Raw genomic sequence first — 288358 nt, forward strand, 5'->3', positions numbered from 1 at the left:
TACTCTCCCACTGTTTTTTTTTTTTTTTTTTTTTCAGGGAGACTTTAGAAACCAAATAATAAGAAAAAAAATAAATAAATAAATAGGCTTTCTATAGCCCACTGAATGAGAGATGGCACACACAGCAGTGGCACACAAGCCCTGACTGAGGCCAATATTTTTCTACCACTGATTGATGTAGTGTTTTTGTGTTGAGGTAGAATTTAGAACACAAATCACGGAAAAAATAAATAGGCTTTCTATGGCCCACTCAGTGAGAGATGGCACACACAGGGATGGCACTGTAGCAGAAATGCCAATCTTAATCTCCCACAAAAAAAAAAAAAAACAGGGACTGTCCTACAATTACTATCTCCCTGCAGTAATCTAAGCCAGGTATGGCAGGCAGCAATAGGAGTGGACTGATGCACAAATTAAATAAAAAGTGTGGACAAACAAAAAAGATAGCTGTGCAGAAAGGAACAAGAGGATATGTGCTTTGAAAAAAGCAGTTGGTTTGCACAGTGGCGTACACACAGCAATACAGCTATCACGGAGCCTTCTAGGGCAGCCCAATGAGCTACAACGCTGAGGAAAAAAAAAAAAAAAAATAGCTTCCACTGTTCCTGCACACCGAAGGTGGTGTTGGACAGTGGAAATCGCTACAGCACAAGCGGTTTGGTGGTTAGTGGACCCTGCCTAACGCTCTCCCTGCTTCTGACAAAGCGGCAGCAACCTCTCCCTAAGCTCAGATCAGCAGCAGTAAGATGGCGGTTGGCGGGAACGCCCCTTTATAGCCCCTGTGACGCCGCAGACAGCAAGCCAATCACTGCAATGCCCTTCTCTAAGATGGTGGGGACCAGGATCTATGTCATCACGCTGCCCACACTCTGCGTTCACCTTCATTGGCTGAGAAATGGCGCTTTTCGCGTCATTGAAACGCGACTTTGGCGCGAAAGTCGCGTACCGCATGGCCGACAAGCACAGGGGTCGGATCGGGTTTCATGAGACGCCGACTTAGCCAAAAGTCGGCGACTTTTGAAAATGATCGACCCGTTTCACTCAACCCTAGTGAATGTATACAGGTATATCCACAAATGGTGAATTTATACAGGTATGTCCACAAATGATGAATTTATACAGGTATGTCCACAATTGGTGAATGTATACAGGTATGTCCACAAATGGTGAATTTATACAGGTATATCCACAAATGGTGAATTTATACAGGTATGTCCACAAATGGTGAATTTATACAGGAATATCCACAAATGGTGAATTTATACAGGTATATCCACAAATGGTGAATTTATACAGGTAAGTCCACAAATGATGAATTTACACAGGTATATCCACAAACGGTGAATTTATACAGGTATATCCACAAATGGTGAATTTATACAGGTATGTCCACAAATGGTGAATTTATACAGGTAAGTCCACAAATTGTGAATTTATACAGGTATATCCACAAATGGTGAATGTATACAGGTATGTTCACAAATGGTGAATTTATACAGGTATGTCCACAATTGGTGAATGTATACAGGTATGTCCACAAATGGTGAATTTATACAGGTAAGTCCACAAATGGTGAATGTGTACAGGTATATACACAAATGGTGAATTTATACAGGTATATCCACAAATGGTGAATGCGTACAGGTATATCCACAAATGGTGAATTTATACAGGTAAGTCCACAAATGGTGAATTTATACAGGTATGTCCACAAATGGTGAATTTATACAGGTATATCCACAAATGGTGAATGCCTACAGGTATATCCACAAATGGTGAATTTACACAGGTATATCCACAAATGGTGAATTTATACAGGTATATTCACAAATGGTGAATTTATACAGGTATGTCCACAAATGGTGAATTTATACAGGTAAGTCCATAAATGGTGAATTTATACAGGTATGTCCACAAATGGTGAATGTGTACAGGTATATCCACAAATGGTGAATTTATACAGGTATGTCCAAAATGGTGAATTTATACAGGTATGTCCACAAATGGTGAATTTATACAGGTATGTCCACAAATGGTGAATGTATACAGGTATATCCACAAATGGTGAATTTATACAGGTATATCCACAAATGGTGAATTTATACAGGTATATCCACAAATGGTGAATTTATACAGGTATATCCACAAATGGTGAATTTATACAGGTAAGTCCACAAATGATGAATTTACACAGGTATATCCACAAACGGTGAATTTATACAGGTATATCCACAAATGGTGAATTTATACAGGTATGTCCACAAATGGTGAATTTATACAGGTAAGTCCACAAATGGTGAATTTATACAGGTATGTCCACAAATGGTGAATTTATACAGGTATGTCCACAAATGGTGAATGTGTACAGGTATATCCACAAATAGTGAATTTATACAGGTACATCCACAAATGGTGAATTTATACAGGTATGTCCACAAATGATGAATTTATACAGGTATGTCCACAATTGGTGAATGTATACAGGTATGTCCACAAATGGTGAATTTATACAGGTATATCCACAAATGGTGAATTTATACAGGTATGTCCACAAATGGTGAATTTATACAGGAATATCCACAAATGGTGAATTTATACAGGAATATCCACAAATGGTGAATTTATACAGGTATATCCACAAATGGTGAATGTGTACAGGTATATCCACAAATGGTGAATGTATACAGGTAAGTCCACAAATGGTGAATTTATACAGGTATATCCACAAATGATGAATTTATACAGGTATATCCACAAATGATGAATTTATACAGGTATATCCACAAATTGTGAATTTATACAGGTATATCCACAAATGGTGAATGTATATACAGTAGGTATGTCCACAAATGGTGAATTTATACAGGTATGTCCACAAATTGTGAATTTATACAGGTATATCCACAAATGGTGAATGTATACAGGTATGTTCACAAATGGTGAATTTATACAGGTATGTCCACAATTGGTGAATGTATACAGGTATGTCCACAAATGGTGAATTTATACAGGTAAGTCCACAAATGGTGAATGTGTACAGGTATATACACAAACGGTGAATTTATACAGGTATATCCACAAATGGTGAATGCGTACAGGTATATCCACAAATGGTGAATTTATACAGGTAAGTCCACAAATGGTGAATTTATACAGGTATGTCCACAAATGGTGAATTTATACAGGTATATCCACAAATGGTGAATGCCTACAGGTATATCCACAAATGGTGAATTTATACAGGTATATTCACAAATGGTGAATTTATACAGGTATGTCCACAAATGGTGAATTTATACAGGTAAGTCCATAAATGGTGAATTTATACAGGTATGTCCACAAATGGTGAATGTGTACAGGTATATCCACAAATGGTGAATTTATACAGGTATGTCCAAAATGGTGAATTTATACAGGTATGTCCACAAATGGTGAATTTATACAGGTATGTCCACAAATGGTGAATGTATACAGGTATATCCACAAATGGTGAATTTATACAGGTATATCCACAAATGGTGAATTTATACAGGTATATCCACAAATGGTGAATTTATACAGGTATATCCACAAATGGTGAATTTATACAGGTAAGTCCACAAATGATGAATTTACACAGGTATATCCACAAACGGTGAATTTATACAGGTATATCCACAAATGGTGAATTTATACAGGTATGTCCACAAATGGTGAATTTATACAGGTAAGTCCACAAATGGTGAATTTATACAGGTATGTCCACAAATGGTGAATTTATACAGGTATGTCCACAAATGGTGAATTTATACAGGAATATCCACAAATGGTGAATTTATACAGGTATATCCACAAATGGTGAATGTGTACAGGTATATCCACAAATGGTGAATGTATACAGGTAAGTCCACAAATGGTGAATTTATACAGGTATATCCACAAATGATGAATTTATACAGGTATATCCACAAATGATGAATTTATACAGGTATATCCACAAATTGTGAATTTATACAGGTATATCCACAAATGGTGAATGTATATACAGTAGGTATGTCCACAAATGGTGAATTTATACAGGTATGTCCACAAATGGTGAATGTGTACAGGTATATCCACAAATGGTGAATTTATACAGGTATGTCCACAAATGGTGAATTTATACAGGTATGTCCACAAATGGTGAATGTATACAGGTATATCCACAAATGGTGAATGTGTACAGGTATATCCACAAATGGTGAATTTATACAGGTATATCCACAAATGGTGAATTTATACAGGTATATCCACAAATGGTGAAATTATACAGGTATATCCACAAATGGTGGATTTATACAGGTATATCCACAAATGGTGAATTTATACAGGTATGTCCACAAATGGTGAATTTATACAGGTAAGTCCACAAATGGTGAATTTATACAGGTATGTCCACAAATGGTGAATTTATACAGGTATGTCCACAAATGGTGAATGTGTACAGGTATATCCACAAATAGTGAATTTATACAGGTACATCCACAAATGGTGAATTTATACAGGTATGTCCACAAATGGTGAATTTATACAGGTATGTGCACAAATGGTGAATGTATACAGGTATATCCACAAATGGTGAATTTATACAGGTATGTCCACAAATGATGAATTTATACAGGTATGTCCACAATTGGTGAATGTATACAGGTATGTCCACAAATGGTGAATTTATACAGGTATATCCACAAATGGTGAATTTATACAGGTATGTCCACAAATGGTGAATTTATACAGGAATATCCACAAATGGTGAATTTATACAGGAATATCCACAAATGGTGAATTTATACAGGTATATCCACAAATGGTGAATGTGTACAGGTATATCCACAAATGGTGAATGTATACAGGTAAGTCCACAAATGGTGAATTTATACAGGTATATCCACAAATGATGAATTTATACAGGTATATCCACAAATGATGAATTTATACAGGTATATCCACAAATGGTGGATTTATACAGGTATATCCACAAATGGTGAATTTATACAGGTATGTCCACAAATGGTGAATTTATACAGGTAAGTCCACAAATGGTGAATTTATACAGGTATGTCCACAAATGGTGAATTTATACAGGTATGTCCACAAATGGTGAATGTGTACAGGTATATCCACAAATAGTGAATTTATACAGGTACATCCACAAATGGTGAATTTATACAGGTATGTCCACAAATGGTGAATTTATACAGGTATGTGCACAAATGGTGAATGTATACAGGTATATCCACAAATGGTGAATTTATACAGGTATGTCCACAAATGATGAATTTATACAGGTATGTCCACAATTGGTGAATGTATACAGGTATGTCCACAAATGGTGAATTTATACAGGTATATCCACAAATGGTGAATTTATACAGGTATGTCCACAAATGGTGAATTTATACAGGAATATCCACAAATGGTGAATTTATACAGGAATATCCACAAATGGTGAATTTATACAGGTATATCCACAAATGGTGAATGTGTACAGGTATATCCACAAATGGTGAATGTATACAGGTAAGTCCACAAATGGTGAATTTATACAGGTATATCCACAAATGATGAATTTATACAGGTATATCCACAAATGATGAATTTATACAGGTATATCCACAAATTGTGAATTTATACAGGTATATCCACAAATGGTGAATGTATACAGGTATGTCCACAATTGGTGAATGTATACAGGTATGTCCACAAATGGTGAATTTATACAGGTATATCCACAAATGGTGAATTTATACAGGTATATCCACAAATGGTGAATGTGTACAGGTATATCCACAAATGGTGAATTTATACAGGTATGTCCACAAATGGTGAATTTATACAGGTAAGTCCACAAATGGTGAATGTGTACAGGTATATCCACAAATGGTGAATTTATACAGGTATATCCACAAATGGTGAATGCGTACAGGTATATCCACAAATGGTGAATTTATACAGGTAAGTCCACAAATGGTGAATTTATACAGGTATTTCCACAAATGATGAATTTATACAGGTATATCCACAAATGGTGAATGCGTACAGGTATATCCACAAATGGTGAATTTACACAGGTACATCCACAAATGGTGAATTTATACAGGTATATCCACAAATGGTGAATTTATACAGGTATGTCCACAAATGGTGAATTTATACAGTTAAGTCCACAAATGGTGAATTTATACAGGTATGTCCACAAATGGTGAATTTATACAGGTATATCCACAAATGGTGAATGTGTACAGGTATATCCACAAATGGTGAATTTATACAGGTATATCCACAAATGGTGGATTTATACAGGTATGTCCACAAATGGTGAATTTATACAGGTATATCCACAAATGGTGAATTTATACAGGTAAGTCCACAAATGATGAATTTACACAGGTATATCCACAAACGGTGAATTTATACAGGTATATCCACAAATGGTGAACTTATACAGGTAAGTCCACAAATGGTGAATGCGTACAGGTATATCCACAAATGGTGAATTTATACAGGTATATCCACAAATGGTGAATTTATACAGGTATGTCCACAAATGGTGAATTTATACAGGTAAGTCCACAAATGGTGAATTTATACAGGTATGTCCACAAATGGTGAATTTATACAGGTATGTCCACAAATGGTGAATGTGTACAGGTATATCCACAAATGGTGAATTTATACAGGTACATCCACAAATGGTGAATTTATACAGGTATGTCCACAAATGGTGAATTTATACAGGTATATCCACAAATGGTGAATGTGTACAGGTATATCCACAAATGGTGAATTTATACAGGTATGTCCACAAATGGTGAATTTATACAGGTATTTCCACAAATGATGAATTTATACAGGTATATCCACAAATGGTGAATGCGTACAGGTATATCCACAAATGGTGAATTTACACAGGTACATCCACAAATGGTGAATTTATACAGGTATATCCACAAATTGTGAATTTATACAGGTATGTCCACAAATGGTGAATTTATACAGTTAAGTCCACAAATGGTGAATTTATACAGGTATGTCCACAAATGGTGAATTTATACAGGTATATCCACAAATGGTGAATGTGTACAGGTATATCCACAAATGGTGAATTTATACAGGTATATCCACAAATGGTGGATTTATACAGGTATGTCCACAAATGGTGAACTTATACAGGTATATCCACAAATGGTGAATTTATACAGGTAAGTCGACAAATGATGAATTTACACAGGTATATCCACAAACGGTGAATTTATACAGGTATATCCACAAATGGTGAACTTATACAGGTAAGTCCACAAATGGTGAATGCGTACAGGTATATCCACAAATGGTGAATTTATACAGGTATATCCACAAATGGTGAATTTATACAGGTATGTCCACAAATGGTGAATTTATACAGGTAAGTCCACAAATGGTGAATTTATACAGGTATGTCCACAAATGGTGAATTTATACAGGTATGTCCACAAATGGTGAATTTATACAGGTATGTCCACAAATGGTGAATTTATACAGGTATGTCCACAAATGGTGAATGTGTACAGGTATATCCACAAATGGTGAATTTATACAGGTACATCCACAAATGGTGAATTTATACAGGTATGTCCACAAATGGTGAATTTATACAGGTATATCCACAAATGGTTAATTTATACAGGTATATCCACAAATGGTGAATTTATACAGGTACATCCACAAATGGTGAATTTATACAGGTATGTCCACAAATGGTGAATTTATACAGGTATATCCACAAATGGTGAATGTGTACAGGTATATCCACAAATGGTGAATTTATACAGGTATGTCCACAAATGGTGAATTTATACAGGTATTTCCACAAATGATGAATTTATACAGGTATATCCACAAATGGTGAATGCGTACAGGTATATCCACAAATGGTGAATTTACACAGGTACATCCACAAATGGTGAATTTATACAGGTATATCCACAAATGGTGAATTTATACAGGTATGTCCACAAATGGTGAATTTATACAGTTAAGTCCACAAATGGTGAATTTATACAGGTATGTCCACAAATGGTGAATTTATACAGGTATATCCACAAATGGTGAATGTGTACAGGTATATCCACAAATGGTGAATTTATACAGGTATATCCACAAATGGTGGATTTATACAGGTATGTCCACAAATGGTGAATTTATACAGGTATATCCACAAATGGTGAATTTATACAGGTAAGTCCACAAATGATGAATTTACACAGGTATATCCACAAACGGTGAATTTATACAGGTATATCCACAAATGGTGAACTTATACAGGTAAGTCCACAAATGTTGAATGCGTACAGGTATATCCACAAATGGTGAATTTATACAGGTATATCCACAAATGGTGAATTTATACAGGTATGTCCACAAATGGTGAATTTATACAGGTAAGTCCACAAATGGTGAATTTATACAGGTATGTCCACAAATGGTGAATTTATACAGGTATGTCCACAAATGGTGAATTTATACAGGTATGTCCACAAATGGTGAATTTATACAGGTATGTCCACAAATGGTGAATGTGTACAGGTATATCCACAAATGGTGAATTTATACAGGTACATCCACAAATGGTGGATTTATACAGGTATGTCCACAAATGGTGAATTTATACAGGTATATCCACAAATGGTGAATTTATACAGGTAAGTCCACAAATGATGAATTTACACAGGTATATCCACAAACGGTGAATTTATACAGGTATATCCACAAATGGTGAACTTATACAGGTAAGTCCACAAATGGTGAATGCGTACAGGTATATCCACAAATGGTGAATTTATACAGGTATATCCACAAATGGTGAATTTATACAGGTATGTCCACAAATGGTGAATTTATACAGGTAAGTCCACAAATGGTGAATTTATACAGGTATGTCCACAAATGGTGAATTTATACAGGTATGTCCACAAATGGTGAATGTGTACAGGTATATCCACAAATAGTGAATTTATACAGGTACATCCACAAATGGTGAATTTATACAGGTATGTCCACAAATGGTGAATTTATACAGGTATGTGCACAAATGGTGAATGTATACAGGTATATCCACAAATGGTGAATTTATACAGGTATGTCCACAAATGATGAATTTATACAGGTATGTCCACAATTGGTGAATGTATACAGGTATGTCCACAAATGGTGAATTTATACAGGTATATCCACAAATGGTGAATTTATACAGGTATGTCCACAAATGGTGAATTTATACAGGAATATCCACAAATGGTGAATTTATACAGGTATATCCACAAATGGTGAATGTGTACAGGTATATCCACAAATGGTGAATGTATACAGGTAAGTCCACAAATGGTGAATTTATACAGGTATATCCACAAATGATGAATTTATACAGGTATATCCACAAATGATGAATTTATACAGGTATATCCACAAATTGTGAATTTATACAGGTATATCCACAAATGGTGAATGTATATACAGTAGGTATGTCCAAAAATGGTGAATTTATACAGGTATGTCCACAAATGGTGAATGTGTACAGGTATATCCACAAATGGTGAATTTATACAGGTATGTCCAAAATGGTGAATTTATACAGGTATGTCCACAAATGGTGAATTTATACAGGTATGTCCACAAATGGTGAATGTATACAGGTATATCCACAAATGGTGAATTTATACAGGTATATCCACAAATGGTGAATTTATACAGGTATATCCACAAATGGTGAATTTATACAGGTATATCCACAAATGGTGGATTTATACAGGTAAGTCCACAAATGATGAATTTACACAGGTATATCCACAAACGGTGAATTTATACAGGTATATCCACAAATGGTGAATTTATACAGGTATGTCCACAAATGGTGAATTTATACAGGTAAGTCCACAAATGGTGAATTTATACAGGTATGTCTACAAATGGTGAATTTATACAGGTATGTCCACAAATGGTGAATGTGTACAGGTATATCCACAAATAGTGAATTTATACAGGTACATCCACAAATGGTGAATTTATACAGGTATGTCCACAAATGGTGAATTTATACAGGTATGTGCACAAATGGTGAATGTATACAGGTATATCCACAAATGGTGAATTTATACAGGTATGTCCACAAATGATGAATTTATACAGGTATGTCCACAATTGGTGAATGTATACAGGTATGTCCACAAATGGTGAATTTATACAGGTATATCCACAAATGGTGAATTTATACAGGTATGTCCACAAATGGTGAATTTATACAGGAATATCCACAAATGGTGAATTTATACAGGAATATCCACAAATGGTGAATTTATACAGGTATATCCACAAATGGTGAATGTGTACAGGTATATCCAAAATTGGTGAATGTATACAGGTAAGTCCACAAATGGTGAATTTATACAGGTATATCCACAAATGATGAATTTATACAGGTATATCCACAAATGATGAATTTATACAGGTATATCCACAAATTGTGAATTTATACAGGTATATCCACAAATGGTGAATGTATATACAGTAGGTATGTCCACAAATGGTGAATTTATACAGGTATATCCACAAATGGTGAATGTATATACAGTAGGTATGTCCACAAATGGTGAATTTATACAGGTATATCCACAAATGGTGAATGTATACAGGTATGTTCACAAATGGTGAATTTATACAGGTAAGTCCACAAATGGTGAATTTATACAGGTATGTCCACAAATGGTGAATTTATACAGATATGTCCACAAATGGTGAATGTGTACAGGTATATCCACAAATAGTGAATTTATACAGGTACATCCACAAATGGTGAATTTATACAGGTATGTCCACAAATGGTGAATTTATACAGGTATGTGCACAAATGGTGAATGTATACAGGTATATCCACAAATGGTGAATTTATACAGGTATGTCCACAAATGATGAATTTATACAGGTATGTCCACAATTGGTGAATGTATACAGGTATGTCCACAAATGGTGAATTTATACAGGTATATCCACAAATGGTGAATTTATACAGGTATGTCCACAAATGGTGAATTTATACAGGAATATCCACAAATGGTGAATTTATACAGGTATATCCACAAATGGTGAATGTGTACAGGTATATCCACAAATGGTGAATTTATACAGGTATATCCACAAATGGTGAATGTATATACAGTAGGTATGTCCACAAATGGTGAATTTATACAGGTATGTCCACAAATGGTGAATGTGTACAGGTATATCCACAAATGGTGAATTTATACAGGTATGTCCAAAATGGTGAATTTATACAGGTATGTCCACAAATGGTGAATTTATACAGGTATGTCCACAAATGGTGAATGTATACAGGTATATCCACAAATGGTGAATTTATACAGGTATATCCACAAATGGTGAATTTATACAGGTATATCCACAAATGGTGAATTTATACAGGTATATCCACAAATGGTGGATTTATACAGGTAAGTCCACAAATGATGAATTTACACAGGTATATCCACAAACGGTGAATTTATACAGGTATATCCACAAATGGTGAATTTATACAGGTATGTCCACAAATGGTGAATTTATACAGGTAAGTCCACAAATGGTGAATTTATACAGGTATGTCCACAAATGGTGAATTTATACAGGTATGTCCACAAATGGTGAATGTGTACAGGTATATCCACAAATAGTGAATTTATACAGGTACATCCACAAATGGTGAATTTATACAGGTATGTCCACAAATGGTGAATTTATACAGGTATGTGCACAAATGGTGAATGTATACAGGTATATCCACAAATGGTGAATTTATACAGGTATGTCCACAAATGATGAATTTATACAGGTATGTCCACAATTGGTGAATGTATACAGGTATGTCCACAAATGGTGAATTTATACAGGTATATCCACAAATGGTGAATTTATACAGGTATGTCCACAAATGGTGAATTTATACAGGAATATCCACAAATGGTGAATTTATACAGGAATATCCACAAATGGTGAATTTATACAGGTATATCCACAAATGGTGAATGTGTACAGGTATATCCACAAATGGTGAATGTATACAGGTAAGTCCACAAATGGTGAATTTATACAGGTATATCCACAAATGATGAATTTATACAGGTATATCCACAAATGATGAATTTATACAGGTATATCCACAAATTGTGAATTTATACAGGTATATCCACAAATGGTGAATGTATATACAGTAGGTATGTCCACAAATGGTGAATTTATACAGGTATGTCCACAAATTGTGAATTTATACAGGTATATCCACAAATGGTGAATGTATACAGGTATGTTCACAAATGGTGAATTTATACAGGTATGTCCACAATTGGTGAATGTATACAGGTATGTCCACAAATGGTGAATTTATACAGGTATATCCACAAATGGTGAATTTATACAGGTATATCCACAAATGGTGAATGTGTACAGGTATATCCACAAATGGTGAATTTATACAGGTATGTCCACAAATGGTGAATTTATACAGGTAAGTCCACAAATGGTGAATGTGTACAGGTATATCCACAAATGGTGAATTTATACAGGTATATCCACAAATGGTGAATGCGTACAGGTATATCCACAAATGGTGAATTTATACAGTTAAGTCCACAAATGGTGAATTTATACAGGTATATCCACAAATGGTGAATGTGTACAGGTATATCCACAAATGGTGAATTTATACAGGTATATCCACAAATGGTGGATTTATACAGGTATGTCCACAAATGGTGAATTTATACAGGTATATCCACAAATGGTGAATTTATACAGGTAAGTCCACAAATGATGAATTTACACAGGTATATCCACAAACGGTGAATTTATACAGGTATATCCACAAATGGTGAACTTATACAGGTAAGTCCACAAATGGTGAATGCGTACAGGTATATCCACAAATGGTGAATTTATACAGGTATATCCACAAATGGTGAATTTATACAGGTATGTCCACAAATGGTGAATTTATACAGGTAAGTCCACAAATGGTGAATTTATACAGGTATGTCCACAAATGGTGAATTTATACAGGTATGTCCACAAATGGTGAATGTGTACAGGTATATCCACAAATGGTGAATTTATACAGGTACATCCACAAATGGTGAATTTATACAGGTATGTCCACAAATGGTGAATTTATACAGGTATATCCACAAATGGTGAATGTGTACAGGTATATCCACAAATGGTGAATTTATACAGGTATGTCCACAAATGGTGAATTTATACAGGTATTTCCACAAATGATGAATTTATACAGGTATATCCACAAATGGTGAATGCGTACAGGTATATCCACAAATGGTGAATTTACACAGGTACATCCACAAATGGTGAATTTATACAGGTATATCCACAAATTGTGAATTTATACAGGTATGTCCACAATTGGTGAATTTATACAGTTAAGTCCACAAATGGTGAATTTATACAGGTATGTCCACAAATGGTGAATTTATACAGGTATATCCACAAATGGTGAATGTGTACAGGTATATCCACAAATGGTGAATTTATACAGGTATATCCACAAATGGTGGATTTATACAGGTATGTCCACAAATGGTGAATTTATACAGGTATATCCACAAATGGTGAATTTATACAGGTAAGTCGACAAATGATGAATTTACACAGGTATATCCACAAACGGTGAATTTATACAGGTATATCCACAAATGGTGAACTTATACAGGTAAGTCCACAAATGGTGAATGCGTACAGGTATATCCACAAATGGTGAATTTATACAGGTATATCCACAAATGGTGAATTTATACAGGTATGTCCACAAATGGTGAATTTATACAGGTAAGTCCACAAATGGTAAATTTATACAGGTATGTCCACAAATGGTGAATTTATACAGGTATGTCCACAAATGGTGAATTTATACAGGTATGTCCACAAATGGTGAATTTATACAGGTATGTCCACAAATGGTGAATGTGTACAGGTATATCCACAAATGGTGAATTTATACAGGTACATCCACAAATGGTGAATTTATACAGGTATGTCCACAAATGGTGAATTTATACAGGTATATCCACAAATGGTTAATTTATACAGGTATATCCACAAATGGTGAATTTATACAGGTAAGTCCACAAATGATGAATTTACACAGGTATATCCACAAACGGTGAATTTATACAGGTATATCCACAAATGGTGAACTTATACAGGTAAGTCCACAAATGTTGAATGCGTACAGGTATATCCACAAATGGTGAATTTATACAGGTATATCCACAAATGGTGAATTTATACAGGTATGTCCACAAATGGTGAATTTATACAGGTAAGTCCACAAATGGTGAATTTATAGAGGTATGTCCACAAATGGTGAATTTATACAGGTATGTCCACAAATGGTGAATTTATACAGGTATGTCCACAAATGGTGAATTTATACAGGTATGTCCACAAATGGTGAATGTGTACAGGTATATCCACAAATGGTGAATTTATACAGGTACATCCACAAATGGTGGATTTATACAGGTATGTCCACAAATGGTGAATTTATACAGGTATATCCACAAATGGTGAATTTATACAGGTAAGTCCACAAATGATGAATTTACACAGGTATATCCACAAACGGTGAATTTATACAGGTATATCCACAAATGGTGAACTTATACAGGTAAGTCCACAAATGGTGAATGCGTACAGGTATATCCACAAATGGTGAATTTATACAGGTATATCCACAAATGGTGAATTTATACAGGTATGTCCACAAATGGTGAATTTATACAGGTAAGTCCACAAATGGTGAATTTATACAGGTATGTCCACAAATGGTGAATTTATACAGGTATGTCCACAAATGGTGAATGTGTACAGGTATATCCACAAATGGTGAATTTATACAGGTAAGTCCACAAATGGTGAATTCATACAGGTATTTCCACAAATGATGAATTTACACAGGTATATCCACAAATGGTGAATGCGTACAGGTATATCCACAAATGGTGAATTTACACAGGTACATCCACAAATGGTGAATTTATACAGGTATATCCACAAATGTTGAATTTATACAGGTATGTCCACAAATGGTGAATTTATACAGTTAAGTCCACAAATGGTGAATTTATACAGGTATGTCCACAAATGGTGAATTTATACAGGTATATCCACAAATGGTGAATGTGTACAGGTATATCCACAAATGGTGAATTTATACAGGTATATCCACAAATGGTGGATTTATACAGGTATGTCCACAAATGGTGAATTTATACAGGTATATCCACAAATGGTGAATTTATACAGGTAAGTCCACAAATGATGAATTTACACAGGTATATCCACAAACGGTGAATTTATACAGGTATATCCACAAATGGTGAACTTATACAGGTAAGTCCACAAATGGTGAATGCGTACAGGTATATCCACAAATGGTGAATTTATACAGGTATATCCACAAATGGTGAATTTATACAGGTATGTCCACAAATGGTGAATTTATACAGGTAAGTCCACAAATGGTGAATTTATACAGGTATGTCCACAAATGGTGAATTTATACAGGTATGTCCACAAATGGTGAATGTGTACAGGTATATCCACAAATGGTGAATTTATACAGGTACATCCACAAATGGTGAATTTATACAGGTATGTCCACAAATGGTGAATTTATACAGGTATATCCACAAATGGTGAATGTGTACAGGTATATCCACAAATGGTGAATGCGTACAGGTATATCCACAAATGGTGAATTTACACAGGTACATCCACAAATGGTGAATTTATACAGGTATATCCACAAATGGTGAGTTTATACAGGTATGTCCACAAATGGTGAATTTATACAGTTAAGTCCACAAATGGTGAATTTATACAGGTATGTCCACAAATGGTGAATTTATACAGGTATATCCACAAATGGTGAATGCGTACAGGTATATCCACAAATGGTGAATTTACACAGGTACATCCACAAATGGTGAATTTACACAGGTACATCCACAAATGGTGAATTTATACAGGTATATCCACAAATGGTGAATTTATACAGGTATGTCCACAAATGGTGAATTTATACAGTTAAGTCCACAAATGGTGAATTTATACAGGTATGTCCACAAATGGTGAATTTATACAGGTATATCCACAAATGGTGAATGTGTACAGGTATATCCACAAATGGTGAATTTATACAGGTATATCCACAAATGGTGGATTTATACAGGTAAGTCCACAAATGATGAATTTACACAGGTATATCCACAAACGGTGAATTTATACAGGTATATCCACAAATGGTGAACTTATACAGGTAAGTCCACAAATGGTGAATGCGTACAGGTATATCCACAAATGGTGAATTTATACAGGTATATCCACAAATGGTGAATTTATACAGGTATGTCCACAAATGGTGAATTTATACAGGTAAGTCCACAAATGGTGAATTTATACAGGTATGTCCACAAATGGTGAATTTATACAGGTATGTCCACAAATGGTGAATTTATACAGGTATGTCCACAAATGGTGAATTTATACAGGTATGTCCACAAATGGTGAATGTGTACAGGTATATCCACAAATGGTGAATTTATACAGGTACATCCACAAATGGTGGATTTATACAGGTATGTCCACAAATGGTGAATTTATACAGGTATATCCACAAATGGTGAATTTATACAGGTAAGTCCACAAATGATGAATTTACACAGGTATATCCACAAACGGTGAATTTATACAGGTATATCCACAAATGGTGAACTTATACAGGTAAGTCCACAAATGGTGAATGCGTACAGGTATATCCACAAATGGTGAATTTATACAGGTATATCCACAAATGGTGAATTTATACAGGTATGTCCACAAATGGTGAATTTATACAGGTAAGTCCACAAATGGTGAATTTATACAGGTATGTCCACAAATGGTGAATTTATACAGGTATGTCCACAAATGGTGAATGTGTACAGGTATATCCACAAATGGTGAATTTATACAGGTACATCCACAAATGGTGAATTTATACAGGTATGTCCACAAATGGTGAATTTATACAGGTATATCCACAAATGGTTAATTTATACAGGTATATCCACAAATGGTGAATTTATACAGGTACATCCACAAATGGTGAATTTATACAGGTATGTCCACAAATGGTGAATTTATACAGGTATATCCACAAATGGTGAATGTGTACAGGTATATCCACAAATGGTGAATTTATACAGGTATGTCCACAAATGGTGAATTTATACAGGTATTTCCACAAATGATGAATTTATACAGGTATATCCACAAATGGTGAATGCGTACAGGTATATCCACAAATGGTGAATTTACACAGGTACATCCACAAATGGTGAATTTATACAGGTATATCCACAAATGGTGAATTTATACAGGTATGTCCACAAATGGTGAATTTATACAGTTAAGTCCACAAATGGTGAATTTATACAGGTATGTCCACAAATGGTGAATGTGTACAGGTATATCCACAAATGGTGAATTTATACAGGTACATCCACAAATGGTGGATTTATACAGGTATGTCCACAAATGGTGAATTTATACAGGTATATCCACAAATGGTGAATTTATACAGGTAAGTCCACAAATGATGAATTTACACAGGTATATCCACAAACGGTGAATTTATACAGGTATATCCACAAATGGTGAACTTATACAGGTAAGTCCACAAATGGTGAATGCGTACAGGTATATCCACAAATGGTGAATTTATACAGGTATATCCACAAATGGTGAATTTATACAGGTATGTCCACAAATGGTGAATTTATACAGGTAAGTCCACAAATGGTGAATTTATACAGGTATGTCCACAAATGGTGAATTTATACAGGTATGTCCACAAATGGTGAATGTGTACAGGTATATCCACAAATGGTGAATTTATACAGGTACATCCACAAATGGTGAATTTATACAGGTATGTCCACAAATGGTGAATTTATACAGGTATATCCACAAATGGTGAATGTGTACAGGTATATCCACAAATGGTGAATTTATACAGGTATGTCCACAAATGGTGAATTTATACAGGTATATCCACAAATGGTTAATTTATACAGGTATGTCCACAAATGGTGAATTTATACAGGTATGTCCACAAATGGTGAATTTATACAGGTATGTCCACAAATGGTGAATTTATACAGGTATATCCACAAATGGTGAATTTATACAGGTATGTCCACAAATGGTGAATTTATACAGGTATATCCACAAATGGTGAATTTATACAGGTATGTCCACAAATGGTGAATTTATACAGGTATGTCCACAAATGGTGAATTTATACAGGTATGTCCACAAATGGTGAATTTATACAGGAATATCCACAAATGGTGAATTTATACAGGTATATCCACAAATGGTGAATTTATACAGGTATATCCACAAATGGTGAATTTATACAGGTATGTCCACAAATGGTGAATTTATACAGGTAAGTCCACAAATGGTGAATTTATACAGGTATGTCCACAAATGGTGAATTTATACAGGTATGTCCACAAATGGTGAATGTGTACAGGTATATCCACAAATGGTGAATTTATACAGGTACATCCACAAATGGTGAATTTATACAGGTATGTCCACAAATGGTGAATTTATACAGGTATATCCACAAATGGTGAATGTGTACAGGTATATCCACAAATGGTGAATTTATACAGGTATGTCCACAAATGGTGAATTTATACAGGTATATCCACAAATGGTTAATTTATACAGGTATGTCCACAAATGGTGAATTTATACAGGTATGTCCACAAATGGTGAATTTATACAGGTATATCCACAAATGGTGAATTTATACAGGTATGTCCACAAATGGTGAATTTATACAGGTATATCCACAAATGGTGAATTTATACAGGTATGTCCACAAATGGTGAATTTATACAGGTATATCCACAAATGGTGAATGTGTACAGGTATATCCACAAATGGTGAATTTATACAGGTATGTCCACAAATGGTGAATTTATACAGGAATATCCACAAATGGTGAATTTATACAGGTATGTCCACAAATGGTGAATTTATACAGGTATATCCACAAATGGTGAATGTGTAGAGGTATATGCACAAATGGTGAATTTATACAGGTATATCCACAAATGGTGAATTTATACAGGTATGTCCACAAATGGTGAATTTATACAGGAATATCCACAAATGGTGAATTTATACAGGTATATCCACAAATGGTGAATGTGTACAGGTATATCCACAAATGGTTAATTTATACAGGTATGTCCACAAATGGTGAATTTATACAGGTATGTCCACAAATGGTGAAATTATACAGGTATATCCACAAATGGTGAATTTATACAGGTATGTCCACAAATGGTGAGTTTATACAGGTATATCCACAAATGGTGAATTTATACAGGTATGTCCACAAATGGTGAATTTATACATTTATGTCCACAAATGGTGAATTTATACAGGAATATCCACAAATGGTGAATTTATACAGGTATATCCACAAATAGTGAATGTGTACAGGTATATCCACAAATGGTGAATGTGTACAGGTATATCCACAAATGATGAATTTACACAGGTATATCCACAAATGGTGAATTTATACAGGTAAGTCCACAAATGGTGAATTTATACAGGTATATCCACAAATGATGAATTTATACAGGTATATCCACAAATGGTGAATTTATACAGGTAAGTCCACAAATGGTGAATTTATACAGGTATATCCACAAATGATGAATTTATACAGGTATATCCACAAATGGTGAATTTATGCAGCTATATCCACAAATGGTGAATTTATGCAGCTATATCCACAAATGGTGAATTTATACAGGAATATCCACAAATGGTGAATGTATACAGGTATGTCCAAAAATGGTGAATTTATACAGGTATATCCACAAATGGTGAATGTATACAGGTATGTCCACAAATTGTGAATGTATACAAGTATATCCACAAATGGTAAATGTATACAGGTATGTCCACAAATGGTGAATGTATACAGGTATGTCCACAAATGGTGAATGTATACAGGTATGTCCACAAATGGTGAATGTATACAGGTATGTCCACAAATGGTGAATGTATACAGGTATGTCCACAAATGGTGAATTTATACAGGTATATCCACAAATGGTGAATTTATACAGGCATATCCACAAATGGTGAATGTATACAGGTATGTCCACAAATTGTGAATTTATACAGGTATATCCACAAATGGTGAATTTATACAGGTATATCCACAAATGGTGAATGTGTACAGGTATATCCACAAATGATGAATTTTTACAGGTATATCCACAAATGATGAATTTATACAGGTATATCCACAAATGATGAATTTATACAGGTATATCCACAAATGGTGAATTTATACAGGTATATCCACAAATGGTGAATTTATACAGGTATATCTACGAATGATGAATTTATACAGGTATATCCACAAATGATGAAGTTATACAGGTATATGGGTACTCTGCACCAGGCTGTATTTGGTCACTGTTTACCAGGCTGTATTAGGTCACTGTGGACCAATCTATATTACGGGTACTCTGCACCAGGCTGTATTACGGGTACTCTCCACCAGGCTGTTAGGGCACTGTACACTGGGCTGTTAGGGCACTGTGCACCAGGCTGTTAGGGCACTCTGCACTGGGCTGTTAGGGCACATTGCACTAGGCTATTAATGCATGCTGTGCGAGGCTGTATTAAGTCACTGTGCACCAGACTGTATTATGGGTACTCGGCACCAGGTTGTATTAGGTCACTATGCACTGTGAGCTGCAGCCTTTCAACAAACTTTATTTGGCATCGAAGTAGAAAAAAGTCGGTGTTCGGCGTTTGGAATCGGACACTAGGTGCGCAATATGAACCCCGAACTTTACAGTTCGGGTTTGCTCATCCCTACTAGAGGTATGAAATAAAATCAAACATGGCAGTTAGGTTTCATAGGAGAGATTTGCTAAAATAAGATAATGTTGACTATTGTACATCCCTCACAGTTCTTGTTTTCTTAATAAAAATTGTTTGTTTCTAACGCTACGGGAAGGGGATGTTGTTTATTGGAAAAGGAGATTAACCTTGTGCGATGGGGTGTACATAAAATGACGTGTGCCAAAATTTTATGCAAAATATTGCTGAAAATATTGCCTTGAACTATACCAACCAATAACTGGTATATAATTAGACAAAGGTAACTAAAGATTAACTAAATTTATCAACCTGCATTAGTTACTGTTATAAATTTGGCACATTTTAAATCTGTCTTGTCTAAATTTGAGCTGTCTATATGGATCGTTAAAAACAATTAAGGGAACGTTAAATCATATATTGGATTTCAATGAAACAAAGATTCAAGTTGAAAATCGTAATATAAATTGTGCAATTTATTGAGGACAAAATGACGTATTAGCGGTTAATGGAAGTCGGCAACCAATTGACACCTGGATTCCAAATCACTCGAAAATGTAAGTAAAAAATGTAAATCACAGGCAGATCCAATTCCATCATAGCAGCTCATAATGTGACTCAGTATTATGTAAACAGAGTCAGAATAGGCAGCTTCACAGGAACGCCAAGCTGGTGATGGGAGTTTTTTTTTACTGCAGATAGTACGCTGCAGCTCCGGCTGGATGCCTCAGAAGAGGATAAGACTGGATGAAGTAGAAATGGATCGGTCATATGGAGCGCAAGCGACACAGTTCAGCTGGTATTAAAAAGTCTTCATTTAATATTTCCACAACGCGTTTCAACGGAATAGTTCCATCTTCTTCAGGTGGCAACTCTGGGCATCAGTGAGCTCTTGGAGAGTCAGTGGTGTCTCTTGGCAGAAATAGATGCATTGATATATAATGTCCCACAAGTTCTCAATTGATTTCAGGTCTGAGAATATTTAGAACCAGTCAGTGACATCAATTCATTATCAATTAAGTACTCGCACACTCTGGCCACATGGTGTCAGGCATTGTCAGGAAACCAGGGACCAGTGGACCAAGAGAAGGTCTGACAATGGCTCTGAGAATTTAATCCTGGTGCCTTAGCTGTCAGAGAGCCTTTGGCTATCACGCGGAGGTTTGTGCAACACTCCAAGGATATGCCTCCCCAGGCCATCACTGACCAGCCACCAAACCGATCATGCTGGACAATGTCGTAGACATCATAACATTCTCTAGTGCCAGACCTGCCGTATCTGGTGTTCTCTGCTGAATATTGATGAGCTGTTACCAAAGGTTCCACTACAGGAGGTCATCTTTAATAGAGTGTTTCTAACAATTTGATGAAAAACATCCATACCACTGCCACTGAAGGTCATTTTGTAGGGCTCAGCCAGTGTTCCTCCCCTCTCAAAGAAGCAGATAGCGGTTCTGCTGCTGGGTTTTTGCTCTACTACTGCCTGGCTCGAATCATGTAACTGCCAGTGTCCTGGTATCTGCTTCATGCTCTTAAGATTGGGAGACACAGCAAACCTTCTTGTGATGGCACATATGCATCCTAGAGGAGCTAGACTACCTGTGCAACCTAAGTGGGCTCCAGGTACCTCCTGATGCTGTGAGCAGGTTGCGGGATGCAGTGACGGACAGGACGCAGGGTAAGGGTTAACAAGTATAACAGTTTTAATGTAACGGGGTTAACTCCTCACAGGGAGGTGCAGGGTTAAACAGGGGATTAAACAGTTCAAATGGCAAAGGATATTGTGAGTTGAAGAACAACGGTTCAGATAACGGCAGTTCTGATGAAAGTCAGTGGTTCCTAGGTCCATGAAGTGAATAGCGCCGACAACAGCTGGCGCGGTGTCTTTTCCAATGTGGTCCTGTGTGCAACAATGTCCCATCTTCTGGTGGCAGTGGTTTATCTCCGGTACCTTCTGCTACCCCTAGTCCATATGCTGTAGTGGCTGGCAAGGGTGTGGGCCACCGTACTGTACGAGCCCAACGTGGCTATGCAAATATACACTGGCAAAGTCATGGCCTCTCCCGTGAGTGGGAAAGTAACATAGTAACATAGTTTTTAAGGTTGAGGGAAGACTTTAAGTCCATCTAGTTCAACCCATAGCCTAACCTAACATGCCCTAACATGTTGATCCAGAGGAAGGCAAAAAAAACCCATGTGGCAAAGAGTAAGCTCCACATTGGGGAAAAAAATTCCTTCCCGACTCCACATACGGCAATCAGACTAGTTCCCTGGATCAACACCCTTTCAAGGAATCTAGTATATATAACCTGTAACATACTTTTCAAGAAACGCATCCAGTCCCTTCTTAAATGTTAGTAATGAATCACTCATTACAACATCATACGGCAGAGAGTTCCATAGTCTCACTGTTCTTACAGTAAAGAATCCGCGTCTGTTATTATGCTTAAACCTTCTTTCCTCCAGACGTAGAGGATGCCCCCTTGTCCCTGTCTCAGGTCTATGATTAAAAAGATCATCAGAAAGGTCTTTGTACTGTCCCCTCATATATTTATACATTAAAATAAGATCACCCCTTAGCCTTCGTTTTTTCCAAACTAAATAGCCCCAAGTGTAATAACCTATCTTGGTATTGCAGACCCCCCAGTCCTCTAATAACCATGGTCGCTCTTCTCTGCACCCGCTCTAGTTCAGCTATGTCTTTCTGATACACCGGAGACCAGAACTGTACACAGTATTCTAAGTGTGGTTGAACTAGTGACTTGTAGGGCATGGCTTGCTGGGGATCAGGAGTAGACCTGGGATACAGGAGCTCCTAAAGAATCCCTCATTATTAGCTGCATATTGCATACTTTTTGGGAAGAAATACCTCTAAGCCTTGTTTAAAGCGATTGAGAACGACGCAAGATGAAAAAAACAGCTTTAAAGACAACAAAAACAGCACCAAGACATGTAAGCTCTAGCTGCGGCCTTATTACAGGCCTGCACACACAAGAGGACAAAGGATTACACTCAACAAAATTCTCAGGCTCCAGCCCAGATCCGGCTACAAGAAGGCCCCCGGACAAGCTCTCATCCACAGCGGCTCCCGCACTAAAATCCATGAGACCCTCCATTACTTTCACACAAACCGGAGCTACTTCCGTAAGTAGGCCCAAAGCCGCGGCCTCGCCTGAGCCGGCGAAACAGGGAAGCAGGAGAAAAGCTGAAATCCCGCCCACAACTCCGCCCACAGCGTGCGATGTCCCCGCTCCCAAAGAAATGAACCCCGACCCGGCTGCGAGAAGGGCCCCGGGTAAGTTCTTACCACAAGCGGCTTCCGCTCTGAAATCCCTGAGACCCTCTGCTCATCCTCTCAAGCCAGCGCAACCTCCGGGATTAGACTCAAAGCCGCGGCCCTGCATATGCTGACGTGGCCGGGGTGCAGGAGAAAGGATGAAACCCCGCCCACAACTCCACCCGCAACCCGCGGCGGCACGGCTGCTAAAGATGTGAGGAGACAGATTGCCAGTCGTGCCTTAAGGTATGAAGCCCCTGCGTTCATACCTCAACTCAGACCTCAGGTGAGGGAGAAGCATCGGGTCACAGGTCCTGGAGCAACGCCGGCCAAACCGGATGGCGCGTCACAGAAAAGTCGCTGCTTACAAGTTGCACCGCTACAGAGACCTAGCAGCTGTATCAGTCAGGGGGAGGAGAACTCCACCACAGAAGTAACATGCCTCTTCCCCAGTGCTGAAGGGGTGATGGCTGCTGATGGACCCCCCACTGAGTTATCTTTAGACAATATGCTGAAGGCCTTTTGCGACATTATAAATAGGAAACTGGATGTCTGCTTTCTAATACCAGATAAATACTCGTTCCTCTCTTTCAATCCACCAAACACTGGACCATCTTGTACGGATACAGCATCTGAGTCTTATATAAAGGACGCACTGACATCCATTGTGGAAAACCTCGATTCCTCCTCCTCCTCCTCGTCCTTATCTTCTGCAAAGATACATAGATTCACTTAGGTGTTACTTGGCAAGTCTTGAAGACTATAGGCGAAGAAGCAACGTGAAAATCAGGGGAGTCTCAGAGTCTGTTAAACCCCCCCCACTTGAAAAGCTATTCATGGTCTCCTTCCTCTACTCTTTTGGTAAAATTCATGTCCGGGATCGTACATATTGCAACCCCTCAGGAAGGTTTGTCCTTCCTGCAGCAACATGGACTGGAACCTTCTAGAGCCTCCAATGGTCCTACTTGACTTGTAGTTCTGCCCTACATATATTAGCGTCTGTCTTTATTACGCCTCTTACAAGTTACAAATGTATTTCTTCCTAATAATTAGCTTTGATAATGAGCCAGATATTTTCACCCACATGCCCTTGTCACACTTAGGGTGTCCCAAAGGGACGGGCTAGCACTTAATTATAGTTACTTAATGTTATTGCCGCTGTTCTGCGTATACTTTCTCTTGCAGATTAAGCAACCTAACCCATCATTCTCTTCCCCAAGAGGGGATGCTCTTACCACTGTACTAAGCTACTGACCAGCAAGTTCAATTTGTCTAAAACTTACTAAGATACTCATAGCCATCAGCATATGTTATGTTTTACTTGTTTCTGTGTGCACTGTATCGTATGTTACTATCCTACACTCCCCCCCTTTCCCCCCCATCATATCCCTTCCCTCCCCACCCTTTAACTATCCTGTTTATTGAAAAACTTAATAAATCTTTGAAAAAGAACTAGTGACTTGTATAGAGGTAAAATTATGTTCTCCTCATGAGCATCTATGCCTCTTTTAATGCATCCCATTATTTTATTTGCCTTTGCAGCAGCTGCCTGACACTGGCCACTAAATGTGAGTTTGTCATCCACCCATACACCCAGGTCTTTTTCATTGATGGTTTTACCCAGAGTTTTAGAATTAAGCACATAGTTATACATCTTATTACTTCTACCCAAGTGCTTGACCTTACATTTATCCCCATTAAAGCTCATTTGCCATTTATCAGCCCAAGCTTCTAGTTTACATAAATCATCCTGTAATATAAAATTGTCCTCCTCTGTATTGATTTCCCTGCAGAGTTTAGTGTCATCTATTATTATCTGCAAATATTGAAATTCTGCTCTGTATGCCCCCTACAAGAACATTAATAAATGTTAAAAAGAAGAGGGCCCAATACTGACCCCTGTGGTACCCCACTGCTAACCACGACCCAGTCCGAGTGTGCTCCATTAATAACCACCCTTTGTTTCCTATCCCTGAGCCAGCTCTTAACCCACTTACACATATTTTCCCCTATCCCCATTATTCTCATTTTATGTATCAACCTAATGTGTGGCACCGTATCAAAAGCTTTTGAAAAGTCCATATACACTACGTCCACTGGGTTCCCTTGGTCCAGTCCGGAACCTACCTCTTCATAGAAATTGATCAGATTAGTCTGACAGTAACGGTCCCTAGTAAGCCCATGTTGGTATTGGGTCATGAGGTTATTCCTCTTCAGATACTCCAGCATAACATCCCTTAGAATGCCCTCCAGGATTTTACCCACAGTAGAGGTTAAGCTTACTGGCCTATAATTTCCGAGTTCAGTTTTTGTCCCCTTTTTGAATATTGGCACCACATTTGCTATACGCCAGTCCTGAGGTACAGACCTTGTTATTATGGAGTCTTTAAAGATTAAAAATATTGGTCTATCAATGACTGTACTTAATTCCTGCAGTACTCAGGGGTGTATCCCATCCGGGCCCGGAGATTTGTCAATTTTAGTGATTTTTAGATGCCACTGTACTTCCTGCTGGGTTAAGCAGGTGACATTTAATAATAAGTATGAGCTGGTAAGGTGGGTTGCAAAAGTCTGTCCAGTACTCGGTTCTCTCTTTGTGGCACGTGCGCTGTACTCACGGTCATGAAGCACATGGCACCTCAATCTCTGTCAGCTACTGGGCGCGCTGCACTCTTCTCTCCATGCTGCGCGCTGCCTGCTCCTGCCAAGACTGAAGCGCCGACAACCACTGGCGTGCTGCTTCTCCGGCAGGGTGCTGCATCCGATCTCTCTCTGGCAGCATGCACACAGTACTCACTAGCCCGGAATGTTCCACACCTCACTCCGTGGTGACCAATGGGCACCCTGCACGTCTCTCCTTACAGTCTCTGTCAGCGGTGGTGGTGCTTGAGCGTTGGCTGCGCTGTACGGATGCTCTGGGACCACAGCACTCACTGGTCCCTGCTGCACACTGTCTGTTCCCACCAAGTCTCTCTCTGAGCTGCTGCTGAGCACATGGCTCCCCTCAGCGGAGCGGTCCTCCTGCATACAGCGGGGGATCCTCTCAATGCTGCCGTTTGCGGTGCCGGTACTCTGTGTGAGGGATGGGGCGCACCGCTCGCCTGACTGCGCTCTGTCTGTTCCCGCCAAGTCTCTCTCTAAGCCACCGGGTCTGTCTGCTGCAGTCCGTCGCAGTGTTGGTGGGTCAGGTGCGGAGCGCACTGCCTCGGGTTGGCTCTAAACTGCCCTGCTGTGCGCGTGTTCTCCTTTATATCTCCGCACCCCTTGGTCAGGAGGAAGGTCTGCCTCACTCAAGCTTCCTCCAGGCAACAGAGGAAGGTCCACCTCGCTAAAACTTCCTCCAGGGAACAGGGGATGCAGCCTTTTCAGTTCCGGACCCGGCACGCAGGTACCCGCGGTGCTGTCATCCCCCTTACAATGCTACCAGTAGTGACCAGGACACTAGCAAAACTAGAGAATAATCAGGAAGAGTAATTCTCTATGGCCACCACCTGCCAAATCATTCCGTTTTTGGGGTCTGTCTTGCTGTTGCATCTCCCGTGCAATTGTTGTTACTTTTTCTTTTATTTGCACCAAAATGGATGACATTGATTCACAATCAATTATATATTAGCTAAACAAATGGACACTTTGCATTAGACCTCATTCGGACGTCCAATTTTCTCGTACAAATGCTATCCGTGGTTTTCAGAGATATCACTCATACCTGTGATAGTCTATGGAGCAATTCACATTTCCGTGATTGTTCACGTAAAATTGTGGAGACATGTACGATTTTGATCCGAGGTCAGGTCAAAATCAGCAATACAAGTCTATTGGTCAGTGACAAGATCGATTCGCACTCAGATGATATCCAAGTGCAGTCCGATTTACAGAAAGTGTCACATAGGAGAATGTGGAGAAACCTTTTTTTTCCCCATGTACGAGAAAATCTGATGACACTCGGACCACACTCTGATCAGAATAATCGTTCCTTTTTCTTGTATGTGGAAAAATCGGAAGTGTGAATGAGCCCTTATACTGCGACACGTAAGTCTTCTATTAAGTTGTTTGAGCTGTGTTTTAGACAGGCTTAGTAAATCCACCTCAATGTCTCTGCGAGATTCTAACGATGAATCTGCAATTGTCAAAACTGTTCTCATTCTTCAGAATGACTGTAAATAACATGGGACTTGTCAGTCTAGACTCTGCTTGCTGCAGAATGTAGAAAGCTGAACAGGACAGATTTAGTTAAGTATAATCTCTTCAGTTATTTCAGATATTTTATTGAGATCAGAAATACAAAGGCTTATATATACTAATGTATTGTATTGCACTTTTCTACTGATTTAACCACGAACAAGTGGAAATTCACAGTAAGGTGGGACATCACCTTTCACCAATATCCTAAGACTTTTTGATTTATGGGTTCATTCGTTAGGAATAGATTTGTGGATTAAGGCTAGGGCTACATGGAGACTTGTGCTCCGCAACAGCATTTCTCTGAATAGAGAATTGTAAAGCTGGGATTTTGCCGTAAAATAAATAGCCAACTTGCAAGCAAGTCACATGTCATAGGCAACTTGCATTGAAGTCTAATGACGAGTGTCCACCTACAGAAAGTCCAACACATTGGGAGTCATTTCCTACCCTGTATCGCAGTATATTGCAGAAATAGAAAATCATTCCATCCATTGTTGCAATGTGTCACTGTGATACCTGCATTTTCCCATTTTTATACTGTAAATGGGTGATGCAGGAAGACAAGTAAATATATTCTGCCTGTAAGTGACATTATTATTAATGACCAGTAGGTGGCGCAAACACATTACTTAGGAATATGATGCCTACATTAGCACACAAGTCCACTTAATAATGGGGCATTTATTGAAGAAAAAAAAAAAAAGTACTCACCAATAGTTTATAAGGAACAGTGTTGCTAAAATATTCTTCGTGGGGCACATTTACCCCAGGATGTAACTGGCAGAGTCACATAGTTCTCAATCACTTTTCTGAATACAACAGTAGCAGAGAGGTTTTATAAAATATTTGCACAGTGTAACATAAAAGAGCTGTCCACTACTTGGACAACCCCTCTCTTAAATACGGTAGTCCACGAATAAAGGGCTGCCACGTTAACACTTCCTCAGAGGCGAGTGAAGCAGCTGCTGATTGGCTGCAGTGGTCACGGTGGAAATAATTTCAAGCATGTCCTGGGTTGGGAGACCGGAGCTGACATTGACGGCACTGGTTTGGGAGGTATGCTATTTTTTATTTTACTCAGGGGTCTACAACATCAAACTGCCATACTTAATTTATTTTGCATTAGTTAACATGAGTCCGGGTCCGGTTCACAATTTACCTATTGGAGATGCAGACACACTAGGGCCACTTTATTTTTTAGGAAGCATGGTGATCGTTTATCTTATATTTTTGGAAAGTGGGAGAAAACTTAAGAGCCTGATGGAAAACCACACAAATACGGGGAGGACCTATAGACTTTATGTAGATTTTGTCATGGTTTTCAGATTGAAACCAATCCAGTCTCTATTCTGGTTCAATGGTTATTCACCAAAGGGGCCAAGTAGGTAAAGGGGCACATTGCTACCTTGAGAACAGCCTGGCATCATCTATAAAAGGGTTGCTCACTACTCAGACAACCCCTTCTCAATCTCTATGTTCTATCCAGTAAAATAATAAAACCTATGCTCACCTCCAGTGCCGCCACGGTTCCAGTCGTGTTGACACTGGCTCTCATGGGGGCTTGCGTGAAATTGTTATGTCACAAGATCCCTGCTGTCAATTAGTGACCACTGCACTTTCCCTGCCTTTAGGCAAATCGCATACATAGAGAGGAAGTAAAAGACTGCCTCCGGATATATGTAGTTTGTCTTCCGGATATATGCAATTTGTCTGAAGGCTGGGAGAGTGAAGGAGCCACTGATTGGCCACAGGGATTGCGTGACATTATGTCATGCGTTTCCCAGGGGAGATACTGCCGTCACTGCTGGAATAGTGCTGGCACCAGAGGTGAGGGTGTTATTATTTTACTGAGGGAAAACCTATTCATTCAAAAGTGGTTGACTGAGCTGTGGACAAACCCTTTAAACTACACATAAGGACCTGAGCTAATGAATTTCACAGCTCACAGTTATTGGTGGCTATGTAACAAGTGGATAGATTTTACATTGTTGATTTAGAATCATCCAGTGACTATAGGGGTTAAAATGGTTATTCAGACAGAGAATGGTTAGCTCAGCCCCAGTGGATACTGGGAAAGTTATGATTGTGTCCTGGACATCCAAGAGTAAGGTATGTGTTAGAGAGTCTCCTGTCAGACTGAACTCAGACAAGCTGTATAGACCAGCACCAAAAGAGAACAACTGAAGGATTAGTCAATAGAAACAATCTAAAAAATGTCAAATTTTATTGAACAATTATTCCACAAGGTTAACACCAGAGTAACATAAACTAAGACTAAAAATGTAGGGACAGCAAACATGAGACCAAAAACAGCAGAAACCACCACAGTACATATCAATCAGATAACAATATTATATATGTAAAGTAACACTAGACATGTCTCTTGAGTCACCCTTTATAATGAACAATATCACAGAGTAATATAAAGTGGATATAGTGCATAAAAGGGCTAGATGTATGGCAAACTAGGATCAATAAATATATGATGAAAAGCTATTAATTATAAGATGCCATACTGTCCAGCCAAAAAATGCCCCAGGAAAAAGTAATGTATATTAATAAAAAAAAGATATATAGGGGATCAATCCTGAATACATATAGGGCAGGCACCAATGTCAAAACAGCCACAGCATAACATCAATATTCATTTCCTGTGTCCATAATATAGGGGTGTTATTACTGCTGAGACACACTTCAAGCTGTATAGACCAGTTCTTCCTGGGAAGCAATTGCTGTAATCATATAAGCAGTCAGGACAGCCAAGAGTATCTTTATTACCTCAAGATAGGGTGAGAGAGCTACAGCACTGGACTCATTCCCCTCCCCTACCTCACTGCATGAGGAAGCTACAGTTCTGCTTAGGTGAAGACACTGTGTGAAGAGAAGTTATCTGTGAAGAGACTTTCATATATGTTGATGAAGTATTGCATGAAGAGACGTGATTCTGTATGATGAAAAGAAGCTTGAATAAAACCTGTTATGGACCTGGTGGTTAGGAGCACCCGAAGTGACCTGATGGTTAAAACAGAAAACCTGGGACAAGCTCTGAGGAGGTGGTAACTCTACTGACCGCAATCCCTAATCCTATCACACACACTAGAAATAGCCGTGGAGCGTACCTAACTCTCCCTAGACGCCTCTTCACAGCCTAAGAGCTAACTACCCCTAAAGATAGAAATAGCAGCCTACCTTGCCTCAGAGAAATTCCCCAAAGTAAAGGTAGCCCCCCACAAATATTAATTGTGAGTTAAGAGGGAAGTGACAAACACAGGAATGAAACAGATTTTAGCAAAGGAGGCCGAATCTTCTCTAGATAGACAGAGGATAGGAAAGGGAACTATGCGGTCAGTATAAAAAACTACAAAAACCACGCAGAGTGTGCAAAAAGACCTCCACACCGACTCACGGTGTGGAGGTGCAGCTCTGCACCCCCAGAGCTTCCAGCTAGCAAGGAAATATCATAATAGCAGGCTGGACTGAAACATAGCATGTACTGAAAAATATATTCAAAAACTGACGAACAGCAAATGACTAGCAAGGACTTAGTTTCTGCTGGAGTAGACAGGTCATCTGAGAAATCCAAGAGAGATCTGAACCAGTACTGAGACATTGACAGCTGGCATGAACTAATGACCTGGGCAGAGTTAAATAGGGAAGCCAGTAGCAGCAATAAACGAGGGCAGCTGAGAAAGCCAACCTCAAAGATCAGCAGTTCCACTCAAAGCCACCAGAGGGTGCCCAAGGACAGAACTCACCAAAGTACCATTCACGACCACAGGAGGGAGCGCCGAGAACGGAATTCACAACAGTACCCCCCCCTTGAGGAGGGGTCACCGAACCCTCACCAGAGCCCCCAGGCCAATCAGGATGAGCCAAATGAAAGGCACGAACCAAATCGGCAGCATGGACATCGGAGGCAACAACCCAGGAATTATCCTCCTGACCATAGCCCTTCCACTTAACCAGGTATTGAAGCTTCCGTCTCGAAATACGAGAATCTAAAATCTTCTCCACCACATACTCCAACTCCCCCTCAACCAACATCGGAGCAGGAGGATCAACGGAAGGAACCATAGGCGCCACATATCTCTGCAACAATGACCTATGGAACACATTATGGATGGCAAAAGAAGCTGGAAGGGCCAAACGAAACGACACAGGATTGATAATTTCAGAAATCTTATAAGGACCAATGAAACGAGGCTTGAACTTAGGAGAAGAAACCTTCATAGGAACATAACGAGAAGACAACCAAACCAAATCCCCAACACGAAGTCGGGGACCAACACAGCGACGGCGGTTAGCAAAACGTTGCGCTTTCTCCTGAGACAACGTCAAATTGTCCACCACGTGAGTCCAAATTTGTTGCAACCTGTCCACCACAGAATCCACACCAGGACAGTCAGAAGGCTCAACCTGCCCTGAAGAAAAAAGAGGATGAAAACCAGAATTACAAAAAAAAGGCGAAACCAAAGTAGCAGAACTAGCCCGATTATTAAGGGCGAACTCGGCCAATGGCAAAAAGGTCACCCAATCATCCTGATCAGCAGAAACAAAGCATCTCAGATAGGTTTCCAAGGTCTGATTGGTTCGTTCGGTTTGGCCATTTGTCTGAGGATGGAACGCTGAAGAAAAAGACAAATCAATGCCCATCTTAGCACAAAAGGACCGCCAAAACCTAGAAACAAACTGGGAACCTCTGTCCGACACAATGTTCTCCGGAATGCCATGCAAACGAACCACATGCTGAAAAAATAATGGAACCAAATCAGAGGAGGAAGGCAATTTAGGCAAGGGTACCAAATGGACCATCTTAGAAAACCGATCACAAACCACCCAGATAACAGACATCCTTTGAGAGACAGGAAGATCAGAAATAAAATCCATGGAAATATGTGTCCAGGGCCTCTTTGGGACAGGCAAAGGCAGAAGCAACCCACTGGCACGAGAACAGCAAGGTTTGGCCCGAGCACAAGTCCCACAGGACTGCACAAAAGAACGCACATCCTGTGACAAGGAAGGTCACCAAAAGGGCCTGGCAACCAAATCTCTGGTACCAAAAATCCCAGGATGACCAGCCAACACCGAACAATGAACCTCAGAAATAACCCTACCAGTCCATCTATCAGGGACAAACAGTTTCTCCACTGGGCAGCGGTCAGGTCTATCAGCCTGAAACTCCTGCAGCACCCGCCGCAAATCAGGGGAGATGGCAGACAGAATCACCCCCTCTTTAAGAATACCAGCCGGCTCAGGGACTCCCGGAGAATCAGGCAAAAAACTCCTAGAAAGGGCATCAGCCTTCACATTCTTAGATCCCGGAAGGTATGAGACCACAAAATCGAAACGGGAGAAAAACAGTGACCATCGAGCCTGTCTAGGGTTCAACCGCTTGGCGGACTCGAGGTAAGTCAGATTCTTGTGATCAGTCAGGACCACCACGTGATGTTTGGCTCCCTCAAGCCAATGTCGCCACTCCTCAAATGCCCACTTCATAGCCAACAACTCCCGATTGCCGACATCATAATTACGCTCGGCAGGCGAAAACTTTCTAGAAAAGAAAGCACACGGCTTCATCAAGGAGCCATCAGAACTTCTCTGAGACAAAACAGCCCCTGCCCCAATCTCAGAAGCATCAACCTCGACCTGAAAAGGGAGCAAAACATCTGGCTGACGCAACACAGGGGCCGAAGTAAAACGACGTTTAAGCTCCTGAAAGGCCCCAACGGCCGCAGGGGACCAATTCACCACATCAGCGCCTTTCTTTGTCAAATCAGTCAAAGGCTTAACCACACTAGAAAAATTAGCGATGAAGCGACGGTAAAAATTAGCAAAGCCCAAGAACTTCTGAAGACTCTTCACAGATGTAGGTTGAGTCCAATCATAAATGGCCTGAACTTTAACAGGATCCATCTCGATAGTAGAAGGGGAAAAAATGAAGCCCAAAAAGGAAACCTTCTGAACTCCAAAGAGGCATTTAGAGCCCTTCACAAACAATGCATTAGCACGAAGGACCTGGAACACCATCCTGACCTGCCTTACATGAGACTCCCAATCATCCGAAAAGACCAAAATATCATCCAAATATACGATCATGAACCTATCCAGATACTTCCGGAAGATGTCGTGCATAAAGGACTGAAACACAGATGGAGCATTAGAAAGCCCGAATGGCATCACCAGGTACTCAAAATGGCCCTCGGGCGTATTAAATGCTGTTTTCCATTCATCGCCCTGTTTAATACGCACAAGATTATACGCCCCTCGAAGGTCAATCTTGGTAAACCAACTAGCCCCCTTAATCCGAGCAAACAAATCAGACAACAGAGGCAAAGGGTACTGAAATTTGACCGTGATTTTATTGAGAAGGCGATAATCTATACAGGGTCTCAGTGAGCCATCCTTCTTGGCCACAAAAAAGAACCCTGCTCCCAATAGCGACAAAGACGGGCGAATATGCCCTTTCTCCAAGGACTCCTTTACATAACTCCGCATAGCGGCATGTTCTGGCACAGATACATTGAACAGTCGGCCCTTAGGGAACTTACTACCAGGAATCAAATTAATAGCGCAATCACAGTCCCTATGAGGAGGTAGGGCACTGGACTTGGGCTCATCAAATACATCCTTGTAATCCGACAAAAACTCAGGGACTTCAGAAGGAGTGGAGGAAGAAATTGACATCAAAGGAACATCACCATGTATCCCTTGACAACCCCAACTAGACACAGACATTGATTTCCAATCCAGTACTGGATTATGAACCTGTAACCATGGCAAACCCAACACGACAACATCATGCAAATTATGCAACACCAAAAAGCGAATATTTTCCTGATGTGCGGGAGCCATGTACATGGTCAGCTGAGTCCAGTACTGAGGTTTATTCTTGGCCAATGGCGTAGCATCAATTCCCCTTAAGGGAATAGGACTCTGCAAAGGCTCCAAGGAAAAACCACAGCACCTGGCAAACTCCAAGTCCATCAAGTTCAGGGCAGCGCCCGAATCCACAAATGCCATAACAGAGTAGGACGACAGTGAGCAAATCAGAGTAACAGATAAGAGAAATTTAGGCTGCAAAGTACTAATGGTGACAGACCTAGCGAACCTCTTAGTGCGCTTAGGACAATCAGAGATAGCATGAGAGGAGTCACCACAGTAAAAACACAGCCCATTCTGACGTCTGTGTTCTTGCCGTTCAGCTCTGGTCAAAGTCCTATCACATTGCATAGGCTCCCAATAGCGACAAAGACGGGCGAATATGCCCTTTCTCCAAGGACTCCTTTACATAACTCCGCATAGCGGCATGTTCTGGCACAGATACATTGAACAGTCGGCCCTTAGGGAACTTACTACCAGGAATCAAATTAATAGCGCAATCACAGTCCCTATGAGGAGGTAGGGCACTGGACTTGGGCTCATCAAATACATCCTTGTAATCCGACAAAAACTCAGGGACTTCAGAAGGAGTGGAGGAAGAAATTGACATCAAAGGAACATCACCATGTATCCCTTGACAACCCCAACTAGACACAGACATTGATTTCCAATCCAGTACTGGATTATGAACCTGTAACCATGGCAAACCCAACACGACAACATCATGCAAATTATGCAACACCAAAAAGCGAATATTTTCCTGATGTGCGGGAGCCATGTACATGGTCAGCTGAGTCCAGTACTGAGGTTTATTCTTGGCCAATGGCGTAGCATCAATTCCCCTTAAGGGAATAGGACTCTGCAAAGGCTCCAAGGAAAAACCACAGCACCTGGCAAACTCCAAGTCCATCAAGTTCAGGGCAGCGCCCGAATCCACAAATGCCATAACAGAGTAGGACGACAGTGAGCAAATCAGAGTAACAGATAAGAGAAATTTAGGCTGCAAAGTACTAATGGTGACAGACCTAGCGAACCTCTTAGTGCGCTTAGGACAATCAGAGATAGCATGAGAGGAGTCACCACAGTAAAAACACAGCCCATTCTGACGTCTGTGTTCTTGCCGTTCAGCTCTGGTCAAAGTCCTATCACATTGCATAGGCTCAGGCCTCCGCTCAGAGGACACCGCCAAATGGTGCACAACTTTGCGCTCACGCAAACGCCGATCAATCTGAATGGCCAAAGACATTGACTCATTCAGACCAGCAGGCGTGGGGAACCCCACCATAACATCCTTAAGTTCTTCAGAAAGACCCTTTCTGAAAATTGCTGCCAGGGCACACTCATTCCATTGAGTAAGCACAGACCACTTTCTAAACTTCTGGCAATATACTTCTGCCTCATCCTGACCCTGACATAGAGTCAGCAAGATCTTTTCTGCCTGATCTGTAATAGAGTGCAGGGTTGCGTATGTCACCACGGAACAGACAGACCAACTGTTGAAGGGGATTTATTAACAGGGGTAAAATTCTCCTCGCAGGGAGTAAACAGGGGGTTAATGGAGTCAAACAGTAAACGGTAAACAATTAAGCGGAATCAAAAGGGTTAACGAGTGTTCTGGTAACTTATCAGCCCAGGGAGGTCCTGACTGGAGGGTCCTTATTTCCCAATATGGATACAGTCACCAGCAGGGCTTGAGATCCTGAAGTCTCTTCTGTGTCTCCTGGAAAGTCCGGGGTTAAGCCTCTGCAGCCTGTTCTTCTCAAAGTGAAACTGGAACCAGGAAATAGCACAGCCTCCGTCGCTGCTGCAGGAGCCTCTGTGTACCAGGCTGACAGTCTCTCTGTAATAACGCTGTCACACACACACTGGGCAGTTACTTATCACACTCAGGGATCTTTGCTTGTCACTGCGGTCATCAGGGCAGCACGGTCACAGTCTCTGATTCAGGAGGCTTCCAAATCTACACCCCCACATCCAGCCTTCACTCTGGTGGGTACCTCAGCCTCAGTGCCCTCACGGGGAGCACTACTTTTACGGGAGCACGGCGCTGCAGCCTGCCCTCTCTTTGGCGCGCTGCCTTCTCTCTCCTCTCCTGCTCTTTTCTGACCACTCCCCTCTCTTTTCCCAGCAGTCACCATGTCCCCCCTGTCCAGGGCAGAAAGTCTTCCCCCCAGCAACCCAGCTGTCTGGCTAAGTGGTTCCAGGCAAGGAGCAGGGAAAGCAACCTCCTTACATTCCCCCTCTCTTAAAGCTCGCCATTCCACGGGCGAGGACTCTTCGTGCTTCTCTTTGTTCTTTGGAGGGGAGTCAGATACCTGCGATTCTCGCATCTCCTTCTGCCTTTCTTCTTGTACATACTCCCAGACTAAATGGTTTAGGAGCTGCTCATCAGTCAGGTTGAGATATGCTTTCTCTGCTTCATCAACAACTGCTGTCCTCTCCTTCTTTTTCTTCTTCTTCTTAGCCTTGCCGGTAGCAGGTGTTTGCGTAGGGGCTTCTTGCTCGGGTTCCTCAGTCTGGGGGCTTAGTACAAGCAATTCTTCTCCATAGCTCCCCCTCTCTTTGACAGGAGCATTCTCGTCGAAGCTTGAGTCAGATGAATTAAGACCATGCAGGCCGGACTCTTTGTCATCTGCGCCGGGCTCTGCGGACATCACTACCCAGGGCTTCTCAACCACACGCCCTGTCTCACACAGCTGTTCCATTTCCCCTGTCCGATCAGGAACTGGTGAGCTGACAGCCAGCACATTCTTCACCTCAGGAGATGACATCAGTGGTTTCTCCTTCTCATTGGCTCGGACCTTGAAAATGAGTGTCGCAGGAACACTTGGCACTTTCTCTCCTTCTTCGGGAACTTGTGCTGGGCAAGGTAGTAAAGCACTTCGGTGGTCTTCTTGAGTGAACGTCACTTTGTTTCCTCCGGACTGAGTCTCACCAACAAAACCTTCAGACCCAGGCTGTAGATCCACCAGGTTCGCCTTTACGCGTTGGGACAGCGCAGTCATTTCACCAGAGATGCTTGACACCTTCTCCACCTCTCCTTGGTGCCCGACATTGTGATACTGTCTTGTCCTAGGTGGAACTCTTCTCTTCCTGCCGTACCATTCCCTCCAGGGGCGACGTTCCCTCCAGTTAGCAGGACCCTCAGAGGGGTGAGCGGATCTCTGCCACCGCTCTTCTCGGGTAGGGCAATTTCTGGACATGTGTCCCACCTTTCTGCACGACCAGCACTCACGTCTGCGTCGGTCTGGAGGGCGCTTCAGTCTGGATCGTCGACCTCGGCGGGGGACATCTCTCATCTGCGGTTGCTCTTCACCCCAGGATCTGGAGTTACACTCTGGGGCCACCACTGAAGCCATCTTCATGCTGCGCACCTCTCCTCTATCTCTTTCTGGCGGCTTCCGCACGTTACCTCGGGGGTATGCCGCTGGTCCCCAAAACGGCAGTAAGGGCTTTCCCCAGACTCTCAATCTCCTCCCAGATTCTTCTTATCTTCAGCTGGGAATCTCGGGTCCACATCGCCTCCTCTTCATTGTGACTGGGTGCTCCGCAGTTGTAGCATCTAGGCAGTCGTCTTCGCCGAGCGGCACCAGTCTCACTTTGGGGGGCGGTCTCTCTTTCTCGCACTAGAGGGCTGTACTCTGCAGCAGGGATCTTCTTATATTCAGCCACCTCCTCACGGACTCGCTTAACCTCCGTCTTCAAGTCTTCTACCCATTGAGGAGCTGTTACCTCCCTGCTCCATACCTTTCTCACTGGCCCTACCACCCCTTGCTCTTGCTCGCGTGTGCGTGCCTCACTCCCGACCTCAGAGAAAGTCATATCTAGCTTTACGCGCATGCGCTCTCGCAGGGCCTGTTTCACTAACACATCTCGCAAGCCTGTCACCAGTTGGTCTCGCAGTACAACGTCAATTGACCCCACACCTATGCCGTCCTTCCGTATAATGGCAGTATGAAGCTCCTGCAGTGCGTTCATATATTGCGTCATGGTCTCCCCCTCTCTTTGTACCCGGCGGAACAGTCGCATGCGCAGCTCCCCTACGTTAGTGGGGTCCCCATTCGTCTCCTCAAGTATACATAATACTTTGTCCAGGGTATCTCTCGCCTGGGGGGGGTCTGAGCATAACAGAGTCCTGTGCATCCCCCTCTAGGGCCATCACAGCTATTTCCGCCTGCAGAGCCGGTGTCATAGGATGCATCCGCATCATCCCTCGGATGCGCTCCGTCCAACCCCACAACATGACATTACTCCCTGAAAATCTTGGCAGGTTAGCTAACATGGCTCCCAGGGAGATGCTAGACCTGGGACCTCCATCAACTGCTTGGTCTGCCCCTTCTGCGCTACCGTGTGACATCCTGCCGACTACGCCAAGTGTTATAGAGTGCAGGGTTGCGTATGTCACCACGGAACAGACAGACCAACTGTTGAAGGGGATTTATTAACAGGGGTAAAATTCTCCTCGCAGGGAGTAAACAGGGGTTAATGGAGTCAAACAGTAAACGGTAAACAATTAAGCGGAATCAAAAGGGTTAACGAGTGTTCTGGTAACTTATCAGCCCAGGGAGGTCCTGACTGGAGGGTCCTTATTTCCCAATATGGATACAGTCACCAGCAGGGCTTGAGATCCTGAAGTCTCTTCTGTGTCTCCTGGAAAGTCCGGGGTTAAGCCTCTGCAGCCTGTTCTTCTCAAAGTGAAACTGGAACCAGGAAATAGCACAGCCTCCGTCGCTGCTGCAGGAGCCTCTGTGTACCAGGCTGACAGTCTCTCTGTAATAACGCTGTCACACACACACACTGGGCAGTTACTTATCACACTCAGGGATCTTTGCTTGTCACTGCGGTCATCAGGGCAGCACGGTCACAGTCTCTGATTCAGGAGGCTTCCAAATCTACACCCCCACATCCAGCCTTCACTCTGGTGGGTACCTCAGCCTCAGTGCCCTCACGGGGAGCACTACTTTTAGGGGAGCACGGCGCTGCAGCCTGCCCTCTTTTTGGCGCGCTGCCTTCTCTCTCCTCTCCCGCTCTTTTCTGACCACTCCCCTCTCTTTTCCCAGCAGTCACCACGTCCCCCCTGTCCAGGGCAGAAAGTCTTCCCCCCAGCAACCCAGCTGTCTGGCTAAGTGGTTCCAGGCAAGGAGCAGGGAAAGCAACCTCCTTACAGAGCCACAGAATTAGGTTCGTCATAAAGCAATCCAAGCGCTAGAAAAAATGCATCCACATTAAGCAATGCAGGATTTCCTGGCTCAAGGGAGAATGCCCAGTCTTGCGGGTCACCACGCAACAAAGAAATAATAATCTTTACTTGCTGAATGGAATCACCAGAGGAGCGGGGTTTCAGAGCAAGAAACAGTCTGCAATTATTTTTGAAATTCAAAAATTTAGATCTATCCCCAGAAAACAAATCAGGAATTGGAATTCTAGGCTCTAACATCGGATTCTGAACTACATAATCTTGAATACTCTGTACCCTAGCAGTGAGTTGATCCACACAAGAGGACAAACCTTGAATATCCATATCTACACCTGAGTCCTGAACCACCCAGAGGTTAAGGGGAAAAGAAAGACAAAACAAGCTGCAAAGAAAAAAAAATTGACTCAGAACTTCTCTTATCCCTCTTTTGAGATGCATTAACACTTTGCTGGCCAGCTGTACTGTTATGGACCTGGTGGTTAGGAGCACCCGAAGTGTCCTGATGGTTAAAACAGAAAACCTGGGACAAGCTCTGAGGAGGTGGTAACTCTACTGACCGCAATCCCTAATCCTATCACACACAAGAGAAATAGCCGTGGAGCGTACCTAACTCTCCCTAGACGCCTCTTCACAGCCTAAGAGCTAACTACCCCTAAAGATAGAAATAGCAGCCTACCTTGCCTCAGAGAAATTCCCCAAAGTAAAGGTAGCCCCCCACAAATATTAACTGTGAGTTAAGAGGGAAGTGACAAACACAGGAATGAAACAGATTTTAGCAAAGGAGGCTGAATCTTCTCTAGATAGACAGAGGATAGGAAAGGGAACTATGCGGTCAGTATAAAAAACTACAAAAACCACACAGAGTGTGCAAAAAGACCTCCACACCGACTCACGGTGTGGAGGTGCAGCTCTTCACCCCCAGAGCTTCCAGCTAGCAAGGAAATATCATAATAGCAGGCTGGACTGAAACATAGCATGTACTGAAAAATATATTCAAAAACCAATGAACAGCAAATGACTAGCAAGGACTTAGCTTCTGCTGGAGTAGACAGGTCATCTGAGAAATCCAAGAGAGATCTGAAGCAGTACTGAGACATTGACAGCTGGCATGAACTAACGACCTGGGCAGAGTTAAATAGGGAAGCCAGTAGCAGCAATAAACGAGGGCAGCTGAGAAAGCCAACCTCAAAGATCAGCAGTTCCACTCAAAGCCACCAGAGGGTGCCCAAGGACAGAACTCACCAAAGTACCATTCACGACCACAGGAGGGAGCCCGAGAACGGAATTCACAACAAAAACCCCTGTGATCACCTTAGGCTCAGAACCGTGTCATAGCTGTGTGCCTGTAAATCGTTACCTCCTCTCTACTGTGAAAAATTATAATTAATGATTGCACTGAGTGCTATTTCCTCAGGATTCCAAAAAGAACTCATGCAACAGATACTTAGAGCAATAAAAGAGTTTATTAGCTAGGGGTGATATATGGTGCTTACAAAGGGGCCCCCTTCTCTTTGTGTCTGTCTCTAGTCTTTGCATTGATTTATTAAGGGCAACCCAGCTGCACTCATCCATATATCTGCTATGAGAAATGCCTTTTTCACCTATAAAACCAACAGAAGAATGACAGTTTTCTATTAACCATTAACTAGGGCAGGGTTGTTTTATGTATCATAACAATGACAAAGTAACTATTTGTATGCTGTATGTTCAGCAAGAACCATGACCTGTTTGTCAAGAGGTCCCAGCTCCAATACAAAAAAACTAACTGTATTACACCAAGTATTCATGATGTTATACTTCTATAGTAGTATCCAGTCCTGAGGACCCTGGAATGAAACATAAAGGTAGGGAATGTAAAATTGGGGCACGCTATAGCCTATCAAGGTTGATCACTGGTTAACTCCAAGCCAGGAACCCCATAGTTTATCAAAATATTTACTTCTATCCCTTTGGAGGTATACCCCTTTTTATAATGACATGAGGGACTCAACTTGATTAATAAACTCTCAGACTGTTGGGGAAGTTGCAGAAATCCAGTTTTTAGCAATCAGTTTTCTAGCCATGTATAGTAATCAAGCTATGGCAAGTTTCCTGCTCTCAACAGTACACAGTTCATCTACATATCCCCGTATGCAGGTGAGAAGATTACTAGTCACTGCACACCCATAGGCTAATTCTATAGAGGTTAAATCAGGTGATTGGCTTAGCCATTATAACAGGCGAACATATTTCTTTGTTAACCAAACTTTGACTAAGGGTACTGTCACACAGTGGCACTTTTGTCGCTACGACGGTACGATCCGTGACGTTCCAGCGATATCTTTATGATATCGCTGTGTCTGACACGCAGCAGCGATCAGGGACCCTGCTGAGAATCGTACGTCGTAGCAGATCGTTTGGAACTTTCTTTCGTCGCTGGATCTCCCGCTGTCATCGTTGGATCGGTGTGTGTGACACCGATCCAACGATGCGTTCGCTTGTAACCAGGGTAAACATCGGGTTACTAAGCGCAGGGCTGCGCTTAGTAACCCGATGTTTACCCTGGTTACCATCGTAAAAGTTAAAAAAAAAAAACCGTACATACTCACATTCCGGTGTCCGTCAGGTCCCTTGCAGTCTGCTTCCCGCTCTGACTGACTGCCGGATGGAATGTAAGAGCAGAGCACAGCGGTGACGTCACCGCTGTTATCTGCTTTCACTTTACGGCGGCACTCAGTCAGAGCGGGAAGCAGACTGCAAGGGACCTGACGGACACCGGAATGTGAGTATGTACTGTTTGGTTTTTTTTACTTTTACGATGGTAACCAGGGTAAACATCGGGTTACTAAGCGCGGCCCTGCGCTTAGTAACCCGATGTTTACCCTGGTTACCCGGGGCCTTCGGCATCGTTGGTCGCTGGAGAGCGGTCTGTGTGACAGCTCCCCAGCGACCACACAACGACTTACCAACGATCACGGCCAGGTCGTATCGCTGGTCGTGATCGTTGGAAAGTTGCAGAGTGTGACAGTACCCTAAATTGGATGTGTGCTTATGATCATTGTCTTGCTGAAATTTCAAGCTACTGCCTACTTTGGTTTTACCATGTGGCAGCATTACATTGTCCAGTATATCCTTTTACATGGTAGCATTTCTATTTCCATCAATTCTATGCAGAGGGCCAATGGCAGAGGCAGAAAAGCAGCCCCAAACCATTACATTGCCACCACCATGTTTTACTGTAGGTATTTGGTACCTTACATCATTGCGTTTTCCAATTGGGCAGTATATATAGTGCTTACCTTCACTACCAGATTGAACATGGATTCAACCGACCACAACACCTTAGACCAATCTGTATCTTTCCATTGGCTGTGTTTTTTGGCAAACTGTCAGACCTTCCGGTTCTTGGCAGAGATGAAAGGCTTCTTGACTGGAACTCGTGCCTTCAACCCTTTTGCTCTTAGCCGTCGTACCACAGTTTGGCAACTCACTTTGACCACATATTCTTTGATCATTTCGTGCAAAATCTGTACAGCACTTTTATGGACATCAGATACGGACTTTTTCATAATAATGTGATAAACTTTGGAGGAAGTTTTCCATTGCTGTCACGTATCATACCTGACACGACTCTGAAAACAGTTGAATTCCATAGCTCATCTTTTTGGCTTTTGCCTGACATCACTCTCAGAATAATAAGCTTCCTGACATCTGGTGATAATTTTGTCTTTGTCTTTGCTTAGTTTTAAGTGAAAAACACCAACACCAAAAAAAAACTTAGGCAAAATTCGACTACCCATAACAAAATATGCAAAACATTTGGTCCAGCAAATGTTGAAAATTAACACATAAAGGGATAAAACAATGTCAACCACAATTTTCTTCCTTATAGCTGACAACCATTTGCTTCCGGTTTACTAAAATCACCAGGAAAATGGCATCACAAAACCAGACGGAAGCAAAGTAAAAAATGCAAAACTTTTGGTTGCCACTGTACATCAGGCTTACCTCCACTGGATTAATTCCTATGGGAGGGCTAAAGACCAGCCAAGCACAGCATGCGGCTATCTCCAGAGGTTCCATTAAAAATGAATAACGTGGCAGTGCACATGATCGACCACTGCTCCATTCAAACGGTGCTCGGGTCTCAGGATTGGTATGGGTCCCAGAGGGAAAATTCCCAGTGATCAAGAAATTGGGATAGGGATAACTTTCAAATTTGAAGCAACCCCTTTAACACTGGCAGTATCGAGATGTGTGCACCTTAACAATCTATGTCATGGTGCTGGGCAGTGGCAGGACCCAGTGCAGAGGTTGACAATGCTGAAGAGGACCCTAGATTCAAAGAAAATAATTATTGTAGGCCACCTTCAATTGGATAAATGCAATAGATAAAGGTTAATTAAAAAGAAAGTTCACATCAGCGTTATGAAATCTGTTATTCTGCTTTGTTAGGACTCAAAATTTGTGTCGAGGACAGATCAGTTTGCTCACTTATAATGGGGCCTGTCAGGTTTCTTTAATAGTGTTGAAAAAAAAATAAAACATTTGATGGAGCCTCCTAACAGAGAATTTAATGCAGATGTGAACCAAGCCTGTTCTGACAATGCATGTGCAGCACCCCAGGTAACCGGTTGCTGCAGTGATGTTGCTTTTCCTTTGGGGAAGGTAATGTCATGCTCAGAGGCAATGGGGTTCTCTTCACCAGGTAAGGCACACACATGCAACACATTCTGAATCCAGGCCAGGAGGGGGAGTTCAGGACCCGGATTCAGGGAAGCTTCACTCAAATATGGATATATGTCCTGGTCTGGAGGAGGAGTTAGAGGAGTTGGTAAGAGACTCTGAAATGGAAGGACGTCTGGAGCAGACGTGAGAGGCCTGGCAGCCACGAGGGAGCTGCAGCCTCTGGGAAAGGAGAAACAACCTGGAGGGTTGAATGTGGAGGAGCCAAAAGGGAAGAAGCAAAGGAGCGGAACAGGGCTCAGAGGGGAACTGTGACCGGGCACCCTCAGAGCCATAGCGCAGAAGCTGGGTACCGGGAGCCCGAGGCCTTAGTGGAACTGTAAGACACTTGGCAGAACCGGAGGGCATAAGATCATACAGACATTGCCCACACCACACCTGAGATGCAGCAGCACCTCAAGAGCCCGGGCATGATAGAGTGTCTGTAAAAAGGCTCAAGCTGCCCGTCAGGCAGGTACCTACAGGGGGAATAGAGGACTCTGCAGGAAGCTTTACGCAGCAGGGACCTCATATACAGCAAGCACTAGTTGGAAAGGCTCACGGACCTCTACTGGAACAAGGGAACCCTCCATTGCCTCTGGGCCGGCCAGGCCATACATCATCTGTGCCTGTTACCCTGGACTGTGGCCTGCTAACTACAGTAAACCAGGTAAAGACTTACAACCTGTGTCCTTTACTCATTTACCGGCAACCGTCATCACCACCTTACACCTTAGGACCCCTGGGGACCTTGCTTCACCTGTGGGAAGCGTAACACCCATGCTGCCTCAAAATCCCCCAGGGGGACCCCTTCAATGCAGCGTCGGTCCCACTACTGACCGAAAACCACAGGTGGCGTCATGAATAGACTACATCATACCAAATCCCTTTGAGTCCCAGGGCCACAGACTGGGTCACAGCCACCGTGACATCCCCTTTAATAGCCGACCGGACTCGGTGCTGAGTACCCCAGGCCCTGGTAGAGGCGACTCACATGTTTTGGGATTAAAGCGCCAGAAATAAATTCATTCAGCACAATAAATGGAATATATTCTTTTTGTCATTGATCCATAGGTAGCTAACATAATTCATTCACACATATATTTTCCACATACATTTTCTTTTTTCCCTGATGTTGTGATAGCAGTGTTTATCACTGGACGTAGATCTGGGGATTTATTCTGATGAAATATAGGCTGAACTGGATGGACAAATGTCTTTTTCCGGCCTTGCTAACTATGTAACGATGTTACTATGTTACTAGTGACTGAGAAATACATTAATTATTGTTATTTGTTTAATCGTTGTTTAAGGTTGGATAGTCTCTTAGGCCAGCGTCACACTAGAGAGTTTTACGGACGTATGAGAGGCACAAAAACTACGCATTACACACGGACCAATGATTTTCTATGGGGCAGCTCCTATCTGCCATATATTTCTCAGCTGTATTTTACGGGCGTAGAAAATCGCAGCATGCTGCGTTTGTCAGCGTATTACAGTCATGTCCCACGATGTAAATCCATCTGAAGGGGTTAAATAATTTTACAAGCTGGAGCTCTGCTAATGCAGCTGTGCTCCTGACTGTAAAATCTTGGGAATGAATTGAAAGCAGGGGAACGTAGCTACCTAGACTTGCGGTGCTGCGCCCCCTGCTGGTATAAACTCATATGAACTCGAGCGTGAGAAAATATTCAGAAATATTCCCACGCTCGAGTTCATATGAGGTTATGCCAGCAGGGGGCGCATATTTTACAGTCAGGAGCACAGCTGCATTAGCAGGCTCCTGCTTGTAAAATTATTTAACCCCATCAGATGGATTTACATCGTGGGACATGACTGTAACGGCGGAAAGGTATGGGATATTGTTTTTTTCTTTTTTTTCTTTTGCAGAAGGAGGGTCGTCATTTGGATTAAGAGTATAATAAACTATTACAACACCCTGTGTCTTTATTTCATTAAAATACTTTATTCCTAATGTGTGTGTTTTATTAACCATTTACTACTATTGGATTAATAATGGATAGATGTCTTATTGACATCTCTCCATTATTAACCAGGCTTAATGTCACCTTACAATAGCAAGGTTGCATTAACCCTTTATTACCCCATATCCCACCACTACAGGGGAGTGGGAAGAGAGAGGCTAAGTGCCAGAATAGGAACATCTTAGGCCGCCGTCACACATGCGAGTTTTACGGACGTAAGAGCGCAGAAACTACGTGCGTAAAACTCGCATAACATACGGCACAATGCTTCTCAATGGGTCTCGTCCTATCAGCCGTATATTACGGATCCGTAACATACGGCTTTCTACGGCCGTACAAAATCGTAGCATGCTGCGTTTGTCAGCGTATTGCGCAAAAAAATCGCCAATGAAAGTCTATGGGGGCGAGAAAAATACGGATTCCACACGGACCAGCAGTGTGACTTGCGAGAAATACGCAGCGGTGTTAGTGAAAAGTCGGTAATTCAATTGCCGGCTTTTCATTTCTCCTGCCTAAACCCGACAGGATATGAGACATGGTTTACATACAGTAAACCATCTCATATCCCCTTTTTTTTTGCATATTCCACACTACTAATGTTAGTAGTGTGTATGTGCAAAATTTCAGCGCTGTAGCTGCTAAAATAAAGGGTTAAATGGCGGAAAAAATTGGCGTGGGCTCCCGCGCAATTTTCTCCGCCAGAGTGGTAAAGCCAGTGACTGACGGCAGATATTAATAGCCAGGAGAGGGTCCATGGTTATTGGCCCCCCCGTGGCTAAAAACATTTGCCCCCAGCCACCCCAGAAAAGGCACATCTGGAAGATGCGCCTGTTCTGGCACTTGGCCACTCTCTTCCCATTCCCGTGTAGCGGTGGGATATGGGGTAATGAAGGGTTAATGCCACCTTGCTATTGTAAGGTGACATTAAGCCAGATTAATAATGGAGAGGCGTCAATTATGACACCTATCCATTATTAATCCGAACAAATGAAGAAAACAGAAGTGGCACTCACCCTGATGCTGCTGTGCAATGATGTCCTTTATTCAAGGTACAAAGGCATAAACATAATATGGAGAGGCGGCTGGTGAAGGAGAGGGTGCGAGAGGAGGCAAGAGGACCCTCTCCTTCACCAGCCGCCTCTCCATATTATGTTTATGCCTTTGTACCTTGAATAAAGGACATCATTGCACCTACATTTCCTTCAGTCGCGGTGATGCGCCCCCTGGTGGATGTCCTCATATGACCTGGAGCGTGGGATAAAGTTCCCAGGCTGCAGTTCATGAGGACATCCACCAGGGGGCGCATCACCGCGACTGAAGGAAATGTAGGTCAATGACCTACATTTCCTTCATTCGCCGGGGAATTACAAGCACGAGCACAGCTGCATTTGCAGGGCTCCTGCTTGTAAATTATTTTAACCCCTTCAGATGGATTACTTCGTGGGACGTGACGGGTCAGCAGAAGGTATGTATATTGTGGGTTTATTGTTTTGCCAAGCGAGGGTCTGCAAATGGATTGAGAGAGCAATAAAATATTAAAACAACCGCTGTGTTTATTTCATTAAAATACTTTTAAATCATGTGTGTGTGTGTTTTTTAACCCTTTCAAACAATTGGATTAATAATGGATAGGTGTCATAATTGACGCCTCTCCATTATTAATCTGGCTTAATGTCACCTTACAATAGCAAGGTGGCATTAACCCTTCATTACCCCATATCCCACCGCTACACGGGAATGGGAAGAGAGTGGCCAAGTGCCAGAACAGGCGCATCTTCCAGATGTGCCTTTTCTGGGGTGGCTGGGGGCAGATGTTTTTAGCCACGGGGGGGCCAATAACCATGGACCCTCTCCTGGCTATTAATATCTGCCGTCAGTCACTGGCTTTACCACTCTGGCGGATAAAATTGCGCGGGAGCACACGCCAATTTTTCCCGCCATTTAACCCTTTATTTTAGCAGCTACAGCGCCCAAATTTTGCATACACACACTACTAACATTAGTAGTGTGGAATATGCAAAAAAAATGGGGATATGAGATGGTTTACTGTATGTAAACCATGTCTCATATCCTGTCGGGTTTGGGAAGGAGAAATGAAAAGCCGGCAATTGAATTACCGGCTTTTCACAGATATCGCGCTGTAGTAAATATAAATACAGACTATATATATATATATATATGAGTCTCAATGACATATATATATATATATATATACTGTATATATGTTTTCCCGAACATTTGAGCACATAAATCCATTAGATGTCGGTTTTGCAAGCCTGCGAGAAAATATCGCAGTACGGATGACATGCGGATTACATACGGAGGATGCCATGCGCAAAATACGCTGACACACCCTGCCTACGGATCACTATTTTGGGAACATTTCTCCGTATTACGGCCGTATTACGGGTGTCTTACGCTGAGTGTGACGCCGGCCTTACAGATGTGCCTTTTCTGGGTGGGCTGAGAGCAGATGTTATTAGCCGGGGGGGGGCAATAACCATGGTCCCTCTCTAGACTATTAATATCTGCCCTCAGTCACTGGCTTTACCACTCTGGTGGAGAAAATTGCGCGGGAGCCCACGCCAGTTTTTTCCACGATTTAACCCTTTATTTTAACAGCTAGAGCCCCCAAATTTTGCACACACACTCTACTAACATTAGTAGTGAGGAATATGCAAAAAAAAAGGTATGTGAAATGGTTTACTGTATGTAAACCATGTCTCATATCATGTCGGGTTTGGGAAGGAGATAGCAAAAGCCGGCAATTGAATTACCGGCTTTTCTGCTATCTAGCGCTGTATGAAATATAAATATATGTATATATATATATGTGTCTCGCTGACATATATATATATATATATATATATAGACTGTATATATGTTTTCACGAATATTTGAGCCCATGGATCCATTCTATGTCCATTTTGCAAGCCGGCGAGAAACTCTCGCTGTACGGATTACATACGGAGGTTTACATGCGTAAAATACGCTGCCACACCCTGCCTACGGATGACATACGGATCACTGTTTTGGGATAAATTCTGCGTATTACACATGTAAAATATGGACCGTATTTCCCTACGCTGAGTGTGACGCCGGCCTTACACACATCTCCGTATAGGCACTCATACACATTATTATTATTATTATTTATTATAGTGCTATTTATTCCATGCCATGTGAGGAGGGGTATACATAATAAAAAACAGAACCCAAAATACCATCATTTTAAGGAAAAGAGGGTCCATTCAGAAAAAGTTTTTTTTGAAAAAATAACAAATATTTTATTTTCAATAGTTTATAAACATAGAAACCTTTAAAAATTCAAGCAGATATTCACCAGTGACAAGTTCAAGCAAACATTGTATACATATATATACTGGCTTCATTTTTTAGTCTCAAAAGAATGGACAAGAAAAAAGGGGTATCCTCAAATAGGCATACTATTGCAATGTATGTGGGTATCCAAATTAGCCCCTATATACTACAGGTACTAAGCAATAGAAACAATTTTTTTGTGCCGAGTAAACCCAATTGGAACAAAACCGAACATTGCCGCTATAAGCTAAAACAGGCTGGAATGTGTTTGAAATCTACTTACATGGATTGCCTTTAAGCCTACAAAAGCCAGAGAAGCTTGATTAAGTGCCACCACCCCGACGATGCCGTTTTGCCAGATGCTTCTTCAAAAAGGGGCGATACTAGTGATAGGGCTGCCTTCATTTTGTATACCAGCAATAGCGCTCATTGGTGCTCAGTGTTTATTCGGTGCATGTCCGCTTTTGTCTGCATCTGCTTGTAATAAGGACTTCCGAGTCAAACTGCGCTGGACCTGGGCTTAAGTCCTAGGAAATGTGTACTATAGTTTGTGGTATTTTGGAAGTTTCCGGTTTCACGCACTGTAATCACGCCCCTTTTGCACATCTCTACGGTGTAAGTATGCATTGTGGCTTTAGGAGGTGCGCATGTCTGTTTTACTGCACCGGTGACTTCCGGTCCTGCGCACTCTGGTCTCCGCTTGCGTTTCACGCTGCGGTCCAGCGCAGTTTGACTCGGAAGTCCTTATTACAAGCGGACGCAGACAAAAGCGGACATGCGCCGAATAAACACTGAGCACCAATGAGCGCTATTGCTGGTATATAAAATGAAGGCAGCCCTATCACTAGTATCGCCCCTTTTTGAAGAAGCATCTGGCGAAACGGGATCGTCGGGGTGGTGGCACTTAATCAAGCTTCTCTGGCTTTTTTAGGCTTAAAGGCAATCCATGTAAGTAGATTTCAAACACATTCCAGCCTGTTTTAGCTTATAGCGGCAATGTTCGGTTTTGTTCCAATTGGGTTTACTCGGCACTAAAAAATTGTTTCTATTGCTTAGTACATGTAGTATATAGGGGCTAATTTGGATACCCATATACATTGCAATAGTATGCCTATTTGAGGATACCCCTTTTTTCTTGTCCTTTCTTTTGGGACTAAAAAATGAAGCCAGTATATATATGTATACAATGTTTGCTTGAACTTTTCACTGTTTGGTGAATACCTGCTTGAATTTTTAAAGGTTTCTATGTTTACAAACTATTGAAAATAAAATATTTGTTATTTTTTCAAAAAAAAACTTTTTCTGAATGGACCCTCTTTTCCTTAAAATTATGGTATTTTGAGTTGTGTATTTATCTTAATGTTTTTTGAGGCTATATTCTTTAAGAATTTATATTGGACTTTCTAGTTTAACAAATAATAAAAAACAGGTACAATAATCTTAAACAATACAAGTCACGACTGGTACAGGAGAAGAGAGACCCTGCCCGCGAAGTCGTCCAAAGCCAGTTGTCTTATATGTATAGAGGCAGGGGTGGACTGGGCCGGGTGGCAGGAATGCATCTGCCCCCCCGGGCCGGTGCCTGAGCAGGTGCACAGGGTCGCTGGAGGAGCGGCAGCGATTTTAATACATAGCGCGCCGCATCCCTCCAGCCGGCCCTTTAAAACTTAGCCAGGTCCTGTGTGCGCGCGTTGCCTGCTCTGACAAGTGCTGCGGCTGCCTGCGCTAGTGTGCGAGCACGGCCGCGGTCCTAGTTCCTGCGCGTGCTCGTCTGCTGCCCATGTCAGCGCGGGCAAGCAGGAGACCACGCGCACACATGGTGATATTTGAAAAGGCCGGCGCGCATAGGGCGCCTCCTGTCATGATCTCCATGGCCAGAGAACTAGCATAAGCCTATATAGGAACAAGCTCTTGGAAGATGGTAACTGTACTGACCATGAACTAAACCTACCGCACAACTAGAAGTAGCCAGGTAGCATGTCCTACTTTTTATCCCTATATGCCCAGCGCCGGCCGGAGAACTAAATAATGCTAGCAGAGGGAAATATAAGACCTGACTCACCTCTAGAGAAATGCCCAAAAAGGAGACAGAGGCCCCCCACATATATTGGCGGTGATTTTAGATGAAATAACAAACGCAGCAGGAAAATAGTTTTAGCAAATTTGAGGTCCGCTTTCTAGATAGCAGAAGACAGAAAGCACACTTTCATGGTCAGTAGAAAACCCTAACAAAACACCATCCAGAAATTACTTTAGGACTCTGGCATTAACTCATAATACCAGAGTGGCAATTCCTGATCAACAAGAGCTTTCCAGACACAGTAACGAAACTGCAGCTGTGAACTGGAACCAAAAAACAAAAACAAACAAGGACGAAAGTCCAACTTATCTAGTAGATGTCTGGGAGCAGGAACAAGCACAGAGAGGCTTCTGATAACATTGTTGACCGGCAAGCAACTAACAGAGAAGCCAGGTTATATAGCGACACCCAGATCTGATGAGAACAGGTGAACAGGGAAGATGATGACACAAGTTCAATTCCACCAGTAGCCACCGGGGGAGCCCAGAATCCAAATTCACAACAGTACCCCCCCCTCAAGGAGGGGGCACCGAACCCTCACCAGAACCACCAGGGCGATCAGGATGGGCCCTATGAAAGGCACGAACCAGATCGGAGGCATGAACATCAGATGCAGTGACCCAAGAATTATCCTCCTGGCCGTATCCCTTCCACTTGACCAGATACTGGAGTCTCCGTCTGGAAACACGGGAGTCTAGGATTTTCTCCACAACGTACTCCAACTCACCCTCAACCAACACCGGAGCAGGAGGCTCAACGGAAGGCACAACCGGTGCCTCATACCTGCGCAATAACGACCGATGAAAAACGTTATGAATAGAAAAGGATGCAAGGAGGTCTAAACGGAAGGAAACAGGGTTAAGAATCTCCAATATTTTATACGGACCGATGAACCGAGGCTTAAACTTAGGAGATGAGACCCTCATAGGGACAAAACGAGAAGACAACCACACCAAATCTCCAACACAAAGCCGAGGACCAACACGACGGTGACGGTTGGCAAAAAGCTGAGTCTTCTCCTGGGACAACTTCAAATTGTCCATCACCTGCCCCCAGATATGATGCAATCTCTCCACCACCGCATCCACTCCAGGACAATCCGAGGATTCCACCTGACCGGAGGAAAATCGAGGATGGAACCCCGAATTACAGAAAAACGGGGACACCAAGGTGGCAGAGCTGGCCCGATTATTGAGGGCGAACTCCGCCAATGGCAAAAAAGCAACCCAATCATCCTGGTCAGCAGACACAAAACACCTCAGATATGTCTCCAGGGTCTGATTAGTCCGCTCGGTCTGGCCATTAGTCTGAGGGTGAAAAGCAGACGAAAAAGACAAATCTATGCCCATCCTAGCACAGAATGCCCGCCAAAATCTAGACACAAATTGGGTTCCTCTGTCAGAAACGATATTCTCAGGAATACCATGCAAACGAACAACATTTTGAAAAAACAGGGGAACCAACTCGGAAGAAGAAGGCAATTTGGGCAGGGGAACCAAATGGACCATCTTAGAAAAACGGTCACACACCACCCAGATGACAGACATCTTCTGGGAAACAGGCAGATCTGAAATAAAATCCATCGAGATGTGCGTCCAAGGCCTCTTAGGAATAGGCAAGGGCAACAATAATCCACTAGCCCGAGAACAACAAGGCTTGGCCCGAGCACAAACGTCACAAGACTGCACAAAGCCTCGCACATCTCGTGACAGGGAAGGCCACCAGAAGGATCTTGCCACCAAATCCCTGGTACCAAAAATTCCAGGATGACCTGCCAATGCAGAAGAATGCACCTCAGAGATGACTCTACTGGTCCAATCATCAGGAACAAACAGCCTATCAGGCGGACAACGATCCGGTCTATCCGCCTGAAACTCCTGCAAGGCCCGCCGCAGGTCTGGAGAAACGGCTGACAAAATAACTCCATCCTTAAGGATACCTGTGGGCTCAGAGTTGCCGGGTGAATCAGGCTCAAAACTCCTAGAAAGGGCATCCGCCTTAACATTCTTAGAACCCGGTAGGTATGACACCACAAAATTAAACCGAGAAAAAAATAATGACCAGCGCGCCTGTCTAGGATTCAGGCGCCTGGCGGTCTCAAGATAAATCAAATTTTTGTGGTCAGTCAATACCACCACCTGATGTCTGGCCCCCTCAAGCCAATGGCGCCACTCCTCAAACGCCCACTTCATGGCCAAAAGCTCCCGATTCCCAACATCATAATTCCGCTCAGCGGGCGAAAATTTACGGGAAAAGAAGGCACAAGGCCTCATCACGGAGCAGTCAGAACTTTTCTGCGACAACACTGCCCCAGCTCCGATCTCAGAAGCGTCGACCTCAACCTGAAAAGGAAGAGCCACATCAGGCTGACGCAACACAGGGGCAGAAGAAAAACGGCGCTTAAGCTCCTGAAAGGCCTCCACAGCATCAGGGGACCAATTAGCAACATCAGCACCCTGTCTAGTCAAATCGGTCAATGGCTTAACGACATCCGAAAAACCAGAAATAAATCGACGATAAAAGTTGGCAAAGCCCAAAAATGTCTGAAGACTTTTAAGAGAAGAGGGCTGCGTCCAATCACAAATAGCTTGAACCTTGACAGGATCCATCTCAATGGAAGAGGGAGAAAAAATATATCCCAAAAAGGAAATTCTCTGAACCCCAAATACACACTTAGAACCCTTGACACACAGAGAATTAGACCGCAAAACCTGAAAAACCCTCTTAACTTGCTGGACATGAGAGTCCCAGTCATCCGAAAAAATCAGAATATCATCCAGATACACTATCATAAATTTATCCAAAAAATCGCGGAAAATATCATGCATAAAGGACTGGAAGACTGAAGGGGCATTAGAAAGACCAAAAGGCATCACCAAATACTCAAAGTGGCCCTCGGGCGTATTAAATGCGGTTTTCCACTCATCCCCCTGCCTGATCCGCACCAAATTATACGCCCCACGGAGATCAATCTTAGAGAACCACTTGGCCCCCTTTATGCGAGCAAACAAATCAGTCAGCAACGGCAATGGGTATTGATATTTAACCGTGATTTTATTCAAAAGCCGATAATCAATACATGGTCTCAAAGAGCCGTCTTTTTTTGACACAAAGAAAAAACCGGCTCCTAAGGGAGATGACGATGGACGAATATGTCCCTTTTCCAAGGACTCCTTTATATATTCTCGCATAGCAGCATGTTCAGGCACAGACAGATTAAATAAACGACCCTTTGGGTATTTACTACCCGGAATTAAATCTATAGCACAATCGCACTCACGGTGCGGAGGTAGTGAACCCAGCTTGGGTTCTTCAAAGACGTCACGATAATCAGACAGGAACTCAGGGATTTCAGAGGGAATAGATGATGAAATGGAAACCAAAGGTACGTCCCCATGAGTCCCCCTACATCCCCAGCTCAACACAGACATAGCTCTCCAGTCAAGGACTGGGTTGTGAGACTGCAGCCATGGCAATCCTAGCACCAAATCATCATGTAGATTATACAGCACCAGAAAACGAATAGTCTCCTGGTGATCCGGATTAATACGCATAGTTACTTGTGTCCAGTATTGTGGTTTATTATTAGCCAATGGGGTGGAGTCAATCCCCTTCAGAGGAATAAGAGTCTCCAAAGGCTCTAAATCATACCCACAACGATTGGCAAAGGACCAATCCATAAGACTCAAAGCGGCGCCAGAGTCGATATAGGCGTCCGTGGTAATAGATGACAAAGAGCAAATCAGGGTCACAGACAAAATAAATTTAGACTGTAAAGTGCCAATGGAAACGGATTTATCAAGCTTTTTAGTACGCTTAGAGCATGCTGATATAACATGAGTAGAATCCCCACAATAGAAACACAACCCATTTTTCCGTCTAAAATTCTGCCGCTCGCTTCTGGACAGAATTCTATCACACTGCATGCTTTCTGGCGTCTTCTCAGTGGACACCGCCAGATGGTGCACTGGTTTGCGCTCCCGCAGACGCCTATCGATCTGAATGGCCATTGTCATGGACTCATTCAGACCCGCAGGCACAGGGAACCCCACCATAACATCCTTAATGGCATCAGAGAGACCCTCTCTGAAAGTAGCCGCCAAGGCACACTCATTCCACTGAGTAAGCACAGACCATTTACGGAATCTTTGGCAGTAAATTTCAGCTTCATCTTGCCCCTGCGATAGGGACATCAAAGTTTTTTCTGCCTGAAGTTCCAAATGAGGTTCCTCATAGAGCAACCCCAAGGCCAGAAAAAACGCATCCACATTACGCAACGCAGGATCCCCTGGTGCCAATGAAAAAGCCCAGTCTTGAGGGTCGCCGCGGAGCAAGGAAATCACAATCCCAACCTGCTGTGCAGGGTCTCCAGCAGAACGAGATTTCAGGGACAAAAATAACTTGCAATTATTTCTAAAATTCTGAAAGCCAGATCTATTCCCTGAGAAGAATTCCGGCAAAGGAATTCTCGGCTCTGATACCGGAGCATGAACAACAAAATCTTGCAAACTTTGTACTTTCGTGGCGAGACTATTCAAACCTGCAGTTACACTCTGAAGATCCATTATAGACAGGTGCACACAGAGCCATTCAAAGATTAGAAGGAGAGAGAAAAAAAAGAAAGACTGCAGCATAGACAGACTGGCAAGTGATCCAATTAAGAGCACAAAAAAAAAAAAAACTCTCAGCAGACTTCTTATTTCTCTCCTTTCTCAGCCAAGGATTTTAACCCTTAAGTGGGCCGGTCAAACTGTCATGATCTCCATGGCCAGAGAACTAGCATAAGCCTATATAGGAACAAGCTCTTGGAAGATGGTAACTGTACTGACCATGAACTAAACCTACCGCACAACTAGAAGTAGCCAGGTAGCATGTCCTACTTTTTATCCCTATATGCCCAGCGCCGGCCGGAGAACTAAATAATGCTAGCAGAGGGAAATATAAGACCTGACTCACCTCTAGAGAAATGCCCAAAAAGGAGACAGAGGCCCCCCACATATATTGGCGGTGATTTTAGATGAAATAACAAACGCAGCAGGAAAATAGTTTTAGCAAATTTGAGGTCCGCTTTCTAGATAGCAGAAGACAGAAAGCACACTTTCATGGTCAGTAGAAAACCCTAACAAAACACCATCCAGAAATTACTTTAGGACTCTGGCATTAACTCATAATACCAGAGTGGCAATTCCTGATCAACAAGAGCTTTCCAGACACAGTAACGAAACTGCAGCTGTGAACTGGAACCAAAAAACAAAAACAAACAAGGACGAAAGTCCAACTTATCTAGTAGATGTCTGGGAGCAGGAACAAGCACAGAGAGGCTTCTGATAACATTGTTGACCGGCAAGCAACTAACAGAGAAGCCAGGTTATATAGCGACACCCAGATCTGATGAGAACAGGTGAACAGGGAAGATGATGACACAAGTTCAATTCCACCAGTAGCCACCGGGGGAGCCCAGAATCCAAATTCACAACAGCCTCCACCTGACTGTGTCTGACGCTGGCCGGCCTGCACCAGCGTCAGAGAAGACTGCTCTCCTCACCAATGCCTGGGATGATCCTCTCCTCTTCACCGCCTATGCTGGCCAGGACCCGACCCACCTCAGCTCTTCATCCTCCCGACCTCCCCCCATCTCAGGGACCTGGGTGAGTCCCAAGATGAATATTTTTTTTATGTATATACAGCAGTTGCACCTATATAATGTGTATAGACTGCTATATATACATTATATAGGTGATACTGCTGTATATAATCACTATACCACCTATATAATGTATGTATAGCAATCTATATGTTATATAGGTGACACTGCTACTGATGCATATATACCTTATATAGGTGACACTGCAGTGTGTGTATGTATATGTGTGTGTGTGTGTATATATATATATATATATATACATACACACACACACACATATATGTACATGTATACACAGCAGTATCACCTATATAACATATATACACATCAGTAGCAGTGTCACCTATATAAGATATAGACTGCTATACATACAATATATAAGTGGTATAGTGATTATATACAGCAGTATCACCTATATAATGTACCGTATATATAGCAGTCTATACACATTATAAAGGCAATGCTGCTACTGATGTGTATATAGGTGATGCTTCTGTGTATATATGTGGTTATATAGGTGATACTGGTGTGTGTGTGTGTATACACACACACACGTACATATATACACAGCAGTAACACCTATATATAACGTATATACACATCAGTAGCAGTATTGCCTATATAATGAATATAGACTGCTGTATATATGATATATAGGTGATACTATCATTATATACAGCAGTAGCAGTATCGCCTATGTAACGTGTATCCAACATTTGCAGTATCACCTGTATAATGTACAGACTAATATATATACATTATATAGGTGACACTGCTGTCTATAGTTGCACTATCTATCTGGGTCAAATATATATATATATATACTGTATATATATATATATATATATATATCAGTTTCATCTATATAATGTGTGTACAGCAGTCACAGTATCACATACAATATATAGGTAATACTACAACTATACACATCAGTTGCAGTATCGGCTATGTATTGTATTTACAGTAGTTTCAATGTGATATATATTCAGCAGTTGCAGTGTCTCCTATGTGATGTATGCAACATAATATAGTATAATGCTGTCTTAATTACCGTATATTGTAGAGATGTTTATATAGTGTAGAGATGTTTATATAGTGTAGAGATGTTCATATAGTATGGCGCTATGCATATAGTGTGGAATTCACACTATATATACACTGCTGCCACATCTCTACACTATATAATATATACACCGCTCTATATTCCTTAACACGGTATATAATATGCCACTGTGTGTATAATTGATTGTAGTATACCATATATACTCGTGTATAAGCCGAGTTTTTCAGCATATTTTTTTTGTGCGGAAAACACCCCCTCGGCTTATACACAAATCATTGTCCCAGAAAGACGGAGAAGGAGCAGTGGGTGACAGAGGCAGGAGCCGGCGGCTGTGGCTAAAGCCTGTGCCGCTGCTAAAGAGAAATGAATATTCACTGCACTGGCAGTGAATATTCATTTCTCTTATAACGTTCACAGCCATAGCCGCCGGCTTCCAGCACACATCCTACTTACCTTCCCTGCGCACCCTCGCTGCATCTCGTTCCGGCGCCAGCAGCTCTTCAGGATGACCGATCACGTGTCACCACTCATTAAGGTAATGAGTATTCACCCCTCTCCACTCCCATTGGTGTGGGTAAATATTCACTACCTTAATGAGCGGGGGACACGTGATTGCCCTGCCACAGGAGCTGCTGGCACCAGAACAAGATGCTGCGAGGGCATGCAGGGAAGGTAAGTAGGATGTGTTTTTTAATTTTTTTAGGAACCATGCATACATGAACAGGGATAAGGAGCCATGCATACAAAGACGGGGATAAGGAGCCATGCAAACAAGGACGGGGATAAGGAGCCATGCACACAAAGACGGGGATAAGGAGCCATGCAGACAAGGATGGGGATGAGGAGCCATGCATACAGGGACAGGGGAGCTATGCATACAAGGACGGGGATGTGGGGACAATGCATACCTGGCATATACTCGACTCAATACGTTTTCCCAGTTTTTTGTGGCAAAATTAGGTGCCTCTGCTTATACTCGAGTCGACTTATACTCAAGTATATACGGTATATTGTGGAGCTGTGTATACTTCTACTGTCCTGCATAAATGGTGTAATTCTCAGTATCTATTCTTATGTATGTGTGTGAATCTGTCTATCTATCACTCCGATTAATTGTGAGAAAAGTAGCGTACTCTTTATTGGCCCATGTGGCAACGTTTCGGATCCATAACTGAACATTTCTCTGATATGGAAGTGAAATGTTGCCACATTGACTAATAAAGAGTATAAAAAAAAATCGGTTCCATTTTCTTCCATAAAAGTGGTACGATCTTCTTCTCACTCGCGGTCCGTGTGCAGTCTTTTTTTTTTTTTTCCTCAGCAGATGTTGCAGTCTGATACACAGCGAGTCAGACCATTGAGGAGATAGAGAAATTAATTTATCTGTCTCCTCCACACCTGTGCTGCGAGAGCATTGGAGCACGGACACTTGGCTCACACTCACAGGAGAGCAAGAGCCGAGTATCATTGGCATATCACATCCGATGCCATATGCTAGTGTTATTCCACCCTAATGAGTACCTGTATTAAGCCCACGTTCACACGGTCAGTATTTGTTCAGTATTTTCATCAGTATTTGTAAGCCAAAACCAGGAGTGGGACAATCCCGAGGAAATGTACAGTAGAAACACGTCACCACTTCTGTATTTATCACCCACTCCTGGTTTTGGCTACAAATACTGAGGTGAAATACTGACCAAATACTGCTAGTGTGAATGTGGCCTTATTCTGTATCTATACACTGCACAGTACCACTCCTCATTATAGAGTGGGGCTGTGTGTGTGTCATTACAGAGTGGGGCTGTGTGTGTGTGTCACTATACAGCAGCGTCGTAAGACTGCATCCGCTGCCCACGTTGTGATTAATTAGCACACTGTCCGTCGGGCCGACGGTTTGCGACGTCTCGTACCGATGGACTAGTGTGAAAGTAGCCTAAGATCTGACAACCCCTTTAAGGATGGGCCGCTACTCATGGGCCACTGCTTGTGCTTGCCCCCCCAGGCTAAAATTTGCCAGCCAGCCCCTGTATAGCGGCTTCCTGACCCTTACCTGAAAAAAGATGTCGGAGAAGAGGATTCATCCTGGAACCGGTTTTCTCATAGAGAACCCATGAGTGCTCCACTGAGCCAAATGGTCCTGTGTATGCGGGAGTCAGTAGGGATAGTTGTCGGGCGAACGATAGTTTGACCGACAACTATATAATGTGTATGAGGGGTGCATCATGAAAACACTCTGCTCACCATATGGTTCTCTGTATGGAACCATATTCTTCCCTAGCAATATTCCTTTCAGTGAAGAATACCTCCATAATGCTACATGCAGTGGAACATCAATTTAAAAACATCACTGTTGCATAGATTTTTATGGATGTCATATTACGGATCTGTTGGAGACACATCATATAGTTCTGAACATGAACATTAACACTCAGACTTATTAGATCAGACAATTTTTGTCAGGATTAAAAAGTACTAGATTTAATCAGTGATGACAACATTTCAGTGAAATTATGAAATTAAACATGTCTCTCCCCTACGCCTTCCCCATTGAGTCAATGTCAGGCAGATTGTTGTTCCCACTGGCACCTTCTGTTCCCCCTTTTACAACGCCCTACACCCTTGTGTCTTCCTTCGCCTCCTCTTCCATAGAGGCCTTTTAAACTTGTATCTCTCCACTGTTAGGCTGTGTGCCCATGTTACATTTTTTATGCTTTTCTGCTGTGTTTTTGCTGCAGCGAAAACGCTTAAAAACGCTTAAAAAACGCATTCCCATGCAATCCTATGGAATTCTGCAGTTGCTGTGCCCATGCTGGGGATTTTCCCGCTGCGGAATCGCATAGCGGTAAAATCTGCATCATGTTCATTATTTCTGCGGAATCGCGGTGATTCTGACGCCATAGGATTGCATTGAAACGCTCACTTCACGCATGTGGCTACGCCCACCAATGCATAAAGTGAGCGCTTCATGTGCGGATTTTACCCAGGTTCTGGAGGAGAGGAGACTCTCCTCCAGGCCCTGGGTACAATATTCCTGTAAAAAAAAGAAGTAAATAAAAAATAGGGATATACTTACCTTCTGGTGGCCCCCGGAGTCCTCCCGCCTCTCAGCAGTGCACGCGGCGGCTTCCGTTCCCAGGGATGCATTGTGCGAATCACCTGAGATGACGTCGCGGTCACGCGACCGTAACGTCACAAAGGTCCTTCGCGCAAAGCATCCCTGGGAATGGAACATACCGGGAGCGCCGCTGAGGAGATCAGGGGCCGTCTGAAGGTGAGAATAACCATATTTTTTATTTTTTTAATTATTTTTAACATGGCCTCATAGAACCCATTCATACAATAAAAACACAAAACGCTTTAATTGTGGATAAAAATGGCCGTGTAGTTTATTTAGGGTTACATAAATTAATTAATCACCAATAAATAAACTCCATAAATTATAAAACCAAAGTACCAAACTTTTCCAATAAACCAATCCACCCAGACATGGGTGATTTTCCCACAATTAAACTACACGACAGTAAATTTACAAGAATTCAGGGGAGGGAGGGTGGGGTCTTCTTTATCTTCTTCCGCTGACAGAATGACCAGATACCACAAAACAGGTGTGTATATATTCAAAAAAAGAGCGGCAAAGCTGCTTACAGCCAATAGAAAACCATTTCAATAGCTGCCAAACATACCAGAAAAAACTGGATAAAACCAGTTTCACACTTTCAGAGATGACTGACCTGACCTTTACTTGACCTTTCTTCTGACAGAAAGCCATATTAAATGACAGGGTCCATGAGGCCATGAGACCCCCACTATATTTCTTTCAGGTTTACGCGGGGGGGCTAACATGGCCTCATAGAACCCATTCATACAATAAAAACACAAAACGCTTTAATTGTGGATAAAAATGGCCGTGTAGTTTATTTAGGGTTACATAAATTAATTAATCACCAATAAATAAACTCCATAAATTATAAAACCAAAGTACCAAACTTTTCCAATAAACCAATCCACCCAGACATGGGTGATTTTCCCACAAGGCCATGACTCAGCGAGACATGGCCCCCCCCAAACCACACAGCCATTTTTCAATGATAGTTTGTAAGTCCAAATTAAAAATATCAAGGCCAATATCAGATAAATGAACCAAATCAGGCCTATAAAGGCCCAGTAAAAAACCCTCCAAATCCAAATGCCGGAATGAAAACCCTGAAATTAAAAGAAAAATTTTTTCCATGGATTTATTGACCCTTCTCCGGATTTTATCTAAAAAAGAAAATTAATTGTTGTGCCACAAAATTCTGGGAATAATCTTGAAAAAACAAAGTTTGAATCAGGCAGAATTTGTTTAAGATAAATAAAATCGGATCGCATGGCCGATAATAAGTCAAGAGTCCTGATTTTTCAAAGATCATTCCCAGCTACATGAAATATAATTAAATCAGGGGAAGGAAATTTAATTAGCCATTTCTTCACTTCAGCAACCAGGCAATGCCATTTCAAGCCGCGAACTCCATGCCACCAGACCTGAATATCAGAAGGATTAAAGGATAAATATTTAGTATAAGATCGTTGGCTGGCCCTCTTCCTGGCCCAGAAGATAAAAGAATGTCCGACTATCCAAATGACTAGCGGACCTGAAAGAAAAACAATAATTAATAGTCATAAAGATCATGTCGTACATATAATTTGAACCTTTTGGAGTTCCATCTTCCCAATTCCTTTATCCCTGAATCAGAAAGCCCGGCCCTAGAGGCCTCCGTAGCTGCTCCGATTCTAAACGAATGAGATGTGATTTTAAGGTGTTTTTTACCCAAAAAGCTTAAACATTTCTTTAGGACAAAATTAAATTGAAAGACCGTAACCGGAGAAAAATCACTATGAATGAATAATGGGCCCTGTCCCATAGGTCTGACCTTAATCCAATTTGCCATGTTATCAACAGGGCAAATGATTGAGACATGGATTGCTTTAATGTTCAACCTAGATCCCCTGCCTAATTGATCTGTCTTTAATTTTATTATAAATAAAATTAAAAAACGACTCATGAATCTGGACATCCAAAATCATGAGTCCCGAAGGCTACGATTTCTTAACAGAAACCACCTCACCAACGCGAAGTGCTCCAAAAAAGGACAGAGAAAAAATAGAGCTAAATAATAAGGCTTCCTCAAAACTTACATAAACGTGGATGAGACAGGAGCACAATTCTTTCAATAAAGACAGGGAAATAGGTGGTCTCGAGTCAGGTATAAAATTGGTTTTCCTAAAGCCTTTTAAAAACTGCTTACTGGGAAAAGATTAGTTAAAGCAATACTGCCAGAAAGTTTAAAGGAAAAATGAAACTCCTGCTAGGCATTTCGCTATTGCCGAGTAAGACAAACCGTTTTCTACTATCGATTCAGCAAACTTTAGTGCTGCTACCGGATTAGAAACTGTTGGGTCAAAATAATGTAGGTTGCAAAAATTGTTCCATTTCAGCCATGCAGCCGAATAGTCAGCCCATGATCTATTAGATAACGATTTTTTGATAAAATACTGTATCAGAGTGCAACCATGTCCCAAATTGAAAGGGGTAAGAGGGTCCTTCCGAATCCACGTTGGGAACCTGCAGGAAAAAATTCGACCACTGACGATTTTGTAAAGAGTCAGTTATGAAAAGAAATTTGCTCTTTCCCAACTTTGCTTTCAGGCATTGTAAGACCAATTGTCTCAAAATTCTGTCAGCAAAAGTATTTTTAGAAGATAACGTGTTGATAGAAAAAAAAAATTAAAAAAAAAAAAAAAAAAAAAAACTACTGCCTGGTTAGTGGAAAGGAGTAAAATCGTGGAATTCTGCATTAGTGATCCCCAAATAAATATTCCTGCAAAAATAGAAAATAAAAGTTCCAACACATTACGTTTGAAGATAGTTTCTTAGACACCCAACTTATTGGCCACTGGATGGACATCCAATGGGAGTCAAATAAAATACTGAAGCCACACTGGCTATCCGCTGTGAAAAGAAAGGGAAAAGAATCGCCAGAGACAAAAGATCTGCCATTATGCTCTGACAAAAAGGAGAGCCAAATTCTAGCATCTTCCTTTAGGTCAGAATGGATACTAACATGCGAATGAGGTGAAGATACACCTTTAGTGGCATCCTATAAACTTCTGCAAAAAGCCCGACCTATAGGAATGACGCAAACCGCAAAATTCAATAGACCTAACAATGATTGAATTTCCTTAAGAGTGACCTTGCTCTTGGCTAAAAAATTTGATAACGCAATGCGCAGTTTAAAAATTTTCTCATCAGGAAGTCAGATTCCATTTTTTGATAATCAAGAGTGATTCCCAGAAACTCGAGGGATCTAGGCAGACTAACTGTTTTTTTTTTTTTTTTTTTTTGAGCAATAGGAACACCAAAGTGCTCACACATTTGGATAAATTTATTGAGGGTATCTTCGCATATTGAGGAACCATAAGGACCGATAAACAAAAAATCATCTAAATAATGGAGGATACCTGCATCCTTACAATTAGTTTGTAAAACCCAATGAAGAAATTAAGAAAAACTTTCAAAATACGAACATGACAAAGAAAAGCCCATTGGCAGGCACTTATCAAAAAAAAAAAAAAAAAAAAAAAAGCAGTCATCAAAATAAAAATCTAAAGAATTAAATCCACACGGGTGAACAGGAAGGAGTCTAAAAGCAGACTTAATATCTGACTTGGACATTAAAGCATTAAAACCAAATTTCTTGAGGATAAGTGGTGAATTAGCCGGAAAGAGCCCTCATCTATTTTTTTTTTTTTGGCATAATACCCAATGGTGATATATGGAAATTAACAAACAGCGGGGTTAAAAAAGGGCCTGAAACTCTGCTTAATTGAATTTCATTAATAATTTTATCCCTAGCTACCTCAGGGTGAGCCTTTAAAGAGGGTAAATTAGGAACAACAAAACAACCCGCCCCTTTAAATTGTGGGATAAATAATCATTCAGAAAAACCATTAAAAAGCAGCTCACTGGTCTCCTGGTTGGGATATTTGCTTAGCCATACTGACATGTTTGCCAGAATCACTGGCATCTGTGCTTTTTGAATTAGGCTCCTTACGTGAGGACTGTTGAGCTGCTTGTTACTTAAAACATTTAGACATAGGGTGTGAGTTACCACAGAACGAGCACTCATGGCGGAATCTACAGTTGTTCCACTTACAAAAGGAATCGTTGAAAGCGAAACAAACACCGCATTTACTTGAACTAGAAGGGGTGAACGGATAATTTGTGCCTGAAAGCTTCATCATAATTCCAGCTTCCAGGATTATGTCCAAGTGCTGAAATATCTTGCTGCAGAAATGGGGAGATTTTTCACCCAAAACTGCAGCAAAAACAGAAAAAGCTTGCACCCAGTTATTGAAAGATTTAAAGATGGATAAAATGATTATTCCAAATAAGCTCTTTAACAGAAGGGCTTAAATGGAATCCTAAGGGAGACAGCTCACATGTCAGAGCTTCTTTAAAAGAGTTAACAGGGGCGGTGTTAGCTGATGAAATGTCAGAGATTGCAGCACTGTGTACAGCTGATGTGACAGCAAGGGGGGGGGGAATAGCTTCTTTTAAAGTTTCAGCTAACACTTTCTTTATGATGTCTTTTTAATGTGAGTGTGGGACAGACAAAGAAACATTGAAAGTCTCACCCCTTGATGAATGCTGGTCGTTTCTCTGCTCCATACAGCAGCTGGAGCTCGAGCCCTCCATGTTGGGCAAGCTCATATGGGAAGCTGCTGTAAGCGGCGTTTCTTCATCCTCTTCTGAGTGTGATGACAGGGGATCCTCCCGAACCGGTGGTCTGGACCGCAGCAGCAGAAGCCACCGCTGTTGTAGAATCCAATGACACCGCAGCGCTTTTACGGCTGCTGTGTGTTGAAGACATCCCGGCCGCTTCAGATGAGGCGGTCGGCGCTCTGTCATGACGCTCGTGGTGGAAGTCTCGCGCTGGGCTGCGAGAATTCTGAGGAGGGCAGCGCCGCAACTTCCTTCTTCCTTCTTGGACACTGCGGCTGGAAGCAGGCGGCGACGCCGAAGGAGAGTATGGGGTCCTTTGCCTCCTGCGCCTCCCTGAAGCGGTGGGTGTCGGCAGGACCAGAGAGGCTTGACACGGCGACCGAAGGGTATCTTCTGGAGGATGAGGGACAGCATCGGCAGGCGCTAAGATAGGTTTCATAGCCAGGCACTGCCTCAGCCAGTCCGCTCCATCCTCGCCGTCGGCTCTAGTCAGGAGCTGTTGCAGGAGATTCTCCATCCTGGGGTATGTGTCTTCTTTATCTTCTTCCGCTGACAGAATGACCAGATACCACAAAACAGGTGTGTATATATTCAAAAAAAGAGCGGCAAAGCTGCTTACAGCCAATAGAAAACCATTTCAATAGCTGCCAAACATACCAGAAAAAACTGGATAAAACCAGTTTCACACTTTCAGAGATGACTGACCTGACCTTTACTTGACCTTTCTTCTGACAGAAAGCCATATTAAATGACAGGGTCCATGAGGCCATGAGACCCCCGCTATATTTCTTTCAGGTTTACGCGGGGGGGCTAACATTCTATCTTTTACTATTGATGCTGCATAGGCAGCATCAATAGTAAAAAGTTGGTCACACTTGTCAAGCACTATGCTGGACAAGTGTGACTAACCTGTCAATCACTTTTCCAAGCGACGCTTCAAATCGCTTGTAAAAGCGCAAGCATTCTGCAAGCTAAAAACACTTGGAAAACACTTGTGTTTTGTGGGAAAACACATGCGACTTCCACATGCATTTTACCCGCGGCAGGGAGTTGCGGAAATGCTGCGGACATTTCCGCAGCATTTCTGCAACGTGGGCACATAGCCTTAATCTTATCTTGCCCAGGCCCTTTTGCACAAGCTGCAAAACCAGTGTTCCTAGAAATGGGCATTCCCGGTGTCTTTTGAAACCTGAACTTTCATTATTTTTTGACATGTGAAAAAAAAATTGAAGGATGATTTCTGCAGCTTCTCCAATCACACGGTCCATGAAAAACGGACAGCACATGAATGGTATGCGAGTGCTGTCCAGTTTTTTTTACTGGCACATAGACTTGTATTGGCGAATTTGATCTGACACTGCAATCAATATCAGGCAAGTCTTCATGCTTTTTTGCGGACCACTCAATCCGAGGATAAAATTTAACATGTGAACCCACTAATAGACGATAGGTAAAAGTGTGATATGTGAAGAACACAGATAGCACTTGTACAAGAAAAACTGACATGTGAATGAGCCCTTAGACTGATAGCCCTGGTTCTTTTATGGTCAGCATAGTTTGGGAATTATTTCAAACTGCCATAAAACAGTCATGAAAAAGAAATGTAGTGCAAGGGAAATCGACGGTGGGGGTGTTGAAATTTTTTTCAGAAGCCCATGGAATATAAAAGCAGCGTCCTCCTGGGTGTTTGCTTTGCTCTATATCTCATTGGTACTAGTTTTGATAAATCTGTCTTATTGTTTCCACTTGTGATCAGATTATCTCTGATGAATTTGTGATCATTGATCCACAAACAAATAAAACTGATGCATATATAAGCGGCTGTCAGATGTCCCTATGGCTCTTTCATTTCAGTCTCTGCTAGGAGAGACCAGGAACTGAGATAATAAAACTATTTTGAATACAATGACTTCTTGGATTCAATGGTTAATAAAGACGGCAAACAAAGGCCAGGTATCAGCAGAGGAAGAAGATCATTAACTGGTTAACAATCATGAACTATTCACTCTTGACAAATACTTCACAAGGAGTAAACCCCTTTGCCCTCAATATGCACACAATCCCAAATACAACCACACACACACACTGTGACACACATACAGTTATCTAGACAAACAGAAATCCTACAATTGTATCTGTGCAAACAACCTCCAAGGCAAATACCCACCCAGCGGTGAGTATGTGCTTCCAGGCACAGACCATGAATATGTGCGCACCATGTCTGTCCACAGCTCTCCGGCAAATCATTTTTTGATGTGCTAACATCTGTTTAGTATTGTAGATCAGTATGAGGTCGGGGTCACACAAGCGATGATTCTCTCATGTGAGAGAATCGGGCCGATTATGCTAAAGACGCTCGACTCTATCTCTCATCCAAGTTGGATCCAAGTGTCAGTTTACTGCTATGCGATCCTCTCACATGAGAGAATCATGTCACAGGTGCAGAAAGGGCAGAACTAAATTTCCTAATTTCTCCTTTGTCTCTGTCTGCAGAAATTGGACTGCGCTCAGGTGTCATCCGAGTGCAGTCTGATGTTTTACATGCATCCATAGACTTGAATGCTTGCATGTGGTCCGATCTGCAGAGCCACTGGCAATGAATACGGATGAGTACTATGTGATAAAACATTGCGTAGCTCTCGGACCAGTATTCATCTATGGGGCAGGTGACTTCAATGTTTTCTTTTTGCTCGGCCGAGTCTCGGCTTACTTGCACCCATATGAGCCTATGGGTGTGAGTGAGACAACACATATCACTCGGATATCATCTGATGTGCGATATACTCTGACCCTGGCAATGGAGAAGATGGAGATGCAGATGCATGTCACTCGGCTCCCACTCGCAGCAGAACAGGAGCCGAGGGTCATTAGCATATCGCATCCGATGCTCTCACATCGGATGCCATACGTTAGTCTGACCCGGTCTTATGCCAATCGTCATGAGAAAAAAAAAATTGCAGATCTGCACCACCCCATAGTATAACATTGGCCCAAGTGCTATCCGATGTTTTATCTGATACCGCTTTGTCCCAGTTATATGATTGTGTGATCGAGCTCTGAATCTAAGTAGTAAGAACCCCCACCGATTTCTCAAGGGGCAGAAGCCCTTACTTTTTCCCAAAACATGAGCAGAGTGATGTACATGTGATGAAAGAAAAGAAAAAAGCACGGAATGCACTCACCAATCTTCTATAAATAGCAGCTTTATTTAAATCTTCATGAGTAAAACTTCATGACCGGGGGAAGAGGAATGGGGCTCGAGTGAGCAGGAGGAGTTACAAACTTTTGGACAGTGCCGTTCATTATTCTTCTTTTTTCTTTTTTTGTAATAAAGAGTGATGTACAGACCCATCGACTTCCAACTACTGATAGGTTTTAGTGATACATCCTCCACCGATCAACATATCAAAAATTGTTTATAGGTTTAGGTAACATTTATAAACAATGGGTGCACAACATGTAGTCCAAGGGCCACATGTGGCCACAGTGTTGTTTTCTATAGCCCTGAGAAATTTCTGCAACCCTCATATTTGGAAATCCTTTCTGTTCACTCCAGTAGACAGGAAGACATGTCCATTGTAGTATATGCGGAATATGCAGTACTTGACTGTAGGATTGCGGTTTTACTGATAGTACTAGGCAGCAACCATTAAGCCGGGATCACACATGCGAGAAGTACGGCTGAGTCTCGCATGGTAATACCCGGCATTGCCGCCGTCACTCAGGAGCGGAGCGTGCGGCTCCATGTATTGCTATGCAGCCGCACGCTCCGCTCCTGAGTGACGTCCGCAATGCCGGCTATTAACATGCGAGACTCGGCCGTATTTCTCGCATGTGTGATCCCGACCATAGGCTATATTTCACACGTTGCGTGTTTGCTGTGTTTTTTTATGCAAATTAAAAGCTGCTTTTTACAGTACCAGCAAAAGTTATGAGATTTTGACTGAATTGGAAAACTGCTTTTTTTAAACAGCAGCATGTCACTTCTTTCAGCGTTTTTGCTGAATTTTTTCACCCATAGGAAGCAATGAGTAAGTTCAAAAAAGCAGTAAAAACACAGCAAAAAACATTGCAAAAAACGTAAAAAAAGGTACAGCAGAACGTGAAACTCATTTATTTTTGTGATTTTTCTCAAGTTTAAACCAAAATGTCTTGGTCTCCTGACCTGAGAATGGCAGTTTAGATTAGTATAATTTAATTAAATTAATGATATGTGTAAAACTAAACATTGCCTGAGCAATTCAATGGCTGACCAGTGTGTAAAACTAAACATTACCTGGCCAATGTGTCAAATACAACAATACCTGACCAACTCAAGGGCAAACCAATATGTGTAAGGGCTGTCCCACACGTCCAGATAATTCCGGTACCGGAATAAATCGGTACCGGAGTTATCCGTGTCCGTGTGCCTGGGAACTCACGGAGGCCATACGAGCGGGACACGTGTGCCGCCCGTATGGCGAGTGGGTACCACACGGAGCGTGTGGTACCCACTCTGCATGGTGCTGAAGCTGCGATTCATATCCTCTCTGCAGTAACGTTTGCTGCAGAGAAAATATGAAGAATAGTGTTAAAAATAAAGATTTAGGTGTCCGCCGCCCCCCCACCCCCTGTGCGCCCCCCCGCTGGTCAGAAAATACTCACCCGGATCCCCCGTCGGCAGTCGCTCCTTCCTGGTCTGGCCGCGGCTTACTGTATGCGGTCACGTGGGGCCGCTCATTTACACTCATGAATAGGCGGCTCCGCCCCTATTGGAGGTGGAGCCACATATTCATGAGTGTAATCGGCCGCATACAGTAGAGAAGCCGCGGCCAGACCAGGAAGGAGCGACTGCCGACGGGGGATCCGGGTGAGTATTTTCCGACCAGCGGGGGGGCGCACAGGGGGTGGGGGGGCGGCGGACACATGGATCTTTATTTTAAACACTATCATTCATATTTTCTCTGTAGCAAACGGTGCTACAGGGAAGATATGAATGGCGGCTTCAGCACCATGTGGGGGGGACAGCGCTTACTGTAGCGCTGTCTCCGGCACGCCACACGGACCCCAGACGGAGAATGTCCGTGTGAGGTGCGTGTTTTACACGGACCCATTGACTCTATTGGGTCCGTGTAATCCGTGCGCTCCCACGAACACTGACATGTCTCCGTGTTTGGCACACGGAGACACGGTCCGCACACGGTCCGCACAAAATCAATGACATCTGAACAGATGCATTGATTTTTATGGGTCTACGTGTGTCAGTGTCTCCGGTACGGGAGGAAACTGTCACCTCACGTACCGGAGCCACTGACGTGTGAAACCGGCCTTAGGGCTGACCCACACGTCCAGATAATTCCGGTACCGGAATAAATCGGTACCGGAGTTATCCGTGTCCGTGTGCCTGGGAACTCACGGAGGCCATACCTGCGGCACACGTGTGCCGCCCGTATGGCGAGTGGGTACCACACGGAGCGTGTGGTACCCACTCTGCATGGTGCTGAAGCTGCGATTCATATCATCCCTGCAGCAACGTTTGCTGCAGGGAAAATATGAAGAATAGTGTTTAAAATAAAGATCCATGTGTCCGCCGCCCCCCCACCCCCTGTGCGCCCCCCCCCGCTGGTCAGAAAATACTCACCCGGATCCCCCGTCGGCAGTCGCTCCTTCCTGGTCTGGCCGCGGCTTACTGTATGCGGTCACGTGGGGCCGCTCATTTACACTCATGAATAGGCGGCTCCGCCCCTATTGGAGGTGGAGCCACATATTCATGAGTGTAATCGGCCGCATACAGTAGGAGGCGCGGCCAGACCAGGAAGGAGCGACAGCCGACGGGGGACCCGGATAAGTATTTTCTGACCAGCGGGGGGGGCGCACAGGGGGTGGGGGGGCGGCGGACACATGGATCTTTATTTTAAACACTATCATTCATATTTTCTCTGTAGCAAACGCTGCTACAGGGAACATATGAATGGCGGCTTCAGCACCATGTGGGGGGGGACAGCGCTTACTGTAGCGCTGTCTCCGGCACGCCACACGGACCCCAGACGGAGAATGTCCGTGTGAGGTGCGTGTTTTACACGGACCCATTGACTCTATTGGGTCCGTGTAATCCGTGCGCTCCCACGAACACTGACATGTCTCCGTGTTTGGCACACGGAGACACGGTCCGCACACGGTCCGCACAAAATCAATGACATCTGAACAGATGCATTGATTTTTATGGGTCTACGTGTGTCAGTGTCTCCGGTACGTGAGGAAACTGTCACCTCACGTACCGGAGCCACTGACGTGTGAAACCGGCCTTAGGTAACCTATTCCAGACCAATTCAACTCCTTCGCTGTTTTTACATGTGCAGTTCTGTATTTTTTTCATGAAGTCATGAACTTTTTTGTTCAGAAAAGTCACTATTTTTTGAGGCATAAAAATCTTTTTCAATAAATAATTTGATCAACTTGTCCTTTTTCCAAAAATGTGTTATGGTTTCACATGTCTTGCATTGATGGCCTAACACCTTGCATTGTTCATGTTTGTATGGTGGAAGCAAAGGTGAAGTTTGTGACCCTGAAAAAGGCAGCAAAAAACAACACAGCAAGAAAAGCAGTAAAAAAAGACAGCAAAACCTGCTTTTGTCTGCAGTTTTTTTTATTGCCAAGAGATCAGTTTTTGGCTGCAGAAAAAAGCAGCAACAAAGCAACGTGTGAACATAGCCTTAAACAGTTGTCAGAGCTGTGTTGTTTACATCCGGCCACTGCCAGAAGTTAGAACATCTGATTGGAGTGATTTATAATTCTACAGCTTGTTGTCTAGGTTACCAGCCACTTCTGCAGTGTATCAGAGGTGGCTGATTTTCTAGTTTGCTATACAGTTTGTAAACGCTGCTCTGAAGCTGGCCGGATCACTGGATCTGGAGAGCTTAAGTACCTCTGCAGTCCTCCGATGTTGCAGAGGCAAAGATGCCTCATATAGCAGCATGTGAGAGAGCACTGTTCGGGCCAGTGGTGCAGCAATGCCTCTGCTCCGAACTGTCAATCTTCAAGAGTATGCCGCCCTCATGAAGCCGGGAGGCAGAGAGCGGTGTGCTAATGAAAATTGAGGAAGAGAATAGGCCTTTAACCCCTTCCCGACCTTTGACGCATACGCTGCGTCATGAAAGTCTGTGCCTTCCCGACCTATGACGCAGCGTATGCGTCATGGAATGATCGCGTCCCTGCAGATCGGGTGAAGGGGTTAACTCCGATTTTACCCGATCTGCAGAGACAGGGGGAGTGGTGCTTCAGCCCAGGGGGGGTGGCTTCACCCCCCCGTGGCTACGATCGCTCTGATTGGCTGTTGAAAGTGAAACTGCCAATCAGAGCGATTTGTAATATTTCACCTAAAAAACTGGTGAAATATTACAATCCAGCCATGGCCGATGCTGCAATATCATCGGCCATGGCTGGAAATACTTAAGTGGACCCCCCCCACCCCACCGATCGCCCCCCCAGTCCTCCGTTAGTCCTCCGGTCCCCTCCGTCCGCCTGCCGGCTCCCCCGTCCTCCTGTCCGCTCCCTCCTTGTGTGAATAAAGCCCCCCTGTGGTCCGATCACCCCCCCTGTGCTCCGACACCCCCCCCACCACCCCTTCATACTTACCGATCCTCCCGGTGTCCGGCCGTCTCCTCGCTGGGCGCCGCCATCTTGGAAAATGGCCGGCGCATGCTCAGTGCGCCCGCCGAATCTGCCAGTCGGCAGATTCCTTACAGGTACATTTTGATCGCTGTGGTAGGTTCTATCACAGCGATCAAAATAAAAAAAATAATAAATAACCCCCCCCTTTATCACCCCCATAGGGACAATAATAAAATAAAGAATTTTTTTTTTTTCTTTTTCCACTGGGGTTAGGGTTAGAACTAGGGTTAGAACTAGGGGTAGGGTTAGGGGTAGGGTTAGGGTTACGGGTAGGGTTAGGGGTAGGGTTATGGCATGTGCACACAGAGCGGATCGGCCGCGGATCCGCAGCGGATCGGCAGCGGATCCGCAGCGGATACGCAGCGGATCCGCAGCGGATCGGCCGCGGATCCGCAGCGGATCGGCAGCGGATACGCAGCGGATCGGCCGCGGATACGCAGCGGATCGGCCGCAGATCCGCAGCGGATCGGCAGCGGATACGCAGCGGATCGGCCGCGGATCGGCAGCGGATCCGCAGCGGATCGGCAGCGGATCCGCAGCGGATCGGCCGCGGATACGCAGCGGATCGGCCGCGGATCGGCAGCGGATCGGCAGCGGATACGCAGCGGATCGGCCGCGGATCGGCAGCGGATCCGCAGCGGATCGGCAGCGGATCCGCAGCGGATCCGCAGCGGATACGCAGCGGATACGCAGCGGATCGGCCGCGGATACGCAGCGGATACGCAGCGGATTGGCCGCGGATTCGCAGCGGATTGGCCGCGGATCCGCAGCGGATTGGCCGCTGCGAATTCGAAGCAGTTTTCCATCAGGTTTACAGTACCATGTACACCTAAGGAAAACCAAATCCGCTGTGCCCATGGTGCGGAAAATTCCATGCAGAAACGCTGCGTTGTATTTTCCGCAGCATGTCAATTCTTTGTGCGGATTCCGCAGCGTTTTACACCTGTTCCTCAATAGGAATCCGCAGGTGAAATCCGCACAAAAAAACACTGGAAATCCGCTGTAAATCCGTAGGTAAAACGCAGTGCCTTTTACCTGCGGATTTTTCAAAAATGGTGCGGAAAAATCTCACACGAATCCGCAAAGTGGGCACATAGCCTTAGGGTTAGGGTTGGAATTAGAGTTAGGGTACCGTCTCACAGTGGCACTTTGGTCGCTACGACGGTACGATCCATGACGTTGTGTCTGACACGCAGCAGTGATCAGGGACCCTGCTGAGAATCGTACGTCGTAGCAGATCGTTTGGAACTTTCTTTCGTCGCTGGATCTCCCGCTGTCATCGCTGGATCGGTGTGTGTGACAGCGATCCAGCGATGCGTTCACTTGTAACCAGGGTAAACATCGGGTTACTAAGCGCAGGGCCGCGCTTAGTAACCTGATGTTTACCGTGGTTACCAGCGTAAAAGTAAAAAAAAAAAAAAAAACGTACATACTCACATTTCGGTGTCCTTCAGGTCCCTTGCCGTCTGCTTCCCGCTCTGACTGTCTGCCGGCCGGAAAGTGAGAGCACAGCACAGCAGTGACGTCACCGCTGCGCTCTGCTCTCACTGTATGGCGGCACTCAGTCAGAGCGGGAAGCAGACGGCAAGGGACCTGAAGGACACCGAAATGTGAGTATGTACGTTTTTTTTTTTTTACTTTTACGCTGGTAACCACGGTAAACATCGGGTTACTAAGCACGGCCCTGTGCTTAGTAACCCGATGTTTACCCTGGTTACCTGGGACCTTGGCATCGTTGGTCGCTGGAGAGCGGTCTGTGTGACAGCTCCCCAGCGACCACACAATGACTTTCCAACGATCACGGCCAGGTCGTATCGCTGGTCGTGATCTTTGGTAAATCGTTATGTGAGACGGTACCCTTAGGGTTGGAATTAGGGCTAGGGTTGGAAATAGGGTTAAGATTAGGCTTGTGGTTAGGGTTAAGGATAGGGTTAGGGTTGTGTTGGGGTTACAGTTGTGGGTAGGGTTGGGATTAGGGTTAGGATTAGGGTTGGATTTAGGGTTACGGGTGTGTTGGGGTTAGGGTTGTGGTTAGGGGTGTGTTGGGGTTAGGGTTGTGATTATGGTTATGGCTACAGTTGGGATTAGGGTTAGGGGTGTGTTGGGGTTAGTGTTGAAGTTAGAATTGAGGGGTTTCCACTGTTTAGGCACATCAGGGGTCTCCAAATGCAACATGGCGCCACCATTGATTCCAGCCAATCTTGCGTTCAAAAAGTCAAATGGTGCGCCCTCCCTTCCAAGCCCCGACGTGCGCCCAAACAGTGGTTTACCCCCACATATGGGATACCAGCGTACTCAGGACAAACTGGGCAACAACTATTGGGGTCCAATTTCTCCTGTTACCCTTGCAAAAAAAAAAAATTACTTGCTAAAACATAATTTTGAGGAAAGAACAATTATTTTTTATTTTCACGGCTCTACGTTATAAACTTATGTGAAACACTTGGGGGTTGAAAGTGCTCACCACACATCTAGATAAGATCCTTTTGGGGTCTAGTTTCCAAAATGGGGTCACTTGTGGGGGGGTTTCTACTGTTTAGGCACATCAGGGGCTCTGCAAATGCAACGTGACGCCCGCAGACCATTCCATCAAAGTCTGCATTTCAAATGTCACTACTTCCCTTCCGATCCCTGACGTGCGCCCAAACAGTGGTTTACCCCCACATATGAGGTATCAGCGTACTCACAACAAACTGAGCAACAAATATTGGGGTCCAATTTCTCCTGTTACCCTTGTGAAAATAAATAATTGCTTGCTAAAACATCTTTTTTGAGGAAAGAAAAATTATTTTTTATTTTCACGGCTCTGCGTTGTAAACTTCTGTGAAGCACTTGGGGGTTGAACGTGCTCACCACACATCTAGATAAGTTCCTTGGGGGGTCTAGTTTCCAAAATGGGGTCACTTGTGGGGGGTTTCTACTGTTTAGGCACATCAGGGGCTCTGCAAACATAACATGATTCCCGCAGACCATTCCATCAAAGTCTGCATTCCAAATCGTCACTACTTCCATTCCGAGCCCCGCCATGTGCCCAAACAGTGGTTTACCCCCACATATGGGGTATCAGCGTACTCAGGAGAAACTGGACAACAACTTTTGGGATCAAATTTTTCCTGTTACCCTTGGGAAAATTAAAAAATTCTGGGCTAAAACAATATTTTTGAGGAAAGAAAACACATTTTTTATTTTCACGGCTCTGCGTTATAAACTTCTGTGAAGCACTTGAGGGATCAAAGTGCTCACCACACATCTAGATTAGTTCCCTTGTGGGTCTAGTTTCCAAAGTGGGGTCAATTGTGGGGAGTTCCTACTGTTTAGGCACATCAGGGGCTCTGCAAATGCAACGTGACACCCGCAGAGCATTCCATTAAAGTCTGCATTTCAAAACGTCACTACTTCCCTTCCGCTCCCCGACGTGTGCCAAAACAGTGGTTTACCCCCACATATGGGGTATCAGCGTACTCAGGAGAAACTGCACAACAACTTTTGGGGTCCAATTTCTCCTGTTACCCTTGGGAAAATAAAAAATTGTGGGTTAAAAAATCATTTTTGAGGAAAGAAAAATAATTTTTTATTTTCATGGCTCTGCGTTATAAACTTCTGTGAAGCACTTGAGGGATCAAAGTGCTCACCACACATCTAGATTAGTTTCTTGGGAGGTCTAGTTTCCAATATGGGGTCACTTGTGCGGGAGCTCCAATGTTTAGGCACACAGGGGCTCTCCAAACGCGACATGGTGTCCGCTAATGATTGAAGCTAATTTTCCATTCAAAAAGCCAAATGGCGTGCCTTCCCTTCCGAGCCCTGCCGTGCGCCCAAACAGTGGTTTACCCCCACATATGGGGTATCATCGTACTCAGGACAAACTGGACAACAACATTTGGGGTCCAATTTCTCCTATTATCCTTGGGAAAATAAAAAACTCCGGGCTAAAAATCATTTTTGAGGAAAGAAAAATATTTTTTTATTTTCATGGCTCTGCGTTATAAACTTCTGTGAAGCACCTGGGGGTTTTAAGTGCTCACTATACATCTAGATTAGTTCCTTGGGGGGTCTAGTTTCCAAAATGGGGTCACTTGTAGGGGAGCTCCAATGTTTAGGCACACAGGGGCTCTCCAAACGCGACATGGTGTCCGCTAATGATTGAAGCTAATTTTCCATTCAAAAAGCCAAATGGCGTGCCTTCCCTTCCGAGCCCTGCCGTGCGCCCAAACAGTGGTTTACCCCCACATATGGGGTATCATCGTAGTCAGGACAAACTGGACAACAACATTTGGGGTCCAATTTCTCCTATTATCCTTGGGAAAATAAAAAACTCCGGGCTAAAAATCATTTTTGAGGAAAGAAAAATATTTTTTTATTTTCATGGCTCTGCGTTATAAACTTCTGTGAAGCACCTGGGGGTTTTAAGTGCTCACTATACATCTAGATTAGTTCCTTGGGGGGTCTAGTTTCCAAAATGGGGTCATTTGTAGGGGAGCTCCAATGTTTAGGCACACAGGGGCTCTCCAAACGCAACATGGTGTCCACTAACGATTGGAGCTAATTTTCCATTGAAAAAGTCAAATGGCGCGCCTTCCCTTCCAAGCCTTGCCGTGCACCCAAACAGTGGTTTACCCCCACATATGAGGTATCGGCGTACTCAGGAGAAATTGCCCAACAAATTTTAGGATCCATTTTATCCTGTTGCCCATGTGAAAATGAAAAAAATGAGGCTAAAAAAAATTTTGTGTGAAAAAAAAGTACTTTTTCATTTTTACGGATCAATTTGTGAAGCACCTGAGGGTTTAAAGTGCTCACTATGCATCTAGATAAGTTCCTTGGGGGGTCTAGTTTCCAAAATGGGGTCACTTGTGGGGGAGCTCCAATGTTTAGGCACACAGGGGCTCTCCAAACCTGACATGGTGTCCGCTAACGATGGAGATAATTTTTCATTCAAAAAGTCAAATGGCGCTCCTTCCCTTCCGAGCCTTACCATGTGCCCAAACAGTAGTTTACCCCCACATATGAGGTATTGGCGTACTCAGGAGAAATTGCCCAACAAATTTTAGGATCCATTTTATTTTGTTGCCCATGTGAAAATGAAAAAATTGAGGCTAAAAGAAAATTTGTGTGAAAAAAAAAGTACTTTTTCATTTTTACGGATTAATTTGTGAAGCACCTGGGGGTTTAAAGTGCTCACTATGCTTCTAGATACGTTCCTTGGGGGGTCTAGTTTCCAAAATGGGGTCACTTGTGGGGGAGCTCCAATGTTTAGGCACACGGGGGCTCTCCAAACGCGACATGGTGTCCGCTAAAGATTGGAGCCAATTTTTAATTCAAAAAGTCAAATGGCGCTCCTTCCCTTCCGAGCCCTGCCGTGCGCCCAAACAGTGGTTTACCCCCACATATGAGGCATCAGCGTACTCAGGACAAATTGGACAACAACATCCGTGGTCCAGTTTCTCCTTTTACCCTTGGGAAAATAAAAAAATTGTTGCGAAAAGATCATTTTTGTGACTAAAAAGTTAAATGTTAATTTTTCCCCTATTTGTTGCTTCTGCTGCTCTGAAACACCTGAAGGGTTAATAAACTTCTTGAATGTGGTTTTGAGCACCTTGCGGGGTGCAGTTTTTAGAATGGTGTCACTTTTGGGTATTTTCAGCCATATAGACCCCTCAAACTGACTTCAAATGTGAGGTGGTCCCTAAAAAAAATGGTTTTGTAAATTTTGTTGTAAAAATGAGAAATCACTGGTCAAATTTTAACCCTTATAACTTCCTAGCAAAAAAAAAATTTGTTTCCAAAATTGTGCTGATGTAAAGTAGACATGTGGGAAATGTTATTTATTAACTATTTTGTGTCACATAACTCTCTGGTTTAACAGAATAAAAATTCAAAATGTGAAAATTGCAAAATTTTCAAAATTTTCACCAAATTTCCGTTTTTTTCACAAATAAACTCAGAAATTATCGACCTAAATTTACCACTAACACGAAGCCCAATATGTCACGAAAAAACAATCTCAGAACCGCAAGGATCCGTTGAAGCGTTCCTGAGTTATTACCTCATAAAGGGACACTGGTCAGAATTGCAAAAAATGGCAAGGTCATTAAGGCCAAAATAGGCTGGGTCATGAAGGGGTTAAGGCCGGGATCACACACAGCGAGATACGGCTGAGTCTCGCAGGTTAAAACCAAGCTCTGGTGCCGTCACTCCAGAGCGGAGCATGCGGCCGCATAGCAATACATGGAGCTGCACGCTCCGCTCCAGAGTGCCAGTGCCAGAGCTTGTTTTTAACTTGCGAGACTCGGCCGTATCTCACTGTAGTGTGACTCCGGCCTTATAGTTACTGTATGGAACTGTCAGACCATTATTTGCCATACGATCAGAAAAAGATAGTTTTCCACAAAAAGTGTTGCTCTCTATGTAACTAAATATAAGGCCTCATTCACATGTTCACTATTTTTTTTAGTTTTTACCTCAATATTTGGCCAGTTTTTTACCTCAGTATTTCTAAACCAAAATCAGGAGTGAAACAATCAGAGGAAAAGTATAATAGAAACACGTCACCACTTCTGTATTTATCACCCACTCCTGGTTTTGGCTTACAAATACTGAGGTAAATTACTGACCAAATACTGAATGTGTGAATGTGGCCTAATTCATGATTCCTGACAAAGGGTTTAACACCCATAATGTTAAGGTACCATTACACTAAACGACTTACCAACGATCACGACCAGTGATACGACCTGACCGTGATCGTTGGTAAGTCGTTGTGTGGTCGCTGGGGAGCTGTCACACAGACAGCTCTCTCCAGCGACCAACGATCAGGGGAACGACTTCGGCATCGTTGAAACTGTCTTCAACGATGCCGAAGTCCCCGGGTAACCAGGGTAAACATCGGGTTACTAAGTGCAGGGCCGCGCTTAGTAACCCGATATTTACCCTGGTTACCATTGTAAAAGTAAAAAAAAAAAACAGTACATACTCACATTCTGATGTCTGTCACGTCCCCCGGCGTCCACAGGGTTACGCGCTGCTGCTCAGAGCTTCCTGCACTGAATGTGTCAGCGCCGGCAGTAAAGCAGAGCACAGCGGTAACGTCACCGCTGTGCTCTGCTTTACGGCCGGCGCTGACACAGTCAACCCTGTGGACGCCGGGGGACGTGACAGACATCAGAATGTGAGTATGTACTGTTTTTTTTTTTTACTTTTACAATGGTAACCAGGGTAAATATCGGGTTACTAAGCGCGGCCCTGCGCTTAGTAACCCGATATTTACCCTGGTTACAAGTGAACACATCGCTGGATCGGCGTCACACACGCCGATCCAGCGATGACAGCGGGTGATCAGCGACGAAATAAAGTTCTGGACTTCTAGCTCCGACCAGCGATATCACAGCAGGATCCAGATCGCTGCTGCGTGTCAAACACAACGAGATCGCTATCCAGGACGCTGCAACGTCACGGATCGTCGTCGTTCTCGCTGCAAAGTCGCTTATTGTGAAGGTACCTTTACTGTTTTAGGCCTCATTCACACATCAGTATTTTTCATCAGTGTTTGTGTGCCAAAGCCAGGAATAGCGCTAAGGGTATGTGCACACGTCAGGATTTCTTGCAGAAATTTCCTGAAGAAAACCGGAAATTTTCTGCAAGAAATCCACTTTTTTTTTTTTTGCGTTTTTTTCCCGTTTTTTTCGTGGTTTTTTTAGCATTTTGCAAGCGAAATTAGCTAATGCTAAACTGACTGACAGGTTGGTCACACTTGTCAAACATACTGTTTGACAAGTGTGACTAACTTTTTACTAGAGATGCTGCTTATGCAGCATCAATAGTAAAAAGATATCATGTTAAAAATAATAAAAAAATAAAAAAATGGTTATACTCACCCTCTGCAGACAGCCGATCTCCTCAGCGGCGTCCGTTCCAATAGATGGTGTGGTGCAGGACCTTCGATGACGTCGCGGTCACGTGACCGCAACGTCATCACGGTCATGTGACCGCAACGTCATCGCAGGTCCTTCACCACACCATCTATAGGAACGGAAGCGGCAGCATGCACCGCTGAGAGGGGGGAAGACTCCGGGGGCCATCGAAGGTGAGTATATGACTATTTTTTATTTTAATTCTTTTTTTTTTACCAATTATACGGTGCCCAGTCCGTGGAGGAGAGTCTCCTCTCCTCCACCCTGGGTACCAACCGCACATGATCTGCTTACTTCCCGCATGGTGGGCACAGCCACATGCGGAAAGTAAGCAGATCAATGCATTCCTAGGTGTGCGGAATCCCCGCAATTCCGCAAATTTAATGAACATGTTGCTTTTTTTTCCGCGATGCGATTTTTTCGTGGAAAAAAATGCAACATTTGCACAAGAAATGAGGAATACACTTAAAATAACGGGAGGCATATGTAAGCATTTTTTTTGCGTTTTTATTGCGAAAAAACGCGAAAAAAACGCGAAAAATACTGAACGTGTGCACATGGCCTAACAGAGAAAAACTATAATTGACAGATTGCCGCTAGTGTTGAGCATTCCGATACCGCAAGTATCGGGTATCGGCCGATACTTGCGGGTATCGGAATTCCGATACCGAGATCCGATACTTTTGTGGTATCGGGTATCGGTATCGAAACAACATTAATGTGTAAAATAAAGAATTAAAATAAAAAATATTGCTATACTCACCTCTCCGACGCAGCCTGGACCTCACCGAGGGAACCGGCAGCGTTCTTTGCTTAAAATGCGCGCTTTTCCTTCCTTCCGTGACGTCACGGCTTCTGATTGGTCGCGTGCCGCCCATGTGGCCGCGACGCAACCAATCACAGCAAGCCGTGACGTAATTTTCAGGTCCTTCTAGGCATTCAGTATTTTGAAATTACGTTCCGGCTTTGTGATTGGTCGCATCGCGGTCACATGGGCGACGCGATCAATCACAAGCCGTGACGTCACAGGAGGCAGGAAACGCGCGCATTTTTAAAATTACGTCACGGCTTGTGATTGGTTGCGTGCCGCCCATGTGACCGCGACGCGACCAATCACAGCAAGCCGTGACGTAATTTCAGGTCCTGAATGCAGAAATAGGCGTTCAGGACCTGAAATTACGTCACGGCTTGCTGTGATTGGTCGCGTCGCGGTCACATGGGCGGCACGCAACCAATCACAAGCCGTGACGTAATTTAAAAAATGCGCGCGTCTCCTGCCTCCCGTGACGTCACGGCTTGTGATTGGTCGCGTCGCCCATGTGACCGCGACGCGACCAATCACAAAGCCGGAACGTAATTTTAAAATACTGAATGCCTAGAAGGACCTGAAAATTACGTCACGGCTTGCTGTGATTGGTCGCGTCGCGGCCACATGGGCGGCACGCGACCAATCAGAAGCCGTGACGTCACGGAAGGAAGGAAAAGCGCGCATTTTAAGCAAAGAACGCTGCCGGTTCCCTCGGTGAGGTCCAGGCTGCGTCGGAGAGGTGAGTATAGCAATATTTTTTATTTTAACTCTTTATTTTACACATTAATATGGTTCCCAGGGCCTGAAGGAGAGTTTCCTCTCCTTCAGACCCTGGGAACCATCAGGGATACCGTCCAATACTTGAGTCCCATTGACTTGTATTGGTATCGGGTATCGGTATCGGATTAGATCCGATACTTTGCCGGTATCGGCCGATACTTTCCGATACCGATACTTTCAAGTATCGGACGGTATCGCTCAACACTAATTGCCGCCTGTTCTGTATTTTGGGGACACTCCTGGTTTTGGCATACAAATACTGATCAAAAATACTGATCAGGCGGTTGAAATGAAATCACTGTACAGATTTGTTCACATAGAACACAGGAATTTACGGCCAAACCAAGCCTTTCTGTATATAGTGGAGTCTGAAGAAATATTTGTCAGTTCGATTGACCGCTATTCAATTTACACGGCCATCCTTAGTTATAGAAAAATGTATATTTACATGCCCTGACTGTCAAATTGTAACTGTGATCCAGGACAATATCAGATGGGTTGGGGTCCGACACCTGCCATCAATATCAACTTGGTAGGGGTCCAACACCCAGAACTCCCACCAATCAGTTTTAAGCTGCTCCTGATGTAATCAATGGACAAAGCCAAAACAGCAGAGCTTCGTACATTGTTTAATGGCCTCTCCCTGGTCCTGCATTTTATCTCCTATTCGCAGTACTGAGACAAGCCACTAAACAATGTATGGCGCAGCTAGCTCCCGATTAGCCGGTGTGCCGAATGTCAAACCTCAACCAATCTGTTATTTAAGTCTATCCAAAGGATAGTGACAAAATTATTGGCAATATATTAGTGACATTATGATACTGTGGTATCACAGTGCCAAATCACAAACGATTCTCTACTTTAGTGTAATAGACCATATAATGGACAATGGGAAGAGTTTTCTCCTCACTAAACTTCATTAAATTATAGTATAATTTGCAAAATAAGCATTGCCATCTAAATAAAGCCAAATTAATTCACTGAAATATTCATCCAGTAACAAATGCCATTTATGTGTGTTTATAGGTGGCTTCATGGACTTACTAGACCTCATCTTACTGCCCGTGCATGGATTGCCTCCTCTAATCATGCCATACTAGCTGCAAGACCAGCTTTTCTAATATTTGTACAGAATTTGGGTAGCTTGAAATTATAAATGGGGGGGGGGGGGTGCGGCTGTAGGGGTTCCGCAGAGGAAAGCCCCTCCCGGCACCCAGTGCTGCTGCCCTTGAATTGAGCCTGCTAATCACGCTGAGATTAGACTCATTAGACCCACCGTCAGCTTCCCTGCTTACCATGGTAATCCCCTCCGCTCCCCCAGATAAACACATTCTTTCAGGGCTTACACAATATTTACTGGGGGTGACCGCAGAGTCCTCAATGCAAGTCTTGTTTTACATGTTCTTTTCCATTTGCATCTGAGTGCTCAGTGAGGAGGTAGGAAGTGCATTGAGAGATGCGGAGTCAGCTCACGTAATGTTGGTTTAACTTTGTCACAAGGTATAATGTATCATGATCTTGTTCTGGGTCTCAATGATTGTTGATTTATCAGTTTCATTGTTACTTTTCTGCCTGCTTCATTTCCTATCCATGGTACCAATTTCCCATGGTATCTTAATGTCTTCTATACAAGAATTGTAACATATTGTCATTATTTGAAATGTAACTATAAGTATTGCTATTTCCATCACTTATCTACAGACAGAACAAACCCCCAAAATCCAATCCATGTACTCTTCTGGTGTAGGTTCCTATACTGTGTATATCAGCCGCACTACTATATCTGATTTATGACTACCTAGTTTTTTTGTAAAGTGTCTATGGCCTTGAAGCCTTAGAGCAGACAGCAAGATGTGATGGCTCCAAAATTTGCTAAAAGGCCCATAAAACTCTCATTATTCCCATGCGTCCATATTTTACCATTTATAAAAAGTATCAACATAAGGGCAAATAAAGAGCTTAAAAGGGTTGTCTGGGATAAACTTTTAGTTAACCAAAGGCTTGTAGATGTATAAAATAATAAACAGAATGGTTTCTCATTCTCACCAGCATTGCCTCTCTGATGGTCTTCAGGTGACTGTTGATAGTCTGCAGCGGTAACATCACATCAACACCGCATGTGATCGCTGCAGCCAAGCCCTGGGCTCAACAGCTCTGCCCATGTAGATGGTATGAGCTGCTGAGCACAGATGACATGACGGCACCACTGCAGCTTATCAACAATGACAGGAGCAATGGCTGAGAGACAACACTGGACCCGGGGAGGGTGTGTAACAGCTCAGTTTATTATTTGATTTGTCTACAAGTCTTTGGTAACTTTAACTAAAGTTATTCTGGTCTTCCCTTTTTAATAAGAAATCATTCAGGAAGTTTACTTATGCCACATATTGCCCAGATGTCCAAGGATATAGTGAGCCATCTTTCATCAATATTGAACTTATTGGTGATGAACATTGAGTCCACATTAGGGACAGAATGATTAGCTTGTAATATGAACACTTTGAAGCAGATCTTTAATCAAATTTCATGATGCAAACTCTATGTATTAAATGATTTACTTAAAGGGGTTGACAGGCCTTGTGAGTACAAATCTGGAGTCACTCCATGAGACTGTAGTCTTGTGAATCCTCACTGTGTTCTGTGAGGATTCTCCGGAGCCAGGGCTGGTCGATTTGCATACTTCCAGTCACATTCAGACTAGACGTGTTCAGCGTCGCTCAATACACTTGCATTGAGTGAGGCCGCGCACGTCTAGTTATCACGTGACCGCATGTATGCAAATTGCATACTTGTGGTCACGTGACCTCCACTACTGGCACCAGCAACGGAGAATCTTCTATCCTGCACATAGAGTGACTGCAAACTTGTACCCCAAAGCCAGAAAACTCCTTAAAATTTAATATATCTTAGATCTGATGAGTCTTGTGTGCTTCATTTTAAAATCTTTTCCAGAATGACTATATTATCCAGTGTGAAAGTGTTCCTCATCTAATATAACACTGAGCATTTTATGAGTGTAACTATTTTAAAATTGTATTAAAATATATAATTACATTAATATTTTAATTTAAGGACAAATACAGTTATTCTAACATGGATTTTCAAAGTAAATACCCCAGTCTCCTCGGGCCCAATAGATCTTGTGAATACTGACACAATACACCTATTTGTAAAAGCTCTTCACAAACATTTGTGAGAAAGTCTAGGAATGTGTATTATGCATGGTATCCAGCCATTTTTAAAAATACTTTTATGTATTTCTCTCTGATATGACATGCCCATTATACAGGATTCATCTATACGAATAAATTGCACACATTTGATGAACCATTTTCATAAATCTTTTAGCATTTTTTAAACATCTACATTCAATATTTTATTGTGAGTTTTGTTGCACTGAGAATGGATTGAACAGACACAAAAATGTATGGAAGCAGAAGAAGTTCATGAGCTAACACTATAAGGCTGGGGTCACACTATCAGTATTTGGTCAGTATTTTACATCAGTATTTGTAGCTAGAACCAGGAGTGGGTAATAAATCAAGAAGTGGTGACGTGTTTCTATTATACTTTTCCTCTGATTGTTCTACTCCTGGTTTTGGCTACAAATACTGATGTAAAATACTGACCAAATACTGACCAAATACTGATAGTGTGACCCCGACCTAATGATTACTACAGTTCCACCATAGCACTTGCCAGATAATCTTCTTTCCTTTTTCTTGGTGGCTTAGCAGTCTGTACTTTCTGATAATAAATCCTTGTTGTACATTTAAAAAAAACATATTTGACTTAGTTACATATCAAAGTTTCTATCAGTGGGGCCCAGGGAGTAGAGACCCTCACTGATTGCTGGAATGAAGGGTCAGAAGCTCTAAGTCGAGTTAGCTGAGGACAGGTTCAGTTATTTTTGTCAGCCAAGCACTGCTCTCCGTTGATACTGAGCACTTTGGCCCCTTCATTTCAGTAATCAATTGGGGTCTTACCACCTAGAACCCTGCTGATAAAAACTTTTGACATATTACAAGTTTTTTGAAGTGACAGCTATTCTCTAAAATCAGCTCTCCATGAACTGACTTATGTGTTATTCTACGTTGATGCCCAGCAGCTAATCTGCGGAGGAAGGACTGCAGTGGGGAGAAGAGAGGAGCCGTCTGAACCAATGATAAGACAGGGGGTGTGTCTCAGACTACCACAGAGTCCCTGTAGGCAATGTAGCTAAACTGTAGTCACAGATATCCACCAATGGAGCTAAACTAAAAAGCAGGGAAGCAGCAAGGTCTGTGGAAAATAAGACTAATCTTACAAGTGCACAATGAATAGAACATGGACTCCCCAAGACAATGAACCATACTTTTTGGGCTGCCAATTTTATAGTTCATGCTTTCGATGGATATTTTTTATGTAGACGTTTATACAGAATCTATACATTTACTGAGTGAAAATGACCAGTACTGATAAATTATAACTTGGTTTATTAACAGTAGTAAACACATTAAATAAGATTGTTAAAAAGATATTACATTCTGTTTGAACATTCAACGTCTCACATCTACAGGAAGCTGGAGCTTTACAATGACCAAATTAAATTACAATTTATAAGTAGAAAAATATACTCTAAGAATGATTGTGCAGCAGCCGTGTTAAAGCAGATTTCCTTTGGAATGTTACAATAAGACATGATCTAAAAAAATATACTTTTATTCAGGGAATTGACAACTCCCTGGAAAACTACACCTCCCACCTTATGTATTTTTAGTAATAGCGCGTTGCTTGAGTGAGATCTGCGGTATTTTCTAAATTCAACTCTCAACCAAGGGGAATATTAACTAAAAATATGTTATAAGGGAACTCCACCCATATATGTAAAAACAGATTGTGTATATTGTCAGCAGGAAAAAAGTCAGAGAAGGAGCGGACACCAACAGAAGAAACCCATGTGCAAGAACAACATATGGACCTTTCCCATAGCTCATCATAATGCACAATTCCAATTCTGGGCAAAGGTTTTTTTAATCCTAAAATAGTAAAACAATAGTTTTTCCAATATATTTTTCTTTACTGTTTTAGCACTAGTAATCTGTCTCTATCCATGTCACTGTATGTGTGCATGCTAATATGATGGCATGGATGATACCGAGCATAGTGCAGAGTCACGACTGCTGATGCCTGAATGGCATAAAAAGAGTAAGTGGTCATGAATATTTAACTATTTAAGGCCATAAGGTAGCCATACACATTTGACAGAATCAGGTTGATAGATGACTAAATGTTGACGAAACAATCATCTGGTACATTATCATTACACAGACCCAGCCATACACATTTTAGTCTATATTGGCTTTTACTGTCGTTCAGACTAGCCATTCAGATTCAATGACACTGGGCAAAGGATGATTGTTCATTCTTGAAACATTTAGAAGGAATTTTGAGAATATTTTTTTTAATCTTTCATTGATTAGCTACAACCGAATGAAAAATTGTTAAAACAGACTACTTTATTTCCAGATGATGACAGTCTGACATTGGTTGATACTTTCACTTGTAACTTTTTCCTGATGAAAATTTTGATCAACTTTACACTAATTTCGATCTGCTGGCGTCAACAACCAGTGAGCGTGGAGCAGTGGCTCTGGTCTGAGATGTAAATATAGCATTTTCTTACTACCCCACCCTGTGCCCATTCAGATATTCTAAAAGCCCTTTAATACAGAATGTATTTTGGAAAATTGTATAACTTTTTATTAAACACAGAATAAGCTCCATTTGCTGAAACGGTAATACACTTTTAAATTCAATGTGTGATTGTCAGCACCCCTAAGCCACTGAAAGACATTGCCAGCTGGACAAAAAATGTTCATATCCAACTTAGGATGTATATTTGTATGGGCATAGACTATCATGTGTCAAACATATATGATACGTCAGCTACCTTTCTTTTTTTAATTTCAACTACCCTTTTCAATACAAACAGATTCTGCAAAAAACATGATCCTGGACATGTAGGGTGGTGCTACTCAACATGTATGCCAAAAGTAGTGCCCAAACGTGGCCATTGTCTATTTAATCAGTCAATCACTTTAATGAGTAAGAAATGTGCTCAACACAGTTGTGATTTCCCTTATGCCACTCCTATTGGCAATATACAGAAAAAGCCCACCAGAATTAGCCACTTGGGGTAGAAGGATTTTTAAATCTGCTCTTTACCGTGGTATGATTGAAGCAAAAATCAATTTTTTTCTTTCACCAAATTTTTCATGATGAACTGGACACACAATATAATAGTGGCTGGGAAATGAAATAAAATGTTTCTGTTTTATTTTTTTTTTCATTTTGCCTCTACTTTGTGGAGATATGAGCAATCAAAATATTTGGCACCTGATGAGTTAACTTTAGTTAAAGGGAACCTGTCACCAGGTTTGACTGATTTGAGATAAGACCACCACCTTTCAGGCCTGATACACAGCATTCTAAAATGCTGTATTTAAGAGCCCAACCCGACCTGCAAGACAAGAAAAAGACTTTTGAGGGTTGTCGCTGGTCTTGGTCCGGCGCCTGCGTTCTTCTTGTGATGCTGTCCGCCTTGTTGCTTCACGTGGATAACGCATCCCTACATCATCCACAGTATCCCAGCATCACACTTCTGCGCATGCGTACTTCTCTGCAGTGCGCAGGCGCCAGAAAAGGTCAAAGAGCCCCGGCGCATGCTCACTACAGTACTTTACGCCTGCACAGGAGCATGATACCAGGGAAACTGTGAATGACATAGGTACACGTCATTCACATAAAAGCAAGAAGAAGGACGGCATTGCAAGAAGAAGGGGGCTGCTAAACCAAGACCTGCGACACCCCACAGTAACCACCCCGCAGGAAAGTATAATAAAAGGTCTTTTTCGTGTCTTACAGGTCTGGTTGGAGGCTTATATGTAGCATATTATAATGCTGTATATCAGGGCTGAAAGTTGGTGGTCTTATATCATATCGGCCAAACCTGGTGACAGGTCCCTTAAAGTCAACTAGGTGTTATTAGACCCTTTTCACTATGGGTGTGTATTTCTTTACTTCTCCTGGTATGAGTTGCTATCTCATAACACCCACTTAGACTTAACAAATGTTAAATTATTAGGTGCCAAATATTTTGATTTAATTCTAATATATGCGCAATGGAGAGGCGAAGTTAAAAACAAAACAAAAAAACTTTATTCCCCTCTACAGTTACTATTACATTGTGTGTCCAGTTCAACATGAAATTTTTTTTGAATGATCTTATTTAAATGGGTTGTCCCAATATGACAAGTTATCATCTATCCACAGAATAGGACACTACTTGTTATCACTGCTGGTCTGATTACTGGGACTGCTACTGCTCCCAAAAATGGGGCATTGATGCACACCACCACTCCATTCATTATTTATGGGATTGCCAAAGACAGCTGAACCCAACCTTCAAATTGATGCAACCCCTTTAGGTTAGGAATATTAATTGAAACCATTAGTGATGAGCGAATATACTCGGTACTCAAGATTTCCCGAGCACGCTCGGGTGTCCTCCGAGTATTTGTAAGTACTCGGAGATTTAGTTTTCATCGCCGCAGCTGAATGATTTACATCTGTTATCCATCATAAGTACATGTTGGGGTTGCCTAGTTGCTAGGGAATCCCCACATGAAATCAAGCTGGCTAACCGATGTAAATCATTCAGCTGCCACGCTGAAAACTAAATCTCCGAGTACTTACAAATACTCGGAGGACACCCGAGCGTGTTCGGGAAATCTCGAGGACAGAGTATATTCACTCATCACTAGAAACCATGAAAATGTATGGGTGTTGTTCCCTTATAACAATTTTGATTGAATCACAATAACTATATATACAACCGGTCTGTAGACAGCGTTTAAGTAAAGGCATTGAGTTTTATTGCCCTATAGCACCCCTTAGAATCCTGCATTACACAAGTTCTATGAAAATCTTCAATTGATTAGTAAATGTACAAGAAGATCATAGCAGTTACTGAAATCAAAGTAATAAATAATCAGTGCACAATGACCTTTGCTAAGGTGTTCATTCACCTTGTCTGGCCAACAGCTATATATCCTGACTTCTCCAACTATATGAATGCTCAGCTCGGTTGAGCATTCATGTGTTCTCTATGAGTAGAGCGAAGTAAGTCACTGCCAGACTCACATGGCAGTAGCTTATCTGCGTGCAAAGCAAAAGGATAAGGTGAATAAATTCAAAAGCACCCAATCCTTCAAACTCAAGGGCTTCCATTCACATTAGATGGCAGATTCGACTGACTTGTCTAATGTGTATGGGGGACTATTATGCTTCTAGCTTCATAGATTTAGGCTTGTGGTTGAACACATTTTGCATCTCTGGTGAAATAAAAAGCTAAATGCATGAAGTTATGCCAAGCCAGTCAAAGAGGGAAGACATACATATAAATAGACGATCATCTCCTTAGTAGTGCAGTCTACAGCCAGTGAAATTATATAAAGTCAAGTTTTTAGACCTAATTTCAAATCAGTGCTAGTTGCATATTCCATACTTTGAAATATTAATGTGATCTGCAGCAAATTGTATAGCAATACATTTGACTGTAATAGCAAAATAAGACACATTCTCCTCTATTACTGATCAAACTTCGACTTTTTGACATCCTCAGAGAGCTCCTTTTTTGCATGACCATTATACGGTATCCATAAAGGTAATGTGGCAGGCTTGATAAGCAATTTTCATAAAGTCTTTGAGATGCTGCTTGTCTGTCTGAACAAGGTGGTCATTATTTAGCAGTTTTATGACATAGAAACTTCTGAAACTGAAGTCCTTCAAGCCATGGAGCATGTGTTGAATTTTATGCTTCGGCAGCATACAGAAGGCATGGGAAAAAGAGTCCCTGTAGGTCTATGAGACCCCTCTGAAGCAGCATTTCTAAATTAACCAACCTAATATATGCCACTTCATGGCATCTCCCACCAAAGAATTTTCTTGGCCAGGACATAGAGAAAGTAACAGTACCAATGAATTCCATCATTGTCTACAAATTCGGGAAATATTGAGAACATGTTGTGTAGGAATCTCAAAGGAGCGAATGAGCTATGTGCTAATTCATGCCACTCAATAATTGCATAGCAGGATGTTAGAATGCCATCTACCAGTAATGTACCATGGGTAGTCAGTGGAGCAAAAACTCCAATTTCTTCTTGTACAGACACATTCACCACTTTAGATGGTACAAGCTGAGTGCCATTGACATAAATTTGAACATATTCTCCCACCTGAACACGATGGGCATAAACAGGCATAAAATCTGCAGGTGGGTTTTTGCTCACAAAAAGTAGATGGTGTGGTGTTAACCGTAGCCTATAGGGATGTCCTTCAGCTTCTATAACAACAAAGGTAGCCAGTTTTTCTTGGTCTTTGTGCAAATATAACAAGACTTCTGTTGTTGTCACTTGTCCTGTCTCATCTGTAGTAAGGATTTTATCACCAAGCTGAATCTCCGAAAGAGATTTTCTTTGACCGCCAGCTAGGGTAACCATGGCAGTGCCAGGAAAACAGCCACCAGAACGGACTGCTAAGGAATTGTCTGTAAGAGAACATAGAGTAGATATCAGAACATATTTGGAAGGTACAACTTATAAAAAAAATATATGAAAATGATGAGAAAAGCAGAAACCTGACACAAATATTGCGATCAAATGCTAAAACAGAACAGTCATGTCATCTATTACAGTATAGAGACTCCGCTTTACATCCTGTGTAGTTACACCCCAGATGTCCTCTCAGCACATTTGTATTCTCATTTATTTTACTGTTTGCAACATAAAGTATTATTTGTGTAAGAATGTGTCAGTACTAGAGATGAGCAAATCGATTCGATGTGAATTGACTTTGTGTTGAATTTCATTAAATTGACTACTGCAACATCCTTTTCTGTGGCCTCCCTGCTAACACCCTTGCGCCTCTCCAGTCTATCCTTAACTCTGCTGCCTGACTAATTCATCTCTCTCCTCGCTACTCCTCCGCTTCCCCCTCTGCAAATCTATTCACTGGCTTCCATTCCCTCAGCGTATCCAGTTCAAATTACTAATACTGACCTACAAAGCCATCCATAACCTGTCTCCTCCATATATCTCTGAACTAATCTCCCGATATCTTCCCTCACGCAATCTCTGGTCCTCCCAAGACCTCCCTCTCTCCTCCACACTTATTCGCTCCTTACCCAACCGCCTTTAAGATTTCTCTCGAATATTCCCCATCCTCTGGAATTCTTTGCCCCAACACGTTCGACTATCAACCACATTTGGATCCTTCAGACGGAACCTGAAAACCCACCTCTTCAGGAAAGCCTACAGCCTGCACTGACCCCGCTGCCTCCTCACCACCACTACCGGAGCTCCCGCCTCACCAACACCAGAGCTCCTGCAACCCCCCAACCTATTGTCTACTTCCCCACCATCCTGTAGAATGTAAGTGTGGCACCCCAGGAGTTTGGGTACCACAGTAGTGCTGCCTTCCTCTCGGGGAGGGTAGTGCTATGCCTGGAGACAAGTGAGATTCCCTTTGGCAGGTTATCACACACACACAACACCTTCCAAATCCAGGCCAGGAGGGGAGCTCAAAACCCTGTTTTAGGGCAGCTTCCCTAGATAAAGATCCTGGTTTGGAGGCGGAGTCAGGTGAGTCTGTACAGAGAGTTTGTGAGAGAGGACAGACAGGAAGGGAGCAGAGAGGAGATACAGGACTCCAGGAGGCTACGAGAAGGCCTCCACGGAGTCAGTGCGCAGTAGTCAGGTACCGGGAACCCGAGGCTTTTGTGGACTATAAAACACAGAGCAGAACCGGAGGGCATTGAATTACATGGACTTTGCACATATCTACCTGTGGCACAGCAGCACCTTGGAGCCTGGAGTCACTGTGAAAGGACCCCAGTAGGCACGGCTCAAGCTGCCTGCCATACAGGTACCTGTCCCTGGTCAGGAGAACGAATAAGGAATTGCTTAGGATACTTAGTGGCAGCAGGGACCTCAGAGACAGTAAGCGCATAGTGGAAGGCTCCTACCTAACCTGCCAAGGGGATTCCACTTGTCTCTGGACTACCCGGACTTCTAATTCACCTGTTGCTGGTGCCCTGGACTGTGGCCTGTCACCCACAAGTAAACCAGGTAAAGACTTACAACCTGTCTCCTCCATTTATTAACCGGCCTTACCATCTATGCCACACACCATAGGACCCCTGGGGACCCCGCTTCACCTGTGGGAAGTGTAACATCTGGGCTGCTGCAACATCCCCCAGGGGACCCCTCTAATGCAGCGTCTGTCCCCCTATTGACCGAACTCCACAGGTGGCGTCACAACAAACTTTGAACATTTAACCCCTTTAACGTTGATGCCCAGGGCCACAGACCGGGTCGCAGCCACCGTGACATCCCCCTTTGCGACCGGACCTGGTACCGAGTATCCCACTGCCCTGTGGGCGTGTCATAAGCCCACAAGGGCAGGGTCCTCGCCCATCTTTATCAGTCTGTAATTGTTAGTTTGCTTACTGTAAGTGATATCTGTAATTTGTATGTAACCCCTTCTCATGTACAGCACCATGGAATCGATGGTGCTATATAAATAAATAATAATAATTTCACAGTTACTGTTGAACTTGAATAATTTGCAATTCGATTTACGAGAATCGCCCCCAAAAATGCTCAGCACCTTTTTACACAATTCCAAAGAGTGCATCAGTCAGAGAGAGCTCACATGATCTTAGGTACAGTAGCATGGGTTTTCTTTACAACAATCGCATCACATAGCGCAGTCAATAAGGGGGGACTATCAGAGCCACTATAAAAGCTGAGGCGGAGTATGCAACAACTATTTTAGACAGTTAAAGGCTATAGAGTGGACCTTACAGTGCATTAGAAATAGGAATACAAATTTGTTTAAACATTGGACAACTCCTTCAGAGTGTAGTCTGTGAATAATATATAGATTTAATTGATAGGGGGAAAGAGAGTTAAGAGAAAAGCCAACAGCAGAAAACTTAGAGTGATTAATTAGTGATATACTAAAGGAGGACTGGCACATTGCCCTGCTGCCTGTGATTTACATATTTTTGTTTCAAGTGTGTATTACAAATTTTAATGTTCTTATTTTTGCACACTTGTTTTACTGGTCAAAGTGTACAGCAGTACACTCTACACCAATACAGTGACCAGTTGCAGGTGCTGGCTTTTGGGATGTTGTGCGTTCCTTTTTGAGAAAAGGAATTGAATTGTTAAAAAAGTAGGAAAGAAAAATGTAAAAATCAATACGTTTAACTTTTTGCATACTTCTTTCATCAGTCCAATTAGCCAACTGTACACCCCACAACAATAGCGTGGATTGTTGGCGCATTTTGTTTTCTGGGCATGTACTGATGAAGGTAGCATTTTTTATTATATCCTTATTGTCAAGGAGGGGTGTAGTATTTCAAAAATAGAAATATTTTAAAAAATCTGTACACTTTTTGCATACCTGTTTGGATAGTCCCGCTTGAGAATTGTACACATCACAACAATACTGTGACTTTTTGCTGCATTTTGCTTTCTGGACATGGGCTGTATCTATTAGACATTTTTTATTAAATTATTTTTTTGGAATGGGGATATATTTTTCTTAACTGACAAAAAATTTATCAAAATAAAATTATACATATTTAAATGTGGAGGTCTATTTTTGAACACCTTTTTACCTGTTCAAATTTTGTGACCCATACATACCACACAACACAGGGCTGTTGTTCCATTAGGCTTTTGGACCATCACATGTACCTACCTAGCATTATTTATACAGTCATTTTTGTCAAGGCTTGAATGACTGTGTTTGAAAAATTTTGGAGATGTTATTTAGACTTATGTACAAAACCTATGAAAAAAATAAGAGGAAATGGCAATGAACGGGGTAGTGTGAAAAAAACATATCACAGCTAATAATGTGGAAGCCACTAAAAGCAGCACCACCAGTGGCACCAGTCCCACGGGCAAGTGCACTATGAAACGCAGCTCACACTTGGTTTTCTTTGCTTCTGGCAAGTGTATTAGTGGGAAAGAAGTGGAAGACTTAATGGAATATATGTCCCATCAGTTATCAAAGTCACAGCAGGATGATATTACCTCTGACAGTGACACCATCAGTTTGAGATGATGATGCTGTTTGTGGAGGAGGCTCAACAGTACCTGAAAGCACCTGCTACATGCAGGTATCTCGGATGAGAGAATTCTTTTCCACATTGCTGACAGATTAATCTTTGTTAGTCTGCAGGCTTTGCAGGAGGAAATAAGTTGTCGACGTCTAGGTTCAAATAGACGAAGAGTTATGTGTCTCCATCATTACATGAAGTGATACTACCTGATATTATCTGACAAAGGCTCAAGTTTTACCCCTACTCACACTCATCTTTCTGGTACCTAAAATAGTACCTGGACAATGTCATGATCACCAACATCGTCAGCCATAGCTACTGCTTTTCATACTGCCACTACTCCGTCTCTATCACACTGCAAGATATCTATTCCCGATTATGTGTCGAGAAAACAGACATACACTTTCAGTCATCCATTTGTGTGCCAACTCAATGCCTATCTGTTCAAGTTTCTGTTGTTGCAATCACTGAAATACCACTTAGTGAAGTCCACTGTCTTTTGAGAAATAATGATGTGCTGTCAGCCTCACTGAAAGATGCTCACTTGCCATTATTTCATGTAGAAAGGGGTGGATGCGTTGTGCTTTCACATGCAGGATAATTTTGGAAGTTCACTCTCTTGATTTATCTTTGAGCTAGAAAGTGCACTGCACCAAAAACATGTGGTGCAGCAACTATGGACAGAGTCAATACATGTCTTTCACAATCCACTGGGTGAATATTTTGAGCAGCAGCAAAGCACCACCACAACCAGGACACATAGTAAAACCTTCACTGTTGGACGCTCCATCTATTCCAACCTCCAGGTGGCAATTGTATATCTCCCTCTACACCTCTTCCTCATTGTTGGGGTCATAGATATGACGCCAACACAGTCCTCAGTATTTTCATTTGTGTAAAGGTAAGCCCAAGCAGACCAAATTGTCTCCAGAAGCGTGGAAAACCTCACATTTGTTAAAATGAATCAAGCATAAATCAGTTCCAATTTTCTTTTAACTACGGCAGATAATAATGATTAGATCAGCCATAGCATATACCTGCCTGTCCATTTTCTTTTACACTGTTTTGTTAGTGTTAAGGTTGATGGTCCCGGTGGCCCCGCCCATTCAGAAATCTCCTGCCTGTTCTGATATATACTGTACTTCTGCTGCCAATGTTGGCCAAACACCTGGACATTTCCTTGCCTGCCTCATCCAATTCTATACTGTGAGGCTTCTGAAGCTGCCACTGCCACTATACAGTTATGACAGCGACAGCCACACATCCTTTCTATTGTGTTTTATAGCTGTACTGTACTGCTACCGCTAGGGTTGCCAGTGCCGTACATTCAGTGCCAAACATCACCTTGCCTGGCCCATCCTATTCTATACTGTCCTATTATGCAGTTAGACAGCCACAACAACCCCACATCTCCTGGCTGCCCACTGTGTTCTATAACTATATTGTACATCTGGTGACGGGGCTGCAAGTGCTCGCCCTACACTGCCAGACATCTCCTTCCCTCCCCCATCATATTCTATACTATATGCTTGCTGTCACTGCCATATCCATTGCCACAGTTGACAGGCACACCCCCTGCTTGCCCATCGTATTCTATAGCTATATTGTACTGCTACTGGGAACTCTTCAGGGTAAATAAACATGAACCTGCTACCACAAAGGGGTTAATTTTCGCATGTTCGGTTGAGAAGCCATTGTTTCTTCTCTTTCCAAACAGTGAACTTGTGCCTGCTCCCAAAACAGAAATAATTTACAGAGATAATTTATGCATAGCTTTGTTGAGAAACCATAGATTCTTTACTTTCAAAACACCAAACCTGTTCTTTATCCATTAATAACTGAATCATTTTTGCACATCTTAATTTAAAACACATTGTTTTGTTAATTTTGCATACAGGAAAACTGTTTCTAATCTCAAAATAGGGATAATTTTTGCTCAGCTTATGAAAAAGGCATTGCTTTTTTTTCTCTTTGTTGACACCAAAAACAATAATTTTGGGAATTCTTGTAAAAAAAAAGCTACAGCTTCTTCATTTAACAAACAGCAAATCTCTTGCTACTACCCAAACAGGGATAATTTTTGGACACACATTTTTGTGTCAAAAAGCCATAGCTTCTTCTGTGTACAACGCCTGTGTATAATTAGTACATATCTTCCCCCCAAAATGGATTATTTTGTTAACAGTTTTCTAACCAAAAAAGCTTGAAACGTTTTTTAGTGTAGTCGGCTATTAAACAGGCTGTTGGTTATCAACAGTTATTATCATTTTATCCATCTCTAAGGCTGTGTTTATGTTAAAGGAGTCAATAGGGGTTTAATGTAGTTCTAGGACTTTTATACAGCTTAAAGGCCTTACATTACTTGCGATTTGTGGCCAATTAAATAGCTAGAAATTTAATTGTTTTGAAAATTTATATGAAGCTGGTAAATTTAAATTTCAAAAGATTTGATCATCTCTACTCAGTACCTGTTATCTGTACTTACATGTAATGTCATTGCATTGTATACCAATATTCTATCACAAAATCAATGGAAAGTGATGTGCAAAGTTATCATTCACTTTCATGAGGAATTAACCTATATGTTAATCACTGGCCTCATAGATCCGGTGCCATACTTGCCAGTATCACCACTGAAGCCAGTTATAAGTGGCAGTGGTGATGTGAATGATGTATGGCAGGAAATAAGTGACAAAGGTTTTTTTTACATTTGTATCTACTGTCCTTCACCTGCTACTATGAATTTTAACAACACTGACATTACAATAAAATTAACTTCTAAGTAAATGACTCGCCATTGTCTTTGCTTTTTATGTCTTAATTTCAACAGGTGAGCGTAAAAAGAGAATCTGAGAGGTAATTAGGTGAACACAATTGTGAGAAATAAGAAGACACAATGTAACATGTGGGATTAAGAAGAAAAGAGAAGAAGTAGGGTGACAAAATGGCGGTAACGTGTGAAGATGTGTCTACACAGAATAAAGCCAAATAGTCTCATTACACTCAGTACACACAATGTAGTATTAATAAGGTTTCATTGTTGTATAATGAAGAGATACAACCTCGTGAAGGTAAATCCTCCCTTTATCCACTGGACTGGAACAAGTAATAAATACAACTACATCCACCTACTGCTACATTTTATTTCTAGGAATCCATCAGTGTAAATTCGAGTGTTTTACTGTTATACTTGGCAAGTACTTTTGTTATTTATTTTTATTTTTCCAATACGAGTCCCTGTTCTTCCACATGTTTCTAAAGACCTCAGCTGACCATTTCCTTTAGAAAATACTGTAACAATAATTACATGTTATCAAGAACCTGAAATTATATTCATGCTATCCAAACCATGTGCAACATGAATCAAAAGATATCTGGGATACTGCAGTCGTGTATGTTTAGGCTGTAGGTTGAACTCGATGCAGCTGAGTCTACTTTCAGCTTTGAAAAGCTATGCATCTCTGAGACAATGCAGTGTTTCAGTGAAATCATACTTTGAAAAGCGGGCCAGTGTCTACGCCTCTTGGATGACTAATCTAAGACAGGTCCTTGTCAACTTCTCCTCTCCACCATGCTCCTCTACACTGACAGGTCTCTCAATATGTGTGTGTGTATAGGGAGAGACCTGTCACTCAAAGATATGGGGAGAAGCCACGACACATAGTTCTCGGCCGTATTGTCAAACTATGCTTTCTTTAATGTTGCAGAATTCCAGAGTAAAACATACATGGCTACAATAATGCAGCTAGCATCTGATTCATACTGCCCTTGGTTTAGGCAACATAAATCAAATGACAGATTACTTTTAAAGATCAACCCACCAAACTGCACATGTAGGCTTGAAGGTCTTTGAAAGATAAATCAAACAATATCTTTATATCATCTATTTGTTACAGAATTCCCAATAAATCATTATTTTAATCTATATGCAAATGAGACATTAAGTGCACTGGGGGTGTGACAGAGCGCTTCCCAAGCCTCTCTGATTTCCTTGCTTGGTACAAGGTGGTTTGTCATGCCCAGAGCACTAAGGCTGGTTTCACATTTGCAGTTGTGTCCGCAGCGTTTCAGCCACAAACATCAGCTTCTGCATGCGGTCAAAAAAACACAACTTTTGCATACATTATCATGCGTTTTGCATGCATTTGCGCTTTTTATGCGCATGAGTTGTTATGGAGAAAAATGTAGATAAACACACCACCAATGGGACATCAATGGGCGTGTCTGATGGGATTTCTTTATATAGACACTTTGTGTTAGAATCTGTTTTGTTTTGACCATCCGCCATCTTGTTGTAGTTTTCTGGCTGCTGGTCTTTTCCCCTGGTGCTGGGTTGCCTTGGTCAGGTGATTGTATCACCCTTTATTACCCAGCACCTGCCTCCCATTCCTTGCTGGACAACAGTGTTAATCCACTAGAGTTCTGGCTAGGTGCTTAGACAGCCTTCTGTGTTTGATATTTTGCAGGTCTGGGATCTCTGGTTCTGCTACCTTTTGTTTCTGTTTTCAGTTTGTTTCTGCAGCCTTCTCTGTGTTTCCTATTAGGAGGTGACCTTTTTTTGTACCCAGTCCTTAGGTCTTTTAGGGACCTCCTTCTCCTTATCTACAGGCCTTCGCTGAGTTTAGACTAGGATCATTGGTGGGTCTATTCGCAAGGAATGGGTCGCCCACTCCATTGTAGGGTTTCAGCCAAGTCTTAGTGCAGGGTCAGCTCTGCATCTCTCCTAGTTCTCCGCTGCAATTTTGTAACACTTTGTACAGCTGAAATATTCAGATTTTGCTCCTGTATCCTGCTTCACGATGTATCTTCACATGGAGAGCTTTTATTTCAACCTGGATTTGGATCTAAAGCTGTTTCTTGCCTTTGCGTTTGCTTGTGAGCAACAAAGAAACAGAGAAAGACAGAAAAGAACACGGCATCTGAGTTTTCGGAGACACCCCATTATCGAAGTCCGGGAGAGCCATGGAGCCTACCACACCCTATACAGCAAGCTCCATGTCAACCCGGAGAAATTTGAGGAATATACAATGATGCCTCAAGAGACCTTCCGGGATTTGTTTGGTCGTGTCCAAGGATCTATCAGGAGACAGGACACCCAGCTCCGTAGAGCGATTCCTGCTTTTGGAACGTCTCCTAGTCACATTAAGATACGTAATATTTCTAAACAAACGCCTGTCATAATTATTATTGTTCTGCCATGTATTATTTGTTTTTTCCTTTATGTGTATTGCAAAACCCCATCATAAATATTATTGTTCATAATTTTTTAATTTCTTTTGTTGGCAGATTCCTGGCTACCGGAGAGAGCTTATCATCGCTCCATTTTCAGTACCGGCTAGGAATTTCCACCTTGTCTGGAATAGTTGCGGACAAATGTCAAAGCCTGTGTGGTTCTGCATAACTACATAATGGCTAAAGAGCGACCCAACATTAAACTTGATTAACCAGTTTCAAACCCCTTGCCAGATTAACAGCATCACCCTCTGCGGTCAAAAGTAGAAGTTGCCCAAATGAGGGACCAATTTGCTGACTACTTGGTTTCTGATATCGGATGTGTGGCATGGCAAGATGGAATGGTTTTAATAAAATGTTCTGTTGTGTTTGTGTATGTACCTGTAATGTTAACATTTTCTGGTAATGTTTTGTGTAACAAAAAAACCTGTTTTGAAACCTGTACCGAGTGCCCTCTGTCTTTAATCAACTCAAATCCACTTATGTCAGTGCTATTGCAGCGCCCCAGAGTCCTGGTCATTGCAGTACTGTGGCTCCGCCACTATGGGGAGCCATGGTGCGTCCGATGGCACTGAAGGAGTTCATCTGATCAGGTATCACAGACACCAATACATTTCACAGCCGGGCCTCCGGGGGGAGCTAAGGGTTCTATTCATTAGGCCACTCCCCACCATAGTGGGTAAACTGGGGGTCAGGCAGGAAGTTAGATCAGAAAGCTGACTGGATTGGACGAAGCAACACCTAGTGGCAGAGGGTGTTGTGGAGGAAGAGACAGTAGGGTCTCTGTCAGGGGTGGGATCCTGACAGAGGCTTGGCATTGAAAAGAACGTAACGGGTCCGCGCCAGCTCCGGGAAGCGGCGGGACCCAAGAAAGGACTAGAAGCGAGATAGATTGTGCTGAGTGAGAAACGAGATCAAGCAATAGGAGAATTCCAGTAGGGGTCGTGCTGTAAGACCGGAGCAACACCCTACTGAGGCGCACTACCGGTGGCCGGAACGCCGAGGGAGTATTATAACATTCAGCTTCAAGCAATACTCTAAACAGCGGCAGGACAGTCAGTTTAAGGCGGGCTGTCTAACACATATCACCTATGAAGTCTTGGGAGGCAATTGCGGGAGAGGGGCGTCTCTAGGGTCCCGGAAGAACTCCAGGCCTATCCGACAAACGGGTGCCGTTCTAACTGTAACATCAGGAAGGGACGGAAGATTAGAAGAACATCATTTAATCGAGTTGTGAGGGAACTTAAGAAACAGACACAACGGTTGTGGGGTACTTTCCGTAAGCACAGCAGGGAAGGACTACAACACATAGCGCTAAGAAGGAAGGCACCGATTTCCACCTGTGAAGTGAACTCTGGAGGTGCCATTGGACCGGCCGGACTTGCGCAGCCTGGTGAACCGTATTCTGGACTGAGGACTCAGAGATCTCCAGTAAAGAGGTAAAGAGACTGCAACCTGGTGTCCTCGTTATTTACCGCGACCTGCACCCCACAACTGCACCGTTACAACACCACTTATTGCACCGGACGTCCCCCACTGACAGACAGGGCCACGGACCGGGTCTAGCCACCGTGACAACCCCAGAGCAGAGACCCAGAGGCCCGGCTCCGGGTACCCCTCGGCCCTGCGGCGGTGTGGGGGCGCTCCACTATGATAGGTGACTTTTGATTCGATCCAGCGTCTCTTAAGTCTACAGTATCTATTGGACGCAGAATGAAGAGTCGATGGAGGTAATACAAGGCATACTGTATCTATACTCACCAGGCCAGGTGTCAGAAATAGTTAAGTCAGGATGCTGGGTTTTGTGCATCCTGAAATCATGTCATGATTAAGGGAGCTTATTCTGCAGAAACGCATTGAGATTCACACCCATATGGTTTGTGCTGAAGTTTGTATCCTCTATGTTACAAGTTTGTGAAGAAACCTTTTTTTCACAGATTCGGTGAAGCTGGACATTTTCTTCTTCTGCTTTTACTTACATAGGGAATCCAAATCTGACATGTTCCCTTTAAAGAAGTTTCCAGCACTATAACTTGGTTTGATCATAGAGGTCTAACTCCTGGGTCCTCAAATACTTATATATATTACATTTTACAATGAACTTTCAAAAATATAATTTTAGATACACAGAATTCATAGTTTCCAGGTTTTATATCTTATGAAAGGATACCTGCTTTCACAGAGACATGAATGTGTGCTTTTGACTCGTAGTACACCCAGTCAAAGCCAGCTTCAACTGCAAGGCGGGCCAACATGCCGTATTTGCTTTTATCTCGGTCTGAGGTTGTAATGTCAAGTGCACGTCCTTCATAGTGAAGAGAATCGTGGGAATGGTGGCCATCCTCATCCCATCCTTCGGTAACCCGCAACCTCACGCCTGGCCACATGTTCATCACAGAGATAGCCAATGCATTCACTCTGTCCTTGCAGCGCTGAAAGTAAAGAACAAACATAACAGGTCAACAAATGCTTATTAATTCTTTATGCAACTTACATTTTCTAATTTTTAGTTTAAACATATCATATGTCATCCATATGAAATATAGTGTAAGGTTGTTTTTAATTAGAGCTGGAATCTACAGGGCTTGACCCTGGAAAGGCAAGTCTAGTAGAGCAGGTTCACCTAAAAATGATACGCCTTGTAGTTGGTTGGTACATATTAATAGGCCAATTTGTGTACTCAATTTCATAAGTATAGTCCATATGGTAGTAATATCTCGTATATTCTATGTTGGTATCTATCCTGGCACACACAGAGCATTGCTGTATGCTTTGGTTTGTGTATATTGCAGTGAATGCAGCTTGCATCCTGCACATTTGCTTAATCTCTCAGGAGGTGCTGGTTAGTGATGAGCGAGTATACTCGTTGCTCGGGTTTTCCCGAGCACGCTCGGGTGGTCTCTGAGTATTTATGACTGCTCGGAGATTTAGTTTTCATCACCTCAGCTGAATGATTTATGGCTACTTGCCAGTTTGAATACATGTAGGGATTCCTTAGCAACCAGGCAACCCCCACATGTACTCAGCCTGGCTAGTAGCCATAAATCATTCAGCTTAGGGGATGAAAACTAAATCTCCGAACACTAACAAATACTCGGAGATCACCCGAGCGTGCTCAGGAAAACCCAAGCAACGAGTATACTCGCTCATCACTAGTGCTGGTCAGATTTTTTTTTTTACATATAACTAAACCAGAATACAAATAGTGAGTTATGGATACAGTGAAATACTCATAGTAATTTGTCAACTGCACTTTTTAATACAGTTTCATTCCTCTGAAAGGAAACTCTAAATCCATTCATCAGTCATTTTTTTGCCTAGTAATCCTGCTTTCGCTTTATTTTTTACTTCATTATTTTCCAGTTGTCATCCATGAAAAATATGTACATTTTTAACTACAGATTAATAAATGGTTTCATTTATGAACTCTGTAGCAAAATGTTGTGCCCAAGCAATTGCCCATCCTCCACGAGTCACCCACGGGCACAGCCAGTTATCTCTGGTATGCTTGCTCTGCAGCCAGTACCCAGGGACAATCTTGTGTTTTGAGACGATAACTGGCACATAAAATTTGTCATGTCAGCTCTACTAGATCTGTACACACATGAAATGTATTCAATGTACTAATGGTGAGTGTATTACATTTTGTTCTTTACTATTTTCTCCATGTATTTCATTATTGTATCTAGTTAGGGTTACAAATAGCAAGACTGGATGTCAGGAAGCTGAAACAACCCATCAACAGCCATGAGAAGAACATGAATGAACTGAAAGCACTTTGAATCTTTAAGATGATGATAACCTATGGCAGAGTTGTCCAATTAGCTTCCTAGCAGAGGGCATCTGTATTGTGATACCAAGGGGTATTAGCATAATTCAAGAATCTTTCAATCTCTGGCACTAAACTTTTAGACCTGGATAATATAGTAGACATTTTTGCATTTGGCATTATGGCCTGCTTTGTAGAGCTGGGCTCTTCACGGGTTGTTAATTTCAATGCCACTCTACATTGTAAATGAACTTTGGCAATTTTTTTTTTCTTGTTATGAAATTGCTGTTTTATTCTTAGTTTTCACTTTAAGAAATTACATGGGTCAACACAACCTCTTATAGCCTAATGAAATTCACAAGCTAAAAATGAGCTATCAAAACTGTGGAAAATTGGCTAAAGTTTGCCTGATGCGATAAATCTCAGTTTAACATGGATTATGCAGATGGTATGATCAAGATATGGTGTAAACCATATGACTATATTTATTCATAAATCTAGCATTGTTCAATGTCAGATGTGGAGCTATAAAGCCACGTGCACACGTTGCGGAAAGTGGTGCGGACTTTTCCGGACTGATTTTGGTAAATCCGCACTGCGGATTTCCTGCGGATTTACAGCGATTTTTGTGCGGATTCCACATGCGGCTTTACACCTGTGGATTCCTATTATCGAGCAGGTGTAAACCGCTGCGGAATCCGCACAAAGAATTGACAGGCTGCGGAAAAAAGACGGCTGCGCTTCCACGCATTTATTTCCGTGGCATGTGCACTGCGGATTTTGTTTTCCATATGTTTACATGGTACTGTAAACTCAGGGAAAACTGCTGTGAATCCGCAGTGGCCAATCCGTTGCGGATCCGCAGCAAAATCCGCAACGTGTGCACATAACCTAAGAAGTACAAAGGTAGCAGCTGAACCCAGGACAGGACCTGATGGAATAGGTGTACCTTATCACATAACAAGACACTATAATTACAATTACTGATGGTAGGTGGGGTCCTTTTATAGATGAAAAAAATGGATTGGGGTCCAGGACCTTTGATTATGCTTTTCAATAGTTCAGGCTGATTTTGGTGGAGATGCACAGAGTATTTTCTACCCTGTGTGGCTTCTAAGTAGCCTTCTAAGGGATTTCAGGAGAAAAACATGCCATAGCACAATGAATTGAGTGCACTCTGATAACTTGAGGTGCCATACACCTATGATAGATCTCTCTCCCAGCCATTCCATACACATGAATTCTCAACACAATGAGTTTAGAACACTCTAATGACTTGAGGTACCCATACACCTTAGCACCTTAGATAGCTCTCTTCCGGCCATCACATACATGTGCACGCTCATTTTGACATGTCTTTTCAATGGGAACAGAGATCCAAGCTGATGCCAGGTTTCTCTAGTAGCAACTAATCTCCTGTGGGAACCAAAGGATCAGGCACCGAAATTCAACATACCCATCCTTCTTTCCACTGACATCTGTCTGGGAGCCTTGGAAGACCCTGAGGAACACATTAGATGATCGGCCAGTCCAAGCATGAATAACTTAATCTGTATGGAGCTCTAACCACAGTCCCCAAATCTGATCAAAATACAACACTTCTGGAACATTTAGCTGAAAATGAGATTCACAACTTGAAAGTGAAGTGCATGAATGTGCAGCAACATGAATTATGTGAACATGGATCAGAACCTCTCAGGAATGTTTCCAAGACCTTGCTGAATCCGTGCCATAAATAATTCAGGGCAAAAACCATTCAACCCACTGCTAGAAAGTTGTACCTCATATATAATATCTTTGGACTATATTAGTGTGTACATGCCCTCATTAGGTAAAGCTGTTTATTTGACTTTTGATCACTTTGTATAACAAAGAGGGGCCCTCATTTTATGAGCCGCTGAAGCCTTTAGTTCATAAAATAATGTGGCCATGATAGCCTGAATGGAGCCAAGCTCCCTCTCCCATCACTCCCAGTGCTCACACACTATGGCTCAATGACTCCACATTAATAGCTGGTCATTAATTAACTTGTTTCCATGCAAATTTCTGATTTGGAATGTTGAAAATCTAAAAACTTTGAAATTGTGCTTCTTGCAACACTCCCACTAATGACATTCTTCATGAGACACCCTACACGAAACATACAATGTTTATGCTCCACAGAAAATTTACCGCAAAACCAGGTCATAGTTGTGGTGAGGTGCTTCATTTGCCATTGGAATAAAACTCTCTTTTGCAGATTTTGGTGAAGAGAAGCCATATATAAATTTGTCATATAAGCGTGATGTACATCGAGGAGTGCAGGCTCCATGGTGAGTTCAACAATCCCAAACTGTTATTCTTCTTCCTTTTGGCCAAAGGTGGCCATACACATTAGATTAATGCTTCCTATACCTGTATTCTGAAAGAGGAAGAGTTGTGGTGATGGCCATTAGTGTTTCACGTCCTTCTCTCTATTCAGAATATTTTGGAGCAGTGTTTCGCTTTGTTGCTTACCCCATGTGCAGGGCATTGCAGTAACTTAGGTTTCCATGGTTATGACCACTAGCAAACAACTATCACTATATGAGTGGTCACAACCATGGATACCTAAGTTACTGCAATGCCCTGCACATGGGCTAAGCGACGTAACTAATCCGAAGAACTAAACTACATTACTAATTGGGAGGTATTTGCTAATATTATTATTAGTACACCTTCTACATATTGGGATAGGATCTTTGAGATGGGAATACCCCTTTAATTATAAAAGCTGTGTGTCAAACAAAGGCTATAGTAGTGATATGTCTAAATAAAAAAAACCTTTGTGGCCCATAGCAACCAATCACAGAGGAGCTTTCTTTTTTCAAGAGCAGAATACAAAATGTAAGCTGCTCTGTGATTGGTTGTTAGTGCAACAAAGACAGGTTTACGTTTAACAATTTAGAAAGTATTCGAGACTTTTGGAATTGTAGGTTTCTGGCACATACCAACTTTGTGAAGTGTATAAACATGATGCTTAATAGAAAACTAATATTAAAATTAAAATTATTTAAATGGATTTTCCAGGTTTATTTCTTAGGATAAGTCATCAATAACAGATCAGTGAAGGCCCAACGTCTGGCACTCACACTGATCAACTGTTTTTCACTCTGGTGCTGCCAAATTTAAACAGTGAACGGAGCAGGACAGCACAGCTCTACTCACTAACTGGTGGCTGTTCCCAGGTGCTGCTGTAGGTCAGCTCCTAGTCACTTCAATAGGAGATGAGTTGCAGTTTATGATAATGGACATATCAGTGTATAGAACTGTGCTATTCCGGCTCTTTTCACTGCTTTCACTTGGCCGCTATTGGAGTTGGTAACAGCTGATTGATGGGGATGTCAAGCCGCAGACCCCAACAGATGTGATATTGCTGAACATCTTATACAAGAAAAAACCTTCACTGAGAATTTTAAGGCTATGTGTTGTGGCTGTCGAACAGCCGTGAGACATGCAGCCGCGGGAACTATAACATATTTTTCAAGCACGCTGAAGTCACTTGGTTAGCACCCGAGCATGGTCGGATGAGACCTTATCTGAGCACGTTCACTCATCACTAATCATTATCTTTACAATTTAGATGTGTATGTTCATAAATACCTCTAAGTACCGGTATATAGAAAAATGGTTAAAAAGCATTTACATAACAGATTCTGCTTCTAAGCAGAAGACAACAGGCTGATGTCGTCCATGCTGCGGGTGGTGATTAACTGTGCATTAGAGGACGAGCCTCCTATTAATCTGTAGCCAGCATGGGACCCAGCGACTTATATTCACCGCACATTCTACAGCACTAGCTTCTATACAATATGACAAGAGCCTAGGTGGCACAACTAGAGTCATTTTTTCATATAAAGGAGATACACTTAAAGGGGACCTATCACCAGGTCACAAGTGGACAGTTGTTGCTCTTATTTGATTTCTGTAGCTCCTGAGTGTTTTTTTCCCTCTTAAAATCCGGCATAGTTTCAGAGATTTTGGCTTTATTATGTAGCTAGACCAGTACGCTAACATTTATTATCTTTACCAAAGAGGTGTTGCTCACAGGATCCTCTGGGGGCGTATTCGTAGGTTGTTCTGCATAATTACCCTATGAACAACCCTACCTTGGTTCTGACCATGAAATTTTGCATATTGCGTGACATAAATAAAAAGGCCAATCTCTAGAACTGTAAAATTTATTTGAAAATGTGAAAGAAAAAAAAAGCATACTCAGGCAGGCAATGAGGGCTGAAATAAGAGCAAAAACTGCCCACGCTTGTCCTCATAATGGGTTCTCTTTAAATTTAATTTCAACAAACTTTACATAAAACAATTTTAAATAAAATATATTAAACTTTGTAATATATCTTATCAGAGAAATATGCTTCTTTCTTCACTTATGAGCTGTTTTCTTCCATCCCCTGCTTCCTAAGATCACCAGCTACTCCAAATAACAGCTCAAATTAATCTTGTTTTAGACAATAAAGACTTCCAACTCACTGTCGGATCATATTAAAACAGCCTTTTGAAATTTATGGATAAGGTTGGGGGTTGGGGGGAGGGAGGAATGGGTAAAGATGAGACGTACTGTGATGCTTCTTTAAAGTAAATGTTTATCTCGCTCCAAAGCTGGATTCACAGCTAAACTGCTCACTACTGCCATATAATGTCCCCATAATGCTGCTGCTTCTGAATGTGTGCTACATAGAGACAGTAGACGAAGAATCCAGAATCCCTGTGTGTGCAATGTATGGAAGATATCATAGCTGCTAACCTCAACATAATAGCTTAGAGTCATCTGAAAAATGGTTAAAAATACCAGGTAAAAGTCATATAATGGCCAAAAATAGTGCTTTACTCCTAAAGGACAAACATATGACAACTTATGCCTTTAATATGCTATGAGATTCAAGAGAACACAACCGCTTAATAAATATCCAATGTACAACCAAATTAAAAATACCTTAAAATAAGTTAAATAAACCTTGAAGCTGATATTATATGTTTGGTCTCTGGCTATGAAATAATTGTTAGCAGACACAGCACTGATAACTGTAACCATGCATCTCTGCGCCATGACTGTACAGATATTTACACACAGAAAGTACAGATCTGTCCACACTTTACGCAAAGTTTGCTAGGATGCCATTAAGTCACAATACAAATTTGATAATTCTCACAGAGACGCATTTAGCATAAATAAAGCTCAGAGTAATACAATGTATTTTATTTACTTTATTTTTAAAAGCTAGTCCTTTTGTGCCACTTATCTCAGAATATCTAGAGCCAAGACGAGAGGAGCCAACAATGAAGGTCCCTATTGAAGGACTGCAAGCCAAGATCTTGAAAACCACTATACAGAACAATTTTACAACTTTTCACTATACTTTTTTGCTGAAACTTCAGCATCCTTTCACTGGAAAAACAAAGGTGGTTTGGCTTTGGAAGACTGGAAATTCTTGGCCAACAGGGGAAGCAGATGACTGGCTCAGAGTACTATTAATACTAGTAATCTAATATTATGGAAATAAGTCTACAATTAGCCAAAGAACTTGTGTTCCCCATTTTCAGAGGGGCACTAAGAAATTCCAGAGCAGTCATGTAATGCTTCTTTAGATGCCTAGATTTCTAAACTTAAAGGGGCCAAAATACCATGATTACCCATGGCTGGGCTCGTACTCTTTCAGGTATTTTGGGCTTCCTCTGGAACTTTAGTCTTTTACCTCAAAACAGCTGGCACCAATACTTTATAGTATTCGCAAGACAGCCAAAAGAAACATTCAACCAAACCCATGATAAAGGTAATGACTAGACTGTACTGCTCACACAATTGTAATAAGGGCACACGTATGCTATTGGTTATTGGCTATGGTTAATATAAATGTACATATATTTGTACAGAGAAGAGTGCAAAGTGCCTTTAACTGCTGAAGCCCTAGAATACAGGGGCACCAAGAACAAAATTCTAGACCTGCACAAGACTGGAATGGGCTACAAGACATAGGCAAGAGGTTTGGTGAGAAGCAACAACTGTTGGCGCAATTATTAGAAGATGGAAGAAACACAAGATGACTGTCAATCTTCGTCGGTCTGGGGCTCCATGCAAAATCTCGCCTCAAGGTGTAAGGATGATTTTGAAAAAGATCAGGAATCAGCCCAGAACTATACAGGAGGACCTGGTCAATGACCTTAAGAGAGCTGGGGCCACAGGCTAAAAGATTACCGTTAGAAACACACTACGCCATCATGGATTAAAATCCTTCAGGGCATGCAAGGTCCCCCTGCTCATGCCAGCACATGTCCAGACTTGTTTGAAGTGCGCCAATGACCATCTGGATAATCTAGAGGAGGCATGGGAGAAGATCATGTGGTCAGATGACACCAATATAAAACTTTTTGGTACCAAATGCACTCGCCATGTTTGGAAGAAGATGAGTACATCCCCAAGAACACCGTCCCACCCTTGAAGCATGGAGGGGTAAGAATCATACTTTGGGGCTGCTTTTCTGCAAAGGGGACAAGATGACTGCACCATATTGAAGGGAGGGTGGATGAGGTCATGTATCGCAAGATTTTGGCCAACAACCGCCTACCCTCAGTAAGAGCATTTGAGATAGGTCGTAGCTGGGTCTTCCAGCATGACAATGACCCACAACACACAGCTAGGGCAACTAAGGAGTGACTCTGTAAGAAGCATTTCAAGGTTCTGAAGTGGCCTAGCCAATCTCCAGACCTGAACCAATAGAAAATCTTTGTAGAGATCTGAAACTCAATGTTGCGCAGCGAGAGCCCCGAAACCTGAAAAATCTGGAGAAGATCTGTATGGAGAATTAGGCCAAAATCCCTACTGCAGTGTGTGTGAAAACTTGGACAAGAACTATAGGAAACGTCTGACCTCTGTGATTGCTAGTTCTGTGCTTCTAGTGTATCAAATACTTATTTCATGCAATAAAATGCAATTTAATTATTTCAAAATCATACAATGTGATGTTCTGGTTTTTATGTTTAGATTCTGTTTCTTACACTTGAAGTGTACCTACGATAAAAATTACAGACCTCTCCATTCTTTGTAGGTGGGAAAACTTGCAAAATTGGCAGCGTATCAAATACTTATTTTCTCTAATGTACATACCTCAAGCTTATCAAGCTGAGACACACAAATTGATTTCTGTGGCTTGACTACCAAAAAACAATTTACATCCTCAAGTAATTAGCACAGCTCAAAGGTCGATGTTGAAAATGAGACATGCACTCCCTGCCATCAATAAATGTGTTTATAGATTTGATGAAAATCTTCAGAAGAGTAAGATACATGTAATAAAATACAAGGTGTAGTGGATATCACAGACTGGTATAAATAAGGATTGTGTTTTTCCTTTGTAATTGCCAATGTAAAATGTCAATGGTGTTCTATAATTTCAGGGATACTATATATACGCTTTCTATAATGCCAAAATTCACGATAAAATTTTAAATGTTCGTGAAATTGCTCAGTGGAGGTATTTACTACGAATCAATCATTTTCTTAAAATGTGAAAAATCTTACAAAGATGCATAATTTCTTTGCTTCATGAAGACAAACCATAGTTTCCCAGTATAGCATGTCTATTGGTCGCCCAACTATGCAGAAACTGCAGCATGGCCCAAATAACTGGGAAATAACAGCATATGAAACCAGAAGGGGATGCAGCAATATATGAGCATTAACTCCCCTTCATTCTCACAATGCCAATATTTTGTACAATGGGCATACCACTTTAAATAAATAGCCATATTTTCTATTATTTACAAAAATATCATTTTTTTTGTTGCTTTGCAGTAGTTGTCCTAATTAGATGTTTTGTAAATTATCACTGGTTATTGATAGGCTGATAAAATGGCAGTTGATCTTCGGTTTCTAAAAAGTTATATCAAAGTTGAGTTTACACTCCTTGTTATAAGTTTATAAACAAGGATCGATATATGGAAATATGTATATTTTGGTGTTGTAAGTAAAAGAAAGTAAAAAAAACACGATACAACACTGATAGCAACAAGTGAAGCTAGAATGGTAGATTTATTATGGCGTGTCAAGATGAAAACTTCGAACATGGGACTGCTACTCAACACAAAAAAAGCAAAGATATTGACTACTGTCAGGTACGACCGCTATACATTTGAGATGGACAGTGACGAACAGGAGGTTGCAAAAGACTTCAACCTGCTCTGATCAACTATCACTCAAGATACTGCGACAACATCAAAAGTCTATAGCAGAATAGCTGTGTGCAAATGAACAATGAAGTCACTGGACAAGGTCTTCAAATCAAGGAACATACTGAAGCTGGAGAACAAAGAGTCATACTAGGTACCTGGAACTCATATTCCCTTGATAAAGCGGTCGATTAGTGACGCGAAACGCGCGTCGGGGGGCTTCTTTTTCTATAACCATCCCAGGACCCTTCAACCTTTGTTAGTGGTAAGTGGCTGCCGACTTTGTACTTTGTGTCTATCTTCCCACTGCGGTATTAGATAGGTCCTTCCATTATGGCAGCACACTTATCCCCCTGTGCCTCAGTACCATGCACATGCACTTTATGTATTTATTGATGGGCGCTAAGGGACTAAGGCTGTGGGAGGTTCATGGTTACCCCAGTATGTTGTCTTTGCACAAGTACCACTTTTTATCTATTTACAATGTGTAGTTTATGATGTGTGAATCTTTAATAAATTTGAAATTTGCGCTACCTTATCTATACCTAGTATGACTCTTTGTTCTCCAGCTTCAGTATACTGTTCTGAGTAGGTATATCTTTTTCTTTTGTTGTATGGGCTAATTATAGCCTTTTGTTTCTGACTTAGATATGTCAGAGAGGTTTTTGTGGTTATAAATCAAGGAACATGTAGTTGGTGATGAAGACATGGCTCGTACATAGTCAGTTCTTTTCTGAAGTAACATATGGATGTGAAACCTGGACAATAAAGAAACAAGACAGAGGAAGAAGAATTGACATCTTCGAAATGTGGTGCTGGAGAAGAATATTATCAATACCATGGATGGCAAGAAGAACAAACAAATAAATCTTGGAACAAATCAAGCCAAACATGTCACTTGAAGTAAGGATTACCAAGCTACAACTTGCCTACTATGGACACATACGAAAAGAGAAATCGATAGAGAAGAACATCATGGTCAGAAGAATAGAAGGAACAAGACAAAGTAGACCAGAAACCCATTTGCTTGATACCATCAAAATAAGAGAAAAGAATGCCCAGGTGGATCCATCTAGACTTGCACAAGATCGATCTTCCGACAGATCGTTCATCTATCAAGTCGCCATGGCTCAAGATTGAGCCAAAGGCAGTTAAAATAATAATAAGTAATCAAAACATAGATATTAAACTTTGGCTGCTGCTTTAACTTCTGAGTTACTAATATATTGCCACCCTTACATGATGTGTGGAAACCCTCTTTACAAGACATTTAGACTTTGCCCCAGGGTGAGATATCAAACCAAGTACCTAAACAAACTGTAGCCGAAACCAAAATTTAATTCCACTTTTGATTGAAAATTTACTATAATACAATTGACTAATGCAATGAAAGATGTAAACTTGTAACGTACAGAAGGCCAGAAAAAAATGATTGCCTTTGGTTCACAGAGATCACAAAGCTGAGATAGATTTTCTCAGCGAATAAATATTATTCTGCTTTTTTAACCGCCAAAAATGTAACATATCAACACGTTAGCTTCCAGTTGAACATTAATTCTAAAAGCTATCTCTTCCCGCTTTCCCATACACAAGGTAAAGGTCTGGTAAGACTAGACAATTTTGTGATGTAAAATTGTTCATGATAATCTTGCAATGTAAATGGACCTTTAAATCAACTAAGTGTTAGTATGTTTTCAATAGTGAAAGAGAAATAACCAGCAGTTTATCACCTAAGAGAGCAAAATGATAAAATAATTTAATTTCAGTACACAACAGATGTTTGGCTGGCTGGTCTCTATCAAATCTGCATGGAGAATTTAGGGTACTTTTACGTGTATTGTTTTCATGAAGTTTTACAAATCAAACAAGTAGTAGAATTCAAAAAGTCCTCAAAAATATTCATCAAAATAACTTTTTGAAAAGCACCCATAGTGTCCTGGCACTGGGTGCTGATAACTGAATAATTTTGAGAGTTTATGGAAAAATAGAAAATGAATCATAAGTAACTTTTCTAAAGCATGCATAGTGTTAACAACAATGTGACTTTGTGAATGCAAACAATTCGGAACAATGGCATTACCTACCTTGGACAAATATTGCCGCACAATAACATGTCTCCCTTTATTTGAAAATTAACAATTTCTTATTTTCTGTAAGAGGCCTCTGAACAGGGCGGTAAAAAGGTGAGATGGGTGTTGGTTAACTGTTTGTTGACACCAGGTTTATCTAGCTTTGTAGAGGAACAAAGGGCAGTTCTAAGCCATTCCAGCCCAACAATATGTTAAAGTTCATAGTATAATGGGGGTGGAAGTGGGTGGGGGGTTGTTTTAACGCATGAATCTTATTTGCACCTTATAATGCAACTTATTTCATACATATTACTCTTTTCACAAATGGTGCATCAAGCTTAACTAATTTAGAAAATTGCTATTTTACTGGTATTACACGAAATGAATGCATGAGAACTTGTGAGCAGTAATGTAGCTACTAGTGAGGATTGGCAGGGGCCCACTTACATAGTGAGGCCCAAATGGAGAAACCTCCACTCTTAGGCTGCTTTCACACTAGCGTCGGCACGGGGCCATCGCTATGCGTCGGCCCGACGTGCCGACGCGCGTTGTGAAAATAATGCCCGATGTGGGCAGCGGAAGCAGTCTTACGACACTTCTGTTGCCTCATTGTAAGGTCCGGGGAGGAGGGGGCGAAGTTTCGCATGCGCGGTCGAAAATGGCGGACACGACGCGCAAAAAAACGTTACATGTAACTTTTTTGTGCCGACGGTCCGCCAAAACACGACGCAACCGTCGCACGATGGTTGCGACGTGTGGCCATACATCGCAATGCGTCGCTAATGTAAGTTTATGGGGAAAAAACGCATCCTGCAGACAACTTTGCAGGATGCGTTTTTTCTCCTAAACGACGCATTGCGACGTATTGCAAACGACGCTAGTGTGAAAGTAGGCTTAACTTTATCATTGTGCATAGAAAACGATACAATTAAACCTTGAAGTAGAGCAGGGAGCTATGTACTCCTTTGCTTTACCACTCTTAAAACAAGGAGTAATATTTTTTTTGTTGGGGTACTCAGGGAATTATTAATTGTAAAGGTGGATCACAAAGGCATTAGTACTTTGTGGGGGACTAATGGGGCATCACTACTCTTTCGAGAATTAACACTAACTTTGAGTGGACTCAGTGCCACATTACTTTTGGTTTAGCGTTTGGGGCATTATTGTAAAGTAAAGCTCAGGGAACTTTATTACTATTTGTGGGGCACTGAGGGTCCTTCTTATTCCTTATGGGCACTTGGGAAATTATTAATTGTTAAGGGGACACTTAAGGGCATTAATATTTTAGAGGCATTCAGGACAATTTACATTTTTATGTCGGCACTTAACCCCTTTCTGACATTAGACGCACTATCCCGTCGAGGTGTGGTGGGCCCGTATGACCACCGACGGGATAGTACGTCATATGCGATTGGCCATGCTCACGGGGGGAGCGCGGCCGATCGCGGCCGGGTGTCAGCTGATTATAGCAGCTGACATCCGACACTGTTTGCCAGGAGCACTCACGGACCGCCCCGGCACATTAAACCCCAGCCCACTGCGATCAAACATGAGCGCAGTGTTCCGGCGGTATCGGGAAGCATCGCGCAGGGAGGGGGCTCCCTGCGGGCTTCCCTGAGACCCCCGGAGAAACGCGATGTGATCGCATTGCTCCAAGGTCCCTTACCTCCTCCTCCCTGCAGCAGGCCCGGATCCAAAATGGCCGCGGGGCTGCATCCGGGTCCTGCAGGGAGGTGGCTTCACAGCGCCTGCTCAGAGCAGGCGACCGGGAAGCCTCCAGGAGTGCACGTCAGATCGCTGATCTGACACAGTGCACAGCAAAGTGTCAGATCAGTGATCTTACACTATAACATGATAGTCCTGCAAAAAACGAGCCACCATACAGCATTATCAGCGAAAAGATAAAAAAGTTATAGTCCTCAGAATAAAGCGATGCAAAAATAATTATTTTTTCTATAAAATAGTTTTTATCATATAAAAGCGCTAAAACATAAAAAAAATAAATGAGGTATCACTGTAATCGTACTGACCCGAAGAATAAAAGAAATTCATGAATAGCTGGTTTTTGGTAATTCTGCCTCACAAAAATCAGAATAAAAAGCGATCAAAAATGTCACTTGCCCAAAAATGGTACCAATAAAAATGTCATCTCGTCCTGCAAAAAACAAGACCTCACATGACTCTGTGGACCAAAATATGGAAAAATTATAGGTCTCAAAATGTGGTAATGCAAAAAATATTTTTTGCAATAAAAAGCGTCTTTCAGTTTGTGACGGCTGCCAATCATAAAAATCCGCTAAAAAACCCGCTATAAAAGTAAATCAAACCCCCCTTCATCACCCCCTTAGTTAGGGAAAGATTAAGAAATTAAAAAAACGTCTTTATTTCCATTTTCCCATTAGGGTTAGGGTTAGGGATAGGGTTAGGGCTAGGGTTAGGGCTAGGGTTAGGGTTGGAGCTAGGGTTAAGGCTACAGTTAGGGTTGGGGCTAAAGTTAGGGTTAGGGTTTGGATTACATTTACGATTGGGAATAGGGTTGGGGTTAGGGTTACCGTTGGGATTAGGGTTAGGGATGTGTTTAGATTAGGGTTTCAGTTATAATTGGGGGTTTCCACTGTTTAAGCACATCAGGGGCTATCCAAACGCGACATGGCGTCCGATCTCAATTCCAGCCAATTCTGCGTAGAAAAAGTAAAACAGTGCTCCTTCCCTTCCGAGCTCTTGCGTGCGCCCAAACAGCGGTTTACCCCCACATATGAGGTATCAGCATACTCAGGACAAATTGAACAACAACTTTTGGGGTCCAATTTCTTCTCTTACCCTTGGGAAAATAAAAAATTGGGGGCGAAAAGATCATTTTTGTGAAAAAATATGATATTATTTTTACGGCTCTGCATTATAAACTTCTGTGAATCACTTAATGGGTCAAAGTGCTCACCACACATCTAGATAAGTTCCTTAGGGGGTCTACTTTCCAAAATGGTGTCACTTGTGGGGGGTTTCCATGTTTAGGCACATCAGGGGCTCTCCAAACGCAACATGGCGTCCCATCTCAATTCCAGTCAATTTTGCATTGAAAAGTCAAATGGCGCTCCTTCGCTTCCGAGCTCTGCCATGCGCCCAAACAGTGGTTTACCCCCACATATGGGGTATCGGCATACTCAGGACAAATTGTACAACAATATTTGGGGTCCATTTTCTCCTGTTACCCTTGATAAAATAAAACAAATTGGAGCTGATGTAAATTTTTTGTGAAAAAAAGTTAAGTGTTCATTTTTATTTAAACATTCCAAAAATTCCTGTGAAACACCTGAAGGGTTAATAAACTTCTTTAATGTGGTTTTGAGCACCTTGAGGGGTGCAGTTTTTAGAATGGTGTCACACTTGGTTATTTTCTATCATACAGACCCCTCAAAATGACTTCAAATGAGATGTGGTCCCTAAAACAAAATGGTGTTGTAAAAATGAGAAATTGCTGGTCAAATTTTAACCCTTATAACTCCCTAACAAAAAAAAATTTTGGTTCCAAAATTGTGCTGATGTAAAGAAAACATGTGGGAAATGTTACTTATTAAGTATTTTGCGTGACGTATCTCTGTGATTTAATTGCATAAAAATTCAAACTGTGAAATTTTCAAAATTTTCACCAAATTTCCATTTTTTTCACAAATATAATATCAAAGAAATTTTACCACTATCATGAAGTACAATATGTCACGAGAAAACAATGTCAGAAGCACCGAGATCCGTTGAAGCGTTCCAGAGTTATAACCTCACAAAGGGACAGTGGTCAGAATTGTAAAAATTGGCCCGGTCATTAACGTGCAAACCACCCTTGGGGGTAAAGGGGTTAAGGGGCATTATTACTTTACATGGGGCACTCAAGGTACTATACCCATTAAAGAGCCCACAGGGTATCATTACTTTTAAGAGGGCAAAAGAGGATACTTTGTATGGTCCTCTCAGGGGGCATTAATATTTTTAAGAGGCAATTTTACTGTCTAAAGCATACTAGAGGGATATTATTAATATGTAAGGGGCATAGTTGTGGACATTATATGTGGGGTACTAAGAAGAGCACTGCTACTCACATCAGGAGCAGGGGTATCAGCATAATGGAGAGTTTGTGTATAGTAGGTTTTGAATACAGAGGAAAATGTACTGGAAATGTGAGAAGTGAATTGTGTCTTTTTTGTAAAGTCTGCAGACTAGTTGTAGCTAGAAGAAGTTGTCATGTCGGTCTGGGCCAGATGGAAAAAACAGGAAAAGTGAACGATTCCATGAGAAAGAATGTCAGTTGTATTTTACTATACCTATCTGTGCTGTAATCTCTTATATGTTCTGCAGAACTGGTATCTGCCACTATATAGTCACTGTATTGCAATAATATATGTCTTGTTCTTTGCACTGTGTTTTTTGAGCAACAGCTGCTGTCATCTGCTGAAGTGCCAACTAATGCCAACTAAAGTTATTGTGCATCTCTGTGGTTATAAACTCAGCTAAGTTACTAGTTTAGATGCCCACTTATATGCATTTACCCCACCCCCTGTCTTGTGATCCCCAAGCTGCACCTCCAGCCTATGGGTTAATATGTAGTACTACACAAATATATCATGCACTAATATTTAAACATATACATTAAATTATATGTCAGGGTAATAAAAACACCCGGGCACTGGTAATTACTGCCTCACAAAGCAGGCCATGTTTTGGCACAATATAATTAGCATTTTGATATTTTTACTAACAAAGTATTAGTTCATATAGTTTATTAAAAAAACAAGTCCATTAAAGAGGTTGTCCACTACTTTATCGTTGATGAGGACCTATCGTTAGGATAGGTCATCAATGTCTGGTCGTACACCAGGTATTGGAAACTTTGACGTGCACCCGGTCATAAGGCGAGGTGCTGGTGGAATGGGATGTGTGACCCCTAATACAAAGTAAGAGAATCCACCGCACACTCCTGGATTAGATGATGCAAAATGTGTGAATTATCCGTGAAAGCAGGCATTAACACAAAGGTGCTGGGAAATGTGCGACAAGATAACATAACGTTTCGACTCTATCAGGGTCTTTATCATCATGTCGCTGAAAAAGAAAGGACAATATATGAGAATCTTTCACTGAAAACAGATGATTACATTTGAACATGAAAAAAAATCTATAGATAGATACATAGATAGATATATCCCAGGTGTTATATACAGTAATGACATAGTGTAGTAACAGGAGAAAAAAAACAAAAAATATTTATAGATGATAATATTTACAAGTACTGGCATGGTCTAACCATGTATACAGCTCTGGCAAAAATTAAGAGACCACCACATCATAACCCTGTCATGGGCAGCCCAAACTCCAGATCTGAACCCCATTGATAACCTCTAGAATCTAATCAAGAAGAAGATGAATAGTCACAAGCCATCAAACAAGGAAGAACTGCTTACATTTTTGTGCCAGAAGCAATGTGAAAGACTGGTGGAAAGCATGCCAAGACGCATGAAAGCTGTGATTAAAAATCATGGTTATTCCACAAAACATTGATTTCTGAACTCTTCCTGAGTTAAAACATTAGTATTGTTGTTTCTAAAGGATTATGAACTTGTTTTCTTTGCATTATTTGAGGTCTGAAAGCACTGTTTGTTTGTTTTTTTATTTTGACCATTTTTATTTGTCAGAAAAAAAATAAAAAATGTATTGCTTGGAACTCCGGAAACATGTTGTCAGAAGTTTAAAGACTAAAAGAACAATTTACATTTTACTCAAAAATATACCTATAAAGAGAAAAATCAGACAAACTGAACATTTTGCAGTGGTCTCTTAATTTTTGCCAGAGCTGTACATTCCAGGACCTTTATACACTCTTTCTAACATTGCTCCTTTCTCACAGCACCTTCCATAAGTTACCGAGCCAGCGACAGCACAAGTATTCCACCCAAAATGGGTATCTCTAACCTTATGACCATTTTTACATGTGCCTGCTAAATACATGTCTTTCCTTTACAGTATCTTTTACACAAAAGATTCTTTTACACTTACCGTGTTTTTTGCGGCCCATTATTGCTCGCCTTTTTTGCAGGCCGTATCACACCAATTTTCAAGGTCTGCCGCAATATCGGACAGCAAAAACTTGCGGATCACCATTTTTCAGGTTCCCAATACTTAAGCAAAAGTTTTGGGGAAAAAACGGCTGGGGCTGTGTCCGTAAGCCCTGAAAAATATCGAGCAAGCTTGATTTTTTTTCACGGCCATAAATACAGCCCTCACGGCCGTACGGCATATGGTGCTCCTACGATTTTTCGCAGCCCATTTTTGCGGCCCCATAGAAATCTATTGGGCCGCAAAACCATGGCAAGTGTAAAAGAAGCCTTATTCTGAAAATCGGGACCTTTTTCCTATATTACATGTGTAATCCTATCCTGCAACTATCAAGTAAGTTATGAATGTTTGTTTTGTTCCATGAATAATGCAATACAAGCTATCCCCCGAGAGGGGCCCTCTAGCAGCCCTATGCCCCCTTATACACATACCCTTGGGGTTATAACTATCATAGGTCAACATGCTTACATTATGTGCCATCAGACACCATGACCCATAGATCTTCTTGCTTGATATATATTTGCACATACATTTATAAATATTATTTGTTCTGCTGCTACACTATGTTATTAATGTATGTACCGTAACACCTGGGATATATATTTATACAGTATATTTTATTTTTCATGTTCAAATCTAATCATCTGTAATTGTTTTCAATGAACGATTCTCATATATTGTCCTTTCTTTTTCAGCGACATTATGATACAGACCCTGGTGGGGTCGAAATGTTTATCTTGTCGTACATTTCCAATTGCCTGCTTTCACGGATAACTCATACATTTTGCATCACCTAAGCCAAGTGTGTGCGGTGAATTATCTTACTTTGATCGCACATCTGGATGAGCTAATCGGCAGTAATGCCCGATGTCGTACCCCGACCGCTCAGACATTGATGACCTACCCTAAGGATAGGTCATCGATGATAAAGTAGTGGACAACCTCTTTAAATTAATTCTGTTATCCCATTTTTGCCCTGGATATACAAACAATCAGGCAATCCCCACATGTGTTGTGGCTGTCTTCCACAGCCAAACATGCAGTCGCAGGATCTTGAATGTATTATCCGAGCACACCCAAGATACTTGGGCAACACCCGAGCATGTTCCAATAACACGTTAACCGAGCACATTCACTCATCATCACTAGTGAGTACTAGTCCCCACTGTAGGTCCACTATTACACGCGGTCAAAAAGAGATGTACATTTTCTGACCATTACAGCAGACAGCTCAAATGTCCCTGGGAAAATAGGGTGCTCCCTATGGACTGTGATAAAAGATAAAATCCACTACCTTGTGGTCTTGAACACTGACTATTTTGCAAATTAAAATACAGCGCTTTTCGGCTATGGCAGCCGTTCAGAATGTATACACAAGAATATCAAACTACATTGGCAAATATAGATATCCTAATCAAAGGGTCGATGTTACCACCAGAAGGAATGGTACACCTTTGTTATAAAAAATAACTGATAAAACATATAGAAATAGAAATAACAGACACTTCAGGGAGTGCCACATTTCCCCATTTGACTTTTCAGTTATCCACCATATTTCTATTCCTTGGATCTTGTCTGAAGAAGAAACTAGAAGCCAACTGGGTGGGATGGACATGATACTTTTGAATACTTACGGTTAGAGTTGAGCGACTTTTACTTTTTTGGGGATTGAGTCGGGTTTCGCGATTATTACGAAAAGTCGGGGGCCGACTGAAACACGAAACCCAATTCAAGTCAATGGGGAATCAAAGTCGACATTGAGTGGAGGACAGGAAAACACCTACAGTGCCCATTTTAATGCCAAAAACATCACTTCTTATTACTGAAGCTTGTCAATCTTTATTTACTTTATAATAATAGTTAGGCATTGAAAACTGGGGGTCATTTGGCCAAAGTTGTGGGGGGGTAGGGCTGGCTCAAGATTTTCGTGGGCTCAGGAAACGCGGACTACGTCACGGCGGTGGAGCAGGGAGAGGTAAGTATTTCAACTTTGGAAGTGCTGTGATCCTGAGCAAGCGGGGGGGCCCACTCGTTGGCACTGGCACAGGGCCCCTCATAGTACGGCGGTGTGTTTGATGGCGGGTGGCGCTTCCCACCGGCAGAGACACTTTTGCGTACTATGAGGGGCCATGTGCCAGTGCTAGTGACGTCGCCAATGAGTATGCCCCCCACCTGATGAAGGAACCTGCACTTTCATCTGTACCTTCCTCTTTGTCCCCATGTAAGGCGGTATAGTATGCGGGAAGGGGAACCTGACTTTCAGCAGGGTCAGATTCTGGCTGTGTAGAGTGCAAGGGGAATGTAGTGGTCTGGGTCAATGTACCAGCAGACTCATCTAGCAGTGGCTGGGCAATGGGCAGGATGAGGAGGAAACACAGATATAGGCCCAAATAATAAAGAGGGTTAAATGCAGTTCAAAATTGGTAACAGGATTAAACAGGCGGCATTGCTTTGTTCATTGGAGGACAACTGTATTGAGCGGCAGACACAGTTAGCAGGCCCAAACAATACAGTGGGCTAAATGCAGTTCAAAATTGGTAACAGGAATAACCAGGCGGCATTGCTTTGTTCAGCGGAGGACAATTGTAAGGAGTGGCTGACACAGTGAGTAGGCCCAAATAAGTAAGTGGGCTAAATGCAGTTCAAAATTGGTAACAGGAATAACCAGGTGGCATTGCTTGGTTCAGCGGAGGACAATTGTAAGGAGTGGCTGACACAGTGAGTAGGCCCAAATAAGTAAGTGGGCTAAATGCAGTTCAAAATTGGTAACAGGAATAACCAGGCGGCATTGCTTTGTTCAGCGGAGGACAATTGTAAGGAGTAGCTGACACAGTGAGTAGGCCCAAATAAGTAAGTGGGCTAAATGCAGTTCAAAATTGGTAACAGGAATAACCAGGCGGCATTGCTTGGTTCAGCGGAGGACAATTGTAAGGAGCGGCTGACACAGTGAGTAGGCCCAAATAAGTAAGTGGGCTAAATGCAGTTCAAAATTGGTAACAGGACTAAACAGGCAGCGTTGCTTTGTTCAGCGGAGGACAATTGTAAGGAGTGGCTGACACAGTGAGTAGGCCCTACTAATAAAGCAGGCTAAAGGTCTGCCAAAATTTTTTTCAGAAATAACCAGGTGGCATAGCTAGGTACAGGGGTGGGCTCCTCTGCTGAGTAGCAGACAGTGGTGTTAGGCGCAACGTATTAACTGGGAATTAAACAAAAATTAAGGGCGCTGCACAACCAATATACTGACTAGACCTGCTGCAGCAAATATTAGGACCCAACTACCAAATAGTCCAGTATTAGGCAAAAGAGCCAGAGTATATATTCTATATGTGGAGATATTTGCGCTGCGGGTACATTCAGAATTCCCCCTAGAGTTCCAAATAATAACAACAACAGTAATTCAGGATAGCACAAAGATTTGTACCAAGAGGTACCTCATACTAATCCTTACACACACTTTTACCTTTCTTTAGTGTGGTGATTGTAATTTTCATATAGCGTTGTCAAAGGTCCTTGTCGTCTTCAAGTGGCTATGTTAAAATGTCCAAACTTTGCCTAAATGGATCCGCAGACCTTCCAGAATATAGATAGTGAGGTGTGCACCTGTCCCGGCCGGTGACAGGCACCTCTGTTCTATTGTAAATAATTACCCGCTCACTAAACAGTGATGCGCGCTTCCAGTAGCAACTTGCCGGCGAGGTGCAGTGAAGCTGCAGGACCTCGCGTGACGTCACAAGCACGTGAGGCCTCACGTGATCGGCTGGAGGGTGAATACAGACCGCACCATAGACCAAAATTCATCCGACGCGTTTCGGAGTCAGCAGACTCCTTCCTCAGTCTGCTGACTCCGAAACGCGTCGGATGAATTTTGGTCTATGGTGCGGTCTGTATTCACCCTCCAGCCGATCACGTGAGGCCTCACGTGCTTGTGACGTCACGCGAGGTCCTGCAGCTTCACTGCACCTCACCGGCAAGTTGCTACTGGAAGCGCGCATCACTGTTTAGTGAGCGGGTAATTATTTACAATAGAACAGAGGTGCCTGTCACCGGCCGGGACAGGTGCACACCTCACTATCTACATTCTGGAAGGTCTGCGGATCCATTTAGGCAAAGTTTGGACATTTTAACATAGCCACTTGAAGACGACAAGGACCTTCGACAACGCTATATGAAAATTACAATCACCACACTAAAGAAAGGTAAAAGTGTGTGTAAGGATTAGTATGAGGTACCTCTTGGTACAAATCTTTGTGCTATCCTGAATTACTGTTGTTGTTATTATTTGGAACTCTAGGGGGAATTCTGAATGTACCCGCAGCGCAAATATCTCCACATATAGAATATATACTCTGGCTCTTTCGCAACGTATTAACTGGTCTAAATGGAGGCCAGGGCCCCTGTATATTTTAACTATCATCTATCATTTCAACAAATTTGTATTGGCAGTGCCATTGAAGGGGATTTAACAGCACAGACTACACAGTGGTGGAGCAGGGAGAGGTAAGTATTGCAAGTGGTAGAGCACTGTTCGAGCTTGGGGGAACACTCTCTCGTGGGCGGCGGTACTGGCACAGGGCCCCACATATTACGACGGTGTGTCGGACGTTGGTTGTGCACCACCACCGTCAGAGACAGTTCACTGTACTATGAGGGACCATGTGCCAGTGCCGTCGCCCAAGAGTGGGCACACCTACCTGTCCAGGCAAATGGCACTCACACGGGTGCTTGCGCCAGGTGGTGACAACGGCCCTGTGGGGGGAGTCAGCCCATTTAGGGAGGTATAAAAATGGCCTATGGTGGATATTCAGCAGCTGCAAATGGAGGAATTGGAGAAGTCAGTAAGAGGAGGCCAAAAGCAAGACATTTTTCAGGCAAGCTACGTGTCAGCAGGGGAAGGTGGGGCAAAATAATTTGAAATCCAATTTCACTTTCTAACCCAGGCACGGTATGTGTAAAGAGCTCCATGGAGTAACCTGTAGTGTCGCCTGACACATCCTTCACTTTTGGTTTGGGTGAAGGACACAAGGAAACGTCTTGTTCCTGACCAGGAGCATCCACTGACGACTCGCTGCTTTTATATTTGGAACTTTCTGAAGAGGAGGCGAAAGAGCTAGAGGCTGAGTCAGCAAGGAAAGCCAAAACTTTTTCCTGCTGCTCCGGCTTTAAAAGCTGTTTTCCTACTCCCAGATAAGGGAGCCTTCGAGGCCTTGTGTAGCCAGACGATGACGCTGGCTCAACACCTCCAGCCTTAGGTGCCATTTTGCTTTTCCCACTACCACCAGATGCTCCACCACCACCACCACCATCAGTACCAGCTGGCAACGACCGCCCATGGCCTCTTCCACCAGACTTCCTCATTTTTGGGAAAATGTAACCAAAATAACAACCGATATATGGTACAGTAAAACAAGGTAGAAGGTGTATATAAACTTGTTGAGAATTTAAATCTCCTTTTTTAGTTTGGGGAGACTGAACCACATCTCAGGCCCAGTGAATTTTACAACGCAATGTGAGTGGCAGCAAGTGGCTGGCTGATATACGACAAACTAAGAGGACTGAGGTATATCCACTTTGTAAGAATTTGAATCTCACTTTTTTGGGGGGGAGACTGAACCCAAACTCAGGCCCAGTGTATTTTACAACGCAATGTGAGTGGCAGCAAGTGGCTGGCTGATATACGACAAACTAAGAGGACTGAGGTATATCCACTTTGTGAGAATTTGAATCTCACTTTTTTTGGGGGGAGACTGAACCCAAACTCAGGCACAGTGTATAAAACAACGCAATGTGAGTGGCAGCAAGCGGCTGGAAGATATATGAAAAAATACAAGGACTGTAGTACAATTTCAATCTCCCTACAATGATCTCAGGACAAATATGGCAGCAATAAAAAGGACTGCTGCACACAAAAGTGTGGACAAATAAACAAGATAACTGTGCAGAAAGGAGCAACAGGATTTTTGCTTTTAAAAAAGCAGTTGGTTTGCACAGCAGCGGTGCAAACAGCAATGCAGCTATCAGGGAGCCTTATAAGGCAGCCTAATAAGCTACAGAGCTGATGCACAAAGATATAGCCTCCACTGTCCCTGCAAAACAAAGGTGGTGTTGGACAGTGGAAATCGCTACAGCACAAGCGGTTTGGGGGTTAATATTCCCTCCCTATGTCCCTTCTTCTGACGAAGCTGCAGCAACCTCTCCCTATGCTAAGATCGGCAGAAGTAAGATGGCGGTCGGCGTGCACGCCCCTTTATAGCCCCTGTGATGCCGCAGAAAGCAAGCCAATCACTGTCATGACCTTCTCTAAGATGGTGGGGACCGAGACCTATGTCATCACGCTGCCCACACTCTGCGTCCTCCTTCATTGGCTGAGAAATGGCGCTGAACACGTCATACGAAACACGACTTTGGCGCGATGATCGCCGACCTCATGGCCGATCCCACACTAGGATTGGGTCGGGTTTCATGAAACCCGACTTTGCCGAAAGTCGGCGATTTTTGAATTTGTCCGATCCGTTTCGCTCAACCCTACTTACGGTGCTTTTTTTTGCATGTATCAAGGAGTTGTGCCCTGTTGTTGCGCAGCCAAAATAGTTTCGGAGTTTAACACTCTATTCTTGAATGTTGGCTTCATATAGGTAATGCACTTAAATAGTGCTGTTTTTTTTTGCTGCTCTTTCTTTTTTTCTTTTCTTGAAGGACATTTCTCTAATAATATCACATTCTCTGACCATTGTCATGGTTTATGGACACAAAGTTTGTGAACCATGGAACACACCCTAGAAACCATGTTCTTTTAATAAGGGAAATGTAATGAACTCCACACTCCTTGCTGAACATTATGTGAGTCTATAAACAGCTCTGGCAAAAATTAAGAGACCACTTCAAAATTTTCAGTTTGTCTGAATTTTCTCTTTATAGGTATATTTTTGAGTAAAATGTACTGTAAATTGCTCTTTTATTCTATAGACTACTGACAACATGTCTCCGAAGTTCCCAGCACTAAATTTTGTATTTATTTTCAGAAAATGAGAAATGTTCAAAATAACAAAAAAAATGCAAGTGCTTGCAGGCCTCAAATAATGCTAAGAAAACAAGTTCATAATCATTTAGAAATACCAATACTAATGTTTTAACTCAGGAAGAGTTCCGAAATCAATATTTGTGGAATAACCATGATTTTTAATCACAGCTTTCATGCGTCTTGGCATGCTTTCCACCAGTCTTTCACACTGCTTTTGGGTGACCTTATGCCACTCCTGGTAAAAAATTTAAGCAGTTCTTTGTTTGATGGCTTGTAACTATCCATCTTCCTCTTGATTACATTCCAGAGGTTTTCAATGGGTTCAGGTCTGGAGATTGGGCTGGCCATGACAGGGATTTGATGTGGTGGTCCTTCATCCACACCTTGATTGACCTAGGTGTGTGGCATGGCGCATTGTCCTGCTGGAAAAAACAGTCCTCAGAGTTGGGGAATATTGCCTTAGCAGAAGGAATCAACTGTTTTTCCAGGATAACCTTGTATGCGGCTTCATTCATACATCCTTTACAAAGATTAACCTGCCCAAGTCCAGCCTTGTTGAAGCATCCCCAGGTCATCACCGATCCTTCATCAAATTTCGCAGTGGGTGCAAGACATTGTGGTTTGTATGCCTCTCAAGGTCTCCGTCTACTAACCATTAGATGACCAGGTGTTGGGCAAAGCTGAAAATTAGACTCATCAGAGAAGATTACCTTACTCCAGTCCTCTATTGTCCAATCCTTATGGTCTTGGGTAAACTTCAGCGTGGCTCTCCTGCTTCTCATTGATGAAAGGCTTTTTTCTAGCTTTACATGACATGAGCCCTACCTCTAGGAGCCTGTCACAAACTATTCTTGCCGTGCACTCCAGCCAAGCTGCCATTTGCCATTCCTTTTGTAGGTCACTTGATGTCATCCTGTAGTTGCCGAGTGACATTTGAATAAGATGACGGTCATCCTGGTCAGTGGAGAGTCGTTTTCGCTCTCTGCCGGTCTGTAGCTTTGTTGTCCCCAATGTCTGCTGCTTGACATTGTTGTAATGGACTGCCGTCTTAAAAATTTTATGGATGGAGGCAATATGATGCTCACTGTATCCCTCTGCTTGTAAAGCCAGAATTGAGCCCTTCTTTTTCTCACTCAAGACTTTTCTTTTCAACTCCTTTGGCATGGTTAAAAGTTATTTTTTCATTCCTATTACTTTTGGGATATTACTAGCACTTGTTTTGCCATCCAGCTTGTCCTATTGCAAGAGGATTGTGAACATCACAGCAGGGTTTTTTATACTTTCCTTCATTAAATAAGATTTGGTTCAGGTGATCACCTGATCAGAAGCACATTAAGTAGAATGAGGTGTCCTCTGGTTGGAATTCAACTGACCACTGGAATAGAATGGCTGTCAGACATGTAGAGAAGCTGATTTTTATAAAACTGCGCAGTGGTCTCTTAATTTTTGCCAGCGCTGTATATATATATATATATATATATATATATATATATATATAGTTGTATACACCTAGAATCGGATTACTAGTCCTATAAGTCTTATACTGTAAATCACCATCACCATCGTAAAAAATAAAACGTTTGGGAAAATCTTTGTTTTCTGTATCTTTTTGGCATGTGTAACTTTTTGTCATTTGATTCTGATAAAACTCGGATACCCAGGATCCTAAAAGTTTGGGTGGAACTGAACAAAACCATTGACCTAGCCTTTAGTGTATCTACTATGGCAAACCTTGAATTTTAAGTGATGGATATAATATGTCTGAGATCAGGCCTTTAGCCCCATGCACTGTCATTACTATATATAGTAGCTCGTTCTGTGATCTCATGCTACTGGAGAAGAAACTAATGTATAATCATGTAATCTTATTTTAGAATGGTTTTACAGAGGAGTATCCTGTGTGTAAGATCAACACTCCATTTCCTTCTCAATAAAACCTCTTTGTTGATATATTTCAAAGATCCATGTGCCTGTGTTTTTCACAGTGTGATTGGCTGTTGTGTCTTCTTGTTTGATACCCAATCTACAACAAAGGAAGCGGAGGCATTGGGTGCTCCTGCCATCCTGCCAAAAGAGTGCAGACTGAACTCAAGCAGTGGTGACTACAACTTTCTTCTTACTCTCTCCAAACTGCAACAGAAGAATGACAGAAGCTTCCTTTTACTTCTGTATATCTTCCTTCCTCCCATCATCATTAACAAACTTTGGCCTTCACAAAGTCATTGTGTATGGCATTCACAAAGGCAATATGTATATATGTCCAGGAAATGTAGGAATTAATTAACAGGATGTTACTAATTCGAGGTGTGTCCTGACATATTCTGATACTGACCTGACAGTACCAGACTGTATAAAAACACGCCCATTTGACAGGATAAATGGTAATTCCCATCAGAAGTAACAATCAAATGAGACATTAAACAAGAGAAAATTATATTAATGAAGGAAAACATTTAGAAGAGACCTGTTGGGGTTGGTTACAGGTTTTTACATTGTGGCTTTGGATTATGAGGGAAAACATTTAGAAGAGACCTGTCGGGGGTGGTTACAGGTCCTTACATTGTGGTTTTGGAGTATGTTCAACCACAAAAGATAATATACATATAGGGACTTATAAAACAAATTTATTTCAATGATATCTGTGGTTATGACCCTAAAAAATCTGACCCATCTGCTTCTCATCTTTAGATCCCATATTTTGGATAATTACTATCAATTTTATGGAAGTAACAGATGTTATCTATTGCAAGAGTCAAAATAAGATCTTTGCACTTGAATTCCTTTGGACGCCATAGCTCTAAACTAGCCATAAATACTGTATATTAATAGTTCACATTCATTACTGATCTGTGCCCATCTGTCTATAGACTCTCTCCCCTCCATTTCTCCCTATTTCCCTCAAAGTCAGTTGCACATTTCCTCACTTAGCTGTCCCTACGTGCCCTCTTGTTGAAAAGTTTGTATGAATGAAGTTCCTTTTGCCGTTTATTCTTGAATGTTTGCCAGTGACCAGATATATAAAGTGACTAAACAATATCAACTAATATTTTGGCCCATTCTAGCCATTTGTCTAAAAATTGGACCATGAATTGGAAGAAATGAGGGCATTTTTATCAATATTGTCAAATTCTTAGGCAGTGCAAACTTAATGCCCCCATATATAGATGGCTGTAGGCTGAACAATGCTTCAATTGATCGTTTGGCCGCAGCCTCCAATGCACAGGAGAGCTCATTCGGTCCAGCGCTCCTGTGTTCTCAATGAGAAAGATGTCAACATAAATCTCTGCGGCAGCTTATCTCTGGGAGAACAACGTGATTGCCAGTCCAAATTCTAACATGCCTGAGCAAGTTCTCCCCCAATAATCATTTGACCAGTGCCGCAATACACATTAAGAGTGTCTTCAGAACCTGATGATATCGGTGGGTGCGGCCGACATTGCTCTAATGTATATGGAAGGCTATAAACTAGACAATTTTAAATATGTCAGATTCGAAGAAACTTGTGGGCAGGTCTTTCCTTGGTATCTCTGGCTTAGAGCACGAAGATAAGACTCTGCCTACAGTCCTGCAGTGGAGCACAGGCACATCATTAACTGAAAACTTCTAACACTGATTACACAAGAACCACAAGACGGATTTCTTAATTCCAGGTATCGTTTTAATCAGTTTAACACTGCCAAACTGACAATGTATGTTGTTTACTTAGCAAAATGCTGCTGACAGTTTTGTTTTAAAGCCGGCATGTGAGCGCTGCCTAATTTCATTAGCATTGGTAAAACCAGGCTGGAGGAGTTATTGCTGATGGCACAGTGCAGTAGACACACAGTGAGTAGAGCTTATGCAGGTGGCAACATAATCCTTCTGAGTGCTGTGAGGATACCTGCTTTTCTTCCACTGCCAGAGTTTGCACTCCCAGTGCATAGTAACTGCGTACAGAAAAGCCAGACAAGTAGATTAAGGATTAAAGTGGACCTGACAGCTGATAATGCTGCACAAACCACGGGCATCATGTATCAGACACTGGTTGTATGATTTCAGCCAGGTATGTTTGAGTCTGGAACACTACGACTTTTCAGAGAAAAACATACTTTAAAAGTCGCTGTGGACTGAGCCGCGCTGAAGACCAGTTGGACAGGCAGGTTCCTGGCAGCTTCTCCGTGCTCACTGCTCTGGATTGACAGGTCTTCAAGACAGAGACCAGTGCAGTGCAGTGGCCGGGGAGAAGCTGCCGGAGGCCTGCCTATCTGACTAGTCCCAAGGGCGATTCAGTCCCCGGTGGCTTTTAAAGTATGTTTTTCTGTGAAAACACTGCAGCGTCTCAGAATCAAACATACCTGACTGGGATCATACAGCCAGTACCTGTCGAATTGGCCACATGTATCAGCTGCAAGGTTCATTCTCATTTATTTCGAGGTCACTTAGATGTATGTTTTCTACAGGACTTAAGCAAAATTGCTTATTAAAGTGATTTACAAAGTTAAATGACGCTCAATGCTAAAAAAAAAATTGGGAAAGTTCAGTTACTCTGCTAACTCTGGTTTTCTTGCAGAACTTTCCAAAAAAATCTACCACGTTGAAAGGCAATAAAAAGAGTTCTATATACCACCATGCATTGTAATAAATGTTTCTATTCTAGCAAACCCAGAGTATTTTGTTAATGTGGGAATACATGGTGTGGTGTAGAGTGGGTTACTGTACATGATGCAGCTGCAGTCCATTGAATAAGCCTTATGTTGTCTTGTTATCCTATTGTAAACTGGCATCACCTCCTCCTACAGTCAGCCCGTTCAGTGTCTGTCTGCCACATATCTTTCTGTGTAGTCCCTTCCAGTACATGCGGCCAGAACGGGCGGAATGTTGATGGATGTTGATTTTTTGATAGTTCAGAGTTATTCTGTGCCGGAACAATGGCGTTTGTTCTGTGTGACTTTCTGAGCAAGCCGCAGGTTTTGTCCTTCGGTTTCTGAACTGCATTTCACACATCCTCTTGTTATCCTCCCACAGACAGGAGATGCAGAGATGAGGACAGTGACCTTCTGCTTTCCATTGTACAGGCAGAAAAATATAACAGAATCTTAGACATGAAAAGTCCAATGTAGAGAACAAATTCTGATTTAAATTTCAAAATATAAGGAATGTGATCCAGAGTAGAATATTACAGCCAATGAAGAGTTAATTAAAGAATCCACACATTAGTTAGTGTGACTGCACCTTTAAGCACATTGACCTAGGAAGAAAGGTCTGCATGTGGAATGGTACTTGGACTCCTTGCCAAGCCCAAACAATAGCCATTTCCATTCTCCAAATGACTTAACAGGGTGAGAATTTGCCAGCACAGAGTTCAGAAGCAACATACCAGCTAGCTCCGCAGCCTGCCCACAAAAGAGCTTTTCAGAGACGTCACTGCTGTCAGGAAGCGGGGCAAACGGAGAAAAGGGCAACGTGGGACTAAAGAGAGATCACTGTGCCCTGTGTGCGTCCTTCCCCTCTAGCAGGCACAAATGAATCGTTGTAGACACCTCTCCCATGTCAACCTGAACTCCTTCACAATGTGAATTGCAGTATCATCATGTCTGCTGTATCGCCTGTGCCATATACTCATGAATGCGGCACATTATTAGGGATAGTGTGCTATTAGGGTGTTATTGACACTGCAGTATATATAATATATAGAGAAGTTTTCATAGTATTGATATCCACTCAATTCGCTTGGATGTAAAAGGACCGAAGGAAAAATTGCTGGCACTACCATCACACCCAGTTGCAAAGAAAAATAGGATCAAACTAAATATATCCACATAACAGTCATGTCTTGCGGTGCTCAGCTTGAAACTTGTAAATGATCATGAAAATTCAACGGAAAGCAAGCAGAGTGGCACTCACCACTGGCACTTTCTGTAAAATGTACTTTATTTCGGTCACAGGAATTTAAAAAAACAACAACACAGACATCCGTGAAATGAGCAACAGCTGTTTTGCGTAAATACACACTTCTTGAGAAGAAGCGTATACTCATGCGAAACAGCTGTTGCTCATTTCACTGATGTCTGTGTCTGCATCCCTATGACCGACATAGGTGAGTGCCGCTTCTCTTGTCTTCATGATTATTTGGATGTAAATTGTTTGATTTCTTAGTGTCTGAAAGAGTAACCATTTTAGTTATTTATTTTTTATAAATCAATAATATACATACAAATAAAAAAGTTTTTAATGTATCTTATCAAAGAAATCTGCTTCTTTCTCTTCCAGATTATTCATTCAAATTCTCAATTCACAGATAAAAGTTGTCTTCAGTGAATGCAGACTTTTCCATTACTGAGAAGATTGGATATGACAATTGGCGCTCAAAAAGGTCTATGGAGAACTTAAAGGTCTATGGAGAACTGTAACTATTATTTCAGGAGAATTTGCATCAAAATGTCTGTCCGGCTCCAGCCTGGCCTTAGATACTGTAGTCATGCCCACTTGGCATGATTGACCTCTTCGCTGTGCCCAGTCAGCGCAGGATGTTGTGCACCTACGGAAGAGCTCCTACACTAAAACTATGGCTGGGGTGAAGATATTATTGAAGCTTAGTGGGCATTATTACCTCACCAGTAGCTTGGACTGGTTTGGGGGAATAGACACCCCGCTGGAGCAGTTTTATATAATTAACATATCATGAGCGAAGAAACAAATATGTTTTTGCCGCTCATAGCTCCAGAGTTTTTTCACAACAGACACTTTAAATTAATATTTTTCTCACATGGTCCTTACCTGCTAGCAGCAGTGGCTCCTCTTCTCTGCCTGAAACTCCTACCATACCCAATACATTGCCGATGGCTCACAGCTATCACTCCTAAATTCCTCATACAGGGGAATGCTTAGCTCCTGTGTCCTGCTGCCAGACAGACTCCTCCATCAGTGGCTTATCTCACAGAGAACCCAAAAATCGGTTGTCGGAAATCCGATGTGCTTCTTCCCCAACATCACCTTCTGTTCATGGAGAGCTAGGAGCCCCTCATACACATAAGACTGTTAGAGAACTCAGCTCATATTTGTGGGTTCAGCAGATATTAGTCTAATGTATATGGGGCCTTAAATCTTCAGAAACCTCTTTTCTCACCATAAAAACTTCTTTGAGTAAAAGCAAATACTGGACCGGGATGGGGAGATGCTGCTTCAGTCCCTCTCCCTCATTGTGCATGTGAGACTGCATGCTGTGAGAGAGGAGAAGGAGCAGCTGATGGAGAAGTCTGAAAAGCCAGGGCACATGGCATGTCTCATATAACAGGCTGCTAACATGGCACAGAACACGCATGGATGGGCACGTTTCTTTTTGTTGGCAAACTTTCAATTAGGTCGATTAAATATCTGCATTATTATTATGGGTAATAATGAAGGCTGGGATTCAACCCGCGCCCAACCCCCTTTTGAATTTGTTGATAAAAATAATTTTCTTTAAGTTGTAGGTCACTAACCCTGGGTTCAAAAACACACAATGCATGTGATCTGTCATTGATTAATGGACAACGAGGTGACTGGATGGGCACTGACTACACCTGTTAGAAAACTTTTAGTCCACGTTCACATGTTCAGTATTTGGTCAGTATTTTTACATCAGAATTTGTAAGCCAAAACCAGGAGTGGGTGATAAATACAGAAGTGGTGCATATGTTTCTATTACACTTTTCCTCTGATTGTTGAACTCCTGGTTTTGGCTTACAAATACTGAGGTAAAATACTGACCAAATACTGAACGTGTGAACGTGGCCTTAGGATTTTTCCTTTCTACAGTATTTCTTGACATCTAGAACTGAGACCTGCTGCACATCACTGTCAGCCTTAATGATTTGTGTGTAACAAAAAAGAGCCAAGAAAAGAGAAAAAAACAAATTGAAATCCTGGTATTCACATGCCATATTATGAATTCCACTGGAGTTACACAAAGTGCTATAAAGTGGCACTCAACAGTTTCACAGTAATCTGAGTGGCACAAGACGTTCGGGCCTTCTTACTGTAACCTAACAGGATGGAAGAGAACTACATAACTTATATATATAACCTAATCCAGAAAAGTCTGGCTAGAGGTTTGGTTCCTGATAACATTTCAGCAGTAACTGCTCTGGATGACTTGTCAGGAAAAGTGTGGAAATATTTGACATGAAATCTATTATTAAAATGTACACTCATACTACTGTATTGTTCTGAACATTCCTATAAATTCTAATATTTTCTAATATTTATCCACATTTTGGACACAATTTGTTTTATTTTACGGTGACTATTTGCACTGTCACATGATCTCAAAATAATTTATTTCTAAAAAGATTAAGATTAGGCACACTGAAATCCAACATATCGAACACATCTGCCATTGGGATATAAACAGGACATCCCCATGCACATAAATGTTCAGCTGGTCCAGCCGAAATCAGTGTATGGGAATTTCTAACAATTCTACCCTTGTGGGTAAAACTCCTCAATTCTTAAGACTTCAATCATTAAAAAGGCACAAAAATTAGTCATTGGATTAAGAATATACAGTACATTCCTAAATTTTGAAGTTGCATCACCAAGGATGAAAAGTCCTGAAACTCTGGAAATCACAGTATCAATAGACATGTTAATCATATGCAAATGATGAAAAAATTAAACAAAATGTTAAAAACATCTCAATTTATTCAGTATTGAGTATCAATGCCACACACAGAAATGCATGCACTTATCCTCACTGACAGAATGCTAAGGTGTGCTTTAATGGCCGCTTGAGGAATGTTCTGGCAAGCTGAATGCACTTGGGGCAGCAAATCATCAAGATCAACTGCTGGCAGCTCTCTTTGCAGTTGACGATTAATGACGTTCCATATGTGCTCGATGGGAGAAAAGTCCAGAGATGCTGCATGCAATGGTAGCACATTTAAGTCTCATAGGCTCCTCACAGTAGCACATACAACTTGCGGCCTGGCATTGTCATGTTGAAAAACGGCTCTTGGGAGACTTTTGAAAAATGGCAGCACCACTGGTTCCACCACTAAATCAATGTAACTCTGAGCTGTTGGTATATCTCAAATGCAGACTAGAGGGGTCTGGCTACCATATGTTATGGCACCCTGTTATGATCCTTAGTGGCTGAGGATCACGAATAGACCAGCAAGTGAATAAACTAAGGACAAGCTCTAGGGAGATGGTAACTGGACTGATCGCAAATCTGAACCTATCCAACACAACTAGAGGTAGCCGGTGAACGTGCCAAAATAATTCCTAGACGTCTCGAGCCAGCCTGAGGAACTAGCTACCCCTAAAGAGAAAGAAAGACCTCGCTTGCCTCCAGAGAAATAATCCCCAAAGATATAGAAGCCCCCAACAAATATTAACGGTGAAGTAAGAAGAAGGCACATACGTAGGGATGAAATCAGATTCAGCAAAAGAGGCCCACTAGTACTAGAAAGCAGAAAATAGAGCAGGGGTCTATGCGATCAATAAAAAACCCTTACAAAATATCCATCCTGAGATTTCAAGAACCCACACACCAACTAACGGTGTGTGGGGAGAAACTCAGCCCACTAGAGCATCCAGCAAGCGAGGGAATCACATTTTAGCAAGCTGGAACAGAAAACATGATAAACACTGCTGATCAAAAAATGAGCAAACAAAACTTAGCTTATCCTGGATGGACTGGGAGCAAGGTAGTCAGAAGGAATCTGAGTAGCACTGATTACATCGACAGCCGGCAACAAGTGAAAGTAAAACAGAGCTATATAGGAACCTCCCAGAGGATAACGAACCAGCTGATAGCCAGAGACCAGCAGGATAACAAACAAAGCCACCAGGGGGAGCCCAAAGCAAAAGTCACACCATACCACCAGTGACCACAAGAGGGAGCCTGAAAACAGAGTTCACAACAGTACCCCCCCCTTAAGGAGGGGTCACCGAACCCTCATGAAAACCCCCAGGGCGATCAGGATGAGCCACATGGAAGGCACGAACCAAATCGGCCGCATGAACATCAGAGGCGACAACCCAAGAATTATCCTCCTGACCATAGCCCTTCCACTTGACCAAATACTGGAGCCTCCGTCTAGAAACACGAGAATCCAAGATCTTCTCCACCACGTATTCCAATTCTCCCTCAACCAGCACCGGGGCAGGAGGCTCAACCGGAGGAACCACAGGTACCACATACCTCCGCAACAACGAGCGATGGAACACATTATGAATAGCAAATGATGCCGGGAGGTCCAGACGGAATGACACAGGGCCAAATACTTCCAGAATCTTATAAGGACCGATAAACCGAGGCTTGAACTTAGGAGAGGAGACCTTCATAGGAACGAAGCGAGAAGACAACCACACCAAGTCCCCAACGCGAAGTCGGGGACCCACACAGCGACGGCGGTTGGCAAAGAGCTGAGCCTTCTCTTGTGACAACTTCAAATTGTCCACCACATGATTCCAAATCTGATGCAACCTATCCACCACAACATCCACTCCAGGACAGTCAGAAGGCTCCACTTGACCCGAGGAAAAACGAGGATGAAACCCCGAATTACAAAAAAAAGGAGAAACCAAAGTAGCAGAACTAGCCCGATTATTAAGGGCAAACTCGGCCAACGGCAAAAAAGTAACCCAGTCGTCCTGGTCAGCAGAAACAAAACATCTTAAATAAGTCTCCAAGGTCTGATTAGTTCGCTCGGTTTGGCCATTCGTCTGAGGATGGAAGGCCGACGAAAAAGACAATTCAATGCCCAACTTAGCACAAAAGGTCAGCCAAAATCTAGACACAAACTGGGATCCTCTGTCAGAAACAATGTTCTCAGGAATCCCGTGCAAACGAACCACATTTTGAAAAAACAGTGGAACCAACTCGGAGGAGGAAGGCAACTTAGGCAAGGGCACCAAATGGACCATCTTAGAAAAACGATCACACACTACCCAGATGACAGACATTCTCTGAGAGACAGGGAGATCTGAAATAAAATCCATGGAAATGTGCGTCCAAGGCCTCTTCGGGACAGGCAAAGGTAACAGCAAACCACTGGCACGAGAACAGCAAGGCTTCGCCCGAGCACAAATTCCACAAGACTGCACAAAGGAACGCACATCCCGCGACAAGGAAGGTCACCAAAAAGACCTGGCCACCAAGTCTCTGGTACCAAATATTCCAGGATGGCCCGCCAACACCGAAGAATTAACCTCGGAGATGACTCTGTTGGTCCATCTATCCGGGACAAACAGTCTCTCCGGTGGACAGCGGTCAGGTCTATCCGCCTGAAATTCTTGCAGCACACATCGCAAATCTGGGGAGATGGCAGACAAAATCACCCCTTCTCTAAGGATACCAGCTGGCTCTGAATCTCCAGGAGAGTCAGGCACAAAACTCCTAGAAAGAGCATCAGCCTTCACATTCTTCGAACCCGGCAGGTACGAGACCATGAAATCAAAACGAGAGAAAAACAACGACCAACGAGCCTGTCTGGGATTCAGCCGCTTGGCCGACTCGAGATAAATCAAATTCTTGTGATCAGTCAAGACCACCACACGATGTTTAGCTCCCTCGAGCCAATGTCGCCACTCCTCAAATGCCCACTTCATAGCCAACAGCTCCCGATTACCGACATCATAATTCCGCTCGGCAGGCGAAAACTTTCTTGAAAAGAAAGCACATGGCTTCATCACAGAGCCATCGGGGCTTCTCTGCGACAAAACAGCCCCCGCTCCAATCTCGGAAGCATCAACCTCCACCTGGAAGGGAAGTGAGACATCTGGCTGACATAAGACCGAAGCCGAAGAAAACCGACGCTTCAGCTCCCGAAAGGCCTCCACAGCCGCAGAAGACCAATTAGTCACATCAGAACCCTTCTTGGTCAAATCCGTCAAAGGCTTAACAACGCCAGAAAAATTAGCTATGAAGCGACGGTAGAAATTAGCAAAACCCAAGAACTTCTGAAGACTCTTAACAGACGTAGGCTGCGTCCAGTCATGAATAGCCTGAACCTTGACTGGGTCCATCTCAATAGTAGAAGGAGAAAAAATGAAACCCAAAAAAGAAATCTTCTGGACTCCAAAAAGACATTTTGAGCCCTTCACAAATAAAGCATTGTCACGCAGGACCTGAAAGACCATCCTGACCTGCTTAACATGAGACTCCCAATCATCCGAAAAAACCAGAATATCATCCAGATACACAATCATAAACGTATCCAGATATTCACGGAAGATGTCATGCATAAAGGACTGAAAGACTGAAGGAGCATTAGAAAGTCCAAAAGGCATCACCAAGTACTCAAAATGGCCTTCAGGCGTATTAAATGCAGTTTTCCATTCATCACCCTGTTTTATACGCACAAGGTTATACGAAGATCTATCTTGGTGAACCAACTAGACCCCCTAATGCGAGCAAACAAATCAGTTAACAATGGCAAAGGATACTGAAATTTGACCGTGATTTTATTCAAAAGGCGATAATCAATACAGGGTCTCAGGGAACCATCCTTTTTAGCCACAAAAAAGAATCCTGCACCAAGAGGGGATGAGACGGGCGAATATGTCCCTTCTCTAAAGACTCCTTTATATAACTCCGCATGGCAGCATGCTTCGGCACAGATAAATTGAAAAGTCGTCCCTTAGGAAACTTACTACCAGGAATCAAATTTATAGCACAATCACAGTCCCTATGAGGAGGTAGAGAATTGAGTTTGGGCTCCTCAAATACATCCTGGTAGTCTGACAAAAACGTAGGGACTTCAGAAGGAGTGGACGAAGCAATTGATACCACAGGAGCGTCACCATGAATTCCCTGACAACCCCAACTTGACACCGACATAGCTTTCCAATCCAGGACTGGATTATGAGTCTGCAACCATGGTAGACCCAACATGACGACATCATGCAAATTATGCAGTACAAGAAAGCGAATCACCTCCTGATGAACAGGAGTCATGCACATGGTCACTTGTGTCCAGTACTAAGGTCTATTCGTAGCCAATGGTGTAGAATCAATTCCCCTTAGTGGAATAGGGAATTTTAAAGGCTCCAAATCAAAACCACAGCGCCTGGCAAATGACCAATCCATCAGACTCAGGGCGGCACCTGAATCTACAAAAGCATTAACCGGGTAAGATGACAGGGAACAAATCAGGGTAACAGACAAAATGAACTTAGGCTGTAAAGTACCAATGGTGACAGATTTATCAACCTTTTTTTTGCGCTTAGAGCATGCTGAGATAACATGAGCTGAGTCACCACAGTAAAAGCACAACCCATTTTGCCGTCTATAATTTTGCCGTTCACTTCTGGTCAGAATTCTGTCACATTGCATAGATTCAGGTGTCTGTTCAGAAGACACCGCCAAATGGTGCACAGGTTTGCGCTCCCGCAAACGCCGATCAATCTGAATGGCCAGAGTCATTGACTCATTCAGACCTGCAGGCGTAGGGAACCCCACCATGACATTCTTAATGGCTTCAGAAAGGCCTTCTCTGAAATTTGCAGCCAGGGCACACTCATTCCACTGAGTAAGCACCGACCATTTCCGAAATTTCTGGCAGTACACCTCTGCTTCATGTTGCCCCTGCGAGAGGGCCAATAACATTTTTTCAGCCTGGTTCTCAAGATTAGGTTCCTCATAGAGCAATCCAAGGGCTAGAAAAAACGCATCTACACTAAGCAATGCAGGATCCCTGGCGCCAATGCGAAGGCCCAATCTTGGGGGTCACCACGCAAAAAGGAAATGATAATCTTAACTTGCTGAACGGCATCACCAGAGGAACGAGGTTTCAAAGAAAGAAACAACTTACAATTGTTCCTAAAATTCAGGAACCTAGATCTATCTCCAGAAAACAACTCCGGAATAGGTATTCTAGGCTCTGACATAGGACTGTGAACAACAAAATCCTGAATACTTTGAACCCTAGCAGCAAGATGATCCAGACTGGAAGCCAAGCTCTGGACATCCATGTCAGCAGCTGAACTCAGAGCCACACCAAGATTAAGAGGAGGAGAGAAGCTAGCCACAGCAGCTAGACACACGGCAAAAAAAAAAAAAAAAAAATTTCTCAAGGCTTCTTTTCTCCTGCTTCTGCCATGCAAGTAACCCTTTACTGGCCGGCTGTACTGTTATGATCCTTAGTGGCTGAGGATCACGAATAGACCAGCAAGTGAATAAACTAAGGACAAGCTCTAGGGAGATGGTAACTGGACTGATCGCAAATCTGAACCTATCCAACACAACTAGAGGTAGCCGGTGAACGTGCCTAAATAATTCCTAGACGTCTCGAGCCAGCCTGAGGAACTAGCTACCCCTAAAGAGAAAGAAAGACCTCGCTTGCCTCCAGAGAAATAATCCCCAAAGATATAGAAGCCCCCAACAAATATTAACGGTGAAGTAAGAAGAAGGCACATACGTAGGGATGAAATCAGATTCAGCAAAAGAGGCCCACTAGTACTAGAAAGCAGAAAATAGAGCAGGGGTCTATGCGATCAATAAAAAACCCTTACAAAATATCCATCCTGAGATTTCAAGAACCCACACACCAACTAACGGTGTGTGGGGAGAAACTCAGCCCACTAGAGCATCCAGCAAGCGAGGGAATCACATTTTAGCAAGCTGGAACAGAAAACATGATAAACACTGCTGATCAAAAAATGAGCAAACAAAACTTAGCTTATCCTGGATGGACTGGGAGCAAGGTAGTCAGAAGGAATCTGAGTAGCACTGATTACATCGACAGCCGGCAACAAGTGAAAGTAAAACAGAGCTATATAGGAACCTCCCAGAGGATAACGAACCAGCTGATAGCCAGAGACCAGCAGGATAACAAACAAAGCCACCAGGGGGAGCCCAAAGCAAAAGTCACACCATACCACCAGTGACCACAAGAGGGAGCCTGAAAACAGAGTTCACAACAGTACCCCCCCCTTAAGGAGGGGTCACCGAACCCTCATGAAAACCCCCAGGGTGATCAGGATGAGCCACATGGAAGGCACGAACCAAATCGGCCGCATGAACATCAGAGGCGACAACCCAAGAATTATCCTCCTGACCATAGCCCTTCCACTTGACCAAATACTGGAGCCTCCGTCTAGAAACACGAGAATCCAAGATCTTCTCCACCACGTATTCCAATTCTCCCTCAACCAGCACCGGGGCAGGAGGCTCAACCGGAGGAACCACAGGTACCACATACCTCCGCAACAACGAGCGATGGAACACATTATGAATAGCAAATGATGCCGGGAGGTCCAGACGGAATGACACAGGGCCAAATACTTCCAGAATCTTATAAGGACCGATAAACCGAGGCTTGAACTTAGGAGAGGAGACCTTCATAGGAACGAAGCGAGAAGACAACCACACCAAGTCCCCAACGCGAAGTCGGGGACCCACACAGCGACGGCGGTTGGCAAAGAGCTGAGCCTTCTCTTGTGACAACTTCAAATTGTCCACCACATGATTCCAAATCTGATGCAACCTATCCACCACAACATCCACTCCAGGACAGTCAGAAGGCTCCACTTGACCCGAGGAAAAACGAGGATGAAACCCCGAATTACAAAAACAAGGAGAAACCAAAGTAGCAGAACTAGCCCGATTATTAAGGGCAAACTCGGCCAACGGCAAAAAAGTAACCCAGTCGTCCTGGTCAGCAGAAACAAAACATCTTAAATAAGTCTCCAAGGTCTGATTAGTTCGCTCGGTTTGGCCATTCGTCTGAGGATGGAAGGCCAACGAAAAAGACAATTCAATGCCCAACTTAGCACAAAAGGTCCGCCAAAATCTAGACACAAACTGGGATCCTCTGTCAGAAACAATGTTCTCAGGAATCCCGTGCAAACGAACCACATTTTGAAAAAACAGTGGAACCAACTCGGAGGAGGAAGGCAACTTAGGCAAGGGCACCAAATGGACCATCTTAGAAAAACGATCACACACCACCCAGATGACAGACATTCTCTGAGAGACAGGGAGATCTGAAATAAAATCCATGGAAATGTGCGTCCAAGGCCTCTTCGGGACAGGCAAAGGTAACAGCAAACCACTGGCACGAGAACAGCAAGGCTTCGCCCGAGCACAAATTCCACAAGACTGCACAAAAGAACGCACATCCCGCGACAAGGAAGGCCACCAAAAAGACCTGGCCACCAAGTCTCTGGTACCAAATATTCCAGGATGGCCCGCCAACACCGAAGAATTAACCTCGGAGATGACTCTGTTGGTCCATCTATCCGGGACAAACAGTCTCTCCGGTGGACAGCGGTCAGGTCTATCCGCCTGAAATTCTTGCAGCACACATCGCAAATCTGGGGAGATGGCAGACAAAATCACCCCTTCTCTAAGGATACCAGCTGGCTCTGAATCTCCAGGAGAGTCAGGCACAAAACTCCTAGAAAGAGCATCAGCCTTCACATTCTTCGAACCCGGCAGGTACGAGACCATGAAATCAAAACGAGAGAAAAACAACGACCAACGAGCCTGTCTGGGATTCAGCCGCTTGGCCGACTCGAGATAAATCAAATTCTTGTGATCAGTCAAGACCACCACACGATGTTTAGCTCCCTCGAGCCAATGTCGCCACTCCTCAAATGCCCACTTCATAGCCAACAGCTCCCGATTACCGACATCATAATTCCGCTCGGCAGGCGAAAACTTTCTTGAAAAGAAAGCACATGGCTTCATCACAGAGCCATCGGGGCTTCTCTGTGACAAAACAGCCCCCGCTCCAATCTCGGAAGCATCAACCTCCACCTGGAAGGGAAGTGAGACATCTGGCTGACATAAGACCGAAGCCGAAGAAAACCGACGCTTCAGCTCCCGAAAGGCCTCCACAGCCGCAGAAGACCAATTAGTCACATCAGAACCCTTCTTGGTCAAATCCGTCAAAGGCTTAACAACGCCAGAAAAATTAGCTATGAAGCGACGGTAGAAATTAGCAAAACCCAAGAACTTCTGAAGACTCTTAACAGACGTAGGCTGCGTCCAGTCATGAATAGCCTGAACCTTGACTGGGTCCATCTCAATAGTAGAAGGAGAAAAAATGAAACCCAAAAAAGAAATCTTCTGGACTCCAAAAAGACATTTTGAGCCCTTCACAAATAAAGCATTGTCACGCAGGACCTGAAAGACCATCCTGACCTGCTTAACATGAGACTCCCAATCATCCGAAAAAAACAGAATATCATCCAGATACACAATCATAAACGTATCCAGATATTCACGGAAGATGTCATGCATAAAGGACTGAAAGACTGAAGGAGCATTAGAAAGTCCAAAAGGCATCACCAAGTACTCAAAATGGCCTTCAGGCGTATTAAATGCAGTTTTCCATTCATCACCCTGTTTTATACGCACAAGGTTATACGAAGATCTATCTTGGTGAACCAACTAGACCCCCTAATGCGAGCAAACAAATCAGTTAACAATGGCAAAGGATACTGAAATTTGACCGTGATTTTATTCAAAAGGCGATAATCAATACAGGGTCTCAGGGAACCATCCTTTTTAGCCACAAAAAAGAATCCTGCACCAAGAGGGGATGAGGACGGGCGAATATGTCCCTTCTCTAAAGACTCCTTTATATAACTCCGCATGGCAGCATGCTTCGGCACAGATAAATTGAAAAGTCGTCCCTTAGGAAACTTACTACCAGGAATCAAATTTATAGCACAATCACAGTCCCTATGAGGAGGTAGAGAATTGAGTTTGGGCTCCTCAAATACATCCTGGTAGTCTGACAAAAACGTAGGGACTTCAGAAGGAGTGGACGAAGCAATTGATACCACAGGAGCGTCACCATGAATTCCCTGACAACCCCAACTTGACACCGACATAGCTTTCCAATCCAGGACTGGATTATGAGTCTGCAACCATGGTAGACCCAACACGACGACATCATGCAAATTATGCAGTACAAGAAAGCGAATCACCTCCTGATGAACAGGAGTCATGCACATGGTCACTTGTGTCCAGTACTGAGGTCTATTCGTAGCCAATGGTGTAGAATCAATTCCCCTTAGTGGAATAGGGAATTTTAAAGGCTCCAAATCAAAACCACAGCGCCTGGCAAATGACCAATCCATCAGACTCAGGGCGGCACCTGAATCTACAAAAGCATTAGATGACAGGGAACAAGATGACAGGGTAAGATGACAGGGAACAAATCAGGGTAACAGACAAAATGAACTTAGGCTGTAAAGTACCAATGGTGACAGATTTATCAACCTTTTTTTTGCGCTTAGAGCATGCTGAGATAACATGAGCTGAGTCACCACAGTAAAAGCACAACCCATTTTGCCGTCTATAATTTTGCCGTTCACTTCTGGTCAGAATTCTGTCACATTGCATAGATTCAGGTGTCTGTTCAGAAGACACCGCCAAATGGTGCACAGGTTTGCGCTCCCGCAAACGCCGATCAATCTGAATGGCCAGAGTCATTGACTCATTCAGACCTGCAGGCGTAGGGAACCCCACCATGACATTCTTAATGGCTTCAGAAAGACCTTCTCTGAAATTTGCAGCCAGGGCACACTCATTCCACTGAGTAAGCACCGACCATTTCTGAAATTTCTGGCAGTACACCTCTGCTTCATCTTGCCCCTGCGAGAGGGCCAATAACATTTTTTCAGCCTGGTTCTCAAGATTAGGTTCTTCATAGAGCAATCCAAGGGCTAGAAAAAACGCATCTACACTAAGCAATGCAGGATCCCCTGGCGCCAATGCGAAGGCCCAATCTTGGGGGTCACCACGCAAAAAGGAAATGATAATCTTAACTTGCTGAACGGCATCACCAGAGGAACGAGGTTTCAAAGAAAGAAACAACTTACAATTGTTCCTAAAATTCAGGAACCTAGATCTATCTCCAGAAAACAACTCCGGAATAGGTATTCTAGGCTCTGACATAGGACTGTGAACAACAAAATCCTGAATACTTTGAACCCTAGCAGCAAGATGATCCAGACTGGAAGCCAAGCTCTGGACATCCATGTCAGCAGCTGAACTCAGAGCCACACCAAGATTAAGAGGAGGAGAGAAGCTAGCCACAGCAGCTAGACACACGGCAACAAAAAAAAAAATTTCTCAAGGCTTCTTTTCTCCTGCTTCTGCCATGCAAGTAACCCTTTACTGGCCGGCTGTACTGTTATGATCCTTAGTGGCTGAGGATCACGAATAGACCAGCAAGTGAATAAACTAAGGACAAGCTCTAGGGAGATGGTAACTGGACTGATCGCAAATCTGAACCTATCCAACACAACTAGAGGTAGCCGGTGAACGTGCCTAAATAATTCCTAGACGTCTCGAGCCAGCCTGAGGAACTAGCTACCCCTAAAGAGAAAGAAAGACCTTGCTTGCCTCCAGAGAAATAATCCCCAAAGATATAGAAGCCCCCAACAAATATTAACGGTGAAGTAAGAAGAAGGCACATACGTAGGGATGAAATCAGATTCAGCAAAAGAGGCCCACTAGTACTAGAAAGCAGAAAATAGAGCAGGGGTCTATGCGATCAATAAAAAACCCTTACAAAATATCCATCCTGAGATTTCAAGAACCCACACACCAACTAACGGTGTGTGGGGAGAAACTCAGCCCACTAGAGCATCCAGCAAGCGAGGGAATCACATTTTAGCAAGCTGGAACAGAAAACATGATAAACACTGCTGATCAAAAAATGAGCAAACAAAACTTAGCTTATCCTGGATGGACTGGGAGCAAGGTAGTCAGAAGGAATCTGAGTAGCACTGATTACATCGACAGCCGGCAACAAGTGAAAGTAAAACAGAGCTATATAGGAACCTCCCAGAGGATAACGAACCAGCTGATAGCCAGAGACCAGCAGGATAACAAACAAAGCCACCAGGGGGAGCCCAAAGCAAAAGTCACACCATACCACCAGTGACCACAAGAGGGAGCCTGAAAACAGAGTTCACAACAGCACCCCACACCATAATCCCTGAAGTAGGAATGGTGTGATGTTTCATTCTGAAGGCCTCTTCATGGCATTGCCCAAATACTCTACAAACCAATCGCTGCATTCAAGATAAAAGCAGGACTCATTGCTAAAGAAGCTAGATCTCCATTCCAGTTTTCATGTTCCATTTCGGCCTCCGGTCTCCATCTGCAGATCCATAGACAACGTCATGAAGAGGTCTTTACGAGGGAAAGTCACACTGGTTCTATTTCCAGGATTATGGTGTGGGGTGGCATAATGTTTGGTAGCCGGAAACCCCTTTGTCTTCATTACAGATACATTAACAGCTGGGGGTTACATTGATTTGGTTGTGAAAACAGTGGTATGGCCATTTCTTTCAAGTGTCTCAGAAGCAGTTTTGCTATTGTGAGTAATCTGAATGGCTATCATGGCCTGCAGCGTCTCCAGACTTGTCTCCCATCAAGCTCATCTTGGACATCATTGGTCAGCAATTGCAAAGGGAAATCCCAGCAGAGGATTTTGATGATTTGCACAAGTACATTCAGAGCTGCGACACATTACTCAGTCAATCATTAATTACCTCATTGATAGGCGTGCAAGAACATGTATTTCATAGATCATACTCAATACTGAATAAATCAAGATGATTTGAAAATTTTGTTTCCATTTTTTTTATCATTTGTGTATTATTTGTATATTATTAACATGTCAATCCCATCCTGTCATTTCCATAAATGCATGACTTTTCCTTCTAGATGTTGCAAGTTCAATGTTGAGGAGTGTATTACAAGACCCCAGGCTTTCGGTACAGAAAAGGTTTTTGAATTACATTCCATTTAATGGGTAAATCTACACCTTACACCTATCCTATTAATTTTATTTGTGTAAAAGAAAAATGGAGGACTTTGCAAATAGTCTTGATTAGAAATATTCAACAAATTTTGTCCACAGCTAACATGCAAACAATACGTCTTCCAGTAGAAGTAATAGTTCTCTTGGTGCCCAAAGCGACGTCTACAGAATGCATTTCCCCTCACCGTCGGGTCTACGCTACAGTTGAGATATTTATAAAATTTGTTCCAGAGTTAAGGCCCCGTCTCACATAGCGATTTACCAACGATCACGACCAGCGATACGACCTGGCCGTGATCGTTGGTAAGTCGCTGTGTGGTCGCTGGGGAGCTGTCACACAGACAGCTCTCTCCAGCGACCAACGATCAGGGGAACGACTTCGGCATCATTGAAACTGTCTTCAACGATGCCGAAGTCCCCCTGCAGCACCCGGGTAACCAGGGTAAACATCGGGTTACTAAGCGCAGGGCCGCGCTTAGTAACCCGATGTTTACCCTGGTTACCAAAAAAAACAAACACTACATACTCGCCTTTCGGTGTCCAGGTCCCTTGCCGTCTGCTTCCTGCTCTGACTGAGATCCGGCCGTACAGTGAGAGCAGAGCGCAGCGGTGACGTCACTGCTGTGCTCTCACTTCTCACTGTACGGCCGGCAGTCAGTGAGAGCAGGAAGCAGACGGCAAGGGACCTGGACACCGAAAGGCGAGTATGTACTGTTTGTTTTTTTTGGTAACCAGGGTAAACATCGGGTTACTAAGCGCGGCCCTGCGCTTAGTAACCCGATGTTTACCCTGGTTACCAGTGAAGACATCGCTGGATCGGTGTCACACACACCGATTCAGCGATGTCAGCGGGGCCTCAACGACCAAAAAAAGGTCCAGGCCATTCCGACACGACCAGCGATCTCACAGCAGGGGCCTGATCGCTGGTACGTGTCACACATAGCGAGATCGCTATGGAGGTCGCTGTTGTGTCACAAAACTTGTGACTCAGCAGCGATCTCGCTAGCGATCTCGCTATGTGAGATGGGGCCTTTAAGCCATGTGAGAGAATTGGGCTAATTATGCTAATGACTCCCGGCTCAAACTCTGTCAGTGTTTGATTCAAGTGTCACCTTACTGTGATCAGATTCTCTTGCATGAGAGTGGAGAAGACCTAGAACTTAATTTCTTTATCTTCTCCATTTTCTGTGTCCACGGAGGTCAGACTGCATTCAAATGACATCTGAGTGCAGTACGATGTTTCACATGCACCCATAGACTTGTATGGGTACGCATGGCCCGATTTGCGAAGCCACTCACAGCATACTCATGGTAAATCAGCATGAGAAAAAAATCGCTGATCTACACTGCCCCATAGTATAACATTCTGCTGAATGCTATCTGATAACACATCGGATAGAACTCGGCCATGTTATACACTAGTGTGAGCAAGCCTTTAGTGAAACATAGATGCTAAACTGACCCTTTCACTGTCAACATCTGTAGTCTAAAGGCCCCGTCTCACATAGCGAGATCGCTAGCGAGATCGCTGCTGAGTCACAAGTTTTGTGACGCAACAGCGACCTCCATAGCGATCTCGCTATGTGTGACACGTACCAGCGATCAGGCCCCTGCTGCGAGATCGCTGGTCGTGTCGGAATGGCCTGGACCTTTTTTTGGTCGTTGAGGCCCCGCTGACATCGCTGAATCGGTGTGTGTGACACCGATCCAGCGATGTCTTCACTGGTAACCAGGGTAAACATCGGGTTACTAAGCGCAGGGCCGCGCTTAGTAACCCGATGTTTACCCTGGTTACCAAAAAAAACAAACACTACATACTCGCCTTTCGGTGTCCAGGTCCCTTGCCGTCCGCTTCCTGCTCTCACTGAGTGCCGCCGTACAGTGAGAAGTGAGAGCACAGCAGTGACGTCACCGCTGCGCTCTGCTCTCACTGTACGGCCGGATCTCAGTCAGAGCAGGAAGCAGACGGCAAGGGACCTGGACACCGAAAGGCGAGTATGTAGTGTTTGTTTTTTTTGGTAACCAGGGTAAACATCGGGTTACTAAGCGCGGCCCTGCGCTTAGTAACCCGATGTTTACCCTGGTTACCCGGGTGCTGCAGGGGGACTTCGGCATCGTTGAAGACAGTTTCAACGATGCCGAAGTCGTTCCCCTGATCGTTGGTCGCTGGAGAATGCTGTCTGTGTGACAGCTCCCCAGCGACCACACAGCGACTTACTAACGATCACGGCCAGGTCGTATCGCTGGTCGTGATCGTTGGTAAATCGCTTAGTGAGACGGGGCCTTAAGTGAGTATGGTCTGATACCAATGGCAAGAAATTAAGGAAAAGCAAAGATTTTGAAGCCACTTACATGCAATCTTTTGTAGTAATAAAGAAAAATTCCTTAATAAATAAATTAAATAAATAATTGTTAAAAGTTTAGTTAGTCTTTAAGGTAGGAATGATTGACCATCTAATAAATAGGGAGGGTCCCAATAAGAAAGATTAGGCATGATGGCTTTCCATATTCTTAATCTCCAGTTCTCATTGGAGAAACAGGTGCTTCTCTCAAAATTAGAATATCATCAAAAAGTTAATTTATTTCAGTTCTTCAATACAAAAAGTGAAACTCATATATTATAGAGTCATTACAAAGTGATCTATTCCAAGTGTTTATTTCTGTTAATGTTGATGATTATGGCTTACAGCCAATGAAATCCCAAAAGTCATTATCTCAGTAAATTAGAATACTTTATAACACCAGCTTGAAAAAATGGTTTTAAATTCCAGGAAGAAAAATATTTTTCACCATCAGGAGCAAAACAGTAACAATGCAGTGACATGACAAGAATCTGCATAACTAATCATATGCTAAATAGTTGAAAGTCAAATTTATGTATGAGATATCCAAGATGGTTGTCTATAAAATGATGGCAGTCTCACGTTCGAAGCAGTAGTGGATGGCGAGATATGGAGCCTGAAAGTCAAAAGTTAATAACAATGTTAGCCTTTTGCTCATCACTGTAAAACCATGAAATTGATTATGGAACATTTTATCAATAATTAAATTTTCTTTGTAAAATATCATTGGAAATGTATATATAATATGCACTGTACTAGAAATAATACTATCACTTATGGGATTTAAATACAGAACACAAATACATATCAGATATCTGTCTGTGTGATCACAGTGCACAATGTTGTATGTTACGATGTAGCCATCACTATTCAACCATTTCACTCATGATTCTCATCCTATGTAACCATTTGTCTGACGATGCTAATTGTGAGTTACGATCACATCGTTCATTGTTTAACCCCTTTCTGACACCTGGCGTAATAATACACCAGTGTCGGACACCATCCCTTTGATGTGGGCTCCGGCGGTGAGCCCATATCTTTTCCGGCACGTCAGCTGTTTTGAACAGCTGACAGGTTCCGCTAACAGCCACGGGAGGAATTGTGATCCTCCCGCGGCTGTTAACCCGTTAACCACTGTCAAACTCGGACAACGGTATATAACACGCGCTTGGTGACCCATCGATGATCACGATGGTGATTGTGGGTCACCAATGGGTTGAGATGACAACCAGAGGTCTCCTGCAGATCACTATGGTTGTCACTGCCGGATTGCTATGTGCACCGCCCGGTGGTAAGTGAGGAATTCTGCTATATACAGGCGATCTGGTCATTGCCTGTATGTAGCAGAGCCGATTGGGTTATGGCAGCTTCTAGTCTCCCATGGAGACTATTGAAACATGCCAAAAGTAAAAAAAAAAATGTTTTTAAAAATATAAAAAAAATATAAAAAATAGTTCAAATCGCCCCCCTTGTCACCCCTTTCAAAATAAAACAATAAAAAAAACAAACATACACATATTTGGTATCGCAGCAGTAAGAATTGACCGATCTATCGATAAAACAAAAGGATTAACCTGATCGCTAAACGGCGTAGTGAAAAAAAAGTCAAAACGACAGAATTACGTCTTTTTGGTCGCCGCGACATTGCATTAAAATGCAATAACGGGCGATCAAAAGATCGGATCCACACCAAAATGGAATCATTAAAAACAGTGGGATTGCACTTTTACCGCACTTGGAATTTGTTTCTATTTTTCAGTACAGGATATGTTAAAACCAATAGTGCCGCTCAAAAGTACAACTCGTTCCACAAAAAAAGCCCTCACATGGCCATATTGACCAAAAAATAAAAAAGTTATGGCTCTGGAGAGAAGGGGAGCAAAAATCGAAAACGCAAAAACGAAAATACCTCCGTCATGAAGGGGTTAAAAGATTATGTGCTTGTGTACACAGTGTGTAGTGATGCAATATGTAACATAGTGTATCACAATCTACAGCAGGAAAAAAATTCTGTTTGAAGTAAAATACAAAATTATCTGATATTAACATGCATATGCATAGAAGTCATGATCATGTGAGTGGCACAGTAAATAATAAGTGTACATTCTAATATTATATATCAGTTAGTAAAATAACTGTAACACTAGTGGGTGTGGAACCACTGCGCCACGGGCCAGGCTTACCCTAGAAGGGAGTAACTTAATGACAACCTGGTTTTCACCAGAGCTTCTGATGGTGAGGATAGGTGGCCGCATGTAGTCACCAGGTACCACTCCAGGGCATTCCCTGGGTCTGCAGCAGCTGACCAGAGGCATGGGTACGAGGTACAGGAAGACAAAGGTAAAGATGTGGTCAGATAATCCAGGGTCAGGGCAGGCAGCACAAGTTCAGTATACAAAGCCGAAGTCAGAAGCAGCGAGATCAGGAAAAATGGTAAACAAGCCGGGTCAATAACAGGAGAGACACCCACGTGTCATGATCTCTGCAGGCAGAGATCATAGCAAGCCTATAGAGGGACAAGCTCTCGGAAGATGGAACTATACTGACCATGAACTAAGCCTGCCGCGCAACTAGAAATAGCCAGGTAGCATTTCCTATTTATCGCTAGATGCCCAGCTCTGGCCTAAGACCTAAATAGCTAGCAGAGGGAAATATAAGACCTGGCTCACCTCTAGAGAAATATTCCAAAGAAGACAGTAGCCCCCCACATATAATGACGGTGAGTTCAGATGAAACAACAAACGCAGCAGGAAAATAGTCTTAGCAAATTTGAGGTCCGCTTACTAGATAGCAGAAGACAGATAGTATACTTTCATGGTCAGCAGAAAAACACTAACAAAACACCATCCAGAGATTACCTTAAACTCTGGCATTAACTCATAACGCCAGAGTAGCAATCCCTGATCAACGAGAGCTTTCCAGACACAGTAACAAAACTTCAGCTGTGAACTGGAACAAATAGGCAAAACCAAACATGGACAAAAGTCCAACTTATCTAGTAGTTGTCTAGAAGCAGGAACAAGCACTGAGAGGCATCAGATAACATTGTTGACCGGCCAGAAACCACCAGAGAAATGAGCTTAAATAGCGACACCCACTACTGATGGAACCAGGTGAAACAGGAAAGAGGATGACAAGTCCAATTCCACAAGCGGCCACCGGGGGAGCCCAGAATCCAAATTCACAACAGTACCCCCCCCTCAAGGAGGGGGCACCGAACCCTCACCAGATCCACCAGGGCGACCAGGATGAGCCCTATGGAAGGCACGAACAAGATCAGAAGCATGAACATCAGATGCATTGACCCAAGAATTATCCTCCTGGCCGTAACCCTTCCATTTGACCAGATACTGGAGTTTCCGTCTGGAAACACGAGAGTCCAAAATTTTCTCCACAACGTACTCCAACTCACCCTCAACCAACACCGGAGCAGGAGGCTCAACTGAAGGTACAACAGGTACCTCATACCTGCGCAATAACGACCGATGAAAAACGTTATGAATGGAAAAGGACGCAGGGAGGTCCAAACGGAAAGAAACAGGATTAAGAATCTCCAATATTCTATAAGGGCCGATGAACCGAGGTTTAAACTTAGGAGAAGAGACCCTCATAGGGACAAAACGAGAAGACAACCACACCAAATCTCCAACACAAAGCCGAGAACCAACACGACGATGACGGTTGGCAAAACGCTGAGTCTTCTCCTGGGACAACTTCAAATTGTCCATAACCTGCCCCCAGATGTGATGCAATCTCTCCACCACCGCATCCACTCCAGGACAATCCGAGGATTCCACCTGACCGGAGGAAAATCGAGGGTGAAACCCCGAATTACAGAAAAACGGGGACACCAAGGTGGAAGAACTGGCCCGATTATTGAGGGCGAACTCTGCCAATGGCAAAAAAGCAACCCAATCATCCTGGTCAGCAGAGACAAAACACCTCAGATATGTCTCAAGGGTCTGATTAGTCCGCTCGGTCTGGCCATTAGTCTGAGGGTGAAAAGCAGATGAAAAAGACAAATCTATGCCCATCCTAGCACAGAATGCCCGCCAAAATCTAGACACAAATTGGGTACCTCTGTCAGAAACAATATTCTCAGGAATACCGTGCAATCGGACAACATTCTGAAAAAACAGAGGAACCAACTCAGAAGAAGAAGGCAACTTGGGCAGAGGAACCAAATGGACCATTTTAGAGAAACGGTCACAGACCACCCAGATGACAGACATCTTCTGGGAAACAGGCAGATCTGAAATAAAATCCATCGAGATGTGTGTCCAAGGCCTCTTAGGAATAGGCAAGGGCAACAGCAGTCCGCTAGCCCGAGAACTACAAGACTTGGCCCGAGCACAAACGTCACATGACTGCACAAAGACTCGCACATCTCGTGACAGGGAAGGCCACCAGAAGGATCTTGCCACCAAATCCCTGGTACCAAAAATTCCGGGATGACCTGCCAATGCAGAAGAATGTACCTCAGAGATGACTCTGCTGGTCCAATCATCCGGAACAAACAGTCTATCAGGCGGACAACGATCCGGTCTATCCGCCTGAAACTCTTGCAAGGACCGCCGCAGATCAGGAGAAACGGCCGACAAAATTACTCCCTCCCTAAGGATACCTGTGGGTTCAGAATTACCAGGAGAGTCCGGGTCAAAACTCCTAGAAAGGGCATCTGCCTTAACATTCTTAGAACCCGGTAGGTATGACACCACAAAATTAAAGCGAGAAAAAAATAAAGACCAGCGCGCCTGTCTAGGATTCAGGCGTCTGGCAGTCTCAAGATAAATCAAATTTTTGTGGTCAGTCAATACCACCACCTGATGCCTAGCCCCCTCGAGCCAATGGCGCCACTCCTCAAAAGCCCACTTCATGGCCAAAAGCTCCCGATTCCCAACATCATAATTCCGCTCTGCGGGCGAAAATTTGCGAGAAAAGAAGGCACAAGGCCTAATGACGGAGCAGTCGGAACCTTTCTGCGACAACACTGCCCCAGCTCCGATCTCCGAAGCGTCAACCTCAACCTGAAAAGGCAGATTCACATCAGGCTGACGCAACACAGGGGCAGAGGCAAAACGGCGCTTAAGCTCCTGAAAGGCCTCTACAGCATGAGGGGACCAATTAGCAACATCAGCGCCTTGTCTGGTCAAATCAGTCAGTGGTTTAACGACATCCGAAAAACCAGCAATAAATCGGCGGTAAAAGTTGGCAAAGCCCAAAAATCTCTGAAGACTCTTAAGAGAGGAGGGCTGAGTCCAGTCACAAATAGCTTGCACCTTGACGGGATCCATCTCAATGGAAGAGGGAGAAAAAATATACCCCAAAAAGGAAATTTTCTGGACCCCAAAAACGCACTTAGACCCCTTCACACATAAAGAATTAGACCGCAGAACCTGAAAAACTCTCCTGACCTGCTGGACATGAGAGTCCCAGTCATCAGAAAAAATCAGAATATCATCCAGATATATTATCATAAATTTATCCAGAAAATCGCGGAAAATATCATGCATAAAAGACTGGAAAACTGAAGGGGCATTAGAAAGACCAAAAGGCATGACCAAATACTCAAAGTGGCCCTCGGGCGTATTAAATGCGGTCTTCCACTCATCCCCCTGCCTGATCCGCACCAAATTATACGCCCCACGAAGATCAATTTTAGAGAACCACTTAGCACCCTCTATACGAGCAAACAAATCAGTAAGCAATGGCAATGGGTATTGATACTTAACAGTGATCTTATTCAGAAGCCGATAATCAATACATGGTCTCAAAGAGCCGTCTTTTTTTGAGACAAAGAAAAACCCAGCTCCCAAGGGAGAAGAAGATGGACGAATATGTCCCTTTTCCAAAGACTCCTTTATATATTCCCGCATAGCAGCATGTTCCGGCACAGACAAATTAAACAAACGACCCTTTGGATATTTACAACCCGGTATCAAATCTATGGCACAATCGCACTCACGGTGCGGAGGTAACGACCCAAGCTTGGGTTCGTCAAAGACGTCTTGATAATCAGAGAGGAACTCAGGGACTTCAGAGGGAATGGACGACGAAATAGAAACCAAAGGTACGTCCCCATGAATACCCTTACATCCCCAGCTCAACACAGACATTGCTCTCCAGTCCAAGACTGGGTTGTGAGACTGCAACCATGGCAATCCCAGTACCAAATCGTCATGTAAATTATACAGCACCAGGAAACGAATAATCTCCTGGTGATCCGGATCGATACGCATGGTTACTTGTGTCCAGTATTGTGGTTTATTATTAGCCAATGGGGTGGAGTCAATCCCCTTCAGAGGAATAAGAGTCTCCAAAGGCTCTAAATCAAAACCACAACGATTGGCAAAGGACCAATCCATAAGACTCAGAGCGGCGCCAGAGTCAACATAGGCGTCCGTGGCAATGGATGACAAAGAACAAATCAGGGTTACAGACAAAATAAACTTAGACTGAATGGTGCCAATGGAAACAGACTTATCAAGCTTCTTTGTACGCCTAGAGCATGCTGATATAACATGAGTAGAATCCCCACAATAGAAACACAATCCATTCTTCCGTCTAAAATTCTGTCGCTCGCTCCTGGACAGAATTCTATCACACTGCATACTTTCTGGCGTCTTTTCCATAGACACCGCCAGATGGTGCACCGGTTTGCGCTCCCGCAGACGCCTATCAATCTGAATAGCCATTGTCATGGACTCATTCAGACCTGCAGGCAAAGGGAACCCCACCATAACATCCTTAACGGCATCAGAGAGACCTTCTCTGAAAGTTGCCGCCAAGGCGCACTCATTCCACTGAGTAAGCACAGACCATTTACGGAATTTTTGGCAGAAAACTTCAGCTTCGTCTTGCCCCTGAGATAGTGCCATCAAAGTTTTTTCTGCCTGAAGTTCCAAATGAGGTTCCTCATAAAGCAAGCCCAAGGCCAGAAAAAACGCATCCACATCGCGTAACGCAGGATCCCCTGCTGGCAATGAGAAGGCCCAATCTTGAGGGTCACCCCTGAGCAAGGAAATCACAATCCTAACCTGCTGAGCAGGGTCTCCAGCTGAACGAGACTTCAGGGACAAATAAAGCTTACAATTATTTCGGAAATTCTGGAAGCTAGCTCTATTCCCTGTGAAGAACTCCGGCAAAGGAATTCTCGGCTCAGATACCGGAGCATGTACCACAAAATCTTGTAAATTTTGTACTTTCGTGATGAGATTATTCAAACCCGCAGTTACACTCTGGAGATCCATTATTGTCAGGTGCACACAGAGCATGCAGAGATTAGGAGGAGAGAGAGAAAAAAGACTGCAGCAAGGCAGACTGGAGGAAAAAAAAAAAAAAAAAATTCCAGCAGACTTCTTATAACTCTCCTTTCTCAACCTGGGTCTTTAACACTTTATGGGCCGGTCAAACTGTCATGATCTCTGCAGGCAGAGATCATAGCAAGCCTATAGAGGGACAAGCTCTCGGAAGATGGAACTATACTGACCATGAACTAAGCCTGCCGCGCAACTAGAAATAGCCAGGTAGCATTTCCTATTTATCGCTAGATGCCCAGCTCTGGCCTAAGACCTAAATAGCTAGCAGAGGGAAATATAAGACCTGGCTCACCTCTAGAGAAATATTCCAAAGAAGACAGTAGCCCCCCACATATAATGACGGTGAGTTCAGATGAAACAACAAACGCAGCAGGAAAATAGTCTTAGCAAATTTGAGGTCCGCTTACTAGATAGCAGAAGACAGATAGTATACTTTCATGGTCAGCAGAAAAACACTAACAAAACACCATCCAGAGATTACCTTAAACTCTGGCATTAACTCATAACGCCAGAGTAGCAATCCCTGATCAACGAGAGCTTTCCAGACACAGTAACAAAACTTCAGCTGTGAACTGGAACAAATAGGCAAAACCAAACATGGACAAAAGTCCAACTTATCTAGTAGTTGTCTAGAAGCAGGAACAAGCACTGAGAGGCATCAGATAACATTGTTGACCGGCCAGAAACCACCAGAGAAATGAGCTTAAATAGCGACACCCACTACTGATGGAACCAGGTGAAACAGGAAAGAGGATGACAAGTCCAATTCCACAAGCGGCCACCGGGGGAGCCCAGAATCCAAATTCACAACACCCACGTGAACCAGAGACAAGCAACTGAAAACCAAAGATCGAGCAAGGAGTTGTGGGAGGAGCTGCCTAATAAACCTCCTGCTGCCTAGGGATAGGCTATTGAAGGTAAACCCTGCTAGACACAGCAGAGTTAAATTACTGCAAGATCTGGTCTCACCTCCCTATCGCCAGGTGGAGATTCTCTAGGAGCAGAGCTGGGAGTGAGCACAAGGCAGCTCATTGAGATGGTCAGACACTGGGGAAGCAGAGTGGTAGACGCATTGAGTAGGGAGATGCTGAGAAGGTGTACAAGGCATCGGTGTGACAATGACATTCTTATTCTTTGTTATAATCCTAAAGACGCTCTAGGGGGATCTCATCACAATTGGTGGAGTTAAACAACATCTATGAGGAAGAAGAAGAAACATGATGGCCAAAAGTGTTGGTACCTTTGAAATTGTTCCAGAAAAATGCAGTATTTCTCCTGGATAAATATTTAATTACACATGTTTTGTTATACACAAACTTATTTCCTTTTTAAGTATTGGAACACCACAAAATATAGGGAAAAAAAGGCAAATTGGACATAATTTCATACAAAATACCAAAAATGGGTCAGACAAAAATTGTGGCAATTTGCCAAAATTGTGGGTAGACAACTTTGTTTCCAGCATGTGATGCTCGTTAAAACTCACCTGTGGCCAGTAACAAGTTGGGCAATATAAAAATAATACCTGAAACCAGAAAAAAGGGAAGAACGTGACGAAATCTGTGCAGTGTGTGCCACATTAAGCATGGAAAACCGAAAGAGAAAAGAATCGTCTGAGGACTTGAGAACCAAAATTGTTGAACAATATCAATAGTCTCAAGATTATATGTCCATCTCCAGAGATCTTGATGTTCCTTTGTGTACGGTGTGCAACATAATCAAAAAGTTTACAACCCGTGGAACTGTAGCTAATCTCCATGGACATGAATTGCAGATAAAAATTGATGAAAGGTTGCAATGCAGAATAGTCTTGATGGCGGATAAACAACACCAATCAAGTTCCAAAGAAATTCAAGCTGTCCTCCATGCTCAGGGTACATCAGCTTCAGGGCAAATTATAAGTTGTCATTTGAATAAAATGAAACGCTATGGAAGGAGACTCAGGATAAACCCACAGCTGACACAGAGACATAAAAAAGCTAGACTGCAGTTTGCTAAAATCTATGTGAGTAAGCCAAAATCCTTCTGGGAAAACATATTGTGGACAGTGAGACCAAGATAGAGCTTTTTGGTAAAGCACATCATTCTACCGTTTACTGAAAATGGAATGAGGCCTACAAAGAAAAGAACACACTACCTATAGTCAAATATGGTGGAGGTTCAAAGATGTTTGGGGTTGTTTTGCTGCCTCTGACACTGGGTGCCTTGACTGTGTTCAAGGCATTATAACATCAGATTGCCAAAGGATTTTTGGTCACAATGTAATGCCCAGTGTCAGAAAGCTGGTTTGCATCCTAGGTCATGGGTTTTCCAGCAGGACAATGACCCCATATATTTGAAGAAGCAGCCAGAAATGGATGGAAACAAAGCACTGGAGAGTTCTGAAGTGGCTAGCAATGAGTTCCGATCTCAATCCCATTGAACACCCATGGAGAGATCTTAAAATTGTTGCTGGGAGAAGGCACCATTCAAATACGAGAGACCTGGAGCAGTTTGCAAAAGAAGAGTGGTCCAACATTCCAGATGAGAGGTGCAAGAGGCTTGTTGGTGGTTGTTGGAAGCGATTGATTGCAGTTATTTATTCCAAAGGGTTAGCAACCACATATTATGTTGATGGTGTCAACAATTGTTTCCAGACCATTTTGGGGGTTTTGTGTGAAATTACGTCCCATGTGCCTCTTTTTATCTATTTAATGTGTTGTCCCAATACACAAAGGAAATAAACGTGTATAAGAAAACATGTACCGTATTTGCAATAACTTTCTTGGAGAAATACTTCATTTTCAGGAACAATTTCAAGGATGCCAACACTTTTGGCCATGACTGCATAGTATCATACCACTACACCGCACTATAGTGCATAGTAAGGAGCTTAACATCAATGATCATGAGAATGCAGTCATTATAGTAATAAAGTGAAGAAAATGCTGCCAGTCATCCTTTGTAATACACATATGGACCTGAAGCAAAGAGAAAACCCCTGCCCCCATCACCACCTCAGCAGCAGCCAGGTCAGTGCAGGTATCAGTGTAAGGTGGACAGAGATCAAGGTGTGCAGCAGAAGGAAATTCGAAGGATGGGGGGACTTTGTTGTCTAAAGGGGGTGGTGCTTTGTGAGTTCAAGGAGTGCTGCAGGGTCAGCAAAAGTTTATCACCCATAAAAAGAAAAAAATAAATAACACTTCAAAATCCTTGAAATTACTGCCATTCCAGTGGGCAGGGAAGAATGTCAGACACATCTCAGAGAGAGAGGGACGCATTTTGGGGTGGTGGCAATCTGCTTATCTAATCTGTGATGCAGATATATGCTCAGTGCTCACTAAACGTTACAATATAAATATAGTGTGATAAAACAATGCTACATATGTCCAAATACCTTCCCACCTACAATATTTACTAGTTTTTACAACATTACCACTTATTATTTCTATAGGTGTGGATATAAATAAATATACAGTGACATGTAAAAGTTTGTGCACCCCTGGTCAAAATTACTGTTATTGTGAAAAGTAAAACAAGTGGAAAGAGAGAAGGAGAAATGATCTCTGAAAGGCCTAAAGTTAAATATGACACATTTCCTTTGCATTTAGGCTGTAGGATACATATAAACAGTATTTTTATATATATATATATATATATATATATATATATATATATATATATATATATATATACATACAGTACAGACCAAAAGTTTGGACACACCTTCTCATTTAAAGATTTTTCTGTATTTTCATGACTATGAAAATTGTGCATTCACACTGAAGGCATCAAAACTATGAATTAACACATGTGGAATTATATACTTTTTGCCTTCACTGTGTGGTCCAGCTCACCCCAAACCATCTCGATTGGGTTCAGGTCTGGTGACTGTGGAGACCAGGTCATCTGGCGTAGCGCGCCATCACTCTTCTTCTTGGTCAAATATCCCTTACACAGCCTGGAGGTGTGTTTGGGGTCATTGTCCTGTTGAAAAATAAATGATGGTCCAACTAAACGCAAACCGGATGGAATAGCATGCCGCTGCAAGATGCTGTGGTAGCCATGTTGGTTCAGTATGCCTTCAATTTTGAATAAAACAGTGTCACCAGCAAAGCACCCCCACACCATCACACCTCCTCCATGCTTCATGGTGGGAACCAGGCATGTAGAGACCATCTGCCATCTGTTCACCTATTCTGCGTCACACAAAGACACGGTGTTTGGAACCAAAGATCTCAAATTTGGACTCATCAGACCAAAGCACAGATTTCCACTGGTCTAATGTCCATTCCTTGTGTTCTTTAGCCCAAAAAAGTCTCTTCTGCTTGTTGCCTGTCCTTAGCAGTGGTTTCCTAGCAACTATTTTACCATGAAGGCCTGCTGCACAAAGTCTCCTCTTAACAGTTGTTGGAGAGATGTGTCAGCTGCTAGAACTCTGTGTGGCATTGACCTGGTCTCTAATCTGAGCTGCTGTTAACCTGCGATTTCTGAGGCTGGTGACTTGGATAAACTTATCCTCAGAAGCAGAGGTGACTCTTGGTCTTCCTTTCCTGGGGCGGTCCTCATGTGAGCCAGTTTCACACTTTTTTGTTAAGTATATAATTCCACATGTGTTAATTCATAGTTTTGATGCCTTCGGTGTGAATGTACAGTTTTTATAGTCATGAAGATACAGAAAAATCTTTAAATGAGAAGGTGCGTCCAAACTTTTGGTCTGTACTGTATATAGCTACAAAAAACTTTATTAATTCTATGTTTTATAAACAGTATATATATATATATATATATATACACATATATATGTATATATATATATATATATATATATATATATATATATATATATATATATATAGTAAAGACCAAAGGTTTGGACACACCTTCTCATTTAAAGATTTTTCTGTATTTTCATGACTATGAAAATTGTACATTCACACTGAAGGCATCAAAACTATGAATTAACACATGTGGAATTATGTACTTAACAAAAGAGTGTGAAACAACTGAAATTATGTCTTATATTCTAGGTTCTTCAAAGTAGCCACCTTTTGCTTTGATTACTGCTTTGCACACTCTTGGCATTCTCTTGACGAGCTTCAAGAGGTAGTCACCGGGAATGGTCTTCCAACAATCTTAAAGGAGTTCCCAGAGATGTTTAGCACTTGTTGGCCCTTTTGCCTTCACTCAGCGGTCCAGCTCATCCCAAACCATCTCAACTGGGTTCAGGTCTGGTGACTGTGGAAGCCAGGTCATCTGGTGTAGCACCCCATCACTCTCCTTCTTGGTCAAATAGCCCTTACACAGCCTGGAGGTGTTTCGGGTCATTGTCCTGTTGAAAAATAAATGATGGTCCAACTAAACGCAAACCAGATGGAATAGCATGCCGCTGAAAGATGCTGTGGTAGCTTTGCTGGTTCAGTATGCCTTCAATTTTGAATAAATCCCCAACAGTGTCACCAGCAAAGCACCCCCACACCATCACACCTCCTCCATGCTTCATGGTGGGAACCAGGCATGTAGAGTCCATCCGCTCACCTTTTCTGCATCGCACAAAGACACGGTGGTTGGAACCAAATATCTCAAATTTGGACTTATCAGACCAAAGCACAGATTTCCACTGGTCTAATGTCCATTCCTTGTGTTCTTTAGTCCAAACAAGTCTCTTCTGCTTGTTGCCTGTCCTTAGCAGTGGTTTCCTAGCAGCCATTTTACCATGAAGGCCTGCTGCACAAAGTCTCCTCTTAACAGTTGTTGTAGACATGTGTCTTCTGCTAGAACTCTATGCTGTGGCATTGACCTGGTCTCTAATCTGAGCTGCTGTTAACCTGCGATTTCTGAGGCTGGTGACTCGGATAAACTTATCCTCAGAAGCAGAGATGACTCTTGGTCTTCCTTTCCTGGGGCGGTCCTCATGTGAGCCAGTTTCTTTGTAGCGCTTGATGGTTTTTGCCACTGCACTTGGGGACACTTTCAAAGTTTGCCCAATTTTTCAGACTGACTGACCTTCATTTTTTAAAGTAATGATGGCCACTCATTTTTCTTTACTTACCTGCTTTTTTCTTGCCATAATACAAATTCAAACAGTCTATTCAGTAGGACTATCAGCTGTGTATCCACCAGACTTCTGCACAACACAACTGATGGTCCCAACCCCATTTATAAGGCAAGAAATCTCACTTATTAAACCTGACAGGGAACACCTGTGAAGTGAAAACCATTCCCGGTGACTACCTCTTGAAGCTTATCAAGAGAATGCCAAGAGTGTGCAAAGCAGTCATCAAAGCAAAAGGTGGCTACTTTGAAGAACCTAGAATATAAGACATAATTTCAGTTGTTTCACACTTTTTTTTTTAAGTATATAATTCCACATGTGTTAATTCATAGTTCTGATGCCTTCAGTGTGAATTTACAATTTTCATAGTCATGAAAATACAGAAAAATCTTTAAATGAGAAGGTGTGTCCAAACTTTTGGTCTGTACTGTATATATATATATATATATATATATATATATATACATACATACAAACTGGGTACGGAAAGTATTCAGATCCCTTAAAATTTTTCACTCTTTGTTTCATTGCAGCCATTTCGTAAATTCAAAAAAATTCATTTTTTTTCTCATTAATGTACACTCAGCACCCCATCTTGACTGAAAAAAAAATCAGAAATGTAGAAATTTTTGCATATTTATTAAAAAAGAAAAACTGAAATATCACAGCTCACAGTGCATGTCAGACCAAATGAGAATCATGAGGTCAAAGGAACTGGCCAAGGAGCTCAGAGACAGAACTGTGGCAAGGCACAAATCTGGCCAAGGTTACAACAGAATTTCTGCAGTACTCAAGGTTACTAAGGGCACAGTGGCCGTCATAATCCTTAAATTGAAGAAGTTTGAGACCACCAGAAGTCTTCCTAGACCTGGCCGTCCAGCCAAACTGAGCAATTTGGGAGAAGAGCCTTGGTGAGAGAGGTGAGGAACCCCAAGATCACTGTGGCTGAGCTCCAGAGATGCAGTAGGGAGATGAGAGAAAGTTCAACAAAAGTCAACTATCACTGCAGCCCTCCACCAGTCAGGCTTTTTTGGCAGAGTGGCCCGACGGAAGCCTCTCCTCATTGAAAGATACATGAAAGCCCGCATAGAGTTTGCTAAAAAACACATAAAGGACTCCCAGACTATGAAAAATAACATTCTCTGGTCTGATGAGACAAAGATAGACCTTTTTGGTGATAATTCTAAGCAGTATGTGTGGAGAAAACCAGGCTCTGCTCATCACTTGTCCAATACAATCCCAACAGTGATACATGGTGGTGGTAGCATAATTCTATGGGGGTGTTTTTCAGCTGCAGGGACAGGATGACGGGTTGCCATTGAAGGAAACATGAATGTGGCCAAGTACAGAGATATGCTGGATGATAACCTCTTCCAGAGTGCTCTTGACCTCAGACTTGGCCGAAGGTTCACCTTCCAACAAGACAATGACCCTAAGCACACAGCTATAATAACAAAGGAGTGGCTTCAGAACAACTCTGTGACCATTCTTGACTGGCCCAGCCAGAGTCCAGACCTAAACCCAATTGAGCATCTCTGGAGAGACCTGAAAATGGCTGTCCATCAACGTTCACCATCCAAGCTGACGGAACTGGAGAGGATCTGCAAGGAAGAATGGCAGAGGATCCCCAAATCCGGGTGTGAAAAACTTGTTGCATCATTCCCAAGAAGACTCACGGCTGTACTAGCTCAAAGGAGTGCTTCTACTCAATACTGAGCAAAGGGTCTGAATGCTTATGTGATATTTCTGTTTTTCTTTTTCAATAAATTTGTAAAAATTTCTACATTTCTGTTTTTTTTTTCAGTCAAGATGGGGTGCAGAGTGTACATTAATGGGAAAAAATTATCTTTTTTGAATTTACCAAATGGCTACAATGAAACAAAGAGTGAAAAATTTAAAGAGATCGGAATACTTTCCGTACCCATTGTATATTTAAGTCTACACCTATAGATAGATATATTAGTAGTGTTGTAAAAACTACTAAATGTTGTTGGTGGGAAGATATATATAGCTAAAAAACCCCACTATGACTGTCCTTAGAAGGTCCTAAAATCAAGTAAACACAATCAGATTAACAACAATGTCAGGGATAAAAGCAGGGGGAATGGAGCAGTTCCCACCGCTGACACAATTTGTCAGGGGGACGAAACGCAAGTCATGAACAAGGCTTCGGCTGTTTCCACTATTAGGCCAGTTATTGGGGAACTCACAGTGAGCATATGTATATACCAGATTTTGCAGATTACGGATAATAACTCGCACCGGATTATAAAACGTGCCCCAAATTTGGGGGAGGAAAAAAAATTTTTTTTTAATAAAATGGTTGTGCGTCTTATAGCCCACTTTTACGAAAGCTTACCTAGATTTTAGAAAATTAACCGCCGAAGATGGAGTGCCCACAGAAGGGAGAATGAGGTATGTATTTCTGAGTGACTGCACGGCGCTGATGGGAGGGGGTAAGTATTACAATGGAGATAGGAGGCAGGGATTTCCTCCAGGCACCACATGCCCCGGAGCCTGGAAGAAATCATTAACATAAAGATTTCTCAGCAACATGACAATTAATATGAGGTATCACTGTAGGACTAGCTTAACATTTCTATAGCCTATATGCCCATATTAATAGATCATATATGTCCCAGGAGGTGACAGATTAAGTTGGAGGTGTTCAGCTGGCCTTACAGTGATGTGAGTGAATGCGTTATGTTTGTACGAAGCTGAAAATATATCTCCTATAAATATCAGATCGATGCAAACCCCAATATTCATCACTGACCACTGGCTCCAGAGAGTCTGAGATAATTGCTTTGACTTTGAACATAGAAAACCCATGTATGTAATTCTCCCCCTCTGAATATATGAATCTTAGACTTGTTGGCTGGTTCTCAGCAGATCTCTGCTGTAATTACCTGCTCACAGAAGGAGGTCCTACTTCAATGTGGAAGTGTCAGCTCCCTCTCACTTCCCCAGTTATAATAATTCCCATATGTTCAATGTGAGGATGATGTCACTCTTTATGGATTTTACAACTTTTCTCTATGACAAACAACAACACATGACAATTTACATTGTGTCATCATTTATTTATTTAAAAACTAGGCCAAAATGCAGAAGCTGTGTGTGACTAAACTAAGCAGCAATTTAGCAGCAACAACTTGAAGTTTTTTTTCTGTATGCCTTTTCAGTCTCTCTTAAAAAACATTATTCCAGAAGTCTTGTGTTTTTTTCGGATGCAACTTTGCAGGCTTTAGTCGTGTTGCCATGTTCTTTTAAGAAATTATTATTATTTATTATCGCGCCATTTATTCCATGGCACTTTACGTGTGAGGAGGGGTATACATAATAAAAAACAATATGTTAAAAAGTACACAGACGGACACACCAATAAAAGGTAAAATAATATATAAATAAATAGTAATATAAATCTAAGATCAATAATATCGGTGCTCTGTGAAGAAATAGTGAGTGAACACTAAAGTAAGAAAACAAACACTATAACCAAGACCTGGAACGCCAAAAGGAGTGAATCCACACAGAAGATAAATGTTAAATAGCCTTTATTATAGTGAGATGGCAACAAGGTTATACATAAAAATGTTAAAAAAATAAATAAAAGAACAAGTACGCGGTTTTATAACAGGACAATTTACCAAAAATATATAATTTTAATAATAAATATATATGGTGACCTCCAGTACTGGTTAATACAGACAGGACGCTAAAAAATGTATAAAAAGTGAAGATATAAAAACTAAAGAGATCCCAAAGGGCTGTTAGTAATAATATCAATTTATAGAAATAAAGTGTGTAAAATGAAAAAAATAATATTTAAGATAAACCACAAAGATTATATTGTTTATCCAAAAAAAATTCCGTTTGTGAAATACAATCTACACTGTGTAACAATATATGTGTACCATAAATGCGAGTCTATTTTTGACTCAAAAGGCACTGGATAAAGTGCATATGTGCAAACAAAAAAATAATATATAAAATGCAAAAGGTGAACTAAATATCCACACGGAAAATGTAGCAGCACACAAACAATATACTAAAATATAGTGCAAAGAAAAAAATATATCTATCCACGTGCCACATGTGTTAGTGTGCAACTATATGATAAACACACAGCTATAATATATAGTGTGCCATAAGTATTTCCTCAATAGATGCAGAGCCACAGAGAAGGTAGTACACGGCTGAAAGCAAAGTGAGCACACCAGCAAAGTGCAAGGTGCAAGGTAAAAATAAAAAAATCAAATCACTGTCTGTAAATTACCTCTCGGGAGAATCACCAGGTCCTGACACCGCGCACCCCGACGCGCGTTTCGGAAATCGCTTTCCTTCGTCCTGACGAAGGAAAGCGATTTCCGAAACGCGCGTCGGGGTGCGCGGTGTCAGGACCTGGTGATTCTCCCGAGAGGTAATTTACAGACAGTGATTTGATTTTTTTATTTTTACCTTGCACCTTGCACTTTGCTGGTGTGCTCACTTTGCTTTCAGCCGTGTACTACCTTCACTGTGGCTCTGCATCTATTGAGGAAATACTTATGGCACACTATATATTATAGCTGTGTGTTTATCATATAGTTGCACACTAACACATGTGGCACGTGGATAGATATATTTTTTTCTTTGCACTATATTTTAGTATATTGTTTGTGTGCTGCTACATTTTCCGTGTGGATATTTAGTTCACCTTTTGCATTTTATATATTATTTTTTTGTTTGCACATATGCACTTTATCCAGTGCCTTTTGAGTCAAAAATAGACTCGCATTTATGGTACACATATATTGTTACACAGTGTAGATTGTATTTCACAAACGGAATTTTTTTTGGATAAACAATATAATCTTTGTGGTTTATCTTAAATATTATTTTTTTCATTTTACACACTTTATTTCTATAAATTGATATTATTACTAACAGCCCTTTGGGATCTCTTTAGTTTTTATATCTTCACTTTTTATACATTTTTTAGCGTCCTGTCTGTATTAACCAGTACTGGAGGTCACCATATATATTTATTATTAAAATTATATATTTTTGGTAAATTGTCCTGTTATAAAACCGCGTACTTGTTCTTTTATTTATTTTTTTAACATTTTTATGTATAACCTTGTTGCCATCTCACTATAATAAAGGCTATTTAACATTTATCTTCTGTGTGGATTCACTCCTTTTGGCGTTCCAGGTCTTGGTTATAGTGTTTGTTTTTATAATAAAAAACAAGTACAGTAATCTTAAACAATACAAGTCACAACTGGTATAGAAGGAGAGAGGACCCTGCCCGCGAGGGCTCACAATCTTCAAAGGATAAGAAATAAGAGGCTTTCTCCTGGCAGCCCTTACAAACAAGGCATACTTGTTCAGTGTTTTTCTAATTGTACTGTTATGAATTTAAACAGTTTATATGCGGAGTCCTTTTGACTCCGAGCTGTAGCTCTTCGTTTTTTTGGAGTTTCTCTGAGCATTGCACAGCCTGACCGTGGGGTGAATTTATAGGGATATCCACACATGGGAAAATTGACAACTGTCTTGAATAGTTTCCACTTCTAAATAATCTTTCTCACTGTAAAATGATGAACTTCAAATAGTGTGAAAATGGCTTTATAACCCTTTTAGAGATTGAGCAGCAACAACTGCTTTTCTAAGATTATTGCTGAGGTTTCTCCTCCTTGGCATTGTGTTAATACAAGCATAAATGTGTCAGAGCAACAAACTGACAAAACTTCAGCTTTTATAGGGGTGGTCACATTTTCTGATGAACAAGGGCATTTGATTAGCAGCACCTAGCTGCAACTTAGTCTCGTAATTCCTATGGATGCAGTAAGGGTGTACATTTTTTTTATAGTGCTTATGAATTTTGGCCTAGTTTTTGTTAAATGGTCACTACAATAAATTTCAAGGGGTAGAAAGTTTACACCCACCAAGTTGACTTTGTTTTTAGAGGGCACCTGTCACCTGGTCAAAAGTGGATAGTTTTTGTTCCTATTTCATTCCCTAAATAATCTGCCTTTTGCTTTTTTTTGTAAATCTGAAATACGATTCCAAAGATATGGGCCTTTTTTATTTAGTGGTGATATTTTTGGTCTTTCCAAAGGGTATATTTGAAAATCAGCCTATAAACATGCCCCCAGAAAATTCAGTGAGCCACAACACAAACCCTGATATGTTCCAGAAAATGATGTCATGGCTTTAGGAGATATTGATTAGGTTAATCGACATCATGTGAGTTAAGGGGTGTGTTCATGTGGCTGAATTATAAGGACCACTTGTCTCTTTGCTTGATGTCAAAATCAAAACAAAGCCGCAAAATGAAAAAAACAAACCAAAAAATGGAAAAAACCTGGATATTCACAAATTGGTGCATCCTTGGGAGCAATATCCAAACACCTGAAAACATCACGTTTATCTGTTCAATACATAATCTGGAGGTTTCAACCTCATGGGAACATGCAGACATCATGGAGGAGACATGTTCTGTCCCTTGGGATGTTCGTGAATGTGACAAGCTGATCAAAAAAAAGTGCAAATAACATTGTGAAGATTCTGGAGGAAACAGGTAGAAAAGTATTGACAAAGACAATAAAACGTGTCCTATGTTGACATAACCTGATAAGCGACTCAGTAAGAAGCCACTGCTGCTAAACCCCCATAGAAAAGCAAGGTAACAATCTGAAACTGGACATGGACACACAGATCTTACTTTCGGGAGAAATGTCCCCTGGTATAATGAAACAAAACTGGAACTGTTCAGTCCTAAAGCCCATTGTTATTTATAGAGAATAATTTGGAAGACTGCAAGCTGAAGAACAACATGCCAACCACTAAGTATGAGGCAGGCAGCATCATGTGGGGGGGGGGGGGGGGGAGGGGTTGCTGCAGTAGGGGTTGGTGCACTTTGGACTTTACCAAATAGATGGCAATAGGAAAAAATAAAATAATATTGAGATAGAGAAGCAATATTTCAAGACATCAGCCAAGAACTTAAATTTTGGGCTCAACTAGGCCAATGACCATAAATATATTTCCAATCCAGTGGCAAAATAACTTAAAGGGGTGATCCAAAATACAATAATTTTCATCCTAATCCCTGTCTATTTAATGCAATAATCTAAACCAGTGTTCCCCAAGTCCGGTCCTCAAGAGCCACCAACAGGTCATGTTTTGAGGATTTCCTTAGTATTGCACAGGTGATTGAATGCTTGCCTGTCAGGTGATGCAATTATCACCTGTGCAATACTAAGGAAATCCTCAAAACATGACCTGTTGGTGGCTCTTGAGGACCGGACTTGGGGAACACTGATCTAAACTATGCTCTAATATACTTTAAATTAAAAATTACCTATCCTTCTCTAATTATGCAATCTGTTTTTTTTCCTACTTCCTTCTTGATGATGCTTCGTTTCAGAATCCCAGTGCATGATCACTGCCACAGCCCCTGCCGCCTCCTTGAAACGAAGCATCAGCGACGTTTGTTTCAGGGGCCATGGACGATGTGCACTGTGCAATGTGCACAGCGACAGCACACTCTCTCTCTGGCTCAGATCTGCAGTAACGAGCCGGCAACAGAGCACAATGTCAGTACACATTGATTCAAAACCCTGCGTGCAGACACCAGCATTGCCCCGCAAGTGTCACTACATGGTTCTGATTGACAGACAGGGATCAGTAATGTGGCGATGATTGAAATGGTATTTCAATTGTGGGGAGAGTAGGAGAGTACTGGTCTCTGTACATCAGGAATTCTGACAATGTGCACTGACAGTGCGCTCTGTTGCTAGCTTGCTACAGCTGATCTGAGCCAGCAAGAGAGCATGCTCTCATTGTGCACATCACACAGTGCACACCATACAGGAACTAGCCTAGCTCCTGAAATAAAGGTTAATCATGACACTTTGTTTCAAGGATGGGGCAAGGGTTGCGGCAGTGATTCCAGCCTCTGCCCTCTGATGATGCTTAATTTGAGCATCCCAGCATGCACTGGGATATTCAAACAAAGCGTCATCAAAAATGAAGTAGAAAAAAAGAAAAACAGTTAAATAATGTACCGTAGTTAGGGAAGGATACAGCTTTTTAAATTCAAGAATATTAGAAAATAGTTTAGATTATGGCATTAAATAAATAGAGATTTAGGATGAAAATTAATTTGCATTTTGGATGACCCCTTTAAGGGGAATTTTACGCAGAAAGCAATTACATGTAGATTATAAGAACACAATTAAAGCCATACCTTCATGAAACAAAAACACTGCTCTGTTACAGAACAGTCCACTTTCAGAGGGATATGCAAATAAGGTTGCAAGTGTTCTGGGTTGGATGGAGCACTTCCACAACCTCAGCACTCAGCTCCATTCTCAGATGAACTTTACCTTCCAGTAGGTGATTGTTACAGTAGCTGCTAGTCACTGCTATATAAAATATGTAAATTTATATATGGATACACTGCAGATGAATAAATCCCAAAAATAAAAGCATATTTGGCACTTTGTAACAAATTTGAAGATCTCTTGGTAATCTGAAGGGCCAGGTAGTCACTGCCCAGTATCTCGTAAAGTCCACTTAATCTCAGATTAACCTATCACCAGCTACTCTTAAATGACAATATTGGTAACTACTGTATGTACCAATCTGCGGTTATTTAAAAGCCCTGTTAGACAGACAGACAGCACTTCAGTTGCACACTGAATGATCTGTAATAGAATGTTTAGTGTGCATAGACTGCCATTGTTCTTGGCGACGAAGTTCCTACTTACACAGAACGATGTTATGGGTTCGTACAATTCGAAAGCTCATTTTGCCCAATAAGCAAACATTTTGCACGTTCGTTGGGTGATTGGCAATCGGTTAAGACTGGATTTTTATCATAAATGAGTGTTCATGGGACGATAATTGCGCAGTGTAAATGGATCTTTAGGCTTTGTGCACACTAAGGGTATGTGTCCATGTGCAGGAAACGCTGCGTGTTTGATGCTGCGCAGAGCCGCAGCGTCAAACACGCAGCGTCCAGATGTTACAGCATAGTGGAGGGGATTTTATCAAATCCCGTCTCCACTATGCGTGGTAACACGCACCCGGCGGCCCTGCGATTCCAGACATGCTGCGCGTCTTTTAAGATCGCAGCATGTCTGTGTACCTTGCGGCGACGCTGCGCCGCCGCAAGGTATATCACAGGGCCATATGTGTGGGGTGCGATGATGTCGGATGTGTGCAATGAACACATCAGGCATCATCGCGTCACAGAAGGGGGCGGGGCTTAGGGCGGAGCGGGTTTGCCGCTCCGTCCAAACCTCCGGCCATCCTGAAGGTGGAAACATACCCTTACAGAAGTTTTCACAACATTGCTACTGTAATATGTGCATGTGTTAAATTTTGCTTTTCCAACTTGTAATTATTACATGATCCATAGCATTAGAGCTCATACTCATTTGCTAAAAACACGGACGAGTGCACTCTGACCAATGTTAATCTATGAGTCCTTGCTCATCTGCGATTTTTTTCTCAGCTCAGATCGGATTGAGAAAAAAATCACAGCATGCTGAGATTGTTCTCATATCTCGGATGACACTTGCCAATGCAAGTCAACGGATGCGATGAAAACATCACACGACACCTGGACCATGTGAGTGCCGTCTAATTTTAACACACCCATCTCCTTGAAAATCCGACATTTCATCAGAAGCGTACAGTAAAATCGCTGTGTGACCACACAAAATAGAATAGATAGAATAGATATATCTACATAGAATAGATAGATATGAATATGTCAGTGACATATATAATTAGCACAGCGCTTGTGTAGCTTACTGTACATGTTTTTAATTAATAAATGAATAATTTTCTGTAAAAAATGATGTGGGATCCCTTGAAATGTTATTAACCAGCAGAAGGAAGTGGACAGCTAGGGGCAGATGTTTATAGCTTAGGAATGGGTTAATACCCATGGAGCTTCCAAGCCTATTAATATCAGCTCACAGCTGTATACTTAGCCTTTACTGGTTATTAAAATGATGTGCTGTCCCCCTATAATTAATAACTAGCAAAGGCTGGGCAGACAGCAGCAGGTTGATATTAATAGGATAGGAAGGGGACATGAATATTGCACCCCTCCCAGACTAAAAACATCAGCTCTCATCCACCCCAGAAGTGGCGAGTCCATTAGATGCGCCCTATCTGGCACTTAGCCACGCTCTTCCCACTTGCCCTGGTGTAGTGGAGTGATATATTGGAGTTGGTGTCAGCATTGTATTGGCAGCTGACATCAAGCCCAAAGATTAGTAATGGAAAGGCGTCTATAAGATGCCCCCATTACTAATTCCATAGTCAAATAGAAAAAAAAATAACTCCCAGAATAAAGTTCTTTATTTGAATTAGTGACAGAGACTCCTTTATTGAATCTAAATTTACTAAAAAAAACTTAAATACTCACCTTTACGCCCAATCCATTGAAGCCCATGTCCCCTGTAAAGGAGTTTAAAAAAATAAACAACCATATTCCTCACATGTCCAATAAGAAGATAATAATCCAATTGTCCCGGTACGCGTCTAGCGCTGCTGCATCTAGATGGCAGGCTGAATTGCTGCATGATGTGACTATATAGCCTACATCCAGCAGAGACACTGAGCAGTGCATGCTTGCTCAGCTCAGTGCTTCACAGTGAATTAGTTTCACCTCACTGACATCACTGCAATTGTGAGAAATTTTTCACACCGTTAGAACTTTTCCCATGGTGACATCAATGAGGTGAAAGTTCACTGTGAGGCGCTGAGCAAGCATGCACAGCTAAGCATCTCTGCTGGATGGCAGGCTGTATAGTCACATCATGCAACAATGCAGCCTGCCATCTAGATATAGCAGAGATAGACATGTCGTGGGACAAATGGATTATTATCTCTTCTGTCGACAGGTGAGGAATATGGTTATTATTTTAATTCTGTTACAGGAGACAATGGCTTCAGTGGATTGGGTGTCTATAAGACACTCCCATTACTAACCTGTGGACTTAATGTCACCTAACAATACAAATACAACACAACCCCCGCAACTATCACCCCACTTGCCACCGCATGAGGGCATGTGGCAAGAGCGAGTCTAAGTGCCAGAATTGGTGCTTCTTATGGATTCGCCTTTTCTGGAGCGGCTGAGAGCTGATGCTATTAATCTTGGAGGGGGCCAATATCCATGGCCCCTTTCTAGTGTCACGAGTGTGTCACATAAACCTGGGGGTAGAAGATCACTGCGTATTGTGAATCGCAGGTCTTCCATTAAGCTTGTGTGTGTGGGTCCCATATTAAATTAATTTGGATTCCTTTAGTGCTGAAGAGGTTTCTATGCTGGTCAGAAACTTGCAGCTCCACTTTCAGCTGTTTCTGATAGGGTCATTGCCAGTGAAAGCTTTGCTTCCTAGCTCCTTCAAGACGCTGTGCTGAATTGGAGGTCGTTGTTGCTACTAGAGATATCTGCATGCAGAATGCTTTCCCCTTAATTATTTTTCCCATTTGGTTAGTATCTGCCTATTTTTCCCTATATACCTCCCTACACTTGGTGAGGTTTTTTTGTATGTAATTTTGTTATCCCTGTTTGTCTTACGTGTTTATACAATAACATATCTGTCCCAGGCCTCCTGGGGAAGGGGACAGATCAGGGTATAACAAAAGAATAGTAAGGTCAGCGACTTGGGCTTTTCTACCATCAAGAGTACCCCGGGGAAGGGATAGATAGGGTCCCAGTTCCAGGGACAGTTTGAGGTTCCACTTCCTTACCGAAGACCATCACAGCGGGACTCCTAGGCTACTAAAATCAGCATGCAGCTCTCTGCCTAGCTTTTGCTGGTTATTAATTATAGAGGGACCCTACATCATTTTTTTGGGGGGTCCTCCATTTTAATAACCAGGAAAGGCTAAGTATACAGCTGTGAGCTGATATTAATAGCCTGGGAAGCTCCATGGGTACTACCCTCTTCCATGGCTATAAACATCTGCCCCCAGCTATCCGCTTTCCCTCTGCTGGTTAAAAAAAGTGGGAGATTCCATGACATTTTATAGGATTACAGAAGAGTATTTCCTATTATGATTCACCAGGTGAGACAGGCACTGGAAGACCCCATTTTGAAAATAAGTGAGGGTCCTGTGATGGATATCCTGTAGATATGCCATAAATGTTTAAGATGGAAATACCCATTTATGTCAGCTCCTTTTGTTGTAAGTGGAACCTAGTTGGTCCACACTGAGTTCCATTGTCATTGTAGGGAGAGTGCTGTAAGTAACCAAATTTGCAGTTTCTGGGCTTCCCAATTTCGGACACGTGCATGAAATCGCACAACAATAGATGTGTCTTTCTAGGATTGTTTGGCTTTAGATTTAGTCTAACAACACAAATGCTGAGTTTATTCCTAAATTATAAGAAGTACAATTTCTATCATCCAGGAGTACAGAGGATAAAGAGGCTTCCAGCTACTGGATGATATGTTGGTTACTTAGCCATGAATGTCTGTGCGTCTGTCTACAGCTGTATGTGATATGAAGGTGAATGGACATATAACCCATCAGTGAATATGCATTTCCAAGAGTACGAATTAATTCTGATGTTGATGGGTAGGAGATTTTTACGGAAGATTGTGGGTTAAGACGCCGCCTTCTTCACAGCATAACAGAGGTTTAACATAAGTGCACGTTACTGCCTTATACCAGTAGAATAAAACCCTGATGCCTCATACCCTGAGCGGATTTCCTGGTCATGGTGGGGCTGAGGATTACATACGGCACCCAGCACCGATCTCTAGTGACGTGACACATTCCCGAAAGGATCATGAACAGAGCTGATCCTATTTAAACCAGAAGCTTGGAGTACAGTTTAGAGGAGGTGGTGGGGAAAGGGTGATGTGACAAAGGGAGAGCGTGTCCTAATAATACATATTAAGAAGTCAAATAGGGTCTTGTGTGCAAGTGTTTATCTATATGAAACCTGGAAGCTCTTTTTAAAATTGCCAAATTTCATCTATTTTAAAAAAGAGAAACTGGAATAAGATCTTAGATGTATTTAATAGTGTTTTCATACTGTAGAATAACAGAAACAGCAAAATGAACAAGGCCAATGACATAGGGCAGGGGTGTCAAATTAATTTTCACTAAGGGCCACATCGGCATTATGGTTGACTTACAAGGGCCGCTTGTAATTATAAGGGCTCATGCAAACATCCGTGTAACAAGGTTCGAGCCCAAACTGCAATGCACGCACAAGGCAAGGGCTATAAGAGAGCGGTCTCAGGGTAGTAGTGCTGTAAGAGAGCTGTCCCTGGGTAGTAGGGTTATAAGACAGCTGTCAATGGGTAGTGGGGCTAAAAGAGAGCTGTCCCTGGGTAGTAGGGCTATAAGACAGCCATCCATGGGTAGTAGGGCTAAGAAAGCTGTCCCTGGGTAGTAGGGCTAAGAGCGCTGTCCTTGGGCATTAGAGCTAAAAGAGCTTTTCCTAGGAAGTAGGGCTAAGAGCTTTGGCTGTGTAGCAGGGCTAATAGAGCTGTCCCTGGGTAGTAGGGCTAAGAGAGCTATCCCTGGGTAGTAGGGCTAAGAGAGCTATCCATGTGTAGTAGGACTGAGAGAGCTGTCATTGGGTAGTAGGACTGAGAGAGTTGTCCATGGGTGGTAGGGCTAAGAGCGCTGTCCTTCAGTAGTAGGGCTAAGAGAGCTGTCCCTGGATAGGAGGGCAAAGAGCGCTGTCCCTGGGTAGTAGGGTTAATATCGCTGTCCCTGGTAGTAGGGCTAAGAGCGTGGTCGCTGGTAGTAAGGCTAATAGCACTGTCCCTGGGTAGTAGGGTTAAGAGCACTGTCCCTGGTAGTAGGGCTAAAAGCACTGTCCCTGGGTAGTAGAGATAAGAGAACTACCCATGGGTAGTAGGGCTAAGAGGGATGTGTCAGATCTCCAAGAATCCAAGATGGACTGCTCCCTATGCTAAGTACTAGGTGAGTATGCTCTGATTAAAAAATTGAACCATATAAAAGTGCTGACTGACTGCGTGCACTACGTTCACTTTTTGTGCTGGCTGACACTGCGTTCACCTTTTGTGCTGGCTGAGTATAAGAGAGCTGTCTCTGGATAGTAGTGCTATAAGAGAGCTGTCCCTGGGTAGTAGGGTTATAAGACATCTGTCAATGGGTAGTGGGGCTAAAAGAGAGCTATCCCTGGGTAGTAGGAATATAAGACAGCCATCAATGGGTAGCAGGGCTAATAGAGCTGTCCATTGGTAGTAGGGCTAAGAGAGCTGTCCCTGGGTAGTACGGCTAAGAGAGCTGTCCCTGGGTAGTAGGGCTAATCGAGCTGTCTCTGAGTAGTAAAGCTAAGAAAGCTGTCCCTGGATAGTAGGGCTAAGAGCGCTGTCCCTGGAAGTACGGCTAAAGGTACCGTCACACTAAACGATATCGCTAGCGATCCGTGACGTTGCAGCATCCGGGATAGCGATATCGTTGTGTTTGACACGCAGCAGTGATCAGGATCCTGCTGTGATATCGCTGGTCATTGATTAAAGTTCAGAACTTTATTTGGTCGTCAGATCGCCATGTATCGTTGTGTTTGACAGCAAAAGCAACGATACCAGCGATGTTTTACAATGGTAACCAGGGTAAATATCGGGTTACTAAGCGCAGGGCCGCGCTTAGTAACCCGATGTTTACCCTGGTTACCAGTGTAAAATGTAAAAAAACAAACAGTACATACTCACCTTCGCGTCCCCCGCCGTCCGCTTCCTGCACTGACTGAGCGCTGGCCGTAAAGTGAAAGCACAGCACAGCGGTGACGTCACCGCTCTGCTGTTAGGGCCGGCACTCAGTCAGTGCAGGAAGCGGACGCCGGGGGACGCGAAGGTGAGTATGCAGTGTTTGTTTTTTTACATTTTACACTGGTAACCAGGGTAAACATCGGGTTACTAAGCGCGGCCCTGCGCTTAGCAACCCGATGTTTACCCTGGTTACCCAGGGACCTCGGCATCGTTGGTTGCTGGAGAGCGGTCTGTGTGACAGCTCTCCAGCGACCAAACAGCGACGCTGCAGCGATCGGCATCGTTGTCTGTATCGCTGCAGCGTCGCCTAGTGTGACGGTACCTTAAGAGCAATATCCCTCGGTAGAAAGGAAAAACATTCCAAATGAGGTGAAATTGCAAAAAAGTGCAGTTCCACAATAATTTTTTAGATATTTTACTTACCATGTTCATTAAATTCTAAAACTCACCTGCCGTTATAATTCTACAGGTCAGTATGAGTACACAGATACCAAACATGTATAGGTTCTTTTTTTTATTTAAGTGGTGAAAAAAAATCCAAAATGGTGACATTTTCAGAGTCCCGTAGTGTCTCCAGTTTTCGTAATCTGGTGCTGGATAAGGGCTTATGTTTTGTGCGCCGAGCAGGGTTTGTGATGCACTCCTGGCGCGCTCGTGACAAACATGTTAAGTAGGGTATAATGGGTGTAAATAAAAGGCCATATGCTATAAAATGATACCGCTGCAAATAGGGAACCTGCACAGGAAAGTGAGGAAAAGTAAGGGGGCAGCAAGACATGGACACCAGAAGGGAAGGCTAAAATGCAGGTATGTAAATGACCCATCTTAAAAGATTTCAAGCTGAACTATAAGGAAGCCGACATAAAAATGCACTATCATGACTCATGGAAATGCACTTCTCCAAAATAAGCCACTGAAGGAGCACTACACCTAAGAGACTGAGCTTCTAATAGCGAGGCCATGTTCACACAATGCATTCCTGATGCGCTTTTACAGCAAATTTCCAGAAATACAATAAAGCGGGGTTTTTTAAAACACAGCAGAAAACACATCACAAACGCATTGTGTGAACATCTCTTACAGCTCATAAAACAGCCAATAATATACAGGTGCTTCTCACAAAATTAGAATATCATCAAAAAGTTAATTTATTTCAGTTCTTCAATACAAAAAGTGAAACTTATATTATATAGAGTAATTACAAACAGAGTGATCTATTTCAAGTGTTTATTTCTGTTAATGTTGATTATTATGGCTTACAGCCAATGAAAACCCAAAAGTCATTATCTCAGTAAATTAGAATAATTAACAAAGAACACCTGCAAAGGCTTCCTAAGCGTTTAAAAAGGTCCCTTGGTCTATTTCAGTAGGCTCCACAATCATGGGGAAGACTGCTGACTTGACAGATGTCCAGAAGGCAGTCATTGACACAATCCACAAGGAGGGTAAGCCACAAAAGGTCACTGCTAAAGAAGCTGGCTGTTCACAGAGTACTGTATCCAAGCATATTAATGGTAAGCTGAGTGGAAAGAAAAACTGTGGTAGCAAAAGGTGCACAAGCAACCAGGATAACCACAGCCTTGAAAGGATTGTTAAGAAAAGGCCATTCAAAAATTTGCAGGAGATTCACAAGGAGTGGACTGCTGCTGGGGTCATTGCTTCAAGAGCCACCACACACCGAAGTATCCAGGACATGGGCAACAAGTGTCGCATTCCTTGTGTCAAGCCTCTCATGACCCATAGACAACGCCAGAAGCGTCTTAACTAGACCAAGAAGAAAAAAACTGGACTATTGCTTAGTGGTCCAAGGTGTTGTTTTCAGATGAAAGTAAATCTTGCATTTCATTCGGAAATCAATGTCCCAGAGTCTGAAGGAAAAGTGGAAAGGCACACAATCCAAGCTGCTTGAGGTCTAATGTGAAGTTTCCACAATCAGTGATGGTTTGGGAGCCATGTCATCTGGTGGTGTAGGTCCACTGTGTTTTATCAAGACCAAAGTCAGCACAGCCGTCTACCAGTAAATTTTAGAGCACTTCATGCTTCCCTCTGCCGACAAGCTTTTCGGAGATGGAAATTTCATTCTCCAACAGGACTTGCCACCTGTCCATCCTGCCAAAAGTACCAATACCTGGTTAAAAAAATAACAGTATCACTGTGCTTGATTGGCCAGCAAACTCGCCTGACCTTAAGCCCATACAGAATCTATGGGGTATTGTCAATAGGAAGATGAGAGACACCAGACCAAACAATGCAGATGAGCTGAAGGCTGCTATCAAAGCAACCTGGTCTTCCATAACACCTCAGCAGTGCCACAGGCTGATCGCCTCCATGCCACGCAGCATTGATGCAGAGGTATATGCAAATAGAGCCCCAACCAAGTATTGAGTGCATTTACCGAACATACATTTCCGTAGGCAAACGTTTTGGATTTTAAAATCATTTTTCAAGCTGGTGTTATAAAGTATTCTAACTTATTGAGATAATGGCTTTTGAGTTTTCATTGGCTGTAAGCCATAATCATCAACATTAACAGAAATAAACACTTGAAATAGATCACTATGTTTGTAATGACTCTATATAATATATGAGTTTCACTTTTTGTATTGAAGAATTGAAATAAATTAACTTTTTGATGATATTCCAATTTTGTAAGAAGCACCTGTAATTCACACATAGAGATGTAAATGTATTTTGAGGTCTGAGTACTGGAGAATAGATATAAGCTTAGATATAAAAATAGGTAGATATTTGAAGCATAGCATGAAAAGCTCTTTAGACCACTTCACAGACATGGAAAATTATCCAAAAGGTCGGCTAACTGAATCCTATTTATTTATCCACCCAGCTTCACAATAGGGCATTGTGCAGGCAATTGGTGTCCATATTGGTTGCAAATTGCTAGCTGTAATATGGGAGCAAATAATGGATAAATAAGACTGTAAATATACTTCTCTACTGCCCACTATGGGAAGAGTACTGATGTACTGACTTACTAACTGGTATGAAGGAGTTTAATTTTTTTAGTCTTATTTTAGGCTTATATTCAAGATTATTGTAATATCTATGGTAGATGTGAAAATCAGAATATAAGTTATTATTATTCAAATCAGCTTGAAGACCATGGCCCAATTGCTGAACTGGAGAATTTGGCTGAGGGCTCGTTTAGTTTTTCTCGTACAAGTTCTATCCATGTTTTTCATGGCTAGAACTCATATCTGTTATAGTCTAAGGGGATGTTCACATGTCCATGTATTTTTGTGACCTGAGTGGTCTGCACAAAATCATGGAGACATCTCCAATTTTGATCGGAGTCTTCGATCAAACTTGCCAATGGAACTTGGATGCTGTGCGTGTGCTGTCTGTTTTTCACTGTTCGATGGGCAAATCTTGAGAAATCTCCATTTGTTTTCATAAGAGAGAAACTAAAACTGACCAAATTCTGATGAAAATCTGATAAAAAAACACTGATATAAAACAGACCAGAAAAATCTTGTTGGTATGAATGGTCATCTTAGGGCTCCTACAGACACGTGTGTGAGAGATCATCCAAGATTCATCCACAAAACTTTTCATCAAATTTTCAGATGTTCCAGCATAGTGGAGGGGATTTTATGAAATCCCGTCTCCACTATGCGTGGAAACCCGCACGCGGCGGCCCTGCGACTCTGGACATGCTGCGCGTCTTTTCAGATCGCAGCATGTCCGTACACCTTGCGGGGACGCAGCGTCCCCGCAGGGCATATCACAGGGCCCTATGGGACAGAGCGATCATCCCGGATGTGAAGAGTTAACACATCCGGCATGATCGCGTCCCAGAAAGGGGGCGGGGCTTAGCGCCGAGCGGCGATACCGCCGGCCATCCTGAACGTGGAGACATAGCCTTAGGCCCCTTTCACACATCAGTTTTTAGCCGTCAGGCACAATCCAGCAAAATTTTTCCGCTGGATTCAACTTTTTTTTTTTTTACCTGGGGATAGAGTTTGGACTTCCTGCTCCAGAAAGAGAGAGAGAGAGATTTTCCAGAATGGAAAATGCATGATTTAAGAAAAAAATGAATTCGTTCGCCGGATTCCATCATTTCACCTCACATTTCATCCGTTTTGGGCTGGATCCGTCGGACAGAAAAAATGTTCCTCTGTACGTTTTCTCCGGCCGCCGGAAAACTAATTTTGGATGGATCCGGCAAAAAACGGATAAAACGTGAGTCCATCCGGCGTTAATACAAGTCTATAAGAAAAAAACGGATCCGGTGGCAACTTTTGCTGGATCCGTGTTTTTCAAAATTCGCCGGATTGTGCCTGATGGCAAAAACCTGATGTGTGAAAGCAACCTTTTGGCTGGAATCACACTAGCAATTTTAAAATCGGTCCAATTTGATGCAGGAGAGCTGGACGAGTGCAATACAAGTGTAGCGCGAGTGTCATGCGTTTTTTATGCGAGTACAAAATGATTTTTCACACCTAGCATCTGATTTACATCCAAATGCAGTGTGACTGCTATCCGACAGCAATGAGATTGTTAACATGAGGTTTTACATACAGCAATTCTCTATGTCATTTACACATCGTTTTCAAAGGAAATAGTCTTCAAAACTTATATAATATAATATATATAATAGATAAACAGATAGAATAAAAGCTGGCAATTCAGAAGCATAGTGTAAAATCACTGCAGGAGCCGACAGGATAGAAGAGATGGATTACACACAGTAAAAACAAATAGAATAGGTAGATACTGTATATAGATGTCAGTGACACATCCAATTAGAACAGTGTGTGTGCAAATTACAGTACATGTATTTAATTAATAAAAGATTATTTTTCTGAAAATATTTTCACATGGCGCTCGCATTGACATCAGAAAGGTGAAGTGAATTAATTGGCTGTGACCTTGCAGGACCTGTATGACGACACCACGATCAGGAGAACTTTCTCACTCTCGCAGTGCCCTCGCATAGGTAATAGGAGTTCACAGAGAGACACAGCACACGGTGCTCAGTGTCTGCTGGATGACAGGCTGCATGGTAGCATCATGCAACCATGCAGCCTGCCATCTAGATGTAGCAGAGCTAGACCCGTCGTGGGACAAATGGATTAGCAGCATCTCTGCGGAAAGGTGAGGAATATTGTTTTGTTTTTTTTAACTCTTGTGCAGATGACGAGGGCATTGGGGGAATGGGTGAGGTTGTAAGTATGATTTAATGAAGATTATTAAAGGAGTCTGTGTCATTCTTTCAATTATTAATTTCATTGTACTATTTCTCACAGACATCTGTATATCTATTCTATCTATTCAATTCTAACCTGTCACGCTGTGGTTATACTGTATGCGGCACATGAATTGCCGGCTTTTCAAAGGAGATCGGTGTGTAAAAATCGGACTGCACTCGCATGGTCTGAGTGCTGTGTGATTTTTTTCTCGCACCCATTGACTTCTATTGCAGGATGCAATCCGATTTCCAATTACAGGCGCAGCATGGTGCGATTTTTTTTCCAGTGCAATCGTGATCTGATCCGAGCTGGAAAAAAAAACACAAATGAAGACACAATTATAGAATAACATTGACCAGAATGCAATCCGATTTTTTATTGGATTGCTTTCGTCTGATTTAATCGCAAGAGGGAATGAGCCCTTAGCTAAACACAAATTTATACTTTACATCTATAGTGCGCTTTTTCATGATTGTCATCACTTGTGAGATAGCTTGTTAGTTCTATATAAAGGCAGCAAACTAGCAAATTATTACTGATTATTCAATCACGTACATATTTACAAAGGAAAACAGGAATGTTGGCTCCGTGTGATAATATTCTCCCTACCATCACCCTGTATAAAAGGCTCTTTATAAAAGGATTAAGAACATAATGCACATAAATTGATAATGATATCAATCTTCTGATCCCAACTTCTCCATAATGATCAAGTTCAACAGGTCATCATCCATTTATCAGCCAGACTAATCATGATACCGTACTAAATAATAAAAAATACCAACACCCTGCAAACTGAATTCTTCAGATTGAAAGATACCTTATTAACATATATCCACAAATACTGCAATCAATCCATCATGGCAGTGGACAAGATACAACATTTTAGGATATTTTCTATTTACTCATTCAAATACAGCATGGACACAATATATACCCCACATGGCATAAACACACAATTTTTATTACATGTAGGTGGTTGTGATAATAATAATTTGGCTCATAAACACATAACTGTTTGAGGTGTGCACATTACCACAATCTATATTTTCATTGTCAAATGTGGGAAAATATATCATAGCATTCAGATTCTGAAAGCTGCTGTAACGTGTGCTGACACCTCCGCACAGTTCCCCTCTTCCCACCATGCGGCGACGCCGACTTACTCATTGCCTGTGGCCGCAACAGCATCCTCCGGAGCTGCCTCCTCCTTCTCTGTGCATGTGCGTGGTCTCCTGCTCTTAAAGGTGCAGCGCGCACATGATAAAATACCCCCAGCTAAAAGATGGCAGGCATTTTTGTTAATGTGATCCCATGCAAGGTGTTTCCTAGCCAATAGCTTGGAGGCATATTGTACAAAAAGGCTCCCTCCCCAAAAGGGAGGTGCCTGAGCAACCCCTATAGTTTAGTATTGGTGGTGTTGGTGTGTGCAACTGTATGTTGCCAGGTCCCCCATCCTTAGTCTGATAAAGTTATTCCGGTATCCTGTGTTCCCGTTGGCCTAGTATAGTTTGTCTGTATGCCTGTATCCTAATCCTGAAACTGCGCCTGCGGTACCTATACCCGTTCTCCTGGTCCCGATGTGCCCAGCTCCAGAACTGTTTCCTGATAGCTAGGTGTGTGAACAAGAACCTATCTTCAACATCTAAGTAGTCCGTATGGTCCATCAGTCTCTGTTACCGGCTTATCAGTGACCTTGGTTACGTCTCCCTGTGTCAGCAAACTCGATCCCTGGGATCGGCAGCTGCAGTACCACCGCCTGCCTACGAGTGGTACCTGGGGGCTACCTGCAGCCCAGTCTGTATCCACTATCAGGAGCTCCAGCAAACACCAGGTAGCCGCTTAGCTATGCCCCTTCCTAGGTAGTTCAGGCTCTATGGCACAGTGGGTTCATAACCACATGTGCCACCTGCAGGCGTGACAGCTGCTGCCTGATTTCTTAGGCTAAGTTCACATTTTCGTATGTGTCCGCAGCGTATCGTCTGCATGCACAAACGCATGCCAAAACGCATGCAAAAGCATGCTTATGCCTGTGCATCATCTTGCGCATGACGCAACGTATGCATACGTTTAAATGCGTTTTGAAATGAGTTTGAGTTTTTTATGCGCACGGTGGAGGTGGTGACATCATTTTCTGGACATGCGCAGTCTAAAGTACCTTGCGTACCAATGCGATCCCATAGACAGTAATGCGTTTTTTGGACGCAATCATCCAATATTTGATGCCTCAAAAAATGCAACATGTTGCGTTCGCCGGACACCGTGAAACGACGCATGTGTAAGCAAAAGCATGTCCCTGCGTACACCATGTTAAACATATGTGCTCATGACACATGCGGATCGATGTGGATCGTATGCTGCGCACAGATATGCAAATGTGAACCGGGCCTTACTGAGGACAATTTTTCTACTTTTCATTTCCAACAGTTTTTTGTTTCATTATATCTTCAAATTACATATAATGATTGCATATAAAAGGATGAACATGAGAGGCTCAATTCATAATTTTTTCGTGTCAATGCATATTTTCCCCATAGCCTTGAATGAAATGTGGAAAATCTGCAGATAAAATGCAAGAGCGTTTTTATTGCATTTTTGTAGTTGAAATTAAATAAAACACATTTAATTTGCACATGACAAGTTTTATCAAAGCAAGGTTACTGAGCAAAAAAAGAAGTTTCCAAAACTTTTTAGATGTATTTAATACATGACACTGCGAAAACAGAAAAAATCTGTAGTGTAAAAAATGCACTGGAAAATTTGGTTAAAATAATTGGGAGTAATTTCATGTAGGTAATTGGGGCGGAAATGCACAAAATACTCATGGTGGATACCTAAGGCCTCATTCAGGGCCGACGTCAGCCCTTGCCGCTCCCGGGCAAGCGTCGGGGCCCTGAGCAGGCAGGAGGTCCACTTGCCCTCGGGGACACCATTGTGCTATGGGGGCCCAGTGCCTGTGCCGGCGCCCACGAGTGGGCCTCCCGCTTGCTCAGTGCCCCGGTACTAATGATACTTACCTGTTGTGAACTATATTTCTTGGCTCCCTCTTGTGGTCACTAGCAGTATTACACTTGGATCATCTTTCTCCAGGTTGGTACCCACCTGGTTCGTTAGGCCTTGGGTGTTCCTATTTAGACTTCCTGGAAACTCAGTCTAGTGCCTGGAATCGATGTAGTCAGTCTATGTCTGTTTGCTCCTGACTCCTGGTCTCCTGTTCTTTGCAAGATAAGCTAAGTCCTGCTTTCTTATTTTTGTTTATTCGCTTTGCTTCTATTTTGTTCCAGCTTGTTCATAATGTGATTCCTGATTTTTGCTGGAAGCTCTAGGGGGCTGATATTCTCCCCCCACACCGTTAGTCGGTGCGGGGGTTCTTGGATATTCAGCGTGGATATTTTTGTAGGGTTTTTGCTGACCGTATAAGTCCGCTTCCTATTTTCTGCTATTAATTAGTGGGCCTCTCTTTGCTAAATCTAGTTCATTCTTACGTTTGTGTTTTCTTCTTACCTCACCGTTATTATTTGTTGGGGGCTTGTATTATAACTTTGGGGTCCTTTCTCTTGAGGCAAGTGAGGTCTTATTTTCTCTGAAAGGGGTAGTTAGTTCTCCGGCTGGTGCGAGACGTCTAGAATCAACGTAGGTACGTTCCCCGGCTACTTCTAGTTGTTGTGCTAGGATTAGATATACGGTCAGCCAAGTTACCACCTCCCTATGAGCTGGTTTTTGTGTTTGCGGACTTAGCTGGAACTTCTGAGATCCTCTACCACTAGGATCATAACAGTATTCCGGGCCAAAAAGTGAATATTTATTGCATTGCAGAAGCGGGATTAAAAGAAAAGAAGTTCTGAGTTTTTTTTTTTTTCTTCTTCCCCTTTTTCCTCTGAGTGGCTTGAAGCTCTGCTGCAGACATGAATGTTCAGACTCTGATTACTAGTGTGGATCAGCTTGCTGCACGAGTGCAGGGCATTCAGGATTTTGTTATTAGTAGTCCTATGTCAGAGCCTAAGATACCTATTCCTGAGCTTTTCTCTGGTGATCGATTTAAATTTGGGAATTTTAGGAATAATTGTAAATTGTTTCTATCTTTGAGACCGCGTTCGTCTGGAGACTCAGCTCAGCAAGTTAAAATTGTTATCTCTTTCTTGCGTGGCGACCCTCAGGATTGGGCTTTTTCATTGGCGCCAGGAGATCCGGCATTGGCAAATATTGATGCGTTTTTTCTGGCGCTCGGATTGCTTTATGAGGAGCCCAATCTTGAAATTCAGGCAGAAAAAGCGTTGCTGGCTATCTCTCAGGACCAGGATGAGGCTGAAGTGTATTGCCAAAAATTTCGGAAATGGTCCGTGCTTACTCAATGGAATGAGTGTGCTCTGGCCGCAAATTTCAGAAATGGCCTTTCTGAAGCCATTAAGAATGTGATGGTGGGTTTTCCCATTCCTACAAGTCTGAGTGATTCTATGGCTCTGGCCATTCAGATAGATCGGCGTTTGCGGGAGCGCAAATCTGCTAATCCTCTGGTAGTGTTGTCTGAACGGACACCTGACTCAATGCTATGTGATAGAATTCAGACTAGAACTGAATGACAAAATCATAGACGTCAGAATGGGTTGTGTTTTTACTGTGGTGATTCTACACATGTTATCTCAGCATGCTCTAAACGCCTAACAAAGATGGTTAGTCCTGTCGCCATTGGTAATTTGCATCCTAAGTTTATTTTGTCTGTAACTCTAATTTGCTCATTGTCTTCCTACCCTGTTATGACATTTGTGGATTCAGGTGCTGCCCTGAGTCTTATGGACTTGTCGTTTGCCAAGCGCTGTGGTTTTGTCCTGGAGCCTTTAAAAAATCCTATTCCTCTTAGAGGAATTGATGCTACGCCATTGGCGGAGAATAAACCGCAGTATTGGACACAAGTGACCATGTGCATGACTCCTGAACATCGGGAGGTGATTCGTTTTCTTGTTCTGCATAAAATGCATGATTTGGTCGTTTTAGGTCTGCCATGGTTACAGACCCATAATCCAGTTTTGGATTGGAAGGCAATGTCTGTGTCAAGTTGGGGTTGTCAGGGAATTCATTGTGATTCCCTGTCGGTGTCTATTGCTTCTTCTACTCCTTCTGAAGTTCCAGAGTATTTGTTGGACTATCAGGATGTATTCAGTGAGTCCAGGTCCAGTGCCCTTCCTCCTCATAGGGATTGTGACTGCGCTATAGATTTGATTCCTGGTAGTAAATTTCCTAAGGGACGATTATTTAATCTATCTGTACCTGAGCATGCCGCAATGCGTTCTTATATAAAGGAGTCTTTGGAGAAGGGACATATTCGTCCATCCTCTTCCCCTCTTGGTGCGGGATTCTTTTTTGTAGCCAAGAAAGACGGGTATTTGAGACCTTGTATAGACTATCGGCTTCTGAATAAAATCACGGTCAAATTTCAGTATCCTTTGCCACTATTGTCGGACTTGTTTGCTCGGATTAAGGGTGCCAAGTGGTTCACCAAGATAGATCTTCGTGGTGCGTACAACCTTGTGCGCATTAAGCAGGGAGATGAATGGAAAACTGCGTTTAATACGCCCGAAGGTCATTTTGAGTACTTGGTGATGCCTTTTGGGCTCTCTAATGCTCCTTCAGTGTTTCAGTCCTTTATGCATGACATCTTCCGGAAGTATCTAGATAAGTTTATGATTGTTTATCTGGATGATATTCTGGCTTTTTCTGATGATTGGGATTCTCATGTAAAGCAGGTCAGGATGGTGTTTCAGGTTTTGCGTGATAATGCTTTGTTTGTGAAGGGCTCAAAGTGTCTCTTTGGAGTGCAGAAGGTTTCCTTTCTGGGTTTCATTTTCTCCCCTTCTACAGTGGAGATGGACCCAGTTAAGGTCCGAGCTATTCATGATTGGACTCAACCCACGTCTGTTAAGAGTCTTCAGAAGTTCTTGGGTTTTGCTAATTTCTACCGTCGTTTTATTGCTAATTTCTCTAGCGTTGTTAAACCTTTGACGGATATGACCAAGAAAGGTTCTGATGTGGCTAATTGGGCTCCGGCAGCCGTGGAGGCTTTCCGGGAGCTGAAGCGCCGGTTTACTTCGGCGCCTGTTTTGTGCCAGCCTGATGTCTCACTTCCCTTTCAGGTTGAAGTGGACGCTTCTGAGATCGGTGCAGGGGCTGTTTTGTCGCAGAAAGGCTCTGGTTGCTCTGTGATGAGACCTTGTGCTTTTTTTTCTAGGAAATTTTCGCCTGCGGAGCGGAACTATGATGTTGGTAATCGGGAGTTGTTGGCCATGAAGTGGGCATTTGAGGAGTGGCTTCATTGGCTCGAGGGAGCTAAGCATCGTGTGGTGGTCTTGACTGATCACAAAAATTTGATGTATCTCGAGTCTGCTAAGCGCCTGAATCCTAGACAGGCTCGTTGGTCGTTGTTTTTCTCCCGTTTTGACTTTGTGGTCTCATACCTGCCTGGTTCGAAGAATGTGAAGGCTGATGCTCTTTCTAGGAGCTTTGTGCCTGACTCTCCGGGAGTCTCAGAGCCAGCTGGTATTCTTAAAGAGGGAGTAATCTTGTCGGCCATTTCTCCTGATTTGCGACGTGTGTTGCAGAGATTTCAGGCTGGTAGACCTGACCCTTGCCCACCTGATAGACTGTTTGTTCCTGATAAATGGACCAGCAGAGTTATCTCCGAGGTTCATTCCTCAGTGTTGGCAGGGCATCCTGGGATTTTTGGTACCAGAGATTTGGTAGCTAGGTCCTTTTGGTGGCCTTCCTTGTCGCGGGAGGTGCGTTCTTTTGTGCAGTCCTGTGGGATTTGTGCTCGGGCTAAGCCTTGCTGTTCTCGTGCCAGCGGGTTGCTTTTGCCCTTGCCCGTCCCGAAGAGGCCCTGGACACACATTTCCATGGATTTCATTTCAGATCTTCCGGTGTCTCAAGGAATGTCTGTCATCTGGGTGGTGTGTGATCGCTTTTCCAAGATGGTCCATTTGGTGCCCTTGCCTAAGTTGCCTTCCTCTTCCGATCTGGTTCCTTTGTTCTTTCAGAATGTGGTTCGTTTGCATGGCATTCCTGAGAATATCGTGTCTGACAGAGGATCCCAGTTTGTGTCCAGGTTCTGGCAATCTTTTTGTGCTAAGATGGGCATTGATTTGTCGTTTTCATCTGCCTTTCATCCTCAGACTAATGGCCAAACGGAGCGAACTAATCAGACGCTGGAAGCTTATTTGAGATGTTTTGCTTCTGCGGATCAGGATGATTGGGTGACCTTCTTGCCATTGGCTGAGTTTGCCCTCAATAATCGGGCTAGTTCCGCTACTTTGGTTTCGCCATTTTTCTGCAACTCTGGTTTTCATCCTCGTTTTTCCTCGGGTCATGTTGAATCTTCTGACTGTCCTGGGGTGGATTCTGTGGTGGATAGATTGCAGCGGATTTGGAATCATGTGGTGGACAACTTGAAGTTGTCACAGGAGAAGGCTCAGCGTTTTGCCAACCGCCGCCGCGGTGTGGGTCCCCGACTTCGTGTTGGGGATTTGGTTTGGTTGTCTTCTCGGTATGTCCCTCTGAAGGTTTCCTCTCCTAAGTTTAAGCCTCGCTTTATTGGTCCTTATAAAATTTTGGAAGTCCTTAATCCGGTGTCTTTTCGTTTGGATCTTCCGGTGTCGTTTGCCATTCACAATGTGTTCCATGGGTCTTTGTTGCGGCGGTACGTTGTGCCTGTGGTTCCTGCTGTTGACCCTCCTGCTCCGGTCTTGGTTGAGGGCGAGTTGGAGTACGTGGTGGAGAAGATCTTGGATTCTCGTCTCTCTAGACGGAGGCTTCAGTATCTGGTCAAATGGAAGGGCTATGGTCAGGAGGATAATTCCTGGGTGGTCGCCTCTGATGTTCATGCGGCCGATTTGGTTCGTGCCTTTCACGCTGCTCATCCTGATCGCCCTGGTGGTCTTGGTGAGGGTTCGGTGACCCCTCCTTAAAGGGGGGGTACTGTTGTGAACTATATTTCTTGGCTCCCTCTTGTGGTCACTAGCGGTATTACACTTGGATCATCTTTCTCCAGGTTGGTACCCACCTGGTTCGTTAGGCCTTGGGTGTTCCTATTTAGACTTCCTGGAAACTCAGTCTAGTGCCTGGAATCGATGTAGTCAGTCTATGTCTGTTTGCTCCTGACTCCTGGTCTCCTGTTCTTTGCAAGATAAGCTAAGTCCTGCTTTCTTATTTTTGTTTATTCGCTTTGCTTCTATTTTGTTCCAGCTTGTTCATAATGTGATTCCTGATTTTTGCTGGAAGCTCTAGGGGGCTGATATTCTCCCCCCACACCGTTAGTCGGTGCGGGGGTTCTTGGATATTCAGCGTGGATATTTTTGTAGGGTTTTTGCTGACCGTATAAGTCCGCTTCCTATTTTCTGCTATTAATTAGTGGGCCTCTCTTTGCTAAATCTAGTTCATTCTTACGTTTGTCTTTTCTTCTTACCTCACCGTTATTATTTGTTGGGGGCTTGTATTATAACTTTGGGGTCCTTTCTCTTGAGGCAAGTGAGGTCTTATTTTCTCTGAAAGGGGTAGTTAGTTCTCCGGCTGGTGCGAGACGTCTAGAATCAACGTAGGTACGCTCCCCGGCTACTTCTAGTTGTTGTGCTAGGATTAGATATACGGTCAGCCAAGTTACCACCTCCCTATGAGCTGGTTTTTGTGTTTGCGGACTTAGCTGGAACTTCTGAGATCCTCTACCACTAGGATCATAACACTTACCTCTCCCCGCTCCACCACTGAGGCGCATTCCGCGTTTCCTGACTGTGACTTTCAGATCAGAGGGTGCAATGATGTCACTAGTGTGCACCCTCTGCCTGAACAGTCAGTGCAGAGAGCCGTAAGATGCCTACGCTGAGGAGTCCAGAGCAGATCAGCGGCCAGCAAGGAGAAGTGAGTATTTCATTTTTTTTTATGTTTGAAGCAATATATGGGGAGCATTATATACTGAATTATTATATTTGGTGCCCAACATACACTGAAGCATCAAATATGAGGCGCCCATTATATACTGGAGCATCATATATGGAGCATTATATATGTAGCATCATATGGGGTCCATTACATATGAAGCATCATATGGGGCCCATTATATATAGAGCATCATATGGGCCCATCATACACTGGAGCATCAAATATGGGGCTCATTATTTATGGAGCATTATATGGGCCCATCATACACTAGAGCATCATATATGGGGCCTATCATATACTGGAGCATCATTTGGGGCCCATTATATATGGAGTATCATATAGGGCCCAATATATATGAAGCATCATATGGTAACCATTATATATGGAGCATCATATAGGGCCTATTCTGTATGGAGCATTATATGGGGGCCATTAGGTATGGGGCAATATATGGGGCCCATCATATACTGTATGGAGCATTATGTGGGACTCATTATACTGTATGAAGCAATATATGGGGGTCATTATACTGTATGGGGCCCATCGTATTCTGTATGGAGCATTATGTGGAGCCCATTCTGTATGGATCATTATATGGGGCCATCATATACTGTAATGAACATTATAAGGGACCCATTATGTATGGAGCAATATATTGGGCTCATTATTCTTTATGGAGCATTATATGGGGCCCATTATACTGTATGGAGCATTACATGGGGCTCATTATACTGTATGGAACATTACATAGGCTCCATTATTATGTATGCAGCAATATATGAGTCTCATTATTCTGTTTGGAGCAATAAATGGGGCTCATTATTCTTTGTGGAGCACTATGAGGTGCCCATAATACTGCATGGAGGACTATACTGTATGGTTTCTGAGCTATTGTAGAATTTACAATCAATACCACTCATGAAATGGAAGAAATTAAATCTTTGGCAATGTACTATACCTAAATTTCTCTGCCGTATTGGTGCATCATGAATTGTGGAATGTGTTAAAGGGGCCGTCGAAAACCTGGAGCCGGCCCTGGCCTCATTCACACCTACAATTTTTCAACGTATGAGAAAAACGGACCCATTATTGTGATCAGACTTTGGTCAGTTTGATCAGAATGTGGTCTGAGGGTCATCCATTTTTCTCATGGAGAAATAAAAAAAAAATTCTCCACCTTCTCCATTCTGACAGTCCGTGAAAAACGAACAGAACTTGGATGTCATCCAAATGTGGTTTGATTTTTTTAATGGACCCATTCACACGCATCACCGATTTTGATCCGACTCTCAGATTAAAGAAGTTGTCCACTACTATAACCTTTTTTTTTTTTTTCATAAATCTTGCTATTATGTGCCACTGAAAACATCTACTGTGTTTATTTTAGCAATATTACCTTTTATCATGCTGTAGCAGCACATCTTTAGTGCTGGATTCAGCTCTCATGGGGTTAATCGACAACTTCCTTTCTCCTGAGTCATTGTGCTCTAATACTACAAGTTCCATGATGCATTGCACTGCTACTAAGCCTGAACCTAGCACACCCACTCCAAAACACACCCCAACCCCTCCCTCCTCTCTCCCCTCTAGCTTCAAAAAGATTTGTGATGTCATTTCTGTCCAACCTCCTCTTTTATATTTGTCCAACCCACACTCCATTACACACCACAGATAGATGGATAGATAGATAGATAGATAGATAGATAGATAGATAGATAGATAGATAGATAGATAGATAGATATGGGATAGACAGATAGATAGATAGATAGATAGATAGATAGATAGATAGATAGATAGATAGATAGATAGATAGATAGATAGATAGATACAGATATATCTATGTCTATTTCCATAGATATGTCCATATCCATGTTTCTAAACCCCTTCACCCCTGGAGCTTTTTTGTTTTCGTTTTCGTTTATCGCTCCCCTTCTTTCCAGAGCTATAATTTTTCCGTCAATATGGCCATGTGAGGGCTTATCTTTTGCGGGACAAGTTCTACTTTTGAATGACATCTTTGGTTTTACCATGTCGTGTAACAGAAAATGTGAAAAAAATTCAAAGTGCAATGAAATGGCAAAAAAAGTGCAATCCCACACTTGTTTTTTGCTTGGCTTTTTTGCTAGGTTCCCTAAATGCTAAGGCTGTGTTCACACGTTGCGGATCTGATTGCAGATCCGCAGCGTTTTTTTGCCGCACTGAATTGCATCAAATCCGCAGTGTAGTGCACAACCAATGTAAGTCTATGGGAGCCGCAGACTTGTTGTGCACATGCTGCGGAAAAAGCCGCACCAAAACCACACCAAGAACTGCATCAAAACCGCACCAAAAACTGCATCAAAACCGCACCAAAACTGCACCAGGTTTTGATGCAGTTTTTGGTGCAGTTTTGATGCAGTTTTTGGTGCAGTTTTGCTGCTTTTTTTGGTGCGGTTTATGCGCGGTTTTAATGCCGTTTTTGGAAATAAGTAAATAAACGGAAAATGTGCATGATTTGAATGGAAACATGCCTGAAAAAACGGATTCCAAGGCCGGATTCATCATTTCACAGCTCAGTTTCATACGTTTTTTTGCCGGATCCGTCGCTGTGCGTTTTTTCGCCGGACAGAAAAAACGGTTCCTCTGTATGTATTTTCCATCCGGCGGAAACAGCTTTTTTGACGGATCCGGCAAAAACGTGTGACCAACGTGTGACCAACGATGAAACGTGTGGCCATCAGGCGCAATCCGGCGTTAATACAACTCTATGAGAAAAAAACGGATCCGGCGGAAAAAAATGGATCCGTTTTTTTCAAAACTCGCCGGATTGTGCCTCACGGCAAAAACCTGATGTGTGAAAGCAGCCAAATATATGGATAGATACATCTATGTATCTATAGATATATCTATCTATAAATATATCTATGGATAGATATATCCATAGATATATAATAGAAAGGCCTATGTTTCTAAGGCCTCTTTCACACTAGTGTCGTGCACTGCACGTCGCAATGCGTCGTTGTGGAGAAAAAACTCGTCCTGCAAAGTTGTCTGCAGGATGCGTTTTTTCTCCATAGACTTTTATTAGCGACGCAGCGCGACGGACCCTTACCGATGCTAGTGTGAAAGCAGCCTAAGGCTACTTTCACACTTGCGTTTTTAGCAATCCGTCTTTTTGGGAAAAAAACGGATCCTGCAAATGTGCTCGCAGGATGCGTTTTTTACCCATAGACTTGTATTAGTGAAGGATTGCGACGGATGGCCACACGTCGCGTCCGTCGTGCAACGGATGCGTCGTGTTTTGGCGGACCGTTGGCACGGCCGTCGCGTCTGCCATTTTCTACCGCGCATGCGCGGCCAAAAGCTCCGCCCCCTCCTCCCCGGACTTCAGAATGGGCAGCGGATGCGTTGAAAAACTGCATCCGCTGCCCACGACGTGCACAAATTTCACAACGTGCGTCGGTACGTCGGCCCGACGCATAGCGATGGACCCGTACCGACGCAAGGGTGAAAGAGGCCTTAATGAGCATTTAATTTAATAAAAAAACGGAAAAAAACGGCGTAGGCTCCCGCGCAATTTTCTGCGCCAGAGAGGGAAAGCCGACGGCCGGGGCCAATATTTGTAGCCTGCTATGAATATCAGCCCGCAGCTGTCTGCGTAGCCTTTACTGGCTATTAAAATAGGGGGACCCCCCCAAAAAAAATGACGTGGAGTCCCCCTATATTTTATAGCCAGAAAGGCTACGCAGACAGCTGCGGGCTGATATTCATAGCCTAGAGAGGGGCCATGGATATTGGTCCCCCCCCCGCTACAAATACCAGTCCGCAGCCGCCCCAGAAATGGGGCACTTAGCCCCTCTCTTCCCACTCCCGTGTAGCGGTGGGATATGGAGTAATAAGGGGTTAATGTCACCTTGCTATTGTAAGGTGACATTAAGCCGGGTTAATAACGGAGATGCGTCAATAAGACGCCTATCCGTTATTAATCCAATACTAAAAAAGGGTTAATAAAACACGCACACATTAGGAAAAAGTATTTTAATATTCTTCATTTAACCATACTTACCATACTTCAGCGCCTGCAAAAAACGTAAAATAATAAACCGTATACTACCTGTCCGCCGTAGTCAAATTAATAACGAGGGTCCCACGACGATCCCCCCTATAGAACAGTGACATCGGGTGATGTCACTGCTCTATAGGACCCTAAGTGACACACTGACAGGAGACAATGGCTCCTGCAGTGCATCACTGAGGTTACTAAAGTTCACTGGTCTCACTTTATGGCAAAAAGCTGCGTGGGAACTTCCTCACACAGCAATGCCATAAAGTGAGACTAGGGACTATTTTCTCACAGGGGCGTAGGAATACATTGTGGGGAATACATTGTGGAAGGATACCTTCCTCCCCTCATTGTGTTCCTGGAGCCCCTGGAGAGTGGTTGCATCAGCAGATTCTCCAGCTCTCCACGGGAGATCGTCGAGGGACACTCGATTTAATTGGATTTCTGCGGATCAGGGAGTATAGTGTTTGTTTATTATTTTAATATTTTTTACAGATGACAATGGCTTCGGGGATCAAAGTGACAAGTGATGGTGAGTATATACTCTGTTATATGTACTGTATGTCTGCATGTACTGTATGTATGTACTGTATGTATGTACTGTATGCGGCATGCCGCATGTTGTCGCATGGCGCATGTCGTCGCATGCCGCATGTCGTCGCATGCAGCATGTCGTCGCATGCAGCATGTCGTCGCATGTTGTCGCATGGCGCATGTCGTCGCATGGCGCATGTCGTCGCATGCTGCATGTCGTCGCATGCTGCATGCCGATGCATGGCGCATGTCGACGCATGGCGCATGTCGTCGCATGGCGCCACATGTCGTCGCATGGCGCATGTCGGCGCATGTCGACGCATGCCGCCGCATGTCGTCGCATGGCGCATGCCGTCGCATGGCGCATGTCGTCGCATGCTGCATGTCGCATGTTCTGTATGTGTTCTATGTATGTATGTACTGTACATGTGTTTTTTTTTTACATTCAACACATTAGCCGGATGATGGGACTACTACTGTCCCATCATTGGCTAATGTGTCACTCACTGTCACTGTAGCAGGCAGAGCCCGATGGGACTTGTAGTCCCATCGGACATGCCTGCACACAGTGACAATGCCCCCGCCACCACCACCGCACAGCCACCTTCAGCACCACGCAGACCCCCGCCGTCGCACCGGCTGCCACGGCACCGGCCGCCGCCACCACGGCATCGGCCGCCGCCGTGGGACCGGCCGCCCACGCACCGGCCGCCGCCGGTACAGTGCAGTACACCGGCCGCCGCCGCCAAGGGACCAGCCGCCGCACATCTCGGCAAGCAGATCCCAGCACCAGACACCTGCAGTGCACAGCCCCGCCCGCCCCCAGCAAAGCCCCGCCCGCCCCCAGCACAGCACAGGCAGCCCACAGCCCAGTCACTCTTGAGTGACTGCTGACTGTGCGGCTGGGACACGCCTGTTACTGACGTCACGTCAATTTCCAGAGTCTGGAAATTGACGTGACGTCGGCGGAAATTAGCGGTGGCTGCAGCCTCGGGGTCACGTGACCCGGACTCAGCCACCAGCATAGCGCCGCTCACAGGCGAAAAAGGCAACGCAAGGTATTTACAAAATTCGTCAGGGGCCCCGGGGGGATAAATTGGGGGGATAATTGAAAGTAGTGGACAACCCCTTTAAGGGCTCGCTCACACGAGCGTATAACACAGACGAGTGCTATGCGATAAAACATATAAACATAGTACCCAGTGTTATTCTGCTTCATCTCAGATCTGCGATTATTTTCTCATGTTGATTCGGCATGAGAAAACAATCGCAGCATGCTATGAGTGCATCCAAGAATCTGATCGCACTCACCCATACAAGTCAATGGGTGTGTGTGAATTGGACTGTCATCCCAGTGCAGTCTGATTACTGCGGATGCCGGCAATTCAGGAGATGGAGAAATTACTTTCTCGGTCTCCTCTGCACCTGTGCTCCGATTCTCTCATGTGAGAAAATCAGAGCACAGAGCACTGACACTTGGCTCAATCTCTGACAGACTTTGAGCCAAGTGCGATTTTCATAATTGGCCCCAATGTTGTCGAACGAAGCAACAAACCCTCATGTGACTCCTGCCAAAAATTGTACATGTCTCTGATATGTTCCGTGGACCACTCGATCCAAGGAAAAAAAAAATTGGGCATGTGTACAGTCTCATAGAATATCATGGGTACGAGTGCTAGCTGTGAAAATTGAGATAGCACTCGTACGTGAAATTCGGAGTTATGAATGAGGCCTGAATCTCACAAGATCGCACTGCTGATGCCGCTCTAATTCAGTCCACTGACAGATTGCCTTAGGTTCATGTTCCTTTAACACCAGGCGGTAGAGGTCCCTTAATTGTCACTTTATTCAACAATTATTGTATAAGTTGCCAAAAGTAATTGCGATGATTAAAGGGGAACCAGGCACCTGGGGTTAGACATTGGCACCAAGACTGGTCATGTGGCCAAAGATTGCTATACGCCCCTGCTATATCACAGCATAATTCAGGTGAATGGGACCGTGACAAACAAGTCACAAAAAGTTTGACCCAGTTGGATTCTTTAGAACTTGCTTGTTGCAGTACCCTCGGGAAAGCAATGCAGTAGCACATCACGATTTTGTTTGCGCAACCTTTGTCGAGGCCAAAGTCGCTGTGTAGTCCTGCCATAAAAAAATACTGCTCAACTGTCAGGAGCAAGAAGCAATAAAAGAAAAAAGGGCCATCTAGCACCATTGTAGTTAAAGGGTTAAAAAAAAACCTTGAGAATTTATTTTGAACACATTTAAAAGTCCTTAACAGACAGCAGTGAGACCACTAAAGGGACGCAGCTATTCATAAATGTGATGGGCAGGCGTAGCCACCCCCTATCTCGTCCATGTCCGCCCATGCCACTTCCTATTGGCATAGCTGGCCTAGACTGCTGCGTAAACGCCAAATGGAGCAATATGTTTGCTCACATCATAACTCTGGAATAAACACTTTAATGGATAGGATCCAATAGAGTCAGTTTGCTTTTTTAGTTTTATGACAGCCTGTTTTTTAAAGAGGGCATGTCAGCTGGTCACAAGTGGGCACTTTTTGCTCCTACTTAGGGATAAGCGGACCCGTGGAAGTTCGGATTCAACAGGTTTGGCCGGACTTTAGTCCAAAGTTTGGTTCGGGTACCCAAACTTGACCCGATCTTGACTCCAAACCTCATAGAAACCAATGGGAACCCAAACTTTGGTGAGCCGGACAATTGCCCTGCAAACACATGTGGATTGGGAAATTATCGTTGTCATCAGCCCCCTACATATAATAAAATAGCACCCTGTAGTGTCTTTCACACTACAGCACTAAAGGGTATTTTTAGCCTTGTTTAACCTATTAAAAACCAGAGTGAGGTTTTTTTTTTTTACAGATGGGAGAAAGAGGGAATTTTTTTTTTTTTTTTTTAAATAAAGGACTTTTGTGTGCTTATTTATTTTTACTATAGAGTTAGTAATGGGGGGTCTCACAGACGCCTCTCCATTACTAACGCCTGGGCTTGATGTCAGCGCCAGTTGCTGACATCAACTCCAAAACCATCACCCTGATTGCCAAAGCACCAGAAAAATCGGAAAGAGCAGAGGCTAATAGGCAGAATTGGTGCAATTGGGTCGCCATTTCTGGGGTGGCTGAGGGGTGGTGTTAGCTTAGAAGGGGCCTATATCCAAAGACCTTTCCAGCCTCTTAACATCAGCCTGCATCTGTCTGCTTAGCCTTTGCTGGTTATTAAAAATAGGGGGGATAGGTCCCCCTATTTTTTGTAACCAGCAAAGGCAAAGCAGACATCTGTGAGCTGATATGAATAGACTGGGAAGGTCCAGGAATATTGGCCATTTCCAAGCATAATAAGATCAGCTCACAGCTATTTGTTTTCCCTTAGCTGATTATAAAAAGTAGGGGACAATGTTTTTTTTTTTTTAATTATTCATTTATTTCTTTAACATGGTTATACAGCCCGGGTCACGTTGTCAATAGGCTTTATTCGTCTGACGAACCCATACAGTATCACAGACTTCTGTTTAGAAGTCCGTGTTTGGAGGTTCAGCACTGGACACTACATGCCCGGTACGAACCCTGAGCTTTACCGTTTGGGTTTTCTCAAACTGTATGGTGGATTGAAGAAAAAAACAATTAAAAAACGGCATACTCAGAGAGTAGCAACACAGAATAACAGCAAAGGCTGGCCACTTTTGACCTGGTAACATGTCCTCTTTAAGCACATGTTCACCTTTGAACACACTATACACTTCACACACAGATAACGTGTATAAAAAAAGTTAGGTAACTTTGTAAATACATTGAATTATATTCCAGGTACCATAATTGTAACATAGTTTTAGTATAAGATAAATAAAGGATTGAATTTACAAAGCTATAAACTTTTTATATAGTCTATATTTTAATATATACTAAAATGATATATGAAGGTGAACTTTTGTATCAAAAGTCAAACCTTTTTTGTTGCCAGTATTCTGATTAAATTTTGATATGAAAACCTATTAAAGATGTTGTCCGGTTTCAATCGATAAGTCTGTAGTCACTCTGTGTGACTGCAGACTTATGAATCCCCCCAGGGCAAGCACTGTGCACTGCGGGGATTATGTATGCGTTAGGGCTGTCCCACACGTCCAGATAATTCCGGTACCAGAATAAATCGGTACCGGAGTTATCCGTGTCCGTGTGCCTGGGAACTCACGGAGGCCATACGTGCGGCACACGTGTGCCGCCCGTATGGCGAGTGGGTACCACACGGAGCGTGTGGTACCCACTCTGCATGGTGCTGAAGCTGCGATTCATATCTTCCCTGCAGCAGCGTTTGCTGCAGAGAAAATATGAAGAATAGTGTTTAAAATAAAGATCTATGTGTCCGCCGCCCCCCCACCCCCTGTGCGCCCCCCCGCTGGTCAGAAAATACTTACCCGCTCCCTCGCTGCTTCCTGGTCTGGCCGCGGCTTCTCCTGCATGCAGTCACGTGGGGCCGATCATTTACAGTCATGAATATGTGGCTCCACCTCCCATAGGGGCGGAGCCGACTATTCATGATTGTAAATGATCGGCCCCACGTGACCGCATACAGTAGCAGGCGCGGCCAGACCAGGAAGGAGCGAGGGAGCGGGTAAGTATTTTCTGACCAGCGGGGGGGCGCACAGGGGGTGGGGGGGCGGCGGACACCTAAATCTTTATTTTTAACACTATTCTTCATATTTTCTCTACAGCAAACGCTGCTGCAGGGAAGATATGAATACCGGCTTCAGCACCATGTGGGGGGGACAGCGCTTACTGTAGCGCTGTCTCCTGCACGCACACGGACCCCAGACGGAGAATGTCCATGTGAGGTCCGTGTTTTACACGGACCCATTGACTCTATTGGGTCCGTGTAATACGTGCGCTCCCACGAACACTGACATGTCTCCGTGTTTGGCACACGGAGACACGGTCCGCAAAAAATCAATGACATCTGAACAGATGCATTGATTTTTATGGGTCTACGTGTGTCAGTGTCTCCGGTACGTGAGGAAACTGTCACCTCACGTACCGGAGCCACTGATGTGTGAAACCGGCCTTATACAAACTCCTGATCAGTGGGCAGGGCGGCCCATACAAGTGTATGGAGTGAGGCTGCGTCCACTGGCCGGGAGTATGTATATCTCATACATAATCCACGGTCCCAGGTCAGAGACTGGCGAATCTTCCCTGGGGGGGATTAATATGTCTGCAGTCCCACAGAGTGACTACAGACTTATCAATCTGGACTGGACAACCCCTTTAACTAAGGGCTTGTTCAGTTTTTCTAGTATGAGTTCTATATGTGTTCTTCATTTATAGACCTTGCACGTATTATAGCATATGGGACTATTAACATGTCCATGATTTTTGGCTGGCTGAGTAGTCCACACACAATCACAGAGACATGTCTTATTTTGATCCTAGTCTCTGATCAATTTCATCATTGCAAGTGTATGGACCCATGTAAAAATCGCACTATGGGAGGTGGAGCCGCATATTCATCACTGTAATGAGCGGCACCACGTGACCACTCATACAGGACATGCTGCGGCGCTGAGAGGAAGCATCAAGGGAGCTGGGTGAGTATTTTAATGTCGGCGGGCGGGAACTTGATTTTAACCACACAAAAAATAAAAAAACAATTTTTCATTCCTTCTCTCCAGCGAACGCTGCTGGGAAAAAGGAATGAATTCCGGTTTCAGCACCCAAAGCAGGGGACAGCGCTTACTGTAGCGCTGTCTCCTGCACAGTCCGTGTGGTACTTAGTCGGCACACGGACAGCACACGGACAGCATCCGTGTGCGGTACGTGTTTACACGGACCCATTGACTTTAATGGGTCCGTGTGATACGTGCGCTCCCACGAACACTGACATGTCTCCGTGTTTTTCAAACGGACACACGGTCCGTGAAAACACGCTGACATGTGCAGAGACACATTTATTTTAATGTGTCTACGTGAGTCAGTGTCTCTGGTACGTGAGGAAACTGTCACCACACGTCCTGGAGCCACTGATGTGTGAAACAGGCCTAAGGCCCTGTGCACATGAGTGATGTTCTCGCACAATGGTTTTTTGCGTAATGCACTCATACCTGTGATATTCTATGGGGCTGAGCACAAGTACAATTTTTTCCCCAAACTGAATGGTCCACAACAAAATTTGGAGACATTTCCAACTTTGATCTAAGCATCTGATCAAAATCGGCAATGCAAGTCTATATGTCCGTGAAAAAATGGACATGACATCTGAGTGCGGTCTGATTTTCATGGACTCTCCACCTGAAACCATTCTGATCAAAGTCTGAGGCCGGAGTCACACTAGAGAGGAATACGGACGAGTGCTATGCGAGAAAAAAGTTTCTGAACATTTTCCCACTCTGTCAAGTTCACCTCAGGTCAGGCTCTGAGTCTGCACATGCTCAGACTCACATTCAGTGCATAGATACACCATAGATACACCACAACAACGCTGTGGAAGAGTGCACTCACAAACCTCAAGCGAACTCCCTGCATGTCCGATTTATCCTTTATGAAGCGACTATATGATTAAGACTTGGGAGGAGTCGAAACATCAGTTCAGTTTCTGGTCGCTTTCTACATTGTGGAATCCTATGTTTAATGTCCTATTAATAAATTTTCACTATCATTGCAACATAAATCATCAGAGAGTGCGGTGTATTCTATTAATTCTGCTCAGTGACATCAGCGGTAGTCGGCCCCGCCTGACCTGAGGTGAACTTGACAGCGTGGGAAAATGTTCAGAAACTTTCCCACGCTAATAAGTTTATGTCCAGTCAGGTGGGGAGGCTGCGCAGGCAGCTTTTCATTCATTACACACAGTGGTTTACAGCCCGGCCGGTAGCATTAGCAGTGCTCCCGGTTGTAAACTATTTAACCCCTTTAGATGGATTGCAGCGTGGGACTTGACCGTACAGTGGACAGGTATGGGAGATTGTTGCTCTTTTATTTTGGATTTTTTTACAGATGAACAAGGGCTTCGCTTAGATTGAGAGTGTAATAAAGATGTTAAACCTGTGTGCTTAATTATTTCATTAAAAGACTTTATTCTTAATGTGTGTGTGTATTTTTTTAACCCATTCATACTATTGGATTAATAATGGAGAGGATTATCGGCTATTCTGCTAACTCTCTATGAAATATAAAGATATATATATATATATATATATATATATATATATATATATATACTGTATATATATATATACTGTATATATATATATATATGTGTGTGTCTCACTGACATATATATATATATATATATATATATATATATAGACTGTATATATATTTTCATGAATATTTGAGGCAATGGATCCATTATATGTCCATTTTACATGGCGGCGAGAAAATCTCGCCATACGGATGACATATGGATACTTTGATGCGGGTAAATCGCATCCTTGCACTGCACATGGATGACATACGGATCACTGTTCATGAAACATTTGTACGATTCTCGTCCGTGAAAAACGGACCGATTTTTTTATACGTTGTGTGTGACTTCAGCCTGATCAGGATAATCGGACCGTCTTTCTCCAATGTGGAGAACATGGTTCTATGAGAGCCTCGTTCTTAGTCACATTGAGAAGTGACTTCCGGTCCACCCAGCAAACACTGGAGTGATCCGGCTAGTCACAACTCCAGTCAACGTAGTGCAGAAGAGGCGCTGTGAACAACAGAAGATGGCGAGTGGTAACTACTTTTCTAACCACAGGGAATATACATTACTCATACCTATCTGGTGGTGAAATAAAAGAAAAACCCATAGTGGTCATTTAACACTGTGATGTGACTTGCAGCTTGTGTGCCCAATTCATAATCTCCAACAAAGCCCCCAACTATCAAGGTTCTTTAACAGTATGGTCAAAGGGATCTTTTGGGCCTCCTGGGTGCAAATGCAACCTCTGCACCCACTACAGCTCTGCTCTTGTCCTCACAAACATTGAGTAAAAACATGGACAAGTAGAGAGCAAAATCTCAACTATGCCCAAAGGGAATGATGCATGAAGACTTGTGTTGTGCATGGTACCCCGTCAGGAGGTGCGACCAATTCATGAAAGAGTAACTGTCGTTTTAATTTTTATTTCATAAATCAATAGTACAGATGAAAATAAACAACTTTGTAGTATATTTTATCACAGAAATTTGCCCTTATCTCGGACAGGACTGATCATTCAGTTTCAAAATTCTCAATTTTGGGGTAAAATCTCTATTCATTGAAGACAGAATGTTACATTATTGAGATAAGAGATGGCGGTTGGTGCTGATTAGATTCTATGTAGAGGAAAGGAGGGGAAGAGAGAGTGGATAGAGGCAGAACTCCTCCTCCTCCTCCTCCCCCTGCAGTTCACATAGAATCTTATCAGTAGCAGCTGCCACCTCCTATCTCACTAATGTAACAATCTGTCTTCACTGAATACAGATTTTATCTCAGAATTGAGAATTTTGATAAAGACTGAGCAATTCTGTCCCAGAAAGAATCAGATTTCTCTGATAACATATATTACAATGTTGTTTATTTTTATGTTTTCTATTTATTAATAAAAATTAAGTTGATGGTTACTCTGTGGGATATGTGCCCATGGTCAGTAAGCTTTGGATGCAGCACATGTCCGTGCGGACGGCTATTGAACGCAGGTGATTCCACATGTGTTCATTGTACCGTGTGGAATCAATATGGGTAAGATTTATCTTGTGGAGGCTCGCATATCCGCAAGATAAATTGACATGCTGCAGTCTGGAAAGACGCGACGCATGTCCGTCTCCGTGGGTGATCCGCGGGCGTCCCTGGACACATAGTAGAGATGGTATTTCTTGAAATCTCATCCACTATGCTGTAACATCTGGCCGCTGCGGGTTGGACACTGCGGAAGTACACAGTGTCCAACCCGCAGCGCTTACCCTAGGAGGCGGCACTTAATGACATAAACACACCTTAGGCTAAGGTCACATCAGTATTTTGAGCTTTGCATGTATTTTGGACAATAGAGCATGTCACTTTTTTCAGCGTTTTTCACCCGTTGACTTGAATGAGTGGTGAAAAAAACGCACCAAAAACGCAGGTATCATGTCTTGCAGCGTTTTTGTGCCAAAACTTCATTCTTTGGAATAGAACTTTTTTTTCAATACTAAACTTTATCAGCATGCACAAGAGACAAATCTAGCATGCCAAAACTGCACAGAACACGCATCAAAAATGTAAGAAAAAAATAAGGAAAACATGATTTTTTTCTGCAGCTTCTTTCCTGCCAAGAGATCAGGTTTTGTTGCAGAAAAAAAAAACCTATGAAAAAATGGAGCGCATGAGCATTACCCTGACAATTATGCCTCTGCCAGAGATGTTACTCCAGCAATGGGCATGAATATATTTCTAGGCGATATTTATTATGCCACTACGGAGGCATCACTATTGGTGGATCAGATTTGTGCTTTTTCCTGCCCGATCTCGCCACCAGCAAAACTACAAGATTTTTTGCACAACTTTGACTTGTGCAAATATCTGAAGGTGTTTTTCCCCAGAACTACCCTCATGATTTGGGGCCAAAGTGTTTGAGCCAGTGTATGGCAATGATAAACCTTGTAGCCCCTATCCAGCTACATACAGTATCTGCTGCCACACATTATAATATAATCATCTCCATCTACAGAACTAGTCGTGTCCTGAAAGGGTTAATGGCAGGAGTCAGTAATAATGCTGTCACAACACATGCTGAGAGGAGCCTGGCAGCCGTTATGGAGAACGATCCCACGGAGCAGAGAAAAGGAAGAAAGAATGACATCAACAATAATAGAAAATCGTCTCACAGGAAGAACAGTAACGATCGTATGTGCGCGGAGCAGCGTGGCTCTGCGGGCAGCCCTGGCACCTGCCGGGTACACACCTCACTCATCACTCGGTCTGCTCGCGTGTTCTCCTCATCCTTGAAGATGATGTCTGGGTTGTAGTTCAGAACCAGCTCCCGGAACCGCTCGGAATCTCGGCGGATTTTGCCCTCCGTCTTCCCGCTGGCCCCCAGGGTCTTCTCTGGCACGTTGGGCACGAACTGTTTATAGCGGAGGGGAACCAGCTTCCGTAGATACCGGCGCCGGCCCACTGGACCCCGGCCAGGACCACAGCACCTCACCGGGACCAGAAGGAGCCAGAAGCAGGCAACCAGGACCAACCCCCGGGCTGATGGCATCTCCTCGATCACAGCGGCATGGTGGGCAGCCCAGCCATGGCACAGCTCTGCAGTGTGATCAGTCGGGCATGGAGCAGGTGAGCCTGGCTGCTAATGCCCACATCGGGCGAGGAGGACTGCAGCTCATCACTGCCCGGGGCACAGTCCTAGGTAACCAGGGGGCACATGTGGCTCACTGCCCTGATGGCAGAATGACTGCAATGCCAGCGTCAGTGATGTCAGGTTACAGACTCCCCCAGAGAGGTGAGTGGCCACCTGCCACCTCCAGCATGGGCACACGCCTGCCCCCTGTCTGCCCTGTCCTCAGCACAGCAGGCCGGCTCTGCTCTCTGCCTGCCCCCGGCCATCGCCTGCCTGATATAGGGAGCAGGACCGGGCACTGTCCCACCCCGGGGCCCGCCTCCAGCCCGTGCCCGGCTCCCTCCCGATCATCCATGGGCCGAAGTCACCGCACGCCCCCTCTTGTGGCCCGTGTCTCACCCCTGCCACTTACCTGCAGGCAGTTTACCTGTTAGTTTCTTTTATAAATAGTTTATTGTTAATGTAAGCCATCTCATTGCTTGATTGTTTTAGTCTTTTTGTTTTTATCAGAATGACAATTTTTTTATTATTAGTATCATGTATATCATATATATAACGTATTCTTTTGTTTGGGGGGTCAGGGGTTAAAAAAAAAGCTATTTTAAATAATAAGAATATTATTATTATGTTATGTGTCACCATATTCTGAGAGAGATTTCTCTATTTTTCTTACTGATGTGGTTGTACAAGGGCTGTAGTTCTCATTGATATCATTCGGTATATAAAACAGTTTGATCAGATGTTTTTTCAATTTTTAACTACAGTTAATTCCGGAGATCACTGCAATGAAGGACTTATTCACGCGAGGGTATACATGGACACGTGCCATCCAATGTTATGTCGGATAGCACTCGGACCAATGTTATTCTATGGGGTAGTGCAGAACTGCGATTTTTTTTCTCATACTGATTTTGAAAATTCAAGTATGTGGCTGAGTGGAAATAATCGGACTGCACTCAGATGACATCCAAGTGCAGTCCGATTTACGCAGACTCACACAATGGAGAAGGTGGAAACATTTTGTTCTCCATCTTCTCCTCACTTGTGCTACGATTGGCTCATCCTAGTGAATCTAATCACTATGCTGAAACTCTAAAACCCAGATCAGAGTTTGATTGGATTGTCATTAATATAATTGATACGATTCCCGTGAGAGAATTTACGCTCGTTTATACCGTATACAGTATAAGTTTTATTATATTTTTCTGCGTTTGGAAAACTAAAAATCCTGTTTTTAAGAAAAGCTTTTATAAAACCCATAACAGTTTTCAATTTTTTCTTGCTCACATGGTGATGCAAATTATGTTTACTTTATTTTTTTTACTTTTTCTTATAATTTTAACCTTTTTCTTATTTATTTTTTTTCGTTCATGTGACCAGTATTTTATTAAATTATTTATCACTGCTACACTTGTTAGTAGATATTATAAGATGGTAGATCTGGTAGCAATTTTTGGGGTACCAGCTGCCATAACGACCTATCCCTCTATCCCTTTTGCTCCTCCCCACTTATCTTAGAGCAGCACTGTCATGTGTCCTGTTCTTTCAAGAAGAATGTTAGCAAGGCTCCCTATCGGCAGAGTCAGGACTGCAATGGTTGGTAAGACCTATATAGTCAGTGGATAACACAGGATAACACTGTGATGTCACAGCCGACCCTGATCCCCTCCTTATATTGTGACCATTGCACACATTCATTCGATGCTTCAGTACAAAAGATCAGGTCAGAGTCTGTTCATTGTGTCTAATGTCCATGTGTTGCTTCCTGAAACAAAAAGAAGGTAGATTCCAAAGAAAATTTTATTTAAACATAAGTACTGAGGACTAAGGGCATCTTTGTTGCCCGAAACGCGTCCAGGTGCTGGTTGCTCTCCGTCACCTTCATGCTGGTCATGTTCTAGCAGCGTTTTAAATGTTTAAATAAAATTTTGCATTTTTATCCCGGAGCTGGATCCACACCGTTTCTTTCTACATACCAATCAGTGTTGTGGCAGCAACACTCTGTATCCGTGCTCGGACTGACTTCTACCATCTCGTCTGAACTAAGGGTGAGCTGAAATACCGTTCTTTTTTCAGATTCCAAAGAAACCCCACTGCTCAAAAAAACACAGCATGCAGTAAAATACCACATCCTAGATATCACTGGATGAAATATTCAAGTTGCAAATCTTTATCAGTTATATAGTGGAATGCGTTGAGAACAATAACATAAAAAACGATCAATGTAAATCAAAATTAATATCCCATGGATGTCTAGATTTTGAATGATACTCAAAATTAAAGTGGAAAATCAAATTGCAGGCTGATCCAACTTCAGTGGAAATACCTAACGACAAGGAAATGATGCTCAGTAGTGTGTGTGGCCTCCACGTGCCTGTATGACCTCACTACAATGCCTGAGCATGCTCCTGATGAGGCAGTGGATGGTCTCCTGAGGGATCTCCTCCCAGTCATGGACTAAAGCATCCGCCAACTCCTGGACAGTCTGTCGTGCAATGTGACATTGGTGGATGGAGCGAGACATAATGTCCCAGATGTGCTCGATTGGATTCAGGTCTGGGGAACAGGCGTGCCAGTCCATAGCATCATCAATGCCTTCATCATGCAGGAACTGCTGACACACTTCATCCATCTGAGACCTAGCATTGTCCTGCATCAGAATGAACCCATGGCCCAGTGTGCCTACATATGATCTCACAATAGGACTGAGGATCTCATCCCGGTACCAAATGGCAGTCAGTGTACCTCTGGCTAGCACATGAAGGGCTGTGCTGCCCTCCAGAGAAATGCCATCCCACACCATAACTGACCCACTGCCAAACCGGTCCTGCTGGAAGATGTTGCAGGCAGCAGAACGTTCTCCACGGCGTCTCCAGAATCTGTTACGCCTGTCACATGTGCTCAGTGCGAACCTGCTCTCATCCATGAAGAGCACAGGGCACCAATGTTGAATCTGCCAATATTGGTGTTCTCTGTCAATTGCAAATGCCAATCACTGTGCACGATGTTGGGCTGTAAGCACATCATCCAGTTGTGGAGGTCACATGCTCATACCACCTTCATGGAGTCTGTTTCTGACAGTTTGAAGAGACACATGGATGTTAGTGGCCTACTGGAGGTCATTTTGCAGGGCTATGGCACTGCTCCTCCTGTTCATTCTTGCACAAAGGAGGAGGTAGCGGTCATGCTGCTGGGTTGTTGCCCTCTTACGGCGCCCTCTATGTGTCAGGACTCTGAACATTTTTTATTACCTTTTTGTGCATTACTACCCTTTTCCAAGATGGCGTCTTTGGTCTCATGTGCACTGTGTCTTCCTGCTATAAAACTCCACCCCAGCCTTCAGTCTGTGCTAGAGTAATCTGCCTTGCATCCAGCTCCTGACCTCTGGTGACTCCCTGGCTATATACCTGCTCCTGTGAACCTGTGGGGTTATCCTGCTACTCTGCTCTGAGTTCCTGCTGCATACACCAGTTCCAGTAATCCTCCTTCATCTGCTGCTCGTGTTTGCTTCCATCTGCATTTGCTGGACATGTAAGCTGTTTCTGCTCTGCAAGAACCTGAGACTATTACCCAGACCTCCCTGGTTGAGCTAAGATATTATTTGAACTGCCTTATAAGCATATCTATCTGTGTTTTGGACTAAGCAAGGACTTATTCGTGTCAAGTATCCTCAAGAATAATTGTGCTTCATAGACTTTCTGCATGATTGCATTTTCCTCTGAAGTTTCCTATAGACTGCTGAGCTGCATTTGATATTTGCACCAAGTGTTGTGGACTTGAGTTTCTCTCTGCACCTGTTTGAATCACCGTGTGATAATATAGACTTTACCACTTATAAAACTGTGTCCTGTAGTTGTCTTGTTCCACACAAAGAGTCTCCTGAGTTATCCCCTATAATTATTACACTGTGTCTCCTGGTGTACTGGTCTGTCTCCTGGTATATGCCCCATGTTGTGGACACTGTGCTGTCAGACAAAGCTGCCCTTCTTGCCACAGATAGCTTTGATGTGCCATCCTGGATGAGCTGCAATACCTGAAAAACTTCTGTGGGTTGTAGGCACCGCCTCATGCTACTGTACCTCTAGAGGTGAGAGCAATAAAAAAAATGCAAAAGTGACCAAAACAACAGCCAAAAAGGATGAGAACAGAGAAATGGTCTGTGGACACCCCCTGCAGAACCACTCCTTTATAGGGGTTGTCTTGCTAATTGCCTATCATTTCTACCTGTTGTCTGTTCCATTTGCTCAACAGCAGGAGAAATTGATTCACATTCAGTGTTGCTTCATAACTGGACAGGTTGTTTTCACAGAAGTGTGATTGACTTGGAGCTACATTGTGTTGTTTAAGTATTCCCTATATTTTTAGAGCAGTGTATATATATTTATGTATACATTTAAAGAGGACCTTTCACTAATTTTTTCATGTTGAATTGTACACACAATGTACAGTAAAAATTGACTGCAGAACTGAATAAAACATTATTTATTATATTTTTTTATTTTGTCTCTATGTTACAGAGATATTAGCATTGAAAATATTTGCCACCTAATGAGTTAACTTTTGTTAAATCCAAGTGGATGTTCCCAAATGGTTTTCACTGGGGGAGTGTGCTTAATCTCCCAGTATGATGGTGACCAATCACAAGCAAGCAGCAACACAGCAGAAAAAGAACACGCCCAAAATAGTTTAGAGCAGGTTTCTCAGTGTGTGAGCTGAAATGATGCAACCCTGATCTTCTTGTCTAACCTATTACATGGCTAGAAAGCACAAATGACTAATACCTTTCAAGTAAGGCTTCTTTCAAACTTCCGTCTTCCAAATCTGCACATGATCTGTCAAGACGTTGAAATGACGGATCCTGTGCAGATTGTGGAAAACGTGTGCACTGGGCCCGTCTTTCTGACGGACCCGTCGCGGCTATGTGCACCTGTTGTGTATGTGTCTTCACAGTGGTTTTCCGCTGCAAAAACGCATACACAACACAAACCAGGTTAAAAAAAAATAAAAAATCGCAGTATTCTCACCTACCGGCGTTCCAGCGCAGCGATGCTCCCAGCAGCTAGCGTTCCTAGTAATACATTGCGAAATCTTGCGAAAAGTCACGGTCTCGCAAGATTTCGCAATGTATTACTAGGAAGCAATACTAGCTGCCGGGAGCATCGGTGACGCTGCGTAGGAACGCCGGTAGGTGAGAATATTGCGATTTTTTATTTTTTTAATTATTTTTAATATTATATCTTGTTACTATTGATGCTGCATAGGCAGCATCAACAGTAAGAAGAGAAAGAGAGCGAGCAAGAGAGAATTTCCCTGACAGGAATTTCTTTCACTCATGCTCAGTTTGAAAAGGCGGGACCCATCGCTGGATTCCTGCTTTTCACAGTCAGCGACGCATCCTGCGCCCATAGGCTTCCATTGTAGCCAGTGAGGGGCAGTGCAGGATGCTTCGCTGACTGATTTTCCGACATGCAGAAAAAACGATCCTCTGAACATTTTCTCTGCCCGACGGACCATTTTTTTTACCCAGGATCCAGTGCACGACGGATGAAATGGATGGCCATCCGTCACAATCCGTCGCTAATACAAGTCTACGAGAAAATGCTGGATCCTGCATTCTCAAAAATCGACAGATTGTGATGGAAGCTGAAAGACGGAAGTGTGAAAGAGGCCTAAGGTCCCTGCGAGGAAAGGCAGCGCCTGAGTTTAGCTTTGTGACATTACATTATAAACTATCTTCAACTCATAGCAAGGTCACTTGGCGCATCCCATTTCACATAAAAACTACATACAAGATTTTTGCAGAACTTAATACCTGTTTTCTCCTCCCTGACATATTTCCCCACCTTCACGCATATTGGCGAGATCAGATGACAGTCTAATTTGTTAGGGTGGCCTCCCGACTCTTATATGATGTTGGATAAGAGAAGAATCCAGCCTGCTAAACTTTAGAGGACAATCTTTTTGTACTCCCTGGAAATTTGCTATTGCCAAGTGGCTTTCAGATAGAGAACACATTCGAGTGAGCCAAGGATTGCTTTGTATGAGGGAAATGGGAGCGATAGCTGTCTGTAGAAGGATCCTTTAAAGGATAGTTATGTATTGGGGTCTTGGATCAGCTTTATCTATGACCCTACCTATTATAGTAAGAGCCCAGCTGTAAGTCCCTTCGTCTCTCCTGTGGTAAGGGGCATACCATACATAGCGGCAGCCCATATGAACGCTAAAGGGCTTGTAAGTCTTGGAGGGCCAGTGCCACTCAGCATTGGGACCCTTCCCCCTGTCATCACAATTTTAGCATTATTCACATCCTCAGGACGTGAATGCTGCTGAATAAAATGGTGAATCAGGGAGCCGAAGGCTCCATGATCCACAATTCAGTCTGCGCTGGTGAGTCTGAGACTCTGTGTACTGCCAGCGCAATGATGTCATGTCACAAGGGTGCCACATCCCCGTGGAAGATTTGGAGTTAGACAATCACATCGAGTAATGAATCGCAGTCCTCTTTAGAGATGGTGTAATTCATGTCCTAATTTAAATGGATTACCTTTCTTACAGTGCTGAAAGGGTTAAGGACTCTTTCCATGCTGGCTGAGACCATACAGCCTGGTTGTTCTTAGCTGCAACTGCGTACCCTTTACTCCCTCTATATATACCAACTCTGGGCGTTTAGTCCCTGCCGGTGAAAGATTCATCTTCCTGTGCTGTGTGCTAAAGCTAAGTACCGTATTTTTCGGGCTATAAGACGCACCGGACGATAAGAAGCACCCCAAATTTTGGGGTGGAAAATAGCAGAAAAAAGATTTTTATAAGATGGGGGTCCGTCTTATTGTCCGAATATAAGGTATCTTACCTGAGGGCCAGCGGTGGTAGTGCGGGGTCACAGGAGGCAAGGTACCTTCCTCAGGAAGCAGGCGGCAGCAAAAGTGGGGCAATGTTGCAGTCCTGGGGTGCGATGCTGTGGGTCCGGTGTTGGCAGTGAGGCAGAGCATGGAGCAGGGTTCCTTCCTCAGGATGCCAGCGGCAGCAGAAGTGGGGCAATGCTGCAGTCCTGGGGTGTGGCCCTCGACTTCAGAAAAATGGCTGCCAAGATCTCAATCTGCGCATGCGCTGCCTCAGCTTCAGAAAGATGGCTGCAGGGAAACCGGCTTATACACTCAGCTCTGCTCACCATGGACACCGGGCCGCGTATCACCACATTTCTGCCGCCGGCATCCTGAGGAAGGAACCCTGCTCAGGTGCACTCTGCACTGCCCACCGCCGACGCCAAGCCTCAGAATCGCCACAGCATTGCCACATCTCTGCCGCCGCCGGTTCCGCTGCTACATCACTGCTGAAACCTGCCAGTTAGCATGCGTTTGGACTGTAAAACACCCCCCCCCATTTTCCTCCCAATTTTTTTTGGGAAAAAGTGCATCTTATAGTCCAAAAAATACAGTAGTTGAAGTTTGGAGTTGGAGTTGTAGTGTTCTGTAATTTACTGTTGTGCGTTTATATCCAAGTCCCTTTGCCTATCCCCCGCCCTATTGCTGGTTAGTGCTTTTGGATGATAGATCTTTTCTGTTATCCCTGTTTTGTCTTTGTGTCTGGTTTACCTTTCATTTTTGTCCCATGCCTCATGGGGTGGGGGAGGGGACAGATTAAGGTTTCTACAGGAACATAGTAATGTTGGAGACTCGGCCTCTCTACTTTTAAGAGTACCTCCAGGACAAGGATAGTAAGTTTCCCAGCTCCAGGAACACTTTGAGGCCCCTTCATCCTTACTAAAGACCGGCACAGCATGACACATCACTACAACTTGCCTGTAGTGTGGAGTCTCACTACTCACACTGCATAGACTGAACCAGTGCATCAGGGAAACAAAGCGAGGTGGGTAATGTTTCTTTTTTAATGTCAGTAAGTGTGGTGGCCCAAATATTGTATGAGGGGCTATGGGGGCCATCATACTGAGTGGGTTGTTGTGGGGGCCATTATATTGTGTGAGGGGCTGTGGGGGCCATTATACTGTGTGGGGGAGCTGTAGGGGTCATCATGCTGAGTAGGAGCCTGTGGGGGGCCCCATAATAATTTGGGGCTCCCATACTGAGTGGGTGGCTGTGGGGTCCCATACTAAGTGGGGGCTTCCATACTGAGTGGGGGGCTGCTGTACCCTCATTCTGTGTGGGGCACTGGGATTTCTATGTGCGCCACTGCCTGTGGTGATCACTCCAACACAGCTGCTGTGCCCATGTGATCACCATGACATACATGAACAGCATATTGTGAGATCTTCACTTATTATGTATATGTAAATCATGTAATGAAGGAGTTAAAGGGAATTTGTCAATAGGGTCAGCCCTCCTAAGTTTTGTATATGGGCATGTACAGTGGGTACAGAAAGTATTCAGACCCCTTTAAATTTTTAATTCTTTGTTTCATTGCAGCCGTTTGGTAAATTCAAGAAAGTTCATTTTTTTCACATTAATGTACACTCTGCACCCCATCCTGACTGAAAAAAAAACAGAAATGTAGAAATTTTTGCAAATTTTATAAAAAAGAAAAACTGAAGTATCACATGGTCATAAGTATTCAGACCCTTTGCTCAGACACTCATATTTAAGTCACATGCTGTCCATTTCCTTGTGATCCTCTTTGAGATAGTTCTACTCCTTCATTGGAGTCCAGCTGTGTTTAATTAAACTGATAGCGCTTGATTTGGAAAGGCACACACCTGTCTATATAAGACCTCACAGCTCACAGTGCATGTCAGACCAAATGAGAATCATGAGGTCAAAGGAACTGGCCAAGGAGCTCAGAGACAGAATTGTGGCAAGGCACAGATCTAGCCAAGGTTACAACAGAACTTCTGCAGTACTCAAGGTTCCTAAGAGCACAGTGGCCTCCATAATCCTTAAATGGAAGAAGTTTGGGACCACCAAAAGTCTTCCTAGACCTGGCCGTCCACCCAAACTGAACAATCATGGGAGAGAGGTAAAGAAGAACCCCAAGATCACTGTGGCTGAGCTCCAGAGACGCAGTAGATGGGAGAAAGTTCCACAAAGTCAACTATCACTGCAGCCCTCCACCAGTCGGGCCTTTATGGCAGAGTGGCTTAATGGATGCATCTCCTCAGTGCAAGACATATGAAAGCCCGCATAAAGTTTGCTAAAAAACACATGAAGGACTCTCAGACTATGAGAAATAAGATTCTCTGGTCTGATGAGACGAAGATAGACCTTTTTGGTGATAATTCTAAGCGGTATGTGTGGAGAAAACCAGACTCTGCTCATCACCTGTCCAATACAATCCCAACAGTGAAACATGGTGGTGGCAGCATCATGCTATGGTGGTGCTTTTCAGCTGCAGGGACAGGACGATTGGTTGTCATTGAAGGAAACATGAATGCGGCCAAGTACAGAGATATCCTGGATGAAAACCTCTTCCAGAGTGCTCTGGACCGCAGACTTGGCTGAAGGTTCACCTTCCAACAAGACAATGACCCTAAGCACACAACTAAAATAACAAAGGAGTGGCTTCAGAACAACTCTGTGACCATTCTTGACTGTCCCAGCCAGAGCCCTGACCTAAACCGAATTGAGCATCTCTGGAGAGACCTGAAAATGGCTGTCCACCAACGTTCACCATCCAAGCTAACGGAACAGGAGAGGATCTGCAAGGAAAAATGGCAGAGGATCCCCAAATCCAGGTGTGAAAACTTCTTGCCTCATTACCAAGAAGACTCATGGCTGTACTAGCTCAAAGGAGTGCTTCTACACCATACTGAGCAAAAGGTCTGAATACTTATGATCAAGTGATATTTCAGTTTTTCTTTTTTAATAAATTTGCGAAAATTGCTACATTTGTTTTTTTTCAGTCAAGATGGGGTGCAGAGTGTACATTAATGGGAAAAAGGAGCTTTTTTGAATTTACCAAATGGCTGCAATGAAACAAAGAGTGAAAATTTTAAATGGGTTATGAATACTTTCCGTACCCACTGTAGGTCATAGGAAGCTGAATAAAGTGATACCTTGATATCTGTGATCCAATATCTTATTCCAGAGAAATCCACGTTTTTCTTATATGTAAATTACCTCTCCCAGTCTCTAGGGAGGATGGTGCCTGGAAGATAACTCTGCCTCCAGAGCTTTTTTAAAAAAATAAAAGGGGAAGTTATCAGTGTGAGACAAGTAACCAACACAAAACAGGAGAAATGAACTTGTATTCTTGCAAACATATTTTTGAAGCTCTCTGAGCTCTGATGTACTGCAGCAATATTGCAACCCTGTCTGCTTGTGAGATGGAAGCTGAAGCACTTAGAGGAACCTGCTCTGCAGTGAGATCAGGAGAGCAGAGAGCGGCCATTACACATCACACTGGCAACAGTGGTAACCATTACATATCACACTGGTAACACCCCCTTTATTTAAAAAAAGCTCTGGAGGCAGAGCTATCTTTCAGCCAGCGTCCTCCCCAGAGCCTAGAATAGGTCATTTACATAAAGTTATAAGATTATTTATCAATAACAAGTCATCTAATATGAGATATACAGATATGAGTTTTTTAAGGATTCTATAACCTGTATGCCCATATTAATAGTTTACATACTGTAGGTTGAATGTTGTGAGAGATTCCCTTTAAGATCATTGGTGGACAGCCAGAATGGCCACAATGTCACAACTGCAGCTCTCAGAGTTTGTCACTAGAATTTTTAGACTGCTAAATGGCAAATCTGCTAAGTTATGCAATAATACATTCCACTTCCATAGGATCACATTCTTTAAGAGGATTTTCATCCTGGAAAAGCTGGGTGAAAACTAATATGTCAGCTATTGCACTTTTCTCAGCTATTCTAGAATGACAAATCTATATTATTATTATTGTTACAGGTTTACCGCAACAGAATGGAGCCAGAAGACCCCAGCCTCTGATTTCTTCTACTCCTGCACTGATTAAAAGCACTTCATCTTCATATTATACAGTTAAGGTTCCTTTTAGCAGTGCAGGGGCTAATCTGCTCAGTTGAGAGCTCTTGGAAGCTTTCCTATATTAAGGCTCTCAGCTGTTCAGTATTAGCCACTCCCCTTTCCTATATATTATGGACCCTGGTAATCACTCATTGCCAGAGTAGCTTCATGCTGCATGGTTTAGAAGATGGTGGTTTGTTGTTGTTGTTTGAGAAAGTGTTTGGTGGATTAATCTAAAACTGTTGCGAGGTTTTGGTTTTGTGCTAATCCACTTCTCCTACTTTGGTTTTTCCCCATCCTCCACTACCCGGGGTTTACCTCTTGTTTGTTGGACTATATTTGCATGACTGGTATTTTCCTTTATCCCTGTTTGTATTACCTTGTTAGTCTGGTTGGTGTGTTACGGTACACTACTACTCCCCTCTTCCCTGAGTGGGGGAAGGGTACAGACTGAGGATGGGATGTTATGACAATTACGTACTAGGTAAATAAGAAGATTCAATTCTCATGAGTTTGAGAATTTGAGTACAAGCCTCAGGTACAGTAGATCAGCATTGATACCTGTAAATACAGCAAGTGACCACTGAGGCCAGTTATTGGGGTGTGCCTGGAATGAAACAAAGACTGGTAGCGACTACAGAACTATCAGTGCTGGAGTTCCGGGAGATTTAATAGGTGAGTTTTATGATTTTTTATTATTTGCTGCAAATATAAGGTAAGTGGCTGATCCCTTAAAGTGAGATCTATATGATTGCTTGTACCTAACCAAATGTAAGCTGAGTGCTAGCTTAGAGGCAAAGAATGTATCAGATACACAGAGACAGATACACACTCCTCTCTCAGCAAAGGCTTACACACAACTGCTTTATTCTCTGAACAAAGGAAGATACTACAAGCAGCAAATGGGGAGGTCGCACAACTTCTGAACAGCTAGTCACTTTGTAATTGGTTCATGTCCAACTTCATTTCCAAATATGGTGTCTTGGTGTATTCCAGTGTCTTCACTCCTGCATTCTAAAGATTCCTTCCAGGACAGTTCCAAGGACTTCTAAGGGTACCGTTACACTAAACGATTTACCAACGATCACGACCAGCGATACGACCTGGCCGTGATCGTTGGTAAGTCGTTGTGTGGTCGCTGGAGAGCTGTCACACAGACAGCTCTCCAGCGACCAACGATGCCGAAGTCCCCGGGTAACCAGGGTAAACATCGGGTTACTAAGCGCAGGGCCGCGCTTAGTAACCCGATGTTTACCCTGGTTACCATTGTAAATTTAAAAAAAAAAACCACTACATACTTACATTCCGGTGTCTGCCACGTCCCTCGCCGTCAGCTTCCCGCACTGACTGTGTCAGTGCCGGCCGTAAAGCACAGCACAGCGGTGATGTCACCGCTGTGCTCTGCTTTTACTTTACGGCCGGCGCTCATAGTCAGTGCGGGAAGCTGACGGCAAGGGACGTGGCAGACACCGGAATGTAAGTATGTAGTGTTTTTTTTTTTTTACATTTACAATGGTAACCAGGGTAAACATCGGGTTACTAAGCGCGGCCCTGCGCTTAGTAACCCGATATTTACCCTGGTTACAAGCGAACACATCGCTGGATCGGTGTCACACACGACGATCCAGCGATGACAGCGGGTGATCCAGCGACGATCTGCTACGACGTACGATTCTCAGCGGGGTCCCTGATCGCAGTGGAGTGTCAGACACAGCGATATCGTATGTATATCGCTGGAACGTCACGGATCATGCCGTCGTAGCGACCAAAGTGCCCCTGTGAGTCGGTACCCTAAGACAGTTTCAAAGACACAATCACCATCTTGCTACACCATATCTGAACTGACTTATATAAGGTTTAGTAATTGATTTAATTAGCCATTTTCTTCACATAAGTATATTAAAAAGTTGCATAGCCACTAGAGATGACTGAGTTTCCTGAAACTTGTCATCATCTTGTGTGTATAAAACAGCATGGCAGTAGTGTTGAGCGATACCGTCCGATACTTGAAAGTATCGGTATCGGAAAGTATCGGCCGATACCGGCAAAGTATCGGATCCAATCCGATACCGATACCCGATACCAATACAAGTCAATGGGACTCAAGTATCGGACGGTATTCCTGATGGTTCCCAGGGTCTGAAGGAGAGGAAACTCTCCTTCAGGCCCTGGGATCCATATAAATGTGTAAAAGAAAGAATTAAAATAAAAAATATCGCTATACTCACCTGTCCGACGCAGCCTGGACCTCAGCGAGGGAACCGACAGCGTTGTTTGTTTAAAATTTGCGCTTTTACTTGGTTACGTGAAGTCCCGGCTTGTGATTGGTCAGGGCGGCCATGTTGCCGGGACACGGACCAATCACAGCAAGCCGTGACGAAATTACGTCACGGCTTGCTGTGATTGGTCCGCGTCCCGGCAACATGGCCGCCATTAACCAATCACAAGCCGTGACGTCACGGGAGGCTGGACACGCGCGCTTTTTAAAAAGCGCGCGTGTCCAGCCTCCAGTGACGTCCTGGCTTATGATTGGTCACGGCGCCATGTTGCCGGGACGCGGACCAATCACAGCAAGCCGTGACGAAATTACGTCACGGCTTGCTGTGATTGGTCCGCGTCCCGGCAACATGGCCGCCATTAACCAATCACAAGCCGTGACGTCACGGGAGGCTGGACACGCGCGCTTTTTAAAATGGGCGCGTGTCCAGCCTCCCGTGACGTCCCGGCTTGTGATTGGTTGCGCCGCGGTCAACCAATCACAAGCCGGGAGGCTGGACACGCGCATTTTAAAATTTTAAAATGGGCGCGTGTCCAGCCTCCCGTGACGTCCCGGCTTGTGATTGGTTGCGCCGCGGTCAACCAATCACAAGCCGGGAGGCTGGACACGCGCGCGTGTTTAAAATTTTAAAATGCGCGCGTGTCCAGCCTCCCGGCTTGTGATTGGTTGATCTCGGCGCAACCAATCACAAGCCGGGACGTCACGGGAGGCTGGACACGCGCCCATTTTAAAATGCGCGCGTGTCCAGCCTCCCGTGACGTCACGGCTTGTGATTGGTTGCGTCTCCCATGTGACTGCGACGCAACCAATCACAAAGCCGGGACGTAATTTTAAAATCCTTAAGGACCTGAAATTACGTCACGGCTTGCTGTGATTGGTTGCGTCGCCCATGTGACTGCGACGCAACCAATCACAACGCCGGAACGTAATTTTAAAATCCTGAAGGACCTGAAATTACGTCACGGCTTGCTGTGATTGGTTGCGTCCCGGTCACATGGGCGGCACGCAACCAATCACAAGCCGGGACTAACGTAAAGGAAAGAAAAGCGCGAATTTTAAACAAAGAACGCTGCCGCTTCCCTCGGTAAGGTGCAGGCTGCGTCGGAGAGGTGAGTATAGCAATATTTTTTATTTTAATTCTCTCTTTTACACATTTTTACATTAATGTTGTTTCGATACCGATACCCGATATCACAAAAATATCGGATCTCGGTATCGGAATTCCGATACAGCAAGTATCGGCCGATACCCGATACTTGCAGTATCGGAATGCTCAACACTACATGGCAGTGCTTCAGCTGACACACATAAAAGGAGTGAAATGGATGCAACATTTTTCTGTTGGGGACAGGAATATGTTTATTGATTGGGATGTGTAGGAGGTAGGTACAGTCATGGCCAAAAGTATTCACACCCCTGCAATTCTGTCAGATAATACTCAGTTTCTTCCTGAAAATGATTGCAAACACAAATTCTTTGGTATTATTATCTTCATTTAATTTGTCTTAAATGAAAAAACACAAAAAGAATTGTTCTAAAGCCAAATTGGATATAATTCCACACCAAACATAAAAAAGTATTAGCACTGTTCGAAAAATCATGTGATGCTTCTCTAATTTGTGTAATTAACAGCACCTGTAACTTACCTGTGGCACGTAACAAGTGTTGGCAATAACTAAATCACACTTGCAGCCAGTTGACATGGATTAAAGTTGACTCAACCTCTGTCCTGTGTCCTTGTGTGTACCACATTGAGCATGGAGAAAAGAAAGAAGACCAAAGAACTGTCTGAGAACTTGAGAAACCAAATTGTGAGGAAGCATGAGCAATCTCAAGGCTACAAGTCCATCTCCAGAGACCTGAATGTTCCTGTGTCTACCGTGCGCAGTGTCATCAAGAAGTTTAAAGCCCATGGCACTGTGGCTAACCTCCCTAGATGTGGACGGAAAAGAAAAATTGACAAGAGATTTCAACGCAAGATTGTGCGGATGTTGGATAAAGAACCTCGACTAACATCCAAACAAGTTCAAGCTGCCCTGCAGTCAGAGGGTACAACAGTGTCAACCTGTACTATCTGTCGGCGTCTGAATGAAAAGGGACTGTATGGTAGGAGACCCAGGAAGACCCCACTTCTTACCCCGAGACATAAAAAAGCCAGGCTGGAGTTTGCCAAAACGTACCTGAAAAAGCCTAAAACGTTTTGGAAGAATGTTCTCTGTGAGATGAGACAAAAGTAGAGCTTTTTGGGCAAAGGCATCAACATAGTTTACAGGAGGAAAAAAAGAGGCATTCAAAGAAAAGAACACGGTCCCTACAGTCAAACATGGCGGAGGTTCCGTGATGTTTTGGGGTTGCTTTGCTGCCTCTGGCACTGGACTGCTTGACTGTGTGCATGGCATTATGAAGTCTGAAGACTACCAACAAATTTTGCAGCATAATGTAGGGCCTAGTGTGAGAAAGCTGGGTCTCCCTCAGAGGTCATGGGTCTTCCAGCAGGACAATGACCCAAAACACACTTCAAAAATCACTAGAAAATGGTTTGAGAGAAAGCACTGGAGACTTCTAAGGTGGCCAGCAATGAGTCCAGACCTGAATCCCATAGAACACCTGTGGAGAGATCTAAAAATGGCAGTTTGGAGAGGGCACCCTTCAAATATCAGGGACCTGGAGCAGTTTGCCAAAGAAGAATGGTCTAAAATTCCAGCACAGCATTGTAAGAAACTCATTGATGGTTACCGGAAGCGGTTGGTCGCAGTTATTTTGGCTAAAGGTTGTGCAACCAAGTATTAGGCTGAGGGTGCCAATACTTTTGTCTGGCCCATTTTTGGAGTTTTGTGTGAAATGATCAATGTGTTGCTTTTTGCTTCATTCTCTTTTGTGTTTTTTCATTTAAGACAAATTAAATGAAGATAATAATACCAAAGAATTTGTGTTTGCAATCATTTTCAGGAAGAAACTGAGTATTATCTGACAAAATTTCAGGGGTGTGAATACTTTTGGCCATGACTGTAAGTGCTGGCTGGTGTTAAATTCAGACCTGCCCATGAGTGGTGGTGTCTAGAACCTTGCTTCATTGCCAGGGCTGATTTTAGAGAAAGTTGGGCCCCAAATGCTAACATATTGCCCATCACACAGAAATATTTTGGTTGTATTTACATATGCTGAGTTTAGACAAGCGTAATTGACAATATTGAAGTCGTTCGAAGCTTGTTTACCAGTCTCTTTACAGTGGATGAGGAAAAATTGACTTGCACAGAAAGATCACTAGTAGATCAATCTGTCCCCATACAGTTATGTTATCAGCAGCATAACTGCAGTTTACACCGGACGATGTACTGCTGAGAACAATGATTTTTGTTCCAGCATAAACAATTGAATAACTTGATGAGTAGGCAGCACCGTGATTGTTTAATATAACATACTACATAGTCCTCCATATAGTATAATAAACTCCCCACAGTCCTCCATATTGCATTATGCACACCGCATAGTCCTCCATACAGCATAATGTGCCACATGGTCCTCCATATAGTATAATGCGCCCCATATCCGTCCATATACTTTAATACACTCCCCATAGTCCTCCATATAGTATAATACACTCCCCATAGTCCAATACACTCCCCATAGTCCTCCATATAGTATAAATCGCTCCCCATATCCTTCCTATAGTATAATGCACTCCTCATAGTCCTCAATATAGTATAATGCATCCCGTAGTCCTTCATATTGTATAATTCACCCCCATAGTCCTTCATATAGTACATTGCACTCATCATAGTATAATGCACTCTATAGTCCTTCACATAGTATAATGCATTCCCCATAGCCCTCAATACAGTGTAATGCACTCCCCATAGTCCTTGATAGAGTATAATGCAGCTGCTCCATAGAGTATAATGCAGCCCCTCCAAGAGTAAATCAGCCACCGCGTAGAGCGTAATGCAACCCTCCACACACACAGTATAATGCAGCCCCCCTCCACATACATACAGAGATTATAATGCAACCCCCACAAACACAGTATAATGCTGCCCCCATAGAGTCCCCACATACATATAGAGTCCACACACACAGTATAATGCAACCCCACAGCCCTGCAGTATTAAAAAAATACAATACTTACCTCTCCTCCTCGTTCCTCTGCTGCTCTGCCTTCTGCAGTGCGTCTCATGAACTCCATTGCTGGCACAGCATGGCGCACGATGAAGTAATGTTATCGCGCGCCCTCTGCATCAAAGACAGAAGGGGAGTGATGGGAGCTCCATCATTGCTTTCAAATGTATCGGCATCAATATGTTGAAGGCACGATGCGGAGGTGCGGGCGGTGCTTGCAACAGGGCCCCCTGACTCACAATCCCAATAGCGGCCGCTTTGTATGCCGCTGTTAGCTGGGGTACTGGGGCCCTAGATGCTGTTGTCACAATTTACAACAGTATTTATGGGGTTAAGCAGCCATGGTCGGTGCCAACACTGATCGTGGCTGATGCAGCAAGTTGTCAGCTATAGTGTACAGCTGATAGCAACTGGATCATCTTTAGGGGGATGCTAGCCTCTTATATCGCAAGTCAGTTTTAAGTCACATTGGTGGTCATTAAGGGGTTAAAGAGGTGTTAATGGGCTTCTTCTCTCATCATTACCTCCTACCCTGCAGAATCTTCCTCTCCATTAATGACAGCTATGGCATCTGTTACATCATCATTGTGACTGGCTTAAATCTCTCTCCTGCGTCCTCACCTCACCGCCTGGATTAGCATATGGGCAAATGAAGCTACAGGGATGATGTAACGGAGGCCAGAAATGTCAGTCAGGGAAAGAAAGGTGGCACATGGCAGAGAGTAATGAAAAGGAAAGAAGCAGTCCAAATGCATTATCCCACCCGCAAAGCATTTCCAGCCTGATTTACTCATGGCTTCTACGCTAGATTTCTCTTGACTGGCACCCCGGATCTCTAAAAATGATGTATCATTTTTTCTTCATCTTACAGTGTTTATCTTTAACATCGTAAGGAATTTACAAAACCTATATAGAATAAACCGAGAGGCAAAAATAGGGAAAAAAATGCAAATTTATGAATTTTAACAATCATTGTAATATACAAGTGTTTCTCACAAAGTTAGAATGTCATCAAAAAGTTAATTTATTTCAGTTGTTCAATACAAAAAGTGAAACTCATATACTATATTTCCTTCCACACAACTTTCCATGAATATGCTTGGCTACAGCACTCTGTGAACAGCCAGCTTCTTTAGCAATGACCTTTTGTGGCTTACCCTCCTTGTGGAGTGTGTCAGTGACTGCCCTCTGGACATCTGTCAAGTCAGCAGTCTTCCCCATGATTGTGGAGCCTACTGAAACAGACTAAGGAACCTTTTAAAATACTTAGGAAGCCTTTGTAGGTGGCTTTTTGTTAATTATTCTAATTTACTGAGATAATGACTTTGGGGTTTTCATTGGCTGTAAGCCATAATCATCAACATTAACAGAAACAAACACTTGAAATAGATCACTATGTTTGTAATGACTCTATATAATATATGAGGTTCACTTTTTGTATTGAAGAACTGAAATAAATTAACTTTTGGATGATATTCTAATTTTGTGAGAAGCACCTGTGTAAGACAAAAAAAAATTTATATAATGAAATACCACAGATAATAATAATAATAATTTTTATTTATATAGTGCCAACATATTCCGCAGCGCTTTACAACTTATAGAGGGGACTTGTACAGACAATAGACATTACAGCATAACAGAAATCACAGTTCAAAATAGATACCAGGAGGAATGAGGGCCCTGCTCGCAAGCTTACAAACTATGAGGAAAAGGGGAGACACGAGAGGTGGATGGTAACAATTGCTTTAGTTATTTGGACCAGCCATAGTGTAAGGCTCGGGTGTTCATGTAAAGCTGCATGAACCAGTTAACTGCCTAAGTATGTAGCAGTACAGACACAGAGTGCTATTAACTGCATAAAGTGTATGAGAACATGATGCAAGGAACCTGATTATGTTTTTTTTTTTTTTTTTAATAGGCCACACAGGGATAGTTAGGTTAATGCATTGAGGCGGTAGGCCAGTCTGAACAAATGAGTTTTTAGGGCACGCTTAAAACTGTGGGGATTGGGGATTAATCGTATTAACCTAGGTAGTGCATTCCAAAGAATCGGCGCAGCACATGTAAAGTCTTGGAGACGGGAGTGGGAGGTTCTGATTATTGAGGATGCTAACCTGAGGTCATTAGCGGAGCGGAGGGCACGGGTAGGGTGGTAGACTGAGACCAAAGAGGAGATGTAGGGTGGTGCTGAGCCATGGAGTGCTTTGTGGATGAGGGTAGTAGTTTTGTACTGGATTCTGGAGTGGATGGGTAGCCAGTGTAATGAATGGCACAAGGTAGAGGCATCGGTGTAACGGTTGGTGAGGAATATGATCCTGGCAGCAGCATTCAGGACAGATTGGAGCGGGGAGAGTTTGGTAAGAGGGAGGCCGATTAGTAGAGAGTTACAATAGTCCAGACGAGAATGAATAAGTGAGACAGTAAGAGTTTTTGCAGAGTCGAAAGTAAGAAAAGGGCGAATTCTAGAAATGTTGTTGAGATGCAGATAAGAAGAGCGAGCCAGTGATCGGATGTGGGGGGTGAATGAAAGCTCGGAATCAAGGATTACCCCAAGGCAGCAGGCATGTTGCTTTGGAGTAATGGTGGAACTGCACACGGAGATGGCAAAGTCAGGCAAAGGTAGGTTAGTAGAGGGAGAGAACACGAGGAGTTCAGTTTTTGACAGGTTTAGTTTCAGATAGAGGGAGGACATGATGTTAGAGACAGCGGTAAGACAATCACTGGTGTTTTCTAAAAAGGTCGGCGTGATAACAGGAGCAGAAGTGTATAATTGGGTGTCGTCACTCGTCAGCATAGAGATGGTACTGGAAACCAAATCTACTGATTGACCAATAGGGGTGGTATACAAAGAGAAGAGGAGGGGGCCTAGGACTGATCCTTGAGGAACCCCAACAGTAAGGGGAAGGTGAGAGGAGGAGGAACCAGCAAAACATACAGTGAAGGATCGGTTAGAGAGATAGGAGGAGAACCAAGAGAGAACGGTGTCCTTGAGGCCGATGGAGTGGAGCATAGTGAGGAGGAGCTGATGATCCACAGTATCGAATGCTGCGGAGAGATCCAAGAGAATTAGCATGGAGTAGTGACCATTAGATTTAGCTGTTAGTAGGTCATTAGAGACTTTAGTGAGGGCAGTTTCAGTAGAGTGTAAAGAGCGGAAGCCAGATTGAAGAGGGTCGAGAAGAGAGTTATCTGAGAGATAAGACGGGAATGGACCAGGCGTTCTAGGAGTTTAGAGATGAAGGGAAGATTAGAGACAGGTCTATAATTAGCGGCACAATTTTGGTCGAGGGAGGGTTTTTTAAGTAATGGATGTATGATGGCATGCTTAAATGAGGAGGGAAAAATACCGGAAGTGAGGGAAAGGTTGAATATTTTTCTTAGGTGAGAGGTGACAGCCGGGGAAAGGGACTGGAGGAGATGTGACGGAATGGGGTCACTGGTGCAAGTGGTCGGGTGAGAAGATGCAAGGAGCCTGCTTACTTCTTCTTCTGTAACTGGTTCAAAGTGAGAGAGTGAACTAGATGCAGTGGGGGAGGGAGGACAGTGCATGGTATGAAGAGATTGGGAGATGATTTCCTGTCGAATGTGGTCAATTTTTTCTTTGAAGTAATTGGCCAGATCGTCAGCACGGAGATCTGTGGTTGGGGCCTGCTCTCTTGGGTTGAGTAGGGACTGGAAAGTGTCAAAGAGGCGTTTAGGGTTATTTGACAGTGAAGTGATGAGGGTGATACATACAATGCCCTACTACTGAAGAAATCAGTACAGCAAGTTACCAAACACTGGTGTGAGTCTCATCCTAAAACTCAGATCCAAAAAAACTATCATGCATTAAATAAATTACCATAAGGTATAATAACCATAATGGTAAAAAAGGTCAAAGATTGCAGTCTATCTAGTAAGTCAAAAACACACATTGCTCAAAAGTATGTTGACGTCGTTTCTAAGAGTCTCACTACGTCGGCTGAATTAAATGGATAGAGGTATCGTTGCTTAAGGGACACTGGGCCCCATGTGACTACAATGCCAGAATTATTATCTAGCAGTTAAAAGACTATTAATGCCTTTATGTCTCAGCCACTCTTAATACTAGGCTCATCCCCGTCATAGTCTCTGCAAGCCCACGATCATCAACCTGTCCCTAGTGGGGGTCAACGGTATTTTCCCCAAGGCTGCAAGTCCTACCTATGCGAGTCACGGGGTGCTCGTTGCCCTAGCCATCTCCGTTCCCTGAAGCATGGCCCCAATCCACACCCTGTACTATACGTCTATGCTGGAACAGTCCTCAGCTACAGCCGGATCATCTCCCGAGCCTGGTTCGAATCTGGTCACGGTCTTCTACTGTTGCTGCTTACGGTCTTCTACTTGCGCTGGTCTTGGACTTCTACTGACACTGGGTATATACTTCTACTGGTTAAGGGCACAGATCTTCTTCACAGCTCAGGCCTTCTCTGGCATCCGACCAGTCTGGAACCCTTCTGTGGCAATGGTGGCTGTAAGCAGCCATATAACCTGTCCTGATACAGGTTCTGGAACCAACTCTCACCTCCTTGACCCAGCCAGGCCTTTTATAAATAGCAACTGTGACACGGGTGTCACCTGATCTGGTTTCATGTTCAATATCTTTCCCGGGAACATGTACTTCCACTGTTGGGGTCCTACTACTATAATTTGTCCTTTACTTTCACTTTTCTGTTTCACCAGCAGATGGCGGTGTTTGCTTACAGTTACTCAGCTAGGTCTCAATTGTACTCTTTTTTTTCTCTTTCCACCTCCTTACAGTCCAGTGGGCACTACACTTAACATTTGACTATAGGTACACTGCATTTCAGCTTCGCCCTTATTGTTTACCAGACACAACTTCCTACATTTGGTAGTCGGTCCGTGTGATATTACAGCTTTCTGCATATTTTTTCTATGTAGGTGACTGACTGAATTGCAGTACCAGGCGCAGCTGCTGGCAAGTGTGCAGGCGATGTCTGGTAAAGAATGAAGGGGATACTGAGTGGCCCTTTTAATCAGCTGATTGGATAAAAACCCTTTTAATGAAAAACTCTTGGAAAATGTATACAATATCATGCTTAGTCCTGAGCCTAAGGGCATGACACAGGGATTCATGTGCAAGAGGTAACGTCTCTGTGGAGAGTGTGAAGCCAGCTTAACGAAGCACTCCCATCAAAGTTTTTGTTCTTTTAAAAGGAACCTGTCACCAGCAAAAATGAAAGCTGTGGGGAGAAAATGTATTTTATTTTCCCCACCATCATTAGGTTTCAATCATGGGGGTGGCACCGCGCTGGTTCAGTCACTGTTCTGAGAATACAGATCAGCCTCTGTAACCGCACCCCGGCCCTGACTGACAGCCAGCCCTAATGGAGAGCCAGTGTCAGCCAGTGTTGGGAGCAGGCTACAGTGGATGCTCTGTATTGTCACAGTGGTGAATGAACCAGCGCAAGCGCCGTCCCCTTGACTGAAACCTGAACACTGTTGGGAGGAATAAAGTTCCTTTTCTTCCTGTAGCATTCGGCTAAGCGCAGGCGCCAGGCTAGTTAGTTATGCTATTGACCTGCAGATTAAGCCCATATCTGCAGGTTAAGTGTTTTTTTCTGGGGACAAGTTCCCTGTAATATACTGTATTGCAATCAACATTAAATAGCTCTGTGTACTTACAATAGCTCATTTTGCCCTTCTGCCTAGCTAATTCTTATCTCTCCTCTGCTCCATGTAGAAACAGGAAGTCTCTAGTCCCTTCATTAATTATTCCCCTTCAACTCTTGACCCAGGTGTTCCATGATCCATGATGTGGTGTTAATGATGGGTTGGCATGACAACCAGAGGTCTCTAGCAGACCTCTATGGTTGTCACTGCCGAATTGCTATGAGTGCCGCCCAGTGGTCGGCGCTCATAGCAAGTGAGCATTTCTGCTACCTATAGGCGATCTGATCATCGCCTGTATGTAGCAGAGCCAATCGATTATGGCAGCTTCTAGTCTCCCATGGAGACTATTGAATCATGCCAAAAGTAAAAAAAAAAAAATGTTTTTAAAAATATTGAAAAAATAAAAAATATATAAAAGTTCAAATCAAACCCTTTTCTCCCCACTGAAAATAAAACAATAAAAAAATCAAACATACACATATTTGGTATCACGTAATGAGAAAAAGGATCAAAACGCCAGTATTACGTTTTTTTGGTGGTCGCAACATTGTATGAAAATGCAATAACGGGTGATCAAATGAACGTATCTGCACCAAAATGGTGTCATTAAAAGCATCAGCTCGGCATGCAAAAAATAAGCCCTCACACAACCCGAGATCACGAAAAATGGAGACGCTGCGGGTATCGGAAAATGGCGATTTTTTTTTTTTTATAACAAACCTTGGAATTTTTTTTACAACTTACATAAAAAAGAACCTATACATGTTTGGTGTCTGTGAACTCGTAATGACCTGGAGAATCGTAATGGCAGGTCAGTTTTAGCATTTAGTGAATATGATAAAAATAAATAAATAAATAAATAACTGTGGGATTGCACTTTTATTTCAATTTCACCGCATTTGGAATTTTTTCCCCATTTTCCAGTACAGAATATGTTAAAACCAATGGTGTTGTTCAAAAGTACAACTCGTCCCGCAAAAAACATGCCCTCACATGGCCATTTTGACCAAAAATTTAAAAAGTTAGGGCTCTGGGAAGAAAAGGAGCAAAAAATGAAAATGAAAAACCAAAAATACCTCTGGTCATTAAGGGGTTAAGAACACATATAGGCTACGCAATTTCGTCTGGGAAATTAAATTTGTTCTTCAGAGAGCAAGAAGAATTGAACTCTAGTGCCACCTATTGGAAATAGCAATTCTAAAAGTCAATATTAACCCTTAAATAAGCCTTGCCACATGACAGAATATAAGCCAAACTAGACACTCTATTTGCAGATTCCTGTTTCGGTATTTTTTCCCTTCCTCAGTGCAAAGCAAGAAGTTGATTAGGCTAAGTGAGAGGCCTCCGATGGAACTCTTTTGGGTAATGTCTCACATTTTGTAAAGTGCCAAGCTGGCATAAGGAAACTTGTTGGCAAATTCCACTGGAACGCAAGTGATAATGTCACCTGACCGCTGCTGTAACTGATTGGCTGCAGGGGCAGGAGACCGAACACTTCAAACTACAGAATTTGTTTTCATCATGATGCCGAAATAAAAATTTACTGCAGAGAAACAAAAATTTCACAAAATATTTTTAACCCCTGAAAATGTGTGATATACCACCTTTTCATACATATAAATAATAGTTGGAAAAGAGATGTTGTTACCTCTTACAACAAGTGCAGGGAAAATCAGTGCCCGTATTTTGTCTCTTTCGGTAGCAAACATCAGACCTCATATCCACATTTTCCAATACTTTTGTGTCCTTTATAAATTAATTGTCTTGTTTGTTTGTTTATAGCAAACACACACTAAAGGTACCTTCACACTAAACGACTTTGCAACGATAACGATAGCGATCCGTGACGTTGCAGCGTCCTGGATAGCGATATCGTTGTGTTTCACACGCAGCAGCGATCTGGATCCTGCTGTGATATCGCTGGTCGTTGCTGAAAGTCCAGAACTTTATTTGGTCGTCAGATCGGCGTGTATCGTCGTGTTTGACAGCAAAAGCAACGATGCCAGCAATGTTTTACAATGGTAACCAGGGTAAATATCGGGTTACTAAGCGCAGGGCCGCGCTTAGTAACCCGATATTTACCCTGGTTACCATTGTAAATGTAAAAAAAACCCAATACATACTCACCTTCTGATGTCCGTCAGGTCCCTAGCCGTCTGCTTCCCGCACTGACTGTGAGCGCCGGCTGTAAAGTAAAAGCAGAGCACAGCGGTGACGTCACCGCTGTGCTGTGCTTTACGGCCGGCCGGCGCTCACAGTCAGTGCGGGAAGCAGACGGCCAGGGACCTGACGGACATCAGAAGGTGAGTATGTACTGTTTTTTTTTACTTTTACAATGGTAACCAGGGTAAACATTGGGTTACTAAGCGCGGCCCTGCGCTTAGCAACCCGATGTTTACCCTGGTTACCCGGGGACTTCGGCATCGTTGGTCGCTGGAAAGCTGTCTGTGTGACAGCTCTCCAGCGACCACACAGCGACGCTGCAGCGATCGGCATCGTTGTCGATATCGCTGCAGCGTCGCTTAACGTGACGGTACCTTAAGTTTCACTGGTACTTGTTGATTCTCTTCATTATTGGATTCCCTCTTTTAGAAGTAAAGAATGTGAAAACTGTGACTCTCTGAATAGGAGAGGCTATTGCCATAATAAAAAGTGAACATTTAGGAACTCTTTATTTTTTAATTCAGCGTGTGTTTGAGTTTTAGGCCTTTCTCACGTGTGAAAGTTTGTAGCTGGCGATTGTATTAGTGGGATCTTTATCTTGGCTGTGGTGGTTGAGCAGCAATACATCAAAAAAATGCTAATGAATGCATAATGACAGCATTATCATAATTCTGCTTTTCGAATTTCGCAATTATTTGCTTTTTACAAGGCATGCATATGTTGCAAAGTAATTTTCTACTAGTCTACCGGCAAAACAACACTGGCATCTAGCATAACATGGCGGCGATATCACCTGCAATCTTTTCTCATAAACATCCTAGATGCACAAATTTATTGTCTGAGAAGCTGACCATTAACGCCAGGTACGGACTGGGACTGAAATTCAGCCCTGGCATTTGAAATCACACAGGCCCATGTTGTCACTGTCCCCAAGCACCAGATGGGATATATTACTAATATTACCCTGGATGGAGAAAAGCAAGATTTACTACAACACCAATATTTCTAATGATACTCGTGGCCTGCTGGGGTAAGTAATGGAGTCAGCAACTTTGTGCGCCATCACAACTCTTAACAGTACGGGTGTCTTGAGAACACCGATTCTGTTAACAACTTAGCAGACAACGTGGCCCACAATCACACAGGCCCTTCTGGCATTTGCCAGAATTGCCAGATGGCCAGTCCGGCCCTGATTAACACACAAGTATATGTTCAGTTATAACTATTTCTGTCATTGGTATTTTCATAAACTTTGCATAACTTAATAGTACAAGTACAATAGTTCTAGTACAAATATAAGAAACTTTGTAATATGTCTACAAGACGCTTCTCTCCTACCAGTGTTGGATTCACAGCTAAATTGCTCATTACTATTGTATGATGTTTTCCATGGTGCTTCTTTTGAAGAGGTTCTGTATAGGGACAAAAGACTCTGTCGTGTCCCTAGGTACGTTATAGTCGAGACATCATAGCAGCAAGTCTCCACCCTCTAGCTCGGAGATAGCTGAAAATTAGAGATAGAGCCTGCAAAGAGGAAAACTGGCAAAATATAGGGCGGGAACGCATGCGGTTTATAAAACGCTGAGTTTTCACGCTTTTCCATGCGTTTTGTCATGCGTTTGCGTTTTTTGTGCGCATGGTGGAAAATTTTACAGGAGAAAAATCTAGATAACCAGACACCGCCAATGGGACTACAAAGGTCATGTATTATGGGATATCTATATATAGACCCTAGGACTGCTGAAATCTTAACAGTGTGCTACTGTATCCTGTGTCATGATGGATGTTCGCATGGATAGCTTTTATTTCAACCTGGATTTAAGCATCAAGCTGTTTTTTGCCTGTGCCTTTGCTTGGGAGCAACACAGAAATCGCGAAAGACGGAGAAGGACACGGCGTAGGCATTTTTGGTGACACCCCATTATCAAACTCCGTGAGAGCCGTGGAGCCTATCACACGCTATATGGCGAGCTTAATGCCAACCTGGACAAATTCCTGGAATATACCAGGATGTCGCAAGACTCTTTTCGGGATTTGCTTGGTCGTGTCCAAGGAGCCATCCGGAGACAGGACACCCAGGTCCGTAGAGCGATTCCAGCAAAGGAACGTCTGCTGGTTACATTAGGGTACGTAACAACTCTAAACAAATGCCAGTCATTATTTTTGTTGGTCTGACATGTATTCTTTGTATTTTCCTTTATGTCTTTAGCAGAACAACACCATAAATAGAATTGATTGTAATTTCTTTTTTATTTATTTTATTAATGATTTCTGGCAACCGGAGAGAGCTTATCATCCCTCCACTTCCAATACCGGCTTGGAATTTCCACCTTGTCCGGAATAGTTGCGGACACCTGCCGGGCTTTGTGGAACGTTCTCCAGGATGAATTTATACCCCTACCCACTGAGGACATGTGGATGGGAATTGCAGAGAAATTCTGGAGTGTGTGATTTCCCCAACTGTTTGGGTGCGGTGGATGGAAAGCACTCACGCATTATCAAACCAGCCAGAACAGGATCGGAGTACTTCAACTACAAAAAATATTTTTCTGTTGTGCTCATGGCAATAGCAGATGCGGACTGTCGCTTCCTCGCTGTGGACATTGGAACTTTTGGCCGTGGCAACGATTCCCAGACTTTCAAGAACTCGGATATGGGCTGTCGTGTGTATGGCAAAAATTGTAATTTTCCACGTCCACGACCTCTCCCCAACACTGAAGGCCCACCGATGCCATTTGTTTTGGTTGGGGATGAGGCCTTTCAGATGTTTGAAAACCTACTGAAGCCAGGATTCCAGTCAGGACCTGAACCACACTAAAAGGATCTTTAATTACAGACTGACCAGGGCCCGAAGAACAGTAGAGTGTACCTTTGGGATTCTAGTCTCAAAATGGCGCATTCTTGCAACAGCCATTAATCTAAAAATGGAGACAGTCGATGAGGTGGTCAAAGCCTGTGTGGTTCTCCACAATTACATAATGGCTAAGAAGCGACCCAACATTGAACTAGATGAACCAGTGGCAAACCCATTGCCAGATTACCAGCATCACCTGCTGCGGTCAACTGCTGAAGTTGGCCACATGCGGAACCAATTTGCTGCCTTTTTTGATTCTGATATTGGACGTATGGCATGGCAGGACAATATTGTGTAAAATGTCCTGTTGAGTTTGGGTCTGTACCAGTTATGTTTTAAATGTTACTAATATTTGTTGTTAATAAACTTTTATTTTTGTTATCTTGACCATGTCTCCTATGTATTTCCTCTACAAACCACTTAGGTTGTTAGTGGTAAGGTTGTTGACGTCATTGCATCCTGATTCTGTTCTGCAGTATCTATTGGACGCAGACTGAAGAGACGATGGCTGTTTAATACAAAACAGATCTATATGGAGCGCCAACATGGGGCCGTGGGGTACTCGGAACCGGGTCCTTTGGTTCACGGGGGGATGTCACGGTGGCTGACCCGGTCCATGGCCATGGGACGTCCATGTAAAATGGAAAAGTCTTTAAAGGGGAAATGTTTATGACGCCACCTGTGGTATTCGGTCAGGGTGACCGACACTGCTTTAAGGGGTCCGCTGGGGTGATGTTATGGCAGCTAGATGGTATACCTTCCCACAGGTGAAGTATGTCCCCAAGGCAGTGAAGAACGAGGACACAAGGTTGCAGTCTCTTTACCTTTACTGAAGGCTTCAGCATCCACAGTCCGGAGCACCAGATAACAGGGCAGACAGCGTCCAGCTGGTTTGGAGGCAAGTCCAGAGTTCCCTTGTCCAGGTGGAAATCAGTAGCCTTCCTCTAGCACTGCAGTGTTGTAGTCCCTTACTGCTAAGCTTCTCATAAGGTCCTCACAGATGTTATAGATGTTATGTCTTTCTCTCTGTCCCCCAGATGGATAGGACAAACCAGTATGACCGGTGGCTTGAGGCGTTTTACAGGGACTCTATCATGCCCCAGCCTCTAAGGGGTGCCACCTTGCCTCCTGGGTGTAGGGGTGGACAGGTAACATGAAATTAGCTGTCCTGCCGGTCTCTGGAGCAAGGCATACAGGATCGTTGCTCCCTCGGTGTTCCGGCTACCGGGATCCTGCACCTCAGAAGGAGGCAGCCTGTGTAGGGCTGTTCCCCTCCTGGAATCCACTCCTTTGCTATGACTTCTTTCACCCTCTCTGCAATACAGTTCTCCTTCAGTGTCTCTTTCTGGAAGCTGCAGATCTCAGGGCATGCACAGCTCCGTGTCCTTCTTCCTCGATCTCTGACAGGATCCCACCCCTGCCAGGGACCAACTACCTGAGCGAAGCTCAGCCAGCAACTAACTAACGTCCTCCCCAGGCAACCAGTTTTACCTAAGTGTGAAGAGTGCCCTAATAAATAGGAGCAGAGCTCCCCCTGGTGGCCTGGAGTGCGAAATGTGTTGCATGTTTGTGATACCTGGATTCAGTTGTCCTTCTTTGCCTCCAAACGTAACATCACCCCCCCTAGAGGAGAATTATATTACTGCAACGACCAGGACCCTGGGGCGCTGCACTCCTCCCCCCCAATTAAATCCAGTACTCCCGGACTGGGAAAAGAAAACAACAATACATTAGCAAAAAGACATACAAATTTTTGAAATGCTGTAAAACAAGTTAATATAACTGATGCGTCCCTTTATGGGAGGTGAGAACTCTTGAACGTTGCATAATAAACATTTGTACATGGTAGGCCTACGTTTGGAAATAGAACAATTTAGTAAAATAGTACATTAACGAACTATGAAACGCAATTACCCATACAGGTATACTATCTTAAAACCTTAAAGTGCAAACCAACATTTTATTACTCTTACTTTTCTTCACATGCAGGACTGTCTATCAACGCCCACGGGCTCACTGCATTTTCCTTCAGTTTATTCAAAAGTGCATCATTAAACATTTTCTATCATCTAACTCAATCTCAATTTTATTCAAAGTGCTCTATATTCTCAACTACATACTATCGACTATGTAAACCACAATTCTATCTGGATTCGAATGTTTAACTTTATCTGCTATATTAACCCTGTAATATGTTAACTGTCTGGCAAAGTGCAACAATCAAACATTGAACCCTTTATGGGTTCAGATAACTCATTGAGGTAGTGCAATATCAATCACATCAATATTCAAGTCAGTTTAGCAACATAAGTGACGTGAAGCGAGGGACCCGTTACGAACCCCCAACGTTGGTCTTGGGCGGGCTACAAGGCATGCATCCTGACCCGGAATGCTGCCACACCAATGGGTTTTTCTTCAGGTTTCTGTAGAACAAAGCCGTTCTCACAACAAGATTAGTAACAGGCTATCGCTAGGCCACTTCACACAGGAGTCTGCGCTCATGGGTAAGCATCACGCATGGTTTAGGGCTGCAGTCTTATTACAGCACATTGGTTGGGCAGGTTGCAATAATGGCGGATGGTAGTATGGACAGGGTTTATTCCTATTATAGGATTATTGTATGTATTTAAACCTGTGTCCTCTCCCTCTACCCCGCATGTGTGCAGATACTGTTGTACACCTTTACTAGCCCTGTGTTTATTTATTTATTTAATTACGTGCCCTATACTATGTTTTGTGCACCTGTACTCTGTTTTATGTGTGCACTCCTGTGTGGGTGTCTTTTTTAGTCATACACCCTATCCTCAGCAACTGTTTGTTTTACTTGTTTGTAATTTGTTTAATAAAATTTATTGGTTTTACATTGAAACCGATCATGTTACGTATCTTTTTGTATGGGGCATTATGCTCTTTGGAATTTATAGGTTTATATGTATAAGGGAGTTTTGCCCCCTGTTGGTCCCCATTGGAATGCAATGGGCATGTCCTGTAGAAGGGATTTTATTACCCATAATCACGTCCTCAATGTCGGTATCTGTTATAAAGATTAGTAACAGTATCTGTTGGAGGCAGTCTCTGTAAAAGCCTCCATTGTAAAACCAGTAGGAAGCACCTATAAGAAGGTGCAAACTATTTACAATGGACAGTTTTTGATCCTGCATAGTCCATGATTCCCAGTTCTTTTTAAGGCAACAGGCAACAAGTAACTTGTGCAAAACACAGGATCCCATTAACATGGGACCCTTTAAGAAATACCCTGAACGGGTGCAGAACTTGGAATCCTCCTATAACTGAGGACCCCTTTAAGGCATAACCCTAGACGAGTTAAAGCAGCAAAAAGAGTTAAAGAACTATATACAATTAGTGTTCCAGTTTGGTGGGTCCTATTGCAGTTCTGGAGGTAGCACTGGTGGAGGTAGCCCTTTAGTGTACTGGTGGCTACCAGGTGCTACATATGGGGCTCCCTCACTCCATATAGGAGTCTGAGTGCCCACCGAGTTTTGTTCCGGAATAGCCTTGGCACAGGTTACAGTCGGTTCTGTAGTTACCGCAGTCTCTGTGGTGGTGATAGTGCACACGGTGGTCTTTGTAAAAGTGCAGGTAGGGGTGACTGTATGGGTAGTGGTAGCTGTTTTGGCACAAGGTGGTGCTGGTACTACGTGAGAGGGCACGGCCGGTGTTTTTGGGCTGGGTGTCATAGGGTCTCTACGCTTGTGCACGTTCAGAGAAAACCAACCCTTTTCACCAAGGTGCCTGGTGTATGTGACACTATCTCCTGGATACAGGTCCCTATCCGGGTGTCCTTCCCAGAGATGGGATTCCACGTCCCTCCGTTAAACAAATATTTCAGCGTACAACCCCTGCTCCTTTATGAAGCCCCAACCTCCTTGCAGTTTGAAAGTGACCACGGTGCCCTGCTTACGCGGGGCCTGGTTAGCGGTGCGGTCTGTTGTGAAATTGGATTCTGGGCTCCCCCGGTGGCCACTTGTGGAATTGAACTTGTGTGCATCACCCCCTCTGTTCACCTGCTCCTATCAGGATGTGGGAGTCGCTATATAACCTTGCTCCTCTGTCAGTTTCTTGCCGGTCAACAATGTAATCAGAAGCCTTCTGTGCTTGTTCCTGCTACTAGACAACTCCCAGCTAAGTTGGACTTTTGTCCTTGTGTGTTTTTGCATTTTGTTCCTGTTCACAGCTGCTGTTTCGTTACTGTGTCTGGAAAGCTCTTGTGATCGGAAATTGCCACTCTGGTGTTATGAGTTAATGCTAGAGTCTTAAAGGAATTTCTGGATGGTGTTTTGATAGGGTTTTCTGCTGACCATGAAAGTGTCCTTTCTGTCTTCCTGCTATCTAGAAAGCGGACCTCGATTTTGCTAAACCTATTTTCATACTACGTTTGTCATTTCATCTAAAATCACCGCCAATATATGTGGGGGCCTCTGTCTGCCTTTTGGGAAAATTTCTCTAGAGGTGAGCCAGGACTGTCTTTTCCTCTGCTAGGATTAGGTAGTTCTCCGGCTGGCGCTGGGCATCTAGGGTTAAAAAACGTAGGCATGCTACCCGGCCACTTCTAGTTGTGCGGCAGGTTTAGTTCATGGTCAGTATAGTTTCCATCTTCCAAGAGCTAGTTCTCATATATGCTGGGCTATGTTCTCTCGCCATTGAGAATCATGACAGTTTGACCGGCCCAAAAAAGGGTTAAATTACTGGCTGAGAAAGGAGAGAAAAAAGAAGTCTGCTACAATTTTTTTTTTTTTTTCCTCTAGTTCTGAGTGTGCTCTTAATTGAATCACTTGCTAGTCTGCCTATACTGCAGCCTTCCTCTCTTTCTCTCCTTCTAATCCTTGAATGGCTCTGTGTTCACCTGTTTCAAATGGATCTTCAGAGTGTAGCTACAGGTTTGAATAATCTCGCCACAAAGGTACAAAATTTGCAAGATTTTGTTGTTCATGCACCTATGTCTGAGCCTAGAATTCCTTTGCCTGAATTCTTCTCGGGGAATAGATCTCACTTTCAAAATTTTAAAAATAATTGCAAATTGTTTTTGTCCCTGAAGTCTCGCTCTGCCGGAGACCCTGCACAGCAGGTCAGGATTGTAATTTCCTTGCTCCGGGGCGACCCTCAAGACTGGGCTTTTGCATTGGCACCAGGGGATCCTGCGTTGCTCAATGTGGATGCGTTTTTTCTGGCCTTGGGGTTGCTTTATGAGGAACCTCATTTAGAGCTTCAGGCGGAAAAGGCCTTGATGTCCTTGTCTCAGGGGCAAGATGAAGCTGAAATATACTGCCAAAAATTCCGCAAATGGTCTGTGCTTACTCAGTGGAATGAGTGCGCCCTGGCGGCGATTTTCAGAGAAGGTCTCTCTGATGCCATTAAGGATGTTATGGTGGGGTTCCCTGTGCCTGCGAGTCTGAATGAGTCCATGACGATGGCTATTCAGATCGATAGGCGTCTGCGGGAGCGCAAACCTGTGCACCATTTGGCGGTGTCTACTGAGAAAACGCCAGAAAATATGCAATGTGATAGAATTCTGTCCAGAAGCGAGCGGCAGAATTTTAGACGAAAAAATGGGTTGTGCTTCTATTGTGGTGATTCAACTCATGTTATATCAGCATGCTTTAAGCGTACTAAGAAGCCTGACAAGTCTGTTTCAATTAGCACTTTACAGTCTAAGTTTATTCTATCTGTGACCCTGATTTGTTCTTTGTCATCTATTACCGCGGACGCCTATGTCGACTCTGGCGCTGCTTTGAGTCTTATGGATTGGTCCTTTGCCAAACGCTGTGGGTATGATTTGGAGCCACTGGAGGCTCCGATACCTCTGAAAGGAATTGACTCCACCCCATTGGCTAGTAATAAACCACAATACTGGACACAAGTGACTATGCGTGTTAATCCGGATCACCAGGAGGTTATTCGCTTTCTGGTGCTGTATAATCTACATGATGTTTTGGTGCTGGGATTGCCATGGCTGCAATCTCATAACCCAGTCCTCGACTGGAGAGCTATGTCTGTGTTAAGCTGGGGATGTAAAGGAACTCATGGGGACGTACCTTTGGTTTCCATTTCATCATCTATTCCCTCTGAGATTCCTGAATTCTTGTCTGACTTTCGTGACGTTTTTGAAGAACCCAAGGTTGGTTCACTACCTCCGCACCGGGAGTGCGATTGTGCCATAGACTTGATTCCGGGTAGTAAATACCCTAAGGGTCGTTTATTTAATCTGTCTGTGCCTGAACACGCTGCTATGCGAGAATATATAAAGGAGTCCTTGGAAAAGGGACATATTCGTCCTTCGTCATCTCCCTTAGGAGCCGGTTTTTTCTTTGTGTCTAAGAAAGACGGCTCTTTGAGGCCGTGTATTGATTATCGACTTTTGAATAAAATCACGGTTAAATATCAATATCCGTTACCACTGCTTACTGATTTGTTTGCTCGTATAAAGGGGGCCAAGTGGTTCTCTAAGATTGATCTCCGTGGGGCGTATAATTTGGTGCGAATCAAGCAGGGGGATGAGTGGAAAACCGCATTTAATACGCCCGAGGGCCATTTTGAGTATTTGGTGATGCCTTTTGGTCTTTCAAATGCCCCTTCAGTCTTCCAGTCCTTTATGCATGACATTTTCCGCGATTATTTGGATAAATTTATGATTGTGTATCTGGATGATATTCTGATTTTTTCGGATGACTGGGACTCTCATGTCCAGCAGGTCAGGAGGGTTTTTCAGGTTTTGCGGTCTAATTCCTTGTGTGTGAAGGGTTCTAAGTGTGTTTTTGGGGTTCAAAAGATTTCTTTCTTGGGATACATTTTTTCCCCCTCTTCCATCGAGATGGATCCTGTCAAGGTTCAGGCTGTTGGTGATTGGACGCAACCCTCTTCTCTTAAGAGTCTTCAGAAATTTTTGGGCTTTGCTAACTTTTATCGTCGATTTATTGCTGGTTTTTCTGATGTTGTAAAACCATTGACTGATTTGACTAAGAAGGGTGCTGATGTTGCTGATTGGTCCCCTGATGCTGTGGAGGCCTTTCGGGAGCTCAAGCGCCGCTTTTCTTCCGCCCCAGTGTTGCGTCAGCCTGATGTTGCTCTTCCTTTTCAGGTTGAGGTCGACGCTTCTGAAATCGGAGCTGGGGCGGTGTTGTCGCAGAGAAGTTCCGACTGCTCCGTGATGAGACCTTGTGCTTTTTTTTCCCGTAAATTTTCGCCCGCCGAGCGGAATTATGATATTGGGAATCGGGAGCTTTTGGCCATGAAGTGGGCTTTTGAGGAGTGGCGTCACTGGCTTGAGGGGGCCAGACATCAGGTGGTGGTATTGACGGACCACAAAAATTTAATTTACCTTGAGTCTGCCAGGCGCCTGAATCCTAGACAGGCGCGCTGGTCGTTGTTTTTCTCTCGGTTTAATTTTGTGGTGTCGTACCTACCGGGTTCTAAGAATGTTAAGGCGGATGCCCTTTCTAGGAGTTTTGAGCCTGACTCCCCTGGTAATTCTGAGCCCACAGGTATCCTTAAAGATGGAGTGATATTGTCTGCCGTTTCTCCAGACCTGCGGCGGGCCTTGCAGGAGTTTCAGGCGGATAGACCTGATCGTTGCCCACCTGGTAGACTGTTTGTTCCTGATGATTGGACCAGTAGAGTCATCTCTGAGGTTCATTCTTCTGCGTTGGCAGGTCATCCTGGAATCTTTGGTACCAGGGATTTGGTGGCAAGGTCCTTCTGGTGGCCTTCCCTGTCACGAGATGTGCGAGGCTTTGTGCAGTCTTGTGACGTTTGTGCTCGGGCCAAGCCTTGTTGTTCTCGGGCTAGTGGATTGTTGTTGCCCTTGCCTATCCCGAAGAGGCCTTGGACGCACATCTCGATGGATTTTATTTCGGATCTGCCTGTTTCTCAGAAGATGTCTGTCATCTGGGTGGTGTGTGACCGTTTCTCTAAGATGGTCCATCTGGTTCCCTTGCCTAAGTTGCCTTCTTCTTCCGAGTTGGTTCCTCTGTTTTTTCAAAATGTTGTTCGTTTGCATGGTATTCCTGAGAATATCGTTTCTGACAGAGGGACCCAATTCGTGTCTAGATTTTGGCGGGCATTCTGTGCTAGGATGGGCATAGATTTGTCTTTTTCGTCTGCTTTCCATCCTCAGACTAATGGCCAGACCGAGCGGACTAATCAGACCTTGGAGACATATTTGAGGTGTTTTGTGTCTGCGGATCAGGATGATTGGGTTGCTTTTTTGCCTTTGGCGGAGTTCGCCCTCAATAATCGGGCCAGCTCTGCCACCTTGGTGTCCCCGTTTTTCTGTAATTTGGGGTTTCATCCTCGATTTTCCTCCGGTCAAGTGGAATCTTCGGATTGTCCTGGAGTGGATGCTGTGGTGGAGAGGTTGCATCAGATTTGGGGGCAGGTGGTGGACAATTTGAAGTTGTCCCAGGAGAAGACTCAGCTTTTTGCCAACCGCCGTCGTCGTGTTGGTCCTCGGCTTTGTGTTGGGGACTTGGTGTGGTTGTCTTCTCGTTTTGTCCCTATGAGGGTTTCTTCTCCTAAGTTTAAGCCTCGGTTCATCGGCCCGTACAAGATATTGGAGATTCTTAACCCTGTGTCCTTCCGTTTGGACCTCCCTGCATCCTTTTCGATTCATAATGTTTTTCATCGGTCATTGTTGCGCAGGTATGAGGTACCGGTTGTGCCTTCCGTTGAGCCTCCTGCTCCGGTGTTGGTTGAGGGTGAGTTGGAGTACGTTGTGGAAAAGATCTTAGACTCTCGTGTTTCCAGACGGAGACTCCAGTATCTGGTCAAATGGAAGGGATACGGTCAGGAGGATAATTCTTGGGTCACTGCCTCTGATGTTCATGCCTCCGATCTTGTCCGTGCCTTTCATAGGGCTCATCCTGATCGCCCTGGTGGTTCTGGTGAGGGTTCGGTGCCCCCTCCTTGAGGGGGGGGTACTGTTGTGAAATTGGATTCTGGGCTCCCCCGGTGGCCACTTGTGGAATTGAACTTGTGTGCATCATCCCCTCTGTTCACCTGCTCCTATCAGGATGTGGGAGTCGCTATATAACCTTGCTCCTCTGTCAGTTTCTTGCCGGTCAACAATGTAATCAGAAGCCTTCTGTGCTTGTTCCTGCTACTAGACAACTCCCAGCTAAGTTGGACTTTTGTCCTTGTGTGTTTTTGCATTTTGTTCCTGTTCACAGCTGCTGTTTCGTTACTGTGTCTGGAAAGCTCTTGTGATCGGAAATTGCCACTCTGGTGTTATGAGTTAATGCTAGAGTCTTAAAGGAATTTCTGGATGGTGTTTTGATAGGGTTTTCTGCTGACCATGAAAGTGTCCTTTCTGTCTTCCTGCTATCTAGAAAGCGGACCTCGATTTTGCTAAACCTATTTTCATACTACGTTTGTCATTTCATCTAAAATCACCGCCAATATATGTGGGGGCCTCTGTCTGCCTTTTGGGAAAATTTCTCTAGAGGTGAGCCAGGACTGTCTTTTCCTCTGCTAGGATTAGGTAGTTCTCCGGCTGGCGCTGGGCATCTAGGGTTAAAAAACGTAGGCATGCTACCCGGCCACTTCTAGTTGTGCGGCAGGTTTAGTTCATGGTCAGTATAGTTTCCATCTTCCAAGAGCTAGTTCTCATATATGCTGGGCTATGTTCTCTCGCCATTGAGAATCATGACAGCGGTCCTTGCTGGCCTGGGCTTTGACCTGCAGATCCCACTTGTCAAAGGCTCTGCGCTGGGCCTGGTGTCTCTCCTCTTTTTCCTCCCACATGCGGGCAAGCTGGGACTGGTAGTCCTCCCAACTTAAGACCTCTACAGTCTCTCTCTTCCACCTAGTGGTCCCGGGGAACCCCATGAGGTCGGGCCCTGGGTTGACTCATCGGTAGACGGTTCTTTCCACATATAGCTCACCCAGCAGGGTGGTGGGTGGAATTGGGGCTTTCATAAATGGCTCCATTCCCGTGGCCTGGTCCCAGGGCTCAAGATGCTGGAGCCGGCTAGAACTGTGGGGAGGTGGCGCTGCCACGGGGCCTATCAGCAGTCCCTCGGTCACCGGGACAGGGTCGGCGTCCTTACCTGCCGCATCAGTGTCTTCGGTGCCAGTCGGTTCCATTGGTGGCGGAGTCTGCAGCGTTGCTGGCAGCAGCTCTGGAGGGGGTGCCGCAGGCGATGCTGGAAGCGATGCTGGGAGCGGTGCTGATTGGTCTTCCACGGGCGCCGTCTGACATGTTGCCTTAGCGCTCAGCCGCATCTGCAGGAGCTGGTCTATTAACTCCTCCACACCGGTCTGCAGGAAGTCAGGGCCAACGGGTGATGCCTGGCCACGGTGTCTCTCCCGGTGGCTGGGGGAGTCCTCTGCTTCCACCCCAAGCTCTGGTTCCGGGCAGCTGGCCATGGCGTCCTCCTCGTGGCTGGCTCCTTCCTGGTTTTTTTCCCGCTCTCTCCACCGGGGGTGGTTTCTTTTTCTTTGTCTCCTCCCTCCATTGAGGATCAGGAGGCGGATCTCGGCTGCTGACGGACACGTCCTCAAGGTACAGAAATATTTGGACTGGGCGGCCATTATCTTTCGCTCTCTCAGTTAGCTCACGCCCACGATGGCACGCCCTTCTTCTTCTCCTGCGCTCCTCGTGGCGCTGTAATGGCGACGGTTTTGGTGGGATTTTTTTTGGCGGCAAATCACAGTTCATTAGTCACACAGTCTTTTAGCACAAATCACGGTTAGGCACAGTTCTGGTACAGTCTCTAGGCACACGTGACCCGATTTTTCAGGCTTTAGTAGATCCTGTTCGTGACTCCAAAACTGGAGTGCCGCCATGGGGCCGTGGGGTACTCAGAACCGGGTCCTTCGGTTCACGGTGGCTGACCCGGTCCGTGGCCCTGGGACGTCCATGTAAAAGGGAAAGGTCTCTAAAGGGGAAATGTTCGCGATGCCACCTGTGGTATTCGGTCAGGGTGACCGACGCTGCTTTACAGGGTCCCCTGGGGTGATGTTATGACAGCTAGATGGTATACCTTACCACAGGTGAAGTATGTCCCCAGAGCTTCCCAGTGTGTAGATGGTGGATGATGAGAGGCACAGTGAAGAACGAGGAAACAAGGTTGCAGTCTCTTTACCTTTACTGAAGTGTTGTGAACTCTATTTCTGGGCTCCCTCTTGTGGTCACAAGTGGTACTGTATGAGTGCTGTCTTTCTGCAGGTTTGTGACTGGCATCAGCTGTCTCAATATCTGTGGGCTGGTTTTCTATTTAAGCTCACTTGGAATCTCAGTCTATGCCTGCTGTCGTTGTATTCAGTGCTATTCTGTTTGCTCCTGTCTACATCCGTTACCAGTCTCTTCAAGAGAAGCTAAGTTCTGTTTGCTTATTCTTGCTCATCTGTGTTCAATATGTTCCTAGAATATTCTGAGTTTTGTCCAGCTTGCTAATATGTGATTTCTCTGCTTGCTGGTAGCTCTAGGGTGCTGAGTTGCTCCCCCCACATCGTTAGTTGGTGTGGGGGTTCTCGCATTCTCTGCGTGGATATTTTTGTATAGGGTTTTTTACTGACCGCACAGATCCCTTGCTATTTTCTGCTATCTAGTGTTAGCGGGCCTCATTTGCTTAACCTGTTTCATCTCTGCGTTTGTCTTTTCCTCTTAACTCACCGTTATTATTTGTGGGGGGCTGTTCTATTTCTTTGGGGTTATTTCTCTGAGGCAAGTGAGGTCTTACTTTATCTCTAGGGGTAGTCAGTTTCTCAGGCCGTGAAGAGACGTCTAGGATTTCAGGAAATGTTCCACGGCTACCTTTAGTGTGTTTGGTTAGGATCAGCTTTGCAGTCAGGTCCAGTTACCACATCCCCAGAGCTCGTCCTATTGTCTCTGACTTAGCTGGTTAGATTTGTGATCCTAAGCCACTGGGATCATAACACTGAAGGCTTCACCGTCCATAGTCCGGAGCACCAGATCACAGGGCAGACAGCGTCCGGCCGGTTTCCAGAGTTCCCTTGTCCAGGTGGAAATCAGTAGCCTTCCTCTAGCGCTGCAGTGTTGTAGTCCCTTACTGCTAAGCTTCTCATAAGGTCCTCACAGATGTTATAGATGTTATGTCTTTCTCTCTCTGTCCCCCAGATGGATAGGACAAACCCGTATGACCAGTGGCTTGAGGTGTTTTACAGGGACTCTATCATGCCCCAGCCTCTAAGGGGGTGCCACCTTGCCTCCTGGGTGTAGGGGTGGACAGGTAACATGAAATTAGCTGTCCTGCCGGTCTCTGGAGCAAGGCATAAAGGATCGTTGCTCCCTCGGTGTTCCGGCTACCGGGATCCTGCGCCTCAGAATGAGGCAGCCTGTGTAGGGCTGTTCCCCTCCTGGAATCCACTCCTTTGCTATGACTTCTTTCACCCTCTCTGCAATACAGTTCTCCTTCAGTGTCTCTTTCTGGAAGATGCAGCTCTCAGGGCATGCACAGCTCCGTGTCCTTCTTCCTCGATCTCTGACAGGATCCCACCCCTCCCAGGGACCAACTACCTGAGTGAAGCTCAGCCAGCAACTAACTAACTTCCTCCCCAGGCAACCAGTTTTACCTACCGTGTTTCCCCGAAAATAAGCCACCCCCGATAATAAGCCGTAGTGGGGGGTAGAGAAGGGGCGGCTAATATAAGCCATACCCCGAAAATAAGCCGTAGTGGGAAACACGTGGAAAATATAAGCCATGGAACCTTTTGACTGCCTCGGTCCCCTCAGTCCTCTCTCTAATGGCCCCGAGTGCAGGGTTAACTTTCTGTGTGCCCCGGTCGGCGGGTGAGGGGGAGAGGGCGCCGAGGCATACTCACCTAGTCCCGGCGTTCCTGTCGCTCCCCCTGCTTGTCACACTGTCTTCGGTGCCGCAGCCTCTTCCCCTGAGCGGTCACGTGGGACCGCTCATTAGAGAAATGAATAGGCTGCTCCACCTCCCATAGGGGCGGAGCCGCATAATTCATTTCTCTAATCAGCGGTGCCGGTGACCGCTGATAGAGGAAGAGGCTGCGGTACCGAAGACCAGCTGTCCGGGGGAAGGAGCGGGACGCCGGGAGCAGGTAAGTATGACATATTCACCTGTCCGCGTTCCACACGCCGGGCGTCGCGCCATCTTCCCGGCGTCTCTCCTCACTGACTGTGCAGGTCAGAGGGCGCGATGACGCATATAGTGTGCGCGGCGCCCTCTGCCTGATCAGTCAGTGCGGAGAGACGCCGGGAAGATGGCGCCGAGGAGCTGCAAGCAAGAGAGGTGAGTATGTGTTTTATTATTTTTATTGCAGCAGCACAGCTATGGGGCAATAATGGACGGTGCAGAGCACTATATGGCACAGCTATGGGGCAATAATGGTGCAGAGCACTATATGGCACAGCTATGGGGCAATAATGGTGCAGAGCACTATATGGCACAGCTATGGGGCAATAATGGTGCAGAGCACTATATGGCACAGCTATGGGGCAATAATGGTGCAGAGCACTATATGACACAGCTATGGGGCAATAATGGACGGTGCAGAGCACTATATGGCACAGCTATGGGGCAATAATGGACGGTGCAGAGCACTGTATGGCACAGCTATGGGGCAATAATGGACGGTGCAGAGCACTGTATGGCACAGCTATGGGGCAATAATGGACGGTGCAGAGCACTATATGGCACAGCTATGGGGCAATAATGGTGCAGAGCACTGTATGGCACAGCTATGGGGCAATAATGGTGCAGAGCACTGTATGGCACAGCTATGGGGCAATAATGGTGCAGAGCACTGTATGGCACAGCTATGGGGCAATAATGGTGCAGAGCACTAACTTTTTGGTTAAAAAAAAAAAGTCGCCTTTTTTTTGGCTAATATAAGCCATACCCCGAAAATAAGCCATAGTGGGACTTTTGGGGGTAAAAAGAATATAAGACACTGGCTTATATTCGGGGAAACACGGTAAGTGTGAAGAGTGCCCTAATAAATAGGAGCAGAGCTCCCCCTGGTGGCCTGGAGTGCGAAATGTGTTTCATGTTTGTGATACCTGGATTCAGTTGTCTTTCTTTGCCTCCAAACATAACATCACCCTCCCCTAGAGGAGAATGATATTACTGCAACGACCAGGACCCTGGGGCGCTGCATATACTCATCAAGTCAGGTGTCAGAAATAATGAATTCATGATGCACATATAACAGTCTCATGAATTCACTATTTCTGAAACATGTACAGGTGAGTATAGATATGCCTTGTATGACCTCCATCGTCCCTTCACTTTGTGTGAAATAGATTACGTACACAGAAGAGAAATTGGAGGTTATACAAGGCAGTTCTCTACTCACCAGGTCAGGTGTCCTAACCAATGAGTTTTTGGACACATGACCTGTTGAGTATAGTTCCGCTTTGTATTGCCGCCATTTTCTCTTCAGTCTGCAACACTAATAACAGAGTAAGCAGAAGGAAGAGATTATGGAGAAAATACAAGTATATCTTTTTTTGGCCACCTCATATCTCTATACCAAACACACACAAAGCTGCAGTGTTGTACTTGCTAACTACTGGAGCTATGAGGTGGCAAAAAAATAAAGTGTGCGGCGCAGTGTTTTATTTGGCGCACGATGTGTGTTGCCGGCGGCGAAATACACAATTAACCAAACATTTTGGGGGGCAAAAAACATTATTATTTATTTTTACACCAAAAAAAAAAAAAAAATTAACTGCCTGCATGGGGTAGAGTGCTGGAAACTGGGGGTATGTAGCTGTGAAGCTTGACTCACTGTAGACGACGCAGGGGTGGCAGGAGAAGGGGCAATTAAATTACTGGGGTCTGTCAGATCGGGGATGGGACTTGACGCATGAGAGGGCTGAGATACACTGGAAGGGTGAGACAAACCTGACATTACAGACACATTGGGAGTAGTGTTGAGCGATACCTTCCGATATCGGAAAGTATCGGTATCGGAAAGTATCGGCCGATCCCGTCAAAGTATCGGATCTCGCCGATTCTGATACCCGATCCCAATGCAAGTCAATGGGACGAAAATATCGGAATTAAAATAAACCCTTTCTTTCCTTGTAGGTTCATTCTACATGAAGGAAAACAACTAAGAATAATGTAGGATGTATTGGGGGAGGTGGCGGAGACATTAAAGGCATAGAGGTTTAGCCCAATCAAATAGAATAGCAGGAATTTTATTTTTTTTTAAAGACATTCGGAGTTACAAAGATATTGACTATGTTAAGATTTTTTTTATTTTGTCAGATATTGATGTTTCACTACTTCCACGCCCTTCACCCTCTTTTTTACTTCTCCCACACTTTCTTCTTCATCATCATCAGCATCTTTGACATCAACTTCTTCTTCACCTTGTTCATCTTCTTCATCTTCTACCTATAATTTCTTTTTTTACATTGTTCATATTCTTTTTATTTAACTATTATTCTTCTTCATATTCAACTTCTTCATCATATTCTTATTTGTGACAGGCATTCCCGTAGTTGTTATCTATAAAAGTTTGAAGATTACACCTTCCATTCTGCCTGTCACAAAAGAGTTACATTTGTCCGCGTTCAGTTTGGCCTGCAGCATCAGGCTTTATCCAGGGGCACCATGAGGAGGAACGGACTCACCCCCATACACTGCTTAGTCTTCTTCTGCTTATAATTTAGATAATATCTTTTGCTCTGATATTTAGTGTTATGCTTAATGTTATTCTGCTCTTTGTTCTGCAGCCTCTTGTTCTTCTGCTTCTCGGTCTCCCATGTCGTCATCGTCTCCAGGGTCGTCGTCTCCAGGGTCGTCGTCTCCGGGGTCGTCGTCATCGGGGTGGTCTTCAGGGTCATCGTCTCCAGGGTCGTCGTCATCTCAGTGGTTGTCGTCTCTGGTGTCATCGTCATCTTAGGGGTGGTCTTCCGGGTCGTCGTCTTTAGGGTCTTGAACTTGGAAATGTAGCAGAAGGTACAAGAAGGCTGAGAAAATGCCGAGAAACAGCTGATGGAACTGGAACTCGGATGGCTACCCGAAGGTCCAAGAGCCAATGGAACTACCGAGGACCAGCTGACGTTACTGGAACGCGGTTACTAAGCAGGAGGTACCCGTGCCTAAAAGCACTACCAAGGACCACCTGACGTTGGTGGAACTCGGATACCCAGAGGGAGGCACCTAAGCCAAAGGCTCTGCCCGGAACCAGCTGACGGTACTGGAACCAGGATGGGGAGCAGAAGTTACAAGAGCAAAAGACACTGCCGAGAACCAGCTGACGGTACTGGAACCCGGATGGGTAGCCGAAGGTCCAAGAGCCAATGGAACTACCGAGGACCAGCTGACGTTACTGGAACCCGGTTACTAAGCAGGAGGTACCCGTGCCTGAAAGCACTACCAAGGACCACCTGACGTTGGTGGAACTCGGATACCCAGAAGGAGGCACCTAAGCCAAAGGCTCTGCCCGGAACCAGCTGACGGTGCTGGAACCAGGATGGGGACCTATTCAAGCTTGTCTTCCTAGAGCCCCAACTAGCGGTGTTGGAGCAAAGGGTCAGCAGGGGGAGCAGAGTGTAGGCCGAAGCCTGCACTGGAGGCATTTGTAGGTCTGTTGTGTCTGCGTGGCTGTTGCAGGACACGTTGCCGGCTACACAGCAGGGGAACAGCTGGCGGTGCTGAACCCCACTGACACATTGGCGTGTGTTTTTCTCTGTGCAGCCAGCACTTCGGGGCACCAACTGGCGGTGTTAGAGCCCAGGCTCTGCAGGGGGAGCAGAGTGTAGGCCGAAGCCTAATTGAACCAATTTTAAAGGTAACCTTTAACCCCCCCTCAGGTGTTACAAACTAGAAGAGCCACGCCTTATGCAGCAGTAGTGCTGCACAAGTCAAAGGTTGCTCTTTTAATTTTGTTCCTTGCACAAGCTGAATGAAACACGTACAACATTTTGGCCCTTATACAGTCAATCTGTCTTGGAGGCGGGAGTTCCCTTCGTAATGAGACGCAGCACAGCTGGCAAAAATACCACTTTGGTGCTTGGCGCGGCCTCCTGAGCATCGCATTTTGCTGTACAGGAGTCTGCGTTGTTGCGTTATCCCTTGGCCATGCGCTGCCCGTCTTCTGACATCATTTCATGTCTGCCGGTGTGGTTCGCGATGCCCATGAATCCCAGCCCCGCAGTGTCTTTACAGTGTTTCACACTGCGGGGCTGGGATTCATGGCCTGGCGCAGTACATATGTTCGCCTCTCGCTCGTGTCCTTACACCTGCTACAGACTGTGCAGCGTCAGCTGATCCCTTATCGCATGCCACGGCCATGAAGCCGCACAGTCTGAAGAAGGCGGAAGGAGCTGAGTGACAGCCTGGCGAAGATATGCACTGCTCATGCCCGTCAATCACACCCTCGCAGTCAAAATAAATAAGACACCAAGGGGCGTTGTGTCGGGCAGGGCGGCCGCAGAGGCGCAGCCAGCCAAACAATGATGTCAGAAGAAGGGCTGTGCTACCAAGGGGGTTATTGCGTGTCATTACAAAGGAAAGTCACACCTCAGGGACGTTTTAATGGTCTCAGGGGACACATTGTAGACGTGTTCCGTTCCACGTGTACAAGGAGAATAAGTTTATGAGCCACCTTGCACACATGCAGCATTACTGCTGTACAAGGTGGCTGTAAAACATACAAACACCTGGGGGAGGGGGGACAGGTTCCCTTCAATTTCAGTTCTTCTGTCTCCGTGGCTTTTGCAGGACACGATGCCGGCTACACAGCAGGGGAACAGCTGGCGGTGCTGAACCCCACTGACACATTGGCGGGTGTTTTTCTCTGTGCAGCTAGCAGTACCGGGCACCAACTGGCGGTGTTAGAGCCCAGGGTCAGCAGGAGGAGAGGGAGCAGAGTGTAGGCCGAAGCCTGCACTGGCGGCAGCTTTGTGTCTGCGTGGCTGTTGCAGGACACATTGCCGGCTACACAGCAGGGGAACAGCTGGCGGTGCTGAACCCCACTGACACATTGGCGGGTGTTTTTCTCTGTGCAGCCAGCACTTCGGGGCACCAACTGGCGGTGTTAGAGCCCAGGCTCTGCAGGGGGAGCAGAGTGTAGGCCGAAGCCTAATTGAACCAATTTTAAAGGTAACCTTTAACCCCCCCTCAGGTGTTACAAACTAGAAGAGCCACGCCTTATGCAGCAGTAGTGCTGCACAAGTCAAAGGTTGCTCTTTTAATTTTGTTCCTTGCACAAGCTGAATGAAACACGTACAACATTTTGGCCCTTATACAGTCAATCTGTCTTGGAGGCGGGAGTTCCCTTCGTAATGAGACGCAGCACAGCTGGCAAAAATACCACCTTGGTGCTTGCCGCGGCCTCCTGAGCATCGCATTTTGCTGTACAGGAGTCTGCGTTGTTGCGTTATCCCTTGGCCATGCGCTGCCCGTCTTCCGACATCATTTCATGTCGGCCGGTGCGGTTCGCGATGCCCATGAATCCCAGCCCCGCAGTGTCTTAACAGTGTTTCACACTGCGGGGCTGGGATTCATGGCCTGGCGCAGTACATATGTTCGCCTCTCGCTCGTGTCCTTACACCTGCTACAGACTGTGCAGCGTCAGCTGATCCCTTATCGCATGCCACGGCCATGAACCCGCTAGTCTGAAGAAGGCGGAAGGAGCTGAGTGACAGCCTGGCGAAGATATGCACTGCTCATGCCCGTCAATCACACCCTCGCAGTCAAAATAAATAAGACACCGAGGGGCGTTGTGTGGGGCAGGGCGGCCGCAGAGGCGCAGCCAGCCAAACAATGATGTCAGAAGAAGGGCTGTGCTACCAAGGGGGTTGTTGCGTGTCATTACAAAGGAAAGTCACACCTCAGGGACATTTTAATGGTCTCAGGGGACACATTGTAGACGTGTTCCGTTCCACGTGTGCAAGGAGAATAAGTTTATGAGCCACCTTGCACACATGCAGCATTACTGCTGTACAAGGTGGCTGTAAAACATACAAACACCTGGGGGAGGGGGGACAGGTTCCCTTCAAATTCAGTTCTTGTGTCTGCGTGGCTTTTGCAGGACACGATGCCGGCTACACAGCAGGGGAACAGCTGGCGGTGCTGAACCCCACTGACACATTGGTGGGTGTTTTTCTCTGTGCAGCTAGCAGTACCAGGCACCAACTGGCGGTGTTAGAGCCCAGGGTCAGCAGAAGGAGAGGGAGCAGAGTGTAGGCCGAAGCCTGCACTGGCGGCAGCTTTGTGTCTGCGTGGCTGTTGCAGGACACGTTGCCGGCTACACAGCAGGGGAACAGCTGGCGGTGCTGAACCCCACTGACACATTGGCGGGTGTTTTTCTCTGTGCAGCCAGCACTTCGGGGCACCAACTGGCGGTGTTAGAGCCCAGGCTCTGCAGGGGGAGCAGAGTGTAGGCCGAAGCCTAATTGAACCAATTTTAAAGGTAACCTTTAACCCCCCCTCAGGGGTTACAAACTAGAAGAGCCACACCTTGGGCAGCAGTAATGCTGCACAAGTCAAAGGTTGCTCTTTTAAATTCTGTTCCTTGCACACGCTGAATGAAACACGTATGACATTTAGCCCCTTAAACAATCAAAACTGTCTTGGAGGCGGGAGATTCCTTCTTAATGAGACGCAGCACAGCTGGCAAAAATACCAACTTGGTGCTGGGCGCAGCCTCCTGAGCGTCGTTATTTGCTGTACAGGAGTCTGCGCTGTCGTGTTATCCCTTGGCCTTGCGCTGTTAGCGCTGCCCGTCTTCTGACATCATTTAATGTCAGCCGGTGCGGTTCGCGATGACCATGAATCCCAGCCCCCCAGTGCCTTTACAGTGTTTCACACTGCGGGGCTGGGATTCATGGCCTGGCGCAGTACATACAGTTAGGTCCATATATATTTGGACAGAGACAACATTTTTCTAATTTTGGTTATGGACATTACCACAATGAATTTTAAACAAAACAATTCAGATGCAGTTGAAGTTCAGACTTTCAGCTTTCATTTGAGGGTATCCACATTAAAATTGGATGAAGGGTTAAGGAGTTTCAGCTACTTAACATGTGCCACCCTGTTTTTAAAGGGACCAAAAGTAATTGGACAATTGACTCCAAGGCTATTTCATGGACAGGTGTGGGCAATCCCTTCGTTATGTCATTCTTAATTAAGCAGATAAAAGGCCTGGAGCTGATTTGAGGTGTGGTGCTTGCATTTGGAAGGTTTTGCTGTGAAGTAAACATGCGGTCAAAGGAGCTCTCCATGCAGGTGAAGCAAACCATCCTTAAGCTGCGAAAACAGAAAAAACCTATCCGAGAAATTGCTACAATATTAGGAGTGGCAAAATCTACAGTTTGGTACATCCTGAGAAAGAAAGAAAGCACTGGTGAACTCAACAATGCAAAAAGACCTGGGCGCCCACGGAAGACAACAGTGGTGGAGGATAGAAGAATGATCTCCATGGTGAAGAGAAACCCCTTCACAACAGCCAACCAAGTGAACAACACTCTCCCGGAGGTCGGCGTATCAATATCCAAATCTACCATAAAGAGAAGACTGCATGAAAGTAAATACAGAGGGTTCACTGCACGGTGCAAGCCACTCATAAGCATCAAGAATAAAAAGGCTAGACTGGACTTTGCTAAAAAACATCTAAAAAAGCCAGCACAGTTCTGGAATAACATTCTTTGGACAGATGAAACAAAGATCAACCTCTACCAGAATGATGGCAAGAGAAAAGTATGGCGAAGGCGTGGTACAGCTCATGATCCAAAGCATACCACATCATCTGTAAAACATGGTGGAGGCAGTGTGATGGCTTGGGCATGCATGGCTGCCAGTGGCACTGGGTCACTAGTGTTTATTGATGATGTGACACAGGACAGAAGCAGCCGAATGAATTCTGAGGTATTCAGAGACATACTGTGTGCTCAGATCCAGCCAAATGCAGCCAAACTGATTGGTCGTCGTTTCATACTACAGATGGACAATGACCCAAAACATAAAGCCAAAGCAACCCAGGAGTTAATTAAAGCAAAGAAGTGGAATATTCTTGAATGGCCAAGTCAGTCACCTGATCTCAACCCAATTGAGCATGCATTTCACTTGTTAAAGACTAAACTTCAGACAGAAAGGCCCACAAACAAACAGCAACTGAAAACCACCGCAGTGAAGGCCTGGCAGAGCATCAAAAAGGAGGAAACACAGTGTCTGGTGATGTCCATGAGTTTAAGACTTCAGGCAGTCATTGCCAACAAAGGGTTTTCAATCAAGTATTAAAAATGAACATTTCATTTAAAATTATTGAATCTGTCCAATTACTTTTGGTCCCTTTAAAAACAGGGTGGCACATGTTAAGTAGCTGAAACTCCTTAACCCTTCATCCAATTTTAATGTGGATACCCTCAAATGAAAGCTGAAAGTCTGAACTTCAACTGCATCTGAATTGTTTTGGTTAAAATTCATTGTGGTAATGTCTATAACCAAAATTAGAAAAATGTTGTGTCTGTCCAAATATATATGGACCTAACTGTATGTTCGCCTCTCGCTCAGGTCCTTACACCTGCTTCAGACTGTGCGGCGTCAGCTGATCCCTTATTGCATGCCACGGCCATGAAGCCGCACAGTCTGAAGAAGGCGGAAGGAGCTGAGTGACAGCCTGGCGAAGATATGCACTGCTCATGCCCGTCAATAACACCCTCGCAGTCAAAATAAATAAGACACCGAGGGGCGTTGTGTGGGGCAGGGCGGCCGCAGAGGCGCAGCCAGCCAAACAATGATGTCAGAAGAAGGGCTGCGCTACCAAGGGGGTCGCTGCGTGTCATTACAAAGGAAAGTTACACTTCAGGGACGTTTTAGTGGTCTTGGGGGACACATTTTAGACGTGTTTCGTTCCACGTGTGCAAGGAGAATAACTTAGTGAGCCACCTTGTACAAATGCAGCATTACTGCTGTACAAGGTGGCTGTTATACATACAAACGCCTGGGGGGGGGACAGGTTCCCTTCAATTTCAGTTCTTGTGTCTGCGTGGCTTTTGCAGGACACGATGCCGGCTACACAGCAGGGGAACAGCTGGCGTTGCTGAACCCCTCTGACACATTGGCGAGGTGTTTGGCTCTGTGCAGCCAGCACTTCTGGGCCCCAACTGGTGGTGTAAGAGCCCAGGGTCAGCAGGAGGAGTAGAGGGAGCAGAGTGGAGGCCAAAGCCTGCACTGGAGGCAGCTTTGTGTCTGCGTGGCTTTTGCAGGACACGTTGCCAGCTACACAGCAGGGGAACAGCTGGCGGTGCTGAACCCCACTGACACATTGGCTGGTGTTTTGCTCTGTGCAGCTAGCACTTCCGGGTGCCAACTGGCGGTGTTAGAGCCCAGGGTCAGCAGGAAGAGCAGAGTGTAGACCGAAGCCTGCACTGGAGCAAGTTGAAAGGGAACCTTTAACCCCCCCCCCCCAATGCATTTGTAGCTGAAGGAGCCATCTTGTACAGCACTAATGCTGAAAAAGGTAAACTTAGCTCTTTTTATTATGGTCCTTGCAAACGCTGAACTTGACACTTATGAAATGTGTCCCCTCACACCGTAAAACCGTCCGGTAGGTGGAACTTTCATTCGTCATGTGATGCAGCACAGCCGTCATTCTTACCCCCTTGGCGCCGTGCGCCGCCTCCTCAGCGTTGTTTGAATCTGTCCCGGAGCCTGCGCTGTTATGTTAGCCCTTGGCCATGCACACATTTTGCGCTGCCCGTCTTCTGACATCATTTGGTGTCAGGCTGGCTGCGCCTGTGCGGCCGCGCTGGCCAGGATCCTGCCTCGCTGTGTCATCTAATGTAATCACTCTGCGGACCTGTGATCCATGGGCATGAGCAGTGCATATCCTCGCCTCTCACTCCCCTCCCTACGGCTTCTTCAGAATGTGCGGCGTCACGGCCGTGGCATGCTATTAGGGATCAGCTGACGTTGCACAGTCTGAAGAAGGCGTAGGGAGATGAGTGAGAGGCAGAGATTAAGATATTCCCTGCGCATGTCCATGGATCACAGGCCCGCAGTGGGATTAAATCAGAAGACACTACGAGGCGGGATCTCGTCCAGCGCGGCCGCACAGGCGCAGCCAGCCTGACACCAAATAATGTCAGAAGACGGGCAGCGCTAAGTGTGCCTGGCCAAGGGCTAACATAACAGCGCAGGCTCCGGGACAGATTCAAACAACGCTGAGGAGGCGGCGCACGGCGCCAAGGGGGTAAGAATGACGGCTGTGCTGCGTCACATGACAAATGAAAGTTCCACCTACTGGACGGTTTAACGGTGTGAGGGGACACATTTCATAAGTGTTAGGTTCAGCATGTGCAAGGAGCACCACGAAAAGAGGCACTTTTTCCTTTTGCATCATTACTGCTGCACAAGGTGGCTCTTTCAGTAACAAACGCCTGGGGGGGGGGGTACAGGTTCCCTTAAATTTAAGTTGTTGTGCCTGCGTGGCGGTCGCATGACACGTTGCCGTATACACAGCAGGGGAGCAGCAGGCATTACTGAACCCCACTAACACATTGGCGAGGTGTTTGGCTCTGTGCGGACAGCACTTCCAGGCAACAACTAGCGGTGTTGGAGCCCAGGGACAGAAGGGGGAGGAGGTGGAAGAGAGAGGAGGGATTGCCACACACACAGCTGGGGAACAGCTGACGTTACTGAACCCCAATAACAGAGGAGCGACTGTTGACTGTGCGGACAGCACTTCCGGACAACAACTAGCGGTGTTGGAGCCCAGGGGCAGAAGGAGGAGGAGGTGGAGGAGAGAGGAGGGATTGCCACACACACAGCTGGGGAACAGCTGACGTTACTGAACCCCAATAACAGAGGAGCGACTGTTGACTGTGCGGACAGCACTTCCGGACAACAACTAGCGGTGTTGGAGCCCAGGGACAGAAGGAGGAGGAGGTGGAGGAGAGAGGAGGGATTGCCACACACACAGCTGGGGAACAGCTGACGTTACTGAACCCCAATAACAGAGGAGCGACTGTTGACTATGCGGACAGCACTTCCAGACAACAACTAGCGGTGTTGGAGCCCAGGGACAGAAGGAGGAGGAGGAGGTGGAGGAGAGAGGAGGGATTGCCACACACACAGCTGGGGAACAGCTGACGTTACTGAACCCCAATAACAGAGGAGCGACTGTTGACTGTGCGGACAGCACTTCCGGACAACAACTAGCGGTGTTGGAGCCCAGGGACAGAAGGAGGAGGAGGAGGTGGAGGAGAGAGGAGGGATTGCCACACACACAGCTGGGGAACAGCTGACGTTACTGAACCCCAATAACAAAGGAGCGACTGTTGACTGTGCGGACAGCACTTCCGGACAACAACTAGCGGTGTTGGAGCCCAGGGACAGAAGGAGGAGGAGGTGGAGGAGAGAGGAGGGATTGCCACACACACAGCTGGGGAACAGCTGACGTTACTGAACCCCAATAACAGAGGAGCGACTGTTGACTGTGCGGACAGCACTTCCGGACAACAACTAGCGGTGTTGGAGCCCAGGGACAGAAGGAGGAGGAGGTGGAGGAGAGAGGAGGGATTGCGACACACACAGCTAGGGAACAGCTGACATTACTGAACCCCAATAACAGAGGAGCGACTGTTGACTGTGCGGACAGCACTTCCGGACAACAACTAGCGGTGTTAGAGCCCAGGGACAGAAGGAGGAGGTGGAGGAGAGAGGAGGGATTGCCACACACACAGCAGGGGAACAGCTGACGTTACTGAACCCCAATAACAGAGGAGCGACTGTTGACTGTGCGGACAGCACTTCCGGACAACAACTAGCGGTGTTGGAGCCCAGGGACAGAAGGAGGAGGAGGTGGAGGAGAGAGGAGGGATTGCCACACACACAGCTGGGGAACAGCTGACGTTACTGAACCCCAATAACAGAGGAGTGACTGTTGACTGTGCGGACAGCACTTCCGGACAACAACTAGCGGTGTTGGAGCCCAGGGACAGAAGGAGGAGGTGGAGGAGAGAGGAGGGATTGCCACACACACAGCTGGGGAACAGCTGACGTTACTGAACCCCAATAACAGAGGAGCGACTGTTGACTGTGCGGACAGCACTTCCGGACAACAACTAGCGATGTTAGAGCCCAGGGACAGAAGGAGGAGGTGGAGGAGAGAGGAGGGATTGCCACACACACAGCAGGGGAACAGCTGACGTTACTGAACCCCAATAACAGAGGAGCGACTGTTGACTGTGCGGACAGCACTTCTGGACAACAACTAGCGGTGTTGGAGCCCAGGGACAGAAGGAGGAGGAGGTGGAGGAGAGAGGAGGGATTGCCACACACACAGCTGGGGAACAGCTGACGTTACTGAACCCCAATAACAGAGGAGCGACTGTTGACTGTGCGGACAGCACTTCCGGACAACAACTAGCGGTGTTGGAGCCCAGGGACAGAAGGAGGAGGAGGAGGTGGAGGAGAGAGGAGGGATTGCCACACACACAGCTGGGGAACAGCTGACGTTACTGAACCCCAATAACAGAGGAGCGGCTGTTGACTGTGCGGACAGCACTTCCGGACAACAACTAGCGGTGTTGGAGCCCAGGGACAGCAGGAGGAGCAGAGGAACACAGTGTAGGCCGAAGCCTGATTGGAGAAAGTCGAAAGGGAACCTTTAACCCCCCCCCAAGGCGTTTGTAGCTGAAAGAGCCACCTTGTGCAGCACAAAGGATGCAAAAGGAAAAGGTGGCTCTTTTCATTATGCTTCTTGCAAACACAGAACTAAACACTTATAAAATGTGTCCCCTGATACCGTGAGACCGTCCCGGAGGTGGGACTTTCCTTCGTAATATGACGCAGCACAGCCGTCATTCCTACCCCCTTGGCGCCGTGCCCCGGCTCCTCAGCGTTCTTTGATTCTGTCCCGAAGCCTGCGCTGTTATGTTATCCCTTGGCCAGGCACACTTAGCGCTGCCCATCTTCTGACATCATTTGATGTCAGCCTGGCTGCGCCTGTGCATCCGCGCTGGCCGAGATCCCGCCTCGCAGTGTGTCGTCTAATGTAATCCCACCGCGGGCCTGGGATCCGTGGCCATGCGCAGTGCATATCCTCGCCTCTCACTCCCCTCCCTCCGGCTTCTTCAGACTGTGTGGTGTCACGGCCGTGGCATGCTATTAGGGATCAGCTGACGGCGCACAGTCTGAAGAAGGCGAAGGGAGATGAGTGAGAGGCGGAGGTGAAGATATGCACTGCGCATGCCCATGGATCCCAGGCCCGCAGTGTGATTAAATCAGAAGACACTGCGAGGCGGGATCTCGGCCAGCGCCGACGCACAGATAATACACTAGCCGCAGGGCAAGCCAGCACCTCCAATGCATACTGGCTTAGCTCTGGCCATGTATCCAGCTTTGAGACCCAAAACTTGAAAGGGGAAGAGCCGTCTGGGAGTACAGCAAGAGGGCAAGACATGTAGTCTGTCACCATCTGACGGAACCGTTGCCTCCTGCTGCCTGGAGCCGTCTGTGATGGTGTAGACTTTTGTGGCGGGCACACAAAAGTGTGCCACAGTTGGGCCATACTGGTCTTGCCTTGGGCAGAGGCACTGCTTCTGCTCCCTCTTTGTGCAGAGCCTCCTCCACTGCCTGGACGCACTGAGCTGCTTTGTAATGCACTAGCAGCACTTCTCTCAGTTGGACTGGAGAAGATGATGGAATTCACCAGGTTGTCTTGGTACTCCTGCATTTTTCGCTCCCGGTTCAACGGTGTGATGAGGCTTTCTACGTTGTCCCGGTAGCGAGGATCGAGGAGGGTGAGCACCCAATAATCAGACATGTTGAGAATGTGGGCGATGCGGCGGTCGTTTCTCAGGCACTGCAGCATGTAATCCACCATGTGCTGCAGATTGCCAAATGGCCAAGAAACGCTGTCCCCTGCTTGAGGCGTGATCTCTGCCCGCTCGTCATCACCCCACCCTCGCTGTACACACTGACTACTGGACAATTGTGTAACTCCCTCCTCTGGACGGATGTCTTCCTCCTCCATTGACTCCTCCTCATCCTCCTCACAAAGTGTCCCCTGCCTACGCATTTGTGAGGAACCACGTGTCGCTGACTGTCCAGAAGATGATGGAAATGGTGAATCCTCATCCTCCACCTCTTCCACAACATCATCCCTTAGCGCTTGCAGTGATTTTTCAAGCAGGCAGATAAGGGGGACAGTCATGCTGACTAGTGCATCATCTGCACTCGCCATCCGCGTGGAATAATCGAAGGGACACAAAACCTGGCAGACGTCCTTCATAGTGGCCCACTCTGTGGTTGTGAAGTCTGAACGGCGCGGAGTGCGACTTCTTTGCGCCTGATGCAGCTGGTACTCCATTACTGCTTGCTGCTGCTCACACAACCGCTCCAACATATGTAACGTGGAATTCCACCTGGTAGGTAGGTCACATATGATGCGATGTTCCGGAAGGCAGAATCGGCGCTGCAAAGCCGCAATGTGCGATTTTGCCGTGCTGGAACGCCGCAAGTGAGCACACTCTAGGCGGGCCTTGTGCAGCAGATCCGGATAGTCCCTCAAAAAACTCTGCATGACCAAATTGAGCACATGTGCCAGACATGGGATGTGAGTGAGGTTGCCGAGGCCCAGAGCTGCCACCAGATTTCGGCCATTATCACACACTACCATGCCTGGCTGGAGATTCGCTGCCACAAACCACACATCGCTCTCCTGCTTGATGGCATTCCAGAGCTCCTGCGCTGTGTGGCTTCGATTCCCCAAAGAAATTAATTTCAAGACGGCCTGTTGACGTTTGGCCACGGCTGTGCTCATGTCGGTCGTAACAGGTAAACGTTCACGGGTCCATGTGGAGGTGGACTGTGACGGCTCCTGCAGAGACGATTCTGAGGAACTTGTGTAAGAGGAGGAGTCAATGCGTACAGACTGGATTCCTGCAATCCTTGGAGTGGGCAGGACACGTCCTGCGCCACTCGCACGATCTGTACCTGGCTCAACAACATTAACCCAATGGGCAGTGAGGGAAAGGTATCGCCCCTGTCCATGTTGACTGGTCCATGCATCGGTGGTGAGGTGGACCTTGCTACTGACGGCGTTCAGTAGCGTGTGTTTTATGTGTCCCTCCACATGCTTGTGCAGGGCAGGGACGGCTTGCCTGCTGAAATAAAAGCGGCTGGGCACATTGTACTGTGGGACTGCCAATGACATCAAGTCACAGAAGCTGTCAGTCTCCACCAGCCTGAATGACAGCATTTCCAGTGACAGAAGTTTGGCAATGCCTGCAGTCAGAGCCTGTGCTCGTGGGTGGTTTGCCGAGAAAGGCCGCCTTTTCTCCCATGCCTGTACTACCGATGGCTGTAGACTGGCCTGGGAGTTTGAGGATAACTGGGAACGTGGTGCTGCGGGTGGAATTACAGTGGGTCTCTGGACAACAGGGCCAGAGTTTCTTCCACGGCGATCCTGGGAGGAAGCCGAACCAATTGTGTGTGAGCTGGAGGAAGAGGCAACACGAGCTGAAGAGGTGGTAGCTGCCGCTGTTGGTTGGCCTAGCTCTTCAGTGTGTTTCTGTATCTCCGCCGCGTGCCTGGTCCGCACATGTTTCCACATGTTGGAGGTATTGAGGTTGCTGACATTTCTACCTCTTTTGACTTTGTGATGACACACCTTGCATTTGACATAGCAAATGTCATCTCCAACTGTGTCAAAAAAGGACCAGGCACTGCAAGTCTTGGGAGCGCCCTTTTTGGCTTTTGGAAGAGACACGCTCCTAACGGGTGCCAAAGTGGAGGCTACAGGATCCGCAGTCTTCACCCTCCCTCTCCCTCTTTGGCCCGTTCGGGGAATCTCTTCCTCAGAGCTGCTCCCACCACCTTCCTGTCCCTCACGCCACGATGGGTCAAGGACCTCATCATCTACACTACCCTCTGCCACCAACTGCTCCTCCTGGGTAGTCTCAGCAGCAGAGCATGCACCAGAAAGTGGCACCTGAGTGTCATCAGCGGATGCGTTCTGCGGTGTGGTGACCAGAGGCACTGGTCCACCCGCCTCTTCAGACTCAGAGAGAAAAAGCTGTTAGGCATCACTGCACACTGCCTCTTCTTCCATTTCTCCAATGCTGCTTGGCTGGCCCCCTGTTTCCAAGCCAAGAGATTCAGAGAACAGAAGTAGAGACGACTCCTGTCCTGGGCTCTCTGTCTGCCTGGGCAATTTGGCAGGTGGTGAAGAGACAGATGGGTGCTCTCCAGTGCTCTGTGTCTGGGAGGATGTGGCACTAATTGAAGTTGATGCGCCATCCATCCGACAACGGCTTCAATTTGTTCTTCACGCAGCAGCGGTGTACGGCGCTCTCCGACAAAGCTGCGCATGAAGGACTGTTCCCTGGTGAAACTGGGTGCTGATGAGTCACCGGTGCCTGCAGCAGGCACAGAATCCCCATGTCCTCTCCCTGCTCCGCACCCACGCCCACGTGCCTTACTCCCTGCCTTCTTCATCTTGGTTGACTGATAAAGATAAGCAGAAAAGTACTAACGGCTTTGTGTGCTTATTCCTGAACAGCTCCTAACAGGTATAAGAAACAATAATTTTCTAAAGTGTGGACTAGACTTTAATATCAGCTAATGTGGCCTACACAACTGTAAAGTGGTGTGTTTGGTGAACTTTATTATTTGTTTATTTTTGGGGGGCTGAACTGACAACTGGGCGAGCTGCAGTCACACGGAGACCGTGCAGACAGCCGTAAACGGCGCTGCAAGGCCCCAAAAACCTCCTCTACGTTATCCTATGTAGTGTTTTTCCACAATTTAGCTGGATACGGGTGGAAAGACACTAATAGGAATTTTTTGAAAAAATGTGCAGCAGCCTGCACTACTTAGAAAAAAGGAAATTGGATTTCACGGTATGACGCAGTGATTTACCCTGAGCTGGATACAACCGGCTATGGCTGCACACAGACTACAGGGCGAGCTGTAGTCACACGGAGACCGTGCAGACAGCCGTAAACGGCGCTGCAAGGCCCCAAAAACCTCCTCTACGTTATCCTATGTAGTGTTTTTCCACAATTTAGCTGGATACGGGTGGAAAGACACTAATAGGAATTTTTTGAAAAAATGTGCAGCAACCTGCACTACTTAGAAAAAAGGAAATTGGATTTCATGGTACGACGCAGTGATTTACCCTGAGCTGGATACAACCGGCTATGGCTGCACACAGACTACAGGGCGAGCTGCAGTCACACGGAGACCGTGCAGACAGCCGTAAACGGCGCTGCAAGGCCCAAAAACACTCCTCTACGTTATCCTATCTAGTGTTTTTCCACAATTTAGCTGGATATGGGTGGAAAGACACTAATAGGAATTATTAGAAAAAATGTGCAGCAGCCTGTACTACTTGAAAAAAAAAAAAAATAGAACAGTATGAGGCAGTGAACCACCCTCCCTGAACTGAATACAACCAGCTATGGACTATGGCTACACACAGACTAGAGAGTGGGCTGCACACACACACACACACACACACACACAGAGACCTTGCAGACCGCTGTGAAAACAGCGCTGCAAGGCAAAAGCAAGGTGATTAGTAGGTGAACACAGCGGTTGCTAAATTAGCCTTGGAAAAGAACAATGAAGCAAATCGCTATCTCAGCTGGCCCTCAGTCAGCAAACAGCGTCCTGTCACTAAGGGTACTGTCACACAGTGCAATTTTGATCGCTACGACGGCACGATTCGTGACGTCGCAGCGTCGTATGATTATCGCTTTAGCGTCGTAGACTGCGGTCACACGTTGCAATCACGGCGCTGGAGCGATGCCGAAGTCCCCGGGTAACCAGGGTAAACATCGGGTTATTAAGCGCAGGGCCGCGCTTAGTAACCCGATGTTTACCGTGGTTACCAGCGTAAAAGTAAAAAAAAAAAAAACGTACATGCTCACCATCTGATGTCCGTCAGGTCCCTTGCCGTCCGCTTCCTGCTCTGACTGAGATCCGGCCGTACAGTGAGAGCAGAGCGCAGCGGTGACGTCACCGCTGTGATCTGCTCTCACTTTCCGGCCGGCAGACAGTCAGAGTGGGCGTTGTGTGGGGCAGGGCGGCCGCAGAGGCGCAGCCAGCCAAACAATGATGTCAGAAGAAGGGCTGTGCTACCAAGGGGGTTGTTGCGTGTCATTACAAAGGAAAGTCACACCTCAGGGACATTTTAATGGTCTCAGGGGACACATTGTAGACGTGTTCAGTTCCACGTGTGCAAGGAGAATAAGTTTATGAGCCACCTTGCACACATGCAGCATTACTGCTGTACAAGGTGGCTGTAAAACATACAAACACCTGGGGGAGGGGGGACAGGTTCCCTTCAAATTCAGTTCTTGTGTCTGCGTGGCTTTTGCAGGACACGTTGCCGGCTACACAGCAGGGGAACAGCTGGCGGTGCTGAACCCCACTGCCACATTGGCGGGTGTTTTTCTCTGTGCAGCCAGCACTTCGGGGCACCAACTGGCGGTGTTAGAGCCCAGGCTCTGCAGGGGGAGCAGAGTGTAGGCCGAAGCCTAATTGAACCAATTTTAAAGGTAACCTTTAACCCCCCCTCAGGGGTTACAAACTAGAAGAGCCACACCTTGGGCAGCAGTAATGCTGCACAAGTCAAAGGTTGCTCTTTTAAATTCTGTTCCTTGCACACGCTGAATGAAACACGTATGACATTTAGCCCCTTAAACAATCAAAACTGTCTTGGAGGCAGGAGATTCCTTCTTAATGAGACGCAGCACAGCTGGCAAAAATACCAACTTGGTGCTGGGCGCAGCCTCCTGAGCGTCGTTATTTGCTGTACAGGAGTCTGCGCTGTCGTGTTATCCCTTGGCCTTGCGCTGTTAGCGCTGCACGTCTTCTGACATCATTTAATGTCGGCCGGTGCGGTTCGCGATGACCATGAATCCCAGCCCCGCAGTGCTTTACAGTGTTTCACACTGCGGGGCTGGGATTCATGGCCTGGCGCAGTACATATGTTTGCCTCTCGCTCAGGTCCTTACACCTGCTTCAGACTGTGCGGCGTCAGCTGATCCCTTATTGCATGCCACGGCCATGAAGCCGCACAGTCTGAAGAAGGCGGAAGGAGCTGAGTGACAGCCTGGCGAAGATATGCACTGCTCATGCCCGTCAATAACACCCTCGCAGTCAAAATAAATAAGACACCGAGGGGCGTTGTGTGGGGCAGGGCGGCCGCAGAGGCGCAGCCAGCCAAACAATGATGTCAGAAGAAGGGCTGCGCTACCAAGGGGGTCGCTGCGTGTCATTACAAAGGAAAGTTACACTTCAGGGACGTTTTAGTGGTCTTGGGGGACACATTTTAGACGTGTTTCGTTCCACGTGTGCAAGGAGAATAACTTAGTGAGCCACCTTGTACAAATGCAGCATTACTGCTGTACAAGGTGGCTGTTATACATACAAACGCCTGGGGGGGGGGACAGGTTCCCTTCAATTTCAGTTCTTGTGTCTGCGTGGCTTTTGCAGGACACGATGCCGGCTACACAGCAGGGGAACAGCTGGCATTGCTGAACCCCTCTGACACATTGGCGAGGTGTTTGGCTCTGTGCAGCCAGCACTTCTGGGCCCCAACTGGCGGTGTTAGAGCCCAGGGTCAGCAGGAGGAGTAGAGGGAGCAGAGTGGAGGCCGAAGCCTGCACTGGAGGCAGCTTTGTGTCTGCGTGGCTTTTGCAGGACACGTTGCCAGCTACACAGCAGGGGAACAGCTGGCGGTGCTGAACCCCACTGACACATTGGCTGGTGTTTTGCTCTGTGCAGCTAGCACTTCCGGGTGCCAACTGGCGGTGTTAGAGCCCAGGGTCAGCAGGAAGAGCAGAGTGTAGGCCGAAGCCTGCACTGGAGCAAGTTGAAAGGGAACCTTTAACCCCCCCCCCCCCCAATGCGTTTGTAGCTGAAGGAGCCATCTTGTACAGCACTAATGCTGAAAAAGGTAAACTTAGCTCTTTTTATTATGGTCCTTGCAAACGCTGAACTTGACACTTATGAAATGTGTCCCCTCACACCGTAAAACCGTCCGGTAGGTGGAACTTTCATTTGTCATGTGACGCAGCACAGCCGTCATTCTTACCCCCTTGGCGCCGTGCGCCGCCTCCTCAGCGTTGTTTGAATCTGTCCCGGAGCCTGCGCTGTTATGTTAGCCCTTGGCCATGCACACATTTTGCGCTGCCCGTCTTCTGACATCATTTGGTGTCAGGCTGGCTGCGCCTGTGCGGCCGCGCTGGCCAAGATCCCACCTCGCTGTGTCATCTAATGTAATCACTCTGCGGACCTGTGATCCATGGGCATGAGCAGTGCATATCCTCGCCTCTCACTCCCCTCCCTACGGCTTCTTCAGACTGTGCGGCGTCACGGCCGTGGCATGCTATTAGGGATCAGCTGACGTTGCACAGTCTGAAGAAGGCGTAGGGAGGTGAGTGAGAGGCGGAGATTAAGATATTCCCTGCGCATGTCCATGGATCACAGGCCCGCAGTGGGATTAAATCAGAAGACACTACGAGGCGGGATCTCGTCCAGCGCGGCCGCACAGGCGCAGCCAGCCTGACACCAAATAATGTCAGAAGACGGGCAGCGCTAAGTGTGTCTGGCCAAGGGCTAACATAACAGCGCAGGCTCCGGGACAGATTCAAACAACGCTGAGGAGGCGGCGCACGGCGCCAAGGGGGTAAGAATGACGGCTGTGCTGCGTCACATGACAAATGAAAGTTCCACCTACTGGACGGTTTAACGGTGTGAGGGGACACATTTCATAAGTGTTAGGTTCAGCATGTGCAAGGAGCACCACGAAAAGAGGCACTTTTTCCTTTTGCATCATTACTGCTGCACAAGGTGGCTCTTTCAGTAACAAACACCTGGGGGGTACAGGTTCCCTTAAATTTAAGTTGTTGTGCCTGCGTGGCGGTCGCATGACACGTTGCCGTATACACAGCAGGGGAGCAGCAGGCATTACTGAACCCCACTAACACATTGGCGAGGTGTTTGGCTCTGTGCGGACAGCACTTCCAGGCAACAACTAGCGGTATTGGAGCCCAGGGACAGAAGGAGGAGGAGGTGGAAGAGAGAGGAGGGATTGCCACACACACAGCTGGGGAACAGCTGACGTTACTGAACCCCAATAACAGAGGAGCGACTGTTGACTGTGCGGACAGCACTTCCGGACAACAACTAGCGGTGTTGGAGCCCAGGGGCAGAAAGAGGAGGAGGTGGAGGAGAGAGGAGGGATTGCCACACACACAGCTGGGGAACAGCTGACGTTACTGAACCCCAATAACAGAGGAGTGACTGTTGACTGTGCGGACAGCACTTCCGGACAACAACTAGCGGTGTTGGAGCCCAGGGACAGAAGGAGGAGGAGGTGGAGGAGAGAGGAGGGATTGCCACACACACAGCTGGGGAACAGCTGACGTTACTGAACCCCAATAACAGAGGAGCGACTGTTTACTGTGCAGACAGCACTTCCGGACAACAACTAGCGGTGTTGGAGCCCAGGGACAGAAGGAGGAGGAGGAGGTGGAGGAGAGAGGAGGGATTGCCACACACACAGCTGGGGAACAGCTGACGTTACTGAACCCCAATAACAGAGGAGCGACTGTTGACTGTGCGGACAGCACTTCCGGACAACAACTAGCGGTGTTGGAGCCCAGGGACAGAAGGAGGAGGAGGAGGTGGAGGAGAGAGGAGGGATTGCCACACACACAGCTGGGGAACAGCTGACGTTACTGAACCCCAATAACAGAGGAGCGACTGTTGACTGTGCGGACAGCACTTCCGGACAACAACTAGCGGTGTTGGAGCCCAGGGACAGAAGCAGGAGGAGGAGGTGGAGGAGAGAGGAGGGATTGCCACACACACAGCTGGGGAACAGCTGACGTTACTGAACCCCAATAACAGAGGAGCGACTGTTGACTGTGCGGACAGCACTTCCGGACAACAACTAGCGGTGTTGGAGCCCAGGGACAGAAGGAGGAGGAGGTGGAGGAGAGAGGAGGGATTGCCACACACACAGCTGGGGAACAGCTAACGTTACTGAACCCCAATAACAGAGGAGCGACTGTTGACTGTGCGGACAGCACTTCCGGACAACAACTAGCGGTGTTGGAGCCCAGGGACAGAAGGAGGAGGAGGTGGAGGAGAGAGGAGGGATTGCCACACACACAGCTGGGGAACAGCTGACGTTACTGAACCCCAATAACAGAGGAGCGACTGTTGACTGTGCGGACAGCACTTCCGGACAACAACTAGCGGTGTTGGAGCCCAGGGACAGAAGGAGGAGGAGGTGGAGGAGAGAGGAGGGATTGCCACACACACAGCTGGGGAACAGCTGACGTTACTGAACCCCAATAACAGAGGAGCGACTGTTGACTGTGCGGACAGCACTTCCGGACAACAACTAGCGGTGTTGGAGCCCAGGGACAGAAGGAGGAGGTGGAGGAGAGAGGAGGGATTGCCACACACACAGCTGGGGAACAGCTGACGTTACTGAACCCCAATAACAGAGGAGCGACTGTTGACTGTGCGGACAGCACTTCCGGACAACAACTAGCGGTGTTAGAGCCCAGGGACAGAAGGAGGAGGTGGAGGAGAGAGGAGGGATTGCCACACACACACAGCAGGGGAACAGCTGACGTTACTGAACCCCAATAACAGAGGAGCGACTGTTGACTGTGCGGACAGCACTTCCGGACAACAACTAGCGGTGTTGGAGCCCAGGGACAGAAGGAGGAGGAGGTGGAGGAGAGAGGAGGGATTGCCACACACACAGCTGGGGAACAGCTGACGTTACTGAACCCCAATAACAGAGGAGCGACTGTTGACTGTGCGGACAGCACTTCCGGACAACAACTAGCGGTGTTGGAGCCCAGGGACAGACGGAAGAGGAGGAGGTGGAGGAGAGAGGAGGGATTGCCACACACACAGCTGGGGAACAGCTGACGTTACTGAACCCCAATAACAGAGGAGCGACTGTTGACTTTGCGGACAGCACTTCCGGACAACAACTAGCGGTGTTGGAGCCCAGGGACAGCAGGAGGAGCAGAGGAACACAGTGTAGGCCGAAGCCTGATTGGAGAAAGTCGAAAGGGAACCTTTAACCCCCCCTAAGGCGTTTGTAGCTGAAAGAGCCACCTTGTGCAGCACAAAGGATGCAAAAGGAAAAGGTGGCTCTTTTCATTATGCTTCTTGCGAACACAGAACTAAACACTTATAAAATGTGTCCCCTGATACCGTGAGACCGTCCCGGAGGTGGGACTTTCCTTCGTAATATGACGCAGCACAGCCGTCATTCCTACCCCCTTGGCGCCGTGCCCCGGCTCCTCAGCGTTCTTTGATTCTGTCCCGAAGCCTGCGCTGTTATGTTATCCCTTGGCCAGGCACACTTAGCGCTGCCCATCTTCTGACATCATTTGGTGTCAGTCTGGCTGCGCCTGTGCATCCGCGCTGGCCGAGATCCCGCCTCGCAGTGTGTCGTCTAATGTAATCCCACCGCGGGCCTGGGATCCGTGGCCATGCGCAGTGCATATCCTCGCCTCTCACTCCCCTCCCTCCGGCTTCTTCAGACTGTGTGGTGTCACGGCCATGGCATGCTATTAGGGATCAGCTGACGGCGCACAGTCTGAAGAAGGCGAAGGGAGATGAGTGAGAGGCGGAGGTGAAGATATGCACTGCGCATGCCCATGGATCCCAGGCCCGCAGTGTGATTAAATCAGAAGACACTGCGAGGCGGGATCTCGGCCAGCGCCGACGCACAGGCGCAGTCAGGTTGACACCAAATGATGTCAGAAGAGGGGCAGCGCTAAGTGTGCCTGGCCAAGGGATAACATAACAGCGCAGGCTTCGGGACAGAATCAAACAACGCTGAGGAGCTGGCGCACGGCGCCAAGGGGGTAGGAATGATGGCTGTGCTGCGTCACATTACGAAGGAAAGTCCCACCTACGGGACAGTTTTACGGTATCAGTGGACACATTTTATAAGTGTTAAGTCCTGCGTGTGCAAGGAGCTAAACAAAAATAGCTACCGTTTCCTTGTGCAGCATTACTGCTGCACAAGGTGGCTCTTTCAGTAACAAACTCTTGGGGGGGGGGACAGGTTCCCTTACATTTCAGTTGTTGTGTCAGCGTGGCGGTCGCAGGACACATTGCCGGCTACACAGCTGGGGATTAGCTGACATTACTGACACCCAATAACACTGGGTCGTATGTTTTGACTGTGCAGACGGCACTTCTGAGCCTCAACTGGCGGTGTTGGAGCCCAGGAATTAAAGTTCAGGTGGTAGAAAGATGAACACAACAGGAGACCTGGATACTGTAGACAGTCACCTAATTATTTAATCAGGAAGAGGAGTGGCAAATTCCTGTGAGATCCAGGCCTGGTTCATTTTCAGGAAAGTAAGCCGGTCAACGTTATCGGAGGATAGTCGCATGCGACGGTCAGTTAGTACACCACCTGCAGCACTAAAGACGCGTTCCGATAATACACTAGCCGCAGGGCAAGCCAGCACCTCCAATGCATACTGGCTTAGCTCTGGCCATGTATCCAGCTTTGAGACCCAAAACTTGAAAGGGGAAGAGCCGTCTGGGAGTACAGCAAGAGGGCAAGACATGTAGTCTGTCACCATCTGCCGGAACCGTTGCCTCCTGCTGCCTGGAGCCGTCTGTGATGGTGTAGACTTTTGTGGCGGGCACACAAAAGTGTGCCACAGTTGGGCCATACTGGTCTTGCCTTGGGCAGAGGCACTGCTTCTGCTCCATCTTTGTGCAGAGCCTCCTCCACTGCCTGGACGCACTGAGTTGCTTTGTAATGCACTAGCAGCACTTCTCTCAGTTGGACTGGAGAAGATGATGGAATTCACCAGGGTGTCTTGGTACTCCTGCATTTTTCGCTCCCGGTTCAACGGTGTGATGAGGCTTTCTACGTTGTCCCGGTAGCGAGGATCGAGGAGGGTGAGCACCCAATAATCAGACATGTTGAGAATGTGGGCGATGCGGCGGTCATTTCTCAGGCACTGCAGCATGTAATCCACCATGTGCTGCAGATTGCCAACTGGCCAAGAAACGCTGTCCCCTGCTTGAGGCGTGATCTCTGCCCGCTCGTCATCACCCCACCCTCGCTGTACACACTGACTACTGGACAATTGTGTAACTCCCTCCTCTGAACGGATGTCTTCCTCCTCCATTGACTCCTCCTCATCCTCCTCACAAAGTGTCCCCTGCCTACGCGTTTGTGAGGAACCACGTGGCGCTGACTGTCCAGAATATGATGGAAATGGTGAATCCTCATCCTCCACCTCTTCCACAACATCATCCCTTAGCGCTTGCAGTGATTTTTCAAGCAGGCAGATAAGGGGGACAGTCATGCTGACTAGTGCATCATCTGCACTCGCCATCCGCGTGGAATAATCGAAGGGACGCAAAACCTGGCAGACGTCCTTCATAGTGGCCCACTCTGTGGTTGTGAAGTCTGAACGGCGCGGAGTGCGACTTCTTTGCGCCTGATGCAGCTGGTACTCCATTACTGCTTGCTGCTGCTCACACAACCGCTCCAACATATGTAACGTGGAATTCCACCTGGTAGGTAGGTCACATATGATGCGATGTTCCGGAAGGCGGAATCGGCGCTGCAGAGCCGCAATGTGCGATTTTGCCGTGCTGGAACGCCGCAAGTGAGCACACTCTAGGCGGGCCTTGTGCAGCAGTGCATCAAGATCCGGATAGTCCCTCAAAAAACTCTGCATGACCAAATTGAGCACATGTGCCAGACATGGGATGTGAGTGAGGTTGCCGAGGCCCAGAGCTGCCACCAGATTTCGGCCATTATCACACACTACCATGCCTGGCTGGAGATTCGCTGCCACAAACCACACATCGCTCTCCTGCTTGATGGCATTCCAGAGCTCCTGCGCTGTGTGGCTTCGATTCCCCAAAGAAATTAATTTCAAGACGGCCTGTTGACGTTTGGCCACGGCTGTGGTCATGTCGGTCATAACAGGTAAACGTTCACGGGTCCATGTGGAGGTGGACTGTGACGGCTCCTGCAGAGACGATTCTGAGGAACTTGTGTAAGAGGAGGAGTCAATGCGTACAGACTGGATTCCTGCAATCCTTGGAGTGGGCAGGACACGTCCTGCGCCACTCGCACGATCTGTACCCGGCTCAACAACATTAACCCAATGGGCAGTGAGGGAAAGGTATCGCCCCTGTCCATGTTGACTGGTCCATGCATCGGTGGTGAGGTGGACCTTGCTACTGACGGCGTTCAGTAGCGCGTGTTTTATGTGTCCCTCCACATGCTTGCGCAGGGCAGGGACGGCTTGCCTGCTGAAATAAAAGCGGCTGGGCACATTGTACTGTGGGACTGCCAATGACATCAAGTCACAGAAGCTGTCAGTCTCCACCAGCCTGAATGACAGCATTTCCAGTGACAGAAGTTTGGCAATGCCTGCAGTCAGAGCCTGTGCTCGTGGGTGGTTTGCCGAGAAAGGCCGCCTTTTCTCCCATGCCTGTACTACCGATGGCTGTAGACTGGCCTGGGAGTTTGAGGATAACTGGGAACGTGGTGCTGCGGGTGGAATTACAGTGGGTCTCTGGACAACAGGGCCAGAGTTTCTTCCATGGCGATCCTGGGAAGAAGCCGAACCAGCTGCGTGTGAGCTGGAGGAAGAGGCAACACGAGCTGAAGAGGTGGTAGCTGCCGCTGTTGGTTGGCCTAGCTCTTCAGTGTGTTTCTGTAACTCCGCCGCGTGCCTGGTCTGCACATGTTTCCACATGTTGGAGGTATTGAGGTTGCTGACATTTCTACCTCTTTTGACTTTGTGATGACACACCTTGCATTTGACATAGCAAATGTCATCTCCAACTGTGTCAAAAAAGGACCAGGCACTGCAAGTCTTGGGAGCGCCCTTTTTGGCTGTTGGAAGAGACACGCTCCTAACGGGTGCCAAAGTGGAGGCTACAGGATCTGCAGTCTTCATCCTCCCTCTCCCTCTTTGGCCCATTCGGGGAATCTCTTCCTCAGAGCTGCTCCCACCACCTTCCTGTCCCTCACGCCACGATGGGTCAAGGACCTCATCATCTACACTACCCTCTGCCACCAACTGCTCCTCCTGGGTAGTCTCAGCAGCAGAGCACGCACCAGAAAGTGGCACCTGAGTGTCATCAGCGGATGTGTTCTGCGGTGTGGTGACCAGAGGCACTGGTCCACCCGCCTCTTCAGACTCAGAGAGAAAAAGCTGTTAGGCATCACTGCACACTGCCTCTTCTTCCATTTCTCCAATGCTGCTTGGCTGGCCCCCTGTTTCCAAGCCAAGAGATTCAGAGAACAGAAGTAGAGACGACTCCTGTCCTGGGCTCTCTGTCTGCCTGGGCAATTTGGCAGGTGGTGAAGAGACAGATGGGTGCTCTCCAGTGCTCTGTGTCTGGGAGGATGTGGCACTAATTGAAGTTGATGCGTTAGCTGCCATCCATCCGACAACGGCTTCAATTTGTTCTTCACGCAGCAGCGGTGTACGGCGCTCTCCGACAAAGCTGCGCATGAAGGACTGTTCCCTGGTGAAACTGGGTGCTGATGAGTCACCGGTGCCTGCAGCAGGCACAGAATCCCCACGTCCTCTCCCTGCTCCGCACCCACGCCCACGTGCCTTACTCCCTGCCTTCTTCATCTTGGTTGACTGATAAAGATAAGCAGAAAAGTACTAACGGCTTTGTGTGCTTATTCCTGAACAGCTCCTAACAGGTATAAGAAACAATAATTTTCTAAAGTGTGGACTAGACTTTAATATCAGCTAATGTGGCCTACACAACTGTAAAGTGGTGTGTTTGGTGAACTTTATTATTTGTTTATTTTTGGGGGGCTGAACTGACAACTGGGCGAGCTGCAGTCACACGGAGACCGTGCAGACAGCCGTAAACGGCGCTGCAAGGCCCCAAAAACCTCCTCTACGTTATCCTATGTAGTGTTTTTCCACAATTTAGCTGGATACGGGTGGAAAGACACTAATAGGAATTTTTTGAAAAAATGTGCAGCAGCCTGCACTACTTAGAAAAAAGGAAATTGGATTTCACGGTATGACGCAGTGATTTACCCTGAGCTGGATACAACCGGCTATGGCTGCACACAGACTACAGGGCGAGCTGTAGTCACACGGAGACCGTGCAGACAGCCGTAAACGGCGCTGCAAGGCCCCAAAAACCTCCTCTACGTTATCCTATGTAGTGTTTTTCCACAATTTAGCTGGATACGGGTGGAAAGACACTAATAGGAATTTTTTGAAAAAATGTGCAGCAGCCTGCACTACTTAGAAAAAAGGAAATTGGATTTCACGGTACGACGCAGTGATTTACCCTGAGCTGGATACAACCGGCTATGGCTGCACACAGACTACAGGGCGAGCTGCAGTCACATGGAGACCGTGCAGACAGCCGTAAACGGCGCTGCAAGGCCCCAAAAACCTCCTCTACATTATCCTATGTAGTGTTTTTCCACAATTTAGCTGGATACGGGTGGAAAGACACTAATAGGAATTTTTTGAAAAAATGTGCAGCAGCCTGCACTACTTAGAAAAAAGGAAATTGGATTTCACGGTATGACGTAGTGATTTACCCTGAGCTGGATACAACCGGCTATGGCTGCACACAGACTACAGGGCGAGCTGCAGTCACACGGAGACCGTGCAGACAGCCGTAAACGGCGCTGCAAGGCCCAAAAACACTCCTCTACGTTATCCTATCTAGTGTTTTTCCACAATTTAGCTGGATATGGGTGGAAAGACACTAATAGGAATTATTAGAAAAAATGTGCAGCAGCCTGTACTACTTGAAAAAAAAAAAAAATAGAACAGTATGAGGCAGTGAACCACCCTCCCTGAACTGAATACAACCAGCTATGGCCTATGGCTACACACAGACTAGAGAGTGGGCTGCACACACACACACACACACACACACAGAGACCTTGCAGATCGCTGTGAAAACAGCGCTGCAAGGCAAAAGCAAGGTGATTAGTAGGTGATCACAGCGGTTGCTAAATTAGCCTTGGAAAAGAACAATGAAGCAAATCGCTATCTCAACTGGCCCTCAGTCAGCAAACAGCGTCCTGTCACTAAGGGTACTGTCACACAGTGCAATTTTGATCGCTACGACGGCACGATTCGTGACGTCGCAGCGTCGTATGATTATCGCTTTAGCGTCGTAGACTGCGGTCACACGTTGCAATCACGGCGCTGGAGCGATGCCGAAGTCCCCGGGTAACCAGGGTAAACATCGGGTTACTAAGCGCAGGGCCGCGCTTAGTAACCGGATGTTTACCGTGGTTACCAGCGTAAAAGTAAAAAAAAAAAAACCGTACATGCTCACCATCTGATGTCCGTCAGGTCCCTTGCCGTCCGCTTCCTGCTCTGACTGAGATCCGGCCGTACAGTGAGAGCAGAGCGCAGCGGTGACGTCACCGCTGTGATCTGCTCTCACTTTCCGGCCGGCAGACAGTCAGAGCGGGAAGCGGACGGCAAGGGACCTGACGGACATCAGATGGTGAGCATGTACGGTTTGTTTTTTTTTACTTTTACGCTGGTAACCACGGTAAACATCGGGTTACTAAGCGCGGCCCTGCGCTTAGTTACCCGATGTTTACCCTGGTTACCAGCGAACGCATCGCTGGATCGCTGTCACACACAACGATCCAGCGATGACAGCGGGAGATCCAGCGACGAAAGAAAGTTTCAAACGATCTGCTACGACGTACGATTCTCAGCAGGGTCCCTGATCGCAGTAGCGTGTCAGACACTGCGAGATCGTAACGATATCGCTAGAACGTCACGAATCGTGCCGTCGTAGCGATCAAAATTGCACTGTGTGACAGTACCCTTACTGAATTCACAGCAGAGTGAGCGCAAAATGGCGCCAGCGACTTTTAAACTGCAGCATGAGATCATTTCAGCAGCCAATCACAGCCTTGCCAGTAGTTTCATGCCCACCATGCTGAACAGGATGTGCCCACACTCAGAATCATTCCTCATTGGCTGAATTCGTGCAGTTTGAATCCTGAGAACTTCCGATTCCGGTATCCGATACGCGGCAAGTATCGGATCTCGGTATCGGAATTCCGATACCGCAAGTATCGGCCGATACCCGATACTTGCGGTATCGGAATGCTCAACACTAATTGGGAGGTGAGGAGGGAGGAATAGAGATAGTCCGCTGTTTCTTTTTCCCTTTTTGGGATCAGCGCTGCGGTCTGGGGAGCCTCAGTGGGCTCATTTCTTGCAACCTGGTCCGGCCGAACTGTCAGGGTCTTTGTCCCACTGCTGCTGCATGGTTGCGGTTGGAGGTTGGAAGGCCATGCCAGGGTCCTGCTGCTGCATGGTTGCGATTGGAGGTTGGAAGGCCATGCCAGGGTCCTGCTGCTGCATGGTGACGCGGAAGGCCATGCCTGGGTCCTGCTGCTGCATGGTGGAGCGGAAGGCCATGCCTGGGTCTTGCTGCATCGTGGTGGCGGAGCGGAAGGCCATGCCAGGATCCTGCTGCTGCATGGTGGTGTCAGTGGAGGAGGTCCAAGCAGGAGCAGCAGTTGTCATGGTGGTGGCAGTGGACTGTCCAACAGCACTCGGCATGGTGGTGGTGCTGTAGTGGTGTCCGGCAGTGGTTGGAATAGAGGTGGCCATGCAGTGGTATGCAGCAAAGGTCGGCATTGAGGTCAAGCATGACAGTGTAGGCACAGGTGGATATGCCGCCACTGTCTGCTGAAAATACTGACTCTGCTGCATAGCCTGCACGTAAGCAGCATTGCAGGCCTGCATGACACTAAGCTGGAGATCAGGAGTAAGGTGTACCGACATGCCCTGTTCAATTTGATTAAAAAAATGATGTGCTGGCCTCTGGAGGTCGGCTTTTACTTGGTCAAGGCTTTTGGTGACCTCCTGGATACGTGTATTCATATGGCTAATGGCAGTATCCAGGCGGTCACCCATCGCCTTGAGTCCATCGTGAAAAACCGAGCTCAAGTGCAAAAACTCGGGCATTAGTGACCTGTCCGAGGCCCTCTGCCGCTGCCGGGAAGAGCCCCAAAAAAAAAGGGGCAGAGGCAGAGGACTGGGAAACGGGGAACACCTGATGGACCAGCTTCCTGGTCTCCAGTTAGTGTGGCAGGCCCACTTGCTGCAGCGCTGCTGGATGGCTGGGACAGGTCCGTGGCTGTCTGATGAAGGACCGCTCCAGAACCAGGGTCAAGAGTGCTGCTCCATGTGCTGTGAAAAAAGAAAAAAAAATTAATACCAAACATTTACAAAACGCCAACTCCTGTGGAATAGAAACATACAGATTATGGCAATACAACACAACCTAATACACCGAAAAAATACTTACGTTCTCTGGGCAAGGACCGGTCTCAAAAATGCCAGAATGCGGTGGTATTTATATTTTCGGATCCTTGCTCCAGAACCAATAGGAACATGGCTCTCTTGACGAAGGTCCTTGTTGAAGCGGTCCTTCAACGAACGCCAACATGTTTTGACTTTGAGCACTTTTGAAAAAACAAAAAATAATGGTTAGACAATGGACTTTTGGCCGAGAGTTTCTCTCATCACACATAGTTGTGTGAGCATGGTCAAGGTCTCTGCTGCATCACACTGCATTGCAATACTTACAAAATGCATTTCGGACCCGAGTCGGGGTGTTGTCCCAGCCATCCCACATCGCTTTGGCCACCTCATTCCATAGCCGCCGGATCGTCACGTTGCTGCGGAACCCGGGTGTCCCACAACAGGACTCGCTCATGGACCAGGGAGATAAGGAGGTCATTTTCAATGAGGTCCTCAACCCATTTTGGAACCTAAAAAATTAATAAAGACATTAATGTTGGAGACATTAACTTAAGGAAAAGAAAGAAAACAGAGGCAGAGAAATGGCATGAATATTGAAAGTCAAGAAAAAAAAAAGAGACCAGAAAAAAATGTAAAGAAAGAGGAAAGTAAAGAAATGAAGATTCAAGAATAGTAAAGTGAAGATACAATAAACAGTCAGCCACGTATACATACACGCTGCCGCCTTGCCACCCGACCGTGAACCCGCTGCTCCTGCTCAGCCTCTGCCGCAGTGGAAGAAGTGCTCTAAAAAAAAGGGAAAAAAAATTGTCATATGTGTAGATGTGACAGTGAATACTTACCAATCTGAGGAGGTGAGTACTCACTTCACTGACATGTTCGGCTTGTGCAGGCTCAGGCCTGTGCTCCTCCTCAGAAGAAGATGACATGCAGAAAGAAAGAAATGGCAGAAATTAAGGCATATAGAGACAGAAAATAGAAAATAAAGACATTGGCTAGGATATACTCACATTGTTCAGAGTGTAGGGACAGAGTTCAAGAAGCAACAGCATCTGGTAGGGCTGAGGTAGCATGAATTCCTGGAGAAGACCCAAGCAAAGGCCAAGGCAGCAGGAGCTGAACTTGGGCCTAATGTGGAAACAGGACAGAGCGACATCATGCAGCGGTTGTGGCACAGGTGGTGAGTCTACCTCGTCCAAAAGCCCTCACCAGCTATGTATGAAGAGAAGACGCCATTCCCAACTCCGGAAGAAGCTAGGTGGGTAGCAGAGGTAATTGAACAGAAGGATCAGAGAGAGAAATGGGGGAGGGCCGAGCTGGAGCATCCTGTGGGAGGAGCGGTTGATGGCCGGATGACCCATGGCTGTATACAGTGTTTAAATACTAGTTGAGAGTTTGGCTTCATCCGGCAAACAGGGATCAGAGACCAGGTCTACATTAATGACGGACCCTGCGGCCAGGGTCGGACTGGCCTGGCAGGGTACTGGGGATTTCCCCGGTGGGCCCTTGGCTGTAGGAAGGACAGGAGGAAAAGAAGAAGAAAAAAAAAAGTCTGCGATTTTTAGGGGTATGGCTCTTTAAAAGTGAAGGCCGCATATGTGCACGCAGCGTTCTTTACCTGATATTGGTAAGTGTGTGCCCGTTGTCTCCAGTGTATGACGTCAGTGTCATGCACTGCATGCGGCAGGCGCACACATTCACCGCTGGCCTTTGCTATGTCATTGCCATTTTAATATGAGCGCGCCCGTCCTGCAGAGAAGCAGGAGGATGCCACCACCGGGAGAGCAGGAAGGTAAGAGGAATGTTTTTTTTTCTTCTCTCTCTTCTCTCTCATATGGGGGGCAGGATGGATACACATACGAGGGGCCAAGATGGATACACTTATGGAGGGCTAGGATGGATACACATATGGGGCGCCAGGTTGGATACACATATGGGGGGCCTGGATAGATGCACATACGGGGGGGGGGTCAGGATGGACACACGTATGGGGGGCCAAGATGGATACAAATATGGGAGGCCAGGATGGATACACATACAGGGGGCAGAATGGAAACACATACAGGGAGGGCAGGATGGATACACATATGGGGGGCCAGAATGGGTACACACATGGGGGGCAGGATGGATGCACATATGAGGGGGCCAGGATGGATGCACATATGGGGAGGCCAGGATGGATATGGGGGCCAGGATGGATACACATATGGGGGGCCAGGAAGGATACACATACGGGAGCCAGGGACAGGACAAGGAGCCAGGATGGATGCACATGGGGGGCAGGATTGATACACATATGGGGGCCAGGATGGACACACATACGGGGGGGTCAGGGACAGGACAAGAGGCCAGGATGGATATACATGGGGGTCAGGATGGAGATATGGGGGGGCAGGACATGGAGTCGAAAGGATATATGGGTGGCAGGACAAGTGACCACGATGGATACATATGGGGGGGCCCGGATGGATATATGGGGGTGGAAGGCAAGGGACCAGGATTGATATATGGGGTGCCAAGATGGATATATGGGGGAGCCAGGATGCATTTATATGGGGGCTAGGATGGATTTATGGGGGGGCAGGACAAGGGACCAGGAATGGATGCATATATATGGCGGGCCAGGATGCATATATATGGCGGGACAGGATGCATATATGGGGCAACAAGGATGGATATATGGGGGAGGGGCAGGACAAGGAACCAGGATTCATATATATATGGGGGCAGGATGGAAATATATGGGCGAGACAGGTTGCATATATGTGGGGCCAGGATGGATAATCGGTGGGGCAGGACAAGAGATCAGGAAGCATATATATGGGGGGGCAGGATGCATATATATGGGGGGAGCCAGGACAAGGGACCAGGAAGGATATATGGGGGTCCAGGAGAGATATATGGTGGGGCAGGACAAGGGACATATGAGGACCAATATGTATAGCTGGGGAAGCGGGATGGATATTTGGGGGCCAGGCTGGACAAGGGACATAGTAGGCCAGGCTGGGGCACATTATAAAATAAAGGGGGGGCCAGGCTGAGGCATATTATAAAATATAGGGGGCCTGGCTGGGGGAGATTATTAAATAAAGGGGGCCAGGATGAGGGACTTAATTACTGTTCGAGGGCCAGAATGAGGAACATGCTATATTAGTTTATGGTGACAAATGGGGAACATAATTTTTTTAGGGTCCAATTAGGGACATTATACATTATTACTACTGTAATATAATTTACAAAAGGAAGGTCCTGTTACTGTGCAGGCCGGCACTGCGTCGCTTTTCTTCTTCATCTGACGTAGCGTAGAAGTCAGGGAAAAAGTAGGAAAAGTGCTCTGGAAGCGATCAGCTATTGATGACTGTGTGTTATTTTTTGCAGAGACGAGCCCTGGCTGGAAGAAGTGATGGCAGTCTGTGCTAGTTGAAGAAGAAAAGCAAAGATGAAGGACTTCAACTACAGACGTCACTGGTGAGTCAGTGTATTACTTGTACACACACACTATATACTGTGTATAGAGCTCTTGTGTATAATGTCACTGGTGATCACTGTATTACCTGTACACTATATTCTATATACAGAGGTCCTGTGTATAATGTCACTGGTGATCACTGTATTACCTGTACACTGAAACTATATACAGATCTGTGTATAATGTCACTGGTGAGCACTGTATTACCTATACACTAACACTATACAGTATACAGAGCTCCTGTGTATATCACTGGTGATCCCTGTATTGCCTGTACACTGGCACAATATACAGAGCTCCTGTGTAGAATGTCACTGGTGATCACTGTATTACCTGTACACTGACACTATATACAGAGCTCCTGTGTATATCACTGTTGATCACTGTATTACCTGTACACTGACACTATATACAGATCTCCTGTGTATAATGTCACTAGTGATCACTGTGTTACCTGTACATTGACACTATACACAGAGCTCTTGTGTATAATGTCACTGGTGATCACTGTATTACCTGTACACTGACATTATATACAGAGCTCATATGTAGAATGTCACTGGTGGTCACTGTATTACCTGTACACAGACACTATATACAGAGCTCCTGTGTATAATGTCGCTGATGATCACTGTATTACCTGTACACTGACACTATATACAGAGCTCTTGTGTATAATGTCACCTGTGATCACTGTATTACCTATACACTGACACTATATACAGAGCTCCTGTGTATAATGTCACTGGTGATCCCTGTATTACCTGTACACTGACACTGTATACAGAGCTCCTGTGTATAATGTCACTGGTGATCACTGTATTACCTGTACATTGACACTATATACAGCGCTCCTGTGTACAGTATATCACTGGTGAACACTGTATTACCTGTACACTGACACTATATACAGAGCTCTTGTGTATAATGTCGCCGGTGATCACTGTATTACCTGTACACTGACACTATACACAGAGCTCTTGTGTATAATGTCACTAGTGATCACTGTATTACCTATACACTGACACTATATACAGAGCTCCTGTGTATAATGTCACTGGTGATCCCTGTATTACCTGTACACTGACACTATATACAGAGCTCATGTGTAGAATGTCACTGGTGGTCACAGTATTACCTGCACACTGACACTATATACAGAGCTCCTGTGTATAATGTCGCTGGTGATCACTGTATTACCTGTACACTGACACTATATACAGAGCTCTTGTGTATAATGTCACCTGTGATCACTGTATTACCTATACACTGACACTATATACAGAGCTCCTGTGTATAATGTCACTGGTGATCCCTGTATTACCTGTACACTGACACTATATACAGAGCTCCTGTGTATAACGTCACCTGTGATCACTGTATTACCTGTACATTGACACTATATACAGAGCTCCTGTGTACAGTATATCACTGGTGATCACTGTATTACCTGTACACTGACACTATATACAGATCTCCTGTGTATAATGTCACTAGTGATCACTGTATTACCTGTACACTGACATTATGTACAGAGCTCCTGTGTATAATATCACTGGTGACCACTGTATTACCTGTACACTGAAACTATATACAGAGCTCCTGTGTATAATGTCACTGGTGATCACTGTATTACCTGTACACTGAAACTATATACAGAGCTCCTGTCTATATCACTGGTGATCACTGTACAGTATTACCTGTACACTGACACTATATGCAGATCTCCTGTGTATAATGTCACTAGTGATCACTATATTACCTGTACACTGACATTATATACAGAACTCCTGTGTATAATGTCACTGATGATCATCACTGTATTACCTGTACACTGACACTATATACAGAGCTCCTGTGTATGTCGCCGGTGATCACTGTATTACCTGTACACTGACACTACTGTATATACAGAGCTCTTGTGTATAATGTCACCTTTGATCACTGTATTACCTATACACTGACATTATGTACAGAGCTCCTGTATATAATGTCACTGGTGAACACTGTATTAACTGTACAGTGACACTATATACAGAGGTACTGTGTATAATGTCACCGGTGGTAATAACAGTCTTGTTAGTATTGTGGTCTGTATTCATAATCAGTATTGTAGCATTCGGTCACTATGTGGTGGTAATTTGTGCTGTGGCAGTATTTCTACTTGTATGTGGTATTATTTAATCCCTATATGCTGGTAATATGTCACATTATTCGGTCACTATGTGGTGGTAATATGTGGTCTGGTCGTGGTGTAGCGGTATTTGTCCCTTGTATGTAGTATTACTTGGTCACTATATGGTCTGGTCATGGTGTGGTGGTATTTCTTCCTGTATGTGATGGTATTGGTCTTGGTATAGGGGATTTTGTTGTGTATGGCAGTCATTTGTTCTCTATGATATTAATTAGGAGAAGATTCTTTATTTTCCATTAGAGATTAAATACTTGGAGCACAGCGGCAGAGATGCACTTTCAGGGGTTTTCCTGTGGAAAAATGTAATCACCTATCCACAGGGTAAGTGCCAACATATTGATTGGTGGGGGTCTGACTACTTGGA

The 288358-nt window shown here is 44.1% G+C and overlaps 1 protein-coding gene across 1 annotated transcript; it reads right to left on the bottom strand.

The window, feature by feature from the left end:
• Positions 1 to 92031: 92031 nt before the first annotated feature.
• Positions 92032 to 210434, bottom strand: DHH (desert hedgehog signaling molecule). The gene is made up of 3 exons (XM_077297481.1): positions 209694 to 210434; positions 104852 to 105113; positions 92032 to 93861 (listed from the first exon to the last, which is right to left on the bottom strand). The coding sequence occupies exons 1-3, from the start codon at positions 209991 to 209993 to the stop codon at positions 93233 to 93235; spliced, it is 1191 nt and encodes a 396-aa protein (XP_077153596.1). The 5' UTR covers positions 209994 to 210434; the 3' UTR covers positions 92032 to 93232.
• Positions 210435 to 288358: the final 77924 nt, after the last annotated feature.

Source organism: Ranitomeya variabilis, chromosome 3 (assembly GCF_051348905.1).
Source record: "Ranitomeya variabilis isolate aRanVar5 chromosome 3, aRanVar5.hap1, whole genome shotgun sequence".
NCBI classification, from domain to species: domain Eukaryota; kingdom Metazoa; phylum Chordata; class Amphibia; order Anura; family Dendrobatidae; genus Ranitomeya; species Ranitomeya variabilis.

Bases quoted from the DNA above. Each gene is read 5' to 3' on its own strand.
- DHH (XM_077297481.1), bottom strand. From the start codon at position 209,993: ATGCCATCAGCCCGGGGGTTGGTCCTGGTTGCCTGCTTCTGGCTCCTT. The intron at 105,114-209,693 runs GTGTGTACCCGG...CTTTACTTTCAG, and splicing joins CAGACCGAGTGATGAGTGAG to CGCTGCAAGGACAGAGTGAA. The intron at 93,862-104,851 runs GTATCCTTTCAT...GTTCTCTTACAG, and splicing joins TCATGTCTCTGTGAAAGCAG to ACAATTCCTTAGCAGTCCGT.